We start from the raw sequence: 248,146 nt of genomic DNA, 5'->3' as shown, positions 1-248,146 counted from the left end.
TTATTAAAAAGCAGAGATACTCCCTTGCTGACAAAGATGAATCAAAGCTTTCTGAATTGTGACTTTTGAAAAGCCTTTGGACAGCAAAGAGATCAAAACAGCACTTAAAGAAATTAATTCAAAATTATTCTTTGGAAGGACAAATACTGAAGCTGAAGTTTAAATACTTTGGCCCCATAATGAGAAGACATGACATTGGGAAAGCCCCCATTGTTGGGAAAGATTGAAAGTAAAAGGAGGAGATAGTAGAGGATAAGATGGATAGAGGGTGTCATGGAAAAAATGAACATGAGCTTGGACAGACTTTGGGAGATAGAAGAACCTATGGTCCAGGAGCTCACAAAGACTCAGATCCACTAAACAGCAACAAAATATTTCCTTTGTAGTCATTGCTGTAGTCTTCTGAGAAAGTAATTAACTCTATAAGTGGGTCCCAAGTGTCTGGAAACATATTGGAAAACTTGCCTTGGGTTACAAAGTTAACTTTGAATTATACTATAGTGGTAAAGTATAAAAAACTTACCTGAGGCTGACGATTGACTAACTTACATGACTAGTCACAGCAGCTGGGAGACCTATGTTTCATAAATCTGTACCAAATCTTCTTCAACATGTGAAGGAAGAATATCCATATGTGGGAGTAAGCACACCTATGGAGAGAAAAATCTGCTAGGGTTTTGACTCAGATGTCATCTCTTCCACGAAACCTTCCATGAATTCCCCGCTGAAGGTAAACCCTTTTTTCTTTTTATAATTTTTTATTTTCTCTGGTTATATGTAAAAACAATAATTTGGGGGGTTATATATGTACATTAAAAAATTTGCTTATGAATAATGTTGGGAAGGAAAAATCAGAACAAAAGAGGAAAACTGCAATAGAAAAAAAATAAAAAAGAGAAAAAGTGAACATAGCATGTTTTGATTTACATGCAGTCTCTGTAATTTTCTCTCTAGATGCAGATGGCATTTTCCATCCAAAGTTAATTGGGATTGCCTTGGATCACTGAACTACTGAACTGATTGATCATCGCATAAACTTTGCTGTTGCTAAATGTTTTCCTGTAAATCCTTTTTTCTGTGAATTGTTATGTAATTTAGTTTATTCCTCTCAAATGTGCATGTGAAAACTATTGTCACATTGTAATTTTCAAGTATAGAATTTATTTTGGATAAAGTTAGTGTTGTAGCTGGGTGGGGATCCATCCCAGTCAAAGAAGCAAATAGAGGTTAGGATAAGGATGATGGCACAGGGTTTTGGAGAATAATAATGGGAGCAGGTGTTCTTGGAGATTCAGGAAAGTTGGTGATAGTTCTCTCATATTTCTCAACTCTCCCTCTCCTTTCCCTTTTCTTTCTCTCACAAGCCTTATTTAAAAAAATGATAAATAGGAAGTCCCAATTGTGTTTTTGGGATCTTCTACCTTCAAGTATTTCTGCCTTGCAGCCTAAAATTCTAAAAGTAAGGATTAATCCTATAGCTATTATCCTATAGGATCAGCAAGTTAACAGTGTAAATGAAAATAGTCTTGTAGGAGAGAACATATTAAAGTGTAGGAGTCACATTTTACATAATAGTATGAAATAAGTTAATCAAATAGAAATTTTTTTAATGCTAAAGCCATAAGAGGTTTTAGGTCTAATCCTCTAGTTTTACAGAGGAGGAAACTGAGGCCCAGTGAGATGAACTGATTCTTGCCCAAAGGTTATATAATTAACTAGCAGCCAAGACATGACTGAAACTGGGTTTTATGTTTTTAGTCCAATGCTCTTTCCACTATACAAGTAGGATTTTCCACTGAAGGATGGAAGTTTGACAGAAGGAAGGAAAATTTTAGGGTTTAGGGTACAGTCCAGAAAGTGTAGATGTGAGCGGGGTGTCATAATAAGGCAGAGAGGTTGAAGAAAAGTCTTCCTTTCCTATTCCTCCCTTTTCCTTCTTGTATGTATGTGTGTGTGTGTGTGTGTGTATATATATATATATATATATATATATATATATATATATATATATATATGTATATCTTCTTTTCCCTTTGTTTTTAAGTTTTATTGATTAGTTTTTAACATTTACTTTCATATTTTTCATTTCTTTTCCTCTCACTACCTCCCTCCCTTCTGTCTTGCCCAAGATGATAATCTTATATAAGCTATATATATATATCACTACTTTTCTATTTTCTTATGTCTACCACTTTTTAAATTTATTTTTTCATCCCTAACATCATAGATTTAGAGGTAGAAGGGACTTTGGAGTCCATATATTCCAACTCCTTCAATTGTGAGACTGAATAAATTGTTTTTTTTTTTGTTTTTTTTTTTGTTTTTTTTTTTGCCTAGAGTTATACATCTAAGTATTTAAGGGTTACAGACAGGACTTGAATTTAGGATTTCTGACTCCAAGTCTGGTGCTTTATTCATTTAACCAACTGTCCTAAGTGTCCCTCTCCTGTCTGCTTCTCTCCCTCTCATATGTTCTGTCATTTCTTGTCTCTCTTTTCTCACCTCCTTTCTTTCCCAATATCACCTCTTCAGGAAATAGGCATTTACAACCTTCAGCCTCAAATTAAAGGAATGCACAATTTGGATATTAATAGAGTTGACATAGACAAGCCAAAAATGTGCCATCCCATGTGAAAACAAAAGTATTCAAAGGATCCTGCGATATAGTGAGGGAATTCTCAACAACTTACATTCATCCAACATTTATTATTAATTATTAATCCCTTACTTTTTATTCAGTCCTAAAGGATTTTTATCCTTCAGGTGTTTGGGAAGTATAAGGATGATATATATATATATATCCAAACACCTATATATATATATCATTATTATACAAGGTAGAAAAATCATTAACTCTTATATGAAGCCAGTTGAAGAAGGAAGTGAGCTTGAGAAAGAAGGGACTTAGTGCAGTACTTAACACCTGTTGTTGTTCAGTTCTTTTCAAATCTTCATGATTCCATTTTCTTGGTAAAGATTGTTCAGCCATTCCAGTCATGTCTGACTCTTAGTGTCTCCATTTGGGGTTTTCTTGGCAAAAATACTGGAGTGTTTTGTCATTTCTTTCTTCAGCTCATTTTACAGATGAAGAAATTGAGGCAAACTGAGGCTGTATTTGAACTTATAAAGATGAGTTTTCTTGACTTCAGGCCTGGCAGCTTGACATTTGGCTAGAAAGTTTCCAGGAAACAAAGTTTAAGACTCATCTCAAACCTATCTCAAACCCAAACAAAACAAAACAAAAAGAAAATAAAAATGAACAAGGAATATGTTGATTTACATTCATTCTACATAATTATCTTTCTAGATGCAGATGTCATTTTCTACCAAAGTTTATTGGGATTGCCTTGGATCACTGAAGCACAGAGAAGAACCAAATCTTTCATAGTTGATCATCATACAATTTTGCTGTTACTGTGTACACTGTATTCCTGGTTCTACTTGTTTCGCCTGAGCAAATCTTTTAACCTCCCTGTGCCTCATTTTCTTCATCTCTGAAATGGGGCTAATAGCACCTACTGTATAGAATTGTTGCAAAAATTATAGCCCATCTCTGTTGAACCGAATTGACGTACCACATCTACCTCAATTCCTTCATATTACAGAGAAGAAAACTGCGGTTTCAAGATTTCAAGTTGCTTGGGGCAGCTAGATAGCGCAATGGATAGAGTGTTGGTCCTGAAGTCAGGAGGAACTGAGTTCAAATCCAGCCTTAGATATTTAATGCTTCTTAGCTGTGTGACCCTGGGCAAATCACTTAATCTCAATCGCCTCAGTAAAAAATAATACTATTACTACTAATAATAAAATAAAAGATTTCAAGTTACTTGATCTTTGACCAAGATCTAATGTCATAAATAATAGAGCTAGAATTTGGACCAAGGTCCTGGGCTTCCAGTACCAAGAATCTTTCCATTTTGAAAACTTTAAAGCACTATATAAATGTAAGCTATTGTTGTTATATTTTTCCCAGTTCTCAATAGTACTTTGTTTCCAAATACATGTAAAGATATTTTCAATATTAATTGTTTTGTAAGATTTTTGAGGTGTAGAGAGGATTAGAGATTAATTGGTTAGTTGGTTGTTTCCTTCTGGAAGAAGACCAAAATGACATCATAATGTTAGTGTCAAGTTAGTGTGTCAGACTATGGCTGATCAGACCAGTCCGAGCTCAGGGTGCTCTGTCACAGGTCAGAAACAAATAGACCATATAAATATTTGGGGTAGCTTCTCTAATTTTGCGCATTTTGCATTTCTTTTGGGCTAATTCAATTCTGTTTTGCTCCTAGAACACAGCATCTTCTCTAATGAGGGCATGATATACTTGGCCATCTTGTTCCAGTGTCTCCCATCATGCAATTGATCCTAAAGTTCTTAAGAGATACCTTGAGAGTGTCCTTATATCATTTTTTTTCTGACCAGTTTGTGAGTGGATTAGAGATTAAAAGAAGAGAGAACAAGCAAAAGACTTATAATAGTGCAGGCTAGATTCATACCAAGGTGATATGGTAGAAGAAAAAGGGCACAGATAAAAGATATTTCAGAGGTAGATGCTTCCCAACTAGCTATATAGGGATAAGGAAAATGTCAGACATTGCTCAAATTTTTAACATCAGTGTCTGGGAGAATGATAATAGACAGTTAGAGAAACAGATTTGGGATAAAGATAATGAGTTCTGCTTGTGATGTGATGAATTATCTGTTGGATTATCCAGGTGGAAATGGTCAGCAGTTAATTGAAATGTGGGACTGGAGTTCAAATGATCACCTACCTCACTTTTTCCTCCAGAGCTACCTGGGTACAGTAGCAAGATATAAATCAGGGTGATAGAAGATAGTTCTTGGCTGTTGAGCTAAATGTTGAGGAAAGCCAGCGATTCTGAGAATCAAGAGACAAAGAAGGAAAACATTTTAGGTATAGAAAGTTGTGCATGAGAAACAGAAAGGAGCCCATAAGCTGAACCATTGAGTATATTGAGAGGAGTAAAAGTAAGAGATAAAGTCATTTGTTGAGGAAAAAGTCAATGGTAGAGTAAAGGATTGAAGAGAAGAGAAGGTCTACAGCAGGGCTTCTTAAACTTTTTCTATTCTTGACTTCTTTTTACCTGAGAAATTTTTACATGACTCCAAGTATATAGCTATATAAAATAGATATGGAAATGAAACATTTATTGATAAGACTTAATTTCACAACTCCTACATTCAGTTACATGACCCCATAAGGGGTCACAAACCACAGTTTAAGAAGCTTTGGTCTAAAGCAACCACAGTAAGGAACAAGATAAGGAGTCTATAAGAAATGAATGAAAGAAATGCTAGGCAATAATGAGGACTTAGTCAAAGTTAGGACAAATGAAAAATTAAAGCGCAAAGTGGCTCAATGAGGAGAGAGAATACCAGTCTTATGAAGGAAATGAAACTGATTTCCATGGAGTAGTAGTAAGTTCCGCCTTATTGTAAATAGTCTTGAAAAAGCACATAAGGTGTAGAAGTTAAATTGACATCTAATTTCACATTAATGTGAAATGCCTAAATTGAAATCCTTGAATTTTGGAGCTGGAAAAGACTTTAGAATTCATCTAGTCCCCTAATTTTTACAGATGAAGCAATGTCCTCAGGGGAATAGTCAAAAAGGATTAGGAAAACAAAGCAGAATTGTTTTTTGTTTTTTTTTAATTAAAGCTTTTTATTTGCAAAACATATGCACGAATAATTTTTCAACACTGACCCTTGCAGAACCTTGTGTTCCAAATTTTCCTCTCCTTCTCCTACCTCCTCTCCTAGATGGAGGTAATCTAATACATGTTAAAACATATGTTAAATCCAACATATGTGTACATAGTTATACAGTTATTTTGCTGCACAAGTAAAATCGGATCAAGAAGGGAAAAACTGAGAAAGAAAACAAAAGACAAGCAAACAACAACAGAGAGATGAAAATGTTATGTTGTGGTCTACACTCAGTTCCCACAATCTGGGTGTAGATGGCTCTCTTCACTAGATTATTGGAACTGATCTGAATCATTTCATTGTTGGAAAGAGCTACGTCCAAAGACAGAGATTCTTATCCCCTCCATCAACCTCTTAAACCAAATTTATTTTATTTTAAATTAATTTTATAATTATAATTTTTTGACAGTACATATGCATGCGTAATTTTTTTTTACAACATTATCCCTTGTATTCACTTTTCCAAATTTTCCCCTCCCTCCCTCTACTCCCTCCCCTAGATGACAAGCAATCCTATACATGGTAAATGTGTTACAGTATATCCTAGATACAATATATGTGTGTAAAACCAAATTTCTTGTTGCACGATAAGAATTGGATTCAGAAGGTATAAGTAATCTGAGTAGAAAGACAAAGTGCAATAGTGCTAACAGTTTACACTCAATTCCCAGTATTCCTTCTCTGGGTGTAGCTGTTTCTGTCCATCATTGATCAACTGGAACTGAATTAGATCTTCTCTATGTTGAAGATATATCCACTTCAATCAGAATATAGCTTCATACAGTATTGTTGTTGAAGTATATAGTGATCTCCTGGCTCTGCTCATTTCACTCAGCATCAGTTCATGTAAGTCTCTTCAAGCCTCTCTGTATTCATCCTGCAAAGCAGAATTGTTTAAGGGAACTAAGATAAAGGCAAAAAGCAAATTTATGAGGAATGAGGATTTGGGAGTGTTGTAAAGACAGAAGACTGTGTTCAGGGAAGGGATTTTGTGTAAATGGAACTAATAATTAAAAGTTATATATACATGTATATACTTCCATTTTGACTTCCATTTTGAGCCTTGTGGCTACCTAAAAAGTAGAAGCTTTTTTCATTTCCACTCCAGCTTTTTATTTTTAGTCTTCACTAGTGATGAGGGCTTACTGAGCCCTTTTTAGGGATGCCTATTCATCTTTGGTGTCTACCTAACATCCAGCTCTCACCTGTGGCTCCAAAAAGCTATATAGTATATTAAGTGGTTATATCCCTGTAAATAGTCTTGGCAAACAAGCTGAACCTGGTTGAGAGTAATTAACGGGCCTCAAACCTGTTGGTGAATTAGTAGGATGTAAATCCCAAGCATATGAATACTTTTTTTTTTTTTTACAGAATGGTGAAAGACAATTTGTTCCAATGGCCAAGAAGGCAGCCAAAGCAGGCATTGTAACAAGCTTAGAGCTTAGTCAGATATTATCAAAGTCAGCCAGGCCATTTTCAGCCACCCTGATTTTTGTCTTGCCATTGGACTTCAATGATTCTGGAAGTGAGAATGAGCGGTTGACAACTTTGTTCAACTCTGCCTCACTTAAATCCAATTCACACATGAGTCAAGACATTAATCCAGGATGTCATTGGTCCTCTTTAAAAATAAGGAACAAACCACATTTCCCTATTTCCTATCTTCTTCTGCCTATTCTTTCCACTGTGCCCTTTGGAGCTCTCTTCCTTGCTAATACATTATTTCCCCTTCCTATTTTATCTCTTTTTATTATACTTCTTCCAACGCCAGGAAATAATTGAGGGTTACCTGGATTTTCAGGAAGACTCTATATCTCCTGCAACCCTCTCTAGTGCTTGTGTAATGCCAGAAGCAAGACAGAGATTAGTTTTTAATATTTTAATAGTGGAGAATTTGGGTTAGCTGGCCAAACAGGACTCATGTCCAAAATATGTTTGATCCCCCAGCTAACTGCATGGGACTCTTGTCTCAAAGCTTTCAGCAGCAAGCAATTAATCCCAGACTTTTATAGGACTCCAACTATCAGGGAAACAAAGGCAAGAAGGGGAGAGAATACTGGGACAAGCCATAATGCCAGGAAAGGATCATAACTTAGTCCTGGCAGGGATGGGGGTCAAGATAAGAAGGTTGAGGGCAGGAGATAGTGAGTTGGAGGGGCAATCTCCAAAAGGAGGGGGAATTATGCCAGCAGGCAGGGAGAATCATCCCAGCAGACATTTGAGATAATCCACCTGGAGTTTTATGACTCACTGGTATTTCAGGGCCTCTTAATTTCTCCATTCTTCCAGAACAAAGGAGTGGGGCTATAATAATTTTATTCAGGGTATAATAATTCAGGGAAACTGAGATATTATACTTGCTACCTTTTTATCATTCCCTTAGCTACTCTCTTGGCCCTATCTACAGGGAGGCTGGAGACTGGAGACTGAAAATGGAGTGCAGCTGAGTTGAGAATCATCTCTTTACCATCAAATCCAGTAGCCTTTTGATAATTATTATCTTCTTTGGAACTTCAAATCATCTTTGACTCTTCCTTCTCCCTTATCTCTATGTATAATCAATTGCCAAACACTATTAATTTTTTCTCCAAAATCTCTTAAATGCAGCCATTCCTAATTCTAACCAGCTCAGTTCAGAACCTATATTATCTGTCATCTGGATGACTGTAGTCATCTCCCAACTCATTTTTCTAATTCTGGAAAAACATTTTGTGTATTCCCTTAACCTGCCAAAAAAAGGATAAATTATTTAAACTGAACTTTAAAGCTATTTATAATCAGGCTTCAATCTACCTTTCTAGCTTTCTTCATATCTTCATATCATGATCTGCCTTAGAGTAAAGTCATTTGTGCATATATCTTCTTTCTCCTTATTAGATTGTAACCTTCTCTGAGGATCATAGTCTTATTTCATTTTTATATCTTCAGAATCTGGTACATTTCTTTGCAAGTAAATAGGTACTTAATACATTGAATTAATCTATTAAGTAAGTATGACCCTTGTTGTAGAGAAAGATGACTCTCCCATTTTTATACCTTGGGAAACTATCCAGTAAGATGAAAGAAGAGATCTTAAATTCAAAATAGTTCATATCAATTATATAGCATTAAAAAACTTTTGCACAAACAAAGCCAACATGATTCAAATTAGAAGATATGGATTGAGAGAAATATTTACATCAAGTATCTCTAAGAAAACTCTGATGTTGAAATAATAAGGAATTGACATAAATATAAAAGATGATGAATCATTTTCCAGTTGGTAAATGGCCAAAGGGACAGGAACAAACAATAATTAATAGAAGAAATACAAACTATTAATAACCATTAAAATATTCAAAATTACTAATAACTAAAAAAAATACAAATTTAAATGACTTGCTGGATATGCCACTTCATAGCAATCAACTCAGTAGAGATGCTAAAAATGGGAGAATTCATTGTTAGAAGGGTCTTGGAAATGAGACCAATTAATTCATTGCTAGCGAATCTGGGAATTGGTTCAAGCATTCTGGGAAACAATTTTTTTACTAAAGAGTCATGTTTATCTAATAGATTAATTCAATGTATTAAGTATCTACTATGTACAAAGAAATGTACCAGGTTTTGAAGATATAAAATGAAATAAGACTATGATTCTCAGAGAAGAGTTACTAAATTGTTTATACCCTTAAAGAAGTAGCTTGGATAGAGCTCTGGGACCAGAATCAGGAAGACATGAATATAAATCCAACTTCAAACATTTCGTAGCCAAGTTATATAAGTTCTGTCTGCCTCAGTTTTCTCAAATATAAACTGAGAATAGCACTTAACTCACAGGGTAATGAGAAATCAAATGAAGTATTAGTAAAGTGCTTAGCATAGTGGCTGATACAAAGTAGGCTCTAAATAAATACTTGTTCCCTTTTCTCTTTCTCTTTGAATCAGAGACCTTGCTACTGATGCTAAAAACTTCAAAGGTCACTGTCTATGAAAAAAAAACAAACCTCTTTATGTAAAAATGTTCATAAGAACATTATAGGTGACAAGCCCTGGAAATATAATAACTATTTAATGATTAGAGTTGAACTTAGTTGTTGCTGAATATTAGCTAGGCGATGCATTGGACAGGATGATGGGCCTGGAGTGAAGAAGACTCATCTTCATGAGTTCAAATCCAGCTTCAGACACTCACTACCTATGTGACTCTGGGCAAATCATTTAACCCCATTTATGTCCATTTCCTCATCTATAAAATGAGCTGGAGAAGGACATGTACACAACACAAGTATCTTTGCCAAGAAAACTTCAAATGGGATTGTGAAGAGTAAGACACAACTGAACAACAAAACAACAACAATAGAATAGCAAATGAAGTATTAGGGAAAGATATATGAAAATGGGATAAAATGAAGAAGCAGAACAAAATGAACTTATATACAGTACTATAACTGCAACAGTGTAAATAAAGTCAGCCTGAGCATCAAAATTGGTCAGAAAAATAATATTAAGAGTATGAAGAATATTAGGAATAATTAAAGCTCTGTCTTGAGATTTATTTTTCCTCTCTGTTTTTTCACTTAATCTCATCAATGTCTAAATCCACAGTCTGGCTTTGGTCCCACATTATGAACTACCTACTCTATGTCTCCAACTGGATATCCTATAAACATTTCAAATTCAATATTTGGGAAACAAAACATTCTCCTTCCAAATTTACTCCTTTTCTGAACTTTCTTAATATTGTCAAGGGCATTATTATCCTTCTAGTTATGAACTTAAAACCTTACAATTATCCTAAGCTTCTCATATCAATTGAAGGAATAGACTTCACTTTTTCTCTCTATTTGGCCCCTTCTTTCTACTCATATAGCTTTCACTCTAGTTCAGACCACCTCACCTCCCACAGAGCTTCCTTTTTATTCTTTTTAACTTAAATCTTCTCCAACTCTAATCCATCGATTTTCTAGTAGTTACTAGATTTAAACATTTTTTAATTTAAAAATTATTTATTAGCTTTTAACATTAATAATATTTTGATTTCCATTTTTTTATTCATCCCCCATTCCCCTATCCCTTCCCCAAGAGGACAAGCAATCTGATATGGATCATGCATATATAATCAATCATATTAAATATATTTCCTCTTTGATCATGTTGTGAAAGAACAATCAGAACAAAAGGAGGAAAATCACGAGAAAGAAAAAACAACAAAAAATTTAAAATAGTATGCTTCAATCTGCATTCAGACTCTGTAGTTCTTTCTCTGGATGCGGATGGCATTTTCTATAATGAGTCTTTTGGAATTGTCTTAGATCATTGTATTGCTGAGAAGAGTAAAGGTCTATCAAAGTTGATCATCCACACAATGTTGCTACTGCTCACTTCACTCAGAATCAGTTCATGTAAGTTTTTCCAGGTTTTCTGACATCTGCCCACTCATCATTTCTTATAGAATAAATTTCCATTACATTCATAACTTATTCAACCTTTCTCCAACTGACAGGCATCCACTCAGTTTCCAATTCCTTGCCACTACAAAAAGAAATGCTACAAACACTTTTGCACATGTGAGTCGTCTTCCCTCTTATATGACATCATTGGGACCCAGACCCAGTAGTGACACTGCTGGATCAAAGGGTATGCACAGTTTTTTTTGTTTTTTTTTTTAAAGATTTTTATTTTCGAAACATATGCATAGATAATTAACACTCACTCCTACAAAAGCCCATATTATACTTTTTTTTCCCATCTCTCCCTTCCCCCAATCTCCTCCCCTGGAAGGCAAGAAATCTAATGCATATTAAATATGTACAATTCTTCTATATATATTTCCACAATTATTATTCTATGTAAGTAAAATCAGATCAAAAAGGGAAAAAATGAGAAAGAAAACAAAATGCAAGCAAACAACAACAAAAAAAGTTGATCCACAATCAGTTCCTACAGTCCTCTCTCTGGATGCAGATGGCTCTCTCCATCACAAGACCATTGGAACTGTCCTGAATCACATCACTGTTGAAAAAACCCACGTCCATCAGAACTGATCATCATATAATCTTGTTGTCGCTGTATATAATAATCTCTTGGCTTTACTCACTTCACTTAGCATCAGTTCATACAAGTCTCTCTGAAATCATGCTGCTAGTCATTTCTTGCAGAACAATAATATTTTATTACATTCATAAACCATAACTTATTCAGCCATTCTCCTGATGAGCATCCACTCATTTTCCAGTTCCTTGCCACTATAAAAAGGGCTGCTACAACATTTTTTGCACATGTGGGTCCTTTTCCATTTTTTATGATCTCTTTGGGATACAGACCCAATAGAGACATTCCTGGATCAAAGAATCTGCATAATTAGATAGCCCTTTGGGCATAGTTCCAAATTGCTTTCCAGAACAGTTGGACCATTTCACAACTCAGCTACAATGCATGAGTGTCCCAGTTTTCCCAAACCCCCTCCAACATTTATCATTATCTTTTCCTGTCATCTTAGCCAATTTGAGAGGTGTGAGAGGATACCTCAGAGTTGTTTTAATTTGCATTTTTCTAATAAATAGTAATTTAGAGCATTTTATATGACTATAAATGGCTTTAATTTCATCATGTGAAAATTGTCTGTTGATATCCTTTGACCATTTATCAACTGGGGAATGACTTGTATGTATCCTTATAAATTTGACTCAGTTCTTTATATATTTTAGAAATGAAACCTCTATCAGAAATGTTAGTTACAGGCATTGACCCACACTTAACACTGTACACCAAGATAAGGTCAAAATGGGTTCATGACCTAGGCATAAAGAATGAGATTATAAATAATTTAGAAGAATGTAGGATAGTTTACCTCTCAGATCTGTGGAGGAGGAAGGAATTTATGATCAGAGAACTAGAGATCATTATTGATAACAAAATAGAAAATTTTGATTATATTAAATTGAAAAGTTTTTGTACCAAAAAACTAATGCAGACAAGATTAGAAGGGAAGCAATAAATTGGGAAAATATTTTTACAGTCAAAGGTTCTGATGAAGGCTTCATTTCCAAAATATGTAGAGAATTGACTCTAATTTATAAGAAATCAAGCCATTCTCCAATTGATAAATGGTCAAAGGATATGAACAGACAATTCTCAGGAGAAGAAATTGAAACTCTTTTTAGCCATATGAAAAGATGCTCCAAGTCATTATTAATCAGAGAAATGCAAATTAAGACAACTTTGAGATATCACTACACACCTGTCAAATTGGTTAGAATGACAGGGAAAGATAATGCTGAATGTTGGAGGAGATGTAAGAAAACAGGGACACTGATACATTGTTGGTGGAATTGTGAATACATCCAGCCATTCTGGTGAGCGATTTGGAACTATGCTCAAAAAGTTATCAGATTGTGCATACCTTTTGATCCAGCAGTGTTACTACTGGGCTTATATCCCAAAGAGATGTTAAAGAAGGGAAAGGGACCTATAGGTGCAAGAATGTTTGTGGCAGCCTTCTTTGTAGTGTCCAGAAACTGGAAACAGAGTGGATGCCCATCAATTAGAGAATGGCTGAATAAATTGTGGTATATGAATATTATGGAATATTATTGCTCTGTAAGAAATGACCAGCAGGATGATTTCAGAAGGGCCTGGAGAGACTTGCATGAACTGATGCTGAGTGAAAGGAGCAGGACCAGGAGATCATTGTACACAGCAACAGCAATACTATATGATGATCAATTCTGATGGATGAGGCCCTCTTCAACAATGAGATGAAACAAATCAATTCCAATAGAACAGTAATGAATAGAACCAGCTACACCCAGTGAAAGAACTCTAAGAAATGAGTATGAACCACTACATAGAATTCCCAATCCCTTTATTTTTGTCCGCCTGCATTTTTTATTTCCTTCACAGGTTAATTGTACACTATTTCAAAGTCTGATTCTTCTTATGCAGCAAAATAACTGTATGGATATGTATACACATATTGTATTTAACATATACTTTAACATATTTAACATGTATTGGTCTACCTGCCATCTGGGGGAGAGGGTAGGGGGAAAGAGGGGAAAAATTGGAACAAAAGGTTTTGTAACTGTCAATGCTGAAAAATTACCCATGCATATATCTTGTAAATAAAAAAACTATAATAAAAATAGATAAAAAAGAAATGCTATTTGCAAAAAAAAAATTTCCAGCTTTCTGCTTCCCTTTTGATTGTGGCTGCATTGATTTTGTACAAAAACTTTTTAATTTAATGTAATCAAAGTTGTCCATTTTGCATTTCATAATGGTCTCTAGTTCTTCTTTGGCCACAGATTCCTCCCTTTTCCAAAGATCAGATAATTAAACTATCCCTTGGTCTTCCAATTTGCTTATAGTATAACCCTTTATGACTAAATCATTTACCCATTTTGACTTTATTTTGGTATTCCCAGCAATTTTTGTGAAATACTGAGTTCTATCCCAGAAACTGGAATTTTAGAATTTATCAAACACAAGATTACTATGGTCATTGATTATTGTGTTATGTGTATCTAACCTTTTCCGCTGATCCACTATTCTATTTCTTAGCAGCACCATATGGTTTTGATAACTGCTGCTTTATATTAGTGTTTTAGGTCTGGTAGTATATTTTTTCCCATTAATTCCTTTGATGTTCTTGATGGAAGAAGAACTTCCTAAATCTTGAAGTATTCAATGAATATAAGTTATTACTTTTGTATCAATAGAAACCTGAATGTTAGTATTTACTCTATTAATGTTTTTGTAAATGGAACTTAATTTTAGAGATCATGAGATCTTTCACAGTAGAGGTGATCCCTATTATACACAAAGCCACTTAATAAAAGTTCAAAATTTCACATTGTATAGTGTTTAAAAAACTATAGCTTCATTTAAATTCTCTAATTTGCTTATTCTGGAATGAGTTCAAAAACAGAATTTTCATACATGCGGTCTCATTTTTGTCTGAAAGCCTACAACTTTTAACTTATTGTTACGAGGTAAAATTACTTATTACTATTTTGCATATCTTTTTACTGTAAGGGCTTTCTGATGACATTAATGTCTTTTTTTCACTAAATGACAAGAGTTCTTTTGAGTCTACTATATTTTTATTCCCCTAGTTTTACTGTCAACCAAGGTTATCTATCTGTGACACTGTAGCTTATTAATGATTGTTGTTGCTTCATCTTTGTTCCTAATTTTGTGATTTTAATGTTGTTATGAGTAGAGTTCTATTTAGACTCTGGGAATGGCTGAACAAGTCGTGATATATAAACATGATGGAATACTGCTGTGCTACAAGAAATGATGAGTTCCTTCTCAGCAATGTGGTGATCTAGGATAATTCCAATGGTCTTGGGATGGAAAATGCCAATCACATCCAGAGATAGAACTATGGAAACTGAATGTAAATCAAAGCACCTTATTTTTTTTTCATCTTATTTTATTTGTTAGTTTTCTTTTTTTTCCTTTCTTATGTTTTTCCCCCCTTTTATCTCATTTTTCTTGTACAACATGACAAATGTGGAAATATGTTTAGAAGGATTATATATGTTCAATCTATATTGGGAAGGGGGATGGCAAAAAGGAGAAAAAATTTGGAATATAAAATCTTACAGAAATGAATGTTGAAAACTATCTTTACATGTATTTGGAAAAATAAAATACTATTAAGGAAAAAAAAAGAAATGATAAGCCTGATGATTTTAGAAAAACATGGATATAACGAAGAGTAAAATGAGCAAAACCAAGAGAAAGTTGTATACAAGAATAGCAATATTGTTTTAAGAACAGTCTTCATAGTCACTCTAACATAGGATTTTCATATTTTTGTTGTTATTGTTTGATTGCTTGTTTTTTTTCTCATTTTTTGTTAGTTTGATTTTTATTTCTTATTTTTTCCCTTTTTATCTGATTTTTCTTGTGCAGCATGATAAATGTGGAAATATGATTAGAAGAATTGCACATGTTTAACCTATAGTAGATTACTTGCTGTCTAAGGGAGGTGGAGGAAAGGGAGGGAAAAAAATTGGAATACAAAATTTTGCAAGAATGAATGTTGAAAACCATCTTTGCATCTATTTTGAAAAATAGGAAGCTATTATTATAAAAAATTTAAGCCAAAAACCCAAAATATTTAATAAATTAAAAGAGTTCATGTGATTTTTCCTTTACCTTTTACTTTTTTCTTATTAATGTGCAGTACATCTGCGAAGGCTCATAAGTTAATCTTAGACACATAGCCCCATAAAATGCATTATCCCTAGAATTATGAGAAGAAAAGATGCCTTTAGACTTATGCCCTTAAGAAAGTCCCCAACTATACTTAAATATTGATAGGAACACTTTTTATGATAGCACAGAATTGAAAACAAAATAGATGTCTATCAATTGGAAAATGAATAACAAAATGGAGTACACAATGATAATGGAATATTACTGTGTGTTAACAACCAATGTGATGAATACAGAAAATTATAGAAAGATTTATACGAACTGCTGCAGAACCAAAAAAAATATCAACAAATGTCAAATGTCAACAGAAAAAAATCCCCCACAAATAATTAAAACTGAATGTTGCAAAATTATTAGAGATATAAGATACTCTTGCAATAATGGAAGCTCCACAAGTGTTATACAGTTGTGTAGATTTTTATGCTGTTTTTCCCCTCTTTTTTGTCTTTAAAAATACTATTTGCTACAAATTAAGACAATTCTGGGGTACAACTATACATCTCTCAGATTGGTTAAGATGACAGGAATAGATAATGATAAGTGTTGGAAGGGATATGGGAAGACTGGGACACTAATACATTGTTGGTAGAGTTGTGAACTTATCCAACTATTCTAGAGAGCAATTTGGAACTGTGCCCAAAGGGTTATCAAACTCTGCATACCCTTTGATCCATCAGTGTCTCTACTGGGTCTGTATCCCAAAGAGTTCATAAAAAAGGGAAAAGGATTCATGTGCCAAAATGTTTGTGGCAGCCCTTTTTTGTAGTGGCAAGGAACTAGAAACTGAGTAGATGCCCATCAGTTGAAGAATGGCTGAATAAGTTTTGGTATATAATGTCACGGAATATTATTGTTCTGTAAGAAATGACCAGCAGGATGATTTCTGAGAGGCTGAAAAGACTTATATGAACTGATGCTAAGTGAAGTGAGTAGAACTAAGAGAAGATTATACATAGCAACAGCAAGATTATATGATGATCATCTGTGATGGATTTGGCTGTTTTCAACAATGAGATGATTCAGGACAATTCCAATAGTCTTGTGATGGAGAAAGCCATATGCACCTAGAGAGAAGACTGTGAGGACTGAGTGTAGATCACAACACAGCATTTTCACCTTTTCTTGTTCTTTGCTTGCTTTTTTTTTCTTTCTCATTTTTTCCTTTTTGATCTGATTTTTCTTGTGCAGCATGAAAAATGTAGAAGTATGTATAGAAGAATTGCACATGTTTAGTATATAGTGGATTGTTTGCTTCTAGGGGAGAGAGTGAGAGGAAGAAAAACTTGGAACACAGGGTTTTGAAAGAATGAATGTTGAAAACTATCTTTGCATGTATTTTGAAAATAAATACCTACTATTAAAATATAATAAAATAAAATAAAAAATACTATTTGCTATATGGGATATGGGAGGAGGGATATTTGGGAAAATTATGAATAAGGTCAAAAAATAAGAAGATCAATAAAAACTAATTTTAAAGAATACACGATAAAATCTGAAATGGGAATTAATTCTAGAATTTAAAAAGGGAGCTTGTTACAAAGGAAAAATCCAACTCTTCAGAGGAAATCATCTTTTTTCCTTGAGTGTTTTCCAGAGTGAAGCTGGTACAGGGTTCTCTCTCCTTCTTCCACTCCCACTATCACAGTGGTAACTTTCAGTGAAATAACTTACCCAATAATTGACACTATGTCTAGAGAGTCTCACTTAAGAGATAAGTTTTGTGGAGGAAGGGAGCAGGTCCAGGAAACCCAACAGAGCAAAGATGCTGTGCCCCAGGGATGCAATATGAAGGCACAAAAAGAAAAGACATTAAGTTCTTCAGTGTTGAAAGTATGAGATACCTTATCCATCAATGTTACCTTATGTATACTTATGTGTTCTACTGAAGTACTCTATGTATGTACTCATTCTTCCCATAGACTTTGTATATTTTTTGTATATTTGTGGGAGAGTACACCAGGTTTATGTGGTAAATGTGTTGTTATTACTGTTCATGCGATGACATTTCAGTATGTTCCTTCACTTTGAATTAATTATGTCAACTGGCTAAGTATGAAAGATATGCTAGAGAGTACAGATCCATTTGAGTACCTGGAACTGGAAGTAATTATATCCTGAAACACTTAAGTCCAGACTGAGAATTGGTGTGGGCAAAGGGAAGAAAGAATACTACATGACATTTATATAGTAGATTAGCGTTTAGAAAGTGCATTCCCTGTAAACCATTTTAATTTTCCACTTTGCCTTTTTTTGCCAACAAAGCTGTAAATAAAGACAATAAAATATTAAAAGAAAAAGAAAATAAGGTTTTTGCATCAGTATTTATTAGGGGGAAAAAAGTATATTCCCTATGACAACTAAATGGCACAGTGGATAGAGCATTCATTGTGGAGTCAGGAGGATCTGGATTCAAATCTGACCTTAGATATTTAACACTTACTAGCTAGATAATGCTGGGCAAATCACTTAACCCCAACTGCCTCTTAAAAAAAAAAAAAAAACAACCCAAACCAGAAAGTGCATTCCCCACAACAAGCCTGGAAAAGAGATACTGTAAATACTGCTAACCATTAGCTTAAAATGGGGTAGGCAAACTTCTGGTCAAACCTGATGTAGTTTTGAGGGCTACTGCCCATTATCTAAGAATGATTTTTACATTTTAAAGAAAGTTTTATTATATTTTAAAATGTAAAAACCAATCTTAGCTTGTGGGCTGGGAGCCATATAAGAACAGGTGGTGATCAGGATACAGTTTGCTTTTCCCTGGCCTGGAACCAAAGGCTTTGGCCTTAGCTGGATCAGGTTCCATACTAGAAGCATATTACAAAATATTCTCTGTGATTCATGGTCCTATCTAGGATTTTCCCTGGGAATATCAGAATTTAGCTTATTTCTAGGATTCCACAAAAAGAGAAGACACTCCTTCCCAAATAAACATTTGGGTTAGCAAAGTAGCAAAATAGGACAGGTGTTATTTCACCACACAGAAAATATAAAAGAGTATATCCAAACACATAAGCAGTTAAGAAACTATGCTGTCTTTTCTTGGATTGGGTTCTACCTCCTTCAGAGATCAATACTGCCCTCTTAATTTATAGTATTATTCTAGCAAACAGCCCCAGAAAGTACTTGGCTGTCAAGAGAATTGACTCCTTTCCCTTGATTTGCACAGTCCACATTTGATCTTCACATCATGGTTCAGTTTAATGACCCTGTGAATCCAGTTTCCTTACAGTTGCTTTATCCAGCAACTTTTCCTTGATATTCAGAAAGCTCATTACCAGAATTCCTCAACTTGTCCACCACCTCATTTGTCCTTTTACTACTTGCTTAATGAACATTCCTTCAGTTTCTTTTGTGATCCCCAAACTATTCCCTGCTTTGCTCCTGTTTCCATTCACTGACATCTCTTTGGAAGGATTTGACCAGTACAGTGAAAATAAGAAGTAATATTTACCATTTTATTTCCTATTCACATTGTTTTATTCATTGTATATATTGTTTTCTTGACTATATTTACTTCACTCTATCAGTTCATGTAAATTTTTCCATGTTTCTCCCAGCTTTCCCCTAACTGGGGTTGAGAGTATGATATTGAGAAAGAGGAAGAGATAAATTTGGACAAATTAGGTGAAGAACTTAAATCAAGGGATGAAATGTTTGAACTAAGAATGAAACTCAAATCCAATGATCTCTTCTATCACATCTTCTCTTGGGATGGTAAAATCCCACCTATTAGATCCCATTTCTGAAATTCCACTCTCAATCATCACATACAATTTTTCTATTTCTCTGGCTCATACTAAGCCCATATTTTCCCCTTTCTATGATCTCTGCTGACCCTGTTCTTTTTGTTGTTGATCCCATAGGACACTTATGAGATAATATTGTTATTATATGGTCTATGGGGTCATGAAGAGTTAGGTAATCAACTTGAACCTAAAAATTATCTCCTTAGATGAACAATATTTAAGGGAGCTGATAGTTTAGTTCCTCTTTTCTCTGAAGAGTCTCTGGCTCCAACCTTCTTATTCCTTTTCCTGGCATGAATCAAAGCTTCCCTTGTAAAAAGAAGGGAAGAGACTCAAGAGATGGCTATTCTTGCCTCTTTATGAGCTATGTCCAAAGAGTTCTATGTGGACACATTTATTTATGGAAATAAAATTCCCATACATGGGGAAAACACAGAACATAAACCACCTTTCAGAGGAGAAAATGAGGAAATTACCCAGAAAACTTTTAAGTTCACTTAGGGAGAAAAGTGATCCGATGAAACTACTTCCTAAAACATTTTCTTTAAAAAAAAATCAAGAAAGTAATGTCTTAGGGGCAACTAGATGATGCCCAGAAGTCAGGAGGACCTGAGTTCAAATCTGACCTTAGACACTTAACGCGTCCTAGCTGTATGACCCTGGGCAAGTCACTTAACTCCAATTGCCTCAGCAAAAAAGAAAAGAAAGTAATGTCTTAGATATAATAGTTTTTAGAGTTATAGGCAGAAAAAAATTTTTCCATAATAATGATCTTCCCTGTAGCATCAGCTGTTCAAGGGGAAAAAAACTAAATGAAAGTGCCAATCAAAGCAAAATCAGAAGTGGGGGAGGGGGGAGAGACTGAGAAGAAACCATGCTTTTGGCAACTAAGATTTCTTGAGCTGGGAAGGTCAAGTTTGATGCAGAGCTTATTTAAAAGGAAGAGAAGTAAGGAAGAATAACATGCAGGGGGGGGATATGCTAAGTGGAAAACAGCTGTTTGAAAGCAGATCATCATCTTGGCACATCTGATCACTAGAAGTTGGCAACAGCATAGACGTAAGATGAATCTTTATGCCAAGGAAGAGATGAATGAGAGCTAGAGTAAGAAGAGGATGTTTTTTATTAAATACTGTTGATTTAGAGAGTGACTTGTGTTTGGTGATGGTGAATAATGAGTCAGCTGGTATAAGCAGCATGAAAATCTCCATCCTTGTATCTCCACTTGCAGAGAAACTGGAATGCCTTACCATCTATGACTAAAGTGTGTGTTGGTTTCCTTATCTTTTTTAAAAACACAGAATAATTTATTTTCAAGAAAATATGTTTTTCTGATGATTTATTATTGAACTTAGTAAACTAACATTTTTTAAAGCCTGAAAAGTTTTTTGGAGTTACTTATATGTATGAAAGTTCAGAAATTCAGTTAGTCAGTTAACAGACAATGAATGACTTTAACATTAGCCTTACTTTTATTTCTATGCATTATCTATAAAGAAGATAAACTAGAAGCCTTTTCAGTATCAATAGGAATTAATCAAGAATATCTATTATCACCATTAAAATGCTAGAAATAGCAATAAAAGAAGAAAAAGAAATCAAAGAAATAATCACTGCCAAAGAAGAAATAAAATTAACATTTTGCAGGTTTTATATGATGGCTTACTTAGAGAACATTAGAGAATCCTAAAAAACTTATTGAAAAAATGAACAATTGACAAAGTTGCAGGATATAAAGTAAACCCATAAAAATTATTAGCACTTCTGGATACTACTATGAAATAAAACATAGCAGGAAGAAATTTAATTTAATTTAAAATAGCTATAGACAGTATAAAATACTTGGTGGTTTAACTGTTAAGACACATACAAGAACTATATAAACAATTATAAAACACTCTTCACACAAATACAGATCTAAATTATTGAGAAAATATTAATTACTTATGGGTAGGTCAAGCTAATACAATAAAATGACAATATTACCTAAATTAATTTAGTATGCAGCATTATACCAAAGAAACTACCAAAAATGGCTTTATAAAGCTAGAAAAATAGTAACAAAATTCATCTGGAGGAATAAAAAGTGAAAAATATCAAGGGAATCAATTTTTCAAATGGGAAGGAAAGGGGTCTAGCATATCGGCAGTACTAAATGGAATAACATAACACTCAATAGCCTAAATAACACTATATAGCTGTAATCCTCAAAACAATTTGGTACTGGGTAAGAAGTAGTTTCACAAGCACAAAAATTTGTAGTAGCTTTTTCTGTGGTATCAAAGAATTAAAAACTGAGGAGGTGCCCATCATTTGGGACATCAAATATATTATGGCATATGAATAGGATAGAATACTATTGTGTTATAAGAAATAATAAAGAGAATGGTTTCAGAAAAACCTGGGAAAACTTATATGAACAAGCTGCAAAGTGAAATGAGCAGAACTAGAACAATTCATATAATTACAACAATATCGTCAAGGTAGGAGACTTTGAAAAACTTCATTACTCTGATCAACATAATGATTTACCACAATTCCAAGGGATTAATAATGAATATGCTATTCATTTCCCAATGGATAAGTGAGGAAAATATTTTATTTTTAAAGCTCTCATTATTTTGTGGGGGATTGGGGAAAGAAATGATCCTTGGTAATCAGGGAATATAGATGAAAAAAATAGATTTTAGCCTAAACGTACAATTTAACTGGTGGTGAATCTAATATGTTTCAGAGTTTTGTGCCTATGATAAGGACTTTGAAAATGAGAACTTTCGTTTCTGAGTCTTCTGTAATCTAGGCTTTAAAATTTTTTTTAATTAATTTTTTTAACGTTTCAATTAAATGTTCATTTTAATATTTTTTTATTTTTAAATTTTGATTTCCAAGTTCTCTTTCTTCTTAACATTCCTCTTTCACCCATTGAATAAGATAAGCAATATATCAATTATATATGTGAAATCATACAAAACATATTTCCATATTAATAATATTTTTTAAAAGGAAGAAGAATTTAAAAGTGAGAAAATTAAATTTCAATTGTAGTCAAAATTCATTAGTTCTCTCGCTGAAGATAGCATTTTTTCATCATGACTCAGTTCTTTGGAATTGTCTTGGATCATTGTATTGATCAAAATAACCAAGTCTTTCATAGTTGGTCATCATCACAACATTACTATTGCTGTACACAATGATTTCCTTTTCACTTCACTTTGCATTAATTCATAGGCTATGTTTTCTGAGACCATTCCACTTGTCATTTCTTGTAACACAATAGTACTACTTTCACAATCACATGCCACAACTTGTTTAGCCATTACCTAAATGATGAACATCCCTTAGATTTCCAATTCCTTGTTATCACAAAAAGAGCTGCTATAAATATATTTGTACATATTGGTGCTTTTTCTTTTTCTTTTTTCAATCTCTTTAGGATAAGGATCTGATGATGATATTGCTAGATCAAAGGATATAGACACAATTTTATAGCCTTTTGGACACACTTCCAAATTATTCTCTATAATGCAGAATAACATTAGCAGTTCATTAGTGTACCTATTTTCCCCTCATCTACTCTAGCACTTGTCATTTCTGATAGGTCTGAGATAGTTGCTTTAATTTGCTTTCCTCTAATTAATAGTGAGTTAGAGCATTTTCCCATATGACTATGAAGATAGCTTTGATTTCCTCATCTAATAACTTCCTGTTTATATCCTTTGACCATTTATCAATTGGGGAATGGCTCTTATTTTTATATATTTGACTCAGTTCTATACCCAGTATGTAGTTGAGAAATGAAGACTTTATTTGAAAAAACTTCCTGTAAAATTTTTTGATGTTACTTAATTGTGTATGTACTTTTTAAAACAAAATATAGTTTCCCTTATTATTTCTTTTAATTGTCTATTTTTGCTTTTGCTTTGAGATCATGATTACTACCCTATCTATTTTACTTCATCTGAAGCATATTAGATTTTTGTTCTATCCCTTTATTTTACCTCTGTGTTTCTGTTTATAGTATATCACTTGTAAACCATAAATTGTTGTATTCTGGTTTCTAATTGATTTTGCTATCTGCTTCCATTTTATGGGTGAACTCATTCCACTAATGTTTCCTTCATCCCATTTTCTTCTGTTTTTCCTCCTTCTCTTTCTCCTCCTCCTCCTCTTCTCCTTCTCCTCCTTTTGTTTCTTATTTTCTATCTTTATTTACAAAAGTCTATTTAACTTCTAACAACTGCCTCTCTTAATCTGTCCTTCCTTTTATCATCTCCACCTCTCCTTTCTCATCACCTTACTGTTCCATTTCCCTAGTGGGTAAATTACATTTTTATACACTACTGAGTGTTATATATAATCTTCCCTTTTTGAATCAATTCTGATGAAAAAGAGGCTCTAGCATTGCTTGCCATTCCCCTCATTTCCTCCTCCATTGCAAAAGCTCTCTCTTGAGCTCCTTTTTTTTTTTGTGAGAGAATTTTCTTCATTCTAGCTTCCCTATCTCCCTTCTTTCCCACTCTTTCATTTTTCAGAAGCTCATTCCCATGATCTTCCCAACTCACATCTATGCCCTCTGTCTATGTAAACTATGTGAACTGCCATAATAATAACAAAATTCTTTGCAGTATTTCAGGTTTTCGAGGAAGTGGGGTTAGAGAGATTATTGAACTTGCAAGGGCTGTTGTTGGATAGCATCTTCACAAGAGTTATTCCCCAGCTCTGGTTTGGAAGAAGGGAAAGTAGTCTTGGGAGTGTTGCAATTAATGGGACTTTTGGGCAAATATCCTGGATTGCATCCATGTGGGTCTGAGGAAATATGATCACTGCAAATGTTTGTTTTGCTAAAAAATAGGCATTTAGTACATTTAAATTGAAATAATAGTACTATTAAATTGAAATGATGGACATCAAATTAAAGGGTGGAACCACAATGGTTGATGGTAGGAACTGATGAAACTGAGCTCTTCTCTACAAATATCCTCTAAACAGATGTAGAAAATGAGCCAGAATAAACTCTGATGGAGAAATCATGATAACATCTCAGTAAAAGTCATTTGTCCAGCTCAGCTTAGCACAGGGAGACAGAGAGAAGTTTGGACACTGATGTGCTGATGTTAGGTTGGACCAGGAATATATGAGTACAGAGTATTCCAGTACCCAAGCTATGTACCAAGGGAAGGGGAGATCTCAGACTCATATGGTGACACTATGATGGGGACATGTGCCCACTGGCAACTCTGTAGCCCACTCCTAGTTCTGAGTCATAGACCTAGTCTGAAGCTTAGGGTGGTGTTTGAATAATAGGTCAAGAAAGAAGGACGTTCTTTCAGTTTAGAAGCAAGCATCAATAGCAATAGAGATATGGATGAGACTTCAGGAACAGGGTAGAGACAAAATTCCAATAACTAGCTCTGACTGCAGGAATCCTAGGTCAAAGGGAAGCCTACAATTCTACTAGTGTGAATCAACATAACTTTCCAGCTGGCTAATAGAAGCTCAATCTAGTGGCCAGCTGATCAGACCCAAATACAAGTTAGAAACTTGAAGAATTCTGATCACAGGAACAGAAATCAGACTTTGCCCTGGATCAGATCACTCTAGGAGTTTTGAAAGTTTGTTCCTGAGGTCCTGGAATAACAGGACACTGAATACACTAAGAAAACAGCAATAGGATCAGCTCAGTTGTTCCCTCCATAAATTCCACAAAGTCTGGTCCTAATATCAATTTTGAAGTCAGGAAGTAGGCTGGAAGAATTAGAAAACAATAACCAAAAAAGAATCATACTCTAATGAAATAGCAGGTAGTAGAGAAGCTTAAGGCACAAATGCAGAAGAAAATAAATTCAAAACACCTACAAGTAAAGCCTCAGAGAAAAACGTAGATTGAACAAAAATTCAACTAGAATTCCTAGAAGAGATGAAGACGGAATTAAAAAAATATTTTCAGGATTAGCAGGATGATTTCAGAGAGGCCTGGAGAGATTTACATGAACAGATGCTAAATGAAGTGAGCAGAACCAGGAGATCATTGTACACAGCAACAACCAAGATTATATGATGATCAGCTCTGACAGATGTGACTCTTTCAACAGTGAGATAATTCAGGGCAATTCCCAATGGTCTTGTGAGGAAGAGAGTCATCTACATCCAGAGAGAGGACTGCCATCTAGGAGATGGAGTGAGAGGAACAGAGCAAAAAATTTGGAACACAAGGTTTTGCAAGGGTGCATTTTTTTATTTATTTAATTTTATTTATTTATAATTTTTTTCACAATATATATGCATGAGTAATTTTTTTATATTATCCCTTGTATTCATTTTTCCAAATTATCCCCTCCCTCCCTCGGCTCCCTCCCCCCTATGGCAGGCAATCCCATACATTTTACGTGTTATAATATAACCTAGATACAATATATGTGTGTAAATACCATTTTCTTGTTGCACATTAATTATTAGCTTCCGAAGGTATAAGTAACCTGGGTAGATAGACAGTAGTGCTAACAATTTACATTCACTTCCCAGTGTTCCTTCTCTGGGTGTAGTTGTTTCTGTCCATCATTAATCAACTGGAAGTGAGTTGGATCTTCTTTATGTTGAAGATATCCACTTCCATAAGAATACATCTTCATACAGCATTGTTGTTGAAGTGTATAGCGATCTTCTGGTTCTGTTCGTTTCACTCAGCATCAGTTGATGTAAGTCTCTCCAAGCCTCTCTGTATTCCTCCTGCTGGTCATTTCTTACAGAGCAATAATATTCCATAACCTTCATATACCATAATTTACCCAACCATTCTCCAACTGATGGACATCCATTCATCTTCCAGTTTCTGGCCACTACGAAAAGAGCTGCCACAAACATTTTGGCACACACAGGTCTCTTTCCCTTCTTTAGTATTTCTTTGGGATATAAGCCCAGTAGTAGCAATGCTGGGTCAAAGGGTATGCACAGTTTGATAACTTTTTGGGCATAATTCCAGATTGTTCTCCAGAATGGTTGGATTCTTTCACAAAACCACCAACAATGCATCAGTGTCCCAGTTTTCCCACATCCCCTCCAACATTCATCATTAGCCATCTTAGCCAATCTGACAGGTGTGTAGTGATATCTCAGAATTGTCTTAATTTGCATTTCTCTGATCAATAGTGATTTGGAACACTCTTTCATATGAGTGGATATAATTTCAACTTCATCATCTGAGAATTGTCTGTTCATATCCTTTTGCAAGAGTGAATGTTGAAAATTATTTATGTGTAAGTTTTGAAAATAAAAAATTTTAATAAAAATTGAAAAAAAGTTTTTTTTTAGATGAAATGAAAATGAAATTTTTTTCCTCAGGAGGAAAAAAAATGGAAAAGAAATGATAGTTATGTAAGAAAGAATTGGAATGAATAGTTTGGTGTAACAGGTTCAAAATTCTGCCCAATTAACAAATTCCTTGAAAATTAGAATGGACCAAATAAGGGTCAATGACTTCATGAGGCAACAAAACTATTAAGTCAAAAATAAAATATTGAAAAAAAGCAAAAACCTGTAAATCAGAGAGGAGCAAAAAATTCAAGAATCATCAGACTATGTCAAAAAATCATGACCAAAAAAAGATCTCAGATGTCTTATTTCAAGAAAAGAAAACTTTCCAGATCTCTTAAGCAGTCACCAGTCATCCCTTGAAACAAAACTCTAAACCTTCCAGAGACATCATAGTGGAGTCCAGACTTTCCACAACAAATGGGAAAAAAATACCTTAACAGCCAAAAACAAAAAGAAAAGAAAAGAAAAGAAAAGAATTCAAGTACTTAGGAGCCGCAGTCAGAATCACACCTTGAAGAACTGAAATTAAAAAGAGAGAAGAGAACTTGAAATACAATATTCCAGAAGATAAAGAATTTGGGCTTATATCCAAGAATAACTTACCCACCAAAACTGAAAATAATGCTATGAGGGGAAAAAATGGGAGGGTGAGGAGAATTTCGAGAAATTCAATAATAAAATATTTTTTTAAATGGAAATGAAATTGGTGGGGGAGAGGTAGGAGTTGGATTTTGGTGATTCAAAAAGATAATTTTTTTTTTTTTTCAAAAAGATAAATTTTAATAAAATAAAATTTGTCTTAAAATTGAAATGGAGAGAATCTAGCTTGGAAAAGAAGGGGTAGAGAAAACATGAACCATATGGAGAACCAAAGGGGAGGAGTTGGGATCTAATGGTAATAATACTGTGATAATAGCTAGCACTTTAATGTTTTCACAACTATTTATAAATATGATCTCATTTGATCATCACAAAAAAAAAATAGCTCAAAAAAACCTCTGAAAGATAGGTACTACTATTATCCCCATTTTACAGCTGAGGAAACTGAGGTAAACAAAGGTTAGTGATTTATTCAGTCACGTGTCACAAAAAAAAAAATAGCTCAAAAAACCTCCGAAAGATAGGTACTACTATTATCCCCATTTTACAGCTGAAGAAACTGAGGTAAACAAAGGTTAGTGATTAGTTCAGAGTCACGTGGCTAGTTAAATGTCTCCGTTTGAATTTGAACTCATATTAGTCTAGCTTTAAATCCAAAGCTTGAATCTCCTGCGCCACTTTTAAATCAGTCCTCTATTATAAAGGGACTTGCTACCTAATCTTTCCAGCTTGGAGGATTGGGCGTCCTCCAGCATCCACTTGTAGTGGTCGGAACTGTTTGCTTGGGGATTTCGCGCTGCCGCGGAACAGCATCTGCATAGGACGCAGACGCAGGCGGAAGTCGCTCTCTGAAGCCGAGAGAGGTCAGATGGGGAGGTTGAGCTGTGCTCGGAGAAGGGAAGGAGAGCGCCATGAGGTGAATTTGGGGGAATGCGTTAGGGCTCGGACCACCGACTTCCGGCCTCGGAAGGAGGATGATTAGGGTCAATTAGGCTCCGGACTACACTCTCCCAGCTGTGGCCGGCCGCGCCCCCGGCCCGGAAGGGGTTTTAATCTGGAGGATCCAGATTTGTGCCGGGGAAGGAATGAGAACTCTTGTAGCCTAACGACCTCGTTTACAGGTGAAGAATCCCTGGGTTTGCACGTCAGAGTCCCCGAGGTGTAACTAGGGATTGACGCGGAAGCGTGGGGACCCCCGTCTGCCGCTCTAAAGCGGCGCCTCAAGCGCTTGTATTACTAATTTTAAATCACCCACTCCGGGGCTAGAGGTCCTGCCCGGGATGAGAGATGCAGGGGTCGTGCGGTCTAAACTCTTTATTTTATAGAGGAGGAAACTGAGGCGAAGTGCTTTACCTTCGACAGAGGTAGGATCTGAACCCAAGTCTCGAAGGCTTCAGTGTCTGTGGGTGGCAGAGAGAGACACGGGAAATAAATGATGGGGACCTTGGTCTACCATCCTGCCAAACTATTGAGCATTACGTAAGACCGTGCGTAAATTGAAGAGTTAAAAAACAAAACAAAACATGGAACCTAGAATACAGATTAAGGAAAAATGGAAATATGATCATTGTTCTCTCTAGAGGTACGGGATTGTATTAAATTGTTAGCCACTCGGTACCTGATTTATAGAGCTTTAAGAGGTAGGTTTGGAGTCTTGGAGACTAGTTTTCTTGAGTTTAAATCCAGCCTCAGACACTTCCTGTGTGACCCCGGGCCACGTAGCCCCACGTGCCTCAGTTTCCTCATCTGTAAAAAGAGCTACAGAAGGAAATGGAAAAATCCAATTGGGGCCAGCGCTTAAGTGATAGAACACTAGGTTGTATCCCAACCTCACAACCAAACTGATTCGCAGCTGATGCTAAGAATTTCAGATTTGCGAAAATGTTCAAACTCGCCCCCAACTAGCAGTGCCTTAGGGTTTGAAATGCCGGGGAAATCATTTCAGATTTCTTTTTTAAAATATTTGTTTTAATCAGCCACTCTTAAGTTTTGTCTAACTGGGCTCCTTTGACATATATCATCTCCCCATGTTGGAATGTCAGCACTTAATTCTTGCTTAGGCCTTTATCATGGGTCATTCATGTTTACCTTTTTATGCTTCTCTTCACTTTTGTGTTTGAACTTCAAAGTTGCTACAAAACTCTTTTTAAAAATTATTATTATTATTATTTTAAGGAATGCTTTAGAAATCTTTTATTTCATTAAATAACCCATTTTTTCCTTTGCAACATTACGTTCAGTTTTGCTGAGTAAGTTATTCTTGGCTACAAACCCTTCTCATATCCTTTGTCTTCTGGAATTCCAAGTTGTGTTGTAGTGGGATTGAAAAATAGTGATTGTTGCTCCTGAGTACTTGAATTTTTTCTTCGTAGCTGTTTGCAGTATTTTTTCTTTGACCTAGAAGCTCTGGATTTTGGCTCTGATATTTCTGGAAATTTTCACTTTGGGGATTTCTTTCAAAAGGTGATCAGTGGATTCTTTCTTTTCTGCTTTGTCTTTTGATCTTAAGAGAGGTGCACAGTTTTCTTTCTTTTTTTTTTTTTTTTTTCCCCTGAGGCTGGGGTTAAGTGACTTGCCCAGCGACACACAGCTAGGAAGTGTCATGTGTCTGAGACTAGACTTGAACTCGGGTCCTCCTGAATTCAGAGCTGGTGCTCTATCCACTGCTGCGCCACCTAGCTGCCCCCTACAATTTTTTTTTTAAGATTTCTTGAGCTAAGAGGTCAAAGCTCTTTTTTTGATCATGGTAGTCTAATTGGATAGTCCAATAATTCTTAATTTTTCCCCTTTGAGCTGTTTTATAGGTCATTTGGTTTCCCTGTGACATATTTTACAATTTCGTCCACTTTTTTTTAGGTTTTTTGACTTTGAATATTTCTTTATGCCTCATGGAGTTATTGGCTTCTATTTAGTTCATTCTGATTTTCTAGGAGTTTATTGCTTGGTCAAGGTTTTATATTTCTTGAATCAAGCTGCTAATTCCCTTTCCTGTTCTCTCATTTCTTTTCCAGTTTTTTCCTCAAGTACTCATTCCAGTTATAATTTATCTTCTGACTCTTAAAACCAAAAACCAACCCCCCCAAAAACAACAACAACAACAAACCAACCTCTTTAGCTCTTCCAGGAATTCTAGTTGAGTATGTGCTCAAATTATGTTTTTCTGTAGGATTTGCTTGTAGATGGTTTGGAGTCATCTCTTCTGCATTTTTTTTTTTTTTTTTTTTAGTTTTTCTGAAACCATAATAGCTCATCAGAGAATGATCCTTTTTTGGGGGGAAGGGGGGAGGTTGTTGTTTTTCTGTTCTACTTTCTAACTTCAGACTTGATATAAGAACTGGATAGTGAGGAATTCCTGGAGGGAGCTGTCCTATTGCTACTTTTTTGGGTTACTTAGGATTGTGTTATTCCTGATCTCAAGCATTCAATGCTCCCAAAGTGATCTGATCCACTGCAAACTGATTGCTGCTCCCCTGCTCTGAACTTCGCAAGTTCCTGGGTGCCCAGCTGCTATTTTCCATCCCTGTCAGCCAGCTGGAAAGTGTGTGGGTGCACAGAGGCAGACTTGTCAGCTTCCCTTTGGTCTGGATTCCTCCCTGTTGTCCTTCTGGAGGCAAGGCTAGATGTTAGAATTGAGGCCTTGCTCAGAGTCTCAGCCACATTGCCACTGTTGCTGTCTTCTGGACTTCTTTTTCAAAACACCAGCCAGGGCCTTCTTCCTGGGAAACACCCTTCTTACTTGGACCTTAGATTGGACAGTGTGACTAGGCTGCCATGGCTCCTGTCCCCGTCTCTGTGTCCTGGTGTAGGTCTGGGCCCTGCATTCCTACCCTTGGCCTGTCCCACATGTGGACCTGGGTCTCACAAAGGATACACTTGGACTTTTTCTGGATTTTCCCATCAGGTTTTGGCTTGGTACATTTTATAGAGGTTTGGAGGAATGAAAGGAGCTCAGATATGCTGTTTCTTCTCCTCTGCCATCTTGGCTTCACCCCTAATTTTCTTTATATTTTATAGAACTTAGTGATATGATTATATGTTTTCTAGTAAACAGGCTCAGGAAGATGTGGTTTATTATGATGCATTTTACATATTCTGGTTACATTTTGAAAGAAAGGATAAATTTATTGCTAATTTGGTAACTCCTGTTTCTTTTGTTGCAGGTAGAGGTGGACTTGTAGCTGTAGTTTCTTTTCCCTAATGAATTGTGGAGAATTTTCTGATTTGAATTGGTTCTACAATGGCTTTACTTCACAAACTGCTAAATGGCATTCATTTTCCTAAGTTATGCAGAATACAAGATGCTGCACAATGTTTTTTGTTGGGATCTGTTTTTACTGGCTACCCCTCTAGAGTGTACAGTAGTATTAAAAAAACAGAGGCTGCTTCAGACAGATCTTCCCCTGAAGGAAAGACTCAAGGTGGATTAGAAAAGCAAACTAAGAGTGAAGTTGGTGTAGATCTAATTTCACCTAAGGAAAAGATTGAAATTAATTTTGACAAAGCAATTAGGGCTGAGATAAAGGATCATTTTAAACTTTTAATGAAGGAGGTGGTAGGCCGTTGGATAGGACCCGAAGGTCGCCCTTTACATGAAGTTTTATTAGAAAATACTAGGGTAATGTGGCAATTTCGCAGTAATGAAGATTTGGATAAGTGGTTAGTGACATCTGACAAGACAATAGGAGGCAGAAGCAAAGCTTTCCTGAAAATGGCCAGCAATAACCAAAGTGCACTCTTCTATGGGATTCTCAATACTGAACTACCTCATGATGGTGAAACGCAACGCAGCGGATACTGTGCAGTGACATCTAGGATTCCAAGGGTAAGTGAAATGATCTAGTTCTTGGGCTCTCCAAAATGGCCTTTTCTTCAGTCTCAGTTTTAGTTTTTCTTTATGAAAAGGGAAATGCTTGGAATACTCCAAGTGGAGAACTAATTTATATTGAGGTGTGCATTTTTAGCACCGGTCCTTGTTGTCTAGCCTGATCATTTGGGCCAGAATAGGTCATTCCAGTATCAGAAAAGTCCTGGGTGTCCAGTTTTAGAAATGGCAGGAGAAGATTTGAGTCTGCTGCTCTCTGCGAGCCAATGGCTCAGCTTTGAGTTAAGATCCCAGCAGCTGGCTCAGGCTCCCCTTAGAGGAAGCCCAGCTTTTCAGGACACTATGAATGGTTTAGGCACGTCCTGTGCCAGACTCCCACTCCTGGCTTGGGTGAGTTTGGATTTGTCTCAGCAGATTGGGAGACAGACTGGTTGGAATTAGTTACTTGTTTGGACTTGTGTTGTATCATGTTGCCACTCTGAAGTTTAACCTTGAGTTCATCCTGTACTCTTCCTTATTTTTCACTGTTCTGTTTCCAAATAGTTGCCAAATCTTGTCCAGTTTACCTCTACATTATCTCTTACATCCTCCTTTCACTAACTAGACCTTGTGACTATTATTGCAATCTCTTAATTGGGTTCCCAGCTTCCAGTCTCTTCCCCTTCTTAGCCGACTTCCACACAGGCACCAGAATAATTCTTCTAAAGTAACAGCTTGACCACTTTACTACTCAAGAAAATTTGGTAGTGGCCTATTGTCTGCTTCTCTAATAGAAGTATGAATGGCATGCTTCTTTATTAGCCCTATAGAATCATGGTAGAATCTCTCCAGGCCTCTCTAAGATCATCCTGCTGATTGTTTTTTATAGAACAATAATATTCCATAACACTCATACAACATAACTTATTCTCCAATTCTCCAATTGATGGGCATCCATTCAGTTTTGTTTTGTTTTTTTTTAATACATAATAATAGCTTTTTATTTTTCAAAATACATGAAAAAATAGTTTTCAACATTCACGCTTGCAAAACCTTGTGTTTCAAATTTTTCTCCCTCCCTTCCTACCATCCCTCTCCCCTAGACAGCAAGTGATCCAATATAGGTTAAACATGTGCGATTCTTCTAAACATATTTCCACATTTATCATGCTGCACAAGAAAAATCAGATCAAAAATGAAAAAGTAATAAGAGAAAAAAAACAAGCAAGCAAACAATAACAAAAAAGGTGCATGGGGTTCAGATGGCTCTCTCCTTCACAAGTCTATTGGAATTGGCCTGAATCACCTCATTTTTGAAAAGATCCAAGTCCAGCACAATTGATCATCATATAATCTTGTTGTTGCTGTGTACAATGTTTCCTGGTTCTATTTATTTCACTCAGCATCAGTTCATGGAAGTCTCTCCAGGCCTCTCTAAGATCATCCTGCTGATTGTTTTTTATAGAACAATAATATTCCATAACACTCATATAACATAACTTATTCTCCAATTCTCCAATTGATGGGCATCCATTCAGTTTCCATTTCCTTGCCACTACAAAAAGGGCGGCTACAAACATTTTTGCACATTTGTATTGAGACCCTGGATATCTTAGAATCAGCCAGAGTCAGGATAAGTAAAAGTCTTATTCTTCAATTTTTGGGGTCGCCATCAGGGGATTAGATCTAGGAATCTCCACACCTCCTTCCTCTCTCTCCACTGCCCAAGAATGAATCCTCCTCATCCTGCCTAACCCTCTGATCTCTCCTCCCTTCTCTGACCACACTCACAGATTGAACCAGCAGAGTTAAGTAGGGTCATCCTCTAAACATGTTAATAGAGAATTGTCCAATTGGTAATTAGCCCTGAGTGCTAGGTTACCTGCATCTAGGTTAAGTACATCTGCTCAGTTCTAGCTCTTTACATATGTAGGTCCCTTTCCCTCCTTTAAGATCTCTTTGGGATATAAGCCCAGTAGAGACACTGCTGGATCAAAAGGTATGCACAATTTAGTAGTCTTTTGGGCATAATTCCAAATTGCCCTCCCAGAATGGTTGAACAAGTTCACAACTTCCTCAACAATGCAGTGTCCCAGTTTTCTCACATTCTCTCCAACATTAAACATTGTAGAGGACCAGAACTTTGGAAAAGCATACTTGAAAAAAGGATACTTACAATAAGGTGTTAAATCAATGGAATTGATGAGATAATGGTTCTCTATGGTTCTCTCTAATGGTTCTCATACTATATACTATACTTAGTATGGGATGTAATGGTTCTCTAGTTCACACATACTCAGTATGCTGTAATGATGTGATCATAGCAAGGTATATTAAGTCTGAGAAGGATTGGAAATGAGACGTTCCATCTTTGGTCATCCTCCTGGTGGCTCTCCTGACTACTGCACTCCTCCACTAAGATCAAGATTGTGTTAGACTGTGACAGACACAGACTGTAAAGGAGACGTGAACAAGACAATAAAAATCTCCAGAAAGCTAGCCTGAACATTACACATCATGTTCTTTTTTGTTTTGTTTTGTTTCTGCTTATTTCATTCTGCAACAAATTTTTTTTTTATTAAAGCTTTTTATTTTCAAAACATATGCATGGATAATTTTTCAACTCTTGCAAAACCTTGTGTTCCAATTTTTCACCCCTTCTTCCACCCTCTCCCTTAGATGGCAAATAATCCAATATATGTTAAACATGGTAAAAAAAATATGTATATTAAATCCAATATATGCATTACCTATTTATATAATTATCTTGCTGCACAAGAAAAACCAAATTAAAAAGGAACAAAAATGAGAAAGAAAACTAAATGCAAGCAAACAACAAAAAGAATGAAAATGCTATGTGGTGATTCACCCAGAGTTCCCATAGTTTTTTCTCTGGGTGTAGATGGCTCTCTTTATCACAAAATCATTGGAACTGGCCTGAATCGTCTCGTCATTCATCATGATTTTTTTCCGTCATTTTAGTCAATCTGAGAGGTGTGAAGTGGTACCGCAGAGTTGTCCTAATGTGCATTTCTCTAATCAATAGTGATTTAGAGCATTTTTTCATAGCAATAGAAATGGTTTTAATTTCTTTATCTGAAAATGTTCTGTTCATATCCTTTGACCATTTAGCAGTTGGAGAAAAGCATAGCTATTTTATTAAAGTTATTAAGATTTTCAAAAATTTTTGTAAACCATTCATTAAAATAAGGAACTAAGTATTTATCATATGCAAAGCGTCATTTAGTGGAAGGTAGTTTGCCCATGCTGAATTTAATTTTAATTTTAACAACAAAGATTTATTCTGTGTGTAATACATAAAAGTCCTAAGAGTAGAAAAATGAAAAAATGACATTCCCTACTCTCAAGGAGCTTACAGTGTTACAGAGATATAGAGAACCACAGATAAGTATGTTACAAAGAGCTCATAGATAGTCCAGAGAATGGGGTAGGAAGGAGTTTTTTAAATTCAGAAATACAGAACCATAATATCTTTTGCTCAGATACTAATAACTATTTAGTGTCCTATTTTTACTATTGTCCAATATTATTAAATTTGAAGAAAGTCAAAAAGTTCTTCTATAAGAAAGAAAAAAAATAACTAGTCTTTTCTGATTATGATTTTAGATGGTAGATTTGTATTTTACAGCTAATGGATAGTGCCTTCACTGTTAATATGAATATTAGGTTATATTATTAAAATTATCCATTTAATATATTAACCTTTTTTCATGCTTTTAGGGTGCTTTTGAGAGGAAGAAGTATTATGATTGGTCCAATTTTAATACTCTATATCTCCGTGTGCGTGGGGATGGTCGGCCCTGGATGGTGAATATCAAAACAGATACCAACCTCATCCATAAAAGTCATCATTTATATAGTTACTTCATGTACACACGTGGTGGGCCATATTGGCAAGAGGTCAAGGTAATAAAACAAAGATTTCCTCTGGGTTTTGGAAATGAAATCCTTTGAAATCATGACTGCAGCTTGATTTTCTTTGTATTAATCTCTACTGAGAGAGTGAAAGAGTAGAGTGTGGAACTGTTTTATTTGGAAAATAAAGAACTGGTTTGCCCTTTATAAAATAAAATATCAAATCATGATACAGTATATATTGACATGGTTAGGTAATGGTAATCCTCAGGAATGTGCTAAGTCACAGTGATTTTACATCAGTGCCAAATGCATAAATGGATTTCTTTTCACATATATTTTATATCATAACAACTCTGAACCATCTCTACTTAATGAATAGCACTATTAAGTTCTCAAAGAAGAGAAATAAGTTTCTCATGAATTAAGGTTATTGAAATTTTATGGAACAAAATTGCATCAGTGGAATTTCTTAGGGATACAAACAAAAGGCTGCGGGATGTTATTTTATGAGATTGTTTTTTTCATTTCTTACTACATTTATTTGAACTAGTAATATTTCATTTGGTTAGTACTTGCTTTATGTTTTCTTAGATTCACTTTGTGCAGTGCCTGGCACATAGTAGGTATTTAATAAATGCTTGTTGATTGGTTGAACCTTTCACATACATTATTGCATTTGTTTACAATTTTTTTTTTTTTTGAGGCAATTGGCATTAAGTGACTTGCCCAGGATCACCACAGCAAGGAAGTGTTAAGTGTCTGAAGCCAGATTTTAGCCAGATTTGAACTCAGGTCCTCTTGACTTCAAGGCTGATGCTCTATCCATTGTAGCTGTCCCCATTTGCTTAAATCTTAAAAAAAAAAATTTCCTCAGAGCTATTTAGGGCAGGTATTATTTATTCCCCTTTTTATTAGATTGGGAAAATTGATATTTATGGAGGATAGATAAATTGGACAAGGTTGTAAGGGGCAGGACTTGAAATAAATTTTGCTGCTGTATTGATTTCCATATTATTCATCAGAGAAGCCAGAACCACTAACCATGGGACAGGGAGATCTGAGGAGACTATAGTATTAGGCTGGTACATATTAGTGTTTCCCTATGCCAAAAATTGTATACTCAAAAATGAACAAAATCTTGTGTTTAAATACTTTTAAAGGCACACCAAATTGTTTTCCTTGCCTTCTCTGTATAAATCTTATGACAACAGTACTTGACTTAAATGATTTTTCTCCCTATAATACTTTTTAGATTGGTAAGGAAATGAGATGTCATAAGGAATATATCTTTTAATTAATTGTTTGATGTTGTTTAACCCTTAGTGAGCTAAGAAAAAATAAGATTCTCAAAGATTAATTAAAATTGCTTAAATTTATGGTGGAACTATATCCACATTTTTGCATGGTTCCCTTCTCCTTTTATAAAGAAAAGAAATATCAAGATTCACTGTTTAGATCAGAGTAATTTCAGATAAGTTTTTCCAAAACATAAGCTTGAATACAGGGTAAAAGGTTGAATGAGAACTGGGAAGATTGGCAAAAGGGCTACCAGAAAGGTGTTTTTTTTTTTGGTTTTTTTTTTTTTTTTTTTAAATAAAATGAAGTATGTAAAATATACAGCATAATTAACTGGACGATTGCTTCTATTAAGAGAAGAGAGAGATGAGAGAGAGAGAGAGACGCGTGTGTGTGTTGTGTGTGTCGTGTGTGTGTCGTGTGTCGTGTGTGTCGTGTGTATGTGTGTTTAGAATTTAGAATCAAGTTTTAAATTAATTGTTGTCCCCTTGTCCCTTGTCATGGTCAAATCTGAGTAAATGACAAAGTTCTCTGCATCTCAAGCATGAGTGATGAGATGACGTGCTTTCTTACTTCAGATTCCATTCTCCAAGTTTTTTTTTCTCCAGTAAGGGGCAGGATCCAGGATAAACCAGCATCCATTTCTTACAGACCAGGTGAGTTTTTTGTGAATTTTCAGGATCAGTTAGTCTTTTTGAGTAATGCTGTTATAGTGAAAGTGTTCACTACATTTTTCCACTGATAACAGTGGATGAGCCAATGCTACACCTAAGCTGATCCTCAGTTCTTTTATTTATTAGGCAGAATAAGAAATGAAGGAATTGTAGACGTATGTTTCATCTTTAAAATGGGGTGACATATTTCAGAATCTAGGGACTTCTTACAGTGGCACAAGTCTGTTAAAGGGCCTTCCCTAGAAGGGAATTAGGCCATAGTGAATTGGATAGGAGAAAGGACATATGTGAGGAGAACCACTGTTAACATTTTTATGGTGTTTAAAGAGTCTATAAATCCTCTTATAAGAACTCTGTGAAGCAAGAATTATATTATTTTACATACGAGGAAGCTGAAACACAGAGAGGCCCTTGGCATGGCAAGGTAAGTGATAGAGCCAGCTTTCAGAAAATTCTCTGTCCCCTTTGTCATGCAACCTTTCAATGATCTGGATGGGCAAGTGATAATCTCCTTTAGCTTTGCTTGAGAGGCCAAAATCTTTTTTTAATACTTCCTAGGGATTAGCAGGGTTTTACTTGTCTTTATTGGAACATAGAAACATCTTACACTGAAGTGTGAAGAGACTCAGCTATAATAAACATTTTAGAGAATTATAGATATATTATAAAGAATGAACATAAAATTTTAATTGTTTTCTTCCTTTTCAATACAGATCAGTAGTGTTGGATTCACCCTGGCTGATAAAGTTAATGGTCCGTTTTACCTGGAAATAGATTTTATTGGAGTATTTCACGACCCAACCCATACTGAAGAATTTGCCTATGAAGATAGTAAAAAAATTTGTGGAAAACTTTAGCCAGCACAGTAAATCATCATTTCTTTGTAATTAAGTAGTTTGTATCATTCTGTTACTTGACAGTGATGAAATAAAGTTTATAGTATTAGCATTTTATGCAGTGTTATTTCTGAAGTGGAACAGAAACAATCTTGGATCCAAATCTGAAGAGAAGGCAAGGGATGTATGGGGCACTTAGGATAACAATTTGTTTTAAGTAGCATTTAAAGTCTGTAAAATGTTTTCTTCACAATAACTAGGTAGTGGCCTTAATAATATCTTTTTCTAGGTAAAGACTGAGAGGTATGTAACTTTCTTGCCTCAGCCATTAGCCATGTGACCATAGATTCTAAATTCAGCTTTACTTTCAATTCTAAAATTCTCTGCCTTCCATTTTTCCTTTCCTTCCCCTTTGATAAGGCAAGAAAAACAAAACCTATTACAAACACATATAGTCATACAAACAAATTTCTGGATTAATCATGTTAAAACCATGGATTCTCAACCTAGGGATTCTGATCTCTGCAAGCTAGACATACTGTACTATGAGGTTTTCAGGATAGCAAAATAGCTCATAGATCTATTGTAACCTGAAGCTCATTCTTTTTATTTCCATGTAGCTGTCTTTTTAGGGACTCAGATAATTTTTTGACTATGAATATAAATTTTAAGAAAATGTTTTTATATGGCTGCCTTAATGTTAATTTCCAATATATTTTCAAATAATTCATCCAATATATTCCAAATAAATGCCATCTCTTGTAACAAAGCATTAAAAAAGAAAAAGAAAATTCAGCAAAACTAACCAAATACTAACCACATCTGACATTTCCCAGTATGTACATTTAAACACAAATTCTTTTTCTTTTCTTCTTCCTTTCTTTCTTTCTTTTTTTTTCCCTGAGTCAATTAGGGTTAAGTGACTTTCCCGGGGTCACACAGCTAGGAAGTGTTAAGTATCTGAGGTCAAATTTGAACTCAGGTCCTTCTGACTTCAGGGCTGGTGCTCTATCTACCTCATCACCTAACTGCTCCTTGAATATAAATTCTTAAGTGGAAGAATTCAAACAGGTTGTTTGACTGCTAGATAAAACAAAAGTTTAGTACCATTTAAAATTTTTATTTGTTTTTTAAATCTTTGTGTCCACATTATTGTAGTTATGTCAAGTATCTTTTTTTTTTCTCCCTACAGAGCCAGCCCACATAACAAAGTGGATCTTTTTAGAAAAAAAAGATGAGCATAAATAAAAAATATATTGAAAAAGTCTGAAAACAAGTACAATATATAACATGTTTAGATCTCTTATCCCCATGAAGGGATGGGTTGGGGGGTACCCTCTTTCATCTCCTCTTTTGAATCCTTCTTAAATTTTAAAATTTTGTTTCATTTATTTTTTCTTTTTTTGGTATGTGGTTAATTTTTCCATTAACATTGTTTAATTACTATATATGTATTGTTTTCTTGGCTCTGCTTATTCACATTGCATCAATTCAGAAATCTTTCCATGCTTATGTTTATACAAACATAATTTCTTATAGCATAGTAATATTCCATTGTATTACTATGTCACAGTTCATTTAGCCATTCTCTAATTGATGGGCATCTACTTTGTTTCCAATTTTTAGCTATTACAAAAAAGTGCCGTAAATCTTTGGTGTATATGGGAACTGTTTTCTTACTGATGACTTCTTTAGGCTATAAGTCTGGTAATAGAATTTCTGATTAAAAGGGTATACATATTTCAGTCACTAGACATTTCAGTCACTTTATTTACATAATTCTAAAAGACTTTCCAAAATGATTGTGCCATTTCACAATTACACCAATGTCTATACTTAGTATGTCTATACTCCTTCCAACATTGAACAGTATTCCAATGTTAGTATGTCTATATTCCTTCCAACATTGAACAGTACCGTTTTTTGTCATTTTTGTCAATTTGTAGAATGAAAAATATAAACTCAACTATTGTACCCTTTCTTATTAGTGATTTGGAGCATTTATTCAGATGGTAGTGAATATTTCTTTTAATTCTTCTTTTGAAAACTCTGTTTATATCCTTTGACAACATATAGCTATATTGGGGAATGGCTTTTAGTTATACACATAGACAAACACATACATATTTTTATTTTTTATAGATTTTTGATACCAAGCCCTTATTGGAGAAATTTGAGGAGAAAAAAAAAAGATTTTTTTCACATTTGCCCACTTCCCTTCTTATTCTAGATGCATTAATGTCCTTTTTGCAGCTTTCTCAGTTTCAGATAATCAGTTATTCATTTTACTTTTTGAGATTGCCTCTATCTCGTTTGATTATAAAGGCCCCATTTCTAAAATATATAAAGAACTGATTGAAATTTATATTGAAAGTAAAAAAAACTATTGAATTAATAAAATTAAGAGTCGGTTCTATGAAAAAAACCAACAAAATAGATAAACCCTTAGTAAATCTGATTAAAAAAAGGAAAGAGGAAAATCAAATTGTTAGTCTTAAAAATGAAAAGGGAGAACTCACCACCAAAGAAGGGAAAATTAGAGCAATAATTAAGAGTTACTATGCCCAACTTTATGCCAATCAGTTTGATAACTTAATTGAAATGGAAGAATACCTTCAAAAATATAGCTTGCCCAGATTAACAGGGGAAGAAGAAAATTGATTAAAAGAAATAGAACAAGCTATTAATCAACTCCTAAGAAAAAATCTCCAGGATTTACATGTGAATTCTACCAAACATTTAAAGAAAATTAATTCCAATGCTATATAAACTATTTGAAAAAAAATAGGAATTGAAGGAGTCCTACCAAATTCATTTTATGACACAGACATAGTACTGATACCTAAACTAGGTAGATTGGAAACAGAAAGAAAATTATTGACCAATCTCTCTAATGAATATTGACACAAAAATATTAAATAAAATATTAGCAAAAAGATTTCAGAAAATCATCCCTAGGATAATACACCATGACCAGGTAGGATCTATACCAGGAATGCAGGACTGATTCAATATTAGGAAAACTATTGGCATAATTGATTTTATTAATAACCAAATTAACAAAAACCATGTGATCATCTCAATGCAGAAAAAGCATTTGATAAAATCCAACATCCATTCCTAATAAAAACACTTGAGAGTATAGGAATAAATGGACTTTTCCTTAAAATAGTCAGGGGCATATCTTTAAAACCATCAGTAAGTATCATATGTAATGGAGATAAACTGGAACCTTTCCCAGTAAGATCAGGAGTAAAACAAGTTTGCCCACTATCACCATTCTTCAATATTGTATTAAAAACATAATAAGAATCAAGAAAGAGATTAGAGGAATTAGACTAAGTAATGAGGAAAACAAATTATGACTTTTTGCAAATGATATATAATGGTATACTTAGAGAACCCCAGAGATTCTACTAAAAAGCTATTAGAAATAATTCACAACTTTAGCAAAGTTGCAGAATACAAAATAAATCCACATAAATCCTCAGCATTTTTATACATCACCAACAAAATCCAACAAGAGAAATTCCATTCAAAATAACTCTTGATACCATAAAATATTTAAGAATCTATCTACCAAAGGAAAGTCAGGAATTATACGAGCAAAATTACAAAAGACGTTCTACAAAAATTAAGATTTAAATAATTGGAAAAATATTAAGCTCTCTTGAATAGGCTGAGTGAATATAATAACGATGACAATACTCCCTAAATTAATCTATGTATTTAATGCTATTCCAATCAGACTCCCAAGAAACTATTTTATTTATTTTTTTAATCTTTTTTTTTTTTTAATTTTTGTTTTATTTTATAATTATAACTTTTTTTTTGGCAGTACATATGCATGGGTAATTTTTTACAACATTATCCCTTGCACTTACTTCTATTCAGATTTTTTCCCTTCTTCCCCCAACCCCCTCCCCCAGATGGCAGGCAGTCTTATACATGTTAAATATATTACAGTATATTCTAGATACAATATATGTGTGTAGAACCGAATTTCTTGTTGCACAGGAAGAATTGGATTCAGAAGGTAAAAATAACAGTTTACACTCATTTCCCTGTGTTCCTTTTCTGGATGTAGCTGATTCTGTCCATCATTAATCAATTGGAATTGGATTAGCTCTTCTCTATGTTGAAGATATCCACTTCCATCAGCATACATCCTCGTACAGTATCATTGTTGAAGTGTATAATGATCTTCTGGTTCTGCTCGTTTCACTTAGCATCAGTTGATGTAAGTCTCTCCAAGCCTCTCTGTATTTCTCCTGTTGGTTATTTCTTACAGAACAATAATATTCCATAACATTCATATACCATAATTTACCCAACCATTCTCAATTGATGGACATCCATTCATCTTCCAGCTTCTAGCCACTATGAAAAGGGCTGCCACAAACATTTTGGCACATACAGGTCCCTTTCCCTTCTTTAGTATTTCCTTGGGATATAAGCCCAGTAGTAGTATGGCTGGGTCAAAGGGTATGCACATTTTGATAACTTTTTGGCCATAATTCCAGATTGCTCTCCAGAATGGTTGGACTCTTTCACAACTCCACCAACAATGCATCAGTGTCCCAGTTTTCCCACAGCCCCTCCAACATTGATCGTTATTTGTTCCTGTCATCTTGGCCAATCTGACAGGTGTGTAATGATATCTCAGAGTTGTCTTAATTTGCATTTCTCTGATCAATAGTGATTTGTAACACTCATATGAGCGGAAATAGTTTTAATTTCATCATCTGAAAATTGTCTGTTCATATCCTTTGACCATTTATCAATTGGAGAATGGCTTGATTTCTTATAAATTAAAGTCAATTCTCTGTATATTTTGGAGATGAGGCCTTTATCAGAACCTTTAATTGTAAAAATGTTTTCCCAATTTGTTACTTCCCTTCTAATCTTGTTTGCATTAGTTTTGTTTGTGCAGAAACTTTTTAATTTGGTGTAATCAACATTTTCTATTTTGTGATCAATAATGGTCTCTAGTTCTCCCTTGGACACAAACTCCTTCCTCCTCCACAAGTCTGAGAGGTAAACCATCCCATGTTCCTCCAATTTATTTATGATTTCGTTCTTTATGCCTAAATCTTGGACCCATTTTGATCTAATCTTAGTATGTGGTGTTAAATGTGGGTCCATGCCTAGTTTCTGCCATACTAATTTCCAGTTTTCCCAGCAGTTTTGTCAAATAATGAATTCTTATCCCAAAATTTGGGATCTTTGGGTTTGTCAAACACTAGATTGCTATTTTTATTCACTATCTTGCCCTGTGAACCTAACCTATGCCACTGATCAACTAGTCTATTTCTTAGCCAATACCAAATGGTTTTGGTGACTGTTGCTTTATAATATAGTTCTAGATCAGGTACAGCTAGACCACCTTCACTTAATTTTTTTTCATTACTTTCCTTGAAATTCTCGACCTTTTTTTGTTCCACATGAATTCTGTTGTTATTTTTTCTAGGTTATTTAAATAGTTTCTTGGAAATCTGATTGGTATAGCACTAAATAAATAGATCAGTTTAGGGAGTATTATCATCTTAATTATATTCGCTTGGCCTATCAGGAGCACTGAATGTCTTTCCAATTATTTAAATCTGACTTTATTTTTGTGGCAAGTGTTTTGTAATTTTGCTCATATAATTCCTGACTCTTTTGGTAGATATATTCCCAAATATTTTATACTATCGACCGTTATTTTGAATGGAATTTCTCTTTGTATCTTTTGCTGTTGGATTGTGTTGTTAATGTATAAAAATGCTGAGGATTTATGTGGATTTATTTTGTATCCTGCAACTTTGCTAAAATTCTGAATTATTTCTAATAGCTTTTTAGCAGAGTCTTTGGGGTTCTCTAAGTATACCATCATGTCATCTGCGAAAAGTGATAATTTGATTTCCTCATTTCCTACTCTAATTCCTTGAATCTCTTTCTCGGCTCTTATTGCCGAGGCTAGAGTTTCTAGTACTATATTGAAAATTAATGGTGATAGTGGGCAACCTTGTTTCACTCCTGATCTTATAGGGAAAGGGTCTAGTTTATCGCCATTACATATGATGCCAAGAAACTATTTTAATGACCTAGAAAAAAATAACAAAATTCATACGGAAGAACAAAAGGTCAAGAATTTCAAGGGAATTAATGAAAAAAAAAAATCAAATGAAGGTGGTCTAGCTTTACCTTATCTACAACTATATTATAAAGCAGCAGTCACCAAAACCATTTGGTATTGGCTAAAAATTAGATTAGTTGATCAATGGAATAGGTTACGATCACACGACAAAATAGTCAATAACTATAGCAATCTAGTGTTTGACAAACCCAGAGATCCCAACTTTTGGGATAAAAATTCATTATTTGACAAAAACTGCTGGGAAAACTGGAAATTAGTATGGCAGAAATTAGGCATGGACCCACACTTAACACTACATACCAAGATAAGATCAAAATGGGTCCATGTTTAGGCATAAAGAACGAGATCATAAATAAATTAGAGGAACATAGGATAGTTTACCTCTCAGACTTGTGGAGGAGGAAGGAATTTGTGACCAAAGGAGAACTAGAGATCATTATTGATCACAAAATAGAAAATTTTGATTTAAAAAGCTTTTGTACAAACAAAACTAATGCAAACAAGATTAGAAGGGAAGTAACAAACTGGGAAAATATTTTTACAGTTAAAGGTTTTGATAAAGGCCTCATTTTAAAAATATATAGAGAACTGACTCTATAAGAAATCAAGCCATTCTCCAATTGATAAATGGTCAAAGGATATGAACAATTTTCAGATGATGAAATTGAAACTATTTCCACTCATATGAAAGAGTGTTCCAAATCACTATTGATCAGAGAATTGCAAATTAAGACAACTCTGAGATACCACTACACACCTGTCAGATTGGCTAAGATGACAGGAAAAAATAATGATGAATGTTGGAGGAGATGAGGGAAAACTGGGACACTGATGTATTGTTGGAGTTGTGAACGAATCCAACCATTCTTGAGAGCAATCTGGAATTATGCCCAAAAAGTTATCAAATTATGCATACCTTTTGATCCAGCAGCGCTACTACTGGGCTTATATCCCAAAGAATACTAAAGAAGGGAAAGAGACCTGTGTGTGCCAAAATGTTTGTGGTAGTCCTTTTTGTAGTGACTAGAAACTGGAAACTGAATGGATGCCCATCAATTGGAGAATGGTTGGGTAAATTAAGGTATATGAATGTTATGGAATATTATTGTTCTGTAAGAAACAACCAGCAGGATGATTTTTGAGAGGCCTGGAATAGGCCGAATCAGATATTATATTTATATCTCCTAGATAATAAGTAAGAGCTAGAATGATTACATACAATTCATTCTGCTGAGTGGACTGAAAAGGAGTTCTGACTACTCTCTTTATAGTTAAGTCACGAGAGTATACAGTGCAAATATTATGTTTGGATGCATCTGTAAAGATAGTTGGTCCTTTAAGAGAAATTTTAGAAACCTTTTCTTCAGGAACCCATCGCCAATTATGTAATAGTCTGATTATCTTTAATGGAGACCCGTGTGTAAAATTTGGAGCTATGGCTAATAAAATTTGCCACTCTGGGATGGTTTCACAGTACACATTACTTTGTGCATTAGTATAAAAGGTGTATATCTTGTCAGGTCTTATTCCAGATAATTGTACTGCTTAATGGCCTTTAATAAAATACACAAGCCACAAGCACTGGGTAAGGAGTAAGGCTTTCTTCTGGTTGTGCTGGAGGTTCACCCACTCTATCACGGTCTCCCTGATGAAGGACTGCTGTGGGTGCCTCTTATGTAGTAAAAACTGATATTTCCAAGGATTTTTGATTGACTCTTTCAACCACATTGGACAAAGCCAGTTCAACTTCTTTCAAAGCCTCTTGAGCTTCTTTTGTAAGCTATCGTGGTGAAGTTAAAGCACTGTCTCCCCTTAAGATGTCATATAATGAGGGAGCAGCTAGGTGGTGCAGTGGATAGAGCACCAGCCTTGAATTCAGGAGGACCCAAGTTCAAATCTGGTCTCCAACACTTAACACTTCCTAGCTGTGTGACCCTGGGCAAGTCACTTAACCCCAGCCTCCAAAAAAAAAAAAAAATGTCATATAATGGTTGTAATTGATACGTAGTCAAGCCTAACACTGGACACATCCATTAGATATCTCCTATTAATTTCTGAAAGTCATTTAGGGTGTTTAGCTTCTCTGTTCTTAAGGAAAGTTTTTGTACTGTAAACACCTTAAGTGTATATTTCATATCCTAAATATTGAAAAGGAACATGTCTCTGAATTTTTCCTGGAGTTATGTGCAATTTGTAGTTCCTTAGTGTTTCCTTGGCCTTTTGTAGACATGCTTCTAACATTTGCTTCTCAGGGTTATCCCAATATGTCATCCATGTAATGGAATAACATTACTTTTGGAAATGCTTTTCTTACTGGAGTAAGAGCAGCAGCAACATACATTTGACACATAGTAGGGCTGTTTTTCATTCCCTGTGGCAAAATTGTCCATTTGTATCTTTTATAAGGCTCAGCTAAGTTAATGCTGGGCACAGAAAATGCAAATCTTTTCATATACTCCTTATCCATAGGGATAGAATAGAAAAAATCCTTAATGTCTAAAACCCACAGAGGCCATTCTCTAGGCAATTGAGTAGGGGATGAAAGTCCAGGCTGAAGAGTTCCCATAGTTTCCATCTGTTCATTTACCTTTCTTAAATCAGTCAACATCCTCCATTTTCCAGATTTCTTTGTTACAACAAATACTGGGGAATTCCAAGGAGTTAGAGAAGGTTGTAAGTGTCCTTGGTCAAGTTGCTCCTGTACTATATATAATAAGGCCTGAATTTTATCACTACCTAAGAGCCACTGTCCTATCCACACTGGTGTATCAGTTTTCCATTGGATAGAAACTGGTAAAAGTGTTTGCACTTCAACAGCACCCCTGCCTAAAGAACCGAAGTACTCATTTTTAACCCTAATTGTTGTAAAATGTCTCTTCCCCACAGATTGATGGGGATTTTTTTCAACTATAAAAGGAGAAAAACTCCTGTTTCACCTTCAAAAATCCATCTGAAAGGGACAGCACTAACTTCAGCTGCTATTGATCCTCCTATGCCAGACATATAGGTGTCTGCCTTAATCTTTGGCCAGTGACTGGGCCATTGGCACCTCTAATGACTGTACAATCTGCACCAGTGTCCTTCTAATGGTATGCCATTTATATAGATAGTGAGCATAGGTTGGTCAGCTGTCACAGCTGCTGTCCAGTATATTCCTGGATTTTGCTGCTTGGAGTCAGAATCTGGGCGACTATCACCAAATTGCTTATTAGGAGTCTATATCGGTAAACCTAATGCTACTACTTCTCCTGATTGATAAGTCACACGTTGTCTACCTGTATGAGTGACTGGGATATTATCTGCACATTCCCCAGTTTCCCACATCAATGTATAGATGGACATTGTTTTGTAAATACTCTCAGGAGGTGAAATGGTCAAGCCTACTGTGCCTGGAGTCAAGGGATCTATAGGCTGGAGAGGAACATTTCACCTCTCTAAGGGGTATCTCAGTTGTCCCAATTGTAATCCCTTTCTCCCATCAGATGGCTTTCTGGCTGATTGGTCATGTCTGGGAACTGGACTTCTAGGTACTCTCTGGGTGTAGCATTGGCTGCTATCATGTTCCAAGTGTTTTTTGCCTCGTCCCGTTTCCCTGAATCAGTCTACATCTTGATGCCCAATGGAAGCCTCTGTTGCATTTTGGACATGGAGTATTGGGTCTTGTTCTCCCAGCCTGTTTTCTCACTCTGTCTCTGTGCCAACATTGAGTTTTCAGATGCCCTACTTTACCACATTGAAAGCATTGAAAATTGTCTCTGGAAGTCCCTTGCCAAAAAGGAGCCTGTCTTCCCATATTGGGATCTTGGGAAGTCTGCATCATAGCCTCGCTATAAAAGGTATTTGTGCCCACTGTGGCACAGCATCTTATGATCTCCTCTAAAGGAGCATCCTTGAGTAGTCTTAGTATAATTCTTCTACAAACCTCATTAGCATTTCCTTTAGCAAGTTGCCTTATCTTAATGTCTATTACTGCATTTTCACCATTAGTCCATATGACAGCTGCCTGCAAACATCCCACAAAATCAGCAAAAGGGTTCACTTGGCCCTTGTGCAATTTTTGTGAAGGCCTCCCCCTTGTCATTTTTACCAAGTAGAAAAGCCCATGCTTTGATAGCAGCAACAGTAATTTGCTCATGGCTGCTATGGGGTAATTAATCTGTACTGAAATTTCTGCATAAGAACCTACACCTGTTAGTTGGTCACAGGTGATTGGAGGATTAACTCCACTATGACTATTTTGTTGGGCTTGTATCCTACAGAGCTCACTATATTCAGAAAGCCACAACAACTTTTGTCCAGGTTCTAAGCACACCCTTGCAATGGATTTCCAGTCACTAGGCGTCAAGACTTTATAAGCCAAATTTGGTTATAACATCTTAACATAAGCTGATGTAGCCCCATAAAGAGAGCAAGCCCTTTTCAGATCCTTGAGGATTTCTATATCAAAAGGAGTGTTGCTGGAACTCTGTCTTCCCAGAAATGAGCTGGAGTCAGGATCACTAAACATCTTTATTCTTGATCTTTTACAGTCAAGGTCAGGGGGTTAGGCCTACCTACCTCACACACACACCTTCCTCCCTCAAATGCCAGGAGAGACTGAGTCAGCTTCTGGGTCTCACTTCCTCTTCTTCCTCCTCCTCCTCCTCCCACACACGTCACTCCTCCCTCTTTGTCCCACCAATCAAGTCAGCACAGAACAACTGGGGAGGGTCAACCTTCAAACAAGTTAATAGGGAACTGTCCAATTGGCAATTAGTCTCACGTGCTTCATTATCCAAGTGCATTGCTCAGTTCTAGCCCTTTACAGAGTGTATCTTCTACTTTTTGACTTGAAGAGTTAAACTGTTGAATTACAGGATACATTCCTATTTTCAAATCATCTAAATCCTGCCCTTCTGTGGCTTTAAGTAGTGCCTTTTGCAATTTATTCATAGAAGGGGGTGATTGCTGGGGGGGGGGGAGGGAAGTGCTGGTGGTATTACTGTCCCTCCCACTATTCCTCCTCCCTCCATCCCGGAAGGTGAAGTTGATAGGGGCGGGTCAAGAACCAGTTCCAGTTCTGACCAGCTGCCTGGTCAGAGGGAGAATCACCATGCCCTTCACTGCGCCCTTCATCCTCACTTAACTCCACATGCCCGATATTGCTATTAATCCATTCATTGTCTTTCTCTTTTTCCTCACACTTCCTCATCTGGCTGTTTTTAAGATTTTTCATTTTTCTATAACTTGCAGGATTCTTTAAGGACAATTGTATTATGTTGTATGTATAGAATGTTTCTTTGGAAATTGAATCAGAACCATTATCATTATAATATTCACACAGTTGATCTCCTACTACTTTCTAATTATCTGCCCCTATATCTTCTTCACTGAAGAACCAAGGGGACGTCCGTTCTAATGTATCCACGAATCCATCAATCTGCTCCTAAGTCATAATTAAACCTTCTCTCTTTATCAGTCTGAGTATGCTTCCTGTAGATCTCCTTAGGGGTGGGATTGGGGGTGTGGGAAAATCTTTTCCTAATATTTGCCCCATTTTGGCTAGAAAAGGTTACTAGTTTAGCCCTTAACAAAGTAAGTTCCCTGTTTGTCTATTAAAATACTCACCCTATTTCCTGGTCCCCAAGGGTTTCTTCAGTGAAATTAGGGTCCTTGGACCTGCCTTGGGCACCAAATGTGGTGACCGCCTTAGCATCCTGGATACCTTAGAATCAGCTGGAGTCAGAATAAGCAAAAGTCTTTATTCTTGGTCTTTAGAGGTAGAGTGGACTCACCTCTGCATCTCTCTCTTTGTCTTGCGGAAATGTCTCTGGCTAGTCTCACTCCACCCCCTAGTCCCTCCCACAATTCTCTGTATACACCAAATGATTGGGCCAGCACAGGATAGTGGGAAGGGCTATTTTACAAACATATTCTTATAGAGTATTGTCCAATTAATAATTAGCCTCAAGTGCTCGATTGTCCGACCTCAGTACATTGACTCAAAGAGTTTCAGCCCTTCACACATTGTACTGTTGAGAATAGCAAAGTCATTTACAGCTCAGTTATCCCAGAAATTGCTATTACTTTGTATACACTACATTTCACTTGGCTTAAGTTCATGGAGTACTTTCTAGGGTTTTTTTTTGAGAGCATCCTGCTGATTATTCCCCATAGAACAATATTTCATCAAACCACATTTTATTGAGTCATTCCCCAATTGATGGGCATCCCCTCAATTTCCAATTTTTTTTTGTCCTGAGAAATTCTATTTATATTTTTAAATCTCCTGGCATTCATGGCTTAGTAATAGTATAGTTAGGTCAGAATATATGTATCATCCATTCTACTTTTAATCATTTCCCTTGATATTCTTTTTGTTTTTTCCAAATGAATTTTGTTACTATTTTGATGCATAGTAATTTTTTCCTATCCCTTCAGTTTTATTTCATTTATATCTTTGTTTTTTTAAATGTTGTTTATTGTTAGCAACAGATTGTAGGGTTTGTTTCAGTCTGTCATTCATTTTTATATTATTACATTTTTCTCCATCTATCTCTAATATTAGGTTTTTTTTTTTTTTTTCCAAATTAGGATTACCCACTACCCACCCCTTTTCCTCTTTTTTTTTTTTTCCCCTTGAGGGTTAAGTGACTTGCCCAGGGTCACACAGCCAGGAAGTGTTAAGTGTCGGAGACCAGATTTGAACTCAGGTCCTCCTGAATTCAGGGCTGGGGCTCTATCCACTGTGCTACCTAGCTGCCCCCACCCCTTTTCCTCTAAACAAGGTTCTATATTCCTTCAGTTACTTTGCCTTAAGCTTTTTACAGTGTCTTGGTTCCTACTAGCTTTCTTCCTCTGATCATCTCCTCCTGTTTGCTACTCTTTTCCCTTTGGGGTACCAAGTTTTATTACTATCAAAAGCATAAAACTGACCATAGCTGAGAAAAAATTGAATTTTCAGTTTTTATTTTATTTATAAAAATTTTACAAAGCAGTAGAAAACATTGAGTAGATTAGCTGAAGTACAGTATTTTAATCTGACAGATACTGTGCCAAATATAAAATTCTGAAAGTCAATAGATATGGCTATAATTCTATACATCTGCAGTCTTTTATATATTTTGAATAAGAGATTAGAGCACAGAGCACAACAATCTTGGAAAACTAACTATAAATAATATGAGAATTGAAGACTCTTCTAAGCATGATTCCTTTGCTTTAGTCTTGAAAGCATTTAGGGCATAAATGTGAACTATGGCATCTACTAACAAATTACAACGAATATGTATTTATAGAGAACAGTTAACCAAGGAAAAGTCTAAGAAAATATGGAAGCTTGACTTTTTTATATTGATGCTTACTCAGGTAGAGAACAATATTTTTAGTTAGTAAGTTCTCTAGAAGTTTATAGAGGCGTCTTCTATTCTACCTTCTCCTTTTCTCTCATCTTTTAAAATATGAAAAAAGTTATGTCTAGATTGCTGGAGATCTAAGGACTGGAAGAGGATACTGACAAAAAATTGGGTTTATGGATTAAGAGCTGTACTTTATTAAATAAAAAGGAGCCAAGGAAAAGCCATTTTAGACAGTCTGCCAGAGTTTGTAAAGGAGACCTTTGTGAGCTGATAGTATCAGTATCTCCATGATGGGGAGGAGCAGCCTCTGGGAGGAGTAGGGCAAGGAAAGCATGAGGACAGGCTGGGGGAAATGTACAAGGACAAAACAAATAGAGAAATATTTACAGAAGCATAAAGATTCCTGATGAAGACTGTCGGCAGAGCACTGGGCAGACTCAGTCTCCAAGCATGACAAGTCCCCTTCGTGTTCCAAGGACATCGTCTTTCTTCTCTTTCCTTTTCTGCTCAAGTTTCCTCCGTTGCTCTTCTCTGGGGATAAAGACAATCACTTATTTGAAATTAGGCAGCAACGAGGTATCTTGCAGCAATAGTACCACCCCTTTTATATTAGAATAGTTAGTGCCCAAACGATGAATAAACCAAATAAGAATGAAATGACAATGACAGCATTTCATCTAATGAAAGCATACAACTATTGAGATTTCCTTAATTTGGGCTCCATGAACAGATTTCCTATGGGAGAAGAGATGTTCTGTGAACTTTAATGGGAAAAAAAATTACATCACCTTCATTTTTACTAGCCTTTAACTGAAAGTTAACATCTCCATCACTTAAAAACACTATTCTGAGAAGGGGCCCATGGGCTTCAAGAGAAAGTCAAAGGAGTCGAGATGGATAAGAGTCCCTTTGTCATCCCTAGACTAAACAGTTAAAAAGCAGTGCTTGAATAAAATATTTAACACAGGAATACTATTGGAAATACCTTCATAGAAAAGTTCAAAACTAAACAGTAATAATAATTATATACTGACCTGATTTGGAGATGTGGCTGTTTATAAGTTTTCTTGTGGAAGTCAATTCTATTTGTCTCATTCAGAGCAATATTTTCTTTAGATTGCCCCCATGGCTTTAGTCTCCCTACATAAGAGAAAAAAGAGATTTAAAGCCTCTTACATGTGGTCATTTTCATGTTATTATTTGTGACACCAAATTTTCAATATATTTCTTAGGAGGTTTTTGGAAGTCAAAGGTAAAAAAAAAAAACTTAGGTCAAATGGTTTTCATGTTCACAATCACAAATTTCATAAAGAATTTAATTTTAAGTGCTCATTATTTTTGCAAAGTACAAAGAAGCCATTTTAACACCTCAGTTAATAGCAACATAAAAATGCTAAGAAGTACTTCTTTTTCTAGCAGGTAAATTTCCCATTGATATTGTCTACAGTTATTTTAAATGGAATTTTTCTTTCTATCTTTTCCTGCTGGGTTTTGTTGATTATATATAGAAATGCCGATAAGTCATGTGAGTTTATTTTATCTTGTGCACTTTGCTAAGATGGTTAATTATTTCAACTAGTTTTGTAATTAATAATCTAAATATACAATAATTACCTCTCACAGGGAGATAACTTTTTCAGTTTACAACCTTAAGAGCAAAATCCAAATTACTCTATTTTAGCAGATAGTTTCTAAAAATATAGTAAAACCTTTGAAGAGGGGACCTTGAAAGTCTAAAAAATGCTTGAAGGAGAAAATCTTCTACAACCCTACCTCAATGAGAGATTACCCCAGGGAATCAGATAAAGTGGTTTACCTAGGCAGGGCTGGTTGAGTCTTGAGCTAGAAAATTCCAACTCTATTCAAATGTAGATCTTCCATTCAATTAAACTCAAACTGTACTTAGCCCCATCTAGAGCAACCCCCAATTTGTAGCCAACTTGAGCGGTCCCAGCCCCTAAGGCAGTCAATATAAAAAAGCCAAACTAAAACCCTCTCTTTGCAGAAGTTCCAAACATGCCAGCTCCATGCTTGGAATGCCAAGGAGCCTCTGTCCACTAGAATACTCTTTCCAGTGCCATCCTCTCCCTATCCTTACCCATTTCCCTAACCACACTTTATGCCTCTCTGTCAGGATTTCTAACCTCACTTCCCAATCTCTATAATAAACCTCTTTTTATTAATCTAGGTTTTAGGGTCTGTAAATTTTTTTACAGAGAACCTCTGCGCCACCAGAAGAGAGTCCCCAAAACTCCCTATCCTTGTGCTGAATCCCAAGGGGGTACAGGGGAGCCAAACCTCTCCATTTGGTTCCCTGAACCCCAAACCTGCCACTAGACCTTATCATTTAATTCCCTGACCACCAGAAACCCTAATCTCATTTTGGTTCCCTAAATCTAGACCTTATCACCTTTAACTATTTAAATGTTGCAAGTAATGGCATTTCTGTCAGTTTGACAGAAAAGAAATTTGGATCTATATGTACAACCTTGTGAATTCTAAATAGGTGAAGTACAAACATACACAACTCTGAAAAGATGGGAGAAAAGAGAATAAAATTTATCTCAAAACTGTGGAAGGAGACCAATTTTTGATTTGACAAATAGAAATTCAGGGGACAACATGAATACTGAAATTAAATAAAAAAAACCCCAAACCCTAAACCTTGAAAGTTATTTTAAAAACAGATTAGAAAAAAATATTTATGGTCATATATAAATGACATTTGCTCATAAATACTATCATAAATTAAGACTTCTAAAATATAAGTGTTAGTGACAACACTAAATAGTCAAAATAGTCAAAAAATAGGAAGAGAAATTTCAAAAGATGCAATATGTTGATTAATAACCACTTGGAAATAGTACTTGCCTGTAAATCCAAAATAATTTTAAGTTACCAACCTTACACCTATCAAATTGGTGACAATAATTAAAATGCAATGAAACTTAGTATTAGCATGGTTGTGGCAAAACAAGTATGTTCATTTACTACTGATAGAATTCAAAATATTAAATTAAACTACAAAAAATATTCTTAACCTTTTGACCCAGTAATCCTTTGATTATGAATATAAGTTTTTTAATATTGTTAAAATAGCCTAAGGCCAAACACAGATCTCCATTGCTCCTTGACCTTTCTGGAGCCCAGGCATATTGTATTCTACCTATAGTCCACAGCTTTTCCACAAGAATAGCATGAGATGCTTTGACAAATACTAGATAAAATAGAGGCAATCTATAACTACTTGTTCTGATCTACCAATTTAGCAACCATTAGCTAGAAGAGAAAAAAAAGTAAATCAGTCCTATTCCTGTTAATTTTCCTTCCAGGCAATTCTTCAACAACTGGCAAAAATAGGTACTAGTTTTAAATTTAAATTCTAAATTAAATTTAAATTTAAATTCTAAATTAAATTTAAATTTAAATTAGACAAATGTATAATGACATTTCTTTCTTTTTTTTTTTTTTAATTATTAAAGCTTTTGAATTTTCAAAAGATAATGCATGGATAATTTTTTAACATTAACTCTTGCAAAACTTTGTGTTCCAATTACCCCCCTCCCCCATAGCAAGTAATCCAAAATATGTATACATGCTGATATAATTATGCATAATTGCTACACAAGAAAAATCAAATTGATGAGATTTGTTAATATCCACCCCCCCTCTGGTCAGCCACAGGTTTAAAGTGAAAGAATTCACTTATCCCGAATTATTGATAGGCAAAAGGAAAATTTATTGTTGAATAGAAACCATTTTGCTAAGAGAGTGACTTCTCTAGTGGCAGAGTCCTATGGGGAAATGGATTCTTGTGCTGAGAAGAAGAGAATGCCTTCTAAGCGGGCAGGATCCTAGCAAAATGCTTGGCCCTCTGAAGAAGTTGAGTCCAGTTGCCCCTTTTTAAGGAGTCTTGAGACTTCAGGACTCAGGTTCCCAAGTTTAAATGTTTATCAGTTTCCAGCCCAGATCTTCTATTGGAATTAACAAAGGGATGCTTTTTGATCAGGATTTCTAATTGAATCAAAGACTCTGGCATCCCCAAAAGATAACTTATCTGGGGGAATATGCCTTCCCCAGGAGGGGCTGAGACTCCGAAAGGGATCACAAATCAAAAAGAAATACAGTTTCTTAAAGGGAATACAACTTCAGCAAAAGGAACATTTTCCCTCCTCTTTCAAAATCAAAAAGAAAAAAAAAATGAGATGACATTTCTTAGGATAGCTGTAGTTAGTCAACCATTAATCAAATTACAACCACACTAAACTGGCTGATAGCTTTCTCATTTTTAGATAAAATTTTTGAATCTTCAGGATGGTAGAACTGCTTAAGGAGTATATTCTTTGGATGTCCTATACAAAAGCATCACATACCTTTGTGAGGCTCATAGCGAAGTGGACGAGAAAGACTTGCTTTGAGATCAAATACTGGTTTCTTATTACTGACTGGAGTCTGTGTTGCTTCAGCTGTAAACTTGAATGGGGTAACAACTAAAAAGCACAACAAAAGAAAATTAGTATAAATAATACATAAATCACTCCAGAGCCTTACATGTTTCAAAGTAATAGTATCTTATCTTGAGAAGGCATTTAAGTAGTCTAAACTTGATAAAAAAAAAAAAAAATGGAATTAAGGAAAAATTGTGATAGAAAATAATTAGCCAGTAGGTCTTATTTTTTTGTTGTACCTTTTAAAACATTTTGTAATTTTTTTTGATAAGATTATTATTTGGTCAAGAATTTGTCTCTATCCATAGTTTTTATATGAACTTCCTTATGTGTGCCTGTTTATGATGTAACTGTTTATATCTAAATCAAGTATACTTTCATAATTTACTTTATTTGATGTGAGATATTAGTCTAAACAATAAAAACTTAAGAAAACGAGAAAATAGCTATGTAAAAATTAAGTTTTTGTTGTGAAGTGAGTCCTTATTTCAATAGTTGGGTCTTTGGATTTAGTGAATATGAAGTAGCTATTTGTTTGCTCTAGTGTACCATATACTTATCCAGGTTTTTACTTTTTTTTTTTTTTTTTTTTAAATATATCATATCAAATAGTTCTCATAATTATTATTTGTAGTATAATTAGAACTCTGGTACTGTTCAGCCCCCTTCCTTCTACTTCTTCCCTTGAGGGTTTTTCAACTTTTGTTCCTCCAGATGAATTTTGTTATTTTTTTCCCTAGTTCTATAAAGTAACCCTTTAGTAGTTTGGTATGGCACCAAATAAGTAAATTGAGTTAGGTGGTGATTTTTGTTATATTGGTCTCATCTGGCCTTAGGTCACTTGCTTCCCTTTAAGCTTTCTCAGTTTGCTCTCTGTGAATTGACATGCATACGCTGATAGCAGAGATCATTCTTTCAACTTCCTTGATGGTCTTGAAGCTTGAACACACCTGGCTTGTTTCTTTTTTGAGCCAGATTTGTGATTTCAGGGCTATGGGGAACCACTTGTGAGGAGACACTTTCAACTGGACAGGTACCTGCCATGAGCTTACAGATTCATGCTGGGGCATAAAAGGTTAACTGACTTGCCTGTGTATATTACAAACTGGAATCTTCCTGATTGGCTACACTACCAGAAACCAAGGTATTTTGGTCCTTTAAAACAAAATATAATTTGTCTACTGGTCTAAGATAAGGAAAAGGGGAGATGTTTATGAGATAGAAGTCTGAATTTATACTTTTAACACTTTGCATTCTTTTGAAATTGCCACTGAACCACATGTCATGACTATCTAGGCTCTCAAGGCCTGAGTTGTAAAGAAAGCCTCTGCTGAATTACCCTTTGCTCTGTTGTCTTTTTCTGCATGGAGACTTTGCAGCCTTCAGACTACTGCTGTATATTATACTTTGCAGCCAGAAGTTGTAATTAAAGAGGACCATAGTTACTGTCTTGCAGAAGGGGATTTTGGAAGCAGTCAGCTCAAGCTAAACTCTACTTTGTAGAGTCTACTTCTGAATACAATTCAAGGCCCAGATTTTATTCTATGAGCAGCTGCCACTATGGGACACTATGTACATCTTGCCGTTCAAGGACTGCCTATTAGGATTAGCAGTAGTATTTCTTCTAAGATGTGAATATGTAATATATAAATTCTTATCAAATTGCTTAACTTTTTTTTTTTAATTGCTTAACTTCTTAATGGGGGGAAGGGAAGGAAAGAATTTGGAATTCAAAATTTGAAAAAATAAATGATAAATTTTTTTTTTTACATGTAATTGGGAGGGAAAAAAAAAGAATGTGAATGTTCGATACAGCCCCAGATGGGTGCTGGCTCAATATTTTGGCCATACTTCTAGAATCTAGAAAGCAAGGTTGATTCAATAATTGGGAGCATCTGGCATTTTCCGTAATGGGAATAGATTAATTTTTGACGAATTATTTGCTTTGTGAATGTAACTACTGATTATGCCTGTTGTGAGAAACTTTAGGGACACAAATATATGTAAAAAATACAGGAAACCAATTGGCTTAAAGATGAAGACTTGCAATATTTTGTTAGAGGAGAAAGACAAGATAACATAAAGCAAACATTACCTGAAATATGTTCACCCTTAACTTGAGTGGCTTCCTTTTCCTTATTCTTCACCAGGACAGTCTCACATTGTGGCTGGGTGTCAAGCATGGACATATATGGAGATTTTCTGGCAGGGGTCTTGGTCAGTGAGCGTTTATGCTCATTATCTTTAGTAGTCTCTGAGAACCTTAACAGAATGATACAGTGGAATACAATGTTATTAAGAGTTTCACCAAGCAGTGAAGGAGAGAAGACAATATTAAACTATTTCAAAAGAACTTTCTCATGCACTCAAACTCTTCTCTCACTTTTCTAATTTTTCTTCTTGGGGGAGAAGGTCGAAAATTTGTTACAAGTCTGAAAACAGACATTTATTTTACTATAATCTCTTGAATTTTGGTAAAAATTGAAGTGGTATAAAAGTACCAGGAGTGGTAATGAGAAATAGATTTGGGAGAGCATAATTATAAAAGAATATTATGTAATAATAATATAGTAGAGATTCAGTTACAATTCAATAGACCTGAAGAAATCAAGTCAGACATCCATCATAGGTAATGGATTTTAGAGATTTTACTATTTTACTACGTGTATCAAACCTGGGCTCAAGCAAATACAAGACAGAGTCATAAATGAATGAACAATTTGCATTTGCGCGAACAGACTTTTTATAGGACAGGGGAGGCAGAGGAATGAGGGAGCAAGATCTAGGGAGTAATAAGGATGTAAATAGTCTGCAAAAGCTAAGTTCCCATCAAGTTTGTCTTAAAGGTTGTTGAGACTGTCTTTAAAGATGCTAACTCTACCCACATGTGCAAAAATGTTTGTAGCAGCCTTTTTTGTAGTTTTCAAGAAAGGCTCAAGATGAATAAAAAAAAAAATCTCCTTTAATGTATTTATATATCATTAGTTTGGGAGAGAGAGGGGAAAAACCCACAAAACCTTAAATCAATAGGAGTCAATATCAATTTATGAGTAATCAGATTGTATGTATGGGTATATGTATATGTGTATGTGTGTATATATATGTGTGTATAGAGGGGGGGAAGTATATATATGGGTATAATCTATATCAGATTGCTGTCTTGGGGAAAGGGGAGAAAAAAATTGTGGACAAAATGAATGTTGAAAAACCAATGCAGTCAAGATTAGAAGGGAAATAGAAAACTGAGGAAAGATTTTTATTTCCATTGATAAAGGCCTCATTTCAAAAATATAAAGAGAATAGACACAAATTTATAAGAATACATGCCATTCCCCAATATAGGATATGAACAGACAATTTTCAGATGAAGAAATTAAAGCCATTTCTAGTTACATGAAAAAATACTCTACTAATAATCAGAGAAATTCAAATTAAGACAGCTCTGAGATATCACTTCATACTTCTCAGATAGATTAAGGATAACAAAAAAGATAATAAATGTTGGAAGGGATGTGGGAAAACTGGGACATTATACATTATTGGTAGAGTTATTAAATGATCCAACCATTCTGGAAAGACTTACATGAACTGATACTAAGTAAATTGAGTGGAACCAAGAGAACATTGTACACAGCAGCAACAAGTTTATGTGATGATCAATTATGAAGATCTTGGCTCTTTTCAGCAATGAAATGATTCAGGCCAATTCCAATACACTTGTGATGAAGAGAGCCATCTGCATCCAGAGAGGAATGTGGGGATTGAGTGTGGATTACAACATAGCATTTTCACCTTTTTTGTTTCTGTTTGCTTTTTGTTTCTTCTCATTTTTTTTTCATTTTTTCTTGTGCAGCATGATAATTGTGGAAATATATTTAGAAGAATTGTACATGTTTAGCTTAGGATTGTATTATTTAATGTCTAGGAGAGAGAGATGGGGGAAGGGATGGAGAAAAATCTGGAACACAAGGTTTTGCAAAGATGAATGTTAAAAACTATGTTTGCATCTAATTTTGAAAATAAAAAGCTCTTATCAATCAAAAAAAAAATAAAGATGTCAACTTAGTCTCAGAGAAGATGATCTGATAATTTTGGCCTTCCATCACTGAGACAATGGAAGTTGAATTAGAGCTGATTAAGGACAGTCTGGGAAATTGATTTGATCAAAGTTAATAAAGGCACAGGATGGACTTTTTATTTTAAGCAATTACTGGAAATAAGCTAGTTTGGGGTTCACATCAAAATAGTAGAAGGTATTGGAGAAGATAATTCAATACAAATACACTAAGAAATAGAATTTGACAGCTGAAGATCATCTAGTTCAATCCTCTTATGTTATATATATTTTTTCTTCTTAATACCTTCACATTTTTTTGTCCAGATAACACAATAGATAGAAGTGCTGGGCTTGGAATCAGAAAGATGTGAGTTTAAATATGGCCTTGGGCACTAGATGTGTGACCTTGGCCAAGTCACTTTAGTCTCTGCCTTCCTCAGTTTCCTTATCTGTTAAATGGGAATAACAGTAGCACCCCATTCCTTCCAAGATATTTGTAAAGTGTTTCACAAATTTTAAAGTACAATATAAATGCTACTTATAAGTATTATTGATTCCAGACTGGGTCTTAGAGAAAAGTAATTTTTAAAATTTTTATCTCTGTAAGAGCCAGATGTTTCTAGGACAGTCCAGATCCCTAAGGCTAGTCTAGTACAAGCAGGAGAATAATTAACCCTTTTGACCCAATTCTATGTAGTATTTGAGATTTACAAAAGAATTTTTCCTCAAGGGTCCTATGAGATAGAGAGTTCAAAGATTATAATTCCCATTTTACAAATGATGAAACTGAATTTCAGGGAAGTTGAGTGACTTGCCCAAATGTACAAGGCTAATAAGTGGCAGAGAGAGAATTTGAACTCAGAATTCCTGACTTTCTAATGCTAATACAATGTGCTAGAAGGGGAAGGAACCATTTAGGCTATCTAGCTAGCTGCCAATTCAATCTATTCAAGGAGATTTTATAAAAATACGCAACAGGAGATAATCTAGGATGATTTCATTTTATAGAAGATGAAAATGAAGAGAGAAATGAATTAATTTACTCAAAGTCCCATAGATATTAGGAATTTTCATGGTAGTATACCCAAAGGGTTATCAAATTGTGCACACTCTTTGATCCAGCAGTGTCTCTCCTGGGTTTTTCCCCCGAAGAGATCATAAAAGAAAAAGTAAGCACATGTGCAAAAATTGTAGCAGGTTTTTTTGTTTGTTTGTTTTTTTGTAGTGACAAGGAAGTGGAAACTGAATACATGCCCATCAGTTGGAGAATGGCTGAATAAATTATGGTATCTGAATGTTATATAATATTATTGTTCTATAAGAAACAATCAACAGGGTGATTTCAGAAAGGTCTGGAGAGACTTGCATGAACTGATGTTAAGTGAAGTGAATAGAACCGAGAAAACATTGTACACAACAATTAGTTCTGATGTGGCTCTTTACAATGGTGAGGTGATTCAGGCCATTTCTAATAGAATTGTTATGGAGAGAGCTATCTGCATCAGAGCGAGGACTTTGGAGACTAAGTGTGGATCACAATATAGTATTTTCACTTTTTGCTGTTGTTTCCTTGCATTTCTTTTCTTTTTCATTTTTTTTTTTGATCTAATTTTTCTTGTGCAGCATGATAAATGTGAAAATATGTATAGAATAATTTTACATGTTTAACATCTATTGAATTACTTGCCATCTAGCAGAGGGGGTGGGGGAAAGAGAGGCAGAAAGAAAATTGAAACACTGATTTTTGCAATACTGAATGTTGAAAACTATCTCTGTATATGTTTTAAAAATTAAAAAAAGATTAAAAAAAAAAAAAAAAGGAATTTTCATGGTAAGGGACTACCACTAATTAAAAATATTACTTCTTGGTCAGATATCATTGTTCAAATACCAGAATTTCCCAAGGAGATGGAAGAATCAAAGGACGAGGGAATATAGTATAGTTATGATTGTGATGTTATGGCTACATTTTTAGCTTATAGACTGCTCACTATCACGGATCAAAGAAAATTACCTTATTCTGAGAATTAGGAGCTTTTGGTTTAAATGGAAAGAAAAATATCTTGGAAATTTTGTTTAGAGCATCCAAAGACATCAGCACCAAGTAAGTAATATAATTGTATTTTTGATTATTTGAACCTTTAACTAGGATTAAAAGAGCTTCTGAATATTGCCTACTGGTTCAATTCAGGGACTCTGTTTTACCTGACATTCATTTTGTTAGTTGAGAGGGTGGATGGCTTGAACAGTTTCTGACTCAAGATACTTCGATTTGCAGTCCCAAGAGATGTACGAAGTGAGCGTCGTGGACTGATGGGAGTGCAGGTAGAAGAGGGCCTGCCTCTCTGAGGAACTGGGCTTATTATTCTCATGTTAGATGAATTTTTCTTAAAGAAGAAACAAAAAGAATTGTCATATTTTTAACATAGTGGTTTTCAATGACTTAGGTCCACTAAAAGTCATTTTTTACTGGCAAAGTTTATTTCTTTAGTATAAAGAGAAAGCTTCTAAAATAATCTCATTGTCATCCTGTCCCCACAAAAGGTCAAAGGACTCTAGCATTTCAGGAACTGCATCAATAGGTATGTTGCTATAGTGATTTGGAACACAACACAAGTACAAATGGTAGCCACAGATTCTTTAATTACTGGTCAATATATAGGATACAAATGGAATGGAAGAATCTTGAAGAGAATACTCCAAAGAGGAACACCTACGAGATTTCTTAGAGAAATGCATGTTAATCTATTTGAGAACTGCTATTAAAGATGATAGAAAACAAACATAATTGAGATTAAAAAGTTTTCAAGCACCTCTGTGTGTCAGATATTGTACTAGGCACTTAGTGGCTAAAGACAAGAAGACTAGAATATATTGATAATGTGGAATGAAATTCCTACATATACATTCCTAAATTATTTACAAAAATGTTCAAAGGCTCACCTTGGAATTAGTGTAGGGAGATCCAGTTAGGTTAGCATTTTTAGCTAATATCTGTCAAAAGAGAAAGAAAAATTTGAGTATTGCATTTTATTAGTCTCAACTACATCACAAAAGAAATGTAATCTTATTTGGTGGCACAAAGAAGACCAACGAAATTGGCAGTCTGTTGGAAAGGTGGCAAAATTCAGATTCAGATTTAAAAGAGGAAGTAGAGAATTGCATTGAAGCAGTCTAATGTTATAAAACAATGCCAAAATCTAAAGTAAAGTTACCCTTTATCATAGACTGAACAGAATTAGACTTATGACACATCTATATTATAAAATGCATCTGTTTACAGAATACATTTTAAGAAATTCTTATTTCCATTTTCAAAAATCCAGTTTTTTGTTACTCTTAGTAAGATCACTTTTCTGTCAATTCCAGTTATATTTTAAGTTTGATTTGAGCAGCTTTCTAATGGCCCTGCTTTTTAAAAGAGTATTAAGTAGCTACTTGTATTAACAATAACTTAACTCTTCTGATAAAATCATCTGAAGGAAGAACACTATGGCTAAAGCTCCTATAGTAATAACAAATAATTACCTTGTATTAATTTATATGTAATTCTGTCCCAGGGACTTATATATTGTATAGGCAAAAGCCTACTAAAAAAAAAAAGTGCTGGTGAAAGTAAATAGAAGTCATTTTAAAGTAAAGAGCCATTTTATAGTTTCTATATGGACAAAAGCACACATTCAATAACACTAAATATATAGATGTAAAGATGATCAAAGGAAGTCAAACTTTCAGAAACTGAAAAACCATGGGACCATATGGTCCCATGGAATAGACTGAAACATATCTCATAGCAGAATGGTTGAGGAGTACAAGAACATTATCATATCTTATAAAACATGGTTACTGTTTTATATGTTTTTTGCATAACTTTTTTGTAGGGGCATGGGAGCATATTTAGTTGGGGAATAACGATTGAAATTACTGTGATAAAAAGACAAAAGTTATCATAACGTATTTTGAAAATAAAGTCTACAACAAAAAAGTAGGAAAATTATAATGGTAATTCATATTTGATTCCAGAATACATTTTATAGTTTATATATGATGTTTCCCACAAATGGTTGGAACAAAAAGCTCCAAACAATTCCAGTTTCCAGTTTCTCAGGCTCATGGGAGAAAAAAGAAAATTTATCCATGATGTTATAGTAATTATGAAATTTGTTGGGTGATAATTGTCCTAAATGACATATTAGAAAGAAAAAAAGAATTCTATCGCTGACTTCAAAAGCCACAATGTTTTAACATCCTGGTAGATGGCAATGAAAGAAGGCTCGGCCCTAAAGAGAGGGGACACTACACGCTGTTTCCATCCTCTTTGTTTGCAGTCAAGTCATACCTGTATCTTGGGACAGCTAAAACAATTAGAGACAAACATTCACATTACACAATACACACATGGAGCCTTCAAAAGAGATCAATTTGTAGGTGTTTTTTATCTACAAGAGTTGGTAAATAATAGTTTATTCCAGAGGAGTAATAATTTTCATTCTTTTGTGTTGGTTTTTTTTTTTTTTTTTTTTTTTGTACATGTATATCTCATTATTTGTACTTGTCAATAGACACTAAAATCAAAGGAAAGAGTGTATTTAATAAGACAGAGAAAGAAAGAGAGCCAAAGAATTTTGGTGAATGTGGGTAGGGAAGAAATGGATCCCTTGGGTCATGACAAGGGAATTGATTTAGAAAGGAAACACAAACAAGAAACAAAAAATAATGGGCTCTTTCCAATCAATCAATAAGCACTTATTAAAGTACCTACTATGTTCAGTACTGCCCCATGATACAAAAGGGAGGTAGTATCTGCTTTTAAGGAATTTACAATCTAGTGGAATATAGTGATTGAAGAATGAAATATATTCCCAGACAGATATATATAGGATATAGATAATAAATACAAAAGTGATTTGGTATGGAGTAACATGAGAGTAATCAGAAAAAGTCTCATGACAGAGGTAACATTTAAGCTGTTTCAAAGTGAACTAGGAGGTTCTGTAAGGTAGAGGTGAGAAAAAACATCTTAGTTTTGGGGGACATATAGGAAAATGGAATGTTTTTTACAAAAATATGAAAGGCAAGTTTAGCTAGAGCCCCAGGGAGGAAGTAATATGTATGCAGACTATAAAAATGACTCTTGGAGCTAGACAGGGAAGGACTTTAAATGCCAAATGAGCAATTTGTATTTTATTGTGTTGGCAATGAGGAGATACAGGAGAGTGTCATAGTCAGACACTGATTTCTTGAACAAAAAAGGTAATAGATTTCCCTAAAAATACTCACAAGCACTGATCTCATTAAACATAGATTCTGTCAATTTGCAAGAGTCAGAGCCCCGAAAAAATTGCAATTTGTAAATGACAAGAATCTTGAAGCACAACATCAAGCAGATAGGGTCAAAGTGAATCTTAGGAAAGCAGACCATTACAGTCTTTTTTGGGGGTGACCCAGAGATAGCAGGGGCCAATGCAATTTGATAATAAGGTTGACAAAGGGAATGAAAGGCTCTCTAGCAACCTCAGGATATTTCAGTCACAAGTGGGTTAGATAAATACAAGTGTTGGTAGAATTACTTTGGAATTGGGATTTATTTGGGCTAGAGGTAAGCTAACTTTGCAAGGGGCTAGATTTGTCAGCCATTCATTTGTAAATGGGATAAAAATCTTACATGTTTGGGGGGGTTTATATATCAAGTCACTGAGGTTCACATCACTGAAGACATTTATACCCTATGTTCCTTTATGCTACTGTAAGATTCTGAGTAGGTGATGATCTTTCAGAGAGTGGAAATTCTTATATGTAAATTATTATTTAAAAGTCAGCCTAATGATGACATATATGATATAGTTCCTTGAACTTAATAGTAGCGGTGTAAAATTAAAGCTATCTTCAGTAAATAATTAACAATTAGCTTTTCCTATAACTTTATTTCATTTTTAAAAAATAAAAGGCCAAATCAATCAAGGATGCAGTTTAGATCTCATACCTTTAATTCTTTCACTGAGTTGTTAAGGACTTCCATACGTTTCTTTTTTCGATCAATATATTTGTCAATAGATTCCATTTCCTTAAAATGAGCTTCATGAATCTTCTTAAAATCTAGAATATTACCCCAACAAAATATGAAAATTTAGTCATGCACTGATACATTGTTGGTGGAATTGTGAATACATCCAGCCATTCTGGAGAGCGATTTGGAACTATGCTCAAAAAGTTATCAAACTGTGTATACCCTTTGATCCAGCAGTGTTACTACTCAGCTTTTTTCCCAAAGAGATGTTAAAGAAGGGAAAGGGACCTGTATGTGAAAGAATGTTTATGGCAGCCCTCTTGTAGTGGCCAGAAACTGGAAACTGAGTGGATGCCCATCAATTGGAGAATGGCTGAATAAATTGTGGTATCTGAATATTATGGAATATTTGTACAGCAAAATAACTGTATGGACATGTATGCATACATTGTATTTAAGTTATACTTTAACATAAATCTAACATGTATTGGCAAATCTGCCATCTGGGGGAAAGGGTGGGGGAAAGGAGGGGAAAAATTGGAACAAAAGGTTTTGCAATTGTCAATGCTGAAAAATTATCCATGCATATATCTTGTAAATAAAAAGCTATAATTTTAAAATATGTAATATTTTTATAATTAATAATCTATTAATTAATAATTTAATAAATATCGACTAATAGATTAATAAGAAATTAATTAAATAAACCAATAATTTATTGATAATTAATAATTTATTTTTATAATTAATTTTATAATTTTTATAATATATAATATATAATTTAAAAAAAGAAAGAAAATTTAGTCATGAAGACCAGATCATTCAGTTACAGTCTGTCCTTCTACTTACCCTTTCTTTTGTCAACTCTGACTTCTTTCAAGATTCTGATCAAGTGACATCTTCTACTTTTCCCTCTCTGCTCCTAGGGTTCTCCCTTTCTCCTTTCCCCAAACTATCTCATATTCATTTCACGTATTCTTATATAAGTACCTGTCTTCCCTACTAGAATACAAGCTCTTTAATGGCAGAGATTGCTTCATTTATCTTTAATTTCGGCCCCCTGCACTTAGTCCAGTATCTGGCACATAAGGAGGCACTTAGTAATGATTGTTGATGAACATTATCAGAGATGTGCAAATTTCATTATGGTCTTTACGCAAGTTTTCCCAAGCATAGTAAGTTTTTGGTAACTCTAGGCAGGCTAAGATAGGGGAGAATAGTCCTACCTTGTAGATTTTCTTGTATTATATTATCTATTCTTTACCCTTTTCACTGCTCACCAAAATATCTTGGTTTGGATAGAAAGCATTTTTATGCATCACAATTTAACTTGGAGAGCCTTTGCTATTCTAATTCATTATTTATGAAGCAATATAAATATCAAAGAGAGAAGCATTCAAGTAGTTCCTTATGCATTTTCTTTGCATCTGACTTAGGGCTGTGTCTTAACAATTATTTAAAAACTTACTTGGAGTTGTAAATATTGTTTTCCTTTTCTTAGGTTTGGACAAACCATCTTGTGTATCACCTAATTCAGAGAGAAATATTAGTTAAAAAGGCTTAATGAAACTTATTCTCAGATCATAAAAACAAATTTCATTTCATGCAATTTCTCAATCTGATGGATTTAGCCACACAGATTCCTGGGAGGAGGGAGATGCTTATTTTCCTAGTTTCTATACTTTTAAGCCTGCCTCCAAAGAAAAGAAAGCAGAAGAATAGGTTCTCTATTTTACTTAAACTTTGTGGAACTCCAACTCATGGTTAATATTGTTGGATTTTTTTTTAAATTTTTTTTTTTTTTTGGTTTTCTATTCTTTAGCTACTTTACATACCTTCCATTTCATTTTCTTCTGAGTAAATTGTCTGCTTTTTCTTTTGGTTTTCTTTGGATGGCTTTGTGACCTCTACAATGGCTAAGAGATTCTCCTTTTGGTATTTTTTTTCTCTGGAAGACCCAGTATGATCACTTTCTGTCATCTCTGAATGATCCTGCTACAAATTCAAAGACTCCATTAATCCATAAAGGGGTTACCAAAGTAAGGGAAACAAAAAATTAAGTAGAGATAGAAGGAAAGAATTTTCACTCGTCTATTTTTAAAGACAGTAGGGAGAAAGACAGAATAGTGCTAACTCTTTAGCTGCAATGTCAATAGCATCATAAAGTAATGTGCAATTGGGAGATACTTTTTTGTCTACCATTGAGGAAAATTTGAATATAGGATTCCTTTGGAATACCTGTAAGATTGGGAACCTGATCTAGACAAGTAGAGCCTGAGCACATCTAGATTAAAAGTATATTAAGTTAAGAATAGTAAGTCTTGGGGAAATGACATCTTAAAAAAAAAAAAAAAAAAAAAAAAGGATAAAATGAAGAATTCTTTATCAAGCTACTTGAGAATATGAGGGGAAAACTCCAGAGAACAATGGCTCACTGTCCACAAAGATTAATGAAGTCAGATGGAGAGGTCAGATGGAGAATCCTTCAGAATCAAATTGTAAAAATAAAAAAAAGTTTTAGGTTTATACTTCTATTTCTCTACATTATATATCTACACTATCACGAAAAAAAGAGTCTCCTTTCTAGAACATATCTCAGACATAAAAGTCTGAATATATCCCACATAGAACGACCTCTCAACACATGCATTGTATGGGTCATGCTTAAAATGAAATCTCTGTACCTCCTAGGTATCTCTTTTACTTAGGATAACTTGATGAAGCCTGGAACAAATAGAAAACTCACCACCATAGATTTTTCCCAGCATTGAACCCAGCAGTTATTTCTAGTTTATCTTATATTTTCCTTAGATAGTTGCAGTAATATTAAGTCCTAATTAATATCCTCAGAATGCAGCAACAAATTTAGTCACTCACACTCCCCCCCTTTTTCTTTTCTGAGGCAATTGGGGTTAAGTGACTTGCCCAAGGTCACACAGCTAGGAAGTGCTAAGTGTCTGAGACCAGATTTGAACTCAGGTCCTTCTGACTTCAGGAGCTGGTGCTCTATCCACTGCGCCACCTAGCTGCTCCTCACATTGCCCCTTTTCACAGGGTTCATCTAGCCTGGGTTTCCACACTCTCACCTTGGAGCCACTGCTTTCTGGAGTTGCTTTGCCTCTTCCCAGGGGTGAAGTGACAGAAACAGGGGTAGTTTCCTGATCAGATTTTTCTTCATTGTCATTAAGCATTTCTATGTCCTCATGAGAGGAAGGAGAGATATTACTTTTGCCATTCTGTAAAAAAGAGGAACAAATCTATCACATACAGGAAAATACTTGGTGAGAAACTACTCTACATATGAAAAACTATATTCTAAATGAAATACAAAACATACTTATGTGTAAAGGCAATATTTGAAAAACCTGTTAAATGAAGATTATGTCTAAGGGAAGAAAATTAGGGCATTTTTATTCTACTCTAATGCCTTGTCATGGATGACCTTGGGTTTTTGAAGGTTATACTAGCACAGTTCAAATTCTTTTAAGTATTAGATTGGAAACTTCAAGATTAAGGCATGTGGGTCCAGAGAGGAACTACTGTTGGAGAACTATCTTATCTGATTTTAGAACTAAAATCACTAGCCTGGCTGTAGTGATTTTTGCAGGGAGAATTAAGGTGGGTATGGCAGCAGACAGCAATTTTTAAATGCCATCTCCTAAATTATAGAGGATTTTTCCATCAGTAGGGGTTGTACTCCATACTGTTAAAATAACAGGTCCTTGAAATAAAGCATACTTTTCCAAAGTGCATTAGATCTGAATAAGAGGACCTGGGTTTGGCTATGATTCTGCTCCTTACTTCCTAAGAGCTTCTTTCCTCATCTCTAAAATGAGAGGGGTGCAATAGGTGTCTTTTCAGGTTCAGTTGGATCTGAATATTAAGAAGTGATGAGCTAAGGCTGAGAAGGAAGATAGAACAGAAAGAGCAGCAGAAATCCTCAATTCAAATCCCTGCTGCTCTAGCCCTTACTACCTGTGTGATCTTGGACAAGTTCTGGGCTTTTATAAACTTGGGATCATGATATTTTCAACTGCCACTTGACAGGATGGTTGGGATCATCCAATGAGATAAAATGCTATGTTAATCATAAAGTGCCATAGAAATGTAAATACATTATCTCATCTAGATGAAGTCCAGGAGATAGATAGAAAAGTAGGATCCTGATTCTGACTCTGCCACATCCTCACCTGGGTGACCCTGGCAGCTTAGTGCCTCAGACATTCTTGTGATAGTATGTATTAGGTATCATAGGTCTTGTCTGATTTTCCCCTTCAAATATTGCATTTAACTATTATTCAAACTGTTTTTATTCAATAATAGTGGGGCTAGTTTAAACTGGCATAAGTGATATAACGAATGGATAAGATTAAAATATAATGCACCAATTTTGTCAATTGCTTATATATAAGAAGCAATTGAATTTTTTATAACTTTTTATTTTTAAAAATACATGCAAAGATAATTTTCATCATTCACTTCAACAAAACCTTGTGTTCCAAAAGTTTCTCCCTTCCTCCCACCATTCCCTTAGAGAGCAAGTAATACAATGTAGTTGTAAAGCACATTCATAAATTATTATTTTTATCACATTATTATTCCTAGTTGGGTATTTGTTGCTGTATATCAGCTCAATTATTGCCAACAGTTTTGCAATTGGATTCAAGTCTCCTAATTTTCATCTTTCCCCTTCATTTTCCATAGAGCTATCACAAAAATCTTAAAACCCAAGAACTGCACATGTTTAATGTATATTGGATTATTTGCTATCTAGGGGAAAGGATAGGAAGAAGGGAGAGAGAAAAATTTGGAACACAAGGTTTTGCAGGGATGAATGTTGAAAATTATCTGCATATATTTTGAAAATATAAAGCTATTGTTAAAAAAATAAAAATTAAAAAAATTTTTAATCCAAGTCTAATCAGGTCATTCTCCTGCTCACGAATCTTCAGTGTCTCACTTTTGCCACTAGAAAAGAATATAAACTTGGTTTGTTCTTTAAAGCCCTTTACTATCTTGTTCCAGCTTACTTTTTTTTTTTTTTTTTTAAACTAAATTCACATTATTCTCCTCTATACATTTTATATTTCAACCAAAGTTGCCTAACTGGCCTGGACTTGGCCTTCTCTCTCACCTCTACAAATTTCCACTGGCCTTTTCTCATTCCTGGAATGGATGATCTCCATCACTTCTGTCCCTCAGAAGCTCTAGCTTCCTCTGTTCATTTACCACTTTCTATGGAAAGTCCATTCTTAGTTCCCTGATGCTCTCTTTCCATTCAAATAATGCATATTTTAAAAGTATTTATATGTTATAGTGTACCCCAACCCACCCCAATAGAAGGTAAATTCCTTGAGGGTGAGAGTTTTGGCTTTGTTTCTCCAGCATCTTCTACAGTGTCTTACACATCACTGGTTCTTAATAAATGCTCACTAGGAGCAGCTACACGACGCAAAGGATAGAATACTTGCCCTAGTCAAATTCAGACACAGATACTTAATACTTTCTAGCTGGATGACTCTAGGCAGGCCATAACCCCAAATGCTTTGAAAACAAAAATAAATGCTTACTGGTTTGGAATAACTAATGAAGGATTCAACAACAGGAAACCAGACTTTTAAAAGGTTAGGGACAGAGACACAGATCTACTTAAGACCATGAAGGGAACAGAAAGGCTTGTGAAGAATAATAATACTGAATTTTCATATCATATTTATATATAATCACTATTACAATGTCTTAAGTACTTTCAATTTCCCTTCCTTTTGACTATATTTCCTCATACTTTACTGAGGTATTCAGTGATCCATCTGGTACCATCTAAATTTCTGACTGTTGAAAACTCTGATCTTTGGACAATGGGACAGAGTCTGGCAATCAGCAATTTCATTAAATTTTCTACTTTGTCCTCTAAGGTACTATGTTCAACAGTCAGACAGTAGCTAGAAAGCAACTTTACTAATCCAAATAAGTCACTTTTTTAGTTAATTATCCATAGAAACTAATTCTGCTTCTAACAGTGGTCTCCACAATATGCATCAGAAGATTTTAAGTCAACTTCAATTATGAACAATTACTGAAGTCAATTTTTTGCTTAATGACAAACTGTGCTTACTTACCTGATTTTCATTTTCTTTCTTGAGTTCATGTTGAAAGTGTTCTTTCAATGATTTTAAAAGTTTGTCTCCCTATTAAAGAATTAATTAAATTAAAGAATTTAAGTTAATTTAAATTTAAGTTAAAATAAAGAATTTAAGTTAAAGAATTCATAATTACAGCTGAAATCAAATGAAGAAATATAATTCTTGCAAACCTCACCGTAGTTACCCCTTTCCTTGACCCTAACTCTCACCATCAAGTGCAGACTTTCTAAGTGAGAGATAGCCTAAATAATTTCCAGAAAACTAAACTTTATATGACTTGAGCACGAATTTAGAGACTCGCTTCTCAAAATACAATGCAGTATAGGTAAAAAAACAAAAAAAACAACAACACATTTTGCAGTCTGGATGCAAAAATTATGCTATTTACTATCTATGTGATTTTGGCAAGATACTTTTAATTCTCTGAGCCAAGTTTTCTCATTTGTAAAATGAAAGTGTTCTTGAACTAAGTGATCCTCAAGGTCCCTTCTGGCTCCACATCCTATGGATCTTTATGATAGAAATACTAATGTACTAATAAGCATGTTCGATTTCCTTAACTAGAATGGAAGTTAAGAACAGTAACTTCACACACACTTTTGGCAGTTGAAATTCTGAAAAATGATGGTTAATTCATCTGTTTAGCAAAGTTACAAAACCATCTGTATCATTTGACCTATTGATACTACCAGTAGGCCTATACCCCAAAGAGATCATTAAGAGAGGAAAAGGAAAAAAAAAATAGTTGCTGTTTTTGTGGTGGCAAAGAGCAGAAAACTAAGGTAATGTTCATCAATTATGGAATGGCTGAACAAATTATGTATGTAAGTATATATATTTTTTATAAATATAAATAAATAAATAAATAATATATATATATGTGTGTGTGTGTGTGTGTGTGTGTGTGTGTGTGTGTGTGTGTGTGTGATGGAGATTATTTAGAGAAATCTGAAAAACTTGTATTAAGAAAGAAATGAGCATAGGAGAAAAATTTATACATTATGTTGTAAAGACAAAAACTTCGAGACTTAAGAACTTTGTTCAATCCAAGGGCCAATTACAATTGAATAAGATTTATGACAAAATATATTAGTTGCCTCCTGATAGAGAGTGACAGGGCAGGGATTCTCACACTATGGCCCCCTGAGGACATTTATACTGCCCGAAGGTTATGGCAAATGGGCTGAGGGGCGGAGTCAGAGTGTGAGGTTTTTTTTTTTCCCCTTTCTTCTGAGGCCGGGGGTTAAGTGACTTGCCCAGGGTCACACAGCCAGGAAGTGTTAAGTGTCTGAGACCAGATTTGAACTCGGGTTCTCCTGAATTCAGGGCTGGTGCTCTATCCACTGCGCCACCTAGCTGCCCCCGAGGTTTTGTTTTTACTATAGTCCGGCCCTCCCACCATCTGAGGGACAGTGAACTGGTATTCTATTTAAAAAATTTGAGGACCACTGGGTCAGAGGGTATAGAATGAATCAAATTTTTTGGACATAGTCAATGCAAAAATCTCTTTTGCTTGATTGTGTATAATTCTTATAAGAGGTTTTCCCTCCCAAAGAGAAGAGAAAAAATTATTCATCAGTTTATACTATTATAGGAATCTGGGGAAATTAAGTGATCACTAGCATGCCATCTGAAAGAAAACATTAGACAATTAATTTTCTATTTAAGATCTGCACCAAGGAACAAATGGAAGGTTCTATGCCATTTTCCCTCCCCTCCCTTTCTTATGAAGGCAATTTGATATAGATTATATCTTTGAAGTCTTGCAAAACATATTTCCACATTAGCCACATTGAAAAAGAAAACAGATCCTGGACCCTTCCTGCCCCCAATAAAAATAAAGTTAAAAAGTATGTTTTGATCAGTGCTCAGACTCCATCAGTTCTTTCTCTAGAAGTGGATAGCTTTTTTCATCATAAGTCCTTCAGAATTGTCTTGGATCATTGTGTTGCTCTGAATAGCTAAGTCATTCACAGTTGTTCATCTTATAATGTTATTCTTGTGTACAATGTCCTCCTAGCTCTGTTCACTTCACTTTAAAGCTGCTCAGGTTTTCTGAAACCATCCACTTGTCATTGTTTACAGCACAACAGCGTTCCATGCCAATCACACACCACTTCTTGTAATCCCCCTAGCTCGGCCTCTGCCCCAAAAGCCTCCTTTGGCAGCCACCCCTTCTCGGCCTCCTTTCGCTGGACAAAGCTAGAGGAAGGGCTTCAGGAGCTCCCAAGGTTGTAAGGCTGGAAGGCGGCGCTGGATGATAGAAGAATATGGGTTCGAATGCCACCTTACTCCCTGCGTGGCCTTGCACACTCACTCTGACGAGCTCTAGCTGCACAACCCTGGTGTGCACGTCTATAAACACTTATAAAGTAAGCACTGAATGCCAGGTTCTGGGGCTGCCAAGAGCACAAAAGCTCATCTACCCAAGCAGGAATACCTCCCTGCTCAGACAGAGCTCCGAGGACAGACTACTGTCATGTCCAGCAGAAAGCTCAGGGTCTAAGCGTCCAACTGCTTCTCCAAAAAACCCCAAACATTTGATACACCCATGGAAAAGTTTTAATTAGCATCTTTGTCATTTTTTTCTCCACTACTTTCTAAAGCCTGGACAATCAGCTCATCAGTACACCAGGCCTGATCTGTCGGGTTGGCCTGATTTCCAGCGCTCAGCACAGCGCGGCACACAGTAGTGACATTGGATAAATGGTTACTGATTGAACGAGTATGAAGCTGTACTGTAAATACGCACAAGAAGTATTTCACAACCAGCCCCCCAGCTAACTGAAGCCGGAAGGATCCGTTTTAGAGATCACTCGAGTACCGCCTGCCCTTATCTGCCCCGACCCGCCGACCCTGGCCGAGCCCTGCAGCGGCCCGGCCCCTCGTACCCGCAGGTTGGCGCGGAGGCCCAAGCTCTTGGCCAAGCTCTGCAGCTCGCAGTACTTGAAAGAGTCCAACTCCACAGCCAGAGGGAAGGCCATACCGCTCTCACCGCCGCTTCTCTCCCGCTACCAGGATGCCCGAGGTCTAACAGCCGAGACAGCTACAGTTCAAAACTCCCGCGCCGCCCCCGGAAACGTTATTTGTGACTTATGCGGACGGTTTAAATTGAGGGATGCCACCTTCTCATTGGCTGAGAGTGGTGAGGGGAGCGGAGACCCCGTGTTCGGCCAGTAGCAGCGCCGACCTCGATTTCGCCCCGCCCCCCCGAGAGCGCGATTGGCTCGGCTCGCTTGGGGCTTGTTTCTTCAGGCCCATGCTCTTTCCTTCTACCCCCCTACGTCATTGACTGCCCCCTCCCCTCCGCGTCCGCGGGGGTCATCCGCATTTGTGGTTCGGCTCGCGCCGGGTCCGGCCATGAGGAGATCTTCGCGTCGGAAGCGGGGTCCGCGCGCCGAGGTCAAGGCCGAAGACAAGGCGGAAGAAGAGGAGGAGGAAGAAGAAAAGGAGGGGGCTGTGGCCGTAGCTCCTCGGAGGTCCGGGAAGAAGTCGCTCAGCTTGATTTTCGAGGAATTGGAGGCGCAGGCCGTTAGTGAGTGCCGGCAGATCAGCGAGCCATCGGTGGGCGAGGATACCTCCTTCGCCTCCATGGAGTGGGAGACGCAGGCGGCCAAGAGGTCTTGCCCTCTGGGTCCCCGAGGACTCCGCGGAGACGAGGCCGTGCCGGGGCCCTCGGCCCTTCCGGATCCCGCGGCCCCCCCGGCGTCCGGGGACTCGGGGCTTTTGGAGAACCTGGTGGTGTTCCAGTGTGTGGGCTGCTCCGCCGTGCTGGGAGACTCGGTGCATCTGTGCGGGGAGGAGACGCGTCTCCTGAGTATCCTCGTCTTCAGCAGTGAGTGCGGCGCGGCCCCTCCCCCAGCCCTGTGGAACGAGGGGTGAATGGATGAAGGAACGAAAGAACCCATGCATGAATGAGGAGCGCGATGTCCTGGGGCCGGCGCTGCGCGGGGTGACCGCGGATACCGCGCCGGCACACAGGAGCGGGTTTGGCACAGTGGTTGGCACATAATAGGCGCTTAGTGCAATACTTAATGACTGGAAGACAACCTCTCACAAGGGGAAGCCCTGGCCGGGGAGGGAGTTCTGGAATGGGGGGTCAGTCCCAGGCCGAGCGATCTACGGGCAGACGAATATTAGGGCCTGGGGCCAGCTCCATATAATAGTGGGTTAAACCTAAAATAAATAACTAGCCTTTACTTAGCGCTTCAAAGTGCAAAGCAGTTTACACGTATTATCTCGTTTGTTTCTCCTGACAGTCCAGTGAAATCAGTGCTGATTAAGCTTGTCAGCGTAAGCCTGAGAGGTCTCAGGGTCTCAGATTCTCCTCCTCTGTCATTTTCTTCTCTTGTGTCTTTGCGCACCTCACTTTTGGAGCTTCCCTTGCTTCCTTTGTAAAATGGAGGGTTTGGATTTCTTTCCAGTCCTGTACACGGTTGTTTACCTGGGAGTCTTCAAGCAGACTTCCCAAAGCTCTCTGGGTTGTGGGTTATGGATTTCTAGTTGCTCAACCCTCAAAATGATCTTGTTCCACCATACAAATAGGTGGGAGTTGGCAGCCACTCAACAAATATTGATTATATTGTTATCTGCCAGGCACTGTGCTATTCCGTGGGTAATACAAAGAAAAAGCAAAAATAAATCTAGGATGTTTTCGAAATGTGACTTTCAAATCCGTAGTGTGAAGAGAGAGAAGGGGGGGAGGGGAGAGAGAAGAGAAAGGGGGAGAGAAAGATGAAGGAAGGAAAAGAGACGAATGGAGGGAGAAAGAGGGAAGAGAAAAAGATGTGGGGGGGAGAGGGGTCTCTGCTGATTTCTAGGGTATTCTCTCTGCTTTTCTTTAACCTTTAATCAGACTATTCCTTATTTCATTTCAAGACCCTTCTCTGGCTTGCCATATATGGTTCTCCCTGGTGGTGTTTTGTGCCCTGTTCTCTTACCTCTCTGTGTTCTGTTCTTTGATGGTCCTTTCTACTTGTCTGTATATTCCAGAGGCCCATTAGTACTCCTGCTCCCTGAAGTCATAGCCAAGCATGGCCAGCTGCGTGCTGGAGATTGCCTAGATGCTATCTGGTACCCCAGACCTAATATGTTCAACATGGAACTTCCCACTCTTCTCCAGTTCTCTCTTAAAATGTCAAAGTATGCCCTAGGATTAGTTCTTGATTCTGTTTCTCTCTCACTGTTCCCTGCCACCCCAGCTAATGAGCCAAGCCATTCTACGCCCTCTTTGCCATCTCTCTCTGCTTTCTTTTCTCATAGTCGACATCCTAATTCAAATCTTTTCCCACACACTTCTCTTTACAAAAGTTTCCTAATAGTTTCCATCTAAACTCTTCCAACTCAATGTGTTCTTTAGATACAGGTCTGACTCCTTTGCTCAATATTGTCTCTAGGATAAAATGCAAAGTCTTCAGCTTTTTCATTTCCCTTGCTACACCCTGGTTTCAACCTATCTTTCCAGACTTATTTCTTTACATTCCAACCAAAGTGAAGATTCCTCACATATTTAACTTTCCATTTCTTCACCTTCACGTGGCACCTTCTCCCTACCTGGAATATCCTCAACCCTTAGCTTGGTCTGCCCAGAGCTTTTAACTTCCAAGTTAGTTTAGGACCCATCTTCTCTGAATCTTTCCTTGATAAACAGTGTTGTTACTTTTCTCAGCTTATCTTGTTTTTAACTTCTCTCTATGTATGTGTTGTGTTCCATTAGAATATATGCCCCCTGAACCTTTTTTTTCTTTGTATCTCCAGGCCTAATATACCATACCTTGCATCTTATGGAGCTTTATAATTATTGTTTTATTGAGAAAGATGAACCAGGCTAGAAGGTACTAAATGAAGAAATCTAATTATTACTACTAGAGAGTCAGATTCTTATTAGTGTTTCTCTTTCTAGGACTTACAAATAATGTCATTTTGGATAAGTCCTTACTGATTGGCATTGAAGGTGGTCTCCTGGGCAGGTAGGTACTAACTGTTTGAAATGTGTTTGTGGTTTCTGATTTGATAAAACTATAATGAAAGATATTTAGATGTATTGGAACAAAAGAATTGATTTTCCCCCATTTTTTTTCACATTTTATATAATCTTTGTGCCATTTTATATATTCTTCTCTTTCCACCTTTTTTTCTCCTTCCGTCTCCCCCTTTGTTTTTTAAACTTTGTCTGTGAGGAGCTCTCTGATAAGGGATACTCTGGATCATCAGAGTTTACCTGGAACTTGTAGTAGTTAAATTTGTCAATGCCACAAAGCTTAGAATGATTACTATTGCATTGGATGACAGATTCAGGATCCATACATTAGACTGAAGGCCAATAAATAAGATGAACTGAGATTGAAGTTTTACATTTGAGAAACAAAAATTAGCCCCAGAGATGTATGACTAGAAATCTTTTTGTTGCCTTAAGAGAAGCCTAGAGCACAGGTAGTCAGACTATCTTTGAGAGACTGTGTCCAGTCCTTACATTTTTAGGAAAGACATAAATAAGTTGGAAGTATATCCAGAGGTGGCTGAAAAGAACAGAGGTTATGCCATGAGCTATTAGCCTAAAGAACAAAAGACTTTGGGTTTTATGAAGACAGTTGTTAGGACTTGTAGAGCTGTTGTATGGAAGAATTATAATTCTTTTGGAGAAGTGGAAACAATAGGTAGAAATTCAGAGGCGGACTTAAGATAAGAGATGATTTTCCAACAATTGAAACTGTCCACATTTGCCTCAGAATCTGGTGGTTTTCCCTTTCTTGGAAATCTTCAAATCAGAAGACTGGGCAGGAATCACTTATCACCTGCTTGATGCAGCAGAATTTTAAATTTGAGCAGAGAAATTGCTTGCTTTGTTTTACATCTCTAGATCATAGTAAATGTTCCGTAAATGTTTGTTGAATCAAATTGGTTTCTGAGACTGCGTATTAAGTCCACTTAGGCTGAATGTATAAAGGGAAGTAGAGTGGAATATTACTTGAAAGATGATTTAGAGCCAAATTATAGAGTGTCTTGAATGCTACTGGTCTATATTATTATCAGTATATTCAAATAAAGTTGATTTTCATTATAATTATCCAAGTTCTGCTAGAAAGAGACTGTTGGCAATATCAGGAGACATTTGGTTTCATTTTTTCTCCTTCTATTAGAAATTCACATGATAGCAGGTTTATCATGTAATATTTGTGATCTTAAATCTTTTATGTATTTGATGTTACTGTATAATTTCTTATATTTCCAATGATTATTTAAATTTTTTTCATATAATAGCATTTTATTATTTTCCCCCAGATACGCTAAAAGAAAATTTTTAGCATCCATTTTTTACAATATTTTGAGTTCAAATTTTTCTCCCTCTTTCTTCCCTTTCCAAAGAAAGTAAGCAGTTTGATCTGGTTTATACATGTGCTATCATGTAAAACATTCAATGATGATTAAAAAAAATTTAAAATACACTTGTGATTGATGTTTGTAGTCAGTATTCATAGTGGTTTTTTTGTTTGTTTTAGTTTTACCATTTGATTAGATTATGGATTTAGTTATTTCTATTTTGCTGGTTCTTAAATTTATTTATTTAGTCACATCCTTTCTTTGGATCTTCAGTCCAATATCTCTAATAGGTACCCATTGGACATCTTGAAATGGATATCCGGTAGACATCTTAAACTCAACATATTTAAAATTGAATTCATCTTTTCCCTTCAATCCTTCCCATCCTTGAATTTCCCTATTAATGTTGAGGGTACCACTATCCTCTTAGTCACTCAGGCTCCTAAACAATTCTTTCCAACCAAGCTTTTCACTTCCTCTCACTCTCCCATATCCAGTTTGTTGTCAAATCTTATTGAATTTGACTTTCTAACATCTCTCCTAATAGTTTCTCTTTTCTCTTATGATACTTCCTGCTATGGCTTTGGATCACCTTATGCCAGAACTATTGTTGTAATATTCCAATTGGGCTCCTTGCCTCAAGTTACTCCCCAGTCCAAACTATCCTATTAAATTGGTCTTCCTAACCATGTTACCACCCTATTTATTACCACCCACTCAACTCCAGTGTCTCCCTATCACCCCATTATTAACTGTAAATCCTTCGGTATTAATAGCCTTTAATAACTCAATTGTCTCCTAACTTTTCAGCCTTCTTTTACCTTACAGCCCTCTTCCCAGATGATATGGCTTCCTTGCTGTTCCTCCAAAAGATGCTATATCTTTGAACTATCTGTCCCACTTATTTGGAATTATTTCTGTTCTGCTCTCTACCTCTCTACCGCCTGACTTCCCTGACTTCCTTTAAGCTCCAGCACTTTTTACTGGAAGTCTTTCCTGACCCCTCTTAATGCCAATGACTTTCCTCTGTTGATTACTTCCAATTCATCCTGTTTTGTTTTTCAGAATAAATTGTTTGCATGTATCCCCCTTGTTAGAATTATGAGCTCCTAGTAGGAAGGGAATGTCTTTTTTTTCTTTGTATCCTTAACACTTAACACAATGCCTGGCACAAAGTTGTGCTTAATTTATTAACGCCTAGTGACTGACTGGTTTTTTATAGTGATGAATGAATGAAAAAGCACCTATTCCTTGCTTATTATGTGCTAAGCATAATAGCAAAAATAGTCCCTGCTTTCTGAAATTTATATTTGAATGAGTAAGAGAACACATATTAAGAAATGATGGCCAAAAGAGAGAAATTTTGCTTTGGAAAACTTTAAGGATGGCAAGTAGACTCTTAGGGAAGTTCAGGAGCAGTGACCAAGGTGATTTGAATATTGTTCTAGAAGTATATGGTAGAAGGGAACGATGGAAACTGGGTAGCTTCTGGAGACTGATTAACTTTTGTGCTACAATTTGTCTAATCTTTCTTGTTGTTTTTCAGTACCTACAACCCTTTATTTTGTCATTCTTGTGGGCTTTCTATAGGCTTCAGACTTTATTCTACATATGCTACTTTTTCTGACTTGAAAGGTCTCTTCTGCCTTTTTAAGGACAGCATGGTATGGTAAGTAAAATTTAATCTTTATTAAATATATGAAAATATTCAGGAGATCAGGGTGATTTGTTGTAGGAATAATATTAAGAACAGGGACTAGGTGTTAGTATGACGAGTAGTACTGAATATAATTATTCAGGAAATCTTGGTCATTTAAACAATCAGAATAATTTCTAAATTCTTTCCTTAACAAATATATTCAGAAGAGATTTTGTTATGTTTAATAGTGCAAAGAAGTGAAAGACATGAAGTGCTTTGTAAATCATAAAGTACTATGTAAATGTTAGCTATCATTATTTTTAAAGAAGCCATTGAATTTTTTTCACCATAGTTAGTTTCTATTTGAACGTATTAGCTAGGATCTAAAGTAGGGGTTCTGAAACTACGGCCCCGAGGGCCAGATGCAGCTTGCTGAGGATGTTGAGGATGTTTATATGGCTGCTGGGTTATAGCAAATGGGCTAAGGGACGGAGACAGAGGGTGAGTTTTTGTTTTTACTACAGTGCAGCCCTCCAACAGTCTAAGGGACAGTGAACTGGCCCCCTATTTAAAAAGTTTGAGGACCACTGCTCTAAAGTATTGAATCAGAAGAAAATTTTAGATTTTTTTGTTGTTGTTGTTGTTCTGTCCATTCTTTAGTGGTATCCTATTTTGTATCCATTAAAAAACATGGGATTTCTATTTTTCCGTTAAGGGATTCAAGATAATAAAATCTGGTAGTATTATAGTCTGGAAACTTGGTTATCAATTTCTCGTTTCTGCCACTATGAAATTTCTATTTAGAATTAAATGAAGCATTTAATGAGTTCTGAATTGAGAGTCAGAAGAAGTAGATTTTAATCCTGGTTCTTCCCCTAAGTATTAGGGCTGTGGCCCTTTCTTTGCAAGTCCTTCTGTGGATCTCTTGAGTTTCTTTTTAAATTGGCAGGGCTGGGTCAGATGGGCTTTTTTAAAAAGTCTTTTGAATCTCTAAAATTCGCATGTCTCCTGTCTAGAAAAAGAAAATCATCTCCAGCTATGGCATAAGAGTATTAGAATTGACTTTCTGTTTTAATAAAATAAGATATACTGAAGCTTCTGTAACACTTCAGTTACAGTTACAGTTAAAATACTTCAGTATTTTAAAGTTTGCAAAGTACTTTTTTTCAGAATGAATTTTTGAGGTACATAATACAAGTATTATTGTGATCATTTTATAGATGAAGAAACTGAGACTGACCACTTAGATGATTTGCCCCAGTCATAAAATTAGTCTGAGGCAGGATTTAAATCCACATCTCTTGATTCCAAGGCGAGAACTTTATTCATCTGAACCATGTTGTCTCATAGAATATGGGCAATACCAATAACTGGACTGATTTTTATAGAACTAAATAGCTCCCCAGGTCATTGTACAAGCTATCAAAATGCCAAACATAAGCAGTGTATGATAGGACATATTTATAATTGCCACTAGAGCTTGAGGTTCTGAGGCTGGTCCTCTGAAGGAGGGCTAACAGTGGGATGTCCACCATCAATAAAAAGCCTCTAAAAGTAGGGATGAACCAATGCTGGTCAGAAACAGAGCAGGTCAAAACTTCAACCCCACTCTTAGTGAGATGGAGAAACTCAGCAAAATAAATAAGTAAAATACAGGCAGTAGTAATATGAGGAAGGAAATATTAAAAACCACTCTTCCCTTCCTTCTTCCCCTCGACAGCCATTGCAAAAAAACAAAAAACAAACCCAATGTCAATACATCCTCATGTTTTTACTAGCCTTTATGTAGAGGATGCATTGTGCCTCAGTGTTTACTGTCTTTTATTTAGCACCCTGACTGGATAGGGCTACAAAGTAATTATTAAGTATTGCTAATGATTTTATATTACTACTGCTTTATATTCTCTTATGTAATATTTTATATTACATATCTTCATTAGTATCATTTAAAATTAATTATAATTTCTCATAAAACTACTAACTGAGTAGGTATGTTGTCATTAATACATTGCTTCAGTTACAGTTTATAATCATTTATAATTTTTAGAGACAAACAAAAGCTAAATTGAAAAACCAGAATTAGGCAAGTTTGATTGTAAAGTGAAAGGGTTATTTTAAATGTTCTAGGATTCTTTCTAGCTTTAAATCTGACAGCTTCTGAACTTGCATTTTTATGGTTTACAAAACATCTTCCTCTTAAAAATTCCATAGTAGGTATTGCAGTAGATATTGTTCTTTTCAAGAAACTGAATCTCAGAGAGTTTAAATGACTTGTAGAGGTCATATAGCAAATTGGTATAAAGTCTATGATGGAATCCAGGCCTCTTCTCAAAACAGGGCTTTTCTATAAGACACTGCTTCTCACTAAAGGAAGATGCTTTGTAATTTTTGTTCAAGCTTAGGTCAATTTATACATAAGTTTCTATCTTAGTGAACTGTTTGAAACCACAAAGACATTTTTCCATAGTGTTATAGTGAAGAGGTTTCCACCTCACCCTATTTAGGCCATAATATGTTTGAATCATTATGGTACTGAATTTATTGTATTGTACAACCTAATCACCAGTATTTCTATTGGAAATAGCTTTCAGAGATGCCAGAAATAGATCTCCCCACTAACCATACTAGGGATTTGGGAACAAGGATACCCAAATCAGTCTTCACTTACCTAGTATTAGTAGACACTGCAAATTTTAGGATTTGGAATACCTTCATTGAGGGAAAACTGTAAAGACCAAGAATGAGGGGAGGGCCTGGGAGTTGATAGTAAACAACAAGACTGACCACTTACCTGGTGCCACAAATTGGGCTTGGGTTTCTTTTCAGAAGTTCCCAGGGATTATCCATACCTGATTGCCTTTCCATTTCTGCCACCTGCTATTTCCCATCTGGATTTCACTATTCTATTATCTATTACATAACAGAAATTTATCTTCATGTGATCTCAAGTTTCTTAGCCCCTTCTCTCTTCTCTTTTTTATAGTCAGTAATAATGTAGGATTTGCTCCACAGAAATTGTTTTTGTAGGTAGTGTTATTGTAATATATCTACTCTGTTAAGTAATGGAAAGTAATACTAATGACATGTCTGTGTTCTTACAGCTACGTTTTAAAAACTAAATCTGTAATAAATGCATCTGAGTTGGAATTTCCCACTAAGCATCTAAATGAACAAATTTCAAAGGTAAACTTTCCTTGTATTGTGTGTTTTTCTTTTAAATAGAATCCCCTTGATGATTTGCACTAATAGAAATGGATTTCAGGTGGAAAAATTGAATTTTTAAAACATTAAAGTACTAATTATGTTTCTGGAGCAGGGCATGCAAAATCAAAAATAAAACAATCAACAATCTACATATTTTACCTAGGAGACTAGCTTGGCCAGATCAGAGAATGTATGGGGGGGAGGGAGTACAATGAAATGTTTGAAAAATTAGGGCAAGCCTAGTTTTGGAGGGAGGTGGGCTTCATGTTCTTGGTTGAGGAGCGTATATTTTGTTTTTGAAGAAACTGAAGTTTTAGTAAAGGAAGAACATGGGCAAGACCTTTATTTTGAGAATATTGATTTGACAACCTTATGAAGGGTGGATTGGAGAGGGGAAAGATTATTAGCAGGGACACCATTTATGTCATTTTATTGGAAGGAATAAGGGCCTGAACTCGTTCATAAGCTGTATGAATAAGAAGAAAATGATAGATGCAAGAGAGAATGTGGTTATAGAAGAAACACATGACAGATGATTGGCTGTGGAGGAGTAAAGAAGAAAGGATGGCTGGGAGAGGGTGGTGAACAGGGAAATTTAGAGGAAGAGGGATACATTGAGGGGAAAAAATAAGCTCTATTTTGGACATGTTGAGTTTTAGATGCTGATGGGAAATTCAAATGGAGTTCTTTAATAAGCAGTTGATGCTGTGGGACTAGTGAGAAATTAATGCAGGGCTTCAAACACCTATGGAAAACACTCTCTGTACACAGGAGATAGATTATAATTCAAAAACAAGGAGAGAAGTGTCACAAAAGCCAAGGTAGGAAAGAGTATTCAATAAGAGATGTGGTAACAAAGCATCAAACATTGGAGAGGTATCAAGAGAAATGAGACTGGGAGGAGGCCATTAAGATTTGTAGTCAATGTAGTCAATGATATATTCTTGAAGTTGTCAATCAAAAATATATTTTGGGGGAAAACGTAAGACTTTAGCAGGAACTTGTAGAGCAGGAGAAGGATGACTTGAAGTCACAGTGAGGATAAAAAAGAGGAGGGGTTAGATTGAAGGGATAAGAAGTTATGGTCAGAGAGAAGAAAGGCAGAATTCAAGATTTTGGAGATAACTCTAGTAATAGGTGATAATGAAATCCCTGTGGGTGACATGGGAGTGGGGGTGAAATAGGGAGCCCAGGGCATTTAAGGAGACACAAACATGTTTACTGAAGCCCTCTGAGTATCTTATTGAGATGAAAAGGAAGTTGGTGAGCCAGGTATTGATTTCCTTGAGAAAAAAAGAGAAATGATGTGGAGACCAGGATTTGGACTGTGAGCCAAATGAAGGCAGTGAATCACAGAGCAGTTGCTGCATGATGGTGCCAGAGGCATAGTCCACAAGTGGCTGTGAGAAGTAGACCCTGGATAATTGAAAAAAATGAAATTAAAAAATAAAAGGAGCTATGAGAAACCCAGAAGTATGCCCAGGGTGATGAAATGTTGTGAGGTGAGCAGTAGGGAGATGAGTTGTAGAAGGCCCAATAAATAAAGATGGGGTGCTTGGAGGCATAGTCCACAAGTGGCTGTGAGAAGTAGACCCTGGATAATTGAAAAAAATGAAATTAAAAAATAAAAGGAGCTATGAGAAACCCAGAAGTATGCCCAGGGTGATGAAATGTTGTGAGGTGAGCAGTAGGGAGATGAGTTGTAGAAGGCCCAATAAATAAAGATGGGGTGCTTGGATTCTTTGGGTTGAACTGTGATATTTTAAGCTCAGAATGAGACACACTTAGACAGTACATTTTGAACTGAGCCAACACTTAGATTGTAGTCTCTGAATTCTAAGAACTGTAAGTCTCAGCATTTCTGGTACACCTTGAAACATTTCTGATAGATGGGAGTTCCACAGGGCACACGCTCTCCTCTATTGCCACTAGCCCGATTTCTTACAATTTTGAGAGCTCTGTAGTCATGATGACCAATGTTTGTAATCCTAGGAACTACAGTGAATACTTGTTTCCTGCTCTGTAGCCTCTTCCAAGATCAGGAGCTGAATATGGATTAGGTACTTAGCTCCCAGTCCTTAGAATACCCCGAAACCTCCGGCTTCCTGAAGCCCCAAATTTTTGATAGATATATCTCCACTGATAACCCACAATCTTTTATATTTAACTTTGGCATACATTTTTGAACTTTTATTGGTATTTGGGTTTAATCTGACAAACCTAGAAATTTTTATTTCAGCAAACAGTCCAATAAAACTCCATTGTGTCCCCCCTCTTTTTTTTAAAGCTCAGCAAAAGTCTCTTATTTCTGAAATCAAAGAACCATGAGTTTATAAATTTTAAGCCCTCTGTTCTGAATTAGCCAAGACTCTGCTTATCTATATTATACATGTCTAAAAAATATATATGTTACCTACCTGGAAATAGGTACTGTCTAAATTTGGAAATCCTTTAGGACTTTTGAGAAAGTTATGTTGATTACTATAGACTTAATTTGATATTTCTTCTGATAAATATATTAAACAATGAAATAGCTTTTAGACATTAAGAGACATAAAGGTTTTGATGATTTTGAAAAATAGTAGTAACTGGGGTGGTTAGGTGGTGAAGTGGATAGAGCCCCACCCCTAAAGGGGACTGAGTTCAAATGTGACCTTAGACACTTAACACTTCCTAGCTGTGTGATCCTGGGCAAGCCACTTAATTCTAATTGCCTCAGCCAAAAAAACCCAAAAATCTAATCGATATTAAATGGTTAAGTAAACTGATATATTCATAAAATGAAATATTATTGCACTGTAAATAATGATAGGAGTGCATAATAAATAGGTTAAGATGAAATGATATAGAGAAAAGATTCATTTGGAAGGATAAGATGAAAATAAGATTGTATCATTATATTGTTGTCTTTGTTCTTTACTGATCTTAAATTATTCCAGAATTAGTCTGGGTATTTTCTTTAATTTTTTTTTTTTTTTTTTTTTAATCCTTCTTGAGTGTTTCTTGGTTTTCTGGTGGTTTTCAAATTTATAGTTTAAAAAAAAAAAGCCTAATAGAATAAAATTTGATGTGGTTTCCATGGTTCCAGAAATGGATCTAATATATAATTTAAGTCTTGAAAGAGTGAAAGGTCACTTGCTAATGATCTAGTTTAAATGTAAAGATGCTCTTTTGTCACTTAATATATTTTGTAGCTTAATACATGCTGTGTGTTCCCTAGCTGAAAGAGAAGATTATGATGATGGACTCTCACTTAACAAAAATAATTCAGGAGCTGAAGAGGATCATCCATGGACCATTGGATGTAGAGCTGGAATAACATTTGAATCAGAAACAAACCTTTAAGAGTAGGCTCATCCTGTACTTGTGATCACAGGAAGTATTTAATGTCTGTGTATCCTGTCTTAACTTTGGTTGATTTCTGGGACATAAAAAAGCACATTCTCCAAATAAAATCTTTCTTTCTCTTCTGGTTAACCAGATGTATTGGTAAGTTATGACTGATGAAAAGTAAAGATGGAAGTGGAAAGCTTTAAAGACCAAGAATATATATCTCAAGATTCAAGTTTCATAAAGTAATTTGTCTTTCAGAACATTTCTTACCAAGTAAGCTTATTGAGACTTCCCTTCAATGTTGTCCATTTTGCAGTGCTTCAGAATTCAGTTATGTTTAAAAAAATTTTTTTCAGCTTATATAAATGTCAGTAGTCTTTTTTAAAAAGTTGTTTTAGTAGTCTTAAAAAAAAAACTTTTAGTATAGTCTTTTTTTTTTTTTTTTTAAAGAAAATATTTAATGACTATAACTTCAAAGGTTACTAGTAATTATAGTGGGCTGTATGTGCCCCAAACTTAAGATACATGATTGTCTTCCAAATGTGTCTTTTGTTTTGAAATATTGAAAGTAAACAGAATATTATTTTAATTTTGAACCTGTACAAAGTATTTGTTTATATAAATATTGCTGAGATCTTGACATTCTATATTATTACAGATTTTCTTTTTTCTTTTTTCCTACCTATGAATCTTGTACTTATTTTAAAAAATAGTAAGTTATTAAAAAGAACTTGGAGAAAATTGTGATGTTTTGTGTATTTGTTCTTACAAAGGAATTTCTGGTATATTTTTACCAGTCAACAAACATTTATTAAGTGCTGTATGTGTGCCAAGAAACATGTGAAAAGAATGGCAAAATAGTTCCTGTTATCAAGGAGCTCACTTAATAAGGTGGGAGACAGCTTTGGAGAGAAATTTGGAACTATGTCCAAAGGCTATAAAGGGTGTATATGCTCCTTTTGATCCAGCAGCGTCTCTTATGTCTCTACTAGGTCTATAACACAAAGAGATCATAAAGTGACAAGGACCCACATATGCAAAAATATTTATAGCAGCTCTTTTTGTAGTGGCAAGGAACTGGAAACTAAATGGATACCCATCATTTGGGAAATGGCTCAATAAGTTATGATACATGAATATAATGTGATATTATTGTTCTGTAAGAAATGAGCAGGTGATTTTAGAAAAGCCTGGACTTAGATGAATTGATGCTGAGTGAAGTGAGCAGAACCAAGAGAACACTGCACAACAACAAGATTATGTGATGATCAACTATGGTGGACTTGGCTGTTTTGAACAAGATAATTGATCAGTTTTTCAAAGTTCATATATTGTTGATTTGTTCAAATATTGCTGTAACTGTGTACAATGTTCTAGTTCTGTTCACTTTGAATCAGCTCATTTAAATCTTCCCAGGTTTTTCTGAAACCATTTACTTCATTTCTTTTAGCACAATAATATTCTATCACATACATATACCCAAACTTGTTCAACTATTTCCTAATTGATAGGCACCCTCTCAGTTACTAATTCTTTTCTATCACACAGGAGCTATAATATTTTTGTACATATTGGTCCTTTATCTTTTTCTTTACCTTCCATGACTCATACTCCTTGAAGAAGTATTGTTGAACATGATAAATGTGGAAATATGTTTAGAAGAATTGTACATGTTTAATCTATATTGGATTACAGGCTGTTTAGGTGAGGGGAGTGGGGAGAAGGGAGAAAAACTTAGAATGAATGTTGAAAATTATCTTTGTGTGTGTTTTGAAAATAAAAAGTTATTATTTTAAAAAAAAAGTATTGCTGGGTCAAAGATATGCAGTTTTATCACCTTTTGAGTGTAATAGTTCCAAATTGATCTTGAGAATGATTGGACCAGTTTATAGCTCCAACAGTGCAACAGTATTACCTATTTTTGTGGAAAAATCCCTTCCAGCATTTGTCATTTTTTTTCTGTTATGTTAGCTAATCTGATAGTTGTAAGGTGATGCCTCAGAATTATTTTAATGTGCATTTCTCTAGAGCATTGTGAAAATTGAGATCTTTGATTTCTTCTGAAATTGCCTATTTGACCTTTTATTAATTTGGACTGTGTCTTATTTTTATAAATTTGGTTCAGTTCCATATATATTTAAAATTTGAGACCTTTATCAGAGAAATTTTATAAACTTTTACCCCATTTACTGCTTTCCTTTCTAATTTATTTAATGGCTGCATTTGTTTTGTTCAAAACTTTCTTAATTTAATGCAATCAAAATTATCCATGTTATGATTGTGTTTGGTTTGGAGAAATACACTAGTGAATTGTGATATCTAGGGAAGGGCTACCATCATAGGAAAGAATCTTGAGATGCTATGTGAGGATTGGCTGAAGAAATTAGGGTTCTATAGCCTAGAGAAACAAGACTTAGCAGAGACACAAGTTATCTTGTAGAAGAAATTAAATTTATTCTTTGGCACAGGACAGAATTGAGAGGAATAGGCTTGCAGAGAAGCAGTTGATAAAAGAAAAAAAAAATTCAGTCCTGGGGTGAAATGGGCTGCCTTGGGAGGCAATGGGTTTCCTCCTTTCTTCCTTCCTCCATCCCAAATCAAAATTGCATGACCCCTTAATCTCAACCATACCACAGAGAAACTCTTCAACCACATCCTTAATATGGAATTCTTGGTCCTTCTTTCCTAGAAAAACTGATTGATTGATAATAGATGAGATCCTTGCCCATACTAACCTTCATTCTTCCCTTTGCTTCCTACCTGAATACTTTAAATGATTTGTTCATAATGCCCCTTTACTCCTACAATTATATTCCTATTTTATTTTTCCAATATCAACTGCTGTTTCATTAAAATATACTTTTTATATTCCCAAGTGTCATGCCTCATTGCGAAATGAGCATAGACCTTGAAATCAAAAGTCTAACTAGCTTCTCTGTTCCTTTAGCCATAAAGTGGAGGCAATGACTATTATTTACGTTATAGGGTTGTTGTGAAGAAAGTGCTTAATTAGGTTTACAATACTATGTGAAGGTGAGCTAGTCATAAAGGTGGTATTATCAAGTCAGTCAACAAGTGTTTCTTAAGTACCTAATGTACTCCAGGCACTTTTGGTTACAGAGAATGGCTAAAACATGGTCCCTGTCTTCAAGCTTACATTGTAATGGTAGGGACAATATGCAATGTACATGTAAGTTATGTACAATGCAAATGGAAGGAAATCTGAGGAAAGGTTCTAGCCATGGTAGGAGGGACAAGGGGAACAAAGGGAACCAAGAAAAGCTTTCTGTGGAAGGTGGGTTTTCAGCTTAGTCTTGACAGAAGTCAGGGGACACAGATAATAGAAATAAGAAGAAAAAGCATTCTTGGCATGGGGGACAGGCTGTCAAGAGGGAAGGAGTATCATGTTCAATGAATAGCAACAAAGTCAGAATAGGTGGACTAGAGAATAAAGAAGATTAAAAAAAAAAGGTTATGAAAGGCTTTAAAAGTTTAACAGCATGATGTATTTGATCGTGGTGGTGTCAGGGAACCATTGGAACTGATTGGGTAGGGAGTGAGTTAGACCTGTACTTTAGAAAAATTATTTTGGCATCTGAGCAGGTGATGGACTAGAGCAGGGAAAGACTTGAAAAGGACTGACCAGAAAGCTATTATATTAGTCCAAGGATGAGAAAGGGATAAACCAATCTAGTGGCTATGAGTAGAAATGGGACGTACAGATGTTGTGAAATTAGAAATAAGCATATTCAGTAAGAGAAGTGATTAGGCATTTATAGAAATTTAGTATATCAGGTATTATAAGAAGAGTTTTACAAACATTAGCTCAATCTTCACAAACCCCCTGTAGGATAATGCTTTTATCCCAATCTTTTACAGAAAAGGAAATCAAGACAGAGGAACTTACATAATTAGTATCTGAGGTCATATTTGAATTTGAGATTTCCTGAGTCTAGAGAGAGAACTCTAGGGTTCTACCAAGTAGTTTCTTTTTCTTTTTTATGCAAAGATTATTTGTTTTTGTTTTATTTTATTTTTAATAGTTTTTATTTACCAGATATATGCATGGGTAATTTTACATTGACAACTGCCAAACCTTTTGTTCTAATTTTTCCCCTCCTTCCCCTCCCCCTGCCCCAAGATGGCAGGTTGACCAAAACATGTTAAATATGTTAAAGTATAAATTAAATACAATATATGTATACATATCCCAACAGTTGTTTTGCTGTGCAAAAAGAATCAGACTTTGAAATACTGTACAGTTAATCTGTGAAGGAAATCCAAAATGCAGACGGACAAAAATAGAGGGATTAGGAATTCTATGTAGTGGTTCGTAGTCATCTCCCAGAGTTCTTTCGCTGGGTGTAGCTGGTTGTACCTAGTTTCGACAACAGATTGCTGCGAAGTGAAATGAACAGAACCAGGTGGCAACAAGACTATATGACGACCAATTCTGATGGACTAGGCTCTCTTCAACAATGAGATGATTCAAACCAGTTCTACTTGTTCAGTGATGAAGAGCGCCATCTACACCCAGAGAGAGGCCTGTGGGAACTGAGTGTGGGTCACAACATAGAATTTTCATACTTTCTGTTGATGTTTGGTTGCATTTTCCTTTTTTTTTTTCTAGATCTGATTTTTCTTGTGCAGTAAGATAACTGTATAAATATATATACATATATTGGATTTAACATGTATTTTTAACATATTTAACATGTTTTGGACTACCTACCATCTAGGGGAAAAGGTGGGGGAAAGTAGGGAAAATTTGGAACAGATTAAGTTTTGCAAAGGTCAATGTTGAAAAATTCCCCATGCATATATTTTATAAATGAAAAAAATTGAGGCAAATAGAAATGACTTGTCTTGCTTGTGGTAATACTGATTTTGATATGTACTTTTCCTAACAGTGACCAAGAAATAATCCATAAAATGAAATACAAAAAATAAAATTGGTAACATGAAAAACAAACAAAAAACCCCAACAGATTGGAAATATGAGGTACAGCAAGTTGGCCAGAGATGGATAAGCTTTGGTAACTAGGATATTGAAATCCTTGACAGTAATGGGGAAATTTAAAGAGAGAGACATGGGAGAAGGGAGAGATAAGATCTGTGTGTAAATATATTCCATTCTTTGAATTATTTTGTTCCTTAGAAAGTTTTTTTTGATTTTCCATTTCCTAAGGCTTCCAACTCATTTTCACAATCATTTGTAGAATTACCGCAGAATATTCACTCTTTTTAAGAAATTTTAGACAGAGTCAAGTTTCAGTGCATTCTCAGCTCATGCTGCTTTATTGCTAAAAACTAAAAACAAACCCCAAAAGTTTTATACAGAGTTGCAGAATTTCCAACGTATGGTTTAAAAAAGTTTCTCATACCATCAAAAGAATAAAATCTCTTCTTCAAAATCCCAAAGATGCATAGATATAACAGCAAGCTGCGGTCTGCAAAATTTCAGGTATATACAACGAGAAATTCTAACAATATACCTTGTAAAGTATAACTGTGCAATGGAACAGAGATTACAGTGCTGCATGTGCATACAGTAAGTAAACAATCTTTCCTGCACTAAAGAAAGTCAATACAATACATAGAATATAAGTGAGTATTGGGTCTTCCTAATTTAATGTCAAATTGTTTTATTTTACAATACAATTTAAAAGCAGATTCAAAAATAATACAATTACAAAAATTTATCATATCCTATTCCAGTTCACCCCATGATGAAAAAAACAAAACAACCTAACATCTCAACAATGGTGCAGCAATTGGAACTGGTCTGAATCACCTCATTGTTAAAAAGAGTACTATTTACTAAACTTCTGGATTCAGAGGCATCATAGCATTTAGCTGAGATTCATGATTTTCTTTGAAATACTGTAACTGAAAGGAGAAAACTGGGAAACCTTTGGGAAGAGAAAATGAAGGTATTAATCAAATTCTCTACATGTCTATCCCTATGGCACCTTTATTTTCAAGGGAAAAATATCTTTAGAAGGAAGGCTTACTGTGAGTTTTTGCTTTTAAAGAATAATTCTGAAAGTTTGAGTTTCTTGATGTTTTTTAAGATAAAAGGAGTTGCATGTACCAGTATTTACAACTCCCTTTTAGAGGAGTTGATGAATGAAGCTTGATGGTTAATATAGTCTTAAACCAAAAATAATTAACATTTAATTTCCCTAGTTGGTTTCACAAATGTTCTACTAAAGAGGCTTAGTAAAGCTTATCTTTCCAAGTGTGTTGGGAACAAACTTGCTAAGTATGAACTAAGTGGTTCAACTCTGGATTATTTGAAGGTTATTTTTATCCTTTACCTTGGAAGATGGAGTTTTTCCAACAGTACCAAGATAAGCTGTACAACAATTAAAGTGAGGTTATATTAACTTAAGGAAAACCTTTGCGGGAAGCAGCTTATTATCACTTCTTTGTACTGTATTAGTTCTTGTTTGCTATAATCACACATGCTTCTGGTAATCTCAAGTTACTCCAAAAGCTCCACAAGAATCTTTAGTCCCCAACCAGAAGTGTTGCAGTGAATTGAAGAGCATTTGCTTTTTTTCTCCCTAAATGAGGAAGTTAATAGTAAATCTATTTAATGAAATAAGGATGCATATAAATTCATCTTGAGGGGCAAGAATTCCTTATGGAATCTAACTGACCATTAGGGTTAAATAATTTTGTATCTTTGGCTCTAAAAACCTATTTCAAGTTACATAAATTCAAAAATATATCAATATAACAACTAAACAAAGATGTAACAATATTTTCAGGTCAATTCCTGCAAAATGGAACAATATCCTTTGTTGCAGGGAGCCATTATTATTGCTAATTGACACCAGTACAATTCAGTACAGTTGTCTGTAAGTGGCTAAAATTACCTAAAAATATTGTATTAAAAAGCTACTGAACACCTGAAATATGTGCACTGTGCTTATTGATATCATTCACCTTCAAAGTACTAGTTTTACTGGGCCTACACTCAGGCCACTTTTGCCTTTTTTTAAATAGACCCAGTTATTACTTTCCATACTACAGTTGGGCCACCCACTCACTCCTGAAACTCTGCACCTTTTTGATTGAGACAACTAAGAAATTCATTCATCAACACCACATGCTTCTTCTTTGTCCTGTTATTTTTAAAAACATGCTTTGGGGGCTAATATAAACCCTCTTCTAAACAGCTGGAGTGTCATGCTGCTATCCCTGTTTATTCTCTACCCTCTCTTTATTGATGGGAAGCAAACCACACAAGAACTGAGTTTTCAAGCAGTAAATTTAAGCTATTAATAGTTACTATTGCTTTGTTATATATAAATGCATATATCAGTTTTCTAGTAATTATATGACACTAGGCATTTTAAATCATGCATATTAGAATTCTAGCTCTACTGGGATTATGGGCTTTTGTGCACACTGTTGCTTTTATGGTCATCATGCATTTGGGTCCTTCAATCAGACCCATGTCTGATAAACATGCAAAACAAAACTTCTTGATTCAGAGGCATCATAGGATTTAGCTGAGATTCATGCAATTAATTTTCTTTCAAATACTGTAACTGAAAGGGAGAAAACTGGGAAACCTTTGGGAAGAGAAAATGACGGTATCAATCAAGTTCTCTACATGTCTATCCCTATGATGCTTCTGAATGGAATTACAAAATTACCAACAAAAAAAATTCAGGATCATTTCACACTGGTACAAGGGAGACTGGGATACAAATCCATTCCCTTAAAGGTGGAAATGATACGGCAGCAGAAATAATAAGAAAAGTAAATATAAAACTTTATATTTGTTAGGGATTTTCCTGGCCAACTTTGTGATGGGTATAATACCACAAAAGGACAAAGGTAGTATGTTGTGGAGAACCTATTCAGTAAAGTGGTTTCTTTTACTAATGCTGAAAGAAATTACTTATATAGTACTCCTTATCCTCCTATTCCACATACATTCTGAAAAGATTAATAGCATAGCTAGTACAATATAAACTAGTTAAATTTTCAATGCCTTAAAATTTGGTGTAGCCCTCTGCTTCTAGAAACAATTTTAACAAGCAATCTTTTAGGCCAAGTTTATTTTAACAGCCCAGCATATTCTAAACAAAGGAAGTTATTTGCCTTTACCAGCAGCACCAAGAGAATGTAAACTCCTCAAGGGCAAAGACCTCATCCAATTTTGCATAGTGCCTGGAATACTGTATGATCACACTTCATATTTAACTAGAGCTCACTCATTAATGTGATATCTCCACACAAGGGTGATGCTTACACCCTTAAATGAATGAGCTTATCTGGATACCATCCTTACATTGGATGCATCTGGTTAATTACAGCATTTAGATACATAATTAATGTGGCTGTTCTATAAAGTCCTTTATCTAGCACAAATGTACATCTGTGACCAAGCCAGATATCTGAAAATCGCTTGCTTATTCCAATGTGTAACACCGTGGGGCACACTAAAGAGCAAGAGGAAGCCAAGGGGGTGCATTCCTCTGGTGGCTGAGACATGTTGGTTACATTTAGTTGTCGTCTTACCTTTGGGGAATCACCAAAGAATATCATGTTCAAGAGGCATGACTTTCTTGCCTTCCCTCTCCCCTCCCCAGGTTCACATATAGGCATATAATTAAGCATCGTGAACCAAGGGACTTATAACTAGCTTATATAGAAATGTAGTTATTTTTTAGGAGCTAAATGGCCAGGGTGAATTGTCCATATAGACAGATGGTATGAAACAATAGAAAAATTTACTTAGTCTCACTACTCTACCTTGGCTCCTGAACTAGGATGGTGTGCTGGGAGGTGGAACGGTTTTCTGTATTAGAGGACAAGCTGCCAGAGGCTCTGGCCACTCCTCCATTAAAAATATGGTTAAAAACAAAGAAAAACAAATTCACAAACATAAAGCCTTTCTCACAATTGTAACACTAAGAGCTTTCTTAACCACAAATATAGAAAATGCAAATACCAAATTTAAGTTCTTTTCTTAATCCTAGAAAAGAAAATGAATTAAAGAAATCAAAGAAGAAAAAAAAAATCTATCATGGAGGAGTTATCCTCAAAGTAAAGTCTCAAGTAGAAAAGCTACTTGGAATGCGCTGGTGAGACTCCAATTTATTTCCCAGAAAAAGCTCACTATCTGGGGAAACAAATGGAGCTTTCAGTCTCACATAATGAAACCTCTCTAGTGTGTACATAGACATGCGCGCACACACATCTTTTATAGATGTCATCTACCTAAAACATGTTTTCTTTCATGCAGCTCTGTCAAGGACTGAGCACCACACACCACAAACTTGAGTGGTAACTTACTTTACAGGTTTGCTAATTCAAGTTAGTTACTATTACATGCAAAATAGTTATTGCTACTAAAATGTTATTCTTTTAAAATTATTAAATTATTTTATGGCTTTGTTTGCATCAGGGGCATTCCCCCTGCATACTGTGCTATTTTGCATTGCAGTTTCAGAGGTATTTTTTTTTTAAACTGATTCTCCTAAGCACTATACTATTTGAATCAAAGGTATAACTATTTGAGTCTAGACTAAGAGAACCTGAATCTTGTCCCTAGAGAACTGCTACAAAGGGGCCTACATACTCAAAGTTGTTTTCTCATGCAGTGTTGTACACTTATCACATATCTGTAGAGTCATATTTTATAAAACCTGGATTATTTGAGGTTTTGGGATTCTAATCACTATTTGAGGAAATTGGACTCCAATAATTTCAAGAAAATCACCTCCAATTTCTCAAAGAAGTCATTTACAGACAGGAATTGCTTTACCAGAGAAAGATGAACTAGCCTATGAGTGGCAAAATTATCTACTTCTTCTGGAAAGGTAGGAAAAAGAGGACATGTACAAGTTTGAAAGTTATATCCTTAAACTGCATACTGCAAACATAAGCACTACAAGGAAACCTATTAAGCTTCTAACGGACTACCCGTCCAATTTTCAAAATGCAAATCAAGCAAGAGAAGTAGCAAGAAGACCACATTAAAAATAATAAAATGTATTTGAAAAGTGAGGACAACCTAAAACAAATATTTTGATTCTAATATTTACAAAGATTTCTCTGCACAACCCAGAGACAGTGATGTGCAGATAGGAAATGTGAAAGTCTACATGCTACCCTTGAGTTGACAGAGCATCTCATGTGAGGCAGATAAAAGAGTACCCAATTAAGATATATAAATTGTACTGTGGTCCCTGGATACAGAGAATGTCTAAATACAGAAATCAAACAGGATTAAGCTAGAAAACATACAGGGACATAGGAAGAACAATCTCACACAAGAAGCATAAGCCAGGATCACTACGTTGTGGGGGAAATGGAGGTGTCATCCAGAGTTTAAGTTTGTGATATAAATTGGACAGTCACAGTTATATCAGGTTTAGAATATGTAATACTATGTGAAGCTGAAACATCCCCACACATATTCAAGGCCTCCAACCCAGAATAATTCTATTTCTGAACTAGTCCTTTTAGTCTGTCACTTCCCCCCCAGGGAGAAGATACAGGTTCAGAACTTTTACACAAAAAGGGAAATTTTTACATTTTCCATTTTTTTATACTACTGGTTATTAATATAAAGAATTCATCACTTTTAATTTTAAAATTACTACTAGGCTCATGCACTGGCCCCTAACATGGCACTACATTTTCCTACAAAGCATTAATGCTTATGAAACTATACATATTATCAAAATGGAAGACATTGGTGATTTTGTTGTTCTCAAACAACTTGTAACATTATTTTGTCCACAAGTATTAAAAAAATATATGTATATACATACATATATATATATGCACATATATATATGTAATTATTGCACATGTCCCTTGTTTATTTGTTTTAACTTTTCAAAAAAGAAAATTTCCACTCAACAAGGAGGACTGGAAAAATTGAGAGTATAGCAATAGGTCATAGACAGCACTGCCTAAAACCACATCTAGGAGAAGGACATTATAGAAAGACAGAAAAAAAAAATACAAAAGGTGTCTTAAGAGGGAATATAAGGCTGAAACAACCAATCACGAAACAGATTTTAGTTGTAACAAGACTTTTTGACAGTTGTAAATAAGGCAGGCATATATTTAAGGGAAACACTAAACAGTTAAGTTACTGGTTATGGATCTAGGATACTCTAAGGAATCTAAAGAAGTAGGTCTGATGCCAAAGCACCAATGGGCCAGAATAGATCTGTTGCAAGTTTGACAAGATGTAAAGAGAATAGGATGGCCCTGCTGCCTGCCAGCAGATCTTGCCAGAAAGGCTACCAATACTAAGACATTAAAGGGAATGGCAGAGAACCGAGATTTACAGTCTTTCTCAACATCTTGGTGGCACCAATGTTTACTCCTTTAGTAAGGAGTTTCCCCAGTAACACTGGCCTTTACCTTTACAGAGTAGTAACGAATAAAAAAATTAAACAAATGACTGGGAGGTATGCCCGACTGAACTGAAAGATTTTTAAGTACTGCAAACATAGAACTTTCAAAAGGCATGACTACCTATTCAGAGTATCCCAAAAGATATATTTCTCCTAAAAGATATTTTGATTTAGATTTCAATTCCCATTGGCTAAGATATAGTAATTCATTAAAGATCAATATTCCATTTTGACAATTCTCATCTTTACAAACTTCCACTTGTGCAGACCCAATCCTGAATCTAGGGTCTTTACTTTTAGCATCATACCAAGGTTCTGGATGGGCACATTACCAGAGACTCAAAGATGTAACATATAGTCTTACTATCTAGAAAGTTTCATGATTGATTTCTCTAGTCATGTAACAAATAAAAGAGAACGATCTTCTCTTGAACTAGTAACGCCTCATCCCAAACTCTGCTTTGGACTTCTCAGGTGCAAGGAAGGATTTCAGTTGCCAAGGGAAGCATTGTTTTTTTTTTTTTTTTTTCTTTTTCTTTTTCAGAGGAAAACACAAGTTATGCCACATTGCAGTGCTTGATCTAAGTATAAAACTACTTTGTGGATTTTTTTTTTGGAGGGGAGGGTGCAAATGGGAATGAATCCCTAAAATTCTTCCAAGACCTAATTTTACTCTGTTTCAAGCCAAGGTTGATGAATATTATTCTGCGGCCCATCTTCCTGTGAGATGCTTCAGTTTCACTCATGGAAATCTCTCAGAGTCATCTGATTTAAAGGATTATGTTCCCATTGACACTGAAAAAGATGATAATATAGGATGGCATGCAAATGGAGCTACGAAAAGTATTTATGCTTTTTGTCTTTCAAGGTGAAGATACATGGGAAAATTCTTTCCTACTCCCACTCTTTTTCCATTCTGCTATATTCATAGCCAACTACAAATTTGATCTGGTGTTATAAGTATACAGAGGCAGACTACTTGTTCCAGTTCACTCTTGGCAACAGCAGGATGAAAACCCAAACTCCAGAATGTCCCATAAAACTCCACAAAGAAGAAAAGTATCAGCAAATCAAGTATCCATAAGACAGCCTTAATTCTTGGTAAGATCAAAATTTTTTGTTCTTTGTTTAATCAAAAGTCAATGAAATCTGTTTTCCCCAACAGATCCAGGAACGCATTCATGGAGTATGCTTGTGAACAATCTGATCCTTTTTTGTGAAAATGGAAAAAAACATCTTAATGGTATGAAGTCAAATGTTACCTAGGGAACAGGCAATGCAGCCAGGCTTTGTTTCTTAGGAAGAAATCTTTCTTCTCACTGATAAATGTGGGCATACTCTTCCAGAAATATATTTGTTAAAATAACATGTTTTCTTCATGTACGTTAAAAAAAAAAAAAAAAAAAAATCCAGTATACTATATAGCTGCTTTACTTACCATGTCACATGGGTATCTACAAAGCTGGCCCTTTGTTCTGGATTAAGAAATCTATGTGATGGAATTAATTAGGATTCAGATACATTATTTTTAGTTTCTAAAATGTACTTTCCATACTGAAATAAAAGATATCCTGTTCTAATTATGTATACATGTAATTCTATACTAATTCAAACAGGATACAAGCAGCCTCTGCAGACATTTTGATTTCTTAGGCAACGAACTCACAAATATCATCATCTAAGGACCTGGCACTAATCTAAATATTATGCTTCTATATGGGGGGGAAAAAATCCCTTCTTTCATCTAAGTAAACAGCTGCTGAATTTTAAACATCAATTACTTCTTTTTTCCTGGTGGAAACCACCTAACAAAGCTAAATGTGCTGGATTTGAGAAGTGGAACATGACGTGAAGGTATCTTTTCCATTCTGGTTCATGGAGTTAAAGTAGAGAGGAGATATATCCAAATGTCAAGACCAAGGACTTCAGTTAAATAAAAAAAAAAGCAGGATCACCTGAGAAAGCAGTGAAGGATCTAAAAACACAAAAGAAAAGTAGGATTAGGATAGTTATTTCTGCTTGAGCTTATTTCACTGAAAAGGTTTATTTCTCTAACCAAAAACATATATATGTCTATGTCTGTCAATCTATCTATCTATGTCACATGGTTTAAAATTTTCAGTCAGAAGAATGAAATGCTGGCAAAATAGTAAGCATAAAGTGTTTCTTCTGAAAAAGCAGCTAAGCACTTATAGAAAATATCCATACATTTATAGACATAGCAATAATAATTTCTCAAATGTAAAATTCTCTTATTTTTATAATTTAAGACTGTTCAACATTTTAAAGTTCTAATCATAACAATGTTATTTGTTATAAAAACTTTGATATCTACAGACAATCTACCCTCTGTTATAAAATGTCCTCCATGACAGTGAAAAACACTTTGGAAGAGTACATTATCTTCCTGTTTTATATCTGGTTTAATATTCATAATGAGGATCACCTAATAACACTATTATATCTTTCAAGGAATTTATAAAATTGATGAAAACAGCATGGTATAATACAAAGAGTACTGTATTTAGAGCAGAGAACTTCCATTTAATTCCTATCTCAGTCAATTACTACTTGTGTTTCCCTGGACAAATCATAATTTCTCCAAATTCAAATCTTGTCTGCAAAATGAAGGGAGGATGGAAGCAAATTTGACCACAAGGTGTCTTTAAGCTTTGGATCTATAATCATACAATCTTTACAAATGCATAAGAGAAAACTTGTTGGTAGGTAGTTTTTAAGGTTGGGCTTTTTTACCAAATTCAATGCTTTTAAAATGTTGATAAAAAATAAGCGATGAAATTCCTTTCTGTGCATATTTCTATCAATTAGATGGGTTTAAAAATAATACCAGTATGCTATAGAATGTATTGATGAAAGTCTGCCCACTTCCATTTCATACTTTCAACAAGTATCCCCTTCATGCATGAATTATAGAAAACAATTACTGGCAAAACAATATGGATAATCACATCAATCTAAATGGTAAGAACAAAGCAAACAAAATTGAATGCTGTAAAATTATAATGACCAAGCTTGGCTACAAAGAAAGGATGATAGAAAACACCTGCATTAGGTGGAGGTTTGAATGAAAATACCACCAAGAGCCTAAGATTCTACTCTGGGTCAGCTGCAAATCAGAAAATAATGAGAATATCATATTCTTAACAAAGTCTGAGAAAAAAAAATGTGGTAACTCTTCTATAAAGATATAAACAACCCCTTATTTAATTCCTGAATCTACGAAACACATACTAATTTATTTTATGTCTTCCTCTTGGCAACAACATTTCTTTATCTCATGCATAACATTGGAAACTACCTTTAAGGTGATTTAAATGTGACACAATTAAAGACAAAGTAGCAGGTCAGTTACACAAAGTTCAATAAACAGAATTCTATTCATATTTCTGTTCATTAACTTTGATTAATTAAGACAATAGATCCTGAACACATTGACATACAAAAATATTAGCCAAGTCTTGAGTCCATCTTTCTGAATACAAGGCTGAAAACTTAAAACATACTTACAGTAAATTTATGGAAAGACTGACATAAATGTACACAAAACAAAGAACCAGTAAAGTATTTACACAAGGACAAAAATGTAAATGAAAAGACCCAAACTTGAGACTCAAAATGCACCTCCCTCTCTTCTTTGAAGAGACTGGGGTGAGGGATTATGGGTATGTAACATGGTCTACACTGCCACATTTGGATATTTGGTAGATGTGTGGCCTGGCTTTGCTGAACTGCTTTTATTCCTTCTTTCTTATTTTGTTACAAGGAACGGTTCACTGATTTGGGGAATATAATTTGAAATAAAGGTAATTATTATAAAAATAAAAGATCAAAAAAAAAACCCATCATGTTTAGAACCTGTGAATGTATTATCTTAAAAAAGTGCTTGTACTCAAACAAGTCCTTACCTACTTCACCCCAACTCAGCTACAGCAATTATACACCTCTGGAAACAATATCAAGTCTTCCTGGAAACTTACCTATAATAAAATCCAGACTCACTTTTTCCTTATTCCCCTCTTTAGACTTGTAGATTTTACCCTACCTTATTCTTCCTGCAAAAATGCTAAGTGTTTTGAGAAAAAGCTGTCTGAAACTATTAAACTGAACTTGAGAATATAAATTTGCACCAGATTTGTCTACTAGAGTTGTCATGTTCTCTTCTCTAAAATATAAAGTTCTCTGGGAGCAGATTTCTCGGAGGGCTTCTAGAGGCTGCCTTAGTTTCAGCTCAGTTCAATAATCACCTCAAATGCAGCCAGGAGTTAAAGTCCAGATCCTTTATTGTCTCCTTCAAAATAGCTCGGTTAGCTTTCTTAGAGGCCTATCTCTCTCCTTGGTTCTGAGAGCTCTTGCTGGTAGTCCTTTGTCTCTTCCAGCTTCTGCCTCTAGCTCCCTCTGAATCCAAAGCCTCCAGTCAGCGCAAAGGTGGAAGTTGGAATGAATCTGACTCTGCTTCCAAGAGTGGGCTTGTAGGAGCTCCTCCTTTGATATGCTCTCTTAAAGGTGTGAACTCTAATAAGTACTAAGTACATAATCACTGTCTCTATCAATTCCAATGACTTAGCACCTTGTTTCAAGTTCTGGCCCATAACATGGAGTAATTGTATAAAAGTATTTTGCACATACATATCACCTAACAATGTCATCCTTATATAATCTGTATTTACTTTCCTACATTCTAATATAAATTTCTTGTTTACTCCTTGAGAGCAAGAGTGATTTCTTTTTTAGTTTTTTTACTTTATTCCTATCTCCCAATGGCCTCCCAAATGTGCTCTTCTCACTTCTGATTTTGTGTCCCAATACCTAGCACAGTATCTGGTACATGATTAGCACTTAATAAATTTCATTAGACAGGCTCATTAATTACTGTAAAAAGGCAGAAAAAAAGAATTAAAGAAATTTAATAAGCACCTGGGAATGCACCAGTTCCCTGGAAGTAAAAATGCTTCCCAGATTAATAATTTTTTTTTTAAATCTTACTGATAACTTAAAAAAAAATATTCCTTACATTTCCCAATGGATCCTTTTTCCTTCCAGTAAATTACCCCTCATAACAAAGAAAAGTTCAGAAAAACCAGCATACTGAGAAAAGCTAACAGTGTGTGCATTCACACCCTGTCCCACTCCATTCCTTGTCCTGGCCTGTGCAATAGATGGGGTGGACCTTCTCTAGAAGCCAGGCTTAACTGCTATTCTTCAATGTTATGGTAATATATTGTTTCCCTGGTTTTATTTACTTCACTTTATGTGATTTCATTTAAGTCTCCTTGAGCTTCTCTGCATTTATCATATCCATTATTTACACAGTAATATTTTGACCCACAACCCATTTATTCATTCCCCAGTAAAAGGCCATGATGTTAGGTTCTTACTGGGTGCTAAGTTGGTACTTAATAATTCTCTAGCTCAGGGTTCACAGTTTTAGTCCACACCTTTAAAAAAGAGCAAGTTCATTGGTCAGTAAGGGGTTTCCACAAGCCCCTGGGAGTACCCACAAGCCCATTCTCTGGGAGGATAAAAAGAAGAATGTTGAGTCTGAGGAGTCAGTTCTGGATTGGGTCAAGGAGAAAGATATTCCATGCATTCACAAGTCCAGCAATCCCACTTTTGGAGAGGAAGAAGAGGATTCGAGATTCTACCTTCATTCTGGCTGGAGGCTCCAGAACCCTCCCAAGAAACCTGCTCACAGAGAAAACGTTAAACAGAAAAGAAACCTCCTCCCAGAGAAGGATTATAATTGAGAGACTACAGAATTTTGCACCATGTGATTTGTTCCCAGCTTTCTGCTACTATAAAATAAGAAAACCAACAAAAACTTAAGTGTCTACTATTTGCTAGGCACTGTGTGAACTGCTTCAGGACAAAAATCCTCCTTGTTTTTCTTTTTGTTAGTGACAGAAGCATTACAGATATAGGGCAAGCAGAGACCAGAAAAGGGATTTTGAGTCTAAGAGGTTTGAAAGGGAGATTTGGACTTGTAAGTGACAAAACTATGACTATGATCCTAATTAGTTAGTTAATCTTACTAGCCCCCAATTTGGTCTTTATTGAGTCATGTCTGAATCTTTATAACCCATTTAGGCTTTTCTTGTGTTGGTCCCCATTTCCTTCTCCATACAATTAAGGCAAACAGGGTTAAGTGATTTGAGCAGGGTCACACACAGCTAGCAAGAGTCTAAGGTCAGATCTAAAGTCAGGTCTTCCTAACTCCAGGCCCAGTGCTCTACCCACTGTAACCCCTAATTGCCTCTATCTGATTTTTAGACTATTACAAATCTCTCCACTGAAACCTGCTATAAAAGTCTAGAGGGAAAAATCCCTGATAATTATAGAAGCCCCATGAGGAAATGTGCAAATCCCTCAAGAAACACTAGTGAGATTAAAAAAACAAAACAAAACAAAACAAAACAAAAGGAGCGGGCTAGGTGAAGGTTCTTGGCAACCTTTGGGATGCTGACAACCCAGTAGCTGAAATGACCGATCACTTCTGGATAGCAAGCCTGTTTCATTAGCAAGAGCTTTCTGGGGCTAATTCAAAGCCTACAAGAGCTGGTTTCCTTTATTTTTCTTCTACACTGTGAAACATTCCTACAGGCAGAAGAGACTAAATCCCTTCTGCAAGATGCAATTTGCTACTGTTTTCTGTGGTTCCTGACAGCGTGTAATTTCTTTTGTCTGATTCTGATTCTCAAACTGAAACTTCCAGCTTTTACATTCAGCTACATATGAAATATGAATACATATTAAATACAAACAACATAAGCACTTGCAAACAAAGACTAAAAGAAGAAATATCTAAACCATAACTACTGAGAATAAGAGAAAATAAAAATGATTGTCATCAATTTTCAGTGGTATAATGCAATTCTACTTTTACATAGGAAACTAATGAAAGTCTTAAGAAGACATAGGACTTTATACTGAAAAACATTACATTTCATATTTCACTTTGTGCTATCAGTAGGTGTTATGCAAAGAATCGTAGTCAAACCCGTGTGCAAAATTAGCAATTTACAAGAAATGGTTCAGCCAGCCTATTTATTCACAAATAAATGAGAATGACATTGGTATCTAGTTAAAGTACAAAAACACTGAGTTATAAAATGATTATTAACTGTTAATTGTTACTTGTCTGCTCGGTACTATACCCCTGAGAAATTCCATTTCAAAGACATGACCTCATTAATTCCCACAACAGCTTGATGATGTAAGCAAGTAAAAATGTATTATCTTCATTGTACACATGGGGAAATAAAGACATTGAAAAGGACTTATTCTGGGTCATTCAATGAAATGGAAAGAGGATGAAACTGAGCCTGAAAGCTGAATCAATGATTTGTTACTAATTTATTAAGATTTCCCCAAAATGAAATCCAGAGATACCTACAGAATGATGCAAATGAAATATCTTTTTTTTTTCTTTTAAAGAACCTGTAAGACAAAGAAAAAGTATATCTAATGAGGATTCATTAAAAGCAGAAAAAAATAAAAGCTGGTAGCTGCTAATATTAGAGAATTAACTGTTAAAAAATTGGAGAAGAGACTTAGAAACTTTTTTTAGGTAGGGAAATTCTTACTGTGATAGAAGATGGGAAAGAGAAGACTGGGGCATATAACTTCTAAAGACTTCTCTGAAATGAGGTCAAGTTGAACAAAGGCTGTCTGTAGAAGAAATTTTTCTCTCTGGCACACTGTCACTTACAGTTGGGAACAACAGTCTGCAATGATACATGCCACATGAAAATAAGCTTTTCATACTGACAGTTCCCAATCAAGAATTCCAGTTTCCAAAAATCACATTAAACCCTTTAATCTTTTTAGATCATCACTTATTTTGTTAATCACTTATTTGCTTGAATTTTTATGATGTAACTTAACAGGCTGTTACAATATTGATTTCTAGAAAGGCTTATTTCCATTTCTGCATTATACTTTATATAGGCAGCTCTGGTCAATTTTTACAAACTATATTCTGAGTCATATGTATGACACTGTCTTTATCCCTAGCCTTAGCTTCATCAGCAAAAATCCTTAAAGGACAATAGGTTAAAATTAATTTTTCTGTAATCTTCAGTTCTATGTTCTACTCTCAACCTTACTTCAAAGAAAGGTTATCTTCCCCTGAAGAACAGGCAAATACTTTTTCTCAGATTATAGAAATGCAGAACAGGAAAGAAAAACATAGCAATGATGCAGTTAGGTTTTTTTTTTGTTTGTTTGTTTGTTTTTAAAATAGGTGGCAGAATGGATAAAACTGAAAGGTAAAGAAAACATAAAAGGAGAAGAAAGTGGTTTCCGCTAACTTTTCTTCCTATACTGTTCTCGTTTCTGGTCAATGAAAATAGATTGCAAATGGTTCCTGAAACAAACTAGACATTTATTACTCCTATACTATAAAAGATCTTTAATGAAAATTTGGTGTAAGAAGAAAACTTAATTTTTCTTTTTCTATAGGTAATGCTTTCAAAAATCAACCTAGTTAATAAGCATAGGCTCCTCCCAGAAATGATATAATTATCTTCACTCTTGTATAACCTCTAAAATATACCTCATCGCTGTTTTCAGTTGATAAATAATTCAACAGGATGCAACTTTATGTTTTGCAAAGAATTCAGTGCATTACAGTTATCTAATAAATAATTCATAATTATAACTTGCTCTTACTTCATATGTAGCTAAAAATCTGATCATAGTGGTATTCAAAGCATCACATCACTTGGCAGCAATCTAATTTTCCAACTTTAGCTCTTATCATCTCCTCCTAAAGTCTACTCTTCAGTCAAATAACACATATTCTATGCTTTCTGGGTGTCCTAAGTATAGAATCTTATTCTCCCTTAATCTCTACCTGCTAAAATCCTATTCATTTTGAAGTATCATTTACTTCATGTAGTTTTTATCCAATCTTCTCATCTAGAAATGTCTCCCATTCAGAAATCTCATAATCTTTCCCCTCTACTTTTCTTATATATCTAAGTTCCACTTTGCAATTAAATTATTTACCTACATTTCTTATCTTCCATAATAGTATGTATTATATTCATCAACCTTTATTTCTTTCAGAATCTAAAACAATGCTTTGTATACAAGCTCATATTAAATGCCTGCACTCAATAGAAAGTATAGAAGTAAGTTTCTATTCTATGTTACATAATATTAAAGAGAAGGAACTATCATTCAGCTATGGATAGATATAAAATGCCCTATAAAGCTGAAGTCCAATGTTTCACTTTCAAGGCTCCGAAGCCACCTGTACATAAAATTAAAATGAGCATTTCATTAGCAAATGTGACTTACTAGCAGAAAAGGAAAACAGGACTTTTCAGTAAAAACTGATATAAGCAATCTCACTATCCTCTTCAAGAACCTCATTTTTATTTTTGTGACAGGAAGAACGATTCATTGTCCAGAATAATGCAGGCGTCTTGCCCTACAATGCAGACTGCAAATTTGTAATACTCTTTCATAATGTTGCCAAAAGAATTGATGAAAGGGAGTGTTTAACTGTATGTAGTATATGCTAGACACCATAGAGAGTTGTACAGAAAACAGTTTCGCACATCATGAATTTATAATCTAGGGAAGGTATTAGTTCAGGGTGACCAAGAATTAACTAAGATCTTTTAATTTCAAGGTACTTATCCTTATAAAAATCCTTACAAAAAGTTTTAAACTAGTCTTTTGGACTAAAAATTTACTTATATAACATTTTTTAAAAACTGATTTACTTCCTTTATGGTAGTAAATTGAATAAAATTTGCATCTTTTTTACTTGCCCATTACAAATTGTTACTTATTTAGAGCAAACTGTCCAGCGAATTATTAAGAGGCTGTTCAAAAAAGAAAGGATTTTGAATAATGCTTCAACTTTTACTTACCAGTTAAATCCTGAGCTCTGGGTTCTGTTTTCCTTTCAAGATGAGGACAACCATAAACATTGTAGGAAAATTATTTTGCCTAGTATGAAGAATCTATGGATAAGGAAAAAATGAAAATTCAGTATTTGAAAGGCTTTTAATATACCCTTCATGGGTATTTTATGAATCAGTAGGACTATTAAAATGAACCAATCTAACTATAAAAATTTCCTTATCCCACAGAAAAATCACAGCTTGATAATTATTTTCTCTTTTACCCTGAAATGAATTTACCTAAAAATGATGCTAAAATGGTAATTGTGAAAATATGTATAGAAGAATTGCTCATGGTTTAAACACTGGATTGCTTGCCATCTTAGGGAAGAAGGGAAAAAAATTTGGAACGCAAGGTTTTGCAAGGATGAATGCTGAAAATTATTTACGCATATGTTTTGAAAACAAAAAGCTTAAAAAAAAAAAACAAACCTAAAAATAAATTATGCTAAAATCTCTCTTTATGATGATCAAAGATTTGTAACAGAAATTTCCCTCCTTAATTTTCTTTCTTTTAAATCCTCCATTCTTCTAAAAGGGTCTAAGTTGATCTTCTTTCTTATAGTCAAAAACTAAACAGAATTGCATAAAAATGACTTAAAGGTAACTAAATGCGGATCTTCTAGTATTTCAAGGCCATGCTGAAACAAGAACCACACTATTAAGCACATAATGTCAGAAATACTATAGTTCCATACACAGACATTATTATATACAAGGGACTGGGCTAAACATTCTATGTCCTTAAATTATAAAATGTTCAAACAGTTCTTGATTGACAGACAAAAGCTTTTATAAGGCCTATCTTACATAAGCTTTCCTCTGACATAAACCCATTAACAAATAAGAATTCAGATCAATTCTGACAGATGATCTTTTCAACAGCAAGATGACTCAGGCCAATTCCAATGGTCCTGTGATGAGAGCCATCTGCACCCAGAGAGAACTGTGGGAACTGAATGTGGATCACAACATAGTATTTTCATCTTTTAAAATTGTTATTTACTTGTATTTTTGTTCTATCCCATTTTTTCTTTTTATCTGATTTTTCTTGTGCACCATGATAATTTTGGAAATATGTATAGAAGATTTGCATATGTTTAACATATTGGATTACTTGCTATCTAGAGAGGAGGAGGTAAGGAGAAAGGAAGGGAAAAAAGTTGGAACACAGGGTATTGCAAAGGTGAATGTTGAAAATTATGGATATGTTTTGAAAATAAAAAGCTTAAATTAAAAAAAAAAGCTCGATACAGATTAATAAGAACTCTGAGTGAACAGGTAATTTGATAAACCAGTGATTCAAATAAATGCATTGTACACTGACAAAAAAAAAAATTAGCCTTTCCAGCACTTGACTTTTTATAAATCTGTATGGAATAGGTAAAAGAATCCAGAAACAAAAAGTGAAAGTACCAGCACCTTTAATTTATAGAGGAAGATATTAAAGACTTGAAGAATTAAGGAATTAAAGTGATTAAGTCCATGAAGTCTGCAAAAGTCCCCGAAGTTATATGGTGGGATGGGAGAAGGGAGGTGTTATAACTACAAAGGGCTACTGAACAGTATTGTTACATAATAAATTCAATTCTGCCTCAATTACATTTTATAATCGAATCCAAGTTATATAGTACATTCTAAAAATAAAGTATGGCAAAACAACTTATAGCGCAATATAATATAGATTCTGATTCTATATCTCTCTTGACCCTGAGGCAATAATCTAGTTAAACGCTAAAGTTAACGGAGGAAGTATTAAGACATACAATGGCCCTCCCAAAAAAGAACACACGGAAACCTGAGTATGTCCATATTGGACAGAACCAGAATAAAGCCCATCTGGGTAATCTCTCGGTGAAAACAAATCTCAAGGTCAATGGAATGAGGGCGGGTCAGGATCAAATCGACTCCCATCAAATAAGTAAGGAGAAAGAGAAAAAGAGGGAGGTAAAGGTGCAAAGGGTTGAAATTCTAATTACAGAAGCAAAAAAATTAATTAAAATCAACAAGCCAGATAGATGAAGGATGCACAGGCCTAGGCCGCAATAAATAACAGGAAAAGCGGATGCGTAACACGCCCAAGTTTTGCCCAATTAGGGAAGCAGAGCCAGGGATAACACAAAGGCAGGAAGGGCAAGCCAATGAGAAGGACGAGAGGTCGACCAAGGAGGCCGCGCTGTCAGCCAATGGGCGAGTCTAGAGGGCGGGCTGCCGGAAAGAGCCAATGAAAGTTGTAGAGATGGAGAGAATACGGGACTCCCAGGAACAGGCCAATGGCGGCGGAAACGGGGACTGGAGGAGGTATTCGCTAATCGCAGGGATGTAGCGCCTGCGGGGAGATAGTCCTCTCTCCCCCTAGATAACGGGATGGCTCCGATAGGGAGAAGGACAGGCACTAGCCACATCGTATCCTATGGAGGAAGCACCCGTGCCCGTTTATCCGTCCTCTCCCCACGCTTACCTGAGCTGTGAAGACTAGTGGGCCGTTGACCCAGGATGGCCCACCCCGGCCACCGAGGGCTCCCCACAGCCGCGGCCACAGCCGCAGCGGGAGCGGCAGCTCTTCACTCCGCCATCTTTCTCTCCTTCTCAGCTCCGCCTACCCAGAGACCGACGGAATCCCGAAGCCCCACCTTCATATCCGTCTCCGAAATCTGATTGATAGTTGAATTCACCCGTCATACTCGGCTTTCCTGTAATAATCGGTCGAAGTCAATGTCGATCAACTAGCTCTTCCCGCCCCTCTTTTTAAATCCAATTGGACAAGGCGACAGACATTTCTGGGAAAGGGGATTGGTGAACTAGTTGGTTATCCCACCTTTTCCCGCATTTTTGGATCTAGTTTGGTGGTTGTTTCCGCAGCAGTTAAGTGGGGGCGACGTGGAGTTACTCTGTTTCTTAGAACCAATTTGTTTTCCCTTCTGCCCTACTGGGCTTTGTGATTCTATTTGCTAGTTCCCGGTAGAATTAATAGCATGTCTAAGGGACAGTGCTTCCACAATTCGACCATGTAGTTACCGTAATCACATAACTGCACATTGTAAAGCAGCGTGACACTGATAATTGTTAACTTCCAATCGAGGCGGCGCGAAGACTGTGCAGGTAAGCACGTGATCTCTAGAATGTAGGAAGATAAAGATATTTCAATTCCATATAAGTCTAAAATGATAGAATTTTCTTTGTCTATTATAATAGCTTTCCATTTTTTCCAAATACATGCAAAGATAGTTGCAACATTCATCTTTGCAAAACCTTGTGTTCCAAAATTTTCTTCCTTTTTTCCCCCCTTCCCCTTTCCCTAGGCAGCAAGAAATCCAACATAGGTTAAACATGTTCTTCTAAATATATTTCCATACTTGTCATGCTGTGCAAGAAAAATCAGATCAAAGGGGAGGGGGATGAGAAAGAAAAAACAAGCAAACAAAAAAGACAGAAATACTATTCTTTGATCCACAGTCAGTCTCCATAGGTCTCTCTCTCTGGATGCTTTTTCTATCACAAGTCTATTGGAATTGCCTTGAGCGACCTCATTGTTGAAAAGAGCCAAATCCATCATAGTTGATCATCACACAATCTTGCTGTTACCGTGTACAATGTTCTCTTGGTCCTGCTTCACATAGCATCAGTACATGTCAATCTTTCCAGGTTTTTCTGAAATCAACTTCCTCATTTCATATAGAACAACATTTCATTACATTAACTTATTTAGCTATTTCCCAACTGAGGCAATTGATAGGAATTTTCAAACCCATGCCTTCAGGAATACTCCAGAGATGTGAAAGCTAAAGGGGAAGCAGTAAGCTTTAAGACTTTATTATTTTAATAATAAGGTGCTCACTCAGTTGGAGTGAGGGGGGAGGTAAGTGGAGAGGTGGGAATTGGGGAAAACGAATATATTGAAACTGTCAGTGTTTATCTACTTGTCTTCCAATTCTTTAGCTGTCACTGGCACCCAAATCTCTAAGCATATTCTTTTTTATTCTGCTAAATACTGTATTGGAGTCATTGAACTTTATTTTCTCACAAATACCTATAGTTGATTCTGTATTTTGCATTTGTTACTTTGCAGCATGAAAATGCAGGACAGCCACTCTTCGAAGGCTATTTTATTTTTCTGCCTCCTAGAAAATGCATTCAAGAGATTCCTATGTATATTTTCTTCACAATACACACACTTTTATAGCAGACAGCATTTAATGCCACATAGTTCTAGGAATGCACACATACACAGAGTAGAATTAGCTATCCTTTTCATTTAAGTGTGAGTCACATCTAAACAAATTATATGTTTTTAATAAATAGTCACAATCTGAGTGTAAACCAAATCACCTGAAGAGAGGGCAGCTTGTAGGCAGACAAGTTTTTCTCCTACCATTCTAAAAACCATTTCATGATCTTAGAGTTTATGTTGATAAACTAAGACAGACCATCCTTGTTTTGTGCTAATCTCATAATGGAGTTTCCCAGCTAATTAAAAAATCAGATCATAGCCTCTTTTATAGGACTTAAAATATCAATTTCTTGAACTCCAACTATAACAAGCTTCCATATGTAGAAACACTTTATTTAGCCAGTTATTGAGGTGCCAAATCTGTACCACATAAATGGATTTTTCTAGATAAGTGGTAATTGCTGTTTTAAGCACATGCCCTTTTTTTTTTATTTTTATTTTTTTAGACAAATTTTCCTGAGCAGTGTCACTTCATTCTTTAATTTCTTAAGAGTATATAGAACAAATATTTACTTGTGTTTTAGAGAGAAGAATTATATCACAATACTATAGCTCCAGAGGATGCTATTATTGCTTTTTATGGATTTTTTTTTGGGGGGGGAGGGAGGTTCTCTCCGTACCATGTCATCTTTTTTATTTTAAACTTGAGATTTCATAAACTCCTTCTACATTCTCCATAGTTTATACTCTTAAGAGTCAGCTCTTAGATCTTAAATGACTTATGCAGGGCCAGTCAGCAACAACTCACCTTTAACTAGGTCATAATCTCTCACAGTCATCATTCTCAAAGCATTCCCAGTTTGCTTTTTCTCACATGGGCTAGGAAAAGCTAATTCTCTAGTGCCTGGAATATAGTAAGTGCTCAATAAATGCTTGCAGATTGAAGTGTTAGAATTGTGTTTATAAGAGGGATAGAGAATAATACATGACACATGGGACATATTCAAGGCAGTGATGTGAATATACATTATTATATTGTGAAACAAAATAACTCAAGAAGAGGAAATGACCAAGGATAAGGAGTTATGCTTCTACCATCTTGGGAGAGGGGAGACTGACTAGAGATGTAATAAGACATACATCTACAGCATATGCATGGATTAATTTTGCTTATTTATTACAAGTAAGATTGGAGGTGGGGATTGGGAAGGGAAAAAGAGAGAATTGTGGAAAGAGTGCTAATAATATTCTCCAAAAAGATGACAAAAGCAATAAAAGGAATATTCAAAAAATGCAAAGTTTAGGCTACACAATTAGGGCAGTGTTGAAATTATGTTAAATTATATATATATTATCCACACATACTTATAGCTGTACATAACAGAATAATGGTGTTACGTGAAACACTTCATTTTCTGTTCTCTATATCTATAAGGAAATATTTGTGTGCTTACTGATGATTGTGTGAAGTTCATCTTTCATTAATTTATGGTTGATAAATTTGGTTGGTATGGTTGATACATGTATCAAATTGAGGCAGCTGTCTTTTGTCTAGTTGCATCTGTAGTCTTGGGTGTGGATCAGTGATAAATTACGGTACTGGCAATCCACCATTGGTGAAAGAGATGAGAAAAATGTGTGTATGTATGTGTTCATGGGAAAGGAGTAGAGTTGTGTTTTGAGACAAAGTCTAAAACAAGAGTTTTTTATTTGTTTTAACCACAAGTATTTATTGATGGATCGAAGAGTACAATTTTAATGGAACAGTAAGGCACAACCGTGGATTAAAACAGTTTGCTATACAGCCAATGGGGGGAAATGCATTTTTTTTCCTTAAGAACCTTAAATATGCAAGTCACAAAGCCACTAAAGTACCTCTCTAACAGTTAGATCACATTAGACAATTCTTCCCTTTTATACAATTCCTATATTACATCATCTGAGTGGTAATCTATGTTCATCCCCTCATGAGAAAATCACTGGCAATTTGCATCTACACTGCCCCACCTGACCCCTTTCTTACTCTACCTTACTTTTTTCAGCTGGCATTCTGATTCAGGATAGATCAGCAAGGTACCTTACCAAAGAATCCTATGCACACCTTAGATCAGTCTTCTCATGCAAATAAGCAAGCAAGGAGCCAGGAAAAAGCCAGTTCAGGGCAGATACAGAAATGAATCAACTCATACAACAGTTAGCATGGCACGGTCCAATTCAGGGAAGTCTCAATTAAGCTGACTTTGGCAGGGAAGTTGCTCTGGCTTTTTTCAAGGGCCTGCAAACCCATTTCGGGATGTGTGATTGGTGCCAGAGCTCTTGATCCTGAACAATCAGCTGCAGTATATATGAGAAGCTAGAAAGCTAGTTAACCAAAAGGCTAACTTTGCAATACATTCATCTCTTTGAACCTGTAACATGAGCTGGCAATGAATTCCAGCATAATCAATTGCAAATGTCAATTTTAAAGAGAATTTGTGTGCAAAACTTCAAGATACTGAGGACAATCTTAAAATCTCTTGGTCTGGGATAAGTTAGGCACTTCCTTAACACTAGTCTGTTTACTTGGATGCTCAAAGTCTATGATACTTAAGTGTAATAGTATTGAAGTATAAACCATGCTGTAGGTGTCAATACCAAAGATCTCAGAGGACATTAAGCCTGCCTCTATTTCTAAGGAGCCATGGGAAATCTCACTTACTTCCACAAATGCCTTCTCAGTTAATACCTGCCCAGAAATCAAGCATGCTTCCAGGTGGATGGCCAGTTTCTGAAGGGTAAATACTGTACTAACAAGAGTAATCATGCAGGTCAGAGATCAGAGGTGAGCACACGCAGAGAGCTTGACCACTTTGGCCACTCACTTTCAGGAAGAATACCTCATCCTGCAGTCTTTCAACTACAACACAGTGTGTAAGGATTCTAAGGATGTTCCTATTCTTCAAAGAGGAGTGGTAAGTACCCAAAAGCTCTTGGGGAGGCAATGTTTTAGGAGTCCCAGTTGAGTGGAAGGAGGTTAAAAACCATCAAGCCACTTCACCAACTTTATAAGCCCTGACAAATGTGTGAATGTGATAGGTATAGGAAAGGAAATAGGGTATAGAATAGGGAAGAAAGAGCAAGGGAGAGTGAGACTCAATAAAAAGGAAATTTGAGACTGAAGGATTGGCTGTGCAGTTACAATCGTGCAAGTGGAGACATTAAAGGAAGTTGAGGAAGCATGCTAAAAACTGACGAACATATGTATGGCTCCAGTCTCCATCTAGGAAAGGGGCTTTGCTGGCTCTTTAGGGATGGGGATGAGTGGGAGTGCTTCCCTCCCTCCCTTTTTTAGAATGATGGATTTATAGCTGACAACACAAAAAGGAAAGGCAATATCAATAAATGGAAATTTGTAGAGGGAGAAACTGAAGAGAGCAGGATAGCCCAGGTGTACCATTCATTCCTTAGTGCCCTGCTTCTAAAACCAAGGCTGGCAAGTGTGTGCTGGCACAAACAGGGCAGGGTTTGTCATGCAACAGCAGCAGCGCTTGGGGAGAGAAGGGGCTCTGAAGGGACAGGGAGGAAAAACTCAAGTTCCACTTCTTAAATGCAAGACAGGAACAATTTGGTCCCAATCTATTAGTGAAGAAATCGGATGCTCATCTTCTGCTCTACGTCCACCTTCTCCAAAACCTGGAAGAAGAATCCAAATAGGCAGTCAGACAACTTCTTTAAGTTCCATCCTTTTAGTAACCCAAGCCACAAATCAGTCATTTGTGTGGGGTCAGGAAGCCAAAGCTCAGAGAAGGGGAAGGAAAGAAGTCTACATCCAATACTGCAAAAGTCAAGTTCACAGGTTTTATCCCCAGCAAATACATGACCATACATGTTTTCTTCCTCCCAAGGATTAGAATTTGACTTCTAGTACAAAAGAAACGATTTACTGACCTTGACAAACTCTGTAAAGGATATGGCACTGTCTCCATCCTGGTCAGCTTCTTGGATTGTCCTATCTGCAATGCTGCCCAGCTGCTCATCTGAAATATTCACTCCAACCATCATGCGTAGTACCTGTCAACACAAAAAGTCCAGGGAATCACAGGTTGCTTTTGGGGAAAACCTTTTTGTAAATATGAAAATGGTAAGCCAAGGTAGTTTGAAATTTTTGCATTAGTCAATTACATTCAACTAGCTTAACTCTGAATTGCAGGTTGATTAGAAAAGAATCTAAAAAGTGAGGCCAACAAAGGTTGAAAAGTACTTGTCCAAAGTTGTACGTGGCCAAACTGTAACTAGAATTTAGGGCCCCAACTACCACAAGTCCACCATAATACATTCATTATTTTCTTCTATAGATTTTTTTAGATTTATGTTAAATTTTTTATTTTATTCCACCTCTCATACTCCTCCAAGTGTTTTCCAACAAAAAAGGAAATCAAAACCTTCATAATATGAATAATCAAGCAAAGAAATTCCCTCATTGGTCATGTCCAAAAATGTCTCGTTATAAAATTTTAAATGCATTACAGCCTGCCAGAAGAGTAGAAAATCTTTTTCTTTTTTTTTTTTAGTCTTATGGAATAGTACTTTGTCATTACACTGATCATTTCTAAAATCCTTCAGATTATTTTTCTTTATAATGTTGCTATATATCAATTGTTCTCCTAGTTCTCAATGAATAGTTTATGAGGTCATCTTCCCTTGTTTCCTCAGAAACTATCCATTTCATAATTTTTTATAGCATATAAGATCCCATTACATTCACATAATTTATTTAGCCATTTTCCAATGGGTGAGAATTACCTTAAGATTTCAGTTTTTACTACTATGAAATGGGTTGCTATATATTGTTTAGATGTACAATTCTTTTTCATCTTTTCCCTGATTTTTTGGAGTATAGACCTACAAATGATACTAATGGATCAAAAGGCATGCACAATATAGTGACTTTCTGGGCAGTTTCTATTTTAAAGAGTCATTTTCAAAGTGATTCTTTCATCAGAAATCCTCTATATTTAAAAATATTTTTCTTTTATTAGCCAAGACCTGCCTTGTCATCTCTCCAACTGAGAACACAAGAAAAATAAAAACTATTACAAGCACACACAGTAAGTTATCAAAAGAATTTTCCACATTAAATTCTTAAACAACACCACGACCACCAACTCTCATTCTCCTATCACAGGAGTTGAATACAGTGTTTCATCATTATTAACTCATTACTGTTCAGCAATGGTGGTTTGTCACTCATTACATTAATAAGAGTATCTAATTCTTTCAGAGTTTTTACCATATTGTATTTGTAATAAACCGTTTTCCTGGTTCAGTTTGCTTCACTCTGTATCAGGTCAGAAATTTTCCCAGGTTTTTCTGAAACCATTCTTTTTTATCATTTCTTATAGCATAATAGTACTCTTAACATGTTTATATATTGTAACTTCTTTTTCCACAAGTCATGTTGCAAGAGAAAAATTAGAACAAAGGGGAAAAACCATGAGAAGAAAAGAAAAAAGATGAAAATAGCATGCCGTAATCTGCTTTAAGTCTTCATAGTTCTCACTCTCTGAAAAAGGATGGCATTTTCCATCCAAAATTTATTAAAATTACCTTGAATTACTGAATTGCTGAGAAGAATCAAGTCTATCACAGTGGATCACCACACAATCTTATTGTTGTGTACAATGTTTTCCTAATTCTATTTGCTTCACTTGGCATTAATTCATGTAAATTTTTCCAGGTGTTTCTAAAACCAACCTGCTCTTCACTTTTTATGGAACAATAATATTCCATTACTTTCATATATCATAATTATTCAGCCATTCCCCAATTGATGGGCATCTACTCATTTTCCAATTCTTTGCTACCACAAAAAGAGCTGCTACCAACGTGTGGGATACATACATGGTAGTGGCACTACTGGATCAAATGGCATACACAGTTTTATATAGCCTTTTGGGCATGGTTCCAAATTGTTTTCTAGAATGGTTGGATCAGTTCACAATCCACCAACAATGAATTAGTGTCCAGATACTTTAACTTTTTATCCTTTCTCAATTTATGGGTATGCCTCAAAGTGATAATCTTTGCCAATTCAAAGAAAGCTATAAACATTTTTGTCCATCTTTGGTTGTTTCAGTTATGACTAATCCTGTTCTTAATCTTTCTTCCCTCTAATTCCCCCCTCCCTCAGATTTTTCTGTTGAATGAAATAAATTTTTGTAACCAATTGTGTGTTTCTACATATGCTTCTTTCTTTTGAACACTTCAGAGGAGAGTGAGGTTGAAGTGTTAGCCACTCCTTCCTACCTGACCTCCTAGTTGGGTATAGAGGCCTACCTGTGCATTCTAAGAAAATGTTTCCTAATTTTCCTTTCCCTTCACCTTCATATGTATTCCTCTTTCCTTCTCTCCATTCTTTTTAAAAGATTGTCAAGACATAATACAAGCAATCCCAGGTTCCACTTCCCCCTCCTCCAATCTATTTAGACTCCCTCTCTAGACAGGGCTTGAAAGTTTTCGAGACAAGTATTATCTCCCCACATTTGAATATAGTTTATCCTTATTAATACATTATTATTTTTCATTCATATTTACCTTTTTATGTTTCTCGTCACTCTTAAGAACTTTAAAGTTTCTTTGCAGCTCTGGTCTGTTCATCAAGAGTATGTGGAAGTCCTATTTTTATTAAAGGTTTATTTTAACCCTGTTCTATTATGCTGCTTTAATGGATTAGTTGTTCTTGGCTTTACTTTTTGCAATATTGTAATCCAAATTCTCACATCTTTTATAGATAGTAATGGCTGCTAAATCATATATGTTCTCAACTGTTTCTTCTAGATGCTTGTTTTCTTTCTTTCAGGTTGCTTGTATTTATTATTATTATTATTTTTGACTTGGAAATTCTTGATTTAAGCTATAATGTTCCTAATAGTTTTTATTCTGGGATTTCTTTTCAGGAGGTAAACTGAAGATTCTATTTCCACTTTGCCCTTAGATTCTGTTATCTGGGCAGTTTTAGGTTTTCTTGAATTACAGTATCTAGGCTCTTTTTTTTGGGTCATATAATGTTCAGATAACCCAATTTTTTTTTTCTACTTGATCTGTTTCCCAAATAAGATGTTTTTACTTTGAGATATCTTACATTTCATCCTGACCTTTCTATCTTTTTACTTTGTCTTAATTATTTCTTGTTGCTTTATGGAGTCATTGGCTCCTACTCAGTTCCATTCTAATTGTTAGAGGATTTGTTCTTTTGAGGTTTTGTAGCTCTTGTGTTTAGATTTTAAGTCCTTTTCCAATTCCTTATTCTAATTTTTTTCCACAAGTGCTCTCATTTCATTAAAAAAAAAAAAATGCTTCATCTCTTTAAGGATTCTAGTTGAATTTGTGTATAAGCTGTGTTTTCCTCTGGGGCTTTTAATTGATGTTTTAGACTTATTCTGGGTATCTTGAATGCCTCTGCCACTACAGTAATTCTTTATGATGGGATGCTTTCTTCCAGCCTACTTTCTGACTTCCCACTTAATGGTAGGGCCAAGCTCTGTGCACTTCTAGAGGGAAGGTCTGAGTTAGTCCTATTGCTGTTTTCATGGTGTATTGAGTGTATTTATTCCAAGATCTCAGGAATGTAATGAGAATCTGCAAGCTTCTGATATTCCCAAAGTGATCTGATCCCTGATCTAAACTCTACAAGTTCCTGCCCTGGGTCTTAGCATGAGTAGTCTGCTGCTGAACCAATGACAGAACTGTAGTTTTCCCTTTGGTTTGGTATTCCTGCCCTTGTTATTTCTCTGCAGGTTAGGCTATATGCTGGAAATATAACTCTGCCCTGCTCCTGGGTCCAAACCACAGTGATGGTGGCTTTAGAACTTGTTCTATTCTCTGGTATGGCCCAGGATGCCCAAGATGGGAACTTGCAAAGGTCCCTTCTATGCTAGCCTTACCTGAACAAATGGCTCACTATGATTTTTTCTAAATTTCTTCCTCAGGAGTTGGTGTGTTTTCTAAATATGTTTGGAGGAATTCTATGGAAGGAAGCTTGGCTATACTAATTCCTACTACTCTGCCATCTTGATTACAATTCAAGAAATCCTCTATTTAATTAAAGGCTCATTTTTCTCCTGTAAATTAAACTTATTGATCCTGGATAAGTTATTCTTGGTTGCAAGCCTTTTTCCTTTGGGAATACCATATTCCAAATTTTTCTCTCCTTCATATTGGTAACTGCCAATTCTTCTGTAATACTAACTTTGACTCTATGATACTGGGATACTTCTTTTTTTTCTTTTTGGGGGGATTGTTTGGAGTGTTTTTTTCTTTGAACCTGAAGATATGAATTTAGACTATGACATTATGGGAGTGTTATTTATTTTTTTTCTTCAGGAGGTAGCTAAAAAATCTTTTCTATTTTCATTATGTTCTTTGGTGTTAAGAGACATGGAAGTTTCAATGTGTAAATATAGGCTCTGTTTGGAATTTACTAGGGGTGGGTCTGGAGCTCTTCCTGCCAGTGGGACTGAATACTTTGCCTTTCATCTTATCTATTTCAAGTTCTACAAGATTCTATCAGGGTTTTTGGGGTGCAGTTCTGTATTGTTTGAAGCTTACAGTTGAAATCTCCTTAAAAAACAACAACAACAAACAACTCATACATTTTTAGAACTTTAGTAGGATGATGTGGGAAATTTGTATTTCTCTAGGACCTAATATGCTATCATCTTCTCACAATCCTCTTATTTCTTTTTTTTTTGGTCCAGATTTCTGATTCACTGGTATAGGAAACTATTACACTGATAAAGATCAGCACTAAACTATAATACAAAGTTTTACACAGTTGCCTGGGGCACTTAAGACTTTAAGTGACTTAGCTGTGATTACACATTAAGTACTGGAGATAAAATTGAAACTCAAGTCTTCTTGTTACAAGGCTGATCCTTAATCTTAATCTTATACCATGATTGTACAAATATCACAGATTAAGGGTTTTTTTTTTTTTTTTAGTGCCACTGTTATTTATTATGTTTTGACAAACATCTCAGTGGCAAAAGAACACTCTTACTGAAATTCCCTGCAGGGCAAACTTTACATTAACCAACATCACAGTGACTTTATTCATTCAACAGGCATTTATCAAGTATCTACTATATATCAATACTAAAAGATCCAAAATACAAAATGAAATAGTCCCTGCCCTCAAGAAATTTATACTTGAATCAACAGCCAAGAGGAATAGGTAGGTATATATGCAGAGAATGTATACTGTGCCAGAGTAAAAAAGGTAGCAAGTAGTTTTCATATCTTAAGTAAATAAGTATTTAATATTGGGTACTGGGTTGGGTGGAAAAACTGAATTGCGGCCCTGGAAAAGTGTAAAAGAAACTCTTATCAACAAGGAATTTGACAAGAAGCACAACCCTATTTGACACTGCATCATGGGAAGAAACTTTGTCAACTATGTGAGGAATGATACAAAACACTTCATCTAATTCTATCTGGTCAAATTGTTATTCTTCTATGCATATCTGCTTAAAGAATGGCTTGTGCCTCTTGCTCAGAGAGCCGTCTAAGTACAAGGATTATAGCCTAAATTCCAAATACCAGACTGACCTATCTTCAGTACTGCCATAGGAGCAGTAAGGTTAAGTTTTTATTATGTTTCTGTATAAGATAGCCTATGCATTAATTTGTTCTGGTTATAAAATTATTAATAAAACATTCACAAAAAAATGTGGAAATATTAGCCAGGCAAGGCACTACATTTACACAATGTTTTACAGATGGAAAAGAGAGGAGAAAACTGATCTGCCATCCATGACAATTCCTTGTTGTTGTTAGGGCAACTTTGGTAGCTGAGCAATATTTAATAATATTTGTTCAAAAATATAAATTCCCAATGTTTCCGATTATGAGGAATCCTTTTAAAATAAAAAATTCCATGTTTATGATATTAATAATCTGTATTTGTTATTAATAGCCATTGATTGAGAAAAAGTATGAATAAAGTTATAAATTCACTAACATTTTAAAATGAATTTGTGTGATAACAGCATCTATATACATTTGAAAAATAACAGTACTTGTTTGTGTGAGTCAATCTACAGAAATTACATTTGTAATTTGTGTGATAACAGCATCTATATACATTTGAAAAATAACAGTACTTGTTTGTGTGTGAGTCAATCTACAGAAATTACATTTGTTTATTTATTATAGTGGTTCATGATGCATTTTCTCTAGGAATTAAGTCATTAACGTGACAATATTTGAAATACATACAGATTCATTTAGTAAAAACTCAATAGCTCTTCAAGGGTCCTCAGCACAGGGGGTCCCTTAGAGTCAATATCAGATAAGACTAACAAGATAAGAAAATAAAGACATTTTTTCTCGGGTTCTCATTACCTCTCACCTCCCCAAAACAAAAATTGCATGAAAGATAAAAACAATTCCAATTGTTTCCATGATTTAGGATACCAAGATAAAAATTCAGTCCCTAATGTGGTTACTCAGCACTGCCTCCCTCTACTACCATTCACAATTCTAAGCTAATTTGTTATGAGATAACTCACAGGCTTGCAAAGGGACTCAACTCTATACTTTACTGGGGAAAGAGACAGAAAGCTTACAATGGATTTAATTGACAGGGATTTGGAACTTAAAGAAACCCTTTATTCAATTTAACTCAGAAGGAAGAGCTCCTATGGGCAACTGAAAGCCAGAAAAGTGGGAAGGCATGGATCCAGGAAAGAAATTTCAAAGAGAATGGGGGAAAAAATGACCATGGGGAGAGAAAAAAAATCAATAATAAATACATAATCAGGGATATAAGAAAATTTCTACTATAGGGAAATAGCCTTTCTTACTGTCAGAAGAAATTGTTTTTTTCTAAGAGTGAGATAGAATAGGAAAAAAAGAAGGGGGGAGGCACCAAGGGGCAAGATCTATAAGGCAATAATAGAAACCATTTAGCATGAGCCTCAAACAGATTCATTGGAAGCTTTAATTCCGTGAGGAATATAGACTAACAAGTCCCACAAAAATAAAGATCTAAAATAGAAAGAACATGAGTGAGGAGAATAAATCCTTTTAAAGAAAAAGAGGAGTAGAATCAAGATAGTACAGTAGCAAGAAGTACACTCTCCCCAAACTCCTCCACACATCTAGAAAATGCACCAGAACAAATCCCGACTGGGAAGTCCAAGAAAATGCCACAGTGAGTCATTTTTCTAATACAAGTCATCAGAGAGGGATAAATGGAGAGCTTTAGGGACATCAGGTATAGAGTCTGGCCAGGAGTAATGTGCAGGGACTGTGCCCAAAAGCAAGAAAAGATCACAGATTCATACCAGACAAGCTGTGTTGGCTGAAAGCTTGCTGGTCCCAAATTCACCTCTGAGATCCTAGAATAACATAGCATCCAATAACCTAAGAGAGAAGCACAGGAGCAGTCCAGACCTTTCCACCAAATGTATGGTAGAGCCTAGCCATGCAGAAATTTGCTTTAATTGACTATACATGTTTGCAACAACTTCTATTCTTAACTGGAGAGGAGGAGAAGATTGTGAAGGAGAGAAGCCTGATTTAAAAAACAAATTAAACTTAAAACTAACAAGTTGAGGGGAGCAGAGGAAAGATTATTTTACTTGACTATTTAACTTTGAGGAAAAAAAGTTGGGAAGAATTAAATAACTAGATAAAAAACAAGGGGGAAAGTAATAAGCATTTATACAACATTTATAGCTCCTTTTTGCCTGACACTGCCAATAACTTTCTTACAAATATCTCATTTGAGTTTTAAAATGAACCTGTGAGGTAGGTTCTATTATCTCCATTTTACAGATGAGGAAATACAGGGTCATACAGCTAGTAAGTATATGAAGCTGGATTTGAACTTAGCTCTTCCTGATTCCAGGATCAGTGTTCTATTCAATGCAACATTAATTGCCCCTAAATAAAGAAAAAGGCAGTAAAATGTTAAGCAAAACTCTTACACTAGGGGAAGAGGTACCAAGAGAAAGATGATTGAAGTAAGGGGAAGAGAGCTGTTAGGAACAGAGTTGCCTAAAAATAGCTTAGCTAAAATAATTGAAGAGACATAGTACTGTGCTTACAAAGAGGGAAGAAAAAACATTATTAATTCAAGTGGGGGGAAAAGGTAAATCTAACTCATAATTTAAAATATGAATGGATTAAATAATCCAACAAGATGAAAAAGTGACATTAGTTAAGGATTAAAAACCCTCACAATCTGCTGCTTACAACAAAGACATATATAGCATAAAAACAAGGATTAGAACTTTTTTTTTTTTTTTTTTACTATAGATCATGTTGAATCAAAAAAAGAAAGCAGGAGTTCTGAAAGTGCTATCAGACCAAGAAGAAACATTTAAAATATAAAAATGAATACACTGCATAGTTAATCTCAACATTCCAGTGCCACTGACTTGAAAAGGATTTGACTGACACTGTAGTCCAGGGGTCCTTAACCTGGATTCAAAGAACCTCTGTCGACAGGTTTCAGGAGGTTATTTAGATGGGGGAAAAAAAATCCATTTTTGTTTCCATATAACTAGTTTCTTTTGTAATGCCATGCATTTTATGTATTTAAAAACTTTATCCTGAGAAAAGGTCCAAAGATTGTATTAGATTGCCAAAGGCATCAATGATACCAAAAAAGTCTAGAACCATGCTCTAATCAGACATCCTTCTCTCAGTTTTTCTTATACCTAATAAGTCTGAGGGAAAATACAAAGAAACCCAAATCAACTGAAAGATTTCCTGTGGTCTGGTCTAAGCCAAAGTATAAAAATATAGAAAGATCCTTCTGGTGAATTGCCTTATAGACATGATTCTATGGAGTTGTTTTTTTGAAACCCTATTGTCCATTGGTTTCTGAGTTTGTTATAGAAGAAGTGAATGAACCTCTCATTCAAAACAGGATATTTTTACCCAAAAAACAAGTTATAATGAGTATTGTTTTACAACTACAGGCTGGTACTCAACTGGGATAATCCTTAAAAATGGCGTGAATCATCTTCCATTTCCTCCTTTCAGACACTAATTTAATTTTGATTTACTTTAGACTAAACTTTATAGCTCCAAATTATCAGGTTGTGAGTCCATTCTAAAATAAACTAAGTGCTGAGTCAACTGAGGTCTAAGAAGATCATTCAGATCACAAATGCTCTAAAGCTGTATTGAACTGAAATGTATTTTCTCCTTCCCTAAACTAAAGGAAGAGAGATCAGGATAAAGTAAACATATGGCAGCCCCTATCAGGAAAATCACAGATTATGCCAAGAGTATCAGGTAATAAGGCCAGCTGACAACAGAAGGCAGGTCTTTTCAGAACAGTCTTTGCCCTCTCATTTTAGCTTATATGCCCTGGTTGCTTGTTTGTTGTTGGTTTTTGAGGCTGAGTTCAGGATGTGTGTGTGTAGTTGTCATCCTTTCAGTAAGTGTTCTTACTGCCCAAGAGGTCATCTGCCAACAACTAACTTTTTCTGAGCTTAATTATATTTCCTGTATGCTTGTTTGGCCAAATATACAGAGGTTAAGTCAGGTACTTTATATATAGCAAGGACAATCTTTTTGCCATTCTCACCAAAATACCTAGCAGTTCAAGTTTCTTTATATGGTGCTCTGTATCAGAGACTAGTTGACTGAATTGACAGTTTTCTTTATAATGGGCAGAATCAAAACACAAATTAATCCATAGCTCTAGCACTACATACCTGTAACAATTCATCTCGAGAAATCTTGTCATCTTTATCCAAGTCATACAATCGAAAGGCAACTAGGAAAGAAAAGATAAAAAAATTAATAGATTTCTCTAAGAGCAATATTATTACTGAAGGACTTCTCAGTTCTAGCTTGCCTGAACTTCTCTCTTAATCTCTAGTCACTCTCTCTGCCTATTGAACATTTCAAATTGGATAAAACCCAACATGTCTAAAAATGGATTCATCATTTTCTTTGCTCTCCCAAACTCTTCCTACTTAAAAATTTTACCATTAATGTATTAATGTTGAGGATACCCATCAAGCTTTCAGGCACCTAGGTTTCATCTACAATTCTCTCAATACTAGTGTCTTCCCTATGAAATTATTTCCACTACTCCTCGTACATGTGGCAAACCATCTTCCCATTAGAATGTGAACTGCCCAAGGACAATGACCATGTTTTTATCTTTCTGTGTATCCCCAGAGGTTAGCATAGGGAGTGTTTGTAAATGCTTGTTGACTTGAGTTCTGGTCTAGGTTCATTATTAGCCATGTGATTCTGTGATTTTAATGCTACAAAAAAATAAAAGGCAACTGATAAACTGGAACTAGCTTTTTCTAATACCTACTATCACTTTAACTTTAAATAATTAATTATGTTTAGCAAAGTAATTCTTTTATAGTAAGTCATGAACTTCCATCCAGCTGAAAATCACAGATGGAACCCCTAATCACTTGCCAGACTTGTGATTTCAGTGGAATAAGGCATAATGTTCCTTCTATCATTTTGGTTCAATACTTGTTTAGAAACTTAAAAGTCCTAAAAGACTGGCCCAGAGATACTGAGAGGCCCAGTGGCATGCTACAAACTCTTCTCACCTAATATAAGGTAATATAAACATACAAATAATTACAAGTTATTGAATAAAACAAAACATTAAATTAAAATTTCTCTGAACATTAATTTTACATCAAGTAATTAGAGATCTCCACATTTCCATAAAACATTTAGGTTAGTTAAACCTAAGTAGCCTTTACAGACAAAAGTGGAAATTAAACTAACCATCATAAAGTAAAAAGGCAGAATGACTATTGGCTACATTAAGTCCAATTACTTTAAAGATAATTATAAAATACATTTACAGAAAAAAATTCTAATTCATCCAGATAGCAGGGGAACAGTGGTTCCTCCAAGGTGCAGGTAGTCTAACCCATAAGACTATAGGAGGACCTGGAAGCCATATCACTAATCACTGTGATCTGGAAAGAGAGAAAGCTGATAGATATTAGTAATCAATTATCATCATTCCAGGGATGCCCTAGCAATTTATAAGAGTTTCCCAATTTCTAATGTGGCATGGGGTATAGGAATCCAAGGGAAGGAGCAACTGAGCTCAGGTGGAGGTAGGTGAAAGACTCCTCTTGGATTTAAGTTGTGAGGGATAATCAGGAAGAGTATATAGTAGATGTGGATATTAGGAATTCCAGGAGTCAATATGTTTAGGGCAGCCTATGGTAGTATTTATATAGGTAGATAAGACTAAACAGAAATCTTGGATTTGCCCAAGCCACCCTTTGTAATTAATATCAAATAATGTTAGGTTCCTCAGATTGTGAGGAAGGAAGCAGTGACAGATATTTTCCTTCTTAATGATGGAAGAGGCAGGAGTACTTCATTATACTGACTACCCTATATTTTTGTGTAGCCAGTGAAGGAAGCAGATGGTACCTGGTTACTAATAGCAGATTTTCAGGAGATAAATGAAGTTGGGTTGAATTTTGTAACTGTTCTTGATTTCAACAAGACAGAGCTCTAAATGAGTGATATCTCTAAAATGACTTTTTTCTCCATCATCCTGACTAAAGATGAGGTAGAAGTAGCTTGTTTTTTGTGGGAAGGCTTTTGTTCTACCTTTATCAATTTTCCTCAATTTTCTTGCCAATTTAATGGGCAAAGACCTGAAAAAGGACCTGCTTCTTGAGAGCAATGAAATCTAAAATCATAATCAATGTTAAATGGGGAAAAACAGGTTTTAGAACAGATAGATGGTGTTTTATATAAGCTATGGGCTAGGACAGATCAACCTTGAAAAATCTTTTAGATGGGTCAAGATGTAAATTGCATGGCTGCAATAGTCTTGACAAGAATTTTATTTATGATGCCTTTTGGATAGTAGCCACGGATCTCCTCAAGTAGTCTAGAGTCCTGAAAGACTAGCACAGGAAAATTAAAGATACACCTGGTTAAGGTGAAGAACAATGGAGAAATTTTGTTAATGTCTTATTCCATACAACTGTTTATGGGGTATAATTAAAGCCCCTCAGAAACACATGCCATCTGGTGAACCAAATAATCTGGTACAATAGTGGCAAATTAGGGACTCTTAAATTTGAACATGCAGTATTGCAGTGAATGTGGGACCACGTGATTATCTTAAGTAAGGACAATATTGATGTAATACTCTTCATGTCAATCAGGAAATTTGCCTTTATTCTCTTATTCTATCTCAGGGCTAGAGGTTCTCACTGCAGTTTTTATTCAGGAGAAGAGACTGAAGTATCATTTAAATTGCTCCTATGGAAACCAGAATCAAAGCTCATGTGAACATATTCTTATTCTTTATGGCTCTCTCATACCACTGCCTCTGATCAGGACACTCATTATGAAGGTCAAATTTGGAGTGGTACCATCACCATTAACTGATTTTCCACAGGCAATTATCATCACTGAATGTTTTTAGAGATTTTTAAAAGTACAACTTCATCATCATCACCACCCCTAATAATTGGTATTGTATGTTTTCATAAAAACAAAAAGCTCTGTTTGATATATTAATGATACTTAAGGAGGGAAAAAGCTGTTTGGCCTTCAAGACTGATCAGAAAAGACTGCTTTTGGATATCATCTTAATATTCTATAAAACCCAAGAAAATGATTCAGATTCCATTTAATTGGAAACCTTTCCCCAAGGATGGGGAAAGCTTTTCCTGTAAGGCTGGAAGGTGTGCTCTTTTTAAAAAATATAGACAAAGCAAAATTGTATTTTTATAATTGTGGTTGATAAAAATTCACCTAGAAGAAAGAAAATGCATTAATTGATCTGGTGGTAATATAATTGTGAGAGCTAGCTCTCACAATAGAGGCCTCTAAAGGGGGCACAATTTGGTACCATTTCCTGATGGAGCTTCTTTGTAGTGATCTATTTGGTTGTTAAAATACTATAGGGGATGAGTTCTGCCATTAACTCAGGTCCAAGCAGGGGTTTCATTTCATGCAAGAAGACTGTAACTTCTTAGATATTTTGCTACAGATGGCCTGGTTAGCAATGGAGGCACTGCCATTTGTGCTACTGATCAACTGTTACTGTGATTGCCATTGTCTCTTTTTAGATCAGGAAATCTACTCTAACCTGCTCTTGATATTATCATCACTATGAGAATGAAGATTGTTTAAATTTTTACTGTTTCATTAAGCTCCTCTTTTAATGCTGTTTATGAGTTTTGAATTGTTTTAAAACTACTTACTAGGGTAGATGGTACCCTAGAAAAATTCTGTGAGTTTGCCATTTGGGGTGGAATGTAATAGGGTGGTGCTTGTTTTACATCAATTGGACTGATTTCCTAGTAAGAATATATGGAGAATGTCCTTGAGAATTGACTGGCCTGATGAATTTAGGGCTAGAAACATTAGTCTGGCCTCAATGTTCACTGAGGCATAAAATACCCAAACTGCTCTAGATCTTTTAGCACAATTACTATTGATTTCTGATTTGTAAATAAATGGCCGGAATGACTCAAGGGATTTTCCTTAAATACAGTCTAATTATATCATCTCTATGCTTTAAAATATCCAGTGGCTACCTATCATCTCTGGAATCAAAAATAAAATCCTCAGTTTGATATTTAAAGCACTTGATAACCTGGCTCTTTCCTCACCCTCCCGTCCATCTTATACTTTGCTGCACACCCTCCCCAGACAATGAATACTCTCATGCATGACAATGGCCTCCTAGCCATTCTTTGAATAAGGACTCTAGAGTATTTTCACTGACTCTCCTCCATTATCTTTACCCCCGGTTTCCCTAAAATCCCAGGCAAAATCTTACCTTCTATTGGAAGATTTTCCTAATCCCTCTTAATTCTAGTGCTTTTCCTCTGTTAATTATTTCCTATTTATCCTGTATGAAGCTTCTCTGAACATAATCATTTGCATGTTGCCTCCCCCATTAGATTGTGAATTCCTTGGGGGGAAGGGGCTGTTATCTGCCTTTCTTAGTAGCCCCAATTCATAGCAGAGATCTTAAAAATGTTTAGTGGCTAACAAGATCAAACAACAATTCTTTTGGGCAATTAAAACTCTTTACAAACTGGTCCTAGGCCTATTTCCAACTATATTATTCCATTTCCTAAACTCTATAATCTAGCCAAATTGTCCTTACATTTGCACCTTCCCTGACCCTCCATTCTTGGCTGCTAGTGCTTGCGAAATGTCCTTGTATACATTTTGTATATTTTTTAATATATTAATTCATGTAAACATTTTCTCTCTTATGGCATTTAAGCTCCTTGAAGAGACTCGTTGATTTTTGCATTTTCAGTGCCTGGTATTTTGTACAGGTTTAATTAAAACTTCTTGGCTAACTAAGCCAAGAAGAACTAAACCAACCAAACCAAAAAACATTAAAAGCAGCTAGCAGGTCTCCAGTCTATCCTTGAGATTCTGGGATAACAACACTAAAAACTGCAAGAAGGCATTAACAGGCTCAGCCTAGATTTTTCCTCAAACTATGCAGAGCCTGGCTCTAGCATAAGTTTGAAGTTAGAATGTGGGAATGGGCAAACAAAAAAAAAATTCCATTCTAAATAGCTATTATAGGGGCAGGGAGGCTCAAGAAACAAACCCAAAAATAGAGAATAACTCCAAGAAATCTATAAGTAAAGCTTGAGACAAAAACTAGAACACAAAATTAACAAGAATTCCTTGAAGAGATGAAGCAAGAATTAAAAAAAAAAAAAAAAAAAAAAAAAAAAAGCGTTAAAAAAAAAAACAAAAAAACAAAATCAAACCCTCAATTAGAAAATTAGAATAGATCAAATAGAAGCTGATTTATTTCATAAGGCAATAAGATAAATTAAAACAAAGTCAAAAGAATGAAAAACTAAAAGAAAATATAATTATCACATGGCAAAAAACAGATCCAAGGAGAAAAAAAATTTGAGTCACTGGATTATCTAAATTTCATGATTAAAAAAAGAAGAGCCTAAACATTCTATTTCAAGAAATCTTAAAATTACTCATTTTTCTTACAAGCAAAGAGTAAAATGGATAGTTTCTGGAAGAAATCCCTAAGTCAAGACTCACAGGAATATCATAGCTAAAAGTCAGAGTTTCTAAGTCAAAGAAAAAAATACTGCAAACAGCCAGAAAGAATTCAAGTACTGAGGAGACACAGTGATGATCACACACTTTTTATCAGCCACCTTGACAAAGGAATACAGAACTTGGAATCAGATATTGCAGAAAACAAACAACTTACAGACATGGGTGATTTACCTAATGAAAATTAGTATAATGTTACAAGGGAAAGAAATGGATCTTCAACAAAAAAAGAACTTCTTCTAACCGATGCCTGATTAAGAAGATCAGAGCTGCAGAGAAACTTTGAAACTTAAATAAAAATTAAAGAACATAAAAAGGTAAACATAAATGACTTACATTCAAATATGGTATCATCACTCCATACAAGGGTTCCCTATGATTCCTATCTATCATCAGGGATCACAGAAAGAAGTCTAATTAGATAAGGCTTGAGAGACATCCTATTATGTTGTATTGATCTTAAGAATGGAAAGAAAAGAATGGGAAAAAAGGGGAAAATGAATACATTGGGAAGAAGAGAAAGGAAAGGTAAGGAAAATTATCCCATATAATTAGTGTGCACAAGTAGAGATCTATTCAAAGAGGAAACAGTACTTGAACCTCACTCTTATCTGAATTGGTTAAAGGAAGGAAGAATGAATTCATTTACACAGAAATATATTTCACTCAACAGAGAAATAGGAAAGAAAGGGGAGAAGGGAGAGGAGGAATTAAAGAGAGATTAAATTAAGAGAGTGATTAGTTCTATGTAAAAATATTTATAGCTCCTTTGAAGTGGCAAAGAATTGAAACCCGAGTGGGTACCTGTAAGTTGGGAAATTAAATTCTATAAATATATTTATAGAATACATAAATTGTTATATATTCTATAAATATTACAGACTACTACGATAGTATAAGAAAGAAAATGAGGAAAGGAATAAGCATTTATGTGTATCAGGAACACAAGTTTTTAAGTTTTAAGTGTTTTTCACAAGTATTATCCCATTTGATACAACTCTGAGGCATAGATGCTTTATTAACCCCATTTTACAGGTAAAGAAAATGAGAACAGAAGTTTAGTAACTTTCTCAGGATTACTCACCTAGTAAGTACCTGAGGCCTTCCTGAATCCAGACCCTAGCTCTAGTCAGTACCAGCTACCAGCTGCCTCAGAAGAAGTGAAGGGGTTGGTTTCAAAGAAAACTAGGAGGACTTCTACATAAAGTAATGCTACTTAAAGTGAACAGAATCAGGAGAATAACTTATACAGGGACAACAAAATGGTAAAGGCAAACAACTATAAAGAGTGCACGAGACAATTTTTTTTTTTTTTTTTGGTGGGACTTAGCCAATGTAGACGTTTGTTTTGATTGATTATACACATTGGTAATTGGATTTGTTTTCCTTTAATTTTCGAGAGGTATATCAGAGTAGGAGGGTAAAAAGACTGATTTTTAATGATTAAAAAATTTTTAAAAACTTTTCCTTTATTTAAAACTTTTCAAAAAATCAAAACCAACCTTTTTTTAATTTTTCATGTCAAAAAAAGGTAACTGTTTTTGTGATATCACATTTTCATTTACTCTTTCTTCTCATTCAGGAAAGATCTTTGGAAGTTATAACTTATACCATGATCCAACTTTAAGGAATATTTGAGAGGTGATCTACTTAACACCAAGATGAGAGCACTGGATATTTTCAGTAGAACTAAGCACAAAGTATGGTTTTTTATTTTGTTTATAGAGAATTCTTGGATCATAAATCTAAAATTGCAAGTGATCTCATAATCAATTTTGTTGTTAGTCATTTCAGCCAAGTCTGACTCTTTGTGATCCCCATTTGGGATTTTCTTGGCAAAGATACTGGAATGATTTGCCATTTCCTTTTCAATTCATTTTACAGATGAGAAAACTGAGGCAAAGGAACTTGCCCAGGATCACAGAGTAAGTGTCTGAGGCCTGATTTAAACCTGGGAAGAGGACCTACCTATGTGCTGCCCCTAATATGCCTTCATTTTACCTATGAGGAAACAGAAGCCCAGGAGGTTCAGTGATTTACCAAAAAAATCATCCAGATTTGAGGTGTCAGAAGTGGAAAAATCACTGAGACTATTTAAAATCCACTTTCTCAAGCAAAATAAAATGACTTCTGACTTATACAAAATGCCAAAATATCCATGCTGCTTATCTCTTGATAATCAAATATTAATATGTGATACTCACCATTTTCACAATAAATTGAATAAAAATAAGCACTAGGAAAAAATGCTAAATTACTATTTCTCTTCACACCTATCAAAGTTATATTACTTAGAGACTCAACAGGATTAACTTCAATATAAAATGAAAGACTTTTGAAACTTAAAACTTCTGGAATCCAAACACAAATTGACTTGCCAACTATAACCAAGTTTTCCCAAACTTTATGTGCTAATCTAATACCTTCAATAAATAATATACTTTAAAAATGGAAACATAATAAGGGCTAATTAGGGGTCTCTTAACCATACTGCCAGCTCTAATCATATTGGGACTTAAGTCTCCTGCTTTTTTGGTGATTAGTTTTTAATGAATAATATTTGGGTTCTTCTTTAAAATTCCAGAGCATGAAAGTCAAGTCAATATTTTCTTATATTTATAGTCAACTGAGGCATATCTCTTCAAATACAAAGTAATTATCTCTCACAGAACTATAAATAGAATTTTAATTAGCAAAATTTCATTGTGATTTTTCTTGCTTCCAATAGCATAGCAGCCTTGGTTTAAAGTTTCCATCTATGTGGTAATTCAACTTTCCACAATTTTAAAATAGACAATAAATTCTTGCAGTATACAGGGAAAATGGATGAGATGGGAGTTGGAAAGTCAGTAGGAATCACCAAATGAGACAAGAACAGAAGGTCAACTCTTGAAAATATCTGAATCTAAGTTATTATTAAAGGAATTAGGTAATAGGGATGAACAGAAGACCTGAAGTTTATGTTCATCAAATTTTTAAGACAGTTGGAATCTGACTGAACACTGGAGAGATATGAATGGAAACACAATAGAAATAAAAAAAAGTAGTTAAAGTAAAAAGTTCCAATAACAACAACAACAAAAAAAGCTCCTTACAGTGTAGTTTATTGCTCCGGCTGTTCAGTGGTTCTGGTCCATTCACATCTTTGCTTTTCTCATTATCTTCGATTGGTCGAAAGTGAGCCAAAGTCCTCATGAATCCACGGAAGTTTACCTGGTCCTCTCTGAATAACAGTTAAAACAAATACAAGAGTTTTTATTGATTATATGACTATTTCCTATATAGTTACTGCTTGAACTAAATGACTTAACTTAAAATTCCATTGCTGACACCATGTGACTAAAGGTAGGTCATTTATTATCTCTGAAATTCTTTTAAATTATCTATAAAATGGAAATATCACTTCCCCAACAGAATTGTTGTTAAGCTCATGAAAGATAATATACAATATACTTGCTAAATATAATTTGTGATAATTCATTCATCAAAAACTTAAAGAATAGTGACCCACTCACTACTAAATTCGTGATAACTAAGGACAATTCCTTCAACTAGTTGCTACCTCTTCATTCTGTGTTGCTACTACAATAATATGCATATAAATGGTTCTTTTAGTAATTAAGTTATTTTTATGACGTAACCTCTAGACCAAATAATAATTCTAAAAAGGAAAAATAAAAAGATTGTTCAAAAGAGTTTGTTGTGGTTGTTTAAAAGAGGCTAATGAAATATTTTAAGAAGTTATTTAGACATTCAAAAGCAGTAATGGGACAGATTGCCTACCTACCACAGATACCTAAAAGTAAATCCCAGGCCACAATGGGTGTATTATGTGGGGTATATTGGATGACAGGATGCTCAGCATGATCAAGAGATGGAATGTATCAAAAGTCGATACATTCGTTTCACAATGCAATTACTTTGCTAGGATGATACTAGTAGATGATGGTGGCATGTCATACCATAGTAAAATGTAGGAAGTGATTATAATAAATTATCTTTAAAAGTCTACTTCCAAATATGATTTTTCATATTTAAACAAAAAGAACAGAAAAGAAAACCTTGAAAACCTAACACCTAATTCTGATTAGGATAATGTGAGGTAACAAATGGCCAAGAACTCAGATATACAATCTATTTCAAACTTGCTCAAGAAAATGGGCAGTCCTTTTCCTAGTGGCTAGAAATGGGAAATTGAATGGATGCCCATTAACTGGAGAATCGCTGAGTAAATTGTGATATATGAATGTTATGGAATATTGTTCTGTAAGAAATGACCAGCAGGAAGAATAAAAGGTCGAGAATTGCAAGGGAACTAATGAAAAAAAAAGTCAGAGGAAGGTGGTCTAAGTGTACCTGATCTAAAGCTATATTATATAGCAGCAGTCACCAAAACCATTTGGTACTGGCTAAGAAATAGAACGGTAGATCAGTGGAACAGATTAGATACAAAGGACAAAAAAGGGTACATCTATAGCAATCTAATCTTTGACAAACCCAAAGATACCAACATTAGGGACAAAAATTCATTATTCGGAAGAAACTGTTGGGAAAACTGGAAATTAGTATGGCAGAAATTAGATATGGATCCACACTTAACACCATATACCAAGATAAGATCAAAATGGGTCCATGATTTAGGCATAAAGAATGAGATCATAAATAGATTAGAGGAACAGAGAATAGTCTACCTATCAGACCTGTGGAGGAGGAAGGAATTTATGACCAGAGGAGAATTAGAGATCATTATTGATCACAAAATAGAAGATTTTGATTACATCAAACTAAAAAGTTTCTGTACAAACAATACTAATGCAAACAAAATTAGAAGGGAAGTAACAAATTGGGAAAATATTTTTAAAAGGAAAGGTTCTGACAAAGGTGTCATTTCCAAAATATATAGAGAACTGACCCTGATTTATAGGAAACCAAACCATTCTCCAATTGATAAATGGTCAAGGGATATGAACAGACAATTCTCAGATGATGAAATTGAAACTATTTCCACTCATATGAAAGAGTGTTCCAAATCACTACTGATCAGAGAAATGCAAATTAAGACAACTCTGAGATACCACTACACACCTGTCAGATTGGCTAAGATGACAGGAACAAATAATGATGAATGTTGGAGGGGATGTGGGAAAACTGGGACACTGATACATTGTTGGTGGAGTTGTGAAAGAATCCAGCCATTCTGAAGAGCAATTTGGAACTATGCCCCAAAAGTTGTCAAACTGTGCATACCCTTTGACCCAGCATTGCTGTTATTGGGATTATATCCCAAAGAAATACTAAAGAGTGGAAAGGGACCTGTATGTGCCAAAATGTTTGTGGCAGCTCTTTTTGTTGTAGCTAGAAACTGGAAGTTGAATGGATGTCCATCAATTGGAGAATGGTTGGGTAAATTGTGGTATATGAAGGTTATGGAATATTATTGCTCTGTAAGAAATGACCAGCAGGAGGAATACAGAGAGGCCTGGAGAGACTTGAATCAACTGTTGCTGAGTGAAATGAGCAGAACCAGAAGATCACTATACACTTCAACAACAATACTGTATGAGGATGTATTCTGATGGAAGTGGAAATCTTCAACATAAAGAAGATCCAACTCACTTCCAGTTGATCAATGATGGACAGAAATAACCATACCCAGAGAAGGAACACTGGGAAGCAAATGTAAATTGTTAGCACTACTGTCTATTTACCCAGGTTACTTATACCTTCGGAAGCTAATAATTAATGTGCAACAAGAAAATGGTATTTACACACATATATTGTATCTAGGTTATATTGTAACACACGTAAAATGTATGGGATTACCTGCCATCGGGGGGAGGGAGTGGAGGGAGGGAGGGGATAATTTGGAAAAATGAATAAAAAAAAAAAAAAAAAAAAAAATGACCAGCAGAATGAATACAGAGAGGTTTGGAAAGACTTACATAAACTGATGCTAAGTGAAATGAGTAGAATCAGGAGATCATTTTACACTCCAACAACAATACTATATTGAGGATCAATTCTGATGGAAGTAGCTATCTTCAATAATAAGAGGATCCAAGGTGGATGTCTTCAACATAAAGAAGATCCAACTCACTACCAGTTGATCAATGATGGACAGAGACAACTACACCCAGAGAAGGAACACTGAGAATTGAATGTAAACTGTTATCGCTACTGTCTATCTACCCAGGGTACTTATACCTTCGGAATCCAATTGTTAACGTGCAACAAGAAAATTGGATTTACACACATATACTGTAACACATTTAATATGTATGAGATTGCCTGTCATCTAGGGGAGGGAGGGGAAAATTTGGAAAAATGAATACAAGGAATAATGTAAAAAAAAAAATTACTCATGCATATGTACTGTCAAAAAAAATCTTTTTATAATCATAAAATTAATAAAAAAAAAAAAAAAAAATGAGAGGATCCAAATCAGTTCCAATTGATCAATGATGAACCGAACCAGCTACACCAAGCAAAAGAACACTGGGAAATGAGTGGGGACTGCTTCCATTTTTGTTTTTCTTCCCAGGTTATTTTTACATTTCTAAATCCGATTTCTCTTGTGCAATAAGATAACTGTGTAAATATGTACACAAATATTGTATTTAAGATATATTTTAATATAATTAACATGTATGAGACTGCCTGCCATCTAGGAAAGGGGATGGAGGGAAGGAAGGGAAAAGTTGGAACAGAAGTGATTGCAAGGGTCAATGTTGAAAAATTACCCATGCATATGTTCTGTCATAAAAAGCTATGATAATTTTTTAAAAAAGAATGAAAGAAAATGGGCAATCAGTGCCACAAATACAAGTAATACTTGTACTCATAGTAGAAATTGATTTGTTGGCTGACAAACTTAAGATTTAGAGAGTCTTATCTGCATGAACCAGCCTTCTGAGTTTAAAGTTTTTTAGACTCAATATCTATTTACAACATTCCTATCAGCATTATCTGAGGATTCTTATAAGGCATGAAAACATAGATAAATTTAAATGAGTTGTTTAACAAGGTTTTTCTTTTCTCAATAAAACTTGCTTGAATACTGGGCAAACCTAGCTTTCAATGTTAGCTCTGCATCAGGAGATGGAAAGATTATATGTAGAGGGCTGAACCTGAAATGAACTAGATTAGTATGCAGAGGAGCAAAGTTTGAAGCTTTGGGAAAATATTATCAACATGAATCATCCTCCTTTAACTTTTTCTTTAGATTCAGTATCTGATTAAACAAGATAGCTACCAATTTTCCCATTCTTTTTTCTCCTCACTAACTAAAAAATTCCTTTGCTGATAATCTTAGATATCAAAACTTCCAGACTAGGCATTTACATTTACTGTCCTGGGTAGAACTGTTTCACAACAGAGAATCAGCACTTACTTGAATTTTTGTTCTTAGTCCCAGTTTCACTTGGGACATGGAGACAGAAAGTGATTGTGTAAGAAGACTGTTCAGTATAAAGTTATATTATAGTCTTTATTCACACAAATAAAGCCAAATACCAGCACCTAGATACACATTAAAGATTTTAAAGTTTCATAATCAAAACAACAAATAGTTACAGAGCATCTATTAAGTGAAAAGCACAGAAGAAATCTGAAAGCCTTGCTGGTTCCAAAAAAATTATAATTTTGATTTTAGGGTCATTTGACTAGATGAATCTAGGGAGCACCATCAAGTATCTTAATCGGCAAGTGGAGGGATATTAGAAATAATCAAGTGAGATGAGATTTAGGATAGGAACACTTGTCTTGTGCATCTTGTGGTAATGCTTCCTAATGTACCTCACCCTCTGACAGACAGAAACTCTACCACAGGATACCTGAAGTGGGGGAAGGAGAAGAAATGGATTACATGAGAAAGTGTGGGTAGAGTGATGAGATTTAGAAACAATAGTGTGGCAATTTCCCATAAACTGAGGAATGGCTGAATAAGTTATGGCAGTGATCCTCAAACTTTCAAAATAGGGGGCCAGTTCACTGTCCCTCAAGACTGTTAGAGGGCCGGACTATAGCAAAAACAAAACCTCACACTCTGTCTCCGCCTCTCAGCCCATTTGCCATAACCCAGCAGGCCACATAAACATCCTCAGCGGGTCGCATCTGGCCCATGGACTGTAGTTTGAGAACCCCTGAGTTATGATATATGAATGTAATGGAATATTACTGTTTTATAAGAAATAATGAGCAGACTGATTTCAGAAAGGCCTGAAAAAGATTCACAGGAACTGATGCTAAGTGAAGTATTATAGAATCAAAAGAATATTATATACAGTAACAAGATTATGTGATGATCAAATGTGATGGACTTGGCTCTTTTCAACAATGAGGTGACTCTTAAGGTAATTCCAATAAACTTGGGATGGAAAGAGCCATCTGCATCCAGGGAGAGAACTATGGAGACTGAATGTGAATAAAAACATAATATTTTATCTCCTTTCATCTTTTTTTCTTGCTCTTCTTTGGTTGTTTTTTCTTTCTTTCTCATTTTCCCCCCCTTTAAAAACAACAGTTGTTTGACCATTATAAAGGGCACTAAATATTGCCTCTATCTAAGAAATGTTATGGTTCAGAGAAGGGATAAAACATAGTTGGCAGGGCAAAGAAAAAGCAGATCAAAATGGTCCTAGAGATCCTCCAGAATAGAGTTTCTTAAACTTTTTCTACTCATGACCTCTTTTTGACTGAGAAATTTTTACTCGATTCTATTTCAAATCTGAGCTGAGGTATTTCTGGCAGTGTTCTTTGGTACTGCATAGTGTGAGAGCACAAGCAGTGCAAAGTACACATGGTATGTTTAGAACCAAGAATTCAATGAAGTCCAATGATGTAAGTACTGCCAGAAATACCTCGGTTTCATTAAAAGATTGAGTCTGAATTAATTTTGTGGTTGTTGCCTGTCAAGAAACTTTTTGTTGTTGCCAAATTTTTAGGGACCCCCACATTCAATTACACACTTGGGTAAAGACCCACAATTTAAGAAACTTTAAGGAATATAATGACCCAGGAAAGTCTGTTTTGTCAAGACCAATCTAAAAACTGTTTTACAGATTGTTCAGTTTCTCATAAATTTACTTCTGATAGCTTATCTCCGAACACTTTCTAACATACAACTTAGAGGCAATGTTATACCCAGTTTGATTCTAGCAAATCTAGGTTTTGTGATACTTAAGACAGAGCAACATTAGGAGGAGAGGTCTGGAACTGGAGAGCAATTCTAATAAGATTGTAACCACCAAAGCCATTTTAAATTAGACCTTCATAGAGGCAAAGGTACTACCTACCAAGGGAAAAACTCACCCCTCAGGGAAGAAGGCATTGATGATCCGATCCCCCAGGGGGTTGATGGCAAGCTCTGGAATCCGCTGGAAGTCTTCCCGGCTACCCAATTAGAAAAAAAATCCACCTTAAGTAAGAATGCATTGACCCAAATCACACTTTTCACCTTCTGAAATGTACTTATATGGCAAATGTAGTTGAACAACTGCAGGATATAGTACTGTAAAAGGTGCCAAATGTTCTTCCTTCAACAACTCTGAGAAGCAGGAAGAAGCCAGATTTGATTATGCTATACTCCAGTGAACTTGGCACCTGCTTTATTAAGGAAACTAATTTCTAGGCAAATACTAATCCTACAAGTTAATGATTCCCTAGGCATTCCTATTTTATTTCCAGTTCAATCAGGACAGTTTACAGCAAAAGTGATGCCATCATCAAGCAAATGCATAGCTAGCCTGAAATTTTGGTTCTCTAAGCAAAAATTTACAGACAGCCCTCTTACTCCTAATTAATAGCAAAGAAAGCAGAACTCTGGCTCCACTGCTATATAAGGGCTACTTAGGCAATGTTTATATCTATAGAAAGAATAACACGAAATAATAGGCAGCTTCTTTACTCTGGTTTTATTTTAGCCTGCCCCACCACTTGTAAATTAGAGGAAAAAAATTAAACCTCAAAAAATTGAGTAATTAGAATTATCTCCAATAAGTTTTGCTGTAGTAAATATTTTACACAAAATACAGTATTTCACAAAACTCTAGAGCCAGTTCCTAATGGCAGTTTAGTCTTTATGAGATATCTGATTGTATCACTACTACTCAGCCCTTTCCCTCCTCCACGAATTTTAAGCCACTCTACCTTTTCAATCTTATTTTATGTGGCTCCTCATCATAATCATATGCTCCAGTCAAATTATATCTTTGTTTATGCCACTCTCTGCACTTGGAAAGTCTCCTCTTCTATCCCCTTCTCCCCCATCTTTGCTTGTTGAAATTCTTCCCCCAAAACCCAATTCAAATGCTTCCTCTAAGAAGAAGAATACCTTTTCTGATATTTTGAGATCCCTCAGCTTGGACTTCACATAAAACTTGGTTTATATACCTAAGCAAAGCACTTATCTTGTTCTGTTTTATACTATAGTTGAGTTTGTGTTGCATCCTCCCATCTAAATTATCAACTCCAAGAGGGCAGGTAGGTACCTTAATCTGTGTAGCTCCTCCAGAGCCTTGAGTAATGCCATGTCCTGACCATAATAGGCATTTAATACATATTGGTTAAATGTAAGCAAACTGTTGAGACCTGAGGGTAAGGTCAAAAGAAAATTATATATACTTTCCATTCAATGTCATATTTTGAGATTATAAAGTTATCTTTATGTGTAAATTAAGAATATAAGAAAAGATGTCAGGTAGAGTCAAACAATTCATACTGAGTGAAAAAGTGAAATAAGAACTTTTTCCTAAAAAAATAATTTTGTCGTCCTGGATCTCCATGTTTTTTTCTGCAAAATTAGGCAACTTTCTAAGGGATGCTCTGAGGACAAAATATATCAAAGAATTTTGAGGTTACTTTACAAGATAAAAATTACTTAAATACAAAATAATCATTCCAAAGACCTATTGCTGCTGGTCAACTGGATATGCCTCTATTTCACACAAAAGTGAATTTTAACCAATTTCTTTTGAAGCTTAAATTTTAGTTAATGATTGATTAAACCAAACTATTCTCCACAGCATTATGTGGCAGACATGGAGAACCATAGAACCTCAAAATTAGAAAGATAAAGATGATAAATACTAACATTTATATAGTCATCTAGTCTAACACCCATGTCAGCAAGAATTACCTCTACAACATGAAGACTTCTGGTGCTGGGAGCTTACTCCCTTATCTTTGGAGGTAGCCCATTCTATTTTTGGACAATACTAGCTATAAGAAATTTTTTTTATTTGTATGAATGGGAGTCTTTGCAAATTTCAACCAGAGTTCCTAGTTTTGCCCTTTGGAAGTAAGCAAAATAAATATAACCTCTTTTTCTATGAGGAGTCCAGAGCATTTGGTAGGGCTGTCATGGAATCTCTACTAAGATAGTAACAGAGAGAAGAGAAGAGACATGAAAGATATTACTCGATAAATCTTAAAGGATTTGAAAACTGAAGTTGAGTAAAAAAACAAACAAACAAAAAAAAACTATAAAAATTGAATTATGGGTGAAGAAATGGTAATGCTATTGATGGAAATTATATGACGATGAATAGGTGGGGGAGAGGAAAGGTAATTTAAAAAGTTTAATTTGAGGCACGTGCTGACTTTTCATTACCTTTTATGATCCCACTACTTATGTAACTTCAGGCAAATGCCTTATTTTTCTGGGTCATAATTACTTTTTTGTGAATTTTAATGAATTTTGAGGTCCGTACTAGCTATAGATCTTTTGGTAATAGTATGATGATGTATCTAAATTTTGATTCTGGGTTTTTCCTCTGGTGAGAAATGTTTTTTAAAAAAATATTAATGAATGAATCAGAAGAAATTAGTCATGAGTTGGTTTTTGTAATTAATAAAGTTAAAAAAAAAAAGAAAGAGAATAAACTCCTGATGCTGTTAATGTAACAAAAGTTACTAAAAACCTTGCATACAATTTAAAAATCTCTACTGTAGAAGCCACACTATCTTCAAAATGTAGCTATTGGTTGTTTGACAAGTGGGAATCTTAGGAAAAAGATAGGCATTGATTCTTGGAGGTGGATTAAGACTAATTTGAATTGCAAGAGTCATAAACTTCAGTTTAATATCTAACCAGCCTTAAGTAATTTCAACAGAAAAAAAAAGGCACAAGTTTAAATAAGTCTAGTATTAAGTGGTTGGTAAGCATTTTCCTTTACACTCAGTCTGAAAAAGGGCCCCAGCTTTGGATTTTCATTTCAGCTCACCCCAATTTCATATATGAATGAGAGCCTGAACCTTGTACTTTGACATTTTTCAATGGCACTACTAGCATGTAAGTTAAATAGTCAATACTGAAAGAGTTATTGGACTAAGGAGCATAAGCATGGTATATTACTTGGCTTAATGATTCCTGTACCTTAGCACAAGGTTAGTTCCCCTAAGGGAATCTGATACCTCTGTAGGCCCATTTAGTTTTATTTTTCTCACGGATTTATATGAAAGTCACAAATCATCATGACTTAAAATGACAAAACTTAAGATTTAACCAGTATTCTATTTGGTAAAGAAATTCTCTGTGGGGCTTGGAGAGACTTACATGAACTGAAGCTGAATGAAATGAGCAGAACCAGGAGATACACACTTCAACAACGATACTGTGAAGATGTATTCTGATTGAAGTGGATATCTTCAACATAGAGAGGATCTAATTCAGTTCCAGTTGATTAATGATGGACAGAATCAGCTACACCCAGAGAAGGAACACTGGGAATTGAGTGTAAACTGTTTGCACTATTGTCTTTCTACCCAAGTTACTTTTACCTTCTGAATCAAATTCTTACCATGCCAACAAGAAACTCAGTTTTACACACACACATTGTATCTAGGATATACTGTAACACATGTAACATGTATGGGATTGCCTGTCATCCAGGGGAGGAGGTAGAGGGAGGGAGGGAAAAATTCGGAAAAGAAGTGAGTACAAGGGATAATGTTGTAAAAAAATTACCCATACATATGAAATATCAAAAAAATTATAATTATAAAATTAATAAAAAAAATTCTCTGTGGGAGGGTAGAGTACCAGACATGCAGCTATTATGGATGTGGACTTTATATAAGTTATCTCTACATTAAGAATTCTTTTTCTTGCTCTGGAATTTCATTTATAAAAGTGTACATCGGTAAGACAAGACAATCTTCCCCATAAAATCCAGTCTTATTCTTTTAGTACAAATTCCTTCCACAACATTTTCAAAAACCAATCATCCGTATTGATGGAAATTCACCACCTCTCCAGAAAGCTTGCTCCCTTTTTGGAGAGCTCTTTAATTTCATACACCTATATCCCTATATCTTTCTTATGTCAACCTACTTCAATGACCACAGGAACTTTTACAAACCTTTTCATTCCTGTTGGTTGACTTTCTTTTCATACCTTCTCAAACTTCCCACAGCTTTCCCATTCTTTCAGCTGAGAATCTTGCCATAACTTTCACTGAAAGAACTCAAGTCACTTGAAGCTCCCAAATTCTCTGATCCTCAGCTCAAATTTACTAGATGCCCTCTGCTACTATGACTATCTTTATCTGTCTCAAATTAGGAGGTGACAGTTTTTCTTCTTAAGGCAAACCTCTCTACATGTACAAGTGATCCCATTCTACCCATCTTCTCCAGAAGACAGTTCCCTCTATCCTCCTCTTCATTCTGTGTCTACTGGCTGCTTCCTTACTGCTTACAACCATGCCTGTATTTTTTCCATGATCCAAACCCCCTCACTTGATCTATCCCACACTTGCTCTAGTCCCATACCGCTCCCTCAGTTTTTTGTAGCTAAATTCCTTGAGAAGGCTATCTATAATAAATGCTTCTTTTCTTTCTTCTTAACTCTATACAACCTGGTTTTCAACTTCATCATTTCACTAAAACTTTTCTCTCCAAAATTACTAATGAGCTCTTAATTGCTAAATATAATATTTTTTTTTTATCAGTCTGCATTCTCAACAGCTTCTGATGATGTCAAAGGTTCTTTTTCATTATATTCTTTTCTTTCTAGGTTTTCATAATTTCACTCTCCTGATTCTCTTTCTACCTGAGGATTCCTTTGCTGGATCTTCATCCAGGACAAATCTGCTAACTCCACATGTGGGTTCCTCACAGGGATCTGTCCTAGGTATTCTTTTCTTTTTCCTTAACACTACTCACTTGGTGATTTCCCATGGATTCAATTATCATCTCCATGCTGATGATTTTCAAAAGTACTTCTCCAGTCCTACCTTCTGGGCTCAGGACACTGAGCTCTTTTTACTGTTTCTCAAAGAAGACACTCCATTTCCTAACTGTACATTTTCACTGGCAATCCCTTTGCCTGAACTTCTCCTCCTCATCTCATCTCTCAGGCTTTTCTCTCTCCAAATGCTAAAATTCCACCTTTTATAGAAAGTATTTCCCATACCCCTCTTTTAATGCGTTCCTTCTAGTGACTAGTTCCAATTTATCCTGTCAGTATCTTTTTTGTCCATAGTTGTTTGCATATCACCTTTTCTGTTACTTTGTGAACTCCTTAAGAGGGACTTTATCTTTCTTTGTATTTTGGCACAATGCAGACTTAATATTAATTGATCATCTTTAATTAATAAAAGTTTTTCCTTAACTATAGCCTTGCTGTAACTTCTACTCACTAACGTTACTTTTGCTTTTTTAGGACCACAGAGAATAATCTAATCATACTGACACAAGATAACCTTTAAAGCATTTGAAAACTATGATAATGCAAAAGTTGATAGCATATGGAAGGGTTATGGGAAGTCAAGAAAAACAATTTTTTGCTATTAAAGCTGCAAAACAATTCAACCACTTTAGGAAACAATTTAAAATTATGAAAGAAAAATTGCTAAATTGTTCCTGCCTCTGACCCATAGATTTCACCACTGAAAAGATCACTGATGTTATCAGAAGACCTCTATGTACTAAAAAATATTGAGTGGAACTATTTATGGTGACAAAAATCTAGGAACAAAATGTACCCAGCAACATGGTAAGGTGTCAAGAATGCCACGTTTGGAGTTAGAAGACTTGGGCTTACATCTAATTTCTGCTACTTACAACCCAAATGAGAAAATACTTTTGGGAGTCATGTTTCTTCATCTGTTTAAAAAAAAAAAGGAATGAGGGCTGAGGGAGGGAGTATAGTAAATATCCTTTAAGATCTCTTTAAAGGGAACCTTAGAAGTCATCTAGTTTAACTCTGAATCTGTGAATCTATGATTGGGGAAATGGATGACCACATTATAATCTATTAATGTAATGGGAAGTCAACATGAAGAAGCAACAAAACTCCAGTGAAATACAAATCAATGTTAATATCAAAAAGTCAAAGATGAAAGGAGCTAATGAATTGGTAACATAATTATTTAGGAGGCTGAATATAATTTGCAGAGGAATTTTTCTTGAGAAATACTTAATGTGTCAAAACAGGAAAAGCAGCATTCCATGGTGAATAATGCTGGGCCTGGCACGAGGAAATCTTAGATCTGAGTTCTGCCTTTGACATTTCTCACTTTGTGACTTCAGGAAAACCACAAAAGCCCTTTTGAGCTATCTACCTCAAAGTCACTGTGAAACTCAAATGAGATGATGTAAGCATAGTACTTTGTAACTTTAAAGACTTAGATAAATGTTAGTTTTTATTTTTTATAAAAGAGAAAATACTATGGCATTTGGAATTGGACATGATGTGGTCTGATCAGGACCACATTAATGATCATTTCTCTTGTTCGGAGCACTGGATTATTTTGGCTCCTTCTGTCTGAAGCCACACTTATCCCAAGGGAGAAGACCAAGAAAAGGTAGGGAGATGTTTCCAGATTTATTGTAAGTAACTCTAAGCTCTAATCAAGCTGGCCTACTTGCTCTAGTCACCTCTATGGCAGGAACACACTACCTGCATTTTAGAATTTTTAACTTCCTTCATTACTAATTTTATTTCCTTTATAAATCCTTTCCTGAACTTCAGCTGCTAGTGCTTCCTTCCTAATTACTCTATGTACATTATGAACATTTCTCTCTCTCTACTTATGTTGCTTTGCTCTATAGAATGTAAGCTCCCTGAGGGCACAGTGTTTCCATTTTATATAGGTTCTGCTTACACTGAACAGCTTCTATACACACTCTCACTATGTCTTCATTTTCCACTGGCAGTTTTATGACTTCCTTCCCCATAAGCTCATCAGCATGTTGACTGATTCAGGGTGCATTCTCTGAGCCCTTCATGGTCTCTGCTTGATTTCAATAACATAAAACATTAACATCATGCTTCTGCTCTGGGTATCCTCTGATATAGCATCCCTTCCCTTTCAACATCTTTTTATGTGTTCTTTTATGTCTTCCTCCCATTAGTTTACAAACTTTGTGAGGGCAGGGACTGTCTTTCTTTCTTTCTTATTGCATTCTTGTGCCTGACACACAGTAGAAACTTAACATATATTTAATTCACTACTGACTGATGATTCCATGCTGAGTCTTTTGGTTTTACCCTATGAATTCTGGCTTCACCAAACAAACTTCTCTTAGTATTTAAAACTTGTTTGCTCATTCCAGATAACTTTTCTCTCTTAAAAACAAACAAAAAAGTTCTTTCATTCTGGTCTTAGTAACTGCCATGGAGCATCAGTGCATGTAAGTCCCACATGCTACAATGGAATGGGGATGCAACTGTGGCACCAAATTGGAGATTTTTATCGTTCAAAATTCACTAAAACCCTCAAGTTTACTTCATCCAAACTTTTTGTCTTTGTCTTCTTAATCTGGTACTTGCAGAGTTAATTTTTAACCTACATTTAAGGGTTTTATATTTATCCCCATTAGATTTCATATTTTTAGATGAAAATAGTGGGCCATTTAATAGAAGCAGGATTAGGCATCAGGAAGACCTGTTGTGTAACTGGACAAATTTTTTAATCTTTGTCTTTCTTAATTGCCTCATCTGTAAAATGAAGTTAATAATAGCATCTCTCTCCCAGGGGTTATTGTGGGGATCAAATGAGATAATATTTGTAAGTCACTTTGTAAAAAGTGCTATACAAATGCTAGCCATTATTATTATTATCCATTGTTCCAGCACTCTGAGGTCTTAAGTGTCAGAAACTTGGAGCTAAAAGGAATTTCAAAATCCTTTTAATCCAATCCATCTGTTGTTGAGATTTAGGGATGCAAAGTAGTGAGTTGGGCAAGATGGTCACAAAGCTGTTCTTTTAACAATCTGCCCCCCAATTTTTCCAGAAACCAACATCTATTTCATTTGTCTGCAGCTTAATGGATCTATTTTTCTTCCTTTTAGAAAAATGGTGCTATACTTGCCCAACTTTAGTCCCAAGGTACCTCTCTACTTCTTCAATTCCTAAAAGAACATTGTGTTTTTAGCATTATTAGAAACTTCTTTCAAAATCTTATGACTCATCAGTATCATAGATACTCTTATTTCACTTACCTTGGATTCTAATTACTTGTTAACCATTTTTATTCTATCCTTTCCACTGTGAAACTCATTCTCCTTGGTTGAGAAAGGACAGACATCATTCTATTCCCCTCCCATTTTTGCCTTGTTCATGGTTCCTCCTCTTGATTCCAAAAGAGCTTTAAAAAAAGACACTTTTGGTACCTTAAGGTAATCTAGACTCTAGTCTCACTGAGATTTTTTTCAAAAGAAAATGTTATACTTTTTCATTCAACTTCAGTTACCTGGTCCACCTATTTTTTCCAGTATCTGCTTTAAAAATAAAGTCCTTTCATAAGCAACTTGATAGCTATACCAGTCTTTTTAAAGTCTTTCCTTTCTGCAAAGTATGGCTGGAAAGCCATAGTAATATAAATCGTATTTTAAAATATTAAAACCATTCTTAGCACACTGGCTGTACAAAAAAAGATGGCAGGCAGCTTTGCTTTAAATCTGGTTCAAATTTGGCTTCTGACATATGTCATGAACTAGTCAAAAGCTCTTAGCACTAGAGGCAACCAAGACACATTAGTAGATTGTTTGCTAAACCAGTAGTATCACAGGGCGATCCATAGTGTATCTGTATCCTCCCTTCCCCCTTTTCCACTCAAGGGACTTATGTACATTCTCTCCCTTTTCCATCCCCGAATCCCTTGTAAGCAAACTTCTTTGTTATCATCTCATATTAAATTTATCTTTCTCTGTATTCCTCAAAATCTATTCTCCTAAAGTCTAATGGATAGCATAAACTATATTGGTCAATCTACTTATCTATTACAAATTTATACATCATGTTAAGTCCTATATTTTTATTTCTTCTATTAGTTCTTCCTTATTGAACAAAATTAGATCTATAATACCAATTCTTATTGCTTTTACCTTCTGCAAGATAAAATAATTAGTAAGGAAAGTCAAGAATGTATTAGTTATATTGCTTTTGTCATATAAATACTTGTGATACCAAGAAAATTGGCTTTGTCAGCCTTGTGATGTGTATAAGGAATTCAGAGTCCATTTTTGTTTTTAGGCAGGTCCCTATAATTGATTCTAACTCTGAAATAATTTTTAACTCTTCTTTAATTTTCACCTATATACTCTCTATTGTACTTCCTCCCTCAGGTATTTGAATTTTCATAGAGAATAAATTTTTTTCTTCCACAATACCACTTTGCTGCTTTTTGCTGCATACTCTTCTTTTGCCCATAGCCAGTTATAAATTAATTTCCACTCAATTGTGGATCTTAGTGATGTCTATGAAGTTACATTTTTGTCTTTAAGAAATGTCTATATCAACGTATTACCCCACGATTTGTATATTAATATGTTGATCTGTGGGTATGAAAACAATTTGGTTTTCTTTCCTATTATTTTCTGTAAATTACTATAACTTTTCATTACTGGTTTTTCCTCCAACAAACACATTGCTTTTTTGGTTTTGGTCTAGTAGTTGTCTCCTTCACTCTCCCTTTTCTGTTTAAGGCTCTTTGGATCAGATAAGCAAATCTCTAAGCAGATATTTTCTCCCTACTTACCAAATAGCCATCATTTTTATATTTTAAGCCCAAGTCCAAACAACCAAACACTATTTTTTTTAGTCAATTATTCACCTATTTGCCTCTATAGGAAATTAATGCATTTTAGATAATTCTATACTCAATGAAAAGATAAAACTCCCTTTCCCCATTTCTTCTAATAGTCACAGTTAGCTAAGAAAACCACATCTCTATATAGTTCATAACAATAACATTTTACATTTGTATAGTATGTCAACAATTCAATAAAAATGTACTAAATACGTACTGTATACAGAACATTTTCTCATCTATTAAATGGCTTTATCATCTCATTTGATCCCCATAACCCTGTCAAAATAAGGAGATCAAATATTATCTTCATTTTACATTGGAAATCACAGAAGGGTAGTAAATAATAGCTTAATATAAAAGACACTTTTAATAAGAGAATAAAATCTGAGGCTTTCTGAATCAATTAATGCAGTGTCTCATTTATATTTCATCCTCATGTTTAAATAGATGAGATTTTATTAACCATAATAACCTTTCTTGGAGTTTAGTACCTGAGTATGAATGAATGAAAAAGCACTCAAACAGCTATAATATGGGTGATATCCCACTAGGGATGCAAATATTGAAGTTAAACAGTTCTTGTCCTCAAGATCCTGATGGTTTTAACAGAGGAGACAAATCATATAAGGAGGGGTGGTGAGAAAAATGAGTTTTCATCAAGATAGTCACAGGGATGGTGTTAAGTGGAGCTAGAAGCTAATCACGCCCTTTTCAGAAGCAATAGTAGTATTGCTCTGATTTCTATTACTACAGAAAGAGGAGGAAGTGGGGAGGAAAGGGGAATTAAAAGTAGGATGGCAAGATGTCCCAAGAGGTTCAAGGTAGATGGACAGGAAGCTCTGCTCGGGCTTTCAAATAAACACAACTAGATGAGTTTACACTCACTTGTCAAATAAGCTCAGCTCTTCCAAAGCTGAGTGAATTAACTTATCTTTATTAACATTTATAAATGGAGGTTATTATTACCATTTCATCTCTATTTTGGGAATTAGGTAGAACTCAATTCTATCAAAGTCAAAGCTACTGGAGGATTCTGAAATAAGTCAGATACTAGAGTAGAACCAAAAAAGCAGGACTAAAAAGAATTTAAGGAAATTATCCAATCTACCAGGCAAATGTTTATCACAGATGGTTGTGTCTTTTCCTTGTATAATTTCCAAGTAACTAGAAATTTTTAAGGATTACTTTTCAACAGAGATCAGCAGATCAGGAGCAACAATTAAATTAAGTTGCATAGGGATTTAACATCTAGAAGACATATAATGAGCAAGCATAAGAAGTTTATCTACCAAGGACACACATTCTTAATGTTATTCAGAACAGGGAGATTTAATTCAAGATTGTTAAGCTAGTGTGTGACCTTGGGCAAGTCACTTAACCCCAATTGCTTCAGCAAAAAAGAAAAAAAAAATTGTTAAGCCAGGAAGACATTTTACTAGTACAATTCCCACAATACTTTTTCTGACTGCTTCTCCTAGGTATTCCTGTAAAGTTTTATAATTTGTCTGCTTGCCTGAGATCTCCTCATGCTAATCCATCTTCCATATAATTGTCAAAAGAAACTCCTCCATTTGCTCTTTAAAGCTTTTTACAATCTGATTTGAGTCTGTATTTCTAGATTATGGTGACTCTCATCTACAAAATCTGTGGACCTATCAAATTGGCCTTTTTGCAGTTCCTCACATATGAAATTACACTGCCCATCTCTGTGTTTGTTCTGGCTGTTTCTATGCTAGGAATGTACTCCTTTCTTATTTGCTACCTGCTAAATTAAGCCCTTTCCTGATCCCTAATTGTTAATGCTTGCTCCTCAATTCATATATATGCATAGGTATACATGTGTGTCAGTATATTTAGATAGTTAGGCATATATTTTTGCATAGTTAAATGTACTTATAATTTTGCCCAATAAATATAATCTTTTTTAAGGGCAGGGACTCCCATTTTGGTATCTCTATTCCAAACACCTAGTAGTACTTGCATATAGTATGCACTTATCAAATGTTTATTCATTCTTCTCTTTCATAGCCAAACTCTGAGAAAGAGCTATTTATACTCACTTTTTCTACTTTTTTATTCCTCATTTATTTCTTACTGCTTTGCAATCTATTTTTTGGCCACACTACTAAAATCAACTTGGTCTTTCCAAATTGTTCAAGGAACCCTTAATTGATGAATCTAACGTGTGCTTTATTTCCCCTCAGTGCTCATTGAGTGATTCCTCTGTAGCTGAGGCCATAGTGCTTACCACATCCTCCTTGATCCTCTGGCCTTGGTTTCCATGACATTGCTTTCTTCTGGTTTTCTCCCAATTTGCCTGACCATTCCTTCCCCAATTTTACTTCTTGGATCATTCCCCACTTACCATTCCTTCGTTCTGGTGCTTCACAAAGTTCTAAGATTTTTTTTTTCCTTTCCTTTTGAATTTAACTATCACTTTGGATCAAAGATTCCCAAAACTATACAGGATGTTCCAAAAGTCCTAGCACAATTTTCCCTTCAAATAACCAGACCCTGGGGCAGCTAGGTGGTGCAGTGGATAGAGCACCAGGCCTGAAGTCAGGAGGACCTGAGTTCAAATCAGATCTCAGACACTTAACGCTTCCTAGCTGTGTGATCCTGGGCAAGTCACTTAACCCCAATTGCCTCAGCAAAAAAAAAAAAAAAGAAAAAAAAAAGGCAAAAAAAATTGTCTCTCACAAAGAAAAAAGGAACTAATTTGAAACTGGCTTGAAGAAGGCTAGTTCTTTTTTTTTTTTTTTTTTTTTTTTTTTTAAACGTGGTTTGCTTTTCAAATGAAGATTGCTATTCAATTTCTACATTTAAAGAGATTACTAAATTGTCTTTGGAGATGGATGATCAGACCAGGATTTCTAGCCTGCTTCACATGCAAATGAATATTGAGTTTTGAAATTTAATTTTAATGAAGTTACAGCTTTCTCTGCAAGGAAATTCCTTCAAGTAATCTTATGGCTCAGGCTGTTCCTTTCTACAATTTATTTCCAGAGTCTACAAAGTTAAAAATTCTTTCTATACACTCAATCCCCTATTATTTTCCATTGATTGTGCTAGAAACCTGGTACATAAAAATCCTGACCTTCTTTGGACCAGCCTCTAAAAAAGACTAGTTTCATTGTGTGTTATCTACTTAATTTGAGAACAAGATGTACAGCTACTAGAGGAAATGCTCATCTGAGTTCAATAAGAAATAATTTATAATAACTCTATATTACCATAAGAAAACAAGCTCAACTCTGGAAGACTGAAAGCCTACCATGGGGAAGTTTAACAATCAGATTTATCTGATACTTAAATATGCAACACATCACTATTTTTTACCCTGATGTTGATTTAAAAACAGCCAAATAAATATCTGAAGGAAAAGTATAAAAACAATAAATATAAAATTTATTGTTACTAGTGAATCTCACTGGTCAAGCATCCTAGGAAATCACTGTGGGAGGGATGCATTGAACCAAATGCACTGAAATTATTCAAGGAGTAGTAACTTGGTCTAAAAAATGACTGTATAGTCTGCCCTAGTTATAAAGGTAGATTTTTAAGAGAACACTTGAAAATGGTGTCCAGTGAATGAAGAAAAGGCAATGCTTACCTGAGAGTACCATTCTCTCCCTTGTCCAGGCTGGTAAACCGGCTGTAGAGACGGGTGATTTGACTGTGGGAGACTAAGGAATACAAAAGTAGATCTAGATTAATATGGCAAGGGTCTTCTCCACCACAAAGTCAAACACAAAATTAAAATTACTATATTGTATAACATTTTAGGACCAAGTTTACTTGTTCTTCCTGACTCTACTATTTTACAATTACAAACTATGTGCCTCATTTTTCCTTTACAAAGCCTCACATCTAATTTGCCACAATAAGTTAATAACTAAGTTTCTAAGTGTGTAAAGATACTAGAACAAAAGGAATTAGAAAATGAAAGATAAATCAAATGCAATCAAATATGGCCATGATTAAAGAAAGATCTGGGCTGAACTAAAACTTCATCTGGCTAAGTCCTTAGCTTAACTTATAAATAGATTAACTCAAGAGTTTGTGTTCCAAGCCTATAGGTTTGAATTTTTGGGTTTAAAAATCTACTTGTCATCAAGCAATACATTTTAAAAGGTTCTCTTTCCCATATAAATTCTTAGCCAAGGGGACCCAGATGTTCCTTAAAAAAGAGAAAAAAAAAATTCAAGGTCTCTTATGTTCTTACTGATTTTTTATAATATATCTATTGATGACAAAAACAAATCCATTCATCAGTTTGATGTTTTAGTATGGCACTATCCTAGGTGAATGACTTAAGTGATGAAGCATTAAGATTAAGGAATGATAAGTAGATTCTTTTATCTCTTACATAGGGGTTTATTCATTTATCAGCCATTTGAGACTTACAATTCCCCTAGCCTTAAAACCAACCTAAGATAAGTTTCCTTTTTTCTTGATTGTGCATGAATATTGTATAGTTTCTAATATGGCAGGGAGTAAGGGAACTATGGAATTAGGTTATACCAACAACCACACAATAAGCATTTATTAAGAACCTATTCACTGAGGATAACAAAAATAAGTAACAATGAAACAGTTTCTACTCTTGGAAAGTTTAAAACCTATTGGGGAAGGCAGAGACACAGAAAAAGAAATCCAGACTAGCAAGTTTATATCACTATCAAATGACAAAAGTACAAAGAACTTTACAAAATGAATCCCTAAAAATGGCTTTTTGAGTCATTCAGGTTTTGTGCAGTAGGAATAAGGGAGGAGAAATAACAAAGAAAAAAAAAGAGGGTGTGACCAGCTTGGACTTTGTTACAGTCTAGTCCCCAGGAAAGCTGGACATTGCCAGAGATGTGGCTGCACTGGGGAGGAGCAGATAAGGGCCGAGGCACAACTAGTTCTCTAAGGCACCTCAGTCTTACCCCAGAGGAAAAACAAAACAAAAACTCACCCGAAAGTGAAGATGAAAAATAAGGTAAAGTGGAAAAGGGATCAGGACAAAATTTGGCAGATCATCACAAAATAGCTATTACTAATCCAGGATACCAACAGTCTCCTTAGGAGTTATTCTTATGGTCTAGTTTTTGTGTACAGCAATTTGAAGAGATCAGGAAATAGACCAGAAAAATGACAATACCCTTCCTACCCAAATCTGAACATACCCAGAGGCTTCCTCTAGCAAAACCAGAAGTCTACAGTATTTGAACTGATGCTTACAACAGTTCTTTGAAGTAGATATCAATCATTAGGTGCTAACACATTTTAGAAATGAGGGGAAAAAAACAAAAACAAACAAACCAGAAAGAAGGCTCATCTACCACGGTCCTAGAATTTCGCCACTAGCATTCAGTCTAACATTAACATCCTTTTAGAAAGTAAATTAAACAAAAAGATATTCTTTGGTGTAAACCTCTCATAGTCAAAACAATTCTCTCCATGATGCTTTTAAGATTGCCTTCTCCATCTCCCAATAAGGCACTTTGTAGGGATATACACTATACACTATAACCTGTAAAATGGGTCACTCTTTACAACTGACCACTTTGTAATTCTTTTTTTTTTTTTTTTTTAAAGATTTTATTTTATTTTAAACATACCAATACCTTGAAGTGGTATCTTCATATGGGATTAATTATTCATTCAATAAATATTTATTGAACACCTACTATGGGCAAGGTCACCATGAAACTACTGGGGAAATACACATTCAATGTCAATATTTAACATTCTCCAATGAAGTGTCATCCAAGACCTATTTCCTGGATTCCAAAGGCAGTCCAGTATTGAAACTATTACAAAGGGCTTTGGGGACTTAAATGGTAATACTATTCTTTGAGCTGGTGCCAAGTCTATACTAACAGTGAACAGAAAGCACACCCTGAGAGGATAAAAAAGGGGGTGTAGTGGACTTGGGCACAATTCCAAACTATCCTTAAAAGGAACTGAAGTTCAGGAAGTTACTGGCATCAACTCAATCCCTACTGTGTTTCCTGTTAACTCTTTTCTCTTAGAAGGCATTAGCTAAGGACAATTACCAGATAGCCACATCATTCTTGGTGACCAAAGGAAGACCCTCAGTAGTTTAAAATTGCTTCCTTGTGGAGCATAAATGGGAATGTTTAATATACAAAATATAAATGAGAATTTCATGATCATTGAAAGATAGCTTCTTCATTACTCTAATAAAACATTTCATACTATAATACTTCACATTTCTATAATATTTTAAAGTTTATAAGTAATATTTGGAAGTGGGAAGGACAACTATTTTAAATCCCATATTACAGATGAGGAAACTCAGCTCAGAGTCTTGGACATGATTATACAGCTAAAAGTGACTAAGCTAGGACTCAAACACTAACCCTTTGATTTTAGATCTTGTGCTCTTTCCAAGAAGGAAATTGGATACTGAAAACCTTCCTGATCTAACATAGAGTAGACTATTTTTTAAAAAATAAACTCTTATTATCTTGTTTTCACATCATATGCATTTCCCACTGTATCTTCTCTCAATTCTCTCTCAGAGAATCATCACTTAGAATAAAGAAAAAATTCAGCAAAATTAAATAATATGCCATAAGACTCACATCAGATACATAATAAATAAACCTTAAAAGTTTTTTTATTGATATCTTTTAAAAAATATATTTCTCATTATAGTCCAAACTATAAAATTTGAAGGAAGGAAGAAAAAAATTCTACAAAATTGATGTATTTTTAAAATCTGCTATTATTTATGGCATCTCGCACCCTATTTCTGCAAAGGAACAGGAGGAGCTATTTTCTTATCACTTTTTTGGGACTAATCTTGATCATTTTCATTTTCTTCAAATTTTGTTTTTCTTTCCATTCATACTGTTGGAATAATTGTATATATTGTTCTTCTGGTTCCGCTTCCTTAATTCTGCATCAGTTCATGAATGCCTTTTTATGCGTCTCTATATTAATCATATTCTTATAGAATATTTTTCATTTTATATACTCGTCTAATCTCCAAAGAGTGAGCATCTACTTTATTTCCAATTCTTTGGTAGCACAAAAACCATTGCTACATAAATATTTTGTGAAATGTTATATATAGCTTTTCTTTTTGTCATTAATGTCTTTGGAATACATGTTCACCAGTAGAATCCCTGGATCAATGGGTTTAAGACTTTTCAGAATTCACTTAAAAAAAATTTTTTTTTGGGGGGGGGTTTGTTTTTGCTGAGACAATTGGGGTTAAGTGACTTGCCCAGGGTCACTTGCTCAGGAAGTATTAAGTGTCTGAGATCACATTTGAACTTAGGTCCTCCTGACTTCAGGGGTGGTACTCTATCTACTGTGCCCCCTAGCTAACCCCAGGGGATTAGTTCTTTAACCAATTACAAAAGACAAAATAGGTCATATTGATTACATGAAATTGAAAAGCTTTTGCACAAATAAAATGAACACATTTAGGATAAGAAGGGAAACAGCCTGCAGGAAAAATCTTTGAATCAAATCTCTGACAAGGACTTGGTGTCCATGACAGATGGAAAACTCACAGAAATATATAAACACAAAAGCCAATACAAAAGTAGACAATGGAATAGTTCTCAAAAGAACTGCAAACTATTAACAACTATTAACACTTATTTTTGAAAGACTGTTTGAAATTATTAATAAGTGAAAACAAAACAAAAAAATTCTTTTTTGCTGATACTCTTAAAACAGGCAAAGATGACAAATGGTGGCACAGTCAATGCCGGGGTTCCAACCATTCTGGAAAGCAATTTGGAATTAGCAAACAAAGTGACTAAAATATCCATACCCCTTGACCCACAGAGATCCCATTGCTAAGCACATATGCAAGAGTAGACAAAAAAGAAAGGTTCCCTACACACTAATATATTTATAGCCGTCCTTTTAGTGGTAAATCAAGGAGTAGTACCTAAATGAATTTACACAAATGCAACGGAACATTATTATGCTGTAAGGAACAATAAGCAAGATGACTTATATGAACAGATGGCAATAAGTAGAACTACTGAAAAAAATAAGCCCAATATTGTAGCGACAATATAAATATTGCTTAAACTAGCACTAAGAAATTAAATGATTTGTCCATGGTCACATCGCCAGTGTATGTCAGGCAGAATTTAAATGTTTTGTATTTTATCCATTATGCAATACTGCCTCGGCTCTAGACATTAATTTATATTAGTATTGATACAGTGGAAGTAAAATGGTCTATAGTTCCATTAAAATGGATAATACTGAAGTAATCCTAAAATTATTTTACCTAATGCCAATAGCTCAAATTGTGAGAAACAGCTAAAGTGGTCATTTGAATTTCAAGCATATTGGAACTATGGAAAGGTAATCTTAGAATATGATTTCCAATTCCAATATAAAGCGTTCACAGAGACCACCTCAAATTTGTGCTCTCCAACTTAAAACATATGATAGATAAGGGGAATTTCAAAGATGTAAAATTATTCTTGACTTGAACAGAACTGATAAAAAGACATACTCATGTATTACTAGAAAAGGAAGTGGGTCAGTAAGGTAGTGAGAGTAAAGTAGGATGAGATAGCTTATGTGCCACACTAGTAACCCTTTCTTATCAAAATAAAGAGAAAATAAAACAAAAATCATATATAAGCAGATAATTTCCCATTACACCAGTGCTATCATTGTGTATGTTATTACCCTGGTTTTCTTTTGTTCAAAAAAGTTCATGTAAGTCTTCCCAGGCTTTTCTGTATTCAACAATGCATTATTTTTTATACAGAATAGTAATATTAATCATTCCCCACAGAGTTCTGCTATAAATATTTATATCATGACTTTCTTTTTATCATTAATTTCCTGGACAACTATCCCTGAATCTCTAATTCAAAGTGTATGGACATTTTATGGTTTAGACTTGTTGGACCAATTTATAGCTGTACCAACAATGTATCCATGTCCCTCTCTTCTTAGAACCCTTTCAACATTATGCATTCTCACCATGAATAAATCTTTGCTAATTTGCTAGCAATGAAGTTAAATTCCAGTGTAATTTGGCTTTACACTTCTTTTATTAATGATTTGGAGAATTCTTTCCTATGGTTTTTAAGGGTAGGAGATTTAAGCAATGCTTGTTCTTTGGTTTCATGTATTTCATTATTTTTGTTAGCTGCCTACATCAGCAAACCCTTACAAGAGAGTACAGCACAAATTTTAGCAGAAACAGATAATCTTGTACCACTATTTCATGATTTCATATCTGCCAGTCTCTTCTCCACAACTAAGTAAGCTTTTTAAAAAGATACCTGTGGCCTTGTCCTGAACTCTTGAGTTACTATGCAAGTCCTCTAACACAAAGGTGTTAAACTCAAGGCAAAACTCTCCAGTTTAAAATGTATTGTAAAAATGTTTAATAAAAGAAACAAGTATACCACCTATAAGATGTCAATTTGTGATTTTCTAAGTCAATATGCTGTTTGAGAGATGTTTCTATCTGACTCTCCTGCTCTAACAAAGAGCAAGCTAGAATTCCTCCTAGGTGAGCTAGGAGACCTTTCTGGCCCACCCCTTAGATCTTCATCTGATGAAGCTCCGACACTCATCATGCTAAAAGCATTTTCTGATGGACAGGAAAGTAATGTTTCTCTAAGAGGACTGAGACATGTTTGCATGCAACAGGTGGAGGAGGAAAGGAGGGAATCTAATAGAGAAACTGGGAATAATAAATGATAACAAAAATTTAATAGGCATAATTAAAATAGTTACTAGGACAGATTGATTAATCTCTCCCCATATGCAGATTATTTATTTCCTCAAAGACAGTTCTAAGCTAATATCTTTTCTACTTTAAAGGATCTTCTCTTCAACTTCTTGATTTCTTTCACATTTCCTTATATTGGGTATGTTTTTTAGAGGTGGGGTGGGGTGGAGTGAGGTGAGGAGTACATTCAAAGAACTGATTTCCTGGTGACTATTGATAATAGGGCAGGATGACAGGAAGTTTGTCAATGTGGCCAGAAGCCAGAATTACTAAATGTAATAAAGTTCTTGAAGAACTCAAGAACTCCATACACCTCTATTCCTAAGTTAGAACTAGTCATGAAAAGAATGTTGGGGTTAAGAATCCAAATGAATACTGTAAATCAAAAGCATTTAACTAAGCCACCTTTCCTGCTCAAGATTCAAGAAATCTGTGGTTCTGAGTTAGTAAATTTCATCTCACAGAAGGTATTTAAACAGAGACTGAAACTAGGAATTCAGTACAAGGTGAGATTGCTGCAAAGAGTGGGAAATAGGATTGTTTAACCTGAGGCCCCTTCTACCTCTAAGAGTCTATAAAGCTGTACAACACAATCCTCATTTAGATATATATAAGTATTTTACTTACCCCAAGAGGATTATCACTCATTTAAAATTCCATATTCTCTATGTTTTACATACAGATGATTAAAATTCAGGAACTATCTTTGATGACAGTATAAATATTGGGGGGCAGATGTCATTAAAGGATCAATACTTGTGTCTATATATTGGTCTTATTTAGAAAACTCAAACCAGAGTCTTAGGACATATATACCACCTAGCATAAGGGAATAAGCACTGAAGCTGGAGATAAGAAGTTTGAAATCCATTTTATTAGTTAACCCAGCTGTGTAATCATGAGTGAATAGCAAACTTTCTAAAGCCAAGTTTCCTTGTGCAAAGTGTGGCTAAAACTTGTAGTAATAATTCACAGAGTTATGATAAGGCTCAAATGAGATAATCTATGTAAGGGCATCCAATTGGTAAAACAGAAAGGGCGTTGTACTTGGGAAGCAGGGAAGAGTTCTGGATTCAAGTTTCACTTTAAGATTAGGAAAGCTGTGTGACCAAAGGTTATTGAGTTTTTCCGTATGGAAAATGAGAATAGCTGAAACAATTACCTCAAAAATTGCTATAAAGGTTGCTATAAAGATCAAATGAGGGAACTGGATTTGATAATAGTGGCTGACATTTACGAATCAGTTTAAAATTTGCATATATTATTTCATTTGACCCTCACAAAAACCCTTTGAGATTGACACTAATGCATTTATAGGTAAAAAAACACTGAAAAGGGTGACATGACTGGATTATGGTAACACAGGTAGATAAAACAATTTAGAAAGTAGTAGTACAGAAATGTCAGCTAATATTATTATTATTATGGATTTACTTAAAAGTCCTCTATCATCTCTAAGCCCAGGCTGAGCAGATATGGATATTAGGCCAGCTCCAAGTACAAATTCTCACCGAGTTTTCTAGAATACATTCAATTTCGAAAGGCACATGACACACTAGCGCTGTAGCTCGGCTCCTTAGCTTTCATTGCCCGTTTGGGGGCAGCCGCTCGGCGCCTGGCAAAGATCCCCGATTTCCACCAGCTGGTGGCGGTTGAAGTCCCTGCTAAGAAACGTCACGGGAGCCGGCGGTCTCCTTTAGGAAGCTGAAGCTTGCCTTGCGGAGTCCGGGGCACCGCTCAGTTTAAAGAGGGGTTGGAATAGGGGAGGGTTGCGACGAAATAGACCTTCATTTCGGGAGCTACACCTTGTTCTCTATCTGGGAGAGAATAGAATAAGCGATGCGTGTAAAAGCGGAGGGGCGCTCGCATTCCGAGATGCAGACCCCGGTTCCCCCGAACCCGAGCTCACCCCCTCTCCTGCCAGAACATACTCGTGGAGTGGGCGGCGGCGACGTGTCGCGCGATGCCGGACTGACCAAGGGGTGACAAGATTCCCAGACCACCGTGGCGGGGTGCCGCGGCTCGGAGAGGTGGGGTGGTGTGTTTCTTTGATGGCCTACGAAACCCTGCTCTCCGGGAAGCCGTAAGCGTCCCGCAGGTTTGGAAAGGCTATCGTATCCACACTCGCGGCCCGGCCCAGTTCTTCCCCGACCGCAGCCCCTACTCACAGCCGGTTTCTTTTTTTATCTCCTCGAGTTCTTCGTCCCGCAATAACGTGGAGGCCCGAGAACCCATCTCCGAGACGGACGAGCTCCTCCCGAGGCAGAGGCGACAGCGGCGGCGGCAGCAGGGAAAGGGGGGAGGGAGAGGGAAGGAAGGGATAGGGGTCAGGAAGGGAAAGGCAGAGACTCTCGGCCGACCCGAGAGAGGACTGTGGGCGGGCACGAGGAGGAGGGCGGCCCGAGCGAGTCAGCCAATCGTAAGCAGCCTATCACCCCCGCGCACGGAACCGACGTCCGTGTAGCCTACCGCAGACCCGGTGTGGAAATCGCCGGCCCGACCCACGGGTTTAGTTATTGCGGGAGAAACCCCGCCCCCTGAAACCAGGTTACTTCGCCTTAAAAAGGGCAATGCCTGAGGCACATAGATACCTGGAATCCAAAAAAACTGTGGCCTGACAGGGTGACCTCAAAAATGAAGCTGAAGTGCACCCACGCCCTTTTTTTGCGTCCTCAAGGCCTGGTCTCTTCTATAGTCTGAAAAAAGCTCACTATGGGTTCCGCTTTACAGGTTGCTGGAAAGATTGGGGTGAAAAACAAAACAAAACCCCAAATCAACTCTTTTTAGTCCAGTTCTCTGGAGAAATGCAAGTCGGGAGTTGAGGGCTTCTGGTTTCTGGTGACGTATTGCCGCGCTCCCTCCTCCGCCCTCGGAGGGACGCGCCCATTGGCTCCAGCTGATTGGCTCGCTTGGAAACGAGCCAGCTCGGGCACCTGTGAGCAGGGCGAGCTAGCCGGGAAGTTGGCCGCGTTCTTTTCGAGCACTGGAGGCTCAGCGCGGCAGCACTCGGAATTTTGGGCCATAGCGACACTGAGCTCGGCCCAGTGCACTGTTCTTCGCCTTCAAACTCTCTTCGCTTATCTTCCGGGCCCGGCTCTTCCGACAGCCCGGGTAATGGCGTCCTACTCCTAGTTTGGCTTTGCTTGGGCCGCCTGTACTTCGTGGCTTCGAGGAATCACCGACTTGGGCCACACACTGCGCCTGTCTTCCGGCTCCCCTCCCTTGTATTTATTGTCCCCTCCGGTGCCCCCTAGCGAGGCCTCGAGTAGTCACGAACTCGGGCTTCATATACTTCTTCCCCTTTCCGTTCCATGGTAGGAAAAATCCTTTCCCACCATCAGAAAAGGGTATAAGTTTCCGGGGCAGCGGCAGGTGACCAACAATTTCCTTTATTTCATTATTGAAATAATGAAATGCTCAAGGAAGCCTTGAAAGCCATCCATTTTGTTGCCAATAATTTTCATATTTCACAAATGGTCTACTCGTTTATCTTTTTTTTTTTTTTTTTTTTTAAGTGACAGAATAGTCCCAAATAACTTGTTGACCCTTGAAGAAATCAAGGAACTTTTTTTGTTTGTTTGTTTGTTTTGCATTGCAGATTGTTGATTAGAAAAATCATGATAGCCTTGGAAAAGATAGGCATTTCATTTTAAATTCGCTTCATTGCAGATAAATCTGGTCGGATTCACGACCAGCTTAAAATCTATGATCTGTTAAATTCCATCATTTTTTTTTTTTTTCTAATCCTTAACCTGCTCAAATCTTGATATTTTAGATTGCTGCTTTATAGTTAAAAACTTTCCATTGCTGATATTTCCTAAGGTTTCCTTCTACTTTTTACCAGCAAATCCGTCAGATCATAGGATTATTTCTATTTTCTAATTATATTTTAAATTTCCCCTGTTTTTAGAATATGTATTCACATATACAACTTGTAAAGTCTCATTCTTTAAGCCACTTCGAGAAGGAACTGAGAAGAGTTATTGTGTATATTTAAAATTGGCTACCTTAGCTTTTATAATACAAAAAAGTGTGCTGCTACTTTTAATTTTTGAGTGGGATCTGCTCTATTGTATCCCACTGTTGACATAGAGGTGAACCTGGAGTGCCACTGGAACAAAAGTTCTGCAAGGCACTACTAAGCATGGAAAGTTAATATCTTTTCCTCCAGACTATATGGTTATCCTCTCAAGGAGACAGTTGGCAACAAGGCAGTTTATTTTTCAGTTACAGAAACTCAAAAAACAACTAAGGTGAAGGAGTTTGTACTCTCCATTGGTGGAGGGGAGTAGTCAGTAAAGTCTTAGATCCTTGAAATATTAAATGTGTTTGTATCTTAATCCTTTGCTTTTGTACATCTAATATAACTTTTTTCAAGGTTTTGCTTTAACTTGTTCACCAACTTAATAATAGTCCTACTCTATTTTAATGTTATACATGATGAAATAGATATATTATTGTGGTTTTGTTATTATTTATCTATTTAATAATAATTAAGATTTGATATTAATAATTAGCTATGTTAAAAGCAAATTTTGAAGCAAATCAAATAAAGTAAGGTAATAATAGAAGGAAACTGCACATTTTTCTCTTTTATTAGAATAAGTTTTGTTTATTTTTTGTTATTTGTAAATTTTACCTATTTAACTTAGGAAAATTAATTTAAAATTTGCTTGAAGAATATGATCTTTAATTTTTCTTTGTGCTGTGATATATTTTGACATATATTTTGGAGATTATGCTGTATGCTGGATATGATTTAATATTCTGTTCCTGCTGTTAGCTTTCATTCAACATTCTTCAAGCAGTTGTATTAGGTTCAGAGATACCCATTTATTTTCCTAGAGTGATGTGATGTAGTTATAATATTTAAATATCAGGCTGAATAAATAGAAACCAATAATGTTTTGGACAACAGTTCACAATGTTGGTTTGTTTCTATTTGCTTATATTTTGTTTAAGAAATATTCTTTAGTCATATAAATTTATGTATTGCCTCTTTGACCTCTTAGTTAATGAAGTAGGAGAATTTTCCTATAATTCTTTGATTTTCATTATATGACTTTGGGTTGATGTTTGTGATAATATATTTCTTTCAAAGAACCATTATGTACTTCCTGAGAGAGCTCATAGCATAGTGCTTGGGCATATAATAGGAACTTAGTAACTGTATCGAGTTAATAATTCTTATTCTTTTGTTTCTTTCAGGTAAAAGAAAAGGAAAAGCCAATAGCAAAAAACTTTTATCTCATTTTCTTTTTGATTTTCAACTGCTTAGGAAGCTGCAAACTTGAAGAATTATTTTTAGTATCAAACAAGATGGATCCCAGCAGTGATTACCATTTCTTAAACCAGATTTTGGGTAGAAGGGTGAAAATCACTTTAGTCTGTGGCATCTTCCAGGGCGTGCTTCAACATGTGGATCCTAGCAAGATTATTGTTCTGAAAAAAGGTCTTATTCTGTTTATTTAAATTTTATTTTTTATTTTTTTGCTGAGGCAATTGGGGTTAAGTGACTTGCCCAGGGTCACACAGCTAGGAAGTATTAAGTATCTGAGGGCAGATTTGAACTCGGGTCCTCATGACTTCAGGGCTGGTACTCTATCCACTGTGCCACCTAGCTGCCCCTCTGTTTTTTTTTAATCTCCTAATTACCATTCTCTTAAATGAACCATGATTAAGATTTAAATGATAACATTTGATCATTTGGATATTGAGCCATTCTCTGCTTTGAGGGAAATTGGAAGGTTGGTTAGACTTCTTTTTCTCAACAGGAGAGACTGCGGCAGATAATGCTTTACATAACAGCCCATAACTCTATAACCTTTTTTGCCTGTCAAAGTTTCTATAATCCTTTTTTCCATTAAGATGAAAAATGTATTCCAATTCACACACTTCATTTACAAAGAGTGTTAAATTCACAGAATTGGGTTTGGGATCCTTGGAAATAATTTATTCCAATTACCTTATTTTACAGAGAAGAAATGTAAGGTGAAAAGATACTGACTTGGCTAGGTTTACTCAACTAGTTAAATGATAAATCTAGGTAACCACTTAGTAAGGTGCTAAATCCTCTAAGTCTAGTTCTGTGTAATTTTTTTATATAATTATTTATATCCTTTGGGAAATATTTATCCTTATTGCTTGTGAATATATTTCACATGAAAACACCTAGTATTAAGGATAGCAGCTATTTTTTTAATAAGTTTTTATTTACCAGATATATGCATGGGTAATTTTACAACATTGACAATGGCCAAACCTTTTATTCTAATTTTTCCCCTCCTTCCTCCCCCTCAGATGGCAGGTTGACTAATACATGTTAGATATGTTAAAGTATAAATTAAATACAATATATGTATACATGTCCAAACAGTTGTTTTGCTGTACAAAAAGAATCGAACTTTGAAATAGTATACAATTAGCCTGTGAAGGAAATCCAAAATGCAGGCGGACAAAATCAGAAGGATTGGGAATTCTATGTAGTGGTTCATAGTCATCTCCTAGAGTTCTTTTGCTAGGTATAGCTCGTTCAGTTCATTACTGCTCTATTGGAACTGATTTGGTTCATCTCATTGTTGAAAGTGGCCACATCCATCAGAATTGATCATCATATAGTATTGTTGAAGTATACAATGATCTCTTGGTCCTACTCATTTCACTCAGCATCAGTTCATATAAGTCTCTCCAGGCCTTTCTGAAAGAACAATAATATTCCATAATATTCATATACCACAATTTATTCAGCCAATCTCCAATTGATGGGCATCCGCGTAGTTTCCAGTTTCTGGCCACCACAAAGAGGGCCGATAGCAGCTATTTTAAAAGACTTCCTTTCTCAAGATGCTTTTACAAGAGAACTTTTCTCTATTTCTAATGAAACAGAATTTGAAGAAGGGAGTGATGGGAGAAGAATCCCTTTTTGCTGCTCAGGCATTCTGTGATACAAATTGCAACTTGGAACCTATGTTCTACACAGACACTGTAGTTAATGATATTTAGTTATTTGTTCAACTGTGTTAATGTTATTGTTCAGTTGTTTCAGCAATTTCAGACTCTTCGTGCTCCTATTTGGGGTTTCTTGGCAAAGACAGTGTAGTGGTTGCTTTCTCCATTGTATTTGTGTTAATTAGCCTTTGTGTTTTAATTTCCTGATTAGTTATAACATAATTTCTGTGGAAAAGTGAGTTCCAAATTTCAAATTGTATTTACAAATGAACTTTTTGAACACGGTCTGTTTGTAAGAGGCACAGTAGGGTACAGTTTATAGTAAGAAAATAGGGGATTATGTCCTGGGCTCAGGCCCTGTCACTAATTAGTCATGTGAACCTGGATGTGTCGCTTAATTGCGCTATAGCTCAGTACCTCATTTATGAAAGGGGATATAGTATTTGTATAACCACCGTTTTGCAAACCTTAAGATTTATGTAAGCTATAAATATGAACTATTATTGTTAAGTTGGAGAAATACCTTTGTTCTGAAAGGTAATATAGTAGGGAGAGATTTGTGGTTAATTAATATCTGGGTTTTAATTTCTCTGCCACATTTTATGACCTTGAATATATTCTTGAGACATGTTTCCTAATGAGCAAAATGAAGTTTAAGAAAAATTTAGATGGCTATTATGGGCATCAGTGAAATCATAGAAGTAAAATAATTTTGAAAACTACATACTTCTGTGCAAATCAAAAGTATTATTATGAAATTAATCTCGATTGTCAGCAGTTGCCTGTATTATCTATTATATTAGATAATATTACTATATTATCAGGACTATTCTAATTCAAAGGCCCCCCCTTTTTTTTCTGAAGTGTAGGTATTGACTTCTTACCTGAATTTTTAATTGTAGGGAGTGGAAGGAGGGGTTAAATATGCCAGCTGGTGTTTTCTGTTGAATTTATTCTTCTATTCAAATTTAAGCATTTTAAGCTTTTAAGAGACAAGTTATTTTATAGATTTGGGGTAGTTTCGTTATTAATATATGATATTTTGTTAATGTCATTTTTCAAAAACATAGTCAAGAATTTGGAGACTGGCAGAAGTGTCCCAGGAGTGAAGATGTTTTTTGGCCATGAAATTGTGAATGGTGAGTATTTCATCTTAAATAGGAATATTGATATTAACCCTATTAGTAAACTGAAGTTTGATTCTCCAATAGTTGGAATAAAAGAACAGTATTACTTTATTTTATTATGATAGGACTTACTTTCTTAGATTCTTGATAATATTTTTTATTTTTATTTTATTTATTTTTTTGTTGAGGCAATTGGGATTAAGTGACTTGCCCAGAGTCACACAGCTAGGAAGTGTTAATTAAATGTCTGAGACCAGATTTTGAACTTGGGTACTCCTGATTTCAGGGCTGGTACTCTAGCCACTGCACCACCTAGCTACCTCCTATAATATATTGTTAAAGAGAAAATTAACTGATATTCTTTGTATAGCATGACAAAGAAATATGTTTAGGAAAATTGTACATGTTTAACCTATATTGGATTCCTTGCTGTCTTGTGGAGGAGGGAAAGGAGAGAGAAAGAAAAATTTGGAACACGAGGTTTTGCAAAGGTCAGTGTTGAAAACTTTTCATGTATTTGGAAAAATAAAATATTATTGAAAAAAATTTTAAGAGATTATGAAATATTCTCATACTCCTCAAGGAAATTTCATTAAATATAAAGCCACTGGAATTTTCCATGTAGTTTTATCTTTTCTTACTATCTTGTAGTATTATGTAAGAGCATCTTACTGTATGTTTGTTAAATTCATTTCAATAAAAGTTTATTAATTCAGTACTTTAGGTAATAAAAAACAGAAATGAGAACTTCTTTGCCTTCAAGAACATTCTACTGGGGGAGATTAAATATGTGTACATAGATTAAATATGACAATAGATAGGAAGTGAAAGTAAAATGGCCCAAGGAAAATATGGAAAGGAAGAGAACACTTTAGAATACATCACAAAAGGAAGTAATACCTGTGCTTTAAAGGAAGATACAAAGGAAGTTTCCCCAAAACTTAGAGGGAGAGCATTCCACTATGCAGAGTATGACTATATGAAGGTGGGAGGCAGTATATTGAGTTAGGAGAAATGGCAAGTAATCCTGTTTGCCTGGAACATATTATGAATAGAGGTAAAGTGAGTGGTAGGTAATTTGGTACTAGATACTGGTAGGAATGGGAAAGAGGTCTCTTATTTACTTCCAGGTCAAGGAGTTTGCATTTTATCATAAAGGAGATAGGGGTCTACTGAGAAGAATAACATTATCTGGCCTATGGTTTAAAAACTTTTTTTTGGGGGGGCAATTATATCATGAAAGAGAGCAACTGAAAGTAGGAAGACCAGTTAGGAGCTTTTGGTAATTGTCTTGGCAAGAGGCAATAAAGCCCTGAAGCAGTGATAGTTTTGTTAGTTAGTGGAAAAAAGGAAAAGAGATAAGAAAAATGTTTTAGAGCTAGAATCCATCAGATTTGGCAGCTAATCTATTATGTAAGGCATAAAGAAGAAGGAAGAATCCGGGATGACTCTGAGGTTTTGAACCTCATTGTTTGGGAAGATGGTGATATTCCCAACAGAAAGAGGGAAGTTTAGAAGGGGAGGAAAGGGAAAGATAAAAGTTCATTTTGGGAGATGCTAAATTTGAAGTGCTAGAGGTGGATATGATTAATATGCTATTGAATGTACAAATTTAGGAAATTTGTTTAGGAATTTAAGAAATATAGTAAGGGAGTGTGTAATGTGAATTGAGAGTAGATCACATAAAAAAAGAGAATGTGTAATAAGCAGAGCAAGTCTTTTTTTAAATTAAAGTTTTTCATTTATAAAACATATGCATGGGTCATTTTTCAACAATGATCCTTGCAAAACCTTCTGTTCCAAATTTTCCCCTCCTTCCCCCAACCCCTCCCCTAGATGGCAGATAGTTCAATATATGTTAAATATGTTAAATTAAATATATGTATACATATTTATATAGTTATCTTGCTGTACAAGAAAAATTGGATCAACAAGGAAAAAAAACTGAGAAAGAAAACAAAATGCAAGCAAACAACAACAGAAAGAGTGGAAATGCTATGTTGTCCATACTTGGTTCCCACAGTCTCCTCTCTGGGTGTAGATGGCTCTCTTCATTACTGAACAATTGGAACTGGTTTGAATCATCTCATTGTTGAAGAGAGCCACATCCATCAGAATTAATCATCGTATAATCTTGTTGTTGTCATGTATAATGATCTCCTGGTTCTGCTCATTTCACTTAGCATCAGTTCATGTAAGTCTCTCCAGATCTCTCTGAAATCATCCTGCTGGTTATTTCTTATAGAACAATAATATTCCATAACATTCATAAACTATAATTTATTCAGTCATTCTCCAATTGATGGGCATCCACTCAGTTTCCAGTTTCTTGCCACTAGAAAAAGGGCTGTCACAAACATTTTTGCACATGTGGGTCCCTTTTCCTCCTTTAAGATCTCTTTGGGATATAATCCCAGTGGAAATACTGCTGCAAAGGGTATACACAGTTTGATAACTTTTTGAGCACAGTTCCAATTTGCTCTCCACAATGGTTGGATCTGTTCACAACTCCGCCAACAATGTATTAGTGTTTCAGTTCTCCCACATCCCCTCCAACATTCATCATTATTTTTTCCTGTCATCTTAGCTAAACAGAAAGGTGTGCATTGGTATCTCAGAGTTGTCTTAATTTGCATTTCAGCAGAGCAAGTCTTCCAAGACAGTGAGTCCTGAAAGACACCTATGTTTTGAGGGTGGGAGTAGCATGATAAATTAGTGGAGAATGAAATGATCAGTCAGGTTGGAGAAAAGAGGGAGAAAGCAAGGTTATGAAAATAGGGAATCCAGGAGGCAGAACTGATCATGACTAATGAAAGCTATGCAGAAATCATAGAAGAGGAAGATTGAGAAAAAGCCATTGGATTTAGTAATAAGTAAAGCATTTGGTAAACTCTAAAAAAAGTAGTTTCAATACAGGTCTATATTAATGGAAAGAATTCTTCCCATTGATAACTTAAAATAATATGAAAATTTGTTAACATAAGAAAAGAAGACTTGGCAAATATGGTACATACATAAAAGGAAATGGCCTTATAAATCATTTGAGTGACCACAAAAGTTTTGAATGGGCTGGCAGAAAGAAAGAGAACAGAATGATCTCAGCTGTTGTTGGGACAGCTGAAAAGCTAAAAAATCTCCTCCCTTTCATTGTATAGATGGGGAGGATGGCTCGTAACATGGTATCAGATAACAACGTTTGGTTTTGATTTTTTTAAAATCTTAGAAAGGAAGAATCGTTGGAGAGAGAATATACAGAAGGGGTATAAAAGCAAAAGGCTTTATGTTTCTTAGTTTACTTCTTGTGTTGTTTAACAAAATCAGCGTCTGTTTTTGAGGGTTTGTGGTGGTTTCCATGTAGGGGAATTGTCTTTTTTTTTTTTTTTTTTTAGTGGAACTGCTGGATGATATGGAACAAGGAGTAGGAGAAAAGACAACTTCTGTCAGGTATAAAGAATCATTTTTTTAAAAAAATAATTGTCTTTTAGGAACTTTGCCAAGAAAACAATGTCACTCTGATTAGGATAAAAAGTCTTTCCTATACTTTGTATAGGGGATATAGGGATGGCTTTTTCTATTTTGTAGGTAATTTTACTCTCTCAAGAGAGTCTAAGCTAGAAGAACTAGGTCTTTTTTTTTTTAATTAAATTCAGTCAGTCAATAAGCATTTATTAAGTGTCTGCTACGTGCCAGGTATGCTAAGGGCTACGTGCCAGGTATGCTAAGGGCAAGATCATCCTTATAAGATCTGCAGTGTTATAGTACTGATATAAGATAAAATCTATATGTGTCATTGATAGTAGAGAATAAATACTTCTGAGTGTTGTCTTAATGTAGGGATAGCCTAAACACAGAAGGAACAAGGATGGATAAAGTGAAAGAAGCAGACCAGAGTCTTCTGAATGATTCAGCTTCTCCTTCCTTTGAGTCACATACTATCACCTTGCTGAATGACTTAAAATACAGTCCATCAGGTAATTAACTGATAAGGGGCCCGGAAGACAGAATCTTATATTATGAATTTTCCACAATGAAATTTATCATGGTTTAAAACTTTTCAGGATTTGACCTAGTATTGATTGTGCTAATGAAAAGTAAGATTATTCCTGAAATATTTAACCTGCATCATTTCCTCTGGGTAGCTGTGTAATAAAATAAGCTGTATTGAAAATAGGCTAAATAGGGGGGCAGCTAGGTGGTGCAGTGGATAGAGCACCAGCCTTGAATTCAGGAGGACACGAGTTCAAATGTGATCTCAGACACTTAACATTTCCTAGCTGTGTGACCTTGGGCAAGTCACTTAACCCCAGACTCAAAAAAAAAAAAGAAAAAAAAAAAAGAAAGAAAAAGATAAAAAAAGAAAAAAGAAAATAGGCTAAATATATCATACAAACTGGCAGCTAAGTGGTGCAGTACTTCACAGAACACCAGGCCTGGAGTCAGAAAGACATCTTTCTGATTTCAAATGTGGCCTCAGATCTTGTAAGAATTATTATGAAAATAACATAGAATATAACTAGAAAGGATTTTTAAGGTTTCTTTACAAAGATGAAAATATTGCATTATCAAAGGAAATTGTTGCTGGTATTCTCTTTCCTGTGCTATGTTCAAAGTATAGATGTGGGGATAGTAGAGAGGCTTTACCAGACAATAATGAAAGTAGGTATTTGATTTGCAAAGGGGGAAGATTAATGAAGATAGTCAAAATTGGAGGATCAGTTAATGAGAGAGTTGTCTGTAATGTTGTCTTTCTCATTTAGAGGAAGATGTGACGTACACAGTAGTTAATCAGTTCCAACAAAAGTTTGGTTCGGCTGTAAGTATTATTTAAAATTCTTTGTCATATCTTTCTAGATTTTAACATTACTGATCAAAATTCTACAATTTTAGATAGGTTTGTGCATTGATTAGTTCTGATTTTATAAAGAGTTTCTTAATTTGAGAAATTTTAGGGATGAAAGATTTCATTTTGGTTTAATGATTAATAAAAGAAACCTGAAATTTATAGAACTTTATAATTGGAAAGAATGTTAGAGGTTTAACTCCTGAGTCTCGAAGCATGAGTCCATTCTAAATTAGAAGAAATATGGTTCTATTCTGTTTTCAATCATTCAACAAGCAACTTGTTCTAAATTTTGTCCTTTTCACTATTGTAATAGATTTAGAGATGGAAGAGACTTTTGAAAACCATAATGCTTTCTTTTCTTTTTATTTCTTCCATCAGTTTTACAAATATTGAAGTCATTTCTGAGATAGTATGTAACTAGTCTAAAGTCTCACAGAGAATAAATGAATGAGCTCCAAATCCAGTGCTCCCTCCACTGTATCATGCTTTCATGCAGAACATTTTAGTTTCTCTGAACAAAGAAAGACACTGTACCAATATCAGTAACAGAATTGTAGAATTTGGAATTAATGATACTTGAATCTTGAAATTTCTCTGCAAAAACAATAGCATTTGTGCTGGAGGGAACTGTTCCAGTTTCTGTTTGTGATTTGTAAATGTGGTTCATTTTCCAGGTTGGGGTTTCTATTCTGAGTTTACCAGTGAAAGAAATAAGTAATGCATAATGTAGGTTTAGTAAGGCAAGTTTTATAATATAACAGGTTCATCAGAGCATAGATGTTTATTTTATGTGAAAATTCTTTCATTAGCAAAATCTGTGGCCTGCTAATATTCCTCTTCTTTAATATTCTTCTTCTTTAATGATTAACCTGAGAGTTTCCAGGAACTGTTTCCTTTTGGTTGTTACTAGATGCTGCACATCAAGAAACAGAGTGTCCTGAGTGTGGCAGCTGAAGGAGTTAATTTATGTCGTCATGGGAAACTCTGTTGGCTTCAGGTGAAGAAAAAAATATTTTCAATCTGGTTATTAACATTTCTTTTTAACTTAGCTATCTCAGAATATTTTAAACTGTCAAATTTTTGTTGTCCATTTAACATGTAAGAATTTAGATAAAATTGAGTTTTTGGCTTGTAAAACTTTATGTGACAGACTACTGTGTTCATAGTGGCATATAGCTATTATCTAGTAGCAATTACATGTTACTTCTCATTCCTTCTAAATCTTTGTTTTTTGAGGGAATTACTAAACTATTGAAGGTAAATTAGCGAAACATGATGAGATTTCAGTTTTTCCAGAGAAGAGGTAATGTATATAGACACTATGTTGGTCTCTTTCCTTTGAAAATATCCCAGATTATTTGTAGTTTCTTTTTAAAATAATTGTAAACCTGTTTTGAAAAATCTTTATTTTATAGAGCACCAGCTGTGAAGTCAGGAGGACCTGAGTTCAAATCTGGCCACTTAGCACTTCCTTGCTGTGTGACCCTGGGCAAGTCACTTAACGCCAATTGCCTCAGCAAAAAAAAGAAAAAAGAAAGAAAAATCTTTATTAACATATTCCATAGCATAAAAGCATGGATGTCAAACTTCTTGTCACATTTTTACCATTATTCAGTCCTTGTACTCTTTCCTCCACTTCTCAGTCCTGGAGTATATGTGTCTGTATATATATATTTTTAAATAGGTGGCAACAAGTAGTCGGGTTTACTTATTTGACATTTTCCTTCTGGGAAGTCGAGCTTTCAATAATGGACTTCAGATGGTATTAGAAGATAGAAAGATTTTGAAGGTGAGTATAAGTAAGTCTCCTAATATGTGGAATGAAGTTGGGTAGTCTGAGATTGGTATTTGTTGTGCCATTCAGATCTTAATTACTTTGTTTTCTTGTTCCTCAGGTTATTCATGATTGTCGTTGGCTTTCTGACTGTCTTTCTCATCAGTATGGAATTGTACTTTCCAATGTATTTGACACGCAGGTGTGTGCAATAATAATAACTGATATTTTCATCATATTATGCCATACAAAAATTTTCCCATTACCTGGGGGAGGCAGGAGTGCAGTTATATTATCCCTAGCGTACAGGTAAGATAGAGGCCTAGAGAGGGATTTATTTGCTTAAAATTACCCTTGTATAAGTGTTAGAGCCAAGATTCCAGCATGGGTCTTTGACTTCTTCACTTCATTACTCTTGTCACTATTTCTCTGTAAATCTCTTCTGGCATATAGAGCTATATTGGAATATGTGTATTTTGTTGTTTTGAATCTACAGAAAACAATAGATTCTGATTCAGAAGAAAAAATGAGTCAGTTTGTATTATAGGATATATATTATTCTTTTTTCCTAAATTCACTTGAAAGAAATATGACAAAAAAATAAAGTAAAAACCTTATTATGCCAAATGGCCAATTCCCTTGTATAAAAAGGAGAAATTCTGAAATCTAGCAGTGACTCACAAGATCTCAGAATTGAAAGGAACTCAAAAGCCCTCATAAGTATTCATTTATCCTTTACTAGAGACTTTCACTGTACCTCTTTGAGGTTGCTTTTGTAGTTAGGAAATTGTTCTCTACATCAAGGCTTTGAGGTCCTTCACTATTTTGGTTATCTTCTTATGGATGCTTTTCAGTTTAAGAACATTGCAGTCTATCTTAAAACATGGAACTTCAAATAGAAAACAGTCTTCTAGCTGTGGTTTAAATGGGAACGTTTGTCCTTTTGTTTTATAGCACCTCTCCATTTCCCAGCACTCTTTCGGGAATCACTAATGGTATGGGTTAGCAACCACATCTGCAGGTTCTTGTAGTCACTTCCAGGATAGAGATGGAGCACTTTAGAATCTATCTGTGGACTTTAGCAGACAGAGCTCAAAGTAAAATGTTTTCTTATTAAATATCTTGGATTTTAATATCCTATTAATCAGTTTTGTTTTGTCCTTTCCAGTTCAGAGAATTCTATTTGTAGTTCTCCAATGTTTACTCAGATATTGTACTTCACTCTTCTGGTTCTGAGATGTTAGGATTACCAGGTGAGAACTCAGTGGGGCGTGGGGAAATACTTCCACCAATGAACTTGTTCCTCTTAGAATTCCTAAGGTGTAAACTCCCTTTAAAGACCCGAACCAAAGGTCTGAGCCAGAGAACTGTCAAGTCAACCTGAGTTCTCACCTTGTAATTGTCCAGACAACCCGAGTTCTCACCTTGTCACTGTCCAGACAACCTGAGTTCTCACCTGGTAATCCTAACACTCTCAGAGGCATATCTTGATAAATATTGCCATTTTACACCTGTTCTCTCTTTCTTCTTACTTGTTTTCTTGTTTTAGAGCCATATCTATTCATGGGCCTCATCCCACCAAGTCTCAGAAATGACTGTGAAGTAAAACTTGGCCTCTTACTATCAGGATCTCCGTGTTATTTTGCTAGTCACCTGTACTTTGTACATTTGTATGTAGACATATAAAAACATGGCTTTTAGTGCTCACTCTTTGTAGACAATATCAGGAGGTAAAAAATGAATTGCTTGTGGGAAAGGGTTTATATGTTCAAACTGGGCAAAGCAAGGGAATGAAATATCCTCCATAATAGCATTCAGAGAGTGTCTAGCTCAAATGTCCTGTTTTCCTTAGAATTTTTTGGTATTTAGGATAATCTTAGCCAAATCCTAGTAGTCCAAATGTAAAAGAAAACTTTAAATTTCTGATTATAATCTTAAAAGCAAATTTCACAATGATTTGTAGTAAACCTTTTAAAGCTTCTCTTAGGCTGCCAGATTTGCGCCAATGCTGGGGTTCAGTGTTTTTGTAATTCTACATTATACTGTTTTCACACTGCACAAATAGTTTTGTGTGGTTATTTATTTGTTTTATTTTATAACAGGTAGCTGATGTCCTTCAGTTTTCCATGGAAACAGGTGGTTTTCTTCCACACTGTATCAGTACCTTGCAGGAGAGCTTAATTCGACATCTTAAAATGACCCCCAAATGTGTCTCCTTCCTGGATGACAAGCAAAAGATGGTTCAGGTGATTAATAGAGACTTTAAAAGAATATTCTGCATGAATTTCTTTTTCTGGTGTTTGTTCAAGTGACCAATCTTAAAAGGCTAGATGCAATCTTAAGATATGGATAACAATAAATTCTTAATTTTTCTGCTTGGGGAATATTTTTAACCTTTCTAAGACTAGTTTTATTGGATTTTCAAAGAGATGCTCTCTGAAAGCATTCAGTTTTCAAGTGTAGGGGTAGAGGGGCAAAATTCTTAAAGGATTGGGAATCAAAATTTTCTCAGCAGTTTCTCTCAAAGAAAAGATAATTTCTTCTATTCTTGTGGAGGTCTAACAATGATCCCCAAACTTTAGACAATGGCCACAACAACCATAAGTTGTTGTTCATTTAACTTTCCTAAGCCCAGCTCTAAATGAAGAAGTCTTCATCTGATTAGAAGTTACCGCTTTCTTATCATTAGAAACTTGAGGCAGGGCATGGGATATACTACTTCCTAATAAGGAACTATCAAGAAATAGCTGACTTATCAAATATGCATAGAACAATTATTTAATAAGCTACTACCCCTTGAGTAAAGGAAACATGGACAAAAGTAGATGTTAGTCTTAAATATCTGCTTATAATTCAGAAGACATTGTTTTGATGGCTACAGGAGAATCCTGAAATATGGTTTATGCGACCCCTCCCACCTTCCTTGCTGAAAGTTCTAGCCCTAGAGACAATGTATTTGCTGCCCCTTCGCTTGTTGCTTCTGGATGAGATGATGTCTGACCTGACTACACTGGTGGATGCATACTTGAATACCTATCGGGAAGGGTCTGGAGATTTGTTAGGAGGCACTGAGGTAGGCACAATTTTGCTTGTGGGTACATGACAAAGATTTTGATATTCTTAATTTTTTGGGAAAACAGTGCCTATTCTACTTGAAATGTTTACTAAGGCAGCTCATATGGACGTTATTCCCATTTGCAGATGAGGAAACTAAGAAATTATAAGATTTGTCCATCATCACATAGTAGGGCATAGCACCAGGACTTGAACCTAAGTTGAACTTGAACTGAACCATAATCAGTGTTATCATTTTATTGAGCTGTGTCCTAGTAGCTATACGAAACTTATATTGATGGTGTTTCCTGGGGATAGATGTTCCTTCTTCCTCAATAGTATTTTACTTTACCAATTACATGTAAAGATAATTTTTAGCTTTCATTTTTATAAGACTCTATTCCAAATTTTTCTCTCTTCCTTTATTTCTCTCCTCTCCAAGACAACAAGCAATATGATATAGATTAAATATGTATAATAATTTAAAACATATTTCCATATTATGTTGTGCAAGAAAAATCAAAAAGTAAAAAACCATGAGAAAGAAAGAATTTTAAAAAAAAGGTGAAAGTATTATGCTTCTATCCTATATTCAGTCTCCATAGTTCTTTTGATGCGGTTGGCATTTTCCATCCCAAGTCTATTGGAAGACAATTTTTCTTTTTGGAAACACATTCTGGAATTGTTTGGCACCATATATACATTCATACCAAGTTTTGTTTTCAAAGTTTTGTGGATGAATTTATTAATTTCCATCCTCAATGTTAGTTGATGCCACTAGAGGGCACTGTATTAACATAATTTAAGGTATAGACTTTTTTGCTTGCAAGTAAGTACATATTAAAGAGTTTTTTTGTTTTGTTTTGTTTTTTGGCTGAGGCAATTGGGGTTAAGTGACTTGCCTAGGGTCACACAGCTAGGAATTGTTGTGTCTGAGTCTGAATTTGAACTCGGGTCCTCCTGACTTTAGGGCTTGATACTCTATCCACTATGCTACCTAACTGCCCCCAATATTAAAGAGTTTTGAAAAAGCAGGAATGTTTCACTCTCTTTCCATAGCCATCATGTATGGAACTACCAGAGGAACTTCGTCAGTTGATGGATTTCCAGAGACTTCGAAGAGAACGAGCCATGAAAGATTATGAAACAAATGCAGAGGGGCTTCTTGTCAGACCACAGCTAACATATCCCAAAGAAAAGGCAGTGGAAGAAGAAGGGAAACAGAAAAGCACTAGAGGTTCTTTGTCTTTTGAAGGAGCCATGCTTCCTAAAACTTTGGATTTAGGATATCTCAAATCTCAGCAGGCTCAGGAAGATACATGTTTGCAGAAACAAGAAACAAAATATGACAGTAAACAAGTGAGAACAAAACATCAACATGCATCTTCCACAGGGAAGGCCACAGAAACTGGTGACTCTACCACAAAGACATCTAGTTGCTTTGGTTTACAGGGGTCAAAGGATGTCAGAGTAACTCAGAAAGAACAAACTGATATGCCAAACAAGACTCAGTCCAGCATGTCCTTGCAAGAGAAAATAGAGCTGCTGTTGATGGGGGGAAAGGAAGATGAGAATGTAGAAAACAAAGTGTCTGTCTCTTTCCCTTCTGTAGGAAACTAATGTTTAATCTCTTAGAAAGAGAACTATAGTTCCCTAATCTTACTCTAATCCAAAATAAGATTGGAAAAACCTTGAAGAAGCCTGGCTCCTAGCTAAATTCATACATAACTGCCCTGCAAACCTGGAAGCAGGCTTTCAGTCCCTGTAATGGAACATGTGTTCCACTTCCTAGTGGAAAACTTGTAAGTGTAGGAAGACTTAGTTTTTTCCCTAGTGTGTATAATTTCTGGTTCTTATATGTGATCTTTTCTGTTTTTTGTTTTTGTTATGGTGGGGGGTGAGAAAAAAGACATGTTAAATAATGGAGAAAGTCAGATTCAAAATTATAAATACCATTGTATGGCAAGGTTACCAGTGGCAGGAATAATTCTTTCTATTGTATACAGAAGTTTGAAGTAGAAGAAAATCTTATTTTGATTATCAAAAAGTCATTTCTCTATCTGGGGGAAGTTTGGTTTAGTTTTGAGAGAGGTGATGAATTTTAGTTTCAGTCATATTTATTTACCTGTGGAACACTTTATTTTAACCTTTACTATTTTTAATATGGTTTTTCTCCTTTGTTTTTAATGACTTTGTGCCATAGCACATCAGTGAATTATATTTCAAGTTTCTTTCTGCCAAGGAAATTCTTTTAGTTTCTTTAATTAGTTTCTTTGTACTCTATTTACTCCTGTTCTTGAAGCAATACACTGTCAACTGCTTAGCACATGGATTTGATTTACTGTTTTCATAAGTTGTATCTAATGGGTGTATTTTTCTTTAAATCCTTAGGCAAGGTCCTCAGGTATGTCTTTAGGTGCTGAGTGTTTGCTTATTGAGCCTATCTATGTAGTTTGAGATTTATATTTTTTCAAATTTTTGTTTTATTAAAGATAAACAAGTTTACATTGATACTTGATGTTCTCAAAAAATTTGCTCAGAAATTTTTATGAAATAATCCAGAAGAAACCTAGTTATCTTTAGAACATGGAACATGGTATTTTGGAAGGTTCTTTGTGTATCTCATATCCTAATTTTGGTGATTGGAATGGAAACTCATAACAAGGTGTTTGATAACTGCCTTAGATGAAGCCTGGAAAGACATAAGGAAATTGTCCTTACGTTTTTCCAGGCTTCATCTAAGGCAGTTATCACTTTGTTTAATTAAAATTTCTTTCCAAAATGATTGGACCAACTTATACTCCATATATGGAACGTTCTTGTACCTTCTTTTTATAACCGATAACAATAGTGATTATTCTCATCTTTTGTTCTTTACCTTTGAGGCAAAACCTCACATTTGTTTTGATAACATTTCTGTTATTAGTGATATGGAGCATTTCATATGATTGTTCATAAGTTTACAATTCTTATTCTGATGAGACTTTATATCTTTTGACTAATTTTTGAAGAATAGTTTTTGATCTTTTGTTATCCATGCATCTTAAATATCAGAATTTTATCAGAAATATTCTATGCAGACATCTTCCAATAATAAGATTTTTTTCTTAGAGGTTTATTTAGAGCCTTACATACATAATTTTTTTATAATTCTTTGCAATGACTTTCAAGAAGAAGAATATTGAAGAAAAAAAAGTAGATAAGTAGATTCTGTAAAGGAAAAGATATCTAAAAGCATTTTAAAATAAGTAAATGTGTAGGACATATGCAAAGAGATTTAGTTTAGGTCAATAAGTAGTGATAGGAATCTGAGCTGAGTCACGTCAATGGGAATGTAGAAGGGAACACATGGATGATATCACTGCAGCATTGACAAGACTTTGCAAATGAATGGATGTGTAGAATGTTTGTAACATAACAAATAAAAGAGCTACTCTTTATTCAATTCAATAAGTTTATTAAATACTTACTATGTTCTAGACCAAATGTAACTGAATGTGAGATTGTGACATATTTGGCAACAGTAAAAAAAGCTTTCTGAATGTAACAACCAAAAATTAATTCAGAATCAAATGCATAATGAATCTGAGTTGTTTCTGGCAGTATTTGCTCTACTGCATTATATGACTTTATTGCAGCCTTAGTTCTGAACACACAACATGCATACTTTGCACTGCACTTGCACTAATGCTGCCAGAAACACATCGGTTAAGATTCAAGGTGGGATCCTGTAAAAATTTCTTGGGTGAAAAGGGATCACAAATGGATAGAGTTTAAGAAGTCATTCTAGACAACCTGTTCTGGGGATATAAATAAAAACAAAACAGTCTCTACCTTTGGGAAGTTATATTCTACTATAAAGTGTGTATACAAATAAATTCTATATACAAGATAACTAGGTGGTGAGGAATAACTGCTAAAGGATGGGGAGAGGTCAGAAAAGCCAGGCTTTCCAGAAGAAGATGGAAAGAGGAGGAAGAGCTGTCTAAGCCCCATAGAGCAGCTTTAGAAAATATGTGGAGGGGCAAGAACAATTTCATTGGAAAGCAAAGTGGCAATGTGGAAGCCTGGAAATGTTGATGGGAAGGAGATCTGGGGAGTTTTTAGTGCCAGAGGAATTTGGTGCTATTTTTTGTTTTTTAAATCATAGGGTAAATAAGAGCCTTTTAGGAAATTGACACGATGAGACTTATGCTTTAGGAATATTAATTTGGGCAGCTGTGGAGAGGGGGGAAAGATTGAAAGAGAGAGAGAGTGGGGACTGGGAGACAAACTAGAAAGTTATTGCAATAATCAAGATAACGATCTGAACTTAGTTGGTAGCTATGTGGTTAGAGAGAAAGTAGTAAAGAAAGGGTGACAGCTTACTATACTTCAGAAAATGTTTTTAATCTATCTACTTTTTCATTCTTTAAGATAGTCAAATGTGTTTTCTTACCTTTACCTACAGGCTCAGGTTCGTTGACTCTCAGAATGGTTTGTTCCTGAGCATAATACATCAAATGAGAACTCATCCTCATCTTGGTCACAGTATCATTGATTAGGGACTGCATCTCCTGCTCTGTAGACTGGTCGAAATTTTTGTGTTGATTTCTATCTTCATGTCATACCTCTCTTTTGTGTATCTTTCTCCTCCCTCCTCCTTTTAACCTATAGATCTGGGTTCAGTAATTAATCAATACTGTCATTCCTGAAAAGACAAAGACTGTCCTTTGGCTTTTGGCTCTGCTCACCATCTCTGTGATTTCTCAGGCCAAAACACCCTCCCCCATTCTCCACTCTCTGTTTGTGAGGGTCTTCTCTTATTCTAGAATACAAGCTCCCTAAGGGGGGGACTTCATGAATTTTGTATTTCTATCTCTAGCAGTTAACACAGTACTTGGAACATACTGTGCACTTAATATTTTTTTCATTTATTGAGTTAAGGAGGATTATCACATTCCTATTCTTGGAAATTATATCTCTCTGAATGTAGCTTAACATAGCATTAGCTATTTTGGCTATCACATCTCACTGCTGACTCATATTGAGCATACAATCCACTAAAACTCCCAGATTATTTTACAGAACTGCTGTCTGACCCTCCCCCCATCTTGTACTTGTGAAGTATATTTTTTCTATATGTGTGACTTGACACTTATCCCTTCTGAATTTCATCTTAATGAATTAGCCCAGTTTCAAGATCTTTTTGGATCCCAATTCTTATCCAGTAGGTTTAACTATACTTCAAATTTTATGTCATTTGAAAACTGACATTCATGCCTTTAAGTCAGTGATAAAATTGTTAAATCAGTACAGGGACCTCATGGTTTCAACAAGCTCTTCCAGAATTTTGAGCTGATGAGTGACCCTTGTGTCCTTGAAGATAAGAGATTAATTGCTTTATTTCCTGTCTGTGAGGTTCAACTCCTCACCCATCAAACAGAAGTGGTACCCTTAGATAGACCTCCAACAACAATCAGAGGAAGATAGCTTTTTGAATGGTCTGGATCTCTTTGGATCTCTTGGCAGGTCATTGGCCTGTATGAACTTTTTTCCCTAGGTTGGGACCTCATGGTTTCAACAAGCTCTTCCAGATTTTTGAGCTGATGAGTGACCCTTGTGTCCTTCTTGAAGATAAGAGATTAATTGCTTTATTTCCTGTCTGTGAGGTTCAAATCCTTACCCATCAAACAGAAGTGGTACCCTTAGATAGACTTCCAACAACAGTCAGAGGAAGATAGCTTTTTGAATGGTCTCTTTAGATCTCTTGGCAGGTCATTGGCCTAACCTCATTCTGTCTCTGTTCCTTCCCTTTTTTCCTTATCCTTAATCCTGTTTCCAAAACGTCCTAGTAATGATGGGGGTATCTGTGTGGTCTGCTTCCTCTCTTAAGATATTGTTTATCCTACTGACTTGGGCAGGAGGGAAAGATTTTTACCTGTCCTTTCTCACCTTGGTTATGGGGGCACATAGTGCCAGCAGGTGCCATCATGTCCAGGTTCCTACACTTGTCCCACATGGTCACCACTTACTGAGGAGAGTATGGTACTCTGAATCCAGCAGGGTTTTGGCAAGTGTGGACCAAGGGTTGGGTCACTGGTACCCCTGGATACTGGGGCTCTTTTGTGGCAATAACATCTCTTCTCTGCCTGGCATGGGTGCCATACTAATGCTGGCTCCCTGCAATAGAGTGATGGAGGCTCCACCAAACCACCTCTGGGCCTTTCTGGGCTGGTTGGCCTGAATAAGAGGCTGAGGGACTTAGAACCTATGCTGGCCCAATTGGATGAATCTTTATTGATGGACTGCCAATACTTCTCTATGGGATTCTGGGCCACCTCAATAGTTGCCTGAGGTTTCAAACAGCCTTGTTTCTTTTATCATTGCTCTTTTCTCATATGAAAACACTTTACTTACTTGACATTGACAAGTAACTTTACCCCTTCTAAAATTAACTCAAGCATCCTGAGACCTGCAAACAAATGGTTTTGTTGGTAGCCTGATTGGTGCCCTCAGTTGGTCCTTGTACCCACCTTTCCCAAGGCCTGTGAACAAGAGGCTTCACTTGATCTCCAGGACAGTGCCCTTGATTCATTTATCCCAACTCTCATGCAGCTTCATGCCTTTGCTGCCTGGTCCCCTATTCCTCTGGGGTATCCTGGGTACTGCAGGGAATCTCATTATGTTCTTAGAGTCAATATCCTTGCTCTTCCTGTTACTGCTGTGGTGGTGCCTTCTCCTTCCTTCACCACTAGCAGAAACCCAGTATAGAAAGGCTCTACATGTCTCTCAACTTGCCTCCCACAATCTCTGGCATTTCAGGACCTGTCCCAATCCTCCCAGTGCTCCTCTTGCCCTACTGCTAAAAGAGAATCTTGTATATTGAACCAGTTGCTCTGTCATGCTCCTGGCTATTAGCAGACTCCTGTTCCAAAGGACAGAGGGTCTGATCATTATCCTTGCTTTTTACCCACAGTCACGCAGTGCTATGTTCCCCTGTGTATGTGTGGCTGTTATCTTCTTGTCTGAGCCTGGGTATCTGTCACATGGGCTAAAGAAAGGCCTTAGGGAGGAGCTCTGCCAGGGCTGGGGCAAAGCCCTAATTTCTTGATTCTTGCCAGGAAGCTTGCCCAATAGATCTATATGACAGAGATGCACTGCTCATAAACATGATTGAACTCTCCAGTGAAAACATAGATGATTTATATTTTAGAACTACTAGGAGCACTGGATAATGGATGGCAAAACATGGGTGTCTCAACCTAGCTAGTAGTACTGGGCATTGCTTGGGGTACCAGCCCCAGCTTTTACACTTTTGCTTTGGAGACATTCCTAATCATGGTGCACTATTATCCCTTATTGGTGCAACCTTAGAATTGCATTCTTAATATATTGCATGGGGCACATGCATCAGGCACATGCATCAATCTTGTGGGATAGCCAGATGCCATTTAGGCTAGTAGGCCTTAGCTACATTAGTAAGGTATTTCCCTTTTGGTTTTATAGGCTTCAGTATATCTGCTTGGCAGCCTGCCCTGATGCTGAGATACTGGCTAATCTTTTTAAAAAATTTTTTATTAAAGCTTTTTATTTTTCAAAACATATGCATGGACAAGTCTTCAACATTTGCCTTTGCAAAACCTTGTGTTCCAATTTTCCCTCATTGCCTCATGCCTTCCCCTAGATGGCAAGTAGTCCAGTACATGTTAAAGATAGTAGAAATATATATTAAATCCAATATATGCATACATAATTTATACAATTATCGTGCTGCATGAGAAAAATCAAATCAAACCAGTTAAAAAAAAGAGAAGCAAAATAAAATGCAAGCAAACAACAATAAAAAGAGTAAAAATGCTATGTTGTGAAAATGACCACATCCATCAGAATTGATCATCATATTGTTGTTGAAGTATACAACAATCTCTTGGTCCTGCTCATTTTACTCAGCATCAGTTCCTGTAAGTCTCTCCAAGCCTTTTTGAAATCATCCTGCTAGTCATTTCTTACAGAACAATAATATTCCAAAACATATACCACAACTTATTCAGCCATTCTCCAACTGATGGGCATCCATTCAATTTCCAGTTTCTAGCCACTACAAAAAGGGGTGACACAAACATTTTTGCATATGTGGGTCCCTTTCCCTCCTTTAGGTTCTCTTTGGGATATAATCCCAATAGAAACACTGCTGGATGCAAGGGTATGGACAGTTTGATAACTTTTTGAGCATAGTTCCAAACTGCTCTCCAGGATGGAGTTCTACCAACAATATATCAGTGTCCTAGTTTATCCACATCCTCTCCAACATTCGTCATTATTTTTTCCTGTCATCTCAGCCAATCTGAGAGGTGTGTAGTGGTATCTCAGAGTTGTCTTAATTTGCATTTCTCTGGTCAATAGTGATTTGGAGCACCTTTTCATATAACTAGAAATAGTTTCAATTTCTTCATCTGAAAATTGTTTTATACTGGCCACTCTTACCTCTGGCATCAGCTAGTATCCACATATCATTTTATTTTTTTCCTGAGGCTGGGGTTAAGTGACTTGCCCAGGGTCACACAGCTAGGAAGTGTTGTGACTGAGACTAGATTTGAACTCGGGTCCTCCTGAATTCAAGGCTGGTGCTCTATCCACTGCGCCATCTAGCTGCCCCCTCTAATATCTTACTTTAACATTTTTTACACACATTATTACTCTTTATATACACACTCCTATTTAAGTGAAACATAACTAAATTTTTTTATTTTGTAAGTTAAGATCAGTTAGAGCAAAAAAGACAATATTTTCATGCTCAAAAATAGATTTCAGATTTGCCTGTGGGGCACTTAACCTTTTTAGGAAATTTGCCAAAAAATATGAAGTCAGCAAAGATGTAAGTACCTACTCTGTTCCCGGCAATATGCTAAAAGGTAAGGATACAAAAGAAAAGCAAAAACAATCCCTGTCTACAAAGAGCTTACAATCTTAATAGGAATAGACAAAGCACAAACAGCTATGTACATGCAAGGGTAGGGTGTGTGCTACGCGCTATGCCTATGCAGGTTATTTGTGTTCACTTAAGTATGTCTAGATTGTGGCAATCTCTAGAGTTTCTTCTTCCCACTTTTCTCCAAAGGAATCTTTTGATTCTTGCTAGGAGGGGAAGCAAGAGGTTGTGATCAGAAGCTGGCCATTATATTCTCAAAGAAATGGTACTGGGATAGAAATATATTTCTCTTCTTCCCTAAATGCTGATAATCAGTATGCAAAATTTGATTCTCTTCTTACCAAATGCCAGATCCATACAGAACACATGTAGTAAATAGCAAACAAAGGGTGTATAGATAATAATCTACCATATAATACAGAATGAATGAGCTGTCCCATTGGGATCAAGATATATTCATGTAACCAGAACAAAGAGTCCCAAATCTCATCTAAAGGAAAGGGCCCCAAAGTCTTTAATAAAGTAAGCTGGGGATATGGATTTGATTAAGGTGCTAATTCCTCTGCAAGTAGATTTCTTCTCAGTTTTTTTCTTCCTTAAGGGATCTAAAGAGAATCTAGAAATCACGTCTTCTCTCTCAAACCTGGAAGCCAGAACCTAGGATCTCTCTTCTCTCAAACTCTTGCTTACTTTACTCTTCATGAAAGTGAAGAACACTGAGTAATCAATGTTCATCAATGAGGAAAATCTTATGTAAATGGGCTTTGAATCCAATTACATTATATCTTACAAATAAGATATATAGGATAATTTGGAAGTAATCTTAAAGAGAAACAGAATTGAGAAGTTCTTTTGCAGAAGATGCTGTTTCAGTTGAGATTTTTAAGGAAACCAGGGATATCAGCAGATGGAGAAAGAAAAGAAAGACTTTTAGATGTGAAGAACAGTCTGTAAAAGCCTAGAGAATGTCCTGTATGAGGTATAGCAAGGCAGCTAGTGTGAATGGATCACAGAGTATGTGGATAGGGATAGGAGTAGTATATAAGAGGACAGAAAAAGGAAGGGGCAAAGCTTTGAAGGGCTTTAAAAATCAGAGGATTTTATATTTTATCCTAAGGGTAATAATGAACCATTAAACTTTATAGAATAGGGAAGTGATATGGTTAGAGTTGTATTTTAGGAAGATTGCTTTGAAAGCTGAATGAAGAATGGCCTGGAGTGGGGAAAAACTTAAGATAAGGAGACCAACCAATATATAGCAATAATTTAGTTGTGAAGTGATATACATCTAAACCAGGGTAGCTGCTATGTCAGAAGAAAGATGGAGACAGATAGGAAATAAACTCTGAAGGTAAAAGTACAACTTGATAACAGACTCTATATAAGATAAGGGCTTAAAGGAGAATCAGAAATTAAGGATGACACCTAACATAGGATCCTGGATGACTAGTGGGGTGGTGATGATGATCTTGACAGAGAAATTAGGAAGAGAGTTTAGGTGAAAAGATAAGTTTTGATATGTTGAGTTTAATATATGTACAGGACATCCAGTTCAAAATGTTTAATAGGCAGTTAGAGATATAAGATGAAATCAGGAGAAAGGTTTCAGCTTCATAAATCTGAGAATCTGCTTAGAGATGATAATAGAACTGATATGATCACTAAGCAAGATAGTACAAAGGGAGAAGACAAAAGGATCCAGGAAATTGCCATGGTGAGGATGCCCATAGTTAGCTGGTGTGCCTTGAATAAAGATTCAGAAAAGAAGATGGAGAAGGAGTGGGCAGACAACTAGGAATACCCAACAGGTTCATGAAAATCTAGAGATTAAGAAATACTAAGTAGAAGATGAACCATGCTACAGAGGGATCAAGAAAAATAAGGATTGAGATGACTCTAAGTGAATGGAATTAGTGGAGTTAGGAAACGATTTTGCTTTCATTTATTGTTTCTTCATGAAATTGACTATACTACTAGAAGGACTGAACATTCACATATGAAATGCCAAAACTTTTAAAACTGCATTTGGTATGTTAGTGTCATCCCTGAAGTGTCATCCCTGATTCATCTAAGTAAGATACTTCCTTCTTTATTCTGGATTTCCCAAATTCCCCTAAAGTTCATTCTTGTTTGCAAGTTGAAAGTCACCTGATATCCAAGTTATGAGTCTCTTAAATGATGAGTCTTGTAATGGAAAAAATTCTATTGAAAATTTTTTCAAGGAATGGCCAAAACAGCAAGTTCCAGTAATCGGGAAGTGCATGGAAGAAGTTGCCTTTATTGTGAAATTTGATGGAGTACAGCCATAGTTTGCTTTTTAAGAAGCCAGTTGAAAGTTCAAAATTAATTAGGGCTAAATAAACTGGAAGCCTCCATTTTTTCTTTTTTAAGAGAAAAAAGACAATTCTTTTCCTCAAAGAGCACACACTCTAATGGAGAAAAACAGCATATAGGATATTTTGTCTACAAATCAGATGGAAAGGCCCAGAAGTCCTTAAGATCCTTTGCAGTATATAATATATACACACTCCAAAAAAGGCCATTGATCATAAAGTCCATATATATATACAAAAATATTTATAGCAGCACTTTGGTGATAGTAAAGAATTAGAAACAAAGTAAATTCCCACTGATGGGAGAATGGCCAAACTGTGGTACATGAATGTAATGGAGTATTACTATACTGTAAGAAATGATGTATGTGATGATTTCAGAGAAACATGAGAAGATCTATATAAACTGATAGACAGTGAAGTAAGAAGAACTAAGAAAATGGTATACACAATAAATAAGACAATATAAATGATAAGAATGACCATATCCCCCCCAAATCAAAGGTTAATATAAGAAAATTATTAAGATTAAGTATGACTCAATCTATGAGAAGATATTCCTAATCCACTTCTCCAACAAAATATTATGTTTTCTGACTTTTTCAATGTATTCATCAGTTGTGCTAATTTGACCCCTTATTTTCTCTTTTGTAGAAAAAAATATAATAATATGCAACAGCTTTCTTAGAGGAGAAGAGAGAAGAAATCCTGATGATAACTATGGTAATAAGAAAAACAGATGCCATCATTAAAAGTTACTTTTTAAAACAATTTATTTCCCTATTAATCATATGTCAAGCCCTTCTTAAAATAGTAAGCTCAGGATATGCTTATTCAATACCTTTATTGACAAATTCCACAAACCACATTAAAATCAATTATATTATTTTAGAATTGATACTAAGCTTAAAGAGTTCTCTAAGACAATTTTTCACTTAAAAGTATTCTTTTTCTAAGAAGGTAGAGTAAAGAGAGGAATTCAATCCTTCTCCCAAGTGTTCCAAATTCCTTTAAATGACTCTAGGGAATAGCTAGGTGGCACAGTAGAGCACCAGTCCTGAAGTCAGGAAGACCTGAGTTCAAATTTCTTCTCAGACACTTAACACTTCTAGCTATGTGTCCCCGGGCAAGTCATTTAACCCCAATTGCCTCAAGGGGAAAAAGACTCTAAATAAATTTTAGAGCATTAGAACGCCTAAAAAATGGAGTAGAATATTTTCTAATCGAAGACAACAGGTGGAAGCCCAGCTTGAATTCCTGCCCCTGCAGCAAAGCAGGAGACCCCTGAAGTACCAGCAACACTGGCGGTTTCTAGACCTCTCAGCCCAGAGATAACAAAGCCAACTTGCAAGGCCTGTCAGTAGGGTGAATTAAAAATTGTTTTAAATGTAACTGGGGGAAAATATTAAATAAAAATTTAAAAATATTCTTTTTACAACATCTCTGACATCTGGTTATCTAATTTCTATTGCTTGGGAAACCAACAAACTCAAAGCATGTGTAGGAATATTGTTGCCAAATTCCAAAACTCTCAGGTCAAGGAGAAAATACTGTAAAAATTCAGAAAGAAACTACTCAAGCAGAGTAGAGCCATAGTTAGGATAACACCAGAGTTAGCAACTTCTACATTAAAGGACTTTAGGGCTTGGGATATGATATTCTGGAGAGTTATGGAGCTAGGATTGCAATCAAGAGCCACCTACCCAGCACAGCTGAATATAATCTTTCAGGGGAAAGGTCATTCAATGAGATAGAGGATTTTCAAACATTCATGATGAAAAGAACAGAGCTGAATGGAAAATCTAATTTTCAAATACAAGACTCAGGATAAGCATAAGGAAGTAATCAGAAAAGTGCAAAAGGACTGTTTGCATTCATACATGGAAGGATGATACCCGCAACTCAGAATATTCTCATAATTATGGTAGAAGGATTCTATATATATAGAGAGAGACAAAGGGCACAGGTGTGAGTTGAATATGAAGAGATCTTTAAAAAAATGAAATTAAGGAGTGAGAGGAATGTGCTGGTATTAAGGGAAAGAAAACTGTAGAATGGTGCAAATTATCTGCCATTAGGAAGTAAGAAAAAGTTTTTATAGAGGAGGGAGAAATGGGGAGGAGAAGGAGGAGTGAGTGAATCTTATTCTCATCAGAAATGACTCAAAGAGGAAAAGTGTACACTCAATATGGGTATAAAAATTTCCTGGAGGAAAGTAGGAGGAGAATGGGATATGGGAAAGGGGGAAGGTGATTGATAGAAGAGAGGGAATATTGGGAAAGGGATTAGTGGCAAAACACTTTTGAAGAGGGACAGGGTAAAAGGAGAGAGAATAGAATAAATGGGAGAAAATACAGTTAGCAAAAGTAATTTTTAAAAGAATTTTGAAGCAAGTTTCTCTGACAAGACCTCATTTCTAAAACATAGACCTGAGTCAAATTTATAAAAAAATAAGAGCCATTCCCCAATTGATAAATGACCAGAAGACATGATCTATGTCCAAAGGGCTAAAAAATCTTGCATATCTTTTGACCTAACAATACCATTACTAGGCATGAATCCCAAGAGAGATTAAAAAAAAAAAAGGTAAAGAACCTATACGTACAAAAATATTTGTAGCAGCTTTTTGTTTCCTCAGGGCAAAAAATTGGAAATTGAGGGGATGCCCATAAATTGGGGAATGGCTAAATAAGTTGTGGTACATGATTATGATGAAATCTTATTTTTCTATGGGAAATGATGAACAGGATGTTCTCAGAAAAACCTGAACAGTTTTCCATGAATTCAAGCAAAGTGAAATAGCTTGTGTATAAAGGAATAGTAATGTTCTGGGATGATTAACTGTGAATGATTTAGCTGTTACCCATGATTATTCTGAAGGACTTATATCCATACTTAGAGAAAACTTGGTTATGTTTGAATACAGATTGAAGCATACTCTCACTCTCTTTAAACTTTATTTTTCTTGAGGGTTTTTTCTTTTTTCTTTTATGTTTTCTGTCATAACATGACTGTTATGGAACTATTTTGTGCAACTTCTCATGTGTTTTCTTAATGGGAGCTGGGAAAAGGGTTAAGGGAGAGAATCTGGAAGTTTTTCAAACAAATGTAAAAAGTTGGTTTAAATGTAACTGTGGGAAAATATTAAATAAAAAATTTAAAATATTCTTTTTACAACATCTCTGAGAACTGGTTATATGATTTCTGTTTAAATACTTCTATGTAAGAGGGCTTGCCAACCCCCTGCCAGCCTTGGACATCACACAGGGCATGGCTCAGGTAATCTGAGGGTAGCCTTGTAAGAGTGAACAAGATGGCATTGGGAGGAAGGGGGTCCCACCCAAAAGAGCAATATGGCAGTTCCCAGGAGAGGACCTTAGAGAGGAGTACCTTGAATATCCTTATGGAAAGGAATGCACATAACATATCTATATGTAGCTTCTTGTAGAGAATCATGTGCCTACTATAGGCTAGAATGTGATTATGTATGAAGTAATAACTTGAAACAAGCACTGAGATGATAAAAGGACCTGCAATCTTTGTAATAAATGGAGTCACACCACCCTGGCTCTCGCCCCTCATTACTTATAGTCTCCACCATTTCAGGTAGACAGGCAGTGCTGGTCACATAAGGCCTGTTCCACTCGGGAGTTAGGGCTGTGACTCCTAACACTTCTAGTAGCAGGGACGTCACTACTTTTCTTAATCAATATTTTATTTTTGAAAATTATTATTGCCCTTTTTTTTAAATAGACAGTTACTTTCTCCATAGAGTCCTTTCTTTAAACAAAACTAACACACACAGTATTTTTGGCAGAATATACAACATAACAAACATACCTGTTTGTTAGTCTTCCATCTTTCTACTAAGCAGAGGTAAATGTTTTTCATTATCTAGCCTCTACAACCAAGATTTTTATAATAATTATACATACACACACATGATAGACTTCTTCATTCTTTGCTCTATACTTAATATATCTCCTATGTTTCTCTGAATTTTTCATCTTAGCCTTTTTTTTCCAATTCATTCAACAAATATTCATTAAGCACCTCTGTGCTGAGCAATAAGGATACGAAGATGAAAAAAAAGTCTCTGTCATGAAAGAACTTACACGTTATTGGAGGAAAACTAAATATACACAGATAGGTAAAAACAAAATATGATAATTAATACTTTAATAATATATTTTATAGCACAGTAATATAATTATTTTATTTATTGTGGTAATTATATAATACATCATATATGTAATAACATAATAATATAATGCTTAAATGATTGGGCAAATTAGGATAGGCTTCATATAGGAATTCACTTAAAAGAAAGCTAGAGATCTAAAGAGGCAGAGGTTAAGACTGCATCTGAGGCATGGGAAGGGACAATCTAAAAAAGGGAAAGAAGTCAATTATGGGATATTTTATATATATATATGACAGCAAATGATTCAGACATGAAAATTTCATGAAGGGTAGTAGTATATAGTAAGTCTGTAAATGTAGGCAGGGTCCGGACAATAAAGGGTTTTAAAAATCAAATAAGAGTTTATAAGTTATTCTAAAACAATAGGGAGCCACTAGCACTTCTTGAGCAGAAGAGGGTCCAGAATAAATATAAATCACATAGGAGAGACTTAATAAATGCTTAATAACTGTATATACCGCAATTTGTTTAGAATACTTCACCTTATCAGTACCTACTTTATTTCCAACTTTATTTGCTACAGTGAAAGGGCTCTAAATATTTTGGGATATAGGAGACCTTTTGTTCTTTCCTCCTAGAGATATATTGATCAGGACATTGATTGCAAAAGATGTAAAAAAACTATAACTTGTCCCATTTAATTCCAAATTGTTTTCCAGAATGGTGTGCCAATCTAGAACCTCACAAGAAGACAATAGTGTTTGATATCTCATAACCCATCTCACATTGTTGTTATATTTTATCATCTTTTCAATTAGAAAAGTGTGAGATAAAACCTCACTAATTATTAGTTGTTTGGGATATGGATAAAGTCATACTGATGAGAAGTGAGGTTTTCATAAATATGTCTAAAAGGAGAGATTACAAGAAACATTATCAAGTTGAAGTCAGGAAACTGTGAACAGTCAAATAGCTGAGGCACTGAATATATGTTTACATTTTATCTTTTGGCAAGTAAAATCAAGTCTAGTCATAATGGGATGGGAAAAATATTATCCTTCACACATACTTATTGGTAAAAATCCAGGAAATTCAGAATTAGCACTACTAGTAGTGCGATTCAGTGGTGATGAGGTTTAATATATGTTTATTAAAATTCTCAAAAATATGGCATAGTTAAGTTTTCTTCAACTCTGTATGCGGCAGGTGCTGAATAAATATTAGGCATTAGAGCAATCAAAAAAGGAGGAAAGAAAATAAACATACTGAATTTAAAAATTTTCTTGGAAACTACCATTCTCTAAGATTTCAACATTGATTAAAATAATAGAATAAATATTTAAGAAAGAAAAATCTAAAAACCTCTGGGGGCTGAAGGAATCCTGAGCAACAGTGATGAATTATAAATAGCAGCCTCTGCCAGATTGATTTGATTGGTTTTCTGGGGGGTTTTTGGTTTAAGAATTCCAGGAACAGTGGGCAGAAGAGAAATGCTAGATATTCTAGATTGAAATATCAAAGAAGAATTTGGCCTAACATCTTGTGAAATTCCACTTTCGAAATGAATTCATAATACCTTCTAGGTAAGTGTAGTAACAGTAATTTAAAAATTGCAATAAGATAAACAAAAGAGAACAAATGATCATAACTGTTTATCTTAGTACATAGGGGAAAATAAATTACTAAATTAATCACAGCCTAATTTATCTTAACATAAAATACTGTATTTAACTTTATGGGACATAACATATACTTTTGAGGGCTACCTATGGATGACAGACTCCTATGGCTGACAGACTTCTTCAAGAGAGAAACGGTGTACAAAAAAATATGTGTGTGTTTGTGTTTGTATGTTTGTGTACATATATATATGCACAATATTTATATCCTCAAGACAAATATATACAATAAATATGTTGAACTAGAAATTAAAAGTTGGATAAACTTTAAAGTTCATCAGCAAACCTGATTTCCAAAGCCCATTGGTATAAGGCTAGTTTCTTATTGGTGAAGAACAATGTTCTGTTGCTATGGAAAAAGTGAGTCCAAGTATTTTTTGCTTTCCATTTTTGAGAGATGGCCATTCCAATCTCTGTTCCAGTTACTAAAAGGAGGGAAAGATTCTGAAAAGTTGACAGGAAGAGTGGACAATCTCCATTATGTCCCTATCCTCAATTTGCTATACTAGAGACTCGGGAATTTCCATTTGGTGAGATCTGGGATTTTCTCTCTTGGTTGAGCTGAGATATCTCACTCTCCATAAAAGAGCTCCTTCATTCTGTATTATCTTGTATATATTCTCTCATATATACTTTTTATGATTTCTATTTTGCTATCAGCTAGGAGAAATGAGTTTGTTCACAAATAACACATAAATGAACTCATGTTCATGGTGGATCTAATATTTGATGGACTTGAAGAGCAAAGTGGACAGTCTCTGGCTCCCCTCCTGTTTCCCTTCCTGGAAGGAAATGCCAGGAAACCTTTGTTGATTCTTTTTTAACTGAAGCAATTATTTGGTTTTATGTCTTTAGTGAATAGTCTCCAGTAATTCCAAAATAGTTGTCTTGGATAATGATAAGTAATTTCATCACCTTAGAAGCATGCTTCTTATACCTGCTTACATTTAAGCTTATCTCACAGTTTTTATTTACAATTTATTGAATAACATATTCCTGGAGATGATTAGTGAAGTATGAAAACAAGAATATAGAAGATATAGGGCCTTTTTGTTTTGCAAGGCTATTGGGTTAAGTGACTTGCTCAGGGTCCAGATAGTAAATGTTAAATGTCTGAAATCAAATTTTAACTCAAGTCTTCCTAATTCCAGAGCCGTTGTTCTATCCATTGCACCATCTAGCTTACCCAAGTATGGGTTTTTTTTTTTTTTTTTTTTACATCCCAGAAAAGTTGTGTGTCATTTGTTATTTTAGAAATGTTTATATATTATGTATAATGTAATATATAATATATATATTATATATTATGTATATATATACATATATATAATGTAATATATAATATATATATATTACAGATGATGTATGGACATATTAGATAAAACTAATTCCTCTACCAATCTTGGAGAAGCCTACTATTCAGAGAAGTTGAAATTAGTTGACTATCCATAAGAATATCTCCTTTAATTCCATGTAAGGTTTTTAAAAATAGCCTTGTAAAAACTATAAATAATTCTTAAAGTTAAATAAATATCATCAGTTGAGATCTTATTTTGCTTAGAAAGTATGCAGTTGCCTAAAATATCACAACACTGTCTCCTTCTGAAGTGAGGATTTTTAAGAATAGGAAAAAAAAATCAGTCTCTGGCTCAACATTACTTTAATCCCTTTGTTTATTTGTGAACTCCTATATGAGAATAAGCAGTTAACTGTCTTTTCATTATTTTATTTCTGAAACACCATTTTCATCATGTCCCTACTCAAGAATATATGATGCTTCCATCAAATATGTTTGTCCATCAAATAAAATCTGAAATCTCAATCTTACCATAAACCCTCCATAACCTGGTAATTCTCTAATCCAGGGAAATCTAATAATCTTACATTACTTCTCTTTTTTTCTTATATAATGTATTTAATTGTTGCCTTAAATGTCATTTGTTTTCCTATCTCTTCCTCCTGCATCTTGTTAATTATGTTAATTATTTTTATTAGTAACAACAGGCATGCTTGGGGAGAGGGGGGAACCATATTTTTCATATTGAAAAGATTTTAGTAGAATATTTTTGTTCTCCATTTTAGAGGATAATTTGTTTAGCATAAGTACTAATTGCACTTTAAACATTTGATAGACCCCCAACTATCAATCTATCTATCTATCCATCTATCTATCTTTTTATTCACAATTCCTTTTCCTCCTCCTTCACCATCTTAGGTTTTTTTTTTCTCCAAATTTAGTATTTTATTTTTTCTCTAGTTACATATAAAAACAATTTTTAAATTGTTTTTAAAACTTGCAAATTCCAGTTCCCTTTTAGCCCCAACCCCCACTTATTGAGGATGCAAGAAATTCAATATAGTAAGTTACATGTGTGTAATCATGTAAAACATAGTAATTATGTTATGAAAGAAAATAAAGTAAAGAAAAAGTATGCTTAAATATGTATTCGGACACCATCAGTTCTTTCTCTGGGTATGGATAACTTTTTCATTATAAGTCTTTCAGAGCTATCTTAGATCATTATATTGCTGAGAATAGATATGTCATGATATGTCATTCACAGCTGATCATCTTATAACAATACATTTCACTTACTCATGGAAGTCTTTCCAGGTTTTTCTGAGAGCATCCTGCTTATAATTTTTTTATATTTATTTTTTTTATAATATTATCCCTTGTTTTCATTTTTCCAAATTATCCCCTCCCTCTCTCCATTCCCTCCCCCCGATGACAGGTAATCCCATACATTTTACATGTGTTACAATATAACCTAGATACAATATACAAAATACCATTTTCTTGTTGCACATTAATTATTAGCTTCCGAAGGTATAAGTAACCTGGGTAGATAGACAGTAGTGCTAACAATTTACATTCACTTCCCAGTGTTCCTTCTCTGGGTGTAGTTATTTCTGTCCATCATTGATCAACTGGAAGTGAGTTGTATCTTCTTTATGTTGAAGATATCCACTTCCATCAGAATACCTCTTCATACAGCATTGAAGTGTACAGCGATCTTCTGGTTCTGTTCATTTCACTCAGCATCAGTTGATGTAAGTCTCTTCAAGCCTCTCTGTATTCCTCCTGCTGGTCATTTCTTACAGAGCAATAAAATTCCATAACCTTCATATACCATAATTTACCCAACCATTCTCCAATTGATGGGCATCCATTCAACTTCCAGTTTCTAGCTACAACAAAAAGAGCTGCCACAAACATTTTGGCACATACAGGTCCCTTTCCGCTCTTTAGTATTTCTTTGGGATATAATACCAATAACCTGCTTATAATTTTTTATAACACAGTAGTATTCCATCGTAATCATATACCATAATTTATTCAACCATTCCACAATTGATGGTTATCTCCTCGATTTCCAATTTCTTGCCACCAGAAAAAGCTATTAATATTTTTTGTACATATAGATCCTTTTATTTTTGTTTTTTCTTAAATCTCTTTTGAGATACAGCCCTTTGCTAGGGCAAAGCATTCAAATGATTTCATATTCTTTGCACATAGTTGCAAATTATAGAATGGTTGAATCAGTTCATAACTCCACCAACAATATATTATTGTCTCATTTTCCCCATATACTCTCCAATATATCATTTTTCTTTTCTGTCCTGGTAGCCAATTTATTAGGTATGTGGCAGTACTTCAGATTGTTTTAATTTGCATTTCTTCAATCAATAGTGAGAATATTTTTTCATATGATTTAGAAATAGCTATGATTACTTTATCTGAAAATTATTCATATCTTTTTGATCATTTATCAGTTAAGAAATGGCTCTTATTTTTTATAAATTTGACTACATTCTCTTTATGCCTAAGAAGCAAGGCCTTTATCAGAAAAACTTGCTTCAAACTTTTTCCCCACAATTATTCTTGCTAATTATTCCCCCAATTTATTATCATCTTCATCAAAAAGCCTTTGTTTCTAACTAATCCCTCCCCCAATATGCCCTCCATTTTATCACTACCCCATTCATTTCATTCACTTTCTCTTCTCTCCTCTTTTTTCCCCTCCACTATAAAAGCTTTTTAATGCCTCTTCTATGTGTGATAATTTATCGCTTTAATACATTCTTCTTTTACCCTTTTATTTTTTAAAAGTATCACCCTTCACATTCAACTATACCTCCATCTGTATACACTCTCCTTAATAATGGGAAAGTTCTTACGAGTTACAACTATCTTCTCATACAGGAATTTAAACAATTTAACCATATTAACTCCCTTATGATTTCTCTTCCTGTTTACTCTTTTTATGCTTCTCTAGAGTGTAATATTTAAAAGTCAAATTTTTTATTCGGTTTTTTTTCATCAAGAATTCTTGAAAGTCCTTTATTTAATTATATTTAATTCATTAATAATAAAATATCCATTTTTTTCCCTCATCACTTTTGCAGGGTAGATGATTCTTGATTGCAATCCTAGCTCCTCTGCCCTCTGAAGTATCATATGCCAACTGTTTCAGTCTTTTAAAGTAGAAGCTGCTAAATTTTGTGTTATCCTGACTGTGGCTCCAAATACTTGGAATGTTTCTTTCTGACTGCTTGCAATATCTTCTTCTTGACCTAGAAGCTCTAGAATTTGATATATTCCTAGGCGTTTTCATTTTGGAATTTCAGAAGGTAATCAGTGAATTCTTTTAATTTCTATTTGACCCTTAGATTCCAGAATAACAGGGTAGTTTTCCTTGACAGTTTCTTGAAAATTGATATGTAGGCTCTTTTTTTTTTTTTTTAATCACAGTTTTCAGAAAGCTCAACAATTTTTACATTATTTCTCCTGGATCTATTTTCCAGATCAACTATTTTTCTAATGAGATTTTTCACATTATCTTCTATTTTTTTCATTCTCTTGGTTTTGTTTTATTGTTTCTTGATTTTTCATAAAATCATTAGTTTTAATTTCCTCAATTCTGATTTTTAAGCAATTATTTTCTTCAATGACCTCTTGTGCCTCTTTTCCATTTGTCCAATTCTGCTTTTTAAGGTGTTCATCTCCTCATTGACTTTTTGTATTTCCTTTGCCATTTGGCCTTGTCTGTTTTTTAAAGTGTTATTTTCTTCAATATTTTTTTGCGTGTGTCTCTTTTACCAAGCTGTTGAATTGTTTTTCATGATTTTATTGCATCACTCTTATTTTTCTTCCTAATTTTTCTTATAGCTCACTTAATTTTTGAAATCTGACCTCTTTACTTTTAACATATTAACATTTATGATTCATTCATGGGATTTCTTTATATAGTTATCAATGTGTATATTCTGATTCAGTTTATTTTCTTCTCATATTGCTTTGTATTTATAATAAAGGATGATTTTGAAGAGGCAACAATATGTACATGCCAGTGTTTAACACAATAACCTAATTATCGGGTAAGGGCTGTCTTTATTTATTTATGTGTTTGTTAGTTTATTTATTTATTTATTTATTTTATAGTTAAAAATTTGGGGGGGGGAGTGAGAAGGGAGAAAAAATTTAGAAATCAATATCTTATAAGAGTAAATGTTGAAACCTATCTTTACATTAAAGAAAATAAAAAATGAAAATACAATTTAGTGGGGGGAAATAGCTTAAAAATAAAGTGCAATAGTAATTATCAAAATACTTAGAATCAGTTTGAAAAAGAAAAGTAATAGATCAATGAAACTAAGTAAATAAATGTCAAGACTGTTCTGCAAATTTGAGAACATAAACAACTTTGGGAAGAATATCCTATTTGATAGGAATGGTTGGGAAAACTCAAGAGCAATAGGACAGAAAATAGGTTTAGACCAATATCTTATATCATGTATGAAAATTAAGCTCAAAATGGATATATGATCTGAATGAAAATGCCACATCCACAAAATAATGAGAATAAAATCAAATTTAGTTACCTCTTCCAGCTATGGAAAGATAATCAATCATACAAGGTAAAAATGAATAATTATGATTACATGAAAAAGCTTTTGCAGAAAAAGAAAATCAGTACAGTTGAGATAAGAACTGAACTATCAAATAAAGAAAAAAGCTTTTCATCAAATGTCTTTGATAAAAATTCAATAACCAGGAGTTATAGGGAAATAACAAAAAATTTATAAGATAGAACATGCTCAATTGATGAGTGATCAAAGGATATGAAACACTTTTCAAAAGGATTGTAAATTATTAGTAACTATATGAAGTATTGCTCCAAATCACTAGTAAGAAGATAAATGCAAATTAAATTAACTCTGATATTTTACCTTCCAAAGAGAATAGTGACAAAGATAACAAAAGATGGAAATACTGTTAGAGAAACTTCAGGAAGCTATCTATATTAGGTGGATACACAATGCTCCACAAGATGGAGCTCTGACTTTATCCAGCCATTTTGAGAAACAATTTGGAATTGTTTCTTAAAAGTGACCAAAATGTTCATAATTTTTTACCTGGAGATTTCACTGTTAAGTATGCCAAAGAGAAAGATTTCATATTTACTAAAATATTAATAGGAACTCTTTAGTTTATTAGCAATGATTGGAAACAAAGTAGGTGTTATCAACTGGAGAATGGTTAAACAAAATATGGTACATGAATAAAATATATTACTCTGCCATTAGAAATGATTAATATGAAGAATTCAAAGCACTAGAAGACATGCACTGATACTGAGTGAAATATACAGAACCAGGAAAATAATATATGCAATGCCTCTAATAATGTGAATGGAAAGAAGAATAAACTGAATGTTATTTATAATGACCAAGTTTAGCTTCAAACAAGAGTTTTAAAAATGTACTTCCTTCTCATTATTGAAGATCTGGGAGACTACAGGTAGAATATTGCATATACCTCCAAACACCATGGGTATATTGTTTGGTTTTGTTGTAATGCTTTCTCCTCTTTTCTTTTTTAGTATTTATACAGGGGATGGCTGGTTTGGAGAAACAGGAGAGATGTGCTTGAAAATGTATATAAAAGTAAAAACTTTCAGCAAAAATTTATAAAAAGATGCTGTAATTATTTTTCTAGAGATTTTTGTTTTATTTTAATAATATTATTAGTGTGCAAGGCCCTAGAATTGGGAACACTGGGTCAAAAGATATAAACAGTTTTTATAGCTCTCATAAATTTCCACATTTTTCTCAAAATGTCTACAATTATATATTTGTGTTTAATTTTGTATTTTTAACTCTTTGTTATATTTAATAGGGATGAGATGATATATTAGAATTATATGATTATATCATTCAAACTGACTGCAGAGAATACAACTCCGATGGCCAGGTTGTTCAGATGTCCAACATCTCCTTGCCAAAGACTATTTTATGGAATACTCACAAAGAGCAAGCAGTCATATGTAGTCAGAAAAAAAAAATGATATAAGTACATTTTCAAGATCTCTCTTAAGAAATTTGAAACTGATTGTTGTGACATGGGAGAGACACTGACACAGGATCACACAGCATGGCATGCCCTCATCAGAGAAGGTACTGTCTTCTATGAGTAAAGCAGAATTGAATTAGCCCAGAAGAAATGTGAGGTGCACAAAATTAGAGTATCCACCTAGATTATTCACATGGATGTTTGTGCCCAAACTCTGGTGGAACATACCAACCACAGATGGCCATATTGTAATTTGATTTTAACATAGTGATGTCATTTTGGTCCTCTTAGAGAAAGCTCAACAAACAAACCAAAGTGCTTTACACTTCTCTGATGATCAGGGATGTGAGAAAGGATCTCATGCTATTTTTGTATGAAAGATTTGAAACTAAATAATAGTATTATTAGGTTGACTTGGAAATATCTGTGTGGTCAAAACTAAGGAAAAGTTAACAATACTTTAAATAATAGCTTTAATGGAAATCTCCATGGGAGTGTTCCCAGGATCTGTGCTTGGCCCAGTCCTTTTTTTCCTTTTTAAAATTAAATTAAATTAATTTTTTAGTTCCATCTTAAATTCCAAATTACCTCCCTCCCTTTCCACTCCTTTGCAGTTGATTTAAGTATTTATAACATCCAGAATAATTTAGTTATTCACAGTTATTCTTTGAACAATATTGTTGTTACTTTATTCCACATTGTCTTGGTTCTACTCATTTCACTCTTAATTTTATGCATTTCCATGTTTTTATAAAATCAACCTGATCATCATTTCTTTTTTTTATTTTTATTATAGCTTTTTATTTACAAGATATATGCATGGGTAATTGCATTGACAATTGCAAACTCTTTTGTTACAATTTTTCCCCAACTTCCTCCCACCCCCTCCCATAGATAGCAGGTTGATTAATACATGTTATATATGTTAAAGTATATGTTAAATACAATATATGTATACATGTCCATACAGTTATTTTGCTGTACAAAAAGAATCGGACTTCGAAATAGTATACAATTAAATTGTGAAGGAAATAAAAAATGCAGGTGTACAAAAATAGATGAATTTGGAATTCTATGTAGTGGTTCATACTAATCTCTCAGAGTTCTTTTGCTGGGTGTAGCTGGTTCAATTCATTACTGCTGTATTGGAACTGATTTGGTTCATTTCATTGTTGAAGACGGCCACGTCCATCAGAATTGATCATCATATAGTATTGTTGTTGGTATATATTGCTGATCATTTCTTACAGTCCAATAATATTCATCACAATTATTTATCACAGCTTGCTTAGCCATCTATTCCCTAATTGATGGGCATCCCCTCAATTTCTAGTTCTTTGCTAGTACAATGAAAGCTGGTAAAAAATATTTTAGAATATATAGATTCTTTCCTTTTTTTCCTCTGATCACTTTAGTAAATAGAATTAATAATGGCATTGTTAGGTCAAAGGGTATATACATGGTGTTATAACTGTTTGGGCAAAATTCCAGATTGCTCTCCAAAATGGTAGAATTAGTTCACAGTTCCATCAACAGAAAATTATTGTCCCAACTTTTCCATATTTCCTCCAATATTTGTCATTTTTTTTTCCCTTTGATCATTTTAACTAACCTAACAGGAATGAGATGATAGCTCAAAGTTGTTTTAATTTGCATTTCTCGGGACTTCCGGCCAAGATGGCGGCGTGGAGGCAGACAGCTGCTTGAGCTCCTCGTTTTCTCTCAGAACTTACTTCATGACAAGCCTCTGACTTAATGCTTGACCCAGAAAGAAATCCACAAATTATCACCAAGAGAAGACATCCTTGAAAGTCGCCAGAAAAGGTCTGTGTTTGTTCGGGGGAGGGTCAATCAGACTGGGCGCAGACTGAGGGCAGACAGCCAGAGCAAGACAGGCAGCTCACACAGCTCAGACCAGAGGGGGAGGGGTGTGATCTCTGCTGTTTCTGCGAAAGGGCTTTTGCCCCAGTGTGGATGCTCTGTCTTGGCAGCAAGCCAGGAGCAGCAGAGAGGGTGTAAACACCGGAGGTGAAGATTAAAACCCCAGAAAGCCAGCGTCTCTCAGAGCCCGGCCACCCCCAACCCCCACCTGGACTGACTCGGTGCGTTCTCAGAGCCTCAGAGCGCAGACTCAGTACAGTCATTGCTGTTCTGTTAGTGGCTCTCTGCTGCCCTACCCCCAGTCTGTAAAGGAAGCCCATTAATAACATCCAGCCCTATCCCCCGCAAAACAGACCAATTGTTTCTCTTGTCAGTTTGTTTTCTTTGATTCCTACTCTGACAAAATGAACAAAAAATTCAAAAGGGCTCTAACCATTGACAGCTTCTGTGTGGAGAGGGAGCAGACTTCAAATGCTGAGGAGACTAGGAACAGACTGTCCCCAGATGTATCCCCTGGGAGGGATATAAGCTGCTCCTCAATACAAAAGAACCTCATAGAGGAAATCAAAAAGGCTCTCACAAGAGAGCTGGAAGAGAAATGGGAAAAGGAAAGGGAAGCTTGGCAAGAGAGCCTGGAGAAGTCATCCCATGCATTCAAAGACAGAATGGATAAAGAAATCAAATCATTGAGAAACAAGATTAGTTAGCTGGAAAAGGTAAACAACTCCAAGGAAAACAGGATTAGTGAGCTGGAAAAGGTAAACAACTCCAAGGAAAACAGGATTAGAGAGCTGGAAAAAGAAATCAGCTCTCTAAAAAATAAAATGGATAAAATGGAAAAAAATTCCATAGAAGATAAAAACTCAATTGGACAATTACAAAGAGATATAAAAAAAGTGAGTGAAGAAAATACATCATTGAAAATTAGACTGGAACAAGTAGAAATGAATGACTCAAGGAGAAACCAAGAGGGAGTCAAGCAAAACCAGAGAAATGAAACAATTGAAAAGACTGTCAAGTACCTTACCAGAAAGACAACAGACCTGGAAAACAGATCCAGGAGAGACAATTTGAGAATAATTGGACTCCCTGAAAAATGGGAGGAAAAAAAGAGCTTGGACACCATTTTCGAGGAAATTATCAAAGAGAACTGCCCAGACGTTTTGGAAACAGAGGGTAAAATAGACATTGAGAAAATTCCTCGATCACCTACTGAAAGGGACCCTAAAATCAAAACGCCAAGAAACATAGTGGCCAAGTTCAAGAACCATCAGACAAAGGAAAAGATATTGGAAGCTGCTAGAAAAAAACAATTCAGATATGGAGGATCCACAATAAGGATAACACAGGATCTAGCAGCATCCACATTAAAAGAACGCAGGGCCTGGAACATGATATTCCGAAAGGCTAAGGAACTTGGTATGCAGCCAAGAATAACTTACCCAGCAAGAATGAGCATCGTTTTCCAGGGAAGAAGATGGACATTTAACGAAATAAATGAATTCCATCTATTTTTGATGAAAAAACCAGACCTACATAAGAGATTTGATCTTCAAATACAGAACTCAAGAGACTTCTAAAAAAGGTAAAAAGAAATCTTGAGAACTATACTTCTGTCAAAAAAATATGTAAAGAACATATGTACAATTTGTCTTAGAAACTAGAGGTGGAAAGGAGATTATATCATAAAAAAGTATAAAGTGGTGGTACTACATCTCATGAAGAGGCAAAGGTAACCTATTATATCTGAGAGAAAGAAAGGAGGGAGATGAACATAGCGTGTATCAATAGACATATTCGATTTATGGTGAAACTTCTTCCACTTCATTGAAAAGTGAAAGGGAAGGAGTAAGCTAAGGGGAAGGGAATACAGTAATTTCGAGGAAAAGGGGTAAAATAAGGGGAGGATCTTTAAGGTGGGGTTTTTAGGATCTTTTAAGATCCTAAAAAGGGAGGGCTGTGAAAAGCAAGTGGTGTTTACCAGTTTAATACTGGATAGGAGGGTAAAAGGGAAGGAAAGGGGAAAAGCATAAGCAGGGGTTAATAGGATGGCAAGCAATATAGAATTAGTCCTTCTAACTATAAATGTGAATGGGGCAAACTGCCTCATAAAGAGGAAGCAGTTAGCAGACTGGATTAAAAGTCAGAATCCTACTATATGTTGTTTACAGGAAACACACCTGAAACAGGATGAGACATTCAAACTAAAAGTAAAAGGGTGGAGCAGAATCTATTATGCTTCAGGCAAAACCAAAAAAACAGGAGTAGCCATCCTCATCTCAGATCAAGCAAAAACAAAAATTGATCTAATTAAAAGAGATAAGGAAGGGCATTATATCCTGCTAAAGGGAAGCATCAATAGTGAAGCAGTATCAATATTAAACATGTATGCACCAAGTGGTGCAGCATCTAAATTCTTAAAAGAGAAATTAAGAGGAAATAGATAGCAAAACTATAATAGCGGGAGATCTCAACCTTGCACTATCAGAATTAGATAAATCAAACCACAAAATAAATAAGAAAGAAGTCAAAGAGGTAAATAGAATGCTAGAAAAGTTTGATATGATAGATCTTTGGCGAAAGCTAAATGGAGACAGAAAGGAATATACTTTCTTCTCAGCAGTTCATGGAACCTATACAAAAATTGATCATATACTAGGGCATAAAAACCTCAAAATCAAATGCAGTAAGGCAGAAATAGTAAATGCATCCTTTTCAGACCATAATGCAATCAAAATAACATTTAATAAAAAGCCAGGGGAAAATAGACCAAAAAATAATTGGAAACTAAATAATCTTATACTAAAGAATGATTGGGTAAAACAGCAAATCATAGACATAATTAATAACTTCACCCAAGAAAATGACAATAATGAGACATCACACCAAAATGTGTGGGATACAGCCAAAGCAGTAATTAGGGGAAGTTTTATATCTCTACAGGCCTACCTGCATAAAATAGAGAAAGAGAGGGCCAACGAATTGGGTTTACAACTAAAATTGCTAGAAAAGGAACAAATTAAAAACCCCCAGACAAACACAAAACTTGAAATTCAAAAAATAAAAGGTGAGATTAATAAAATTGAAAGTAAAAAAACTATTGAATTAATTAATAAAACTAAGAGTTGGTTTTATGAAAAAACCAACAAAATAGACAAACCCTTAGTAAACCTGATTAAAAAAAGGAAAGAGAAAAAGCAAATTGATAGTCTTGAAAATGAAAAGGGTGAACTCACCACTAATGAAGAGGAAATTAGAACAATAGTTAGGAGCTACTTTGCTCAACTTTATGCCGATAAATTCGATAACTTAAATGAAATGGAAGAATACCTTCAAAAATATAGCTTGCCCAGATTAACAGAGGAAGAAGTAAGTAGTCTAAATAGTCCCATCTCAGAAAAAGAAATAGACCAAGCTATTAACCAACTTCCTAAGAAAAAGTCCCCAGGACCAGATGGATTTACAGGTGAATTCTACCAAACATTTAAAGAACAACTAACTCCAATGCTATGTAAACTATTTGAAAAAATAGGGATTGAAGGAGTCCTACCAAATTCCTTCTATGACACAGACATGGTACTGATACCTAAACCAGGTAGATCGAAAACTGAGAAAGAAAACTATAGACCAATTTCCTTAATGAATATTGATGCTAAAATCTTAAATAAGATATTAGCAAATAGACTTCAGAAAATCATCCCCAGGATAATACACTATGACCAAGTGGGATTTATACCAGGAATGCAGGGCTGGTTTAATATTAGGAAAACTATTAGTATAATTGACCATATTAATAATCAAATTAATAAAAACCATATGATCATCTCAATAGATGCAGAAAAGGCATTTGATAAAATCCAACATCCATTCCTACTAAAAACGCTTGAGAGTATAGGAATAAATGGACTATTCCTTAAAATAATAAGGAGCATATATTTAAAACCTTCAGTAAACATCATATGTAATGGTGATAAACTAGAACCTTTCCCTGTAAGATCAGGAGTGAAACAAGGTTGCCCACTATCACCATTACTATTCAATATAGTACTAGAAACTCTAGCCTTGGCAATAAGAGCCGAGAAAGAGATCCAAGGAATTAGAGTAGGAAATGAAGAAATCAAATTGTCACTTTTCGCAGATGACATGATGGTATACTTAGAGAACCCCAAAGACTCTGCTAAAAAGCTATTAGAAATAATTCAGAATTTTAGCAAAGTCGCAGGATACAAAATAAATCCACATAAATCCTCAGGATTTTTATACATTACCAACACAATCCAACAGCAAGAGATACAAAGAGAAATTCCATTCAAAATAACAGTCGATAGTATCAAATATTTGGGAATATATCTACCAAAGGAGAGTCAGGAATTATATGAGCAAAATTACAAAACACTTGCCACAAAAATAAAGTCAGATTTAAATAATTGGAAAGACATTCAGTGTTCTTGGATAGGCCGAGCGAATATAATAAAGATGACAATACTCCCCAAACTAATCTATTTATTTAATGCTATACCAATCAGACTCCCAAGAAACTATTTTAATGACCTAGAAAAAATAACAACAAAATTCATATGGAAGAATAAAAGGTCGAGAATTGCAAGGGAACTAATGAAAAAAAAGTCAGAGGAAGGTGGTCTAAGTGTACCTGATTTAAAGCTATATTATAAAGCAACAGTCACCAAAACCATTTGGTATTGGCTAAGAAATAGACTAGTTGATCAGTGGCATAGGTTAGGTTCACAGGACAAGATAGTGAATAAAAATAGCAATCTAATCTTTGACAAACCCAAAGATCCCAAATTTTGGGATAAGAATTCATTATTTGACAAAAACTGCTGGGAAAACTGGAAATTAGTATGGCAGAAACTAGGCATGGACCCACATTTAACACCACATACTAAGATTAGATCAAAATGGGTCCAAGATTTAGGCATAAAGAACGAAATCATAAATAAATTGGAGGAATATGGGATGGTTTACCTCTCAGACTTGTGGAGGAGGAAGGAGTTTGTGTCCAAGGGAGAACTAGAGACCATTATTGATCACAAAATAGAACATTTTGATTACACCAAATTAAAAAGTTTCTGCACAAACAAAACGAATGCAAACAAGATTAGAAGGGAAGTAACAAATTGGGAAAAAATTTTTACAGTTAAAGGTTCTGATAAAGGCCTCATCTCCAAAATATACAGAGAATTGACTTTAATTTATAAGAAATCAAGCCATTCTCCAATTGATAAATGGTCAAAGGATATGAACAGACAATTTTCAGATGATGAAATTAAAACTATTTCCACTCATATGAAAGAGTGTTCCAAATCACTATTGATCAGAGAAATGCAAATTAAGACAACTCTGAGGTATCATTACACACCTGTCAGATTGGCTAAGATGACAGGAACAAATAACGATGAATGTTGGAGGGGCTGTGGGAAAACTGGGACACTGATGCATTGTTGGTGGAGTTGTGAAAGAATCCAACCATTCTGGAGAGCAATCTGGAATTATGCCCAAAAAGTTATCAAAATGTGCATACCCTTTGACCCAGCCATACTACTACTGGGCTTATACCCCAAGGAACTACTAGAGAAGGGAAAGGGTCCTGTATGTGCCAAAATGTTTGTGGCAGCCCTTTTCATAGTGGCTAGAAGCTGGAAGATGAATGGATGTCCATCAATTGGAGAATGGTTGGGTAAACTATGGTATATGAATGTTATGGAATATTATTGTTCTATAAGAAATGACCAACAGGAGAAATACAGAGAGGCTTGGAGAGACTTACATCAACTGATGCTGAGTGAAACGAGCAGAACCAGAAGATCATTATACACTTCAACAATGATACTGTATGAGGATGTATGCTGATGGAAGTGGATTTCTTCAACATAGAGAAGAACTAATCCAATTCCAATTGATTAATGATGGACAGAACCAGCTACATCCAGAAAAGGAACACTGGGAAATGAATGTAAACTGTTATTTTTACCTTCTGAATCCAATTCTTCCTGTGCAACAAAAAATTCGGTTCTACACACATATATTGTATCTAAATTATACTGTAATATATTTAACATATATAAGACTGCTTGCCATCTGGGGGAGGGGGTTGGGGGAGGAAGGGAAAAAATCTGAATAGAAGTAAGTGCAAGGGATAATGTTGTAAAAAATTACCCATGCATATGTACTGTCAAAAAATGTTATAATTATAAAATAAAAAAAAAAATAAAAAAAAATAAATTTGCATTTCTCCAATCAGTAATGATCCAACCACTCTGGAGAGCAATTTGGAATTATTGATAGCCTGAAGGATAATCAAACTGTGCATACTTTTTATTAAATATTATTTTAAATTAAATCCTTTTATTTTAAAAACATATGCATGGATAATAGTCAACATTCACCCTTGCAAAACCTTGTGTTCCAACCTTTTCCCTCCCTTCCCTCCGTTCTCTCCACTAGATGGCAAATAGTCCAATATATGTTAAACATATGCAATTCTTCTCTATATATTTCCATAATTATTGTGCTGCACAAGAAAAATCAGATCAAAAAGGGGGAAAAATGAGAAAGAAAACAAAATGCAAGCAAACAACAAAAAGAATGAAAATACTATGTTGTGATCCTTACTCAGTTCCCACAAGTCTCTCTCTGGGTTCAGATGGCTCTCTCTACATCACAAGACCATTGGAACTGGCCTAAATCACCTCATTGTTGAAAAGAGCCGCATCCATCAGAATTGATCATTGTATAATCTTGTTGTTGCTGTGTACAATGACCTCCTGGTTCTGCTCACTTCTCTTAGCAACAGTTCATGTAAGTTGTTGTGGCCTGCTTTCTAGAACCCCCTTGCTGGGGTGGTTAAAAACATACCATATTAGTGGATGACTGATGAGGTGAGACTCCCAAGTATGGTTAAAATACGATGTCCATTTATTCAAACTTCTCTCTCCCTTAATAGCCTTATGTAACCAAAACAACACTGGACATGCACCAAGTATATACTGTGCACGTGGGACCACATAAACGACTTGTTATTGTATTCTGCTTCCATCACAACACAGGTTGTCACTGCTCCCTGACCCCTCAGAAAGGCTGAGAGCCCTTAGGGGAGATGGGGAGCCAAAGCAGACATTGTTAGCAGGTTCCCTATGGGCTGAAGAGTCTTATACCTCACCCAGAGTTCCCCCACTGTCTGTGGCCCTCTACAATAAGTCTCTCCAGGCCTTTCTGAGATCAACCTGCTGATTGTTTCTTTCAGAACAGTAATATTCCATAACATTCATGTATCATAACTTATTCAGCCATTCTCCAACTGATAGGCATTCACTCAGTTTACAGTTTCTTGCCAGTACAAAAAGAGCTGCCACAAACATTTTTGCACATGTGGTTCCCTTTCCCTGCTTTAAGATTTTTTTGGGATACAACTCCAGTAGAAACACTCTGGATCAAAGGGTATGCAGTTTGATTGTCCTTTGTGCATCAAAAAAAATTTGATGACAAGCCAATTTGAAAGATATCTAGTGATACCTCAGAGTTGTCTTAATTTGTATTTCTCTGATCAATAGTGATTTAGAGCACCTTTTCATATGGCTAGAAATTGTTTTAATTTCTTCATCTGAAAATTGTCTTCATATTCTTTGACCATTTATCAATTGGAGAATGGCTTGAATTTGAATCAATTCTCTATATATTTTACGAATGAGGTCTTTATCAGAACCTTTGAATGTAAAATTTCCCCCCCAGTTTATTTCTTCCCTTGTAATTTTGTCTGCATTGGTTTTGTTTGTACAAAACATTTTTAACTTCATATAATCAAAATTATCTATTTGGTGTACAATAGTTTTCTTTGGCCATAAATTCTCCACAGATCTGAAAGGTAAACTATCCTTTGTTCTTCTAATTTGCTTATAATATCACTATTTATGTCTTAATCATGAACCCATTTTGACCTTATGTTCGTACGTGGTGTTAGGTGTGGGTCAATGATTAATTTCTACTATATAATTTCCAATTTTCCAAGCAGTGTTTATAAAATAGTGGGTCCTTATCTGTAACATGCCCTCCTGGCAGTTACAATTACTAGTCTGCCCTAGGCCCAACAGAGTACCTTTGATCACTGACCTTTGCAGTGTCAACTCTACCCGGCTTGCCTCCTCTAAGGCCTTCAAAGGTCTCTGGCCACGATCTCTTGAATCTATAGTTTTATAACCAGTAGCACGCTCAAGAACAGCCATGTGTAATCTTAAAAGCCTTTTTTATACCTACTCACATAATGCCCTGACTTGTTAGCTCCCTAGTGAACACCAGCGAGAGAGCTGTCACCCATTACAAAGCTATCTCAATATGGACAGGATCCCACCCACAGGGCAATTCTGTATCCACAGAGAATACTTCTGGGCAACTCAAATCTCCTGTTGCACTGTGGCGCCACCCATTTAAAGGGCCCTTACACTAATCCCAAAAACTGGGGTCTTTGAGTTTGTCAGACACTAGATTACTATAGTCATTGACCTTTTTTCTTCCAGATGAACATTGTTATTATTTTTTCTAGTTCGGTAGAATAATTTCTTGTAAGTTTGATTGGTATGGCACTAAGTAGATTAGTCTAGGAAGTATTGTCATTTTTATTATATTAGCTTGGCTATCCATGAGCATTTGATATTTTTCCAGTTGATTAGGTCTGATTTTATTTGTGTAGAAAGTGTTTTGTAATTGTGTTCATATTTCTTACTTTATCTTAGGTAGACTCCCAAATATTTTATATTATCTCCAGTTATTTTAAATGGAATTTCTCTTTGTATTTCTTGCTGCTGGACTTTGTTGGTAATATTTTTAAAATGCTAAAGATTTATGTGGATTTATTTTGTATCCTGCAAATCTGTTAATGTTGTGAATTGTTTCTAGTAGTTTTTTTGTTGATTCTCTAGGGTTCTCTAAATATAACATCATACTATCTGCAGAATGATAATTTGGTTTCCTCATTACCTACTCAATTCCTTTAATCTCTTTCTATTCTCTTATTGTTAAAGCTAACATTTCTAATACAATATTGAATAGTAAAGTGATAATGGGCAACCCTGATCTTAATGGGAATGGTTCTAATTTATCCCTATTACATTTGATGCATGCTGATGGCTTTAAATGCTATTGATCATTTTAAGGAAAACTCCATTTATTCCTATACTCTCTAGTGTTTTTAATAGGAATGAGTGTTGGATTTTGTCAAGTGCTTTTTCTGCATATATTGAGATAATCAAATCATGATTTTTGTTAAGTTTGGTTATTGATATAGTCAATTATGCCAATAGTTTCCCTAATATTGAATCAGCTCTGCATTCCTGGTATAAATTCTATTTGGTCATGGTGTATTATCCTGGGGATAACTTGCTGTAATCTCTTTGCTAATATTTTCTTTAAGATTTTTGCATCAATATTCATTAGGGAAATTAGTCTATAAGTTGCTTTCTGTTTTGATCTTTCCTAGTTTAGGGATCAGCACCATGTTTGTATCATGAAAAGAATTTGGTAGAATTACTTCTTTCCCTATTTTTCCAAATAGTTTGCATAGTATTGGAATTAATTGTTCTTTAAATAGTAGAATTCACATGTAAATCCATCTGGCCCTGGAGATTTTTTTCTTAGGAAGTTGATTAATAGCTTGTTCAATTTCTTTTTCAAAAATGGGACTATTTAAGTAATTTATTTCCTATGTTATCAGGGCAATCTATATTTTTGTAAGTATTCATCCATTTCACTTAGATTATCACATTGATTGGCATACAATTGAGCAAAATAGCTCCTAATTATTGCTCTAATTTCCTCTTCATTTGGTGGAAAGTTCACCCTTTTCATTTTTGGTCAGATGCACTGATCAGATTACTAAGTCTTTCAAAACTGATTATGTTTTTAAAATATTTCTTTCAATTTATTATTTATTTTAAACATTCTTTTCTTTGTAAATTTTGAGTTCTATGTTCCCTCTCTCCCATCCCTTTCTTATCCACTGAGAACTCAAGTAATTTGATATCAATTATCTATGTAAAATCGTGCAAAACATATATGCATGTTAGCCATATTTCCAAAAAAAGCAGGAAAAATAAAGTGAGAAAATTATAATTCAATTTGCATAGTTCCTGCTCTGGAGGTGGACAGGACTTTTTCATTATGAATCCTTTGAAGTTGTCTTAGTTCATTGTAGTAATGAGGGTATCCAAGTCTCTCTCAATTGGTTATCACCATAACATTGCTGTTACAATCTCCCAGTTCTTCTCACATCATTTCTATCAGTTTATATAGGTATTGCCATATTTTCCCAAAACTATATCCCTTGTCTTTTCTCAGCAAACAATAGTACTCCATCACAATCATATGCCACAAAAGTTGATTATCTTTGCAATATTGTTGTTTACAATGTTTTTCCTAGTTTCTGCCCACTTTGCTCTGTGTGAGTTTATACAAATCTTCACAGATTTTTTGGAAACCATCCCCTTCATCATTTCTTATACACAATAATATCATGTTCACATAACTTAACTTGTCAGATGCCCCAATTGATATTATCTACTCAGTTTCTAATTCTTTATCACTGATGAGAGTTAGGGAAGGGGAACCCCTTTTTGGGTCAGAGCAAAGATAGTGGCATGATGGTGCAGAGTCCTCTGTAAAAGGAATTTACAGGCCTAAAAACCTAGCTTGATAAAAAGGTTTATTGTAGGGATTTGGAAATAAAGTTAAAGGTAGAAAGACACCAGGGCCAGAGGTGGTTGCTGGGCAGGCAGGAACCTTACATGGCCAGAAGGATACCATGTTTGGGGGGAACGGCTCCTGCCAAGAGAGAGCTCCAGTTTGGCTCTTTTATACCTAAAGGAGCTTGTGGGTAGAGTCCCAGGCTCCTGGTGGGCTTTCAGCCAGGGTCAGTGTTGAATAGAATTCAATGGGTTTAACCTATGGGGGTTGGGAAAACTCAAGTTAATTCAGATCCAGTGGGGGATGGGGAAAACCCACTGACCAGGATTTGTAAATCAAAGGTCAGCCAAGGGGGGGTTCTTAAAGGGACCTGAACCCCCATCACCATCATGAAAAAAAGGTATTATATTTTTATAAAAGTGGGTCCTTTTCCTCTTTCTTTAATCTCTTTGGAGAACAGACCTAATGGTTGCTGAGTCAAAGGAATGTACAACTTAATAGTTTTTCAGGTATTAGCCAATCTAATAAGTATAAAGTGGTACCTCAGAATTGTTTCAATTTACATTTCTATCAGTTAATGATTAGAAATTTTTTTCATTCAAATGCTGATAGGCTTGATTTCTTCCTTTGAAAATTGCTGATTCACATCCTTTTACATTATATTTGGAAAATTGACCTTACTCTTTTAAATTTGAATTTATTCCTTTTACATTTTAGAAATAATTTTTTTTCCTTAGGCTGGGGTTAAGTGACTTGCCCACGCAGCCAGGAAAAAACAATTCAAATACCAAGGTGCCACAATAAGGGTCACTCAAGATCTGGCTGCCTCTACATTAAAGGATCGAAGGGCCTGGAATCTGATATTCTGAAAGGCAAAAGAACTTGGAATGCAGCCAAGAATAAACTACCCAGCTAAGTTGAGCATTTCCTTCCATGGAAGAAGATGGACATTTAATGAAACAGATGAATTCCATATGTTTCTAAGTAAAAAACCAGATCTAAAGAAAAAATTTGATCTCCAATCACAGGTCTCAAGGGAAGCAGAAAAAGGTAAAAGGGACTCTTAAGAACTGTATTTCTGTTGTGGATATACATTAAGACTATATGTATAATTTGGTTTTAAGGATATAATAAAAAAAAAGGGAGGGAAGTAGAAATGAAAAGGGGATAGTGTAAGAAAAAAGGGAAAGGGAAGATAAAAAGAGAGAAACCACATCCCACAAACAGGCAAAGAAAACCTATTATATCTGAGGGAAGTTAGAGAGGGAGAGAAACATTGTGTGAACCTTACTCCCATCAGAATTGGCTCAAAGAGAAAATAATTAACATATTAGTTTTACAGAAAATTCTTCCTCACCTCATTAAAAAGAGGGAAAGGGAAAAGGAAAAGAGCAATACGGAAAGGGAATAAGAAAGGGAAAGGGACTTAAAGGGAGGAAGAAGGGATATTAAAGAGGGAGGGCTGCATGACGCAAGTGGGGCTCATAAGTTTAATACTGGGGAAGGGGTTCGGTGGGGGTAAGGGAAAAAAGCATAATCAGGGGATATTATGATGGCAGGAAATATAGAATTAGTAATTTTAATTATAAATGTGAATGGGATGAACTCTCCCATCAAATGGAGACGGATAGCAGACTGGATCAAAAGTCAGAACCCTACAATATGTTGTTTACAGGAAACACATTTAAAGCAGGGAGATACTTACAGAGTAAAGGAATCTATTATGCTTCAAGTGAAGTAAAAAAAGCAGGGGTAGCCATCCTTATCTCAGATCAAGCAAAAGTAAAAATTGATCTAATCAAAAGAGATAAGGAAGGAAACTATATCTTGCTAAAGGGTAGCATAGACAATGAAGCCATATCAATACTAAACATATATGCACCAAGTGGTATAGCATCTAACTTCCTAAAGGAGAAGTTAAGAGAGTTGCAAGAAGAAATAGACAGCAAAACTATAATAGTGGGAGATCTCAACCTTGCACTCTCAGAATTAGATAAATCAATCCACAAAACAAATAAGAAAGAAATTAAAAAGGTAAATCAAATATTAGGAAAATTAGGTATGATAGATCTTTGGAGAAAACTGAATGGTGACAGAAAGAAGTATACTTTCTCCTCAGCAGTTCATGGAACTATACAAAAATTGACCATATATTAGGACATAAAGATCTCAAAATTAAATGCATGAAGGCAGAAATAGTAAAGGCTTTCTTTTCAGATCATGATGCAATATCTGAGGGAAGTTAGAGAGGGAGAGAAACATTGTGTGAACCTTACTCCCATCAGAATTGGCTCAAAGAGAAAATAATTAACATATTAGTTTTACAGAAAATTCTTCCTCACCTCATTAAAAAGAGGGAAAGGGAAAAGGAAAAGAGCAATAAGGAAAGGGAATAAGAAAGGGAAAGGGACTTAAAGGGAGGAAGAAGGGATATTAAAGAGGGAGGGCTGCATGACGCAAGTGGGGCTCATTCACTAAAAAGTTAGGGGTAAATAGATCAACAAATAATTGGAAATTAAATAATCTCATCTTAAAGAATGATTGGGTGAAACATCAAATTATAGACACAATAATTTCACTCAAGATAATGACAATGATGAGACATCATACCAAAATTTGTGGGATGCAGCTAAAGCGGTAATAAGGGGAAATTGTATATCTTTGGAGGCTTACTTGAAGAAAATAGAGAAAGAGAAGATCAATGAATTGGGGTTGCAACTTCAAAAGCTAGAAAAAGACCAAATTAAAAACCCCCAATCAAATACTAAACTTGAAATTCTAAAATTAAAAGGAGAAATTAATAATATTGAAAGTAAAAATACTATTGAACTAATAAATAAAACTAAGAGTTGGTTTTATGAAAAAAAAACAATAAAATAGATAAACCTTTGGTAAATCTGATTAGAAAAAGTAAAGAGGAAAATCAAATTGTTAGTCTTAAAAATGAAAAGGGGGTTAGAAGCTATGATAGAGAATAACAACGTTCTAAAATTTGAATTGGAAAAAATAAAGAATTCACAGAAGATGCAGGGAAACAAAATTTGTGAATTAGAAAAGATTAAAAAATCACAGGAAAGTAGGATTTCTGAATTGGAAAAGATAAAAAAGTCTCAAGAAAGTAGGATTTCTGAATTGGAAAAAGAAAATAACTCTTTAAAAAAATTAGGGAAATGGAAAAAATTCAATAGAGCAAAACAATTCATTTAAAAACTCAATTGGGCATATACAAAAAAGAACTAAAAAATGTGAATGAAGAAAATAACTCATTAAAAATCAGGACGGAACAAATAGAAATGAATGATTCATTGAGAACCCAAGAATCAGTCAAACAAAACAAAAAAAAATGAAAAGCTGGAGAATAATGTCAAATACTTACTGAGAAAATCTATAGACCTGGAAAATAGATCTAGGAGAGATAATCTGAGGATCATTGGACTTCCCGAAAACTATGACCAAAAAAAGAGCCTAGATTCTATTTTACAGAAAATCATCAAAGACAATGTCCAGAGATAATAGAAACAGAAGGGAAAATAGGCATTGAAAGAATTCATCGAACACCTTCTGAAAAAGACCCTAAAAAAAGAACTCCACGGAATATTGTGGCTAAGCTGCAGAACTACCAAACAAAGGAAAAAATATTGCAAGCGCTAGAAAAAAGCAATAAATATCAAGGGGCCACAATAAGGGTCACTCAAGATCTGGCTGCCTCCACATTAAAAGATCAAAGGGCCTGGAACCTGATATTCCGAAAGGCAAAAGATCAAGGATTGCAACCAAGAATAAACTATCCAGCTAAGTTTAGCATTTTCTTCCATGGAAGAAGGTGGTCATTTTATGAAACAGAGGAATTCCATTTGTTTCTAAGAAAAAAACCAGATTTAAACAAAAAATCTGATCTACATCCACAAGACTGAAGAGAAACAGAAAAAGGTAAAAAGAACTCTTGAGAACTGTATCTCTGTTGTGGATATATAGAAAGTCTGCATGGATAATTTGATTTTACTGATATAAAAAAGGGGGGGAGTAGTAAAGGGAAGGGGGTAGTATCAGAAAAAGGGGAAGGAGTGATAAAAAGAGGGAAACTACATCCCAGGAAGAGGCATAGAAAAATAAACCACATCTGAGGGAATTTAGAGAGGGGGGTGAAACATTGTGTGAATCTTACTCTCATCAGAATAGGCTCAAAGAGTAAATAATTGACATATTTGTTTTTCAGAGAATTCTCTCTCACCTCATTAAACAGGGGGGAGAGGAAAAGGAAAAAGGAAAAGGGGAATAAGGGAAGGGTACAAGAAAAGGGAAGGGATTTGGAAGGAGGAGGGAGGGATACTAAAAAGGGAGGGCTGTGTGTCACAAGTGGGGTGTATAAATTAAATATTGGGGAAGGGGTTCAAGGGGGTCAAGGGAAAAAAGCATAATCAGGGGATAATATGATGGCAGGAAATACAGAATTAGTAATTTTAACTGTAAAGGTGAATGAGATGAACTCTCCCATCACACGGAGACGGATAGACTGGATCAAAAGTCAGAACCCTACAATATGTTGTTTACAGGAAACACACTTAAAGCAGGGAGATACATACAGAGTAAAGGTAAAAGGTTGGAGCAGAATCTATTATGCTTCAGGTGAAGCCAAAAAAGCAGGGGTAGCCATCCTTATCTCAGATCAAGCAAAAGCAGAAGTTGATTTAATTAAAAGAGATAAGGAAGGAAACTATATCCTGTTAAAAGGTAGCATAAACAATGAAGCCATATCAATACTAAACATATATGCACCAAGTGGTATAGCATCTAACTTTCTAAAGGAAAAGTTAAGAGAGTTGCAAGAAGAAATAGACAGTAAAACTATAATAGTGGGAGATCTCAACCTTGCACTCTCAGATTTAGACAAATCAAATCACAAAACAAATAAGAAAGAAATTAAAAAAGTAAATAGAACATTAGAAAAACTAGGTATGATAGACCTTTAGAGAAAACTGAATGGTGATAGAAAGGGATATACTTTCTTCTCAGCAGTTCATGGAACCTATACAAAAACTGACCATATATTAGGACATAAAGATCTCAAAATTAAATGCAGAAAGGCAGAAATAGTAAAGGCTTTCTTTTCAGATCATGATGCAATAAAAACTGCATTCACTAAAAAGTTAGGGGTAAATAGACCAAAAAGCAATTGGAAACTGAATAATCTCATCTTAAAGAATGACTGGGTGAAACAGCAAATTATAGAAACAATTAATAATTTCACCCAAGATAATAACAATGATGGGACATCATACCAAAATCTGTGTGATGCAGCTAAAGCGGTAATAAGGGGAAATTTTATATCTTTAGAGGCTTATTTGAACAAAATAGAGAAAGAGAAGATTAATGAATTGGGTCTGCAACTTAAAAAGCTAGAAAAAGACCAAATTAAAAACCCCCAATCAAAAAATCAAACTTGAAATACAAAAATTAAAAGGAGAAATCAATAATATTGAAAGTAAAAAAGCTATTGAATTAATAAATAAAACCAAGAGTTGGTTTTATGAAAAAGCCAATAAAATAGATAAACCTTTGGTAAATCTGATCAGAAAAAGGAAAGAGGAGAATCAAATTGTTAGTCATACAAATGAAAAGGGGGATCTTTCCACCAATGAAGAGGAAATTAGAGAAATAATAAGGAATTACTTTGCCCAACTTTATGCCAATAAATTTGATAACTTAAGTGAAATGGATGACTTCCTCCAAAAATATAAGCTTCCTAGATTAACAGAGGAGGAGATAAATTGCTTAAATAGTCCCATTTCAGAAAAAGAAATAGAGCAAGCTATTAATCAACTCCCCAGGAAAAAATCCCCAGGACGAGATGGATTTACATGTGAATTCTACCAAACATTTAAAGAATAATTAGCCCCAATGTTATATAAACTATTTGAAAAAATAGGGGATGAAGGAGTCCTACCAAGCTCCTTTTATGACACAGACATGGTACTGATACCTAAACCAGGTAGATCGAAAACTGAGAAAGAAAACTATAGACCAATTTCCTTAATGAATATTGATGCTAAAATCTTAAATAAGATATTAGCAAAAAGAATTTAGAAAATCATCCCCAGGATAATACACTATGATCAAGTAGGATTTATACCAGGAATGCAGGGCTAGTTTAATATTAAATATAAATAAAAACCATATGATCATCTCAATAGATGCAGAAAAAGCATTTGATAAAATCCAACATCAATTCCTACTAAAAACGCTTGAGAGTATAGGAATAAATGGACTATTCCTTAGAATAATCAGGAGCATATATTTATGACCGTCAGTAAGCATAATATGCAATGGAGATAAACTGGAACCTTTCCCAGTAAGATCAGGAGTGAAACAAGGTTGCCCACTATCACCATTACTATTCAATATAGTACTAGAAACGCTAGCCTCGGCAATAAGAGCCGAGAAAGAGATTCAAGGAATTAAGAGTAGGAAATGAGGAAATCAAACTATCACTCTTTGCAGATGACATGATGGTATTCTTAGAGAACCCCAAAGACTCTGCTAAAAAGCTATTAGAAATAATTCAGAATTTTAGCAAAGTTGCACGATACAAAATAAATCCACATAAATCCTCAGCATTTTTATATATCACCAACAAAATGCAACAGCAAGAGATACAAAGAGAAATTCCATTCCAAACAAATGTTGAGAGAATAAAATATTTGGGAATCCATCTACCAAAGAAAAGTCAGGAATTATATGAGCAAAATTATGAAACACTTGCCACAAAAATAAAGTCAGATTTAAATAATTGGAAAGACATTCAGTGCTCTTGGCTAGGCCGAGCCAATATAATAAAGATGACAATACTCCCCAAACTAATCTATTTATTTAGTGCTATACCAATCAGACTCCCAAGAAACTACTTTAATGACCTAGAAAACATAACAACAAAATTCATATGGAAGAATAAAAGGTTGAGAATTGCAAGGGAACTAATGCAAAAAAAGTCAGATGAAGGTGCTATGTTATATAGCAGCAGTCACCAAAACCATTTGGTATTGGTTAAGAAATAGACCAGTCGATCAGTGGAACAGATTAGGTACAAAGGACAAAAAAGGGTACATCTACAGCAATCTAGTCTTTGACAAACCCAAAGATACCAACATTAGGGATAAAAATTCATTATTTGAAAAAAACTGTTGGGAAAACTGGAAATTAGTATGGCAGAAATTAGATATGGATCCATACTTAACACCATATACCAAGATAAGATCAAAATGGGTCCATGATTTAGGCATAAAAAATGAGATCATAAATAGATTAGAGGAACAGAGAATAGTCTACCTCTCAGACCTGTGGAGGAGGAAGGAATTTATGACCAGAGGAGAACTAGAGATCATTATTGATCACAAAATAGAAGATTTTGATTACATCAAACTAAAAAGTTTCTGTACAAACAATACTAATGGAAACAAGATTAGAAGGGAAGTAACAAATTGGGAAAATATTTTTAGAGTTAAAGGTTATGATAAAGGTCTTATTTCCAAAATATATAGAGAACTGACCCTAATTTATAAGAAATCAAACCATTCTCCAATTGATAAATGGTCAAAGGATATGAACAGACAATTCTCAGATGATGAAATTGAAATTATATCCACTCATATGATAACATAAAGAAGATCCAACTCACTTCCAGTTGATCAATGATGGACAGAAACAACTACACCCAGAGAAGGAACACTGGGAAGTGAATGTAAATTGTTAGCACTACTGTCTATCTATCCTATCTACTTTTACCTTCGGAATCTAATACTTAACGTGCAACAAGAAAATTGGATTTACACACATATGTTGTATCTAGGTTATACTGTAACACATGTAAAATGTATGGGATTGCCTGTCATCTAGGGGAGGGAGTAGAGGGAGGGAGGGGATAATTTGGAAAAATGATTACAAGGGATAATGTTATTAAAAAAATTACTCATGCATATATACTGTCAAAAAATTTTATAATTATAAAATAAATAAATAAATAAATAAAATTTTTAAAAAATGAAAAGGGGGAACTGTCCACCCATGAGGAGGAAATTAGAGAAATAATGAGTTACTTTGCCCAACTTTATGCCAATAAATTTGATAACCAAGTGAAATGGAGGACTACCTCCACAAGTATAGGCTTTCCAGATTAACAAAGGAGGAAGTAAGTTGCTTAAATAGTCCCATTTCAGAAAAAGAAATAGAGCAAGCTATTAATCAATTCCCTAAGAAAAAAAAAACTCCAAGACCAGGTGAATTCTACCAAACATTCAAAGAACAATTAGCTCCAATGTTATATAAACTATTTGAAAAAATAGGGAATGAAGGAGTCCTACCAAATTCCTTTTATGACACAGACATGGTACTGATACCCAAACCAGATAGGTATATTGATGCTAAAATCTTAAATAAGATATTAGCAAGAAGACTCCAGAAAATCATCCCCAGGATAATACATCATGATCAAGTAGGATTTATACCGGGAATGCAGGGCTGGTTCAATATTAGGAAAACCATCAGTATAATTGGCCATATTAATAATCAAATTAACAAAAATCATACGATCATCTCAATAGGTGCAGAAAAAGCATTTGATAAAATCCAACATCCATTCCTATTAAAAACACTTGAGAGTATAGGAATAAATGGACTTTTCCTTAAGATAATCAGTAACATCTATTTAAAACCATCAATAAGCATCATATGTAATGGAGAAAGATTGCAACCATTCCCATTAAGATCAGAGGTGAAACAAGGTTGTCCACTATCACCATCACTATTCAATATTGTATTAGAAATGCTAGCTTTAGCAATAAGAGTGGAGAAAGAAATTAAAGGAATTAGAGTAGGTAATGAGAAAACCAAATTAATCACTCTTTGTGGATGATATGATAGTATACATAGAGAACCCCAAAGATTCAACTAAAATGCTATTAGAAATAATCCACACCTTTAGCAAAGTTGCGGGATACAAAATAAATCCACATAAATCATCAGCATTCTTATGTCACTAACAAAGTCCAACAGTTACAGAGAGAAATTCCATTTAAAGTAATTACTGATAGTATAAAATATTTAGGAATCTGTCTGCCAAGGGAAAATCAGAAACTATCTGAGCAAAACTACAAAACACTTTCCATACAAATTAAGTCTGCTCTAACCAATTGGAAAAATATTAAATATTAAAATGCTCTTGGATAGGGCAAGCAAATATCATAAATTTGACAATACTACCTAAACTAATCTATTTATTTAGCGCTATAACAATCAGACTCCCAAAATATTTTAATGACCTAGAAAAATAAAACAAAGTTCATATGGAAAAACAAAAGGTCAAGAATTTCTTTTTTTTTTTTTTTTTTAATTTTTTTTATTATATATATATATATATTTTATAATATTATCCCTTGTATTCATTTTTCCAAATTACCCCCCCTCCCTTATTCCCTCCCCCCGACGACAGGCAATACCATACATTTTACATGTGTTACAATATAGTCTAAGTACAATACATGTGTGTGAATATCATTTTCTTGTTGCACAATAAACATTAGAATCCGAAGGTACATGCAACCTGGGCAGACAGATATTAGTGCTAACAATTTACATTCCCCTCCCAGTGTTTCTTCTCTGGGTGTATCTACCTCTGTCCATCATTGATCAACTGGAAGTGAGTTGGATCTTCTTTATGTTGAAGATTTCCACTTCCATCAGAATACATCCTCATACAGTATCGTTGTTGAAGTGTACAGCGATCTTCTGGTTCTGCTCATTTCACTCAGCATCAGTTGATTTAAGTCTCTCCAACCCTCTCTGTATTCCTCCTGCTGGTCATTTCTTACTGAGCAATAATATTCCATAACTTTCATATACCACAATTTACCCAACCATTCTCCAACTGATGGACATCCATTCATCTTCCAGTTTCTAGCTACAACAAAAAGAGCTGCCACAAACATTTTGGCACATATATGTCTCTTTCCGCTCTTTAGTATTTCTTTGGGATATAATCCCAGTAGTAGCGCTGCTGGGTCAAAGGGTATGCACAGTTTGATAACTTTTTGGGCATAATTCCAGATTGCTCTCCAGAATGGCTGGATTCTTTCACAACTCCACCAGCAATGTATTAGTGTCCCAATTTCCCCACATCCCCTCCAACATTTGTCATTATTTGTTCCTGTCATCTTAGCCAATCTGACAGGTGTGTAGTGGTATCTCAGAGTGGTCTTAATTTGCATTTCTCTGATCAGTAGTGATTTGGAACACTCTTTCATGTGAGTGGATATAGTTTCAATTTCTTCCTCTGAGAATTGTCTGTTCATATCCTTTGACCATTTATCAATTGGAGAATGGTTTGGTTTCTTATAAATTATGGTCAGTTCTCTATATATTTTGGAAATGAGACCTTTGTCAGAACCTTTGTTTTTAAAAATATTTTCCCAATTTGTTACTTCCCTTCTAATCTTGTTTGCATTAGTATTATTTGTACAGAAACTTTTTAGTTTGATGTAATCAAAATCTTCTATTTTGTGATCAATAATGATCTCTAGTTCTCCTCTGGTCATAAATTCCTTCCTCCTCCACAAGTCTGAGAGGTAGATTATCCTCTGTTCCTCTAATCTATTTATTATCTCCCTCTTTATGCCTAAATCATGGACCCATTTTGATCTTATCTTGGTATATGGTGTTAAGTGTGGATCCATATCTAATTTCTGCCATACTAATTTCCAGTTTTCCCAACAGTTTTTTCCGAATAATGAATTTTTATCCCTAATGTTGGAATCTTTGGGTTTGTCAAAGATTAGATTGCTATAGATGTACCCTTTTTTGTCCTTTGTATCTAATCTGTTCCACTGATCTACCGGTCTATTTCGTAGCCAATACCAAATGGTTTTGGTGACTGCTGCTATATAATATAGCTTTAGATCAGGTACACTTAGACCACCTTCCTCTGAGTTTTTTTTCATTAGTTCCCTTGCAATTCTTGACAAAAGGTCAAGAATTTCAAATCAAATGAAGGTGGCCTAGCTGTAACAGATCTAAAATTATATTATAAAGCAGTGGTTACCAAAAACATTTGGTATTGGCTAAGAAATAGACTAGTTGATCAGTGGAATAGGTTAGGTCCAAAGAACAAAATAATTAATAACTCTAACAACCTAGTGTTGGACAAACTCAAGGACCCCAGCCTTTTGGATAAGAACTCAATGTTTGAAAAAATTGCTGGGAAAATTGGAAATTAATATGGCAGAAACTAGGCATTGATCCACACTTAGCACAGTACACCAAGGTCAGGTTAAAATGGGTTCATGACCTAGGAATAAAGAATGAGATTATAAAAAAATTAGAGGAACATAGGATAGTTTACCTCTCAGACCTATGGAAGAAGAATGAATTCATGACCAAATAAGAACTAGAGATCATTATTGATCACAAAAAGAAAGCTTTAATTATATCAAATTGAAAAGTTTTTGTACAAACAAAATCAACACAGATAAGATTAGAAGGGAAACAATAAAATGGGAAAACATTTTTAGTCAAAGGTTCAGATAAAGGCCTTATTTCCAAAATAATAGAGAATTGACTCTAATATATAAGAAATCAAGCCAATCTCCAATTGGTAAATGGTGAAAGTATATGAACAGATAATTCTCGGATAAAGAAATTGAAACTATTTCTAGTCATATGAAAAGATGCTCCAAATCATTAATAATCAGAGAAATGCAAATTAAGACAACTCTGAGATACCACTACACACCTGTCAGATTTGCTAGAATGACAGGGAAAGGTAATGCAGAATGTTGGAGGGGATGTGGGAAAGCAGGGACACTGATACATTGTTGGTATCCAGAGCAATTTGGATCTATGCTCAAAAAGTTATCAAACAGTGCATACCCTTTGATCCAGCAGCGTTGCTACTGGGTTTGTATCCCAAAGAGATCTTAAAGAAGGGAAATGGACCTGTACTTGCAAGAATGTTTGTGGTAGCCCTCTTTGTGGTGGCCAGAAACTGTAAACTATGTGGATGCCCATCAATTGGAGATTGGCTGAATAAATTGTGGTATATGAATATTATGGAACATTATTGTTCTGTAAGAAATGACCAACAGGATGATTTCAGAAAGGCCTGGGGAGACTTATATGAACTGATGCTGAGTGAAATGAGCAGGACCAGGAGATCATTATATACTTCAACAACAATACTGTATGATGATCAATTCTGATGGACGTGGCCCTCTCCAAAAATGAGAAGAACCAAATCAGTTCCAATAGAGCAGTAATGAACTGAGCCAGCTAAACTCAGCGAAGAATTCTGGGAGATGACTATGAACCACTACATAGAATTTCCAATTCCTCTAATTTTGTCCGCCTGCATTTCAGATTTCGTTCACAGGCTAAATGGACACTATTTCAAAGTCCGATTCTTTTTGTTCAGCAAAACAACTGTTTGGTCATGTATACATATATTGTATTTAATTTATACTCTAATATATTTAACATGTATTGGTTGACCTGCCATCTGGGGGAGGGGGAGGAGGGGAAAAATTGGAACAAATGGTTTGGCAGTTGTCAATGTTGTAAAATTACCCATGCAAATATCTGGTAAATAAAAACTAATAATAATAAAAAAAAAAAATAAAGACTATACCAACAACCACTTTCTTTTTTCTAATAAAAACTTTTTATTTTTCAAAGTATATGCAAAGATATTTTTCAACATTTACTTTGCAAAACCTTGTGTTCCATACCTCCCTCCTCTAGACAGCAAGTAATCCTACACAGGTCAAACAGGTGCAATTCTTCTAGCTATATTTCCACATTTATCACACTGCACAAGAAAAATCAGATCCAAAAGGGGGAAAAGGGAATTAGAAAAAAAAATAAGTAAACAAGAACAACAATCACCACCAAAGGTGAAAATAATTCAGTCTTTATAGTCCTCTTTCTGAATGCAGATGGCTCTCTCTGTCACCAGTCTATTAAAATCATCCACTTTCTTACTTTTTTCATTACTACATTTCAGATTCTTGACCTTTTGTGCCTCCATATATTTTTTCTGATGCTATAAAATATTCCCTTCATAACTTGTTAGTACATCATCAAATAAATTTAGGCATAATGTAATTTTTTTCCTTTTCAAAACATATGCATAGTTTTCAACATTCATTCTTGCAAACCTTATGTTCCAAATTTTTTCTCTCTCCTTTCCACCATCCCTTCCCTTAAGACAGCAAGTAATCCAAATTAGGTTAAATATGTGGAATTCTTTTATACAAATTTCCACATTTATCATGTTGCACAAGAAAAATCAGATCAAAAATGAAAAAAAAAAAAAAGAAAAGAAAAAGCAAGCAAACAAAAGTGAAAATACTATGTTGTGATCCATACTCAATCCCCATAGCTCTCCCTAGGTATGAAAGGTCTAAGTATAAGAATAACATTCTGTAGAACTTGGCCCTCCATTTCCCTCCATGTCCATGGGTTAATTACAATACAGCGAACTTGTTATTCACCCATTTTGCAGCTCCTGAATAATCCTGGGAACAAATATAGTTAAAAGAATATTGTCCTGGGTAGATTCTGGCCATCTGTTCATCATTATCTTTTCCTGTCATCTTAGCCAATATGTGAAGTATGTAATAGCACTCAAAATTGTCTTAATTTGCATTTCTCTGATCAATAGTGATTTAGAGAATTTTTTGGTAATTTTTAGTATATTGGTTTGACCTACCCATTAACAATATTTCTCCAATTTTTAGATATGTATTTGTGAAGAGTACTTTGTAGTTGGATTTACATAATTCAAGAATGAATGTTGGTAGATACATTTATACACTTTATACATCCTGCAATTATTTTGAATGGAATTTCTCTGTATCTTGCCACTTTATGTAATTTTTTTCTTTATGTATTTTTTCTTTGTGTAATATACAGAAAAGCTGATGATTTGTGTATTTATTTTCTTCAACTTTGTTAAAGTTACTGTTAACATTTTAGCTGACTGTCTAGAATGCTTTAAGTTCACTATCATAGAATGTGAAAAAAATAGCAACAATTTTGTTTCTTTTTTCTATACTTATTACCTTAATTTATTTTTCTTATTACTCAGCATTTTTTACACTATGTCGAGTGGTAGTGTTGATGATGGAAATTCTTGTTTTATCCCTAGTCTTATTGGAAAGACCTCTAAACTTTTCTTTGTGGCATGTTTACTCTTGAATCTAGCAGATATTTACTATATTTAAAAAGGTCTATTTTATCATTTTTAAGAGTTAATGTAAATGGGAATTGAATTTTAATGAAAATCTTTAAATCATTTATTGATGTAATTTTATTTATATTAATATAATTTATCCTGTTAATGATTTTCCTTATGTTGAATCAAACCTTAACTGATATAAACCCAACCTTGTCAGGATATATAATTTACTACATTTTTGTAGTTTACTTGTTAATATTTACCTTAAAATTGTAGTGTCAATGTTCTTTAGGGATATTTTAGAAAAAAAAAAACTTGTATTTTTCCTCTCTCTTTAGTTTAGGTATTGAGACAATATTTCTATCATGGGAAGAGATTAAAATGGAACTTTATTAATGAAAATAGTTCATGTAATACTGAAATTAATTTTTCTTTGAACATATGATAGAATTCACTTTGATAAATCCTCTGCATCCTAGAATCTTTTTTTGTTTGGGAATTTATTCATGGCCTGTTCAATTTCTTTTTCTGATATGGAGTCAATCTAGTTTTTCTTTTGTTAATATACTTATTTTATATTTTATAATTACTTAGCTGTTCCAAGTTTATGGTTTTGTTTCTAATAACTTCTTTAATTTTTTCATCTGTAGGGATTTTTCTCTTTTTATTTTTGATAAAAAAAAATTTGGTTTTTTCTCTGTTTAAAATCATTCTAGTCATTCATTTTTGTGTGTGTTAAAAAAATGCCAAATAAAAACTCTAGTTTTATTTATCAGTCTATTGGTCTTTTTGATTTTAATTCTAATCTCTTTTAATTTTCAGAATCTCGACTTTGTTGAATTTGCTTTTTGAAATCTGGATACATTACTTTGTTTTTAAAAAATTAAGAACTTTACGGGCACAATATGAGTACTTACATTAGTATTGCTGAAGAGGAAGGGATTATATATGAAACAGTGCAATTATTCTTCACCTTAAGTCCACCATCTTTTTATTAGGATGTAAATAGCATAATTTATTGTTATGTCCTCTAGAATTATGGCAAATATTGCATCGATCAGATTTTTTAACTCTTTCACAGTAGTCTTTACAATGTTCTCATTATATAAAATTGTTCTGCTTCTAATCACTTCACACAAGTTTTCAAAGTTTTTTCTCAAAGTCTTACTATTCCTTATGATGAAATAATACACTTTACATTCATATGTCATAATTTGTTCAACTATTCCCCAACTGATGGATACTTTCTTTAGTTTCCAGTTTTGCCATTGATTTGCTTGATATGCCATCAAGGCTTGATTCTAATATTTTTATACAAATGGATCCATTTCTCTTTGATTTATTTAAGCTATAGTCCTAATAGTGTTATTGCTGGTCCATTGATTTTGGGGGATTGTTCCAAACTGCTCTCTCAAAATGCCAGACCCAAACTCCACCAATAGTGTATTAAAACATTTGCTTTTTCACTCCCTTTAACAACTGTCATATTTGCCAACTTTAAGAGGATCAGGAGGGGGCAGCTAGGTGTCACAGTGGATAGAGCACCAGCCTTGAATTTAGGAAGACCTGAGTTCAAATATGGTCTCAGACACTTAACACTTCCTAGCTGTGTGACCCTGGGCAAGTCACTTAACCCCAGCCTCAAAGGGGGAAAAAAAAAGAGAATCAGGAACTTTAGATTTGCTTTAATTAGTTTTTCTCTAATTATTAGTGATTTGGAGCATTTTTTCCTGATTGTTGACAACTTGGATTTTTTTCTTTTTCTTTTTGAGATCTGCCTATTTCACGTCCTTTGACCCATTTATCAACTAGGGAATGTCCCTTATTTTTCAAAATTGGAATCACTTCCTTACACAGCTTGGACATAAAGCCTTTATGAGAGAAATAACAAAAAAGGTTTTTTTTCCTAATATTTCCCTTCTAATTTAAACTGCATTGGTAGTATTTGTACAATTATTTTATGTAATCAAATTTTGTTTTCTGTGAACCTCTATATTCTTACTTTAGTGATGACATATCCTCCTATCCATAACTTGGAAATGTAGTTTCTTTTATGCTCCTCTAACTTGTTATGTGTATTCTTATATCCAAATTATATATCCATTTGGAACTTATCTTGATCCATGGTGTGAGATGTCTAAATCTAATATCAGACTTTCCAATTTACTCAGCAGTTTTTGTTGAACATTGAATCCTTGCCCCAAAGAATATTGTCCTAATATTGTAAGACATAAGTCCCTTTAGATTTATCAAATACAATACTATGTTTGTTTGGTTTTATGTGTTGTGTATCTTTTCTGTTCTATTGATCTATTTTTTTTAACCCCAGACTAAAGTATTTTGAAGATTAGTACTCTCTAATGTAATTTAAGATCTGATAATTCTAGTTCTATTGCCTTCACTATGCCCCTCATTATCCCACTTGAAATTCTAGTTTTTATTCCTCCATATAATTAAAAAAAAATTTTTTTTTTCTCTAGTTGAACAATCCTTTAGTAGTTTAATTGCTATTGCTGTTATGGGCCAGAACTTGAAACAAGGTGCTAAGTCAGTAGAATTGATAGAGACAATGATTATGTACTTAGTACTTACTAGTGAATTCCACCTTGAAGAGAGCATATATAAGCTAGGAGCCTTAACCAGGATTCAGTCCGGGAGATTCAGAAGCCAGAGAAGGCAGTCAGGGAGAACTAAGGAAGACAAAGAAGTGGTGGCAGGCTGTCCTGTGGAGAACACTGAAACCAAGATCCAGAAGGCCTCCAGAAAACTAGCCAAGCCCCAAGTGAAGGAGTTAAGACTTTGAAGGAGACAATAAAGGATTTGGACTTTTAATTCCTGGCTGCGTTTGGGGTATCTACTGAACTGAAAAGAAGGCTGCTCCCAGAAGCCCCCCAAGAAACTTGCTCCCAGAGATTACATTTTAGAGAAGAATATAACAATTGGCAATGAATAAGTAAATTAGTTTAAGTAGTTTGGTCAGTTTGATTTAAGTCTATTCATTAATAAGCATTTCTTGAATTATTTAAGAATGTCTTTAATTTCATACTGCATTTTTTTTATTTGTATTTATATAGTTCCTGTCTCTTGATGGGTAGATTCCCAAATAAATTTCTATCTCTTCCTGGTGAGTTTTGCTGGTTATATACAAAAATGCTTATGATTTGTGTGGATTTATTTTATATTCTGCAACTTTTCTGAAGCTATTGTTTTAATCAATTTTAACTGACTTTTTGGAGACCTCTAAGTAAACCATCCTATTTATACGAAACAGAATTTTTGTTTTCTCTTTGCTAAAGTTATTTCCTCAATTTCCATTTGTTGTCTCATAGCTATTACTAGCATTTCTAGCATATCAAATATTTTCAATATTCCATTAAAAAATTCTTGCTACATTCTCATTTTAAAGGAAAGGCTAATATCTTTCTTATATATAACACTTTTTCTGGATTTACATATACAGTCTCATAATAAGAAAAATATTCTTACATTTTTAATTCTTTTTAACAGAAATGGGACTTATATTTTGTCAAAATCTTTTACCTATTGATGCAATTTTGTACCTTTTATTGTTCTCTTTATTGTTTATTTATCATTTTCCTAATTTTGGACCAAGCCTGAATTCTTGTTATAAATACAATTTGGCCAATGTATAAACTCTTTGATATGTAACTACAAATTCTTTGTCGATAGTTTAATATTTTCTTATCAACATTTATTAGAAATATTATTCCATCAATTAGAAAATGGCTGAATAAATTGTGGTATATGAATATTATGGAATATTATTGTTCTGTAAGAAATGACCAAGAGGATGATTTCAGAAAGGCCTGGAGAAACTTACATGAACTGATTCTGAGTGAAATGAGCAGGACCAGGAGATCATTATATACTTCAACAACAATACTATATGATGATCAATTCTGATGGATGTGGCCATCTTCAACAATGAGATAAACCAAATCAGTTCCAATAGAGCAGTAATAAACTGAACCAGCTACACCCAGCGAAAGAACTCTGGAAAATGACTATGAACCACTACATAGAATTCCCAGTCCCTCTAATTTTGTCTGCCTGCATTTTGGATTTCCTTCACAGGCTAATTGTACACTCTTTCAAAGTCTGATTCTTTTTGTACAGCAAAACAACTGTTTGGACATGTATACATATATCGTATTTAATTTATACTTTAAAATATTTAACATGTATTGGTCAACCTGCCATGGGGGGGGGAGGGGAAGGGAAGGGAAAAATTAGAGCAAAAGGTTTGGCAATTGCCAATGTTGTAAAATTACCTATGCATATATCTGGTAAATGAAAACTATTAAAAAAAAAAAAAAAGAAATATTATTCCATCATTTTAGTTTTTATTTCCGCAGAACTACTTTTATATATCAGTCAGGTCACCCTATCCTTCTTAAAATAACTGATAAGTTGCTAAGCCCTCATGACTTAACAAGGTGAGAATGTGTCTGTGACAATCAATCCAAAATTTGTAAGTGTGAAGAATCTTTGCTCAATTTAAAACGTTTTAGAAAGGCATTAGAAAAAGTGAAATGACACTAGAGATGAATCCCATTCAGAATGAATTAACTGGGTAAGGCCCAGTGAATTACAACATAAAATGCAGATCCAGATCCTGAAATTCAAGCCAATGGAGAGGAAAGAGCTTTTTGGTTTCACTTTTCAGAATAATCTAATTGGAGTGGGTGAAAGTAGAAAGCCTTTGGTCTCTTCTCCACCCTGCCCTCGGTCAAAGGAGGACTTCATGAATTTTGGAGTTCTGGAGAACTTACCCTTCTTTTTTTCAGAGTTCTAGGACTGGCTGGTGGCAGTGTCTGCCTCAAGAGCCAAGGATAAAAAAAAAAACCATAGCCTAAGCTCAATGCTAATTTCTCCTGGTCTTTGTTATGTCCATGAGACTTGAAGAGATTTTTTTTTACTAATTGTTCTTACTACATATCTTTCTAAAAGCTAACTAGGTCTGACTAGTTTATATCAACTGATAATGTCAGGAAATACACCAGATGAGACTTATGAATTATTTTCTCTTAAAATTTTCAACCACTCTATTATCCACTTTTCTTGTTCCCCACAGATATTTTCAGATCTCCACCTACCTTTAAAAACCTTTACTTGGTCCAATTATATTTTCAAATGATTTCCATGAATTTTCCCTTCCTTTTACACATACACACCCCTTTTCCCCTAGAAAAAGCTGTCCTTTCTGCTTCCAATGTCACATTTCTCATGCTTTTTAATGTTTTATCTCCTTCTTCTTCTTCAAGTTCATCAATGATCTCTTTCCTGCTAAATCGAAATCTTTTTCCAGTTCTCTGAAGCCTCTGACATTGGTTGACTATTCCCTCTTTCAGGTTTTTTTATACTACATATATATATATATATATATATATATATATATATATATATATATGTAATCTCATTTCTATCAACCCATTCCACCAGGTCATCACATGCTTGGGGTAGAAAGACATTCTCTTAAATCACTGAAGGTTTTAAAACCTTTTAGTCACCTTCAACTTGGTTTTAGCCCATCTGCTCATATGGTTTTACCAGAATGTGGCCACTACATGTTATAGCTTTCTGGAGCCACAGATGAGAGTTGGATGAAAAGTGGATATCAAAGGGGGATGCTGCCTTAAAAAGGGCTTGGCCAGCCCTCATACCAGAGGTGTTAGTCCTTCCTGAACACCCCAAAGCAGGTGAGGGGTGCTTGGTCAGACATTGAAAATGACAAGGTCATCTACTGCTTTCTGGAACACTGCGTATCATCCTGACTTTTCTCTTGTCACTAGATGACTCTGGAAGGATTTGATTGATGACTTTGTGTAATTTTGCTTTACTTAAATCCAATTCACAAGCAAATCATGATATCACCCATGACATCATTGATTCTTTTAGAAATGAGGGACAAAAACTACTCTCATTCCAAATTTACATATCCAGAATTCACCTTTCCCCTGAGTTCTAGAAATGTATCTCCAACTGTTGGGGTTCAAAGGAAACCCCAAAAAGTTGGGATTCTGACTAAAAGAATTTAGCAAAAAAAAAAAAAAAATCAGGAGCAAGGAGCAGCTAGGTAGTGCAGTGGATAGAGCACCAGTTCTGAAGTCAGGAAGACCCCCGAGTTCAAATTTGACAGATACTTAATACTTCTTGGCTGTGTGACCTTGGGCAAGTCACTTATCCCCAATTGCCTGGGGGGTGGCAATCCAGGAGCAAGACAAATTTATAGGAAAAAGAGAGACCAGGTGTAAGACCTGGCTTACAGGTGGATTTGAGGAGTGATCTGGTATGCACCACATTATTACCTCAGAAACTTTATCACTGACCACGGATTGTTATCTGTCAGCCAGCAATGTTTGTGGGGACCTTAAGGTTATTGCTACATCTCTTCTAGAAGTTGTACTTCATCACAACTGTTTGAACATCTTAGCCAGATTATTTTATAGGCACCTCAAACTTAGCATGTCCAAAACCAAACTCCTTACCTTTCTCTCTAAACCCATACCACTTTCTAATTTCTCTTATTTCTGGTGAAATGATTGTCATTTTTTTCTTTTTTTAAAAAGTCTTTTTCTTTGTGAGGCAATAGGGTTAAGTGATGTACACAGCTACGAAGTGTTGAGTGTCTGAGGCTGAATTTGAACTCAGTTCCTCATGATTCCAGGACCAGAACCCTGTCCATTGTGCCATCTTGCTGCCTCTGAAGCGATTATAATTTTCTGTCATACAGATTTCCAAATCAGTTGTCACTCTCACTCATCCACACTCTACTCCTATATCAGTTGCCAAATGACTTTTCTTGCAGCTGCCATGTTCTTTCAACTCACACCTTGATCTGCATCTAGCCAGCCCTCCCTCACATCAATCCAACTCACTTGCATGTCCTGGCATCATCTCCCTGATGTCATGGTCCCCTTTGAAAATGAAGAACAATTTCTATGAGTAAAGCTGAACTCCCTGCTTTCCCTTCCCTTTCTCACTCCCTTAAAGACCAAAGGCAACAAGTTGCAAGGACAAAAGGCCATCTTACTGTCTTATTACATATCCATTAAACCATCTGCCATTTTTGTTCTGCCATACTTGGCCACTTTTCAGTAACTTCCTCAAGTGCCTGGTTGTCTATTACAGTTCAATTACTTTTTGTTTTTGTTCTTTTGCTTAAATGTAAAGTTGAATAATCTGACCATTTCAGCAAAGTCCTTGTATGTTAATCTCTATCTATTCTGCACTGAACATTTTCCTTTCAATTCTCAGTTTAAAAACTACTTATTTAAAATATTTAATGTACACTTGGTGCCATTTTGTTTCATGTAGAGTCTATAAAGTTTTCTTGTATTCATGAATAAAGGAAGCATTTATTAAGAATACTCATAAAAAAACTTATAACTCATAAAAAATATTGTACTAATCACCAAGGAGAAAAATCAGTCTCTTCTTTCAAGGAACTCACACTTTAATGGAGGAGACAACATACATGAACAGTCAGTTTCAAGTGAAATGGAAAATTCACATGGTCCTTAGGGTTCAATGACAAAGCAGTAGTAATTGTTGTTGTGAACATCTTTGTGACACCTTTTGGGATTTTCTTGGCAAAGATACGGTAGTGGTTTGCTATTTCCTTTTCCAGCTCATTTTATTGTGACAGTAACTTTCCTTTTTGACTCTTTAGTAGCCATGACTAGCTGCAACACTTGCCAGATCAGTGACCAGGCTGCATGTCCACAAGATTTGTTTTGCAGGATGATGGCTGAAGGCACTGGGTTAGAAGCATTACTCTTCCCAAGGCTCTTCAGAGTCCTAGGGTGTCTTGATCATGATTTTTGGGGAGATCATAGTCAAGATGGTTTGACTTGACTGGTGCGGGCTGCCTCCTGTCTCTCCCCGAGGATGTCTTGCTGCTTTAGCTAGACTAGCTTGGCAGCCATTTGGGTAGCATTTGGTGAAGATGGCCAGTCCTTCCTCCAGAAAAGATCCCTCCAGAGAAGGCTGGGTTAGAGGCAGGGCCATTAGTGAGGAGAGGGTTAGCAGGAGTACAACTTCTTCCAGGGCTCTTGTTCCCATCTTTTTCTAAATGGCAGATGGTCAGTGGCTGGTTGGTAAAAAGAAAAGCAGGGCTCCTTTTTTATAACAACTTCTTCCCTCAATGTTGTCTACAGAAGCCAAGATGGAAGCAGACTGATGGGTTGGTGGATATTGTAATTCCCAAGGCTCTTGGATTCAGGGTCCTGTACCATCTCAATCAGAGTACTGATGAGGGGGGGAAAAAGAAGTAATAATGTATAACAAGTCTGAAAAAGTAAGCTGGAGCCAAACAAGGACATGCTTTAAATGTCAAAAAAGACTTTGTATTCTATCCTAGAGAAAGTGGAACTTTTTAAACAAGGTGGTAGCATAGACTGTATGTTAGGAAAAGCCCATAGGCAGCTGTGTGAAATATGGATTAGAGGCGGCTAGAGATTTGAGGCAGGGAGATCAATTAGATGGATGATAAGGGCCTGTACTGTGAAGCATATGGAAAGGAGATTATGGATAAGAGAGATGTTATTTTCCACATTCAAGTAGAACTTATACCTAAATGGATTTTCTTCTTCTTACCTATGGAAAACTAAAAAAGAAGGTAATGTGATTCTTTTTAGTACTGTCATTTCATCCACACATAAAACTTATAAGCTCCATCTGACAAATTCTTGGCATGAATTATTAGTAGTTCAAATAACACTATTGTAAAGGTTGTAGATTTCATTTTTCAGCTTAGCAATCTAAATTTAGTATATTCCTACTATACTTCTATTTCTTTTATACCCACATATACCATAACCACAAACTACCACCACAAGTGTTTCTCATAAGAGCCATTAAATTCTTTATTCATTTTTTGGGTAATTAATAAAAATCTATTTTCTCTCAAGAAGAAAAAAACAACTTTTGCATCACCATGTTCATAGTTAAAATAAATCGAGTACACTATCTATGTAACTGGAAAATTCTCCCAGATATAAAATACTCTGTAATACGTGTGTGTGTGTGTGTGTGTGTGTGTGTGTGTGTATCTATCTCTATATCTACATCTATATCTATATCCACTAGCTGAATCAAAACCTCAACTAGCTTCCATCTGTCCTACTACACTCAGATGTCCAAAACTGTCAGGCCTCTATTTATCTAAAAGGAACTTTTCTCATCATATGTTTTCTACAAGCTTTCTTTTTGCTTATTAGCTCAATGCAGGCTGCCCATCCTAGACATATACTATTCTCTAACTTCCCTAAACGTATATTGACAATTCCTTCTAAATCTTACCTATAACTGCCCCCAGAAATCTATCCTCTGAGGATCCTGAAGAACTCCTGGGACAGAGAACACACAGGGAATCCTGTTCTAGGGATAGATATTTATAAATCCTGCACTTATCCAATAAACAAGGCAGCTCTCCCTCTGTTGTTGTTAGGCTTTAACTTGTATTTTTCAATAGTTTTCTAATGCTTATTTTTACCTGGGTGCCTTATTGTCTGTGCACTAATGATCTGGAATTTAATCTCATAAAATCTATGATCTCATCCACGTGAATACTCCTCCAGATGAAAACAATCTATGCTATGTGTTCTCAACATGTGCAGTAAATCCACTCAAGATTTATCTAGTGTACTAGAGACCTTCTTTTGACTCTTCAAATTTCAGGGAGGGCAGTGCAGCACCTGGGCTATCTAACAGCTCATATTATCATAGCATGATTGGTCTACTTCCTTTTCTAGTCACAAATATTCTTGATAACCTTTTTATAATCAGTTCTTGCATATGAGCAATGCTTGGTAACAGATAAGAGTTCTCATACCCATCTTTTGTCTTTGCAAGTAGAGTTGTTAGAATTACAAAATCTTGAAGTTAGAAGAGTTCTAAGAGGCGTTCTTATCCAAACAGAAACTGAAAAGGCATTCAACCAACAGAAAAAATAAACAGCAATCCAGCTTTTATTTGGAGAAGGCAACCCATTCCATTTTTGCATAGCCTTTATTTTTAACAAGTTTTCTTGTATCTGGACATATTTCTACTCACAGTGCTCCTAGTTCTGGGTCCAAGAACATATTTCCCCCCCCTCTTCCACATGAGAGCCATTTAAACACCTGTTAGCTATCTAATATTTTCTAAGCTAACATCCCTACTTCCTTCAACTGATTTTTACATGTCAAGATTTTGATATCTTGCACTATTCTGTTCTCTAGATGTTCTCCAGATTATCAATTTTTAAAAACTTTGCATCCAGAATTGAACACCATATGGTCTTACCAGGAAAAACTGTGAGATTATCATCTCTTTAATCCTGAAGGCTATACCTCTTTTAATACAGTCTAAAACTGCAAGCACTTTTTTTGTGCTATCATATCCTAAAGCTGACTTGTACTTAGAATCTCCTCAATTCTGTGCTGGGGAAAACTGACTTAAAAAAAAATTATCACATATAATACCTTAAATTATCCCTGTCAAATTTATCTTAAAATAACTTTTTATTTTTAAAATACATGCAAAGATAGTCTTCAATATTCACTCTTGCAAAACCTTATATTCCAAAATTTTCTCCTTTGCTCCCCTATCCCTTTCCCTCGACAATGAGTAATCCAGTGTATGTTAAACATGTATAATTCTTCCATACACATTTGTCATGCTGCACAAGAAAAATCTGATCAAAAAAGAAAAAAAGTGAAAAAAAAAAAGCAAACCAAAAGATTAAAAAACTATGTTATGATCCATCTTCAGTCCTCATAGTCCTTTCCCTGGATGCAGATGACTCTCTCCATCACAAGCTATTGGAAATGGCCTGAATCACCTCATTGTTGAAGTCATGTCCATCAGAGTTGATCATCACATAATCTTCTTGTTACTGTGTACAATGTCCTCTTGGTTCTATTTGTTTCACTCAATATTAGTTCATGTAAGTCTCTCCAAGCCTTTCTGAAATCATCCTGTTGATGGTTTCTTATAGAACAACAAAAAACTATAAAATTCATATCCCATAACAGTCCCTATCAAATTTCATCTTAAATTTGGTTCAATGGCCTATATCTTTTTGGACTGTGTTTTTGTCATCCAATGAGTTTGCTAGAGCTCTCTGTCCCTGACTTGTGCCAGCTTAGTTTCCAGCTTATTTTCTTATTCCTGGGTCCTTCCATATGGCTTGTGAATTCATTTATAATAAAGAATAAATAATAGTCAGTAGAACTTTTCCTCGGATATAGAAACATCATGCCCTTAATAGCCAATGTAAGTTCTTATACACCATCTCCTTTGAATAGAGGAGATAGAAATAGAGCAATTTTCAAACAGGCAAAGTCTCTCCACATCATATGTTCAATTAAATTCCAATCCACTAATTTCAATTAAACATAAATTCAATAAAAACCGTTTGAAGTAAAAAAGGTTAGGATACCAGATTACACTCATGGAGTCTATAGTCTAACAAGAGAATATGATATACAAAGTGATATATGCTAAATGCATAATTTTACACAAGCATTTTGTGGAATGCAAGAGAAAAAAGGCCATTACTAATTAGAGGAGGTAGCATTTGAGATGAGTTCTAATGAATAGGTATAAATTCAAAGAAGTAGAGAATCTTAGGCCTAAGAACAGTATTGACAAAGATTCAAAAATAAGGAAATATTCAGCATGTCCGGGGAATAAAGTGTGTTTCAATAGGGGTGGCACCTAGAAAAGCCAAGTGAAAGAAAACTGGAAAGACAGTGTTGTAACCAGGTGTGTAGGAGGCCTCTAAAACCAGGAGAATACTTTTCAGTTAGAAAAACAACATATTTAACACCTCTCGGCAGAGCATTAACACTAGATGCTAAAGTAGATATAAAATTTAGGTCAGATATCATCCCTAACTTCATGGAACTTAAGGGCAAAAACATACCAACAGACAGCTAGATTGTATAATTCTCCATAATAAAAACATTTAATAGTTGCAAATAAAAATGCTATTTGAGTCCAAGAAGGAAGACAATTGATGACTGGGGGGAGGGAGAAAATTATTGAAGTCGTTATAAAGGGGTGGCATTAAACTTGGGCTTTTTATAGGCTCCATTATAGGATAATAAGTGTAAGGGACTTTAGAAGATAGAAAATCTCACCTTATCATTTTACAGATTAAGAAAATCCAGGCACAGAGAGCTTGAATAATACTAGTGAAGTAAGGCAGAATTTGAACCCAGGTTTTCCTGATTCCAAATCTAGGGTTCTTTCCACTCTATCTGAAGAAGCACATTCTGAGCATTTATAAGCAGCTTGAGGAAAGTCCGGGGAAAAACAGGGTAGGAATGAAGAAAAAAGAAAAGACTGGGGAAAAACAAGGTAGTGCTTGCCAACTGCACTAAGCAATGGAGAATCACTTAGGACCTTGTCGGAGCAATGACATGATTTACCAGTTCAACATCACTACACATATGAATGTCTAGTGTGGCTGGAAGAAGAAGAGAGCAGGTAGAAAGACAATTAGAGTAGTCCAGGGAAACATTTAACTAGGATGATGCCAATGAGTCTAAAATTAAGGAAATGCTTAAGAAAAATCCTGTGGAGGTAGAACTGACTGGATTTTAAAAGTATTTATAAAGATAAGGAGAAAAAATAATTAAAAAAAAAAAAACCTAAAACCCACAACCAGTATTTGAAACATAGGATATTGGGTGGTTGATGATGAGATGGGCAGAAAGTGAAGTTAGGAAGAATATCTGGGAGATAAGTTTGACTTTGGCTACTTGGTATCTATAAGACTGAGGACACAGCTGGGTATGGAAGTTCTGCAGACTGTGAGAGATGAGGTGTGGAGCACATGAGGGATCATGGTCGAAATCATTGTTAGGTCCTAGAACAGGGTCTTTGGTAAGGAAAAGAGTGAAATGGAACACAAGTCTCCTCATAGGATGGGGCTGAACCACATTATTTGCACTGTTCTGAGTTCCTACTCGTTGGCCAATCATTTTTCAAAGCTACTGGTTAGAAAAGAGGTGTCAAACTCTCAGCATAAAGTCCTCAAAACTTCTCAGTATAGACAGAAGCAAATTAAATTGTAATAGGGAAATGTTTTAACAAGATAAATAAAAATTCAACTTAGATAATTCAATTTGTGGTATTCTAAGTCAATGTACATCCTGCAAGGATCTGTTTCTATTTGAGTTTGACATCATTGGGTTAAAAATAGTTGAAAATGAAAGAAAATGGGAGTTATCTGAAATGTAGAAAAGGAAAAAAAAGTCAAGTGTTTTCCAGCCTTTCCTTTAAGTACCCTTGTTCCATCTGAGCCAAGTTGCTGTTTCATCACCAGAGATTTCCATGTGATTCACTATATAAGTAAATAAATGATTCTAACTGGCTCATGAGTAAGTATGAAGAAATAGCAAACTCATGCAACCTATTAGAATTATTCTACTTGACGTGGTCTAGCAAAAGCCCTGTTCTAAGATATGGAACAGGCATAAGAAAATATAAGAGGGATAGAGATGGAATTGATATTGAAATAAATTAAGAGTGTGATCTGGTTAAACTCTTGTTTTAAAACTTTTTATCAGGAGACACTATTAGTTCACAGCTCACAAGTAATGTCTTCAACTCTGCCTTTGTTGCACCACTTAAAAGTATTCCCTAGGCATGTAATACTAAGAAGTAAGGAAAAGAGCAAGTTTAGCCATTCTCTTCATCCCAAATATCTGAATAGTCCTGGGTCAAACTCTGTAATCAATGTGGATTGGCACTGGCCTGACAAGTGGTCTGTAGTTATTTTAGAAAAAAATTACTTACCTTATGTTGTTCATAGCTCTTAATTAAAAATCAGATTGATTTAAGAAAAACAGTACAGTATAATGGATTGTTAGATTTTGAGTAAAGAAGATCTAGGTTCAAATCCTACCTCAGACATTTATTAATCTGTAATAATAGGCAAGTCACTTAACCTCTCTCAGGCTTGGTCTTCTCATCTGTAAGACAAAAATAATAATATCTGTGACTTTTACTTACAGGGTTATTGTATGGACTGGATGAGAGATAGACAGACTCTATTTTAAAGGGCTGTAAAGTGTCATCTGGCTTTTGGCATCAAGAATCTTAGACTGATATGAATGTAATGGAATTATTCCATAAGAAATGATGAGCAGGCTCAATTTCAGAAAAGCCTGGACTTAGATGAAGTGATATTTAGTGAAAGAACCAAATGAACAATATACACAGTACAGTGAGATTATGTGATGATCAACTATGATAGACTTTGTTCTTTTCAGCAATAGTGATTGAAGACAATTCCAATAGACTTGGTATGGAAAATGCCATATGCATTGAGAGAGAAATATAGAGACTGAATGTGGATCGAAGCAAACTGGATTTTAGAAAGAAAAGAATCTTAGACTGAGGGGGTAGCTAGGTGGCACAGTTGAAATTGTCTTGGCTCTATGGTCAGAGGGTTCTGAGTTCAAATCCAGACTCAAACAACTTATTAGCTGTATAACCCTGGGTAAGACACTTAACACTGAATGCCTTCCAAAAACCCTCAAAGATGACATAAGAGTCTAAGATTGAAATGGATCCTTTGATCTGCCTTAGAAAGGGCTTACTAGATTTAGAATTATTATTGCATGAAGCAGACTCTCTCAGTCAAAAGCAGAGCAGATTGAATCCAAATATATGGACTAAACTTGATTGGCATCAGGGGATACATGGGCAACAGGGCATATGAATATTAACTTTTTACTTAGCTTGCCAGCTTCTGATTATTGATTCATCAGATGTATCATCTCAAATTCATATAATTAAAATAGATAACTGAGGTAACTAGCAAATTAATTCAGGAAAACCAGTTCCTTAAACTAGCCTCACACAGCTTATAATCTAATAGGACAGAATATACAAACATAATGATAAATACAGGTAGAATATGTTAAAAGTAATAAAAGAAGTACAAAGTGGTAATTGGGGTCCAAGAAAGGAAAGATTATTTCTGACAGTGGATTAGGAAATGCTTAGTGAGGAAGTTACATATGAACTGAATTCTGAAAGATGTATACAACATCTATTGGTGCAAAAGAAAGAACAGTAGGTTGAAGCCATAAGCTAGTTTGGATTTGGTCTATAAGCAAAAAACAGTCCTTATAAGATTTGGAATAACAGTTTAACATCATGGAAGTGGCATTTTAGGAAGATTAATCCGGCAGCAATCTGCAGAACAGACTTGTGGAAAGGAAAACAAAAATCAGGAAGATTAGCAAAAAGACCATTGTAGTAAACCAGATATCGGATGATTTTTCCTGTTATAATCCTAAATTGGCCAATTTCAATTTATGAAATATCTAAAAGAATGAGAAATTAAGTAATATTTCATTTTGAAAAATCAAATATTATTAAAATTAAACAAAACCCAGTTCTTTCTTCTTTAAACTGTGAATTCTATATTCCAAGTTCATTGCTCCCTCAATTCATCCTATAATTTCCAGGACCACAGGCAGGAATTTAAGACAGTCTCCTCAAAGGTTACCTTTGCTAGGTCAGAGATTAGTTGTTATTTCTACCTTTGGAGTTCAGTTATTGCTAGGAGAAGGCACCATCCTGTAAATATTAAAATTAGGGAAGAGTTGATCAATTCCAGGTGGAGTATGGTACCACAGAGTGATATAGAATTAAAAATATGCATCTTTTTTGGACTGGATCATTAAAAGAATAAAATGAGTTCTATTTTGGACACAGTAAATTTCAAATACTATTGGTATACTAAAATGGATGTCCTATAAGCAATCAGAAATGAAGGAATGGAAAACTATTCCCTTAACCTTAATTTTATTTCAGAATGATTTATGCTATGCAAGAAAGAGTTAAATTGTGCTATGGTTATAGAAATGAATGTCTTTCACATCATAAGTTACTTCTTACCAAAAGTTTCTGAAGTCGTTTTGAATTTTCTGTTGAGAAAAGGGTTGGCTATCTCTCAGTAATAAACTGAAGTTCTTGGCACGTGTGGGGATTATCATTCAGAGGTCTACTTATCTCACCAAGTTCCTGTAAAGTTAAATGAAACCAGAGCAGTTATATTACTACCTGACTATCCTACTGACGCCTGTATTACAGAATCCACTGGTATGGCCCCATAGGCTCTGGAGCCTATAGGTGGTTGAAGCAACTGGAAGCTAGTAGTCAGACCTGATTTCCCATATCCTTTCCATTATCAAATGACATATGTAAAGGATTCCGGACTAGACCTAGGATTTCATTAGTATTAGAAATTTGTCAGTGAGGAAATTCCTCTGTCAATGCAGATTGGACCTTCTCTGCAACTAACCTCAGTTAATTGCTTTGTGCACGGGGCTTGGAGACCAGTTCTATCACATTGGGTGGCAAAGTGCATGGAGTACCAGCACTGAAGTCAAGCAAACTCATCTTTCTGAGTCCAAACCTAGCCATAGACACTTACTAGCTGTGTGATTATGGGCAAGTCACCATCTACCTCAGTTTCTTCATCTGCAAAATGAGGTGGAGAAAATGGCAAATCACTCCAGTATCTTTGCCAATAAAATTCCAAATGGGGTCCAAAAAGTATGAGAGGGCTTAAAAAGGACAGCGCACAGTTATTATCTGCTAGCCCCGATAATACATATAATGCCTTTTAAACATATTAAAGCATTATCTAACTGGGTACAGTTGTATTAGTATTATCCTGGCACGAGACTACAACGCTGAAGATCTCACCTTATTATATTAGCTGCATGACCCTGGTCAAGTCACTTAACAATCCTCCCTAGAACTTATCTCATGAAGTTTCTATTAAAAGCAAATTAAATAACAGACATAAAAGCAATAAAGATAGCAGTTATGTCTTATTACCTGACTGACCCCTGCGTTATGAAATCCAAAGGGAACCTTAGGTCCAAAGGGATGACCCCAAAGGCTCTGGGAGCTAAACATCACTTAAGACTGGAGCAAACAGACCGGAAACTCTTCTTACTTTCCCAACAAATGTATAGCTCACAGAATCAAATGGAGTGAGGGAAAGTGGGGAAAGGGGAAATAACTCCGTTGAGCTACAATTCCAAAGACTCTGTGCCTCTAGC

General features: G+C 35.2%; 5 protein-coding genes across 13 annotated transcripts; 3 read left to right on the top strand and 2 right to left on the bottom strand.

The window, feature by feature from the left end:
- The first annotated feature begins 28,461 nt into the window (after nucleotides 1-28,461).
- Nucleotides 28,462-39,206, top strand: NDUFAF1 (NADH:ubiquinone oxidoreductase complex assembly factor 1). The gene is made up of 5 exons (XM_074289333.1): nucleotides 28,462-28,729; nucleotides 31,769-32,430; nucleotides 36,151-36,336; nucleotides 38,163-38,240; nucleotides 38,972-39,206. Exons 2-4 carry the CDS (start codon nucleotides 31,846-31,848, stop codon nucleotides 38,193-38,195), a joined length of 804 nt encoding a protein of 267 aa, XP_074145434.1. The 5' UTR covers nucleotides 28,462-28,729; nucleotides 31,769-31,845; the 3' UTR covers nucleotides 38,196-38,240; nucleotides 38,972-39,206.
- Nucleotides 39,207-52,176: 12,970 nt separating this feature from the next.
- Nucleotides 52,177-112,661, bottom strand: NUSAP1 (nucleolar and spindle associated protein 1). 6 transcript variants are annotated; one of them, XM_074289326.1, is made up of 13 exons: nucleotides 112,517-112,661; nucleotides 110,023-110,115; nucleotides 73,202-73,270; nucleotides 70,169-70,318; nucleotides 68,918-69,077; nucleotides 68,551-68,610; nucleotides 67,059-67,171; nucleotides 64,019-64,069; nucleotides 63,281-63,462; nucleotides 59,114-59,280; nucleotides 56,944-57,060; nucleotides 53,605-53,710; nucleotides 52,177-53,101 (listed from the first exon to the last, which is right to left on the bottom strand). In XM_074289326.1, exons 4-13 carry the CDS (start codon nucleotides 70,271-70,273, stop codon nucleotides 53,008-53,010), a joined length of 1,155 nt encoding a protein of 384 aa, XP_074145427.1. In that variant the 5' UTR covers nucleotides 70,274-70,318; nucleotides 73,202-73,270; nucleotides 110,023-110,115; nucleotides 112,517-112,661; the 3' UTR covers nucleotides 52,177-53,007. The 6 variants fall into 6 exon arrangements, with proteins under 6 accessions (XP_074145427.1, XP_074145429.1, XP_074145425.1 ...); XM_074289328.1 differs by having other exon boundaries at nucleotides 68,918-69,074; XM_074289324.1 differs by lacking the exons at nucleotides 110,023-110,115; nucleotides 112,517-112,661 and adding an exon at nucleotides 76,117-76,304.
- OIP5 (Opa interacting protein 5) lies at nucleotides 76,008-89,462 on the top strand. Its single transcript, XM_074289330.1, has 5 exons — nucleotides 76,008-77,060; nucleotides 79,128-79,194; nucleotides 82,092-82,214; nucleotides 85,286-85,367; nucleotides 88,609-89,462. The coding sequence occupies exons 1-5, from the start codon at nucleotides 76,586-76,588 to the stop codon at nucleotides 88,705-88,707; spliced, it is 846 nt and encodes a 281-aa protein (XP_074145431.1). The 5' UTR covers nucleotides 76,008-76,585; the 3' UTR covers nucleotides 88,708-89,462.
- A 3,267-nt stretch (nucleotides 112,662-115,928) lies between the features above and the next one.
- Nucleotides 115,929-165,017, bottom strand: CHP1 (calcineurin like EF-hand protein 1). Of its 2 annotated transcripts, none has more exons than XM_074289332.1 (7): nucleotides 164,252-165,017; nucleotides 155,955-156,027; nucleotides 142,616-142,696; nucleotides 136,402-136,529; nucleotides 127,939-128,000; nucleotides 118,154-118,276; nucleotides 115,929-117,898 (listed from the first exon to the last, which is right to left on the bottom strand). In XM_074289332.1, exons 1-7 carry the CDS (start codon nucleotides 164,316-164,318, stop codon nucleotides 117,845-117,847), a joined length of 588 nt encoding a protein of 195 aa, XP_074145433.1. In that variant the 5' UTR covers nucleotides 164,319-165,017; the 3' UTR covers nucleotides 115,929-117,844. The 2 variants fall into 2 exon arrangements, with proteins under 2 accessions (XP_074145433.1, XP_074145432.1); XM_074289331.1 differs by having other exon boundaries at nucleotides 115,929-118,040; nucleotides 118,134-118,276; nucleotides 164,252-165,014.
- EXD1 (exonuclease 3'-5' domain containing 1) lies at nucleotides 165,006-181,795 on the top strand. Of its 3 annotated transcripts, none has more exons than XM_074289321.1 (12): nucleotides 165,006-165,194; nucleotides 167,292-167,535; nucleotides 170,102-170,170; nucleotides 173,548-173,602; nucleotides 173,993-174,129; nucleotides 174,916-174,971; nucleotides 175,912-175,998; nucleotides 176,686-176,790; nucleotides 176,897-176,977; nucleotides 178,878-179,021; nucleotides 179,657-179,848; nucleotides 180,889-181,795. In XM_074289321.1, the coding sequence occupies exons 2-12, from the start codon at nucleotides 167,403-167,405 to the stop codon at nucleotides 181,447-181,449; spliced, it is 1,620 nt and encodes a 539-aa protein (XP_074145422.1). In that variant the 5' UTR covers nucleotides 165,006-165,194; nucleotides 167,292-167,402; the 3' UTR covers nucleotides 181,450-181,795. The 3 variants fall into 3 exon arrangements, with proteins under 3 accessions (XP_074145422.1, XP_074145424.1, XP_074145423.1); XM_074289323.1 differs by having other exon boundaries at nucleotides 165,025-165,194; nucleotides 167,362-167,535; XM_074289322.1 differs by lacking the exons at nucleotides 173,548-173,602; nucleotides 173,993-174,129 and having other exon boundaries at nucleotides 165,069-165,194; nucleotides 167,362-167,535.
- Nucleotides 181,796-248,146: the final 66,351 nt, after the last annotated feature.

Source organism: Sminthopsis crassicaudata, chromosome 2, assembly GCF_048593235.1.
Source record: "Sminthopsis crassicaudata isolate SCR6 chromosome 2, ASM4859323v1, whole genome shotgun sequence".
In the NCBI taxonomy this organism is placed as follows: Eukaryota; Metazoa; Chordata; class Mammalia; order Dasyuromorphia; family Dasyuridae; genus Sminthopsis; species Sminthopsis crassicaudata.
Note: the sequence above shows the minus strand (reverse complement) of the source record. Positions and strands in the feature narration are given on the sequence as shown.

Coding starts and splice junctions, on each gene's coding strand:
- CHP1 (XM_074289331.1), bottom strand. CDS start 164,318: ATGGGTTCTCGGGCCTCCACGTTATTGCGGGACGAAGAACTCGAGGAG. Junction 156,028..164,251: donor GATAAAAAAAGAAACCGGCT/GTGAGTAGGGGC, acceptor TGTATTCCTTAG/TCTCCCACAGTCAAATCACC. Junction 136,530..142,615: donor AATGCCTTCTTCCCTGAGGG/GTGAGTTTTTCC, acceptor ACTGTTATTCAG/AGAGGACCAGGTAAACTTCC.
- NDUFAF1 (XM_074289333.1), top strand. CDS start 31,846: ATGGCTTTACTTCACAAACTGCTAAATGGCATTCATTTTCCTAAGTTA. Junction 32,431..36,150: donor TGACATCTAGGATTCCAAGG/GTAAGTGAAATG, acceptor TCATGCTTTTAG/GGTGCTTTTGAGAGGAAGAA. Junction 36,337..38,162: donor CATATTGGCAAGAGGTCAAG/GTAATAAAACAA, acceptor TTCTTACTTCAG/ATTCCATTCTCCAAGTTTTT.
- NUSAP1 (XM_074289324.1), bottom strand. CDS start 76,209: ATGGCCTTCCCTCTGGCTGTGGAGTTGGACTCTTTCAAGTACTGCGAG. Junction 59,281..63,280: donor ACTAACAAAATGAATGTCAG/GTAAAACAGAGT, acceptor CATTCTGTTAAG/GTTCTCAGAGACTACTAAAG. Junction 53,102..53,604: donor CAGCCACATCTCCAAATCAG/GTCAGTATATAA, acceptor CTTTATCCCCAG/AGAAGAGCAACGGAGGAAAC.
- OIP5 (XM_074289330.1), top strand. CDS start 76,586: ATGAGGAGATCTTCGCGTCGGAAGCGGGGTCCGCGCGCCGAGGTCAAG. Junction 79,195..82,091: donor GAAGGTGGTCTCCTGGGCAG/GTAGGTACTAAC, acceptor GTTGTTTTTCAG/TACCTACAACCCTTTATTTT. Junction 82,215..85,285: donor TTTAAGGACAGCATGGTATG/GTAAGTAAAATT, acceptor GTGTTCTTACAG/CTACGTTTTAAAAACTAAAT.
- EXD1 (XM_074289321.1), top strand. CDS start 167,403: ATGGATCCCAGCAGTGATTACCATTTCTTAAACCAGATTTTGGGTAGA. Junction 167,536..170,101: donor GATTATTGTTCTGAAAAAAG/GTCTTATTCTGT, acceptor TCAAAAACATAG/TCAAGAATTTGGAGACTGGC. Junction 174,130..174,915: donor CTTAAAATACAGTCCATCAG/GTAATTAACTGA, acceptor TTTCTCATTTAG/AGGAAGATGTGACGTACACA.